This window comes from Takifugu rubripes, chromosome 9 (assembly GCF_901000725.2).
Source record: "Takifugu rubripes chromosome 9, fTakRub1.2, whole genome shotgun sequence".
Taxonomy (NCBI): Eukaryota; Metazoa; Chordata; class Actinopteri; order Tetraodontiformes; family Tetraodontidae; genus Takifugu; species Takifugu rubripes.
The window spans coordinates 12120947-12363757 of record NC_042293.1 but is presented as its reverse complement, the minus strand read 5'-3'; the positions used below and the strand labels follow the sequence as shown (position 1 = coordinate 12363757).

General features: G+C 48.5%; 13 protein-coding genes, 2 long non-coding RNA genes and 1 other non-coding gene across 29 annotated transcripts in view; 7 read left to right on the top strand and 9 right to left on the bottom strand.

Annotated features, from left to right (window-relative positions):
* Positions 1-10536: 10536 nt before the first annotated feature.
* On the top strand, positions 10537-16568 carry LOC105416942 (uncharacterized). Of its 4 annotated transcripts, XR_003889657.1 has the most exons (3): positions 10537-11653; positions 13278-16235; positions 16311-16568. XR_003889657.1 is itself a non-coding variant. In XM_029842206.1 (2 exons), exon 1 carries the CDS (start codon positions 10647-10649, stop codon positions 11631-11633), a length of 987 nt encoding a protein of 328 aa, XP_029698066.1. In that variant the 5' UTR covers positions 10537-10646; the 3' UTR covers positions 11634-11653; positions 16311-16568. The 4 variants fall into 4 exon arrangements, 3 of the variants coding, with proteins under 3 accessions (XP_029698066.1, XP_011605785.2, XP_029698065.1); XM_029842206.1 differs by lacking the exon at positions 13278-16235; XM_011607483.2 differs by having other exon boundaries at positions 13278-16568.
* Positions 16569-17988: 1420 nt separating this feature from the next.
* On the bottom strand, positions 17989-65905 carry LOC101066654 (A disintegrin and metalloproteinase with thrombospondin motifs 20). Of its 3 annotated transcripts, XR_003889513.1 has the most exons (40): positions 65482-65904; positions 65015-65361; positions 62237-62405; positions 55375-55628; positions 53722-53805; positions 53257-53381; positions 53134-53174; positions 52715-52820; positions 50353-50499; positions 47968-48109; positions 47790-47894; positions 42068-42213; positions 41803-41984; positions 41195-41331; positions 40989-41106; positions 39115-39210; positions 37843-38009; positions 37562-37691; positions 36983-37109; positions 36695-36905; positions 36464-36628; positions 36187-36354; positions 35584-35691; positions 34974-35081; positions 33711-33875; positions 33114-33383; positions 32393-32554; positions 32134-32310; positions 24769-24936; positions 23653-23826; positions 22941-23111; positions 22622-22816; positions 22336-22465; positions 21391-21485; positions 21225-21319; positions 21015-21148; positions 20300-20391; positions 20130-20234; positions 19688-19879; positions 17989-18989 (listed from the first exon to the last, which is right to left on the bottom strand). XR_003889513.1 is itself a non-coding variant. In XM_029841507.1 (39 exons), the coding sequence occupies exons 1-39, from the start codon at positions 65570-65572 to the stop codon at positions 19790-19792; spliced, it is 5697 nt and encodes a 1898-aa protein (XP_029697367.1). In that variant the 5' UTR covers positions 65573-65904; the 3' UTR covers positions 17989-19789. The 3 variants fall into 3 exon arrangements, 2 of the variants coding, with proteins under 2 accessions (XP_029697367.1, XP_029697368.1); XM_029841507.1 differs by having other exon boundaries at positions 17989-19879; XM_029841508.1 differs by lacking the exon at positions 22941-23111 and having other exon boundaries at positions 17989-19879; positions 65482-65905.
* On the top strand, positions 26037-30274 carry LOC105416941 (uncharacterized). Of its 2 annotated transcripts, XR_003889515.1 has the most exons (4): positions 26060-26300; positions 26811-26865; positions 27597-28115; positions 28205-30274. It is a non-coding gene; the product is annotated as an uncharacterized lncRNA (long non-coding RNA). The 2 variants fall into 2 exon arrangements; XR_003889514.1 differs by having other exon boundaries at positions 26037-26300; positions 27597-30273.
* A 21219-nt stretch (positions 65906-87124) lies between the features above and the next one.
* Positions 87125-89792, top strand: irak4 (interleukin-1 receptor-associated kinase 4). 3 transcript variants are annotated; one of them, XM_029841501.1, is made up of 11 exons: positions 87125-87477; positions 87547-87737; positions 87810-87965; positions 88041-88201; positions 88268-88332; positions 88417-88531; positions 88606-88715; positions 88859-89045; positions 89209-89271; positions 89377-89541; positions 89706-89792. In XM_029841501.1, exons 1-11 carry the CDS (start codon positions 87449-87451, stop codon positions 89757-89759), a joined length of 1296 nt encoding a protein of 431 aa, XP_029697361.1. In that variant the 5' UTR covers positions 87125-87448; the 3' UTR covers positions 89760-89792. The 3 variants fall into 3 exon arrangements, with proteins under 3 accessions (XP_029697361.1, XP_011605781.1, XP_003967681.1); XM_011607479.2 differs by having other exon boundaries at positions 87125-87482; XM_003967632.3 differs by having other exon boundaries at positions 87127-87482; positions 87547-87692.
* Positions 89793-89799: 7 nt separating this feature from the next.
* LOC101073001 (twinfilin-1) lies at positions 89800-95216 on the bottom strand. Its single transcript, XM_003967491.3, has 10 exons — positions 95169-95216; positions 94684-94780; positions 93692-93772; positions 93428-93606; positions 92830-92925; positions 92629-92733; positions 91912-92037; positions 91354-91504; positions 91129-91250; positions 89800-90944 (listed from the first exon to the last, which is right to left on the bottom strand). The coding sequence occupies exons 1-10, from the start codon at positions 95199-95201 to the stop codon at positions 90786-90788; spliced, it is 1149 nt and encodes a 382-aa protein (XP_003967540.2). The 5' UTR covers positions 95202-95216; the 3' UTR covers positions 89800-90785.
* Positions 95217-95223: 7 nt separating this feature from the next.
* On the top strand, positions 95224-127101 carry tmem117 (transmembrane protein 117). Of its 3 annotated transcripts, none has more exons than XM_029841499.1 (8): positions 95224-95586; positions 96581-96883; positions 112305-112437; positions 119187-119286; positions 120673-120770; positions 121968-122127; positions 124234-124363; positions 125360-127101. In XM_029841499.1, exons 2-8 carry the CDS (start codon positions 96604-96606, stop codon positions 126031-126033), a joined length of 1575 nt encoding a protein of 524 aa, XP_029697359.1. In that variant the 5' UTR covers positions 95224-95586; positions 96581-96603; the 3' UTR covers positions 126034-127101. The 3 variants fall into 3 exon arrangements, with proteins under 3 accessions (XP_029697359.1, XP_003967680.2, XP_029697360.1); XM_003967631.3 differs by having other exon boundaries at positions 95224-95590; positions 125360-127100; XM_029841500.1 differs by lacking the exon at positions 95224-95586 and adding an exon at positions 96083-96258.
* LOC105416940 (twinfilin-1-like) lies at positions 97128-100140 on the bottom strand. Of its 2 annotated transcripts, none has more exons than XM_029841502.1 (6): positions 100056-100140; positions 99165-99245; positions 98899-99077; positions 98385-98480; positions 98213-98284; positions 97128-97369 (listed from the first exon to the last, which is right to left on the bottom strand). In XM_029841502.1, exons 1-5 carry the CDS (start codon positions 100078-100080, stop codon positions 98219-98221), a joined length of 447 nt encoding a protein of 148 aa, XP_029697362.1. In that variant the 5' UTR covers positions 100081-100140; the 3' UTR covers positions 97128-97369; positions 98213-98218. The 2 variants fall into 2 exon arrangements, with proteins under 2 accessions (XP_029697362.1, XP_029697363.1); XM_029841503.1 differs by having other exon boundaries at positions 97128-97354.
* On the bottom strand, positions 102687-105694 carry LOC105419093 (twinfilin-2-A-like). The gene is made up of 5 exons (XM_029841504.1): positions 105610-105694; positions 103811-103891; positions 103545-103723; positions 103018-103113; positions 102687-102917 (listed from the first exon to the last, which is right to left on the bottom strand). The coding sequence occupies exons 1-5, from the start codon at positions 105632-105634 to the stop codon at positions 102861-102863; spliced, it is 438 nt and encodes a 145-aa protein (XP_029697364.1). The 5' UTR covers positions 105635-105694; the 3' UTR covers positions 102687-102860.
* A 5877-nt stretch (positions 127102-132978) lies between the features above and the next one.
* nell2a (neural EGFL like 2a) lies at positions 132979-177170 on the bottom strand. The gene is made up of 20 exons (XM_003967490.3): positions 176772-177170; positions 176408-176536; positions 171675-171825; positions 170586-170759; positions 170103-170199; positions 168721-168793; positions 168023-168105; positions 167610-167738; positions 166510-166612; positions 165092-165183; positions 163413-163518; positions 163120-163248; positions 155054-155179; positions 148201-148323; positions 146533-146628; positions 139447-139587; positions 138078-138271; positions 136254-136430; positions 134053-134277; positions 132979-133069 (listed from the first exon to the last, which is right to left on the bottom strand). The coding sequence occupies exons 1-20, from the start codon at positions 176821-176823 to the stop codon at positions 133028-133030; spliced, it is 2442 nt and encodes an 813-aa protein (XP_003967539.1). The 5' UTR covers positions 176824-177170; the 3' UTR covers positions 132979-133027.
* Positions 177171-181105: 3935 nt separating this feature from the next.
* Positions 181106-184994, top strand: dbx2 (developing brain homeobox 2). 2 transcript variants are annotated; one of them, XM_029841920.1, is made up of 4 exons: positions 181106-181495; positions 182093-182176; positions 183749-183933; positions 184457-184994. In XM_029841920.1, the coding sequence occupies exons 1-4, from the start codon at positions 181225-181227 to the stop codon at positions 184667-184669; spliced, it is 753 nt and encodes a 250-aa protein (XP_029697780.1). In that variant the 5' UTR covers positions 181106-181224; the 3' UTR covers positions 184670-184994. The 2 variants fall into 2 exon arrangements, with proteins under 2 accessions (XP_029697780.1, XP_029697781.1); XM_029841921.1 differs by lacking the exon at positions 182093-182176.
* Positions 184995-185214: 220 nt separating this feature from the next.
* On the bottom strand, positions 185215-186230 carry LOC101065978 (prolactin-like). The gene is made up of 5 exons (XM_011607616.2): positions 186221-186230; positions 185967-186145; positions 185793-185894; positions 185523-185708; positions 185215-185424 (listed from the first exon to the last, which is right to left on the bottom strand). The coding sequence occupies exons 1-5, from the start codon at positions 186228-186230 to the stop codon at positions 185215-185217; spliced, it is 687 nt and encodes a 228-aa protein (XP_011605918.2).
* Positions 186231-186853: 623 nt separating this feature from the next.
* On the bottom strand, positions 186854-188279 carry szl (sizzled). Its single transcript, XM_003967489.2, has 4 exons — positions 187956-188279; positions 187693-187859; positions 187519-187611; positions 186854-187420 (listed from the first exon to the last, which is right to left on the bottom strand). The coding sequence occupies exons 1-4, from the start codon at positions 188234-188236 to the stop codon at positions 187110-187112; spliced, it is 852 nt and encodes a 283-aa protein (XP_003967538.1). The 5' UTR covers positions 188237-188279; the 3' UTR covers positions 186854-187109.
* A 2217-nt stretch (positions 188280-190496) lies between these two features.
* On the bottom strand, positions 190497-197980 carry mov10l1 (Mov10 like RNA helicase 1). Of its 2 annotated transcripts, none has more exons than XM_029842253.1 (27): positions 197591-197980; positions 197220-197499; positions 196953-197143; positions 196540-196699; positions 196345-196457; positions 195971-196158; positions 195763-195894; positions 195357-195606; positions 195055-195269; positions 194752-194866; positions 194418-194595; positions 194261-194331; positions 194084-194175; positions 193937-193992; positions 193651-193745; positions 193506-193578; positions 193264-193445; positions 193001-193147; positions 192776-192897; positions 192587-192686; positions 192357-192503; positions 192095-192268; positions 191867-192016; positions 191685-191792; positions 190937-191077; positions 190768-190859; positions 190497-190696 (listed from the first exon to the last, which is right to left on the bottom strand). In XM_029842253.1, exons 2-27 carry the CDS (start codon positions 197311-197313, stop codon positions 190681-190683), a joined length of 3402 nt encoding a protein of 1133 aa, XP_029698113.1. In that variant the 5' UTR covers positions 197314-197499; positions 197591-197980; the 3' UTR covers positions 190497-190680. The 2 variants fall into 2 exon arrangements, with proteins under 2 accessions (XP_029698113.1, XP_011605779.1); XM_011607477.2 differs by having other exon boundaries at positions 195055-195252; positions 195361-195606.
* Positions 197981-201429: 3449 nt separating this feature from the next.
* Positions 201430-217063, top strand: nuak1b (NUAK family, SNF1-like kinase, 1b). The gene is made up of 7 exons (XM_029841488.1): positions 201430-202647; positions 206534-206654; positions 209831-209982; positions 211077-211142; positions 211234-211353; positions 212602-212734; positions 212863-217063. Exons 1-7 carry the CDS (start codon positions 202360-202362, stop codon positions 213954-213956), a joined length of 1974 nt encoding a protein of 657 aa, XP_029697348.1. The 5' UTR covers positions 201430-202359; the 3' UTR covers positions 213957-217063.
* A 16941-nt stretch (positions 217064-234004) lies between these two features.
* trnar-acg (transfer RNA arginine (anticodon ACG)) lies at positions 234005-234077 on the bottom strand. Its single transcript has one exon. It is a non-coding gene; the product is annotated as a tRNA-Arg (tRNA).
* An 8580-nt stretch (positions 234078-242657) lies between these two features.
* LOC115251042 (uncharacterized) overlaps positions 242658-242811 on the top strand; it is a 4532-nt gene continuing 4378 nt past the window's right edge. Inside the window, exon 1 of the long non-coding RNA XR_003889597.1 lies at positions 242658-242811. This exon is cut by the window's right edge and continues 12 nt beyond it. This is a non-coding gene — a long non-coding RNA (uncharacterized lncRNA).

Below are 242811 nucleotides of genomic sequence, written 5' to 3'. Positions count from 1 at the left end.
CGTGCGGGCCAAAGGCTGCTCATTCATCTTATCATCCCGAGGACACTGACAGCTGGCCATCCTGACGGGACAATGAGGACGAGAGGAGCTCCAGCAGAGAGAGACGCTGGCCGAGGGCCTTCTCTGATCCAGAGCTGCACCCTCGATCCCCCACTGAAGCGGTTAAGGTCTTAATCCTCTATTCTCTGTGGCAAAAGGATTAGTCAAAGTTAATGCGCACACCTTCAGGTTCGGCACAACAGGACGAGCAGCAGACAATCTGCCCTCTTCACGGCTCCTATTGGCTGCAGACGGCGCACGAGGCCATTCTGACCAGAGGGTGACCACTCATAATTCAAACCCTTTTCTTCTGACAGAGCAGATTGTTTCTCTCGTCCCTCAGCGCTCACGCCTGCATTTTGTCACCACTTAACCCCTGAGCTGGGTCACGACTGAGGCGGAATTTTCATTATTTAGTGGGAAAATATCGTACAGTTTTACGCAAACGCGCACGCAAATAGAATCTGCCCCCATAAGAGGGTTTGTTTGCCACTGCTCAGCGGCATATAAATATTCAACGGCCTGTTAGACACGGCTGCAGCTAATCCTCAACAGAAGTCGCTGCCAAGTTGGAACAGAGGGCAGCTGGGTCGTAAATCACGAGAGGCGAAATACAAAAATATACCGAAGAACTCTCCGCTTATGCCTTTTGTTCTGGGGTAACGATGGCCGCGGTCAGGCCAGACAAAACCCACCAACAGCTTCATTCTGGACGCGGACTCCAGCGTTCTGAGAGCTGTCAGATGAAAGGAGAGCACCACTCACGGCCAAACAAAGCCTTCAAAACTGGCCCGCGCTGTTTTTAAAAACATCCAGATGACGCTTTATCCATTTCTCTGCTCCGATCAAAAAACAGAGACCTGGAGATGGACCCTTACAGAGGACTCGTGTTTTGTTGCTAACTTTAGCGGGCAAATCCGCACAAAAGCGACAGGAGCATTGCGTTCTGTAAACGTCACCACGGACTAACAAACAACAACCTATAAATAGCCTCGTAACATAAAAACGCGTCGCATGTTCTTCATATATTGGAGTTCTGGTGCTGGTTCCCGGCTGGAGCGGGTGGATTCAGAACAGCCAGTAAGTGAAAACACCTGTGTCACGCTGTGACTGGGATGGAAACATGTCTGCAGTATAAACACGTGGGGAAATCTCCCCATCTACACCTGTGTCAATCTGGGACCGACGTCTTCATGCCGCATGGAGACAGACAGTCCTCAACGTGCTACTCCTGTTTCGTGCTCGTTAGGAGCGTTAAATATTGACGTATGCTATGCTAGGCAGCAGGAAACCATCTGCTCCGTGTTTACAAAAAGCCAACTTTTGTTTGCGGGACAACGATAGACCACATTTTCAACACAGAAATATTGTGGCGACACTCAATATTGCTGCATATTTCCCTGACATCCCGGGTTGTAAACTGGCGCCCGCGCTCACACTGCCGCCGTCAATCAATGTCAGATGGTCGGCGAGTGAGCACGGTTGTTTTCTCTCGCCCACAATAACACGTTTACCCAGTCGGGAAGGAAACGCTATCAGACAAACAGGGTTGTGACCAGAGAGACAGCAGAAGTCCCAGTGAGAGTGTATGAAAAATGTGTGATGTGTTGGATTCAATGGAGCCCGTTAGGATGAGGGGAAGAGGCAACTTTTAAAGTTTTACAGCTACAGATGATTGGTTAGAAATGCCTGTGCAGATGGGAAAGGGGGTACTAAAGACCCTTTGGTCAACCTCTCCCTTTGTACAATGTCGATCATTCCTTAAGTGGAATCTTGAAAGGCTAACAGCGTTGGGAACCTCTATGAGATCACCCTGATCCATTAGTGCAGGGCGATGAAGAAGACCTCAAATCAGCCGACTATGGGTAATAAATCAGCAGCAGGATCCAGGTCACCCCAGATCTTTTGTGCCTTTCTGAAGGCTGGAGACATAGCAGGAGTTTAATCCACTATACAGAGCGGCCTCTGTCCTGGAGCTGTGTTTATTTCTGAGGATTAAGGTACGGCTAAGTTAGGAACAACTTTGATCATGACTACTGGCTCCTGGAAGCTACAAAGGCTTGAATAAGAGCCAAGGCAACAATTACCAACCAACAGAGGGTCATTAGACAGAAGACTGCTGCCCAAGGTCCAGACTACCCCTCCGACCCACACCCCGCCCGGCAACCGCAGCCGACCAGGACCTTTGATAATATCAAACCCACCTCCGCATCCAAGCAGGGCTGCCTGACGCAGTGGTGCCAGACTCCGAGGATCCGACGTTCCCCACAACTGAAGCAGGGAGGAGTGGTCCGGCAGGAAGTGCCAAGGGTGGGCCAAAGTGGAGAGTTTCAAGGCTCTCTGTGGCCACGTCCAGGGAGAGCAGCCTAAATCTGGCCCAAATGTGATGCGATCTCTGTCGAGTTTTGTTCCCCCACCTAAAATTAGCAAGAGTTAAGTAGTGTTATTACAGGTTTCACTGGAAATGTGAAATTTTACAGTTCCCTATGTGCAACACTTGTGGAATTCTACGATTATTAGCTTACAAAATGTGCATTTTTAGATTTATTGTTCAATATAGGCATTGAAAAGTGATAAAAATAGAAACGTCACAAGTCATCGGATCAGCACTAGCATTCGAGCTAATTGAGCTGTACCTCTGGGTCGTGTGACCTCTCTCCACTGGTACCTTGTCCTTTTATCCCTGTAACCAAAGTGTCCTCCCCTACAAGAGCACTCCGATTACAGCCAGCTTTGATTTAAGCCTCCAGTTTGTTGCCAGTAGTAATCTGCGTGAGCAAATTTAAATTAGGAGCGTGAAATCATCAGGTTGACCTCTGACCCCAGCTGTCTATTTCCTGTCCGGGCTCTCCATCTGGTCCTGGTAAACTGGAGTTATTCAGCAAACATCTCCGAGGTCAGAGTGGGATCAGTGTACACGTAAACAGGCAAGTGGAACGGACCACAAGGTGGCCTCCTATTGCCTGAATGTTTTATTCTGTATATTTGGTTGGTGAAAGGCAGAAGAACCCTCTGCTATCTGCACTGCTGCAAAAACCACTGTTGATTAGTCTGAACCCCCCCCCCTATTGAAAGCTAAGGTTTATGTTCTTTTTATCTGGGTCAGATATTCATTTATGGGTGGCAGAGCTGAACATTGGGAACAAAGGCTGAGCAGTTCCATCTGCAAGGCTTCGCTGCAAAATGCGTCCAACAGCCTCAGAACGTAGCATCTTATCAGCGTGGGAACCCTCGGAGCCAGCGCGGGACTGGCTACTGTTGAAGACAGGGAGAGTGAAACCTATTCAGGAAACCTTCCAGAGGAAGAACGGGACACTGGGCGGTGGAGAAGACCATTTTAAAACAGGCAGTAATAAAGATCCAGCTGTTGGGCAGAGGCAGGATGGAACGTCTGACATCCAACTTATGCAGAATGTCGACTTTAGGGAACTTTTTCTGCACTTTTCTGTCATTCCCAATAAAATTCTGCTTTCCTTTATACCGTGAGAGCAGTTTGACAGGAATCAGATGAGGCTTTAGCTGCTGCTGTAACATGTTTGACACGGGCTTGCGAACGTCCACGAGCCAAATTTGATTCCGTTTTCAGCATCTTTGGCGCCGCGTTCAACACGAGCCGAAGAAAAATACTTTCCAGCCAGTCTGGGCCGATATTGAAAGCAGGGGGGAGAATTTGTCAAGGCTTTACGGAATATTATCAAAAACGGGGGATCCTGGAGCTGTAGGATGTCTCCAAGCCACAGATTAGCTTTAAACTCTGTAACCTACGCTGCCGCTAAACCGAGATCACAGCGGGATTTCTTCGATTTTCTGCGATTCATTAGTTTTGGCCATAGATGGGGGGTAAAGATTACACCCAGAACGCTGCGTTGAAGTCGTAGCACGGGGCCCAAAGCAAAGTCCGAAACAATCGGAGGAATTTGGAGGGGGAAGCTACGGCTACTTTAAAGTATTTCTGGCTGAGCGTTTGGCGTTATCGGCCTTATCGTTTGATTTCAGACGGCGTCGAGCAATCCTTCAGTGTTTCTGATGGGTTTGATTTCTCCATACTCCATTTATCTCTCCTTTTGGCAGGGGCGCAAAGGTAAAGCTGAGCATATCATCCCATCAGCAGAGGTTCCACGCCTCTGCCCTCCTGGCATGTACAACTTTACAGTAAGGCCTCGCTCTTATCGGAGGCAACGCCACATTCCTCCGCAGGGCTCACGGAATCACATGTTCAAACTCTCCTCCAGCCAGATTTACTGTTGGGCCCAGTCGGAATAATTTGTAGCTCCACTTTCATTCTCCTCCACTTTATCAGGCCCGATACAAGGCTGACGTGTGAGCTTACTTATATTTCTGCCCACTGAATCAATCACAACAGCAATTTTCCTCTTTTTGCCTCTTAACGACGGCATCATTCCTTTTATCACCATCGTTAGTGGAGGAGATTCCTTAACACAGTCAGACGTGAGCAGATAATGAGCCCAAGTGCACAGTCTATGAACGAACCCCCCCATCCCATATTTCTGCATCCCCACTGCTGGCAACACCAAACCAGGTGACGCGAGCCGTTTTAAAGATGAAAGTTCAGTGGAAAGGACGCAGATGACCTCTTCGTCCTGGGCGCCATGTGCTTCTCAGAAAAGACCTAATCTTCATGTTGAACTCTCCGGCCTACAAAGATAAGACCCGGTGTACAGATGCACCCGTCTACTTGGGATGGGTGATAAAAAAGATAAAATGGATTCCAACAGTATGTAAAAAAAACAGATTTCTTCTGGGAACACCAACCGTCCCAGACGGGCTTCATTCAGAGGAGATTTACGCTCACATTATGGTCAGAGACGATGAGACGTTCCTCTCCTAAAGCCGATCTTCAGTTTTTAATTACATACACTCAAATCTGTGCATATTTTTATTCTATAGGATGGAATTTTTGGGTGACTAATTGCACACCAACAAACTTCGTTGAACATTTGCCCAAAAATTCACTCGTTTGTGGATCTGAGGAGACGTTTCCGGCGTGGGGTGTGTCGGTGTGGAGGTTTTCTGATTGGTGGACCTCGGCGCCATTGTGAGCGTGTTTTTCACGTGAGCAGATTGGGCGTGAAATAAAGCAGCTGGTTCACATCCGCCCAGGCCACGTGTTAAAGAATCAGCGTCTTTGGAGCTCAGCCCTCCGTACCCGACGCACCGCTCATCGGGCAAATGGATGCGATGAAGAAAAGCGGGAATTTATACAGCACCTGACTCGGCGCCTTCAGATCAACCAATCACGTTTCAAAGCCCCGCCCACTTCACCCACCCTCACCAGTCGCTGCTGGTGTTGATTACACTGGCACAGACACCTGCTCTGCTGCGATTACCTCACCTGTGTCCTCCTCTCTGATGTGCTACACCTGCGTTTTACTGTTAATTGGTGCCTCTGTTGGCACCAGATTACTGAGCCACACCTGCTGGAGGGTTTTTGGTGGGACGTTTACGCGCTCTTCCAAATGCCCCGTCTCCTCAGAGGTCCAAAGTTTGGACCGTGACGTGGAAAATATCTGGCAGTTTTAACAAAAAAAGAAGGAAGTGCAGCTGACTCGCCCCTGGGAACGAGGATGAACCCGATAAGGTTCCATTTGTGAGAAAAAGGAAAAAAAAAAACCCTCATCCTCACATTAAAGACGGGAGCATCAAACACTCCAAAGCCGTGGGAGGAAGGCAATCTCTTTCCGAATTACTGGCTTCCTTTCAGCTTCTATCATTTACTGAGGAATGTCCCGTATGTAAATAGCTGTTTGTGTGGATTTGATCATTTTGGACCACACCCTGCTATCGCTTTAGACCGACCGTGTTGTCTGGATCTCCCAAATCCCCGCGAGCTTATCGCCAAACCAAAAACACAGCCGTTTTCATCGCTCTGTCAAAATCCTCTGACGGACGTGACCGGCAGCTTTATCTCTGGGCTGCCAGAAGCTTTTTGATCTCTTGATCTTTTTTCGAATTTGAACTCGCATCAAAGGTGCTAAGCCATTCCAAGAAGGCGGAAAATATGGCATCCTGTCTCCACGTGAGCCAATCAAAGACAGGAGGAAGCAGGAGACTGATCGATGGGCTGACATGGATGTAGCTCGCGGCGCTGCCAGATCTGGATTACAGTGAATCTTTTATGCTCGCGGTACTCCGGCTCTGTCAGAAGAACCAACCGTTCTCATCTGTTCCAGCTTTTCTGCCACTCAGCAGTTTTTTTTCCTTACAATTCTGATTTTCTTAACCTGGCTGATGCTCTAGTTTCTCAAAGTCTTGGTGTGACCAGTCGTGGGCTGAACTCTCCACTGGGACAGTCAACACGACCACAGGAGCTACGGCCCGTCGGTGAGCAGGTCAACCAGGTGTCAATCGGTCCGACGAGGCAGGGATGTCATCTGAACCGGGTCAGACTCAGCCATAAATAAGCCTGACCTGCTCCCATGTCCTCGACCCAATCAAAGTGTCTGCTTATGATGTTTTTGATGTGTTTTTTTTTTTCACCTCCAGCTGTGAAATGATTTATGACCTGGCACCGAGCGTATTTTGACACGTCTGTCGAGCAGCCTACTTTAAATTGTTCCACGAAATCACTTAAGCTGAAATACAAGCACTTAATCACAGGCTTCCTCATCCACCCTCCTCTTCCTCCATAACCTCCACCTCATTACAAGAAAAAGATTTAACAGTCTTGCAGCGTGACAGCTTTCGTCTGCGGGCAGACGAACACAGAAAGTTTAGATCTGAGGGGATAATGTTCCCTAAAGACCTAACGTTGTGGTGCAAATTGACAAATTTCTGACAATCAGGAGGGCAGACAACAAGTTCACGGTTGTTTTTCAGATCGGTGGAGGAAAGATCCAGTTCGTGATCAGGGGAATGGATTTCATTATAATGTCAGATTTCACAACACGTTTCACACAGACGAACTGAGGGAAAATCCCAGGAACGAACAGTGAAGCTTCATATTTGGATGATTAAGTGATTATTAGTCATCAGAATGAAGCGCAGACCACAGGATGACCTCAGGGGGGGCTACAAATCAGCTCATCCCACCTCACAGACCGTCCCCTTCGGCTGCTGGTCGGGCGACAACACACCAGATTATTTGAGTCAAACACACATTTGGGGAGATGTGGCTTGGTCAGACCGGCCATAATTAGGCAGACGTGTAAATAACGCGCCCCAGACGGCCGCAGAATGCTTCCCTGCGATGCGACCGGGTCGGCGGCGGCCAGAAGGATCCCGCAGAACAGATGTGTTTTTAGGGCGTCGTCACCGGGACGGTCGGCCTCTCTGCGGGGCCTCCTCGTGCACATCAAAGGTTCCCCGCGTCAGCTCGTATCTGGTCAGCCCCGAGTACAAAGACGGCCGGGCCCGAGCAAAACAAAGATGATATAAGTGGCTTCCTCCCCAATGGCGGCACCAGAGCAGTCGGCGATGATAAGACCCAGCCGGGAGCCCCCCCCCCCCCCCCCCCCCCCCCCCCCACACCAAACCCAGACAATTTAGAGACGTCTATAATACGAAAGGAAATACACACTGTGATCTCTTGAACCCTGTCAAAAGAACACGTCTGGTTTTTCTCTGTTTTGGGAAATAGGAGGAGAGATTTTAACTCGCAGGACCTGTGATGGATGTGGAAGCGTTCAAATACCCCTTAATCAGGAGCTGGAGACACGCGCTGAAGTTGCCTCCTGCTGACAGGGTGGACGCACCAAAAAGTACATTAGCAATCAGGACAAGTGGTTCGATGAGGCTTGAAAAGGCCGCTCTGATGGGCTGTAACACACACCCTGTATTTAAAATGAATAAACATTCAAATATCTTGCGGGTGCAGTAAGATCTTCCAATATTTAAGGTTCTACATGGCCCCTGGTGGCGGGCAGCAGTAAAGGTATAATAAATACACACCTTTCCCCTGAAATACACACTTCTTTACATGTTTGTTGGTTAACTTGTTTTATTACTGGCTGTGTTGTTGGTAACAATAGATTTCCGAGACCTTGACTTCCCCCCACTTCCCCACTCACATCTCTGTCCTTGCTTATTAAACCGATTTTAAATACTGACCCCCCCCCCCACACACACACACACACACACACACACACACACTCACACACACACACCACAGGGGGTATCCAGAGCCTCGGACACGTCTGGCAATAGTGTGACTCAAGACTTCACAGCCAGGCTGTTATTCCTCCATCTGGGCCCCAGAATTAAGCCTAAATGGGGCAGATGGGTTCCCTGCCCGAGAGCTTCAGGGACTCGGAGACGGGGGACAATTAACCAAAGCCCCCTCGATTGAGACTCAACACTGTAGCCAATAATGAAGGCTCATCACACAATGAAGTCAAAGAAGATCAGAGCTTTGAGGAGACGTGAGGCACACAGAACAGAACTGGGCTTCCACCAGCACGTTTCCTCCTTCCCACCTCTTAAATAAAGTAAGAAAACACAGCATGAGGTGTGTTTGCAACAATTTGCCAGTGAAACACCTCCTGACGTGAGGCTCGGCCTCACATTCTCAGCGAGATCAACAGTTTATTACCTGTAACAGCATCTGTTCAGAGTTGAAAACCTTCTCATCACGACAGACGGAGATTCACAGAACCACGTCTTCAATTATTAAACTGGAGTTCCTCATCAGGATCTCTTTATTTCTGCTGAACTCGTCACGGGGTCACGGGGAGGGTACACGATGGGCCGAGGTAGGGTCCACCCCTTGCTCAAAGGTAACTTGGCAGTGCTTTGAAGGTGTTCTTGTTGGAGTCCAGGGTTGTGTCTGGTTTTTCCTGCAGGGGGCGTGGAGGAGCTCAATTGGCGGCAGCTGGCAGGTGCACCTGTGGGCAATTAACACCTGGCCACCTACTTAAGGAAGGAGCCTGCCTATCAAGGCCACAGTGTTATGGTGCTTCATGGAGTGTTGCGTGGTTGGTCTGTCTTCCTGTGGCTTTCCTGCACATTTAAGGCCTTTATGCTGTCTGTTGGACCTGAGAAGTGCCGAACCTGTTTCCTGAGTGCTCTGCAGTCCAGGGGAACTGCTTCTGTCTTCTTTGAGTGTTCCCCTGTCAATAAAACTCATTTGGACATTTTACCACTGTGTTCTGGCCTGCTCTCGGGTCCTGTTAAAACCCAAACCGTACCAGTTCTGGCACTTACACCTTCCATGTTTTTTCTCCTCTGGGGCTTAAAAAACTGAGCCACCGCTGCCCTTCTGCTGCGCTGTGAGATGATTAAGATGGTGACTTTAATGGTGGACATCAGAGAAATGGTTCCATTTGTCCATCACCAAGGCAGCAGAAAGGCGTCACTTCCCACCACAGCCGCTTCTTTTTATCTCTGACGCTCAGCCAGTGGAGGAAATGCAGCAGTCAGAGCTTCCAGGACAAGATGCTTTGATTAAAACCTCCAGCTTATAAGCTTAAAAGGTAAACAGGACGCAGATCCGATGAAGTGGCGCCGCCAGTGTCCCCAAACAATAATGGCGAGATGCATCTGTGCAGGCGTCGTTATTCAGACACCTTCTGTGTGTTTGTCTTGTTTGGGCAGCAGGTTCGGTCCTGGAATTAAAGGGTTTATGATATAGATCTGGTTCCTGTCTGCTTTCTCAGAAGTTAAAAATAGACATCGACCTCAAACATCCTGTGCAGCAAACAGGAATCCGACAATGCATTAAAAGTACTCTTTGACTCACTCGGTGATCGCTGTTTTTCCCTTCTTCCAGACATGCAGATAACGGGAACCAGGTCAAACATCTCTGAACAAACACTCAGTTCCTCTGTGGACTCGTCTTTCTCTGCACCTGCCAGATGAAGGACTGAAACCTCTGGATAGGGAATGTCTTGCTGGGTGCGACGGTGAAGACGTGTGTGTGACCGCGCACGAGAGCTGGCAGAGAAAACGGCCGGAGATATAATCTTTACAACACTTGTAACAAGGAATCCATTGCACTCGGCTCCTGGAACCCCCACCCGCCCCTCCGCCCACAAAAATAGTTGACGTTTGCCTTCGATCTCGAGCCTCAGGGGTTAGAAAACACGCAAGAGCGAAAAATAAAAGAAACAGGTGTTCCTCTTGTTCCGTCTTTTGAAGACGGGGAGGTACAGAAAGACTGCGAGTCGCGGGCCAATTGGGCGAAATTATAGTTGAGGGTTAAAGTAAACGGCGGGGAGCGCCTGAACGCAACGATGCTGCGTGTGGATGCTAGCCCAGCGAATAATTGGCGATATTATCAGAGGCTTTCTGCCGTCTGTGGAGGTTTAAAAGGCTGATTCTTGTGAAACAAAGACCAAAACGATCACGAGTGGTTCTCACAAACCACCTGACCCCATCAGGAGTTCTTTAGAAACGTGTTTTACTAGCTCAGAGGGCAGAGGTGTCGCCACCGCCAGCCCTTTCTGGGAGGATTGCGACACTGGCCACACTTCTGTTTATTACGTGAACGGAAAGTGTTTACTTGGTTCTCGTCTTTGAGGGAGAACTGAGAGGAGACCAAGTAATGTCATTTCCTTCCTCCCCGGCGAAGCTTATAAGATGTGTGCACTTCTGCCTCTCACATGTGCCAACCGAGTCCCCAGTGACTGTCAGCTGGACATTACTGGTGCATCATGGCCTGTTTTGCGCCTCTCCTCGTTGTCCTGACCGGACTGGCGGATCTCCTGGCGGTAAACGGCTGTGACTTCTACCGCGGCGTGGGACAGGATCTGACGCTGCCTTTCATTTTTGACAGACTGGATCTGTCCCATGTGTTGAGGTGGACTCACAACACGACCATCTTGTTCTACAGGCAGCGGGGATACGTCTCCATCGGCAACGCCACAGATGTGTCTCTGGCTGGATCTCTGTTGCTGAAGGACCTGCAGTTGTCCAGCTCGGGGGACTACCGAGTAATTGTTCTGCATCCCAATAACACGCAGGCGGCGGCGGCATGGTCGCGACGCGTCTGTGTGTTGGACAGTGTCCCCAAGCCTGATCTGTCCTACCTCTGTGACTTCTCGGCATCGTCTGTCACTTTAAATTGCCATGTAGCCAAAGCTCGGGGTGTGGAGTTCTCCTGGGTCGTCGATGGGAAGTTCTCAACCGCAAAGACGCAGACGCTGAGCGTCTCGCTGGCGAAGGTGAAGGTCGGGATGAGCTTCGTGTGCAGCGTGGCTAACATCGTCAGCAGGGAGAGCAGCGGCACCGTTCGGCCCCTCTGTCAGAGGTCGCCGCCGACACCTTCGGGCCCGTACTGTTTCAGCCTGAAAACGGTGCAAGCGGTGTTTGCAGGAGGAGTGGGTCTGCTTGTGCTGTTGCTCAGCATCATCGTGATCCTGTGCTGCCGTCGGCAACGCCGGGGACCCCGGGGACCCCGGGGAGAGGGGAACGGAGGGGAGATCAGGATGCGGGACCTTCGCAAGGCGCAGGAAGAGAACTACGAGGTCATGCTTTCGCCCAAGGAGCCTCAACTCCAGAACTCGGAGCACTGCTACCTGACCGTCCCTCAGCCTGAGGATCCCACTCCAAACAGGCTGCCGCCGTGTCCCGGAGAGGGACAGCGGGCTTCGCCGGTGCCGAAGCCGAGGACCAAGAGCCCCCGGACGGCAAATGTCTGAACTAGGAGGCCGCGATGCGGGTGGGTGGTGAAACCTGTCTCTACTGTAAATATTAGCAAATGAGGTTTCTTCAGTCACGAATGGACGTTGCGACCTCGGCGTTTTGATTTAATAAACAGGTGCCGTTTGAGATAAACGAGTCATTAACAGTGATCCTTTATCTGGTGTGTCTGGAAAAACAAGTGTTAAGCAGCTTTTGTTCCAGCTTCTTTCTTGTCAGCATTCTTGCTCCTATAAAAATTTGCTTGCTCGCAAGAAGTTATTAAGGGGGGCGGAAAAATCAATGGAGGAGCGGATTAGCCAAGGCAAATATCTATTATCTCCGATGGGCAAGTGGTAATCCGCACATGAAAGTGTTTGCTGCCTGCTCTAATGCCGTGTGACAGCCACATAATGGACTCCCCCTGAGCGCCAGCGCCCAAAACTTACAAGCCAATGTCATCCTTTGTCAGCTCCTGCTCTCTGAACATGGCTGAAATTTCAACCCGTCTGACGGGGATTTGACGCTGGAGCTGGCATCTGCGGCCGGAACTGTGCCAGGGCTTCTTTCTTGAGAAGCACTTGACCTCGGCTGGCGGTGGCGCGCGACGTCGGTCGATCTCCCGCCCCAGGATGCGTCGCCAACAGATAAAAGACCCATAAACGGGGTTTAAATCATGTCAGGTGATCAAAGTGTGCCCGTCACCCAAGGAAGGACAGAAAAGCTAAAATAAAACTTCAGCTCCGTTTTTATGGGGGGGTGCTCAAACTATTATGTCTCCTGAAACTCTCAAACCTCTGAACTCTGCAGATGTGCATAAACTAACGGCTGATATCGCGATTCTGGGCTGAAATAAACGTTTTCTCATGGCTTCTCCCCATCTGTTTTACTGCCACATCCATCATCCCTGACCAATGTAACACTCCGGCCTTCATCTTCCTGACATGAAACGCTTCACTCGCATCAGTCTTTCTCATTTTTAATATCTGGACGGACAGGCTTGTGTTTCGGGTGACGTGGATTACAAACAGATTCTCCTGGAGGCTTTTCCTGACCTTCACCATATGGTTCCTGTCCCAAAAGCAAAGAAAAGCTAAAGTTTCCTGCAGTAAATGTAAAGTAAAGACTGTTGCAGAATAATGATGCTCTTGGAGGAACTCACTGTCACACGTGTGCCTTTACCCAGATGTGCCATGCAAGCGCCACTATGCCGGGACTCCAAGATGTCTTAATGCTATGAAACTCAGAGAGGAAGAGGCGTTCTTGGCCCAAAATACACTCCCTGCGGATAAATTCTGCTGTCCTGGAATAAGGAATGGTCGGCTGGACCCTGTTTTCAGTCATTTGTGCTGCAGTTCCTCTTGTTTTCTAGCAGCTTGTGTGCAGATCTCAGGTCGAGGCTCTAATTTTAGCTCGGTTCAGGGATTTTGTCTGTCCTCAGCGGCCTTGGCCACTTTCATTTCCCTTTTTTTTAAATGTTGTAACGGCGGCTTCTCTCCACCATTAAATCACTAAAGATCTCAGAAACGACTTGATTGGTCTAAAAACACATGCGCCGATTTAAAGGGACGATGCTGTTTCACCAAAAAAGCGCTAATGGCGCGACGCTAAAGGCTTTTTAAAGGTTTTGCTCCTCTTATCCGCCTGCCTGGTTTCATTTCCAGTCTGATTGGAGTCGCAGGGGTCGACTGATCCACCACAGAGGGCCCGAGCGCGTGGCGTCTGTTTGTTATCCCTCACCGAGCGCATCTCCCCGCTCGTCTCCATCTTTGGCTCGGCCGCCACTTCCAAGTGAAGCAGGCATTCAGTGGGATGAGCCTGAACAAACATTCCAGGAGAATCAGCCGCGTTCGACGAAAGAAAGCTGGTAAAACTCCGTTCGTGCCGTCGAGCAGGCCTATCATTTCAGCCCAAACACAGCTCTGTAATAAAACAACTTCTATCAGCCAAATTACCCGTCCGTGCTCCACCAGATAGAAATCAGATGGGGAGGGGGGGAAAAAAAACCACCTTCTGGTCTAATAAGCATCCTGCTCACGGAAGCAGCGTTCAGGCTGAGATCAAAAATGTTCCCACTCAAAACTAAAAAACACCAATGAGAAGATGGTGAAAACATGCTGGTGATGGACGCCGCGCCGTCTCGCTCTGACACGCGGGGCCGAAGCGTTTAAGATGATGGCCGCAGATAGCTCGTTTTGAAGCCTTTGTCTCGGTCTAGGGGGTCTATCTCCCCCGGGAGAAACGGATCCTTGAGCCTCATTGTGCGCGGGGATTCATGCGGGGATGACGGCGTGTCGGCGAGGGGCCGCGCAACAATGGCGCAAGATGAGAGAGGTGTAAAGCTGTGAAGGAGGGCGAGCGGCGCCGCTCTTTGCTTTGACTGAGCCGTGCCTATCTGGCCGCAGATCGCCGGCGGCCTCCCTGTGTGGCCTCGCGTTTGTCTCCGAGAGGGCCTCCGCTTGGTTCCTGAAGTGGCCTCGCGCTGGGAAATTGCCTTGAAATAGCCAGAAAGATAAGAATTTGAGGGGCGCTGTGTGTTTTGAAGGGTGTTTATCGCTACCATGGAGACGAGGGGTTAAAAGGAGTACGATGACGGCGGCGATGAATCGCCTCAAAAGTGTTTTTCTTGTCCTCCGCTCCACAAACGAGGAGGAGCAAACTTTTCACGCCGTCCTGGCCAATTAATTAGACTCAAATCTCGTCCTCCTGGTAACTGACAGACACCGACGTGCACTTTGCGCCAGTAAATGTGTCGCAAGCAGCTGGGTAGCGTTCGGCGCCGATCTGCAGACCATATGGAGCGTTAAAACGGGGTAAGAAATTGAAAGGAAGAAAAAAAAATCCCGCTGCCATCATGGCATGTGAAGCACATGCACGCCAAACAGGCAAGGCCGGGGAAGGTGAACGGGCGCGAGGATTTCGCTAGCTGCCGCTTTGAAAGGAACGCGGCGAAGGTTTAGCGCAGATGGCGACGGCGAGCTCCAGCGTCAGCAGAAATAAACCACCATCAGATGGAGGCCGACGTGAGAGGGAGGAATGCGCGTTCGCTGGGTTGGAGGTTTTGGTTCTGAGCGGCCTGATGTGTGTTTGTTCCTTTGAAACGATCCTGCGCTGGGATGCACACGATTATCGATTTGGTCGGTGATGAGAAGAAATCAAAGATCTAAAATGACTAATCTGCTCCAGATACGGTGGCTAGCTAATATGGAAAGGACGCGCATGCTGTGGATGGTGCATTAGCATTAGCTTTCAGGAGCTTGAGATGGAGCTTTTCTGTGGTGCTAGGGTTGGAACTGCAAGCGGCCCAGACCGTGCTCAGCAGGTGGACAGTAGGGCGGAGCGTTGGGGTTTTGATGGGCCTTCATGGCAGCAGGGTCGGATGTGAGCCCGTCACAGCCAGATGGTGATGAAGCGTGTGCAACGAGTTAGAGTCAGCTCCTGTTTTGTCCTGTCCAATCTCCACATCTCTGAGGTAATGAGACAACGGGACCTATTATTTAGTCAAGCTTCTAAAAAAAATAAAAAAGCTTCTAGTGATGGATGTGAGTTAACCCTGTCACATGGAAGGTTATGGATCCGGACATAAATAACTTCCAAACGGCCTCTTACCAAGATTATCCTGATACACTTTTGCTCTCTTTTCAACCTCTGGAAACCTGGAAATTCACCTCTGTTAATCAGTTATGTTTCTATCTGTTAAAAATGGTTAATGGCGCCCCCCTTAGGCCGTATGTAGAATAACATGGTACTAGAACACGTCGCCTCTTTCAGTAATGCTAATCTTAAACGAGCCACTTCCTTTTGCTGGAAATCTGGAAAACTCATAGGTAATCATAACGGGTTTCCAAAGACCACATGAGCCGCGTCACATGTTTTTGCAGTAGTGAGTAAAACCTCTGCAGAAAGAGTGTCAAGCTGTTAAAAATAATTGGCCCTCCTATAACCGCCGCCACCTCCACTGCCCGTTATCCCTGCTAGCTCTGCGTGCAAAGCGCCGCCACAGCTCACCAGAAGACCGTCGTCTGGCCTTCTTGGGCCCGGCTCTGCTGACACGGAGCCGCGTTTTCCAGCCTCAAATTTTACAGCGGGGGAAAGTATTTTTTGGAAAACACGGCCCCCTCTCGTAGTGTTTCCTCAACATCTGTGAGAGCTACAGCTTTCTCCCATAATCCCAGGACCGCTTTGACCCCACCGATGTGCACCTCGTATACAGATCTTGTCGTTTTTGCTTGGAGAGCCAAGAACCGGGATCACACGTGCACCAGTCAACACACCCCAGGCTTCGGCTCCACCCCCCCACCAGCTGGATCGTGCATGTCTCCAACGCCATGAGGAGGTGGACATCACCTCGCTGCACCAAACATCACGCGCAGCTGTTACCAAATGGACACCCTGGACGTGTAACGCGATCCCAACACATGACCTCATCCAGTCCCAGCCAGTTAAAGTCAGAGCTGACACGCTTCCCGTCAACGGCGCCGCCACTCAGGCCGACAGCTACGACCGCCTCCGCCTCACACTAATGATAGGCCAGTTGGCAGGCGAGGCAACGGCGCAGTCGCGTCTTCCTGGGGTGTGAATCAGATACGGCCCGTCCAAAGATGATGGTTAAACTGGTCAAGGTCAGCCGCTCCACTATGGTTTGGCTGGGAGGGAGTGGGAGATGTGTGATCCTTTTCTGTTTTTCCCCACTGCAGCAAAGTTCACTGGGAAATGTGTTTGGAGAAGAACCAAACATGGAGGCCCGGTGGTCCAGCTCCCAGTCTGAGTGGTCCAAACTGAGCAGGGTGGCAGAAAAACAAGCGTCAGTGAAATGAAAACGTCAAAGGGGAAAGGAAATAATTATAAATGCGGCTTTTAAAGAAGGACATGGTTACAAATGCATCAAAGTTAATGGCGTGGCACATCCAAAAAAGCAGCTAAATGTGTGTTTTAATAAAAAGCTTTGGTCCAAATTCTACGTAAACCCAAGGACTGCTGATTTTATTGTGTTTTACTGCCATCTCGTGGTTGCCAGTGGTAACGCACGCTTTAACGACAATCATCACCTACGACAACTTCAAGGATGCATTTAAGCTTTAACAAAACTATACAAATTTAAAGCACCAACCAAATGTACGACCTACCCAGGTTAACTCGGTCCTATTCAGTCTAGTTAGTACTTCCCAATATGGGTAACTATTCAAATATTTACATCTCTATCACATTAGAGCGTGATAGACAATCCCAAACACAGATATTCACCTGTATCTACTCTTTTCTTATTGGTAAAACAATTTTCTTGAATTGAAGTGGTCTTAAATGCGGGTCTAACGTTGTAACAGTTGTCTTGAACCAACAGAAGGCGCTGTGGTCACATTTGATCCAATCCTAAATACATCCTGCATTAATTTTAGGATGTTTTGAAGGCGGTAAATCAGTTTCCTATTTTAAGGCCTCTTAGAAAAATGAAGGACAATGCTCTGCAGAACTCCTGGTACCAGATAACGCGCTGTGCTGAACTACAATCTCCTGGATTTCCTCTAAAGGGAAAATTCCACCTTGTTTTAAAGACTTATCTGTGTTGTTTAGAGCAGATGCAGCTGCAAATCGCTCTGGAATGTTCTGCTTCCTCAGCCCGAACATCAATCATCAACGTCTTTTATGAGGATTTCTGTGTCCCGGTCATTAAAAGATGTCAGCTTCACACTCCCAGCATGACGCTTTTTGTCTGGAGTCGGAAAGTTTGAGAGGAAAGCAGCGTTTTGGAGAGCTTCGGGATTCCAGGTCCTCAGATTAGGTTTTCGGAAACAAGGCGGCTTCTTGGCGCCGCATCAAAGCAGCCGTCCGGGGTCAAACGTATCTGTTTCCAGTTAATGTACAAAGGTATCTCTGTGCAACGAGCCCTGCAGAACAGCCTCGCACCATGATCAGCTTCCCTGCATTACATGGACTTTTATACATGACATAACTCCTGGAAAACATTTTACTGCAGCGAATGACGGGTCACTGACAGCCTCTCCAAGACAAACGTGCACGTTCTCCACTGCTGGCCTCCATGAACATGCACTCTGTTGACCTGCTGCCTTATTTTTTTAAAGCATTTTACTTAAATCTGTAAAAAGACCATGTGGGACGGTCGACCGCCGTCTCATCAGTGTGCTAACGTGCGTTTAGCTTCAATTTAGCTGCTTTTTGGTGCAGTTAAACACACATCCGTCACGTCTTGGACGAGGAATTTCAACTTAAAATTATTATTTTTTGTATAACATTATACAGGTAGCGTCAAAACATCAGCCATGCTAGCAGTTCTGAGGCTAGCATGGCTGCAGCTAGCACGAGGACACACTATTTATGTGCATATTGTGTGTATTTAAAGAAAAATGGAGACGCTCCACGTTGTGAGTCAGCCGAGAAGCACTTTTTATTATTATTCTTTATTTTACAGTGTTAGTAAAAGTAACAGGACATCCAGTAATGATTAATTATAGCACCAGAATCATTCCTATCTTTTTGTACAGGCTGCAAACGCACCGCGAACATCTTTGGCTAAAGCACAACAAACACAAACGCGCTGTTCCCTCCGTTCACTGTCAATGCCCGTTCAATATTTAGCACGCGGTTAGCAATTCAAGTATGAATATTAAAAAATACGCATGTACCATAAGTTACACATCTGTTATTACAAAAAAAGAGGATTATATCTCTACAAAACTGATGGCACATAGTGCATCAAGTATTATTTCACTTTCTGATACAGACCTCATAGAACAATCGACCCTCACGTCACTGAATGTGGGCCAAAGGTTTTCTAGCTGCTCACTGACTTACTTTTTATTTTTCAGCCGCTCTTGTAATCAAAAGAATCCCACGTCATCGAAAAGGGGAAGGAAAAACAATTCTGCATCTATTTTTATTAACTTTGGTTAAGCTTTGCCGCCCGGCACGTTGCCGTGGCGACGTCAAAAAAAGCAGGTCTAAGTCCTAGCCAGGAGCAGGATTCCACAGGTGTTTCTAATACATGAGGCGCCATTATTAGGAGGAGTAGAGCAGATTCTGCTGATCTTCTCATCATCAGAGGTAATTCCAGTAGTTGGAGAGCACCGTTCCAAAGATCCCCGTTTAAGGTTAGTTGTTACAATACAACAGGACAAACAGCCCTCAAACACTGAACGTGTCTACAATCTTACAGAATAAATATGGTCCAACATAAATATATTACACGTATGTCAGTAGGGCGCGGATGTCTGAGAGGTAGGGGGTTGCAGGTACCTACAGCAGGTCTGACGGAGGGTTTTTGGGAGGGAGCTCACTCCCGAAATCGGACGGCGGCTGAAGCCATTAAACGGGTTCGCGTTCCTTACCGGCTGTTTTGTCCCCATGTGACGATCGCGTGTCTGTCGACGGAGGTGAAAGTGGTTTAGTTAGAAGACTGCGAAAGGTCGGAGTTCCCCTGGAGCCAAGCCTGGTCAGTTGTTGGCCAACTCTAGGATGGATTTAGGAAGCTAAGCTAAGCCAAGCTAGGCAACCAGCAGCTAATAAGCTGAGTTTAGCATAGCTACACCATTTATGAGAATTACATACCCCCCCAATAGAAGCTGTTTTGACACTTTTAGCATTAAGTTACACTTGTTACGCACTGGAAAATGCAGGCGAAGCCCAACAGTCGCTAAATGTTCCTGTTTACAGAATCCACGCTAGGCTATTGTAACCTGTGGCAGCTAGCTTTTGAAGCTAAAGTGTGAAAAAGACATCCATGAACACACCATCAGGCTAACATTACAGTTTGTTGGCTGCAGAAATTGTTCTGCAGGACTTTTACAGCCGCTATTTCACCGTTAAAGGTTCCGCCTCCACGACCGTCGAGCGTGTCTGTACGTGTGGATATAATCAAACGGATCATTTTTGGATACTTTGAGAAGTGCAGTGGCGATCTTTGAGATCTCCCTTTGTGTGATGGTGAGCAGACGTGTGTCAGCACGGGATGAAGGACGAAGCAGGAAATTCTGAGGGTTCTTCTGCAGTGTGGGTGGAGGACCTGCGAGCGGTCCTGTAGCGCACGTCGGCGCAACCTTTAGCTGCCATGTGGGATTACCGGGCGTTTCTACGGTGACGGACTTTAAAGGCTCCTCAGAGCTCAGGTGACTGGAGTCCAGCGCCTCAGGGGTGGGTCAGGGGTTCCTTCTGGGCCTGGTCCTCAGTGGACCTGCAGGAGGAGCCCGTTGTGAGCCTGGGGAATGCACTTCCCACAGAAACCGCCACAGCGTCCGTAGATTCTTGTTCCGTCCTACAGGCGAAGACAAACGAGAGGGGACAGAGTGGGAAAAGGGCAGCTTTATTGCCCGGAGAATGGAAACTAGAAATGTCAGCGGAGATTCCTCCTCAATGAATCAGGCAGAAGCACAACACGGCCATTCAGATGGTCCGATTCACCACCACCACCACCACCCCCCCCCCCCCCCCCCCCCCCCGGGGAGAAAAAAAGAGAAAAATCCCATTTTTCCGAGTCATAAAACGCTCATCCCGCTCATCGTTACCTCGGATCTGTGGACTTTGATGGAAACGTAGTTGCCCTGAGACGTCCACTTGGTGGATTCGGCCACTTTGAGACCGGTGCCGACCAGGTTGATGCTGAACTGTCCCTGGCAGGAGACACCGGACGTGAGCGTCCATTCGTCCATTCATTCAACATGTGCGTCTCACCGACCTGTGGACATTTGGCCGCGCTGTAACAGTCTCCTGCTGTGGCGAAGGGGACGGGACGGCCCAGGAGGGTCTGGGAAAACTGCAGATCCGTGACTGGAAAAGACACACGATGAGAGTCGGGATGAGACTGGAGACAGCTGCGGTCTATAAATAAACACGGCCAGAGCGGAGAACGCACTTTATATATTTACATTTCACGCGGGGTTTAAAGCTGTCCTGCGAACGCTTCCTGTGGCCGGGCTGGTCGCTTAGCAACCAAAGCAAAACAATCGATATCTTATCTTATACCGGCGGTAAATAAAGCATTCGATCACATCTGTCTCCATGGGCGATGGGGACGTGTGCTCGGAGGATGAAAGGGAGCCTCCATCTACTTCCTGTCAGCTGTCGCACACGCTAATCACACGCTAATCACACGCACACGCTAATCACACGCACACGCTAATCACACGCACACGCTAATCACACGCACACGGGACACGATGGGGGTGATGCAGAGGAGGAAGAGCTCGGCAGTTCATGAAATTAAAGCGCTTCCACAGAACCCCCCCCCCCCCGCCCCAAAAAAGAAAAAAGATCAAAGCTGCAACTGGGAGATCAAAGACCTTTTCCCCACATGTGGCTGTCTTTCACTTTTCAAAATAACGCTCTTGTTTCAACATAAAAACCGGTTCCGACTGGTCATCGCGATCCCGGCTGGGACCGGATCTACGCACCCGTTATCCTCAGAGAGTCCAGGTCCAGCCGAACCTTGTGGAAGAGGGTGTATCCCGCCGCCGCGTAGTCGTTCCTGCAGCTGCAATCCTGCCTCCTGCTGCCGTTGTACGGACACTCGAAAGGGTTCAGCAGCCTGGAAAAGAAGCGCCGACATTCCTTCCGTTAGCGCCCTGGCGGCAGCGGGCCCCGGGCCCCCTCCACACACACACCTGTGCCCGTACACCTCCGAGTAGTTGTCCATCTGACCGCTGCGCAGGGTCACGTACTCCTTGGGGAAGTCGGTGTTCATGTCGGCGCAGTAGACCTGAGCAGGAGCACAGAGCAGGTGAGAGGGCGGGAGGACGCCAGGCGGCGCCTGCCAGGAGCCCCACCTACCTGCAGGATTCGGGAATTGACCCTGAGGTAGAACTCCCCGTCCAGCTTCACCCCCCGCCTCACCTGGACCTCCCGACAGGAGGCGAACAGTGGACCTGGGAGGTCAAAGGTCAGGAAGGTTTGACGCGATCAGCAGAAAAAAAACACACTTGTGTGTAAAATGAAACGGTTCCGGCAGGTTCAAAGGCCTCGTAATCCCCCCCCCCCCCCCCCTCGGTCATTCACACATGTGAGGATCAAATGTGTCAGTTCGCCAAGAGAACATTCATTTATCAAAATAACGCCGCTTTCAATTTGCTTTTGGCACCGGAAGCCAAGTAATGAGCCCGAGATTTCAACCCCCGAGTGCCAGAATTCTGGATCTGCCGTTCAGACGTGAGCCAGGATCCAAATCTGCACCCCAGGAACGGCAGAAACTGGGAATAAAGACCAGCAAAAGCCTCAGCGGATGAGCCGCTCCGGCGGGACGGCTCTGCGTCTCATCACGTTGAGGGTTCCATTATTTGGATTCCCTCTCCTGCTCGCTGGCGTCGCCCTGATTAGCTGATTAGCATTAATACTTGACCGCGGGACTGGCCGTCGTCCGAGCATATCGCTTTAATTCCGGCGTTGCCTGACTTGGCAGAAGCCAAACTCAGGAATGAACAGCCCAGTGCGCAAGTACTGAAACATCAGAAATGTGGGGGAGAAAAACCTACAAACGTTGGCCCGCTGCCGGGTTTTACAGCGAAGGACACAATGGAGGCGGCGGAGGCTCCGGCACACACCCCTGAGGCGCTCCGCTGAGCCTCCGGAGGCTCCACGTGGACGCGGCTGTTCTGCCTAACGCGGGAAAAAAGTGTCGCTTGTGCAAACACACTCAGACGGGCGCCGGCGGCGCGCTGCGGCCCCGTTTGTTAGCGCGGCGGCGCTCTGGTAAAGGGCGCCGCCCACGGCGTCACTCACATTCTGCCGCCTGACAGGACACCTGAGACCCGGGCCTCTCGGACGGGCGGCACTCTTTGGACGGCAGGTCCTTGGAGGTCACGCACTCCACTCGGCGCTCCATCACTCCGGCCCCACAGGTCTGCGAGCACTGTCTCACACACACACACACACACACACACACACACACACACACACACACACACACACACACACACACACACACACACACACACAGATCCAACTGGGATCAGCAGGAACATCAACAGGAAGATCTCTAACCGCCTGACCGGTTCCTCTGTCTCACCTTGCTCCACGGGCCGACCTTCCAGTAGGTCCCGTGCGGGCATTCCCTGAGGAGGCAGGGCCGGGTGCCAGGGGGGTGTTGCCCGGGGCAACGGGTGCTGGCCGAGGGGGAGTAGGGATGCAGAGCCTGGGAGGAGGGTGTCACAGAGCAGGAGACCCTGCGCTGCTGGTAGCCTGTGCCGCAGCTGGTGGAGCACTGAATCACACACACACACACACACACACACACACACACACACACACACACACACACACACACACACACATATATTAGAGAAGGAAGCCCAATTATCCGTCCTCGTGTCTCCGGTCGTCCCTACCTCCGACCACTCCCCCGTGATCCACACGTGCTGACAGGGTGGACCTGTGCAGGCGTGGCGTGTGTGAGGCCGGGAGGACGGCTCGCAGTAGCCCGCCTGGACCGGGCTCGACCCCGGGCCCACGCAGCCCACCTCCCTGCTCCTCGTGCCCTCCCCGCACGTCGCGTTGCACTACGAAACCAAGGTCGCACAGTTAAACGGCGCTCCGGCGGGAAGGAGGGGAGGGAGTGTTGGAGACGCTTTTAGGAATGTGCTGAGTGCAAAACCACTTTCCCAGGAACGCTCCAATAAAACCCCGAAAGATCCTTCAGATGATCGGCGGCGTTTTATGGAGACATTTATGAGACACGATATGAAACAGAATCTTAAAATCCAGGCTTTGTTTTTGCTGCGTCCCTCTTTTGAGCGACTTAAAAGGAAGACGAGCCGGGGGGGGGGGGAATCAAAACAAGCCCGGGACAGATCAGCGATATCCGGCAGGACAAAAGAGGGGACGGCCGTCAGTAGTCCGGGCCTGGAAGTGATTTCCCGCTCGATGGTTATCAACAAAGGCGCTCGTGAGTGACGCAGGAGAGCGAGGGCGTCTGCAGGTCGCCTCTTTAACGGCGCCGAGAACAAAAGAAGCAGCGCCAATAAAACCCGCAACAAGGTGGCCCAACATCTGCCCATCCGTGTCGTGCTGCCAGACCCGGAGCGAAGCCCCCGTACTTACTTCCTCCCAGTCGCCAGCCACCCAAGTGTAAAGGGCGCACTCCGCTCTCCGGCACGGCCGAGCCTCGGCGGGGCGCCGGCGAGCGTCGCACGCATCCTCTCTGACCCGTCCGGAGCCTTTCAGTCTGCAGTAGACGTCTCGGTTCTGAACCCCGACGCCGCAGGACGCAGAGCACTGGGGAAACACACAGAGCACGGAAGGGATAAATAACGGCGCCTTCCTCGGGAGCGCCCAGCATCTTCTGGTTATTCCTAATGGCTGGAATAATCGGCCATTCCCTGTTCCCATCTCGGGATCTACGTATATGTAATGATGGAGGGGGGCACACCTCAACCCCCCCGTCCTCACCAACACTCCGGTTGAGGATTTCATGGTTCCTGGTGGTATGTGGAGGAAGATGATTGCTTCCAGACACCAATGAGGAAGGAGGGGGGGGGGGGGGGTGACATCATAAAAACGGTGAGGAAGCCTTGCGGAGGGAAGCCTGTCGGGGGCTTCATGGAGCTTTTGGGATTAAGTGGTTGTGGAAGAGACGTGTGGTGTTTTCGAATGAATGAAATGGCGCTCAGCCGTGCAAATGTGTTCGAAGGATGTTATCTCAAGCCCCGAATAACAGCGCAGAGCTTTAGCGGGCTTTAAGGTCGGCGCTCCCCTCCAGAACCAGAGACACGGGCGGAGCCCAGGGGACAACTGGATTAGCATTCATCAAAACGCTAACGCTAAACGCTGCATCTGCCCCGGGGCAGCAGGTAAACGGGTAGCATGATGTCAGAAGAGCAGATGTTTCCCATCATTGAGCCACTTTAGAATCAGCTCCGAGATGACTGGAGGGGGGGGGTGGGTTCCACGACTCTTCACATTTACCTGTTTTCATCAACCAGGCTCATTTTTATCCACGACTTTTTTTATCGCTCCGCATAAAGCGGCTCAGGTAACAGTTATCGGAGCTCTACGGAGCGCTACGTAGGCCGCACTCGAGGGAACGCCGCGTTATTCTTAGGCAGGAATAAACCCAGTGGTGATTGGACAGGTGCTCTGTGTGTACACGTCCCACATTCGCAGCCCCCGGGAGGCGTTTGTGTGTGTTCCCAGCTGCTCAGCGGAGACGGTACGTACCTCCCTCCACCTGTTGGCCTTCCAACTGGGGCATCCGCGCGCACGACAGGCCTTCTCTGTTCTCGGCCTGGGAAGATGGCTGCAGCGCTCCTCTTCTATTTTGGTTTGGTTCTGGTAAACGCAGGCGACCTCCCGCTGCTTGGTCCCACGACCGCAAGTCACCGAGCACTGGGGGGGGGGAGAAAAGTAGGTCATATTATCCTCCCCCTTCGAAATGTTGGAGCAACTCTACAGAAAACGTCCGTTTAGATGTATGTAAACACTGAAGATGAATAAGTTCTGCACTGAATCAATTCGTTTGCAGACATCAAGGACGCTAATAGCGCCAACACACACAAGCAAACGCCACTTATCTCCGTTTATCATGCACACATGGGGAAATATAAACACGCTGAAAGCCCAGCGACCGATAGCGAGCCTTAAACCTCAACTCCAGGTACGCCAGAGAGCCTCCTTGTTACATTTGACGGCCAAGTGGACGCAACGCAAACAAAGCCAACCAAGCAACTTCAAACTGTTCTGTCAACACTCCCACGCGGCTGGAATGCACGCAGCTCTTTAACCTGTAAACAGAGGCATCGCTTTCAGAAAGGCTGCAAACGTCTGAGGCTGAGCGACGCACTCTGCTCCTCAGCCGTCTGCATGAAGACGGCCGTCCAGAGTCCTCTGTCCCCCCCAGGAGTCCAGACAGCAATTAGGGTGAGGCTATTTCTGCGTGACGGGCTAGCGCCTGGCACACAAAGCCGCTCTAAAAATGGGGTGCTGGTCTCAAATACACCAGAGGACGTGAGCTAGATTTCGTCTAACGTATTTTCCAGTCCAGAAAATAAACATAATATTGCATTGTCCACTAATTATGATCTCATATTGCTGCGTTACACCAAGAATTTTGGTCCCCTCTCCATGCTGGTGGTGCTGATCGCAACTGAGGATAACTGCTGAAATGATTGATTTCTGATGTTTTTCCATTGTTTTCTCAGGCCACAGCATTAAAACATGCCGACAAAGGTTGATGTAAGGTTGAGGCCGCTCACACGTGCGTTATAAACATGTAATTACCGAGGTATTTTAACTGCAGGGCCAGCTCAGCTGCCTGAGAGCATCAAAGCCGAGGCCGGAGCCCAGCGACTGGTCCCTGAACGCACCGTAGTCACACACTCGCTCCAAAACGATAAGCGCTCCCTCCACCTCACAGCACGCCCAGGCAAACACGCTGCAGTGGAGGAGGAGGAGGAGGGGGGGGGGTGATGGTGAGGTGGAGGACTGGCCCCTCCTTTCTGCTGTAAAAGCAGGAGGAAAAAAAAAGTGGGGAGAAAAAAGAGAAAGAAAGGAAATCGCAGCCATACGGGCTGCGCTCCACCGCTGAGCTGCATCTGCGCTGGGACGGCGGGGGAACCGGCGCTCCACCCTCCGTCCTCATCTGTCAGCCGTTACCGGTGATGCCAGAGAGCTGGCAGAGGACGGCTTCACCTCTGGGAGCGGGGAGAGGGCGCCGACCCCAGCCGGGCTGCTCCACTCGCCCACCAGCTCAGGTAGGAGCGCTCCATTTATCACTCCCAGTCCGCCCAGTGAGGCTACGCTTAGATAAAACGTGTGTGGTGTTTTTTTATTGATCCTAAAACCTTCTGTTCGCTCCGAACGCGTTGCTTCTTTGACCCCCCCCCTCCCCTCCCCCCAGACGTGTCTCATGGGAAATGAAACACCCTGGAGAATTTGCCCTCCCACATTGTCCCAACAATTAATTTCACATGATTAGGTGGGCTAAATCTAGCATAATCCGGTGAACTTCATCTTGCCATAATGTGGATTACTGTTAGGTGGAACGACTCGCCCGCCTCAGATTTAGCGCACAGTTGAAAATCAGCCAAGTCAAACAGCTTTTGTGTGACGAGCAGATTTTTGCAGGCATTAAAAGGAGCTTCAGCGGCGAGACGTTTAAAGCGCGCCCCTCTTGGTTTTTTTCTTCTAAATCCAGCTAATTGCATGTTAGATTTAAAGACGCATCTGTTAAATCAAAGTATCTTTTTGATGATTTTTTTCAGAGCCTCAACATCTTTGTCCAGGATCAGCAGTCCCCCCCCCCCCCCCCCCCAACAGGTAAGCCAACGGAACACATGGAAACTTTTAAGCATCCAAAAAGGAAAAAAAAACCTCTTAAAATTGCTGTCAAAGAGCCAATGTGGCAATCAGAGCAGCTAATACTGTAAAAAAAAAAGGAGGTAAATTCCAAAGCGGGCTCAGATAAGAGCCGAGGCCGTTTGATCGCTGATGATTCAGGCCTTAACTGGGACATGAAAACACCCTGTAAACTATCATTAGAATTTCAAAGACGTTTCGAATCGCTGTTTTGATTTCGTAACGTCGGTCGCTGCCAAGCGCACGTTGGTGGCGAAAACGCCGGTTTAATCCGCCGGTTTAATCCGCCCCCGTCGAGCTCGCGCCGCGCTAGCATTTACAGGGAAGCGTGTCTCTCGACGTGAGAGCCGAGGTGGAATTCCAACCAGCATGTTCTGCGGCGCTCCGGCTCGGTAATGCCGAGCATATGGTAACCGCGGTTACGCAGGCGCTTCAAAGGAGCTCAGCGTTGACCCGGAGCAAGAACAAACTTGCAGACGCAGACTGTGAAGGAGTGAGGAATTATACCCTGAGCCGCATGTTGTCAGGGCCGCGGGACAAATAGCCTTCGGAAAAACACGGAACTGATCCCCGGGTCAGCTAGCAGCCGTGCACGTGCACACGTTGGGCTGAATAGACAGAATTGAGTGAGATGGAGATGGAACAGTGTGTACCTCCCTCCACTCAAACTGCTCTGTGCTCTGGTTTTGCAGGGGAGGAGGAGAAGATAAGATGGCGTCAAAAACAGGAGAAGCTGGAAGGACGGCGGCGTGGGGTCCGGAGTCGTGAGTCCTTGATCCACCACAAACAGGCCAAATGTTGGCTCGAGGTGATGCTTCCGTTATCTATCCACAGCACCTACGATGCGCCCGAGATTCTTAAATCTGCATCTGTAATGTGAAATGACCAGTTTCAGATGCGCCGCCTCGATTTTGCCAGATTCATTACCCAGGATGCAACGCTGAAATGTGGAAATGATTTCCTGTCCTTGTCAGCGCGGCTCCTTACAGGCAGCTGCACTTCTGATTGGCTGAAATTAAAGGCACGTTCTGGGCTCGGAGGCAGAGATCTGGTCAGAAACCTCAGCCGTCGTTACAAGAGTCAAACAAACAACCGCTGTGTACGGTTTCCTCCACGCCACTTCCTGTTTAAGTCAACGCCGCTCTGAAAAGAGCCCGAACAGCCATAAGTCAGTTTTGAACCTTCTAGAGACACTTTTTCCAGATCGTTACGTAAGAGCTTTACATTTAAAAAACGCGTTTTAATAATAACACATACAAATGTCTTCATTCGTGTCTGATTTTTGCCTGTATATATGAAGGTAGATATATCGCCCCCTGGTGGTAGGCTGCATTTACACCATCAGCCCCTAATTCTAGCGGCAGAAACCATCGGCAGGACCCAAGTTTGGATCAAATGGGGGTGAAACGTGAAGAGCGGAGCTGACGGGCGGCTGCACGAAGATTTCCAGACATCTGAGCTGTACTGGTAATGCACAAAAGCATTGTGGGTATTAAGGGTTATCAGATGACAGCAAACGAAGAAAATTAATAACAATGAAGCCCTGAATAGGAGCAGTGGGGCTGAGGAAGTATGAACAGCGCACGGGAGGGCTGACATACTGGAACTCCCCCACATCTGTGCAGCGGTGGCTCTGCAAATGCAGGAACCCGATCCGACAGGTAGCTGAGAGCAACCGGGCCGTCGGTTCACCTGAGGCCGGCTGTGTCTGCATGCTGGTGTCGGTGCAGGACCATTAGCTCCCCGTCACTTAAACTGCTCCGTAAATCACCGTCACCGCCTCATAAATGTCCTGACAGAAATGGAACAAACTCCATCTCACGCCATGATTGCGATAGCATCGACGAGCCTGGACAGGCCCGAGCCTGAAACCCTACACAGCCGGGTCTGTCTGGCAGCTCTGCCTGGCTTAAAAGCACTTCAGCAAAAAAGAAAAGAAAAGCAGAGAAAGAGCAGGAGCTCTCCACCTGCGTCAAAGTGATCAATGTTCCGTCTCTGGAGGCCGCGGCGGGACGGCCTAAGTGCTTACAGGTTTTCACGCCACTTCTGGCTTCATCTCACTGAAAATCAGCCTTCAGAGCTCACGATACCAGAATCCTCCCGGGAATCTGTGACGAAATGTTTACGCTTTTCCAGATAAGATCCCCCAGCCTCTGGGGTTCTACCTCCCACGTCTCCGTCCTGCACAGGAAATGCACCTTTCTCCCAAAGGAACGCGGCGAAACATGATCCCCCGCCTCAAATTTAACCCAAAGCCGCGACGAGAGCCGTGCCTGGGGAGACGCTCGGCCCGGCATATGGGCAGGATCAGGAAACGCGAGGCCAGTGATGTCACGACCGCCTGACCCCGTGGTGACAGGTTTGCAGGGGCTTCTCGCCCGTTTGCCCTCGGGCCGGCGTAAAGCATGTCAACGTCGTGCATGTGGATTTCATTTGAAGCGCCGTAATTAGCCTGCGAGTCATGGGAAACTCGCTCCCGGCAGGAAGCCGCGTGTTTTTGTAAGCAACCAACAGGCATAAATGACTAAAGCGGCTCCTCGTTCCATCACACACGACCTGGTCGTCACACCTTTATGTCGACGTCTGTCCTGATCTCGAATCTGTGCAATAAACAGCATCAGTTGTTGTGTGGTTTGTTCCTTCCTACATGAAAAACCTGTTTCTCTGCATCATATAAGTGTTTTCTTCTCCAACAAGGGAGCCGACATATAGACTCGAGTAGCTTAAAGTGATCAACGATGCTGGTTTTATCCTTTAGATTCCTTCAGAACTTTTATGGCTTTTAAAACAAGTTCTAAACAACCTGCATGAACATGTGGCTGCAGCTGGATCAGTGGATTCTTAATGTTCCGGAGATCTAAACGCAATAAAGCGCGGCTTCTCTCGGGTAAGTAAGTGGGTCACCGTCATCTACACAGTTCAGTCACTTCCTCAGATCCCAGATCAGCTGAACCAGCCGTTCCAGCATGAAGTAATAATTATTCATGCAGCCAGAGGAATGCGGCTGCCAGACGCATCGCTGAGCGCACCATTAACACAATGGTAAACAGATGTGCCAGGTTTGATTTGTGTGCTTTTTCTCCATGAAACTTACAGAAACGTGCGTAAAAAGTGTGTTTTTTTTTAACCACGTGAAGTGCTGCGTACGTACGTCAGAAACATGTTTGACCCACAGACTTAATTATTACAAGGTTTGCTGAAAAGAACATGCAGCAAAGTCAATTGAGGGTCAAATACTTAAACACGTTGTGAGTTACGAGCGAGATCTTTCCGGGTTGATTACAGCAGCCCATTCTGCATATGTGTTGTGTTTTAACATACTAGTGAGGTCCTGTGACTGTCGATGAATGAATAAACGTGCTCCTCAAATGTGTGTGTCGTTTTTTTAATCTATTATCAGTCGCTTTTGTCGGTGAAATACTGCATTGACAAACACCACAAATGTTAGTTATGTTTCTTTAATAATATTTACAAAAGTAAAAGCTAGTTTAACATGGTCATGAGTTCTCTTATGCGGATGAAATAAATTAAAAAAAACAACAACAACAATGAACCAAAAGTGGCAAAAAATAAAGTGGGAGTGATCCGGGTTTGGCAACTTTGCACCACAAAAAAGAGGAAAAAGAAAACATGAAGTATTGGAGGAATGGAGTCCGGGTTCTACTGGACATCTTGACTGGGAAACACACACACACACACACCCGCACACAAACACACACGCGCGTGCAAATGCAGAGTGACGACAGCGACGCGGACAAAGACCCCACCGCAACACTCGACCTGAAATACATGTCACAGGTTTGTGGTTTTCCAGCGTGTCACAGCACGTGCACGACCCGGTTTCCCCGACTAAACGGTTCCAACCGGTCCCGGAGGCCTCTCCAGTTCACACGTGTGCCACTCGTCCCTGTAACCGTGGCGACGGCGCGCGTTCCCGATCCGGGACCGAGCGCGTTCCGTGCTTTTGGGTGACAAATAATTCAAGTTCGGCGTTACAATCTAAAACATTCCAGCTGCAGCGATTTGTAAACTGTAAACCAATAAATAGTCGAGATTGCAAAAAAACACAGAAACCTTCGGAGACACAGGTGAGTTTAGAAGGCGGAGGTATCCGTGTGCTTTAAATGGCCGAAGGAGTTAGCGGAGACGACAGCCCGGCGAGCTGCCAGCACAGAACAGAATAAATAAACACCATAAAACTCTGTCTTCATGAAACCAACAACGCACCATCATTTCCTGGCACTGCGATAACACCACATTGTGATAAAGTGACCCCGAAACAGCTGCTTGTGCCCAGCGGCTGGGTTTATGTACAGGGTGGATGTATGGGGACGCGCTATACGCTGGAGGCCACTGCATTTTAGAGCTAATCTCGTCTTTTTCTCGGGGTTTTAAGGCACCGACTCTCCTCTGACTGCTGTGTTTTAAGGGGTCAACCTACATTTCTCGGCTATCCTGTTAAAGTAGGCGGGTCAACTTCTTCAAAAACGAGACAGAATTAGGAACGAGTTACATTTGGAGAATATTTTCCTCTGTACAAACCTCAGTCATGGAACGATAAGGCGAAGCACGACCCAGAGCACCAGGAAAACTATTAAATATGATTCTCAGTAACAAAAACAAGGTACTTGTAACAGTAAAGTCCTGTACAGAGATACACATACAAAGAAAATCCATAATATTAACTCTTATACACAAATATACACTTGTGTACTTCAGATACAGGGTGACGGCAGGAATAACAGTGAAGGACATTTACTTCATGCCTCGTATGTAAAATAAATATTTTCTAGAATGAAACCTCTACAGATATACGGCATCGGTGGACAGAACCGTCCTGATTTACGGGTCTTAATTTGAAAACTTGGCTCGGAACGGGTCGCGTGTTATTGTTTTCCCATTGCAGCAAGAGGAATCCATGTGTTTTTAATGATCTCCTAAGTGGAGCAGCATTGTGTTTTTTTTGTGTATTTTCTCCCTCTTTTTTTTTTTTGGGGGGGGGGGTCTTGATTCTAATCAGCACCGTGCCACTGCAGGGCCCGTTTGGGTGGGCTGAGGCCGGCCAGCCTACAGCGGTGCGGGAAACCCTGTGCTCGCTTCAGAATCTCCAATTAGACCAAACGCACACTCAGCACACCGGTCTGAAGCCGTTTCAGTACACACCAGGTCTACTCACAGTGACGCACCCTCAGGAAGTGGCGGTCGGGAGGGAAAGTTCTACTATCGTACCGGTTTCCAGGGTCGGCGGTGCCAAGAGGCAGAGCCCGGGCAGGGCTGCAGGTTGCACTGCTCCATGTCGGGCGGCTTGTCCAGGACGTCGCAGTTGTAGTCGTTCAGCCTCTGGCCATTGGTCCTCTGACACACCACGAGGCGAGTCTTCCGTCCCCCGCCGCAGGTTTGGGTGCACTGAAAGCGGAAAAAGCAGGTTTCTTATTCCCATCTGTTGTAAAGACAGACGGAAAGAAAGCGAAGTCACGCTGAGCCTCACCTCTCCCCAAACGCCGTAGTTCCACAGAGGGCAGGGCCCGGAGTCGCAGCTCTTGGACTCGGCGGGTTTGACCCTCTCGTCGCAGTAGCTGCTGCTGCGTCCGGCGGCGTCCTGGCAGACCACCACTCGCCTCTGGAAGCCTCCGGCACAGGTGCTGGAGCACTGCAGAGCAGAAAGCGTCAGCCAGGACGGCGGAGAGGACACAAAAAAGTCACGATAGGAGACGACAAACAGAGACAAACGCAAAAAAAAAGCAACGCCAAGATGTCTCGCTGAGCAAAATCAGCATCATTTAGCAGGAAAAGAACCCACCAGGGCCTGAACTGCTGCGGAAAACTGAGTGAAAAAGGTGGAAAACATCATTCTCCAACACTGAGCAGCACAGCCTTGACCAGAGAACAGTGTGTGTGTGTGTGTGTGTGTGTGGGGGGGGGGGGGGGGGGTACATTTAGTGCTCTCCCTGTGAGGGAGGACGGCACACAGTCCTTCACCTCCATCACTGCTGAGTGTGCATCTGCTGGTGAAGGTTCAGCCAGTGACACAAGCGTTTGTCACGGCGCCTGATGGGCTGACTTGTGCCCCCCCCACACACACGGAGCTGACTCAGTCAAAAATAAAACCCCCCAAAAATCCCACAAAGGAAAGAACAAACAAAGGAAGAAGGTCCGAAGCACAGACCACCTGTGAGGCGTCTGTGTATCTGTGTGTCTGCTGAACATACTGCTCCCCAGGGTCCCGTCCTCCACTGGTTGTCGGCCGAGGGCACGTTCCAGCTGCTGTGGCCCGGATGGCGTCCCGGGTCCTGCGGGTACCCGTAGGGTTGGTCGTTGATGCGTTGTCGGCGGTAGACGGAGGGGCAGGGGGCGGCGATGCACTCCTGCTCCGTCGCGGGCTTCTCGTCGGGGTCGCAGAAGGACGGGTCCACCGATTGGTGGTAATTGGAACAATCGACATGGCGGGTCATTTTTCCCACGCCGCAGGTCACCGAACACTGGAGGGGGCGGAGAAAAGCGTGGGCATTAAAGGAACATCTCTAGCCACCTTTCTGTTCCCATCGCTACCAAAGACTGCCGCGCTTCTTTGTGGTGTGGAAGTCTAGCGTCTGTAACCATGACAACCGAAGACAACAGCGTTGTTGACCCGCCCCCGTGAACCCTGTCGTCACCAACAGGCCGATCTGGGAGCAATATTCGACTACTTGAGATCAAAAACCCATATCGGAGTGAGATAAACGCTGGTGGGGGAAATAAGGACGTTGCTGGAAGTCCCCAGTGTGGGAAAACATCTGTGGTGATTGGACACAGAGAGTTCAACTCACGGGTGACCACTCCCCGGCACGCCATTTTCCGCAGGGGCTGAAGCAGGTGGACAGTTCCGGAGGACGGGGTAGGTGGGTGCACTGCGACTCGTCGGCCACTCCGCCCCGGGCGTCCCTGCAGCTGACGTAACGCGCCCGCTTGCCCTTGCCGCAAGAGACGGAGCACTGAAAGACAAAAAAGGGATAAAAGCTTGGCTTAAAGACGCTTTTAGACACACGGACCCAAACATTACTGTTTACTAAAAAGCCAACGAGCCTCAAAGTGTTTTGGAAAGTTCCGAAAAGTGCTAGCACTACTGAATAATGGCTAGTGATCTGAATAAAGCTAAAGCAGGCTAGTCACGCTAGGTAAGACGCTACACAACAATGTTGCATTCTTTGTACAACAGAAAAAAAAAAGAAAACCCTGCACGAACTCATCAAAATCCACGAAGGTGTAAGACGAGTCGCCTCGCTGTGAATGCTAACGCTCAGAAACACACCTCCCAGAAGAGCACCCGCAACTTCTTCCCACGATTCTGTCACATAGGAAACAGTATTTCTCAGACGCAAACAGAAGAGGCAACGCCTCCAACGAGAGATCCTGCAGACATCAGACATGCGATTACCGTCTCCCGTGTCTCCTGACCTTACGTGACTGAGCGATCGTCTTTCGGCCGCTTATCTCCCGTAGCTGCACACCTCTGTGGAGCTGCAGAGGTGAATGGCTAATGCCAGGCAGCTCAAAGGCCTGTTATTATCCCTCAGATATCAGTGACACGCCGAGGAAGATGTCAGTTTCCTCGCTCGGGGCCATGCGCACAAGTGTATATTTGCATGTGGTGTGCGCGTGTGTGTATTGCGGTGGTTGGGGCCACACGGGGGGGATGGGGGGGTCGGCCCCTCTGACATGTGAGCTGACGGTGACTGACGGCGGTTCAATCTGGGAAACCGTAGACTTGAGATGGAATCTGGTTCTCATTTGTGAGGGGTGCAGCATGGAGACAGAGGGCCTTTTCAATGCACAAGAGCCTGTGCGTGTGTGTGTGTGTGTGTGTGTGTGTGTGTGTGTGTGTGTGTGTGATGGGGTAAAAGGAGACAAAGCAAAAGAGGAGCATGGTCCTTATGTGACATCTATAGGAACGTTTGGATACACATTAAAATCAATTCTCCTCCTGGGACTTCGGGGTTGAACGGCGGTTCACACACCCACACCGGTTCTGGCTGGTTCTGTGTTGTGTTCTGACAGGACGGGACACAACAAACCCTTGTTTGTTTGCTCACCGCAGTCCAGGAGCCGTATCTCCACTGAGTCAGGAGCTGGACCGAGTTCTCGGGACGAGGCGTGCTCCGAGCCGGAAGCGGCCACGGGCAGGATGGCATCTCGCATTCCTGACAAAAGAAGCATGACATCATCTTTAAGGGCCGAGCGCTCGTTTTGCTCGCAGGATCACAGTGTGAGAGAGAAATAATGTGTTCTGGGGGGGGGGGGCAGAACGCCGCTGTGGCTAGACTCAAAGAGAAGGTGCGTCCAGCTCTGGAAGAGCTCTGAGTGTCCATCGCTGTCTCCACAACCTTATACATCATTAAGGAGAACCGGTTCTGCAGCCGTAAGGTCTTTGCCCTGACGTTGATGTGGACATCGAGCCAAAGCAAAACAGAACCGCCAAACAAACGGCTGCTGATGTTCGCCAGGCCCTGGATTCTTTGATGCATCTGTTTGCACGTGTTCCTCAGAGCAGCACGCCTCATCAACACGCCAGATGAGCTCTGACGGCTCTAACCTGCCGAGCAGCTGTCCAGCAGGTCAGGATGGCCCTGCTGTGTGTGTGTGTGTGTGTGTGTGGGTGTGTGTGTGTGTGTGTGTGTGTGTGTGTGTGAAACAGACTTTTACCTGACTGTCTCTGGGCCTCACAGCCGCGTTGCACTCCCTGTCGCCATAGCTGCCAGACACACACCTAACGGCCCTCATCTGGAAGCCGTGGCCGCAGGTCACCCCACACTAGGAGACAAAAATCACACACGCACGAACATGCGCACACACGCACACACACACACACAAACACAAACACACTTTGTGAGCTATCTCACACTCTATCTTAGCATGTCAAGGCTGACATGTTACACGGGGCCTCTGCCTCAGGTCAGTGGAGCCTGGGTGAGATGCACACACACACACACACACACAAACACACCTGACCCTTTACCCACTTTTAAACTCCCATAAGATGTGGCCACATTCAGATTCAGCGCGCGCAGACAGGAAGTGGAGCGAGTTTATTTGAGCAGCGAATGATAATTATACAAGCGTTTACCAGCCAATATATTCCAGCTCTGTAAATACAACCGACCTCATACAAATACATGTGGAGGGGGGGGCACAAGATGTATATGTAGAAATTAGATTTAGAAACTAGTCTGCAATGACACCCATTCGTGTGTATGCCTTTGCAACCACACACACACACACACACACAGTCTCGTTTTTCTACCTCACCTCTCCCCAGGCGCCGACCTTCCAGGATGCACACTCGGGCAGCTCACAGTTCCCCACAGTGGGGGGTTTGCGGGAGGGGTCGCAGAAGCGATCGCTGAGCTTCTCCTCCGTGCTGGCCGAGCAGGACACTTGTCTGTGCCTGACCCCCTTCCCACAGGTCACCAGGCACTGGGCGAGGGAGGCGGCGGCCGCAGAGAGGGAGGATTTGGATAAAACACTTCGTGAGACGGGATGCTCCTGCTAGCTCACACCTGGTTGCTGTGACTCGAGTTCCCACCTCGCTCCACTCGCCGGGGGACCACTTGGGGCACGGCTGGTCGTTGCAGCTTTCGGCGACCACCCTCTGGCGTTCGCTGCACTCCCGGTCCGCCAAGCGCCGGCCCTGGTCGTTCATGCAGTACGACTCTCTGCTGCGGCTCCCGCGTCCACACGTCTTCGAGCACTGAGAGAGGAGGTCAGCGTGAGGTCAAACGCAGACGTGAGCGATGTAAGCTGCTGTTAGCGGTACCTCCGACCAGGCGCCGTACTGCCAGCTCTTCAGCGGACAGTCGCCGTGACACGACTCCCTGGTCCGGGGTTTGATGGCGTTGGCGCAGACGCTGGCGACGACTCGCTCGCTCTGCCTCTTCAGCAGGCTGTACTTCACACACTGGACGTCCAAGCTGCGGTAGCCTGAGCCGCATTTAGCCGAGCATTCACTCTTACCAGCGACGTGCCACCTAAGAGACGCAAAATAGGTGAATGCGCCTCAGGAGGGAAGCGGTTTTCCGGATGGTTCTTCCGCATCGATCCACACCTAACTTCACAGTCCATGTTGCAGGGCTCAGAAACAGCAACAACCTGAGGTAAACGTTCACAGCGCCGGTCCGACACTTCGAGGTGATCGCTCTTGCGTACACACACGACCTTTCTTCTTCTCTCACCTGCGGAGACGGGTTCAACAGGAATGGGAATTCGATGCTGGTACATCTGTTGTGGTGCGCTCATCGTGCACTTTTATCTGGCACGTGTGCGACCAATAGCTAACGTTTCTGAACCACCCTCGGTTTTGAGGGGCTTAGGTGCATTAGCGGCCAAGCTAAAGCTAGATGTGACTGACTGGGATTACGTCGGGATTCACTGGGAGGAGATTTATGACAAGTGAATTGGTGGGAATGCTGTTCAGTCCAAAAATGTGTGTAAGTGATGTAAGATAAATGCTAATCCTGATGTGAACTGGCACTTTTTTTTCTCTCTGTTAGGGTTCTTATATGTATCAGTGGTCAGATTGGGTTTCATCTTCTACTTCTCGCAACATCTAACAGGGGAGAATCCTTTAAAGAGCCCCTCCTGTTCCTCGTCTCGCGGCGGCTCGGCTGCCAAGCCGAGTTCTTACCCTGACAGATGCGGCTGCACTCGAGCCAAGAGCCTGAGGGATCCCACACAAACTGCTCCTTGTGTTCCTCGATGGGTATGTTGAAGGAGTAGCGGACATCTGGGTTGTAGAGGCTTCCCACACATAAGACCTGTGTAAAAAAAAAAAAAAAAAACCCAGTGAGAAGGCCAAGGTCAAGCGCGGGGCTTTGGGAAATCAGAGACTTTTTATTTGCTAATGCAAAGAAGTGCGACAGTAATACAAGTAGCTTGGTGCCAAAAAGGCAAAGCTTCCTCTTAAACCTGCAGAATCAGCTCCTCCTCGATGCGCTCCGTGCAGTTGATGCGCTCCACTTCGGTGCCTGAGCCGCTGTACTCGATGATGGTTCCCTTGAAGTTGATTTCCTTTTTGAACATGGCTACCACCAAGTTCCCATTGATGACGAAGTTGGACTGGCTGTCAGATAATGCTGCAGTGGGAGACAGAGAGAACCACAGATGGTCGCACCACAAGCAATAGAAACCCAGAACGCAGCCAATGAGAGTTCAGCTGCTCCCGAAGTGCACGTTGTCCTGGCATAGCTGACATCTCAGGAATGTTTATGAGGAGCGGGCTCCATTATTCCAAACTATATGTTCAGTAAACAGCCCTGGAGTTGCCGTGCTGTTGTTCTGCTGGTGCAGGAGAGATATAATGAGAGACCGATGGTGCCAAATTGCAGCTATTTGAGAGTCTTTGACTTGTTCTAATGACTGATTTTGCAAACATGGGAGCTGCCCATACGGCAAATGCTAACTACGTAGCATGAATGTACAGATGACACACTGAAGAATAAAGATTCTGGTTGTAGGGTGTGGAAAACCCAATTCGCTAGTTTAACCCTCTTCAGGGCGCATGTGGGCTTTGCATAATTAACAGACGACTGCGAGCGGCGCCCGTGTTTAGACACCTGTCAGTCAGTGTGGTTGCGTCACATGTTAAGGAGACCCCCTCCAGATGTGACAATTCCACCTAAACCTGCATGAACCGCATTCGAACCGTCTGAAAGGAGACTGCAGAAAATCTTCCAGTGGGTTGGTGTTTTCTCTCGCTGCCTCTCATATACAACCACACACACACACTCGGGGCCTGGTGGGTCATCTAACCCCACACCCCTATATCCACTTTCATGCGGTCTGGGCTCCACATGCCTCTAATTAGCACCTATTGCTGCCTCATTTATCTTTCCGAGGGGCTGACACTCCATTTGCTTTCACAAACCGAAGCTGTTTTCCACCGACAGATGGACCACGGCCCCTCCGTTTCCTCGACGTACATTCACTATAAATGACAGCTTCCCCGTCTTTATGGAAACAGTCCGACCACGGCGCGGGCCACCCTGCCCCGACGACCCGAGGTCAGCCAGTCTGCTTGGTTTACAGTCACGTTAACGTTAATGGGGCTGACCTACAACAGGAGACCCGAAGGAGCGCAACGAGACCTGGTTCCGAACTCCTCTGCTTCTGTTTCAGGTGGGTTCCTCCCGAACAAGAGTCGCATTTTTCGTGAGGAAAACGAAAGGTCAGCACCCTCACCGAGGTAGTTGTCGTCTTCGGGCTTTCCGGAGTAGCTGACCTGCTTGATGTCGATGTTTGTGGCTCCGGCTGGGATCCGCACCACCGTGTTGTAACCTGAAAACAGACGCAAACATACGGAGTGGAAAGTAAAAACTCAAGCCAGGTTCAGGAAGACGTGCTAATAGCAGATTTCCAAAACAGCATCGTTGTGCTCCCCTGAACCCTGTTTCAGGAAGTCTGCTCTCCCCCACCAGGGATTTGAATGTCACACTTGGAAAAAAAATACACAAATGTCTCGTCTTCTCAAATAACCAGCAGGAGGCCTTGTTTTAGTTTCATAAGCCCGACCGTGAAATGATATGTAATTATTCCCCAGACTTACCTTTGGCCTGTAATTACGACATGGGGGCTGTTGTCCCGTAATAAACCGCCCCAGAAATGGGGCGAGCTTTGGGAATCAATCAGCGGAAAGCTGAGAAGCAGCGACAAAAATGTGGACGCGGGCAGGATGAAAAAGTAAAGAAGTGATGTATGTATATGCTAATGCTAGCTTGATATCTGCAGTCCAGGCCTGTAGCCCTCATGTGAACTGGAGACCCAAACTGGTTCCTGCCTCCATTAACAGCTGATGAGGTCCATCATCAAAAACAAGAGGTGGTAATTACAGATGTTTTAATGTGAAACAAGGCCCGCGGAGACGGATAAAATCATTCCTGCTCACTGTCACGGCTCTAATTTCCCACATTGTTGAGTCAAAATAAAAGGAAAAAAGGGAAATCTATGTGGGAATCTGTCAGCCTGTCAACACGAGCGACGTGTCACGACCTCTGCTATCTCTATCAGCGAGCCTCAGAGATCCTCCAGGTCATCAACTTTCCACTCCCCCGATCACCATCACAGAGGGACCCGGGGACACACGAGCCTTCTGCACCAGGAGGGGCCCTGGTCTGACCTCACATGTGTTTAGTTCTACCAAATGCAAGAACAAAGATGACGCACTTAGAGCCTGCGGGGGAAAATTACAGGGTTTGACAGGCTGGCCTTGATGGAACTTGTCAGAGGATCCAGAGAGGATCCCGAATGTTTGATGACAAACAGTCGCTTGCTTTCTAGTAACGGACTGGATTTCGGCTGATGCAATACTGCCGCGCTCTTTCTCGTTTCCCTCTGATAGCTGCATATTATGAGATTTATCACGTTTTCTTTGGCAAAATACAAAGAAAGACATAAAAAAGAGCGACGGGGGAAAAGAAAGCTGAGAGAAATAGAGACACCAAGCAACGAAAGGAGCACAATGAGGAGTAGAAGGACACCTTGGCTGCGCTGCAATCCCGCTTGTGTTCCGTTTCTTAAGGTTAAGCCAGATTTCCAGGCCAGACGGGGCCTGGTTTGGTTCAATTCAACCCGTAAACCCTGCACCCCCAGCCGAGTGCCAAATACAGAGAGAAAGCAGATGGATAGAGATGCTAACGCTCGCTGCCAAACTAAAGCGAAGCAAACACGACAGAGGCCACGCCCAGAGCTTTTATACCCACGCCCGACCCAGGCCTAAAGAAACGGGTTGGACGCCATCGGCAGCTGGCTCCGGCTGGCGCGCCACATTAGACGGGACAGTGCAAAGGGGCGATGTCAGATCTGTGTTCGCTAGAAAAGACCGGTCAGAGTGAGATCTCTGTTTTTATTCAGCGTTTAATGTGAAGGAAATACGGCTCTTCTGTAAGCGATTTGGCTGCAGCATGAAACCGCAGCTATTATGTTTAAACACAGCCGGGAAAGACATCAAATCTACACAAGAAAAGCGCTCCGTGGTGCCAAAGCTCCTCGGTGTTTAGACCAGAGCTGTCCTAGATGATCTGCAGAGGTTGCTAGCAAACAAAGATGTCATGACTCACCGTACTGAGCGTCGTTGAAGGTCCCCGCCATGGTTTTACACGACGAGTTATCGCCTCCGCAAACGCCGCACTTGTCATTCCTGGCCTTCGAGTTGAGAACGTGGTCACAGCCGGCTTGCTGAGGGGTCAATAGGATGGGGGGGGGGGGCAGAACGTTAGGGGACGGCGGCATCACGTCCATATGAACCAGTTATTAGCAGAGTTACCCTGCAGAGGCCTTGGACACAGATGTCATAGGTGTCCGTCCCGCATGGCGTGCCGTCAATGACGCGGTCCTTCAGCTGATAGTACGCCGTCGTCCCGGCAACCCGGCAGAAGAGCTTGCAACGATCCTTCATGAGTACTTAACGGTGAAAGGGAGGAAACACCGTGAAACGTGAGAAAAGCTGAATCAAGAAGGTAAAAAAAACTGAGCTTTTTCTTTAAAAAAAACTTTATCTGCCCACTTTAGGCTTGTTTGCTAGCAGAGCATCATTAAAAGGGAGCGATAACTCGGTTGGGGAGGGGGGCTCTGCTCGATGACTTCGAAAGGAATAAGATACGGCTGAAACATGAAAAGCTGCCGAGAGCTTCGTATGGACGGCTCGTGCATTCCTGCAGCGCCGGTTAATGCCAACAGAACTTTTACCCTGGGCAGCTCTTATCAGGGGTATGTAAACTACCCAAAATAAAGGCAGCACAGATGTTTGTTCTTTCACTACAGGCTCACCTCACACTCGTGCGTGACTCCTCCCCCACATTCTTTAACGTGCAACACGCTAACCCAGTAATATATGACCAATAAACACCCTTTTCCTGGTGATCCGTTACTCACTGCCGATGTATTTGGGGATCCAGCGGACCGACGGAGGGAGACCATTGATGTTGAAGTGCTTCCCATCGAACTGAGAGCACTGCTCTTCACGGAAGTCTTTCCGCCCTCGTGGACACGGCTCAGTGTTACAGGAGCGGAACTTCATCCTGCGACCCACGCAGAACCTCCCGCCGTTCCTGGGCCTGCAATCAGAACATTGTGATAGCGCTCGAAAGGAGGTGAGCTGGAACCAGGAGAGGACATCGTGTGTCTTTTGGTGTCTTACTCGGGCTTGTTGCAGTCCCTGCTGGTGCTCCGGGTTCCTCCGCCACAGGACCTGGAGCAAACGCTGTAAGGTCCCCAAGGCCCCCACTCGCCATGAACCGGCTGCAGGTCCAGCTCCTTGTTCACACACATGCCGTGCTTGCAGTACTGCACAGGAACAGACACAAGCACATCCAGTATCCTGCAGACTGTCCCGAGGACAAACAGAGCGGCAGAATTTGTCCACACACCCCTGGGAGCGGCGCTCTCCTCTGAATTCCTAACCCTGCGTTTAGATCTTAGGCATTAATTTCATTTGAAAGAGATTCCAGCAAGTGTTTATCCTGATGGAAAGAATTCAGCTCCTCCAGCTGACTGAAGAAATGGGAGGTGTAGGTGGGGGAATGGGGGGGGGGGGGCACGGAGACAGACAGAAATAAAGAGCTACCAAACCTTGAAACAACCTCTGTTAACAAAAGCACCACAGGCCCGTTTCCCCTTTGCCTGTAACCAAATCCCGACCACGACGACTCAGATGTCGGAGGGTCCCGTTCGCCGGAGGAATGTGGGACAAGTCGGCGTCTGTCTGGGTATGTGGATCAGCGGCCGAGCGCACGGGCCCGCGGAGCAGCGGCACCGTGATAAGGAAACTCTAGCGCCGTGATAACAAGAGGAACAAAGCTCGAGCGGCCTGACATCAGGAACCCATTTCTCTTGTCTGGCTGTTTTTTCTCAGATACACCAGGAGGATGCACAGGCTCAATCTGGGAACTCTGATACATTCCAGCGTTAGTGAGGTCAAGCTGCCGCGTCGCGCTCCTCTGGCGGAGGAGCGACGTGTCTCCCATAATTTTAACGAAGAGAAAAATCAAAACCAGAACCACATGTGACCCAAATCAACACGCCGTCATAATTGCTGCTCCAACAAGAGGAGGGTATTAGCCACGCGGGCGGCGCCTTCTCCGACTATGTCTCCCTTTAACGCCGTTTCGCAACATGCGGCCGTTCCCCCAGGTGAACACCTGCAAACGTACAAAGCCACCGTGGCCGACACCTGCGAGCGGACGGCGGACCCAGATCTGCTGCTCCCTCCGTCCTCGGCTGGCTTGCATGTGTGTTTGCCGGTCTAATGATGGAGTGTGAAGCTTGTGCACAACGACAGACAGGTGTTAGCAGCTGCAGGGGACGCACTAAATAAGCCACAAACGTTTCCATAACATTGAGCTGCTTTGACTCTGGCTAATGGGCCTGCTTATTTGTTCTTGTCTTGTTCCACTAATAATGCTGCATTAACGACGTCTTCAGTGGGAACGTATATATTCATGAGGGAAAATGGCTTTTCCAGCTCCAGAGGGCGCCGTGCTTATCGCGCCGAAACCGCTCCACACAGAGTCCGTGGGAAAACTCCCTCCCTGACCTCAGACCCCAAAACCTTTGCATCCCTCCCCTCCACAGCAACCCACCCAACCCTCCCTTATGGGAAGGGCCATGCAGAGACCACCGCAGTGGGCCGCCGAGACCCGAGCAACTGTCAAGGACAAGCCTGGACTGTCTGTCAGAGAGGGCCAAAGCCTGTGGAAGCCTCCGAGGCATTCAAACCCTCCACCGCCCCCCCCCCCCCCCCCCCCCCCCACCGCGCCCCCCCCCCCCCCCAGTGGCACCCTGTGTTTACAACCGTTTTGTTTGGTTTGAAAAGGTGATGTGACTGAAAAGAAGAAGAGGGGGGGGGTGTAAGGAAGAAACATCTGTGTGAGACGATGGTGTGTGCGTCAGCGTGTGAGGGTGATTGCTCTGGAGGCATTTGGAGGCCACGCTCACTTCCAATTAGCTTCTCTTCCCAAAGTGCACAGCTTTCGGGAGAGGGGAAAAAACCCGGCAGAGGTGAAAGAGAATCTTGGAAAATCTCTAATAAGCATTCGGGATGCTTGCGAGACCTGGAAAGGCCGTCAAAGTCCGCCATCCCTTGGGAGTGCGGTGGGACGTTTGAAGGTCTTGTGAGAAAAACCTGTCCAGCTGTGTCCAGCACGTGTTCCCAATTAAGGTATTTCGCAACCCAACAGCCGGCGTCAGGACGCGCGGATTTGCATCCGGATGCACGGTTCCAGCATCGCGCTGAGGGAAGTGCACCCAAAATACAGGCCGACCCCGTCAGAGCGGCGAGGGGCACGCTAACCTCCAGCGCAGGGACAGAAGCCGCAGACAGCAGCATCTGCTCCGAGCTCCTCGGCTGGTCGGGACGTCGGCGCCCTGTAATTGCCAGGAAACGGTTGCAGGGAGCATCTCATTTCTGAAGAAAGCCATACATCACGGGAATGAGAAGGCAGAGGGGCGATTTCAAAAGGCCTTTCATTTTAACACGGCCGTTTCCAAAAGTCATCACCTTTCGTGTGCGGAGGGTCGTTCTCATGGTGTCGGGTCCGACACTGAGCCTCCGGCTGCAGGTGCTTTGTTCTGCCGTCTCCAGGAAGATTAAAATTCAGCGAAAAGGAGATAAATACAACAGAGCCGCCAGCGTTGAGGGTCATAGTTTTCTCACCTAGAACAGAGGGAGCCGACTGTTTGTCAGCCTTTGAGGAACGTCCCCTCTATATGAGTTACAGACAGAAGGAGTGGTGGGGGGGGCGCATCCAGAGGGAGGGTGAAGTGAAAGCATGAGACGACATAATGCCACCGTGACCCCAGCCACCCTCTCACCATAACTCTGTCCCTCCAATCTCACCTGTCCTCTTTCCTTTGACAACACTTACTTCCACAACGCTTGCAGGGATTATTTTGGTTTAAATATCTCTTATTAGGATTGGACAAGCTTTTCCAATACACTTTCTTTTTGCCTTCGCCCCACATGGTAAGCTCATTGGGAGTTTGGGCCCAGTCACTCCCCCGTCAGTCTATATAAAAGAGCTACAACACTCAATAACTGACCTTACAAAGAAGTGAATACTGAACTGAGAATCATAAAACACCTTTATGAACACCTTTATAACAGAACTCTACACTTGCTTGAACTGAGTAATTACAGGTAGCATTCCCCATAAAAATGTGGTTTTATTAGCTGGCCTTTTGTGGAAGACACATCAGGCAGCGCTAAACTGCTGGACAAGGAGGCTCCAGCGGCGGCGGCGCTAAAACAACCATCTTCTTGTTCATGCAAATCCAGAAATCAAAGTGGCGACATCCTGCAAACGTCCAGAGATTAGTTGAGAGTGACACCGATAGCGTTCTCATAATCCGGTACAGACACACACACACACACACACCATCCCAGAATCGTCCCACTGCTCTGTCAGGCTGCCAGGGAGCTCCAACCAACACTCAGCACCTCCGCCAGCGGACTCTGTTCTCCCCCATGCTTCACTTTTCAAGACCTCTCTATCTCGCCACAATGGGCCGAAAACCGTTAGCAGGTTGTCGTCCCTCTCCAAAGAGCGTCATCCTCTCCATTCCAGAACAATACCCACTCGGACTGGAGCGCAGAAGTACCGCTGAGGACTTGAATAAAAACACTTGCATATTTTTCACCGTTCACCCGATTCCACACCCAAAACAAAAGCGTGGCTTTTCACCGGCGCCCCCGTTGGAATATAAAAAATAACAAGTTAGAAGAAAAGCAGAGAAGAGAGGGAGGGAGGGAAGGAGGGAGGGAGGGGGGGCCGTTGAGGGGGTATTTATAGACAACAAGCGGTGGGATGCCCTCGTTAGTGCATGGCCCACTGAGCCAGATGACAGGCACGCCGCCGAGAGTCATGTGACCGCATTACTCATCCGGGCGCCCCGTGAGAGGGCCCACCGAGCAGCAGAGAGGGAGGAGGAAGGAAGAGAGGCACAAGAGGAGAAGGGGGGGGTGGGGGGTGAACCCTGCGGTTCCCAGTGCCCCCGTCCAACTTAGCTGTATACAAACATGCTTTTTTCACTCCTTGAGGGGAGACGTGCATCTCTGCCGCTTTGCAGGCGCTGACCTCAATTAGCCGCCGCGCTCGCAGCCTTGTTTCATAACCGGGCAGAACAGAACGTCGGCGGACGAGGAAGATGGCGGCGGCGGCGGAGGATACAGTTCCTGTGAGCGCCGACGTTTCCGTGTAATTGCTGCGAATGACACGGCAGGCTGTCGGTCTAATGACAGGCTGCCGCGCAAGCTCTTCAAAGGGAGGTCGCGGCTGCTGAGACAATATCTGCTGCTCGTTTCCCCCAGGAGAGACTTTAGCTGTAATCCCACACATCTGACACCCCCCTGGCCCCAAGCACTCACACACATGAGCTACCCAACCCCACCTGGGGGGGTCTAGAGACACCTCAGAGGCAGAAGCTCGACCTCAGGACCCCATGAAGCCTCAAACCTGAACTTTGTGACTTAAAAAATGTAAATGTAGCGAATCACCTTATATGAGGATGATATGAGCAGAACACACCAAATAAAAGCACCACATTAAAGGGACCCCCCCCCCCTTCCACGGAGCTGAAACAGGGACCTCGACACCATAAACACAGCTGGAGCTTCAACTCTAAGTACAGTAAAGCTGTGTACAACTGCTGAGGAATCCTGGACATTATATCCCAGTTAAACCAGCACAAACTGGGTTAATGGTTTGTATCTCATTAAAGCCAACACCGTGTCCTCTCCACCATCTTCCCACATCCTCCCTGCGAGCAGTGATAGTGGGACTATTACTGTTTAGTCCAGTTGTTGTAGTTGGATTAAGATGTTAGCCATCCCCTGTTAACCTCTCCTCACCAGAGAGCAGCGCCAGGACCTGACATGCTGGGGATGGGCAATGGAGCCAGATGAAAGGATATGAGGGATACGGCCAAAACGGCGAGAGGTCAGTAGGTCAAGGAAAGATGAGAACACTCCTTCTCTCTCATGCATGTTCCGAATGCTAAACACGGCCCACCGCATCCCCCTTCGCCCCCGAACCTCCTTCTCATCTCCTCCCACCTCCTTTGCTGAAGAACCACTGATGCGAGATCTTTTGTGATCTTTCGGCTGACCCGAGCCTGGGATCTGTTACGGCCTGACCGCTGACCCACTCACCCACCTTCTATAGAGGGTTTAAGGTCGCGGGTTCACAACAAGGTGACGCGGCTGTGAACGGCAGGTGGCATCCTCTTTCAAAGCAGCCGCGTCCTCACCTTTCCCTCACAGAACTGCTCCTCTCTTTTCTCCAGCTTTTTTGTTTCCTCCTGTTTTTCACTCTCGGCTCCACACCCCCCTCCCCTGCAGCCCTTCTTTCCATGGATCCTCAATGACTGACCCGCCGTCTAGGCCCTAATTAGCATAGCATCTCAGAACACACGGAGGCTAATGGGGGTTGGGGCCCCGTAACAACAGAGGGTAAGGCTTCAGGTTTCTAACTAGAGTCCCAAACAAACCACATTTACAGGGGTTCCAGCCACTACAGAGGAGGCAGGGGGGGTAATGGATGATAAATTATTCCTTTTCCTTGGTAAAGGAAGTGAACTAGAAGAACAACATCGGAATTCACTGCATGAAACATTTGGTTCCAGTCAGTATTTGGGGCTAACGCAGCGAGGGTAGCGGGTCAAGTTCAGATTTCCTACTGGTTAATAAATGTTCCTTACTGTGTAATAAATGTTAAAAGTTTACCTAAAAAATCATGTCATCCTAGACTACTGACCCCACTACCCCCCAAAAAAGGTTTAAACAGCAGCAAACAGAGTGTTTTTGTACACGATTGCAGTGAACATCGCTTATAGATGTTTTGTATAAATAAAGTGGACAGACATACCATGCCATGACCACAGTCAGTCCCGTCAGCGAGTGGCATGTGCTGTGTGCGACAGCCTTTATGGTCCCCCTCTGCGCTGGTGCACCACAGCCTCTTGCACTGTTTCTGTGGGTGGGGGGGGGATTACTAACCACTATTAAAAATCTCCATTTCACATGTAAGCGATATGTCAACTTACCAAATATGGACATATTTGCGAACCAGGTCCAAACATCAGTTCGCACTGTCTGTTGGCGTTGTAAATCTGACCCGGCAGCAGGGTGGGCAGCTCGTAGGTCCTGCCCACGGGCTCGTCCAGCAGACACTCTCCATAGCCAGTACTGTAACACATCATAGGGTTCGGGTGAGGGTAAGGCCGCTACAAGAAATTTAATACACACATAAAATGAAGAATGTTTCTGAAGTCCTGAATTATGATGTCTGAACCATTCACAGTCATCATCTTTAAAGCTTTCTGTCACCGCTGGCCCGCGTGGGTGGTCCGCAGAGAGGGACGAACGCCGCTTCACCTCCGAAGACTCCGGTCAAACCGAGGCGCTTCTCTTCCTCTTGTTTACTTTTTAAAAAGGAAACTGGCAGACAGGACGCGCGTAGATGTGTAATTACCCGACACGTCTGGATCCCTCTGACAAATTTAATCCGGGGTTGAGCTGCTAAAACACCTGCTCCCGACGGCATCAGCTGACGCGAGGAACCGGTAATTATGCAGGATTATCCCGAGTTACCGCCACTTTGTTTCTTTCCCCTTTCATTTCCAACTGCAACGCACCAAAAGCAAACTGCCAGGCGGGAAAACCGGGGCGCGGAGCCGCACCGTGAAGGAAAAGTGCCTGTCCAGGAATCACAGCACAGTCCGACACCACATCATCCCTCAACAGTTGCTCATCTCTCTAATCAGCATCCCCAAATCTAATGGAAGCATTAAGACAGAAAGGCAGGCGGAGGCAGAAGGGGTCAGCGTGGTCATTTAAAAAAAAAATCAAAAATCAAATGAGCGCTGCGGACTGACGGCAGCAAAGCAATTCGGAGAGATTCCACACCTGGCAGCCATTGACAGACTTGAAAGTTTCGATGATTTAAGGTTGGATGCTCGTCACAGGAGACTAAACAATAATGGCTTCCATGAATAAAACGACAGGTTTTGCAACAGCGAGGAGCCCGAGAAGCCTCTGCGGAACACACTTGTGTAGCAGCAGGCACGCGTGGAAGGCCGAGCATCCATAGGTCACAGAGTTCATGAAATTCCACCCTGTTTTTATTAGGGAAATGATTTAAAATGGCTCCAAATAACTTCAAATGGGAGCGTCCCAGTGATTAATTTTCCAGCCGAGCAAAGATACGAGAGTGATGATAATATGGTTTCCTCACCCCACGAGCTGTCAAAGATCGGCCTTTTTTTAAAAACGTATTTGGATTTCTTCCAGGCCTAAATCAAATGGCACCGCGCCAGCGAGGGAATGAATGGCCGCTTTATGTTGTGGCTGACACATAATCACGCCGTGCAGCGGCGAGGTGCTTTTCATCGGCCCTCAGGTGAGGGAGTTCGGCACTGGAGCATTATTACATCAACGGCCCGATAAGAGGTGGGAGGGGCGTCCCTCGGCTTTTCAAAGGGGGACGCTGAGAGGTGGCGCGGCCTTTCTTTTTCAAACTGCCGCAGATTGGATTTGCTCTTCAGGGAGAACAGATCATCAAAACGTTGACGTGCTTGACCGTGTTGGCCCTGATCGGGAGTACTGAAGGACTGCGCAAGTGCTGCTCGGAATCAATGTGCCTCATTGTTGGCCGCTGATGGATTTCCAGGCTCACAGAGGCCTTTTCCCACCGCCGCAGCTCCCACGGTGTCGCGCTATTACAGCCAAAACTGCACCATGCGCTGTGAAGCCGGTGTAAGGTTGGGACATTTGGACCCCCCCCGCCCCTTCACCACAGATGCATGGATTCTCTGAGACTCAGCTCTTTTGTAGCAGGATATTGGGGCCGCTCCACAGCGGAAAATATGTGAAACGCCACCTCCGAACTCTCCATGAGGCATCGGGCAACGCTGCACGGGAGACGCATCTGGTCAACAAGGCTGCTCTTTGTGCAGCCCCCACAATTAACAGAGGAAAGGAGGCTGAGATTAAAGGGTCAGGTCCGAGCGAGATCTAATTATAAGTGACATTTCCCATCTTGAAGGGAAGTCTTTGACCAGGCTCACTGACCACGACGTGGAGAGCGGCTTAATAAGCCCTCGCTGCAGGTTCTGGAGCGGAGGGCCGTCCGTCCCTCCTTCTAAAGCCTGGGGTCACCGCGGGAGGACCCCCAGATTCAAACAGGAAATACTATTTCAACACCAGGCAATAACAAGTCCACACAGTTTACATTGTGCTGACCTGTCTACAGAGCACTGCAGGAGATCCAGAAGGAGACTGTTTAGCCGACCACGTCACAACAAATTTAAAGTTAATGACACACTTAAACTGTGGAAGTGATCAAATCAGACATCTTCTTCTCTGAGAAGAGCGCGCCATCACTCATCCGCGCTGATTATAAACCAGCTGAACTCAGCGGGGGAACCTACTCCAGGAACTCCGTGATGTACTTGCGGCTGCATTTGGACCAGGTCCAAGGGTTGGTGTCGTAGTTGAGGGTTGAAGCCATGACATGATACTGGCGCTTCACGCCTCCCTCCCAGCACTTTGGGTTGTCATCGTGAGGCATGTTGAACCTGGAGCGGGCAGAGAGAGACACACAAAGTGATTATCGGCCACTTAATGGCTCAGTTGTAGCCGAGGAGGATTAATGTCATAAGATTTACATTCAACCGTGAGGAACAGGGGATCGCGCCGCACGCATCCAGTAATACCGCAGAGTAATACCACACACTCCACACATTTATCTCCATTCTGTGTTTTGTGTGCGTCTCATTCCTCATACACGCTGGTGTTTAAACAATAAAGGCTTATGTAAAAAGCAGAATGGCGGGATTTTATCCAAAATCTGTCCTGTCCTCTTCCCTATCATGGTGCCTCAGAACCATCTCCAGAACTTAGACTAGGTCTTTCAACGTGCTCAGCAGCGGGCTCGCCACCTTTGTTCATCCTTTTGGACAAAGCACCAGCACATATTGTTATATTTGCTGCGGGGTATCCCAGGTTTTAATCCTTGCTGGGTCAGTTAGGTGGATCTTTAACCCCGGATCATCGTGGGAGTCATTAGAGGGCAAATCACCTTCAATTGAAGCACTTAAGCTAGTTGGGAAGCAGCTTAAAAAGGTCCAAAACATTTGTGAAAACCTGATTCCATCATTTTGAGGCTGCAGCGTAAATGAAGCGAAGGCTAAATTAAGGTCAGGGTCAGCTTGTGAACCCGGACGTAACTCGGAGCCTTTCCATGGAATTACGCGAGCGTTTAGACGGAATTCTGGACACCAGCTTCAATATTTTTGAGTAATTACTCAAGTGTAAACAAACACTTTGTGCTAATCCCGATCACGGTTAATCTGCTGATTATCTGCGTGAGTCGGAATAAACAAAATGAAACGTCTCTGCGGACGGACAGCTGCACGCCGCGAAGCCGCGCGCGCTTCCTGATCATCTCCAGGACGGTGCCGTCCAGTCCAGATGTGCTGCTCTGTGGTGAGGTTTGGTGGGGTCCCCATAAATGCGTGTAGTCCACACGCACACATGCGTGTATACACACAGGAACCCGTGCAGCTGTATGATGTCGGAGATGTTTACAACAGGATGTGGGCCAGTGCTGAGCCGAGACTGTGGCTGAGGGTCAATCCATACAGCCACGTAAACAAGGCCGAGCACGGTTGGCATGAGGCCCACCCTACAGGGGCTGAGGGCCTGAAGGCAAACATCCAGGGAATAATTACAGTAAGCCTCTAGCACCATAATGAGCCTCACACACACACACACACACACACACACTGGGTGCTGGTGGCTGATGCTGACATGAGCAAATCTTCCTCCAATGCTTTTAAAAGCAGCATCAGGGCAACACAGATGAAATTCCTCATCCCAGCAAAACCTTCGTGAACAACTAACACGTCCACAATACTGCGGCCCGCAGCAGTTCTCGGACTTCCGGTCCGTCAGAGGACGTCCTCCTTTAATCTGTGGGAAGTGCGTCTCGTCCTCGGACTTCTCTGAACACTAAACAATCCTGATAGCTCACAACTGTGAACTCAGCATTCAACTGTTCCAGGAGACGGAGCCAACTAGGTCTCCATCTGCTGGAGCCCCCCCCCCCCCCCCCCCCCCCCAAACAGATCCGTACACGACGCAGAGGGGGAGGCTGGGGCCCTCAGACTCCTCCAACTGGCTCCTAAGGTCTACTTGAACAATGCGCGAGGGTGGCGGGGGGGGGGCAGAGGAGGCGGGAGACCATCCTTCAATCATAACCTGACGCTCACAGACAGATTTTTATGTGATATTTAGTTGTGGGTGGAAAGGAAAAGCAGAATGCTGCACTTTAGGTCCAAACTGAAAAAGCAGAGATGTATAATAACTAAACATGTTTCAACCTGACACTTGTTAACAATAAACAGGTTCACGTACGTGGGATAAAACCAGTTTTTCTCTTTTATCACTTCACAAGTGGCTCTCAGCAGCAGGCGACCCACCTCATTCGCCTCCCCACCACATCAGGAGCCTAAAGATCGACTGTATTTACTATTTACTGTATATTTTCCTCAGCATTCTCTTAAATAATAGGAGGACTGAACCCTGTGGTGTGTAATAAAGGATTATAAGTCATTAAAAGTCAAGCTTTTTCATTTTAGAATTTTTCTGCACCTGGGCCCTACCGACCTTGATAAGAGGGCTTTTGTTGTGAAGGAGCGTGTGTGCGTGTGTGCGTGTGTGTGTGAGGGGGCGGGTCGGCGTGGCGGATGGAGTGCAGGTTGAGGGTTCAACATGAGTGCTGCGACTTACACATGCCCCAGCTCATGAGCGATTGTGAAGGAGGCGCTAATTCCGTTCTCCTCGCTGATGGAGCAGCTCCGGTACTGGTCGCACATGGTCCCCAGCTCCGCGAGGCCTGCGGGGTCACGTACACGCACAAACACACAAGCGCGCCCAGACGCACCAGTGTTCAATGAAAACATGCTGCTCGAGTGTTAAAGCCGATTAAGCCATCAAAATTTGTTCTGTAATAGAGAGATTAGCGCCGCCACCGGCTCCCCCTGGCCCTCCCTCCCTCCTCCCCTTTCTACCACTCTGTTCTGTCACTATAATATTATTAGCTGACGGCGTGCCATAAACTCATTACTGCACAGTTTATGAGCTGTGGTTAACAGAGCGCAGAGCGGCGTGATGGCACCTGAGGTGCGGGGAGAAAAGCGGAGGTTTACCCAGTGTGTCGCACTTGTCTTTGGCGCGGCAGATGTCCTCCCTGGAGGGACACAAACACACGCGTTGGCGGGACGCGAACACAAGTCAGGGGCGGAAGCGTAGCGTCGGTGGTCGCGGCGTACCTGGTGATGAGGAGCGCGGTGTCGTGGTGGGAGGGATGGCTGTCGTCCTGGACGTTTTGGCCCTGCTGCCAGACGCAGAAGTTGTGGAGAGTGGTGGCGGCGTTGAAGCTCACCGCCGGGCCTTCCTGTTGATACACATCAGGGACGCTTGAACGCGAGAAAACAACGTCTCGGGATGCATCAAGAGCACAGCTGCTTACTGAGAACTGTAGGTTCTTTTTGTTTGTTTTTAGTTTGACATGAGACATATGAAAGAAATATGAACTTTGTCTTCTTTTAATAATCAATTGCCACCGAAAATGCACAAAAAGCCTCTTCATCCCCTGTTCCAGGTGTCTTTCTGTAACAGCCCTTGTTTTCCAGGGAGATCCTGTCTTTAAGGACCAGGACTGACAAGGCTGGCACTGTCCTTTCAAACAGGAACACCTGCAGTGCCGTGGCACAGGTCGCGACCCCTGCGCTCACCTGCTCGTTGTGGACGACGATCAGCTTGACGATCATGATGTTGATGAGGTTTCCCACGCTGGGGTCCCTGTAGACGGCCGCTACCTGTAACAAAAACAAAACACACAGACAAAAAATGCAAACCTCCACCAAGCCGAGCCAGAGCACAGGCGGCCCGAAGGCTGAACGAGAGCACTCTGATGTCTGGCTCCGCTCCACGGAGTTGAGTAAAAACAGCAGCGGCTCACTCAAGTCCAAAGAAACAAATATGAAGAGACTCCTTCGGGGGGAGGTTTAATCAACATGCTATTAAAGCCAAACACAGGTCCTCACAAAAGCTGAGATCTCAACCCAGTAAAAAAGGTGAAGTGAGAGCTCTGAGAGACCAGCGAGGATCTTCCTCTCCGCCTCTCTGGCCGTGCTCGTGCACCCCTGTCGTGTCCAGCCAGCAGGCTCCTGAGGCCATGTGCGGACTCCTGACAGGAACTCATGAGTCCACTATAAACATTTAGCTTCACATGCCCCCCCGGGGGGGTTGTGGGGTGGGGGCAAACATGGCCCAGACCTGTCCAGGACGGCCAGAGCGAGCTGAGCTCTGAATGCTGTTGGTCTATTACAACACGGGACGCCTCTCTCGCCGCGTTGGTGTGTGCTGAGCGAGCGGTCCGACGCCGCACAGGACCAGAACCGTGGCGTCCCGTTTTAAAGGTGTAGCTTTATTAAATGAAACGGCAGGTTTGTGCGCTGGAACCTGTTTTGACATCATCCAGCATCCTGTCTGATTTAAAAAAAACATGGCACTGACAATGATTACATCTCCATGTTAGCGAGAGTGAACCTTCAGACCGCCGAGGACCCGAGGAAGGTTCACGCTCATCACGAGTCCTGACCTACATTCTCTCCCGGCGCCTTTCGGCCCGATTCAGACACATCCAGTCGCAACGTCACTGCCCTAATTACCAGTGTCTCCCGTCAGATAAGAGCCCTGTAAAAAAGGTCAAGGTGCTGAGTCAGGGGTTTTTATCAATTAGCACGTGCCTGCTCGGGTCACGACCGGGTTTATGACCGGAATGTCAGACGGGCGACATCTGAGATGGTTCACGCCAGGAGATTTGGGCTTTTCGTCTGCCCTCATTTTAAAAAAAATCCGGCAGACAGGAGCCATGAAGCTACATTTCAGGCTGCTGCTGTCAGGCTGCTGTTAGCTCCTCAGTTAGCCTGACAGCCTGAGGTGCACCAGACAGACTTTCTTTATGCCAGCTGACTGGGCAAAGCTGCAGTTCTCCAACTTTTAAAAACACTTTATATATAAGAATCTAATTTTACAGCTGAGGTTTCACAGGTTTAGGAACAATACCTCCCTTGCAGAGTATTGCTGACATTAGGTCTCAAATCTGATGCATGTGCAGCACTGTTAGTAACTTATTTTAATCCTAAACTCAACATAATCTCCTCCCTAACAGGTTATGAGTTCAGCATAAGTTGCCATGGTGACCTGGGCAGGCAAAAACAGAGCCACCTTTCTGAAGCTGAGAACTCCGGCGCTACAAAAACATACCACGCTACCCTTTAATCCCACCTTATGTGCAACCTGCGGGTCACCGTGTGTGAGGAGACGCTATGAGGACGTGAAATTAACCGATGGGAAAAGTTTAAAATCATTATTTTACTTACTACTGACATGATTGTTAGGATGTAGTGCTCTAAATTGGGTCCGTGGTGGCGCGCCATCTTGGCGTCCGCCGTCACCATCAGCTCGACGTAGCGGGGGTATGAGAGAAAGCGCTTGCGTCTGTGCGGGGATCTGGGTTGTGCGCCATCGGCATCGTCGGCGCTGATATGTCGCTCCTCGATGGTGGCTCTGAGAGATTCCAGCTCGTCTCCCATGTTCTTTCCGCTCTCAAACATGTCTGACATCTTGGAGTCCTCTGTTAAAACACAGAAAAAGAAATGAAAAAAAAGATGTAAATATTACATTTAATCTAGCTAACATGCAGCGTGGCTAGCTAGCATCCCGCACGGAGGCAGAAGAATATGATTGAGAGTGAAGACGAGCTGTTGTGGGGAAATCCGACCCTGGCTGCAGTAAATCTGGAGTCGTAATGACAGGCGCTCATCAGCCAATAGCAACAGTGCAGCATGGACCGGTATGTAGAATGTAACAAACTCCTGTCGTGCTGTAATTGTTTTGCTCAAGAGGAGTCCTCTGAAATTTTTGAGCAATTACAAATGAGCGTTGCACATGTTCAACCCCCCCATCCACAGTTAAGAGTCAAAGGTTGATGCTGAGAGCTGAGTTCGGATCACGCAACAGACGGTGCACTAAAAGAGACGTACATTTTTTGTGTCAGACTTCAGAAAAACTGTCCCCAGACACAAGAGGTCACAAGTATCGTGTCGTTGTGCTTCGGGCCATGTGAGGAGAGACAGAAAATGATGTAATTATGAAAAAACAGACACAGCAAAAAAAAAAGAAAAATATGGCTGCTAGTCTTAGCCTTAGCTGTGGAATCCTGCTAGGATGTATGAACTTCCAGCTCTGCACGCGTGTGTCATCTGTTTTTATAGACCCAGATACCGTCACACGCCATTGAAATAAGCATGTTCAGCCTCATCAGCACCAACATATGAAAGGGATTCTGTCCAGCATCAGCCAGGAAGGGGAAGAACTTTACAGCATCAGGGAGATTTCAGCAGACTTTTTCTATGCTAAAACAGACCTTCGGAGCGGTAAATAGCAGTGAAGCTTGACAACATGTGATTCTATGCAACTAAATTGCTGCAGTTAGGTCCATCTGATTTTAACTTTGACCAGGCAATTGGAGTAAAGCCTCCTTTTTTTTCCACTTGGAAAAAAAAGATTAGTATCACAATTATTATTAACTCGAATCTTTCAGTAAATATACCCTCAGACAGCTAATAACGGAGAATAAGAAGATTCTTTTTTTGCAGAATCAATCTAGTATAGAGACAGTAAATAGGTGACGTCTTTATCGCTCCAGTTAGGTACCAAAGGTGGAGCGTGACTCTCTGGCCCGCAGCTCTCGCCACCATGAAGCCCAGTGCCGATGCCAGCATCCGAATCGGTGCCAAGGCAGCCTGTTGGCCCCCGAACACGTCCCAGGCAAGCGGGGCAGAGCGGGGCATTGTGTGTTCCAGGAAAAACCCTGCCAAGGCCGAGCCCACTACACTAAACCCCTTAAACAGACTCATCACTACAGACGGGCTGACATCAAAGGGATTATGAAAGGCCCAAAGAATATCTGCATCTACAGAAACTGGTGTTAATCTCAGTGCTAGCGAGTGTGAGATGAAAAAGGAGAAGAGAAGGTGGGGTGGGGTGGGGTGGGGGGGGGGTCGGAAAAATGGCCTGTGTTATAATAGCCTTTGAATCTGTGCAGATTAGCCACACACAACCTTTCCCAAATCTCCTTAGGTTCAAATCCCTCTCTCGCTAGGTAGTGAGCTGCTACTTACACCATGAGAAGACAGGGGTGACTGCCCTGACCTGCCCCGCACCCAGTCATAACAACACCCTCTTTGGGCATCACCTCAGGGTCTAAGCATCCATACCTCATGATCTCACATTCTGGAAAGGCTTGGATGGTAAAATAAGCCCAGCGTTGCATGACTTCAAGCGGCGACGGATGCCCGATTTTAATTATACATCAATGAGCCCATAAAAATCCACCTATTTAAGTCGTAAATGGGTGGGCGGGGGAATTTGCCAAAACATAATCAAAGACAGTAGCTGCTTAACGGTTGTTGCACAGCAGCACCTGTTCAACAATTTGGAATAGAAGCATTTGGATGCCCGAGCGTGGACTTACTGACCCCCTTCCTGTACATCCAGGCAGTCCAAAAGTATCAGGCTGAGCTCCTGATCTGGATCAAAGCGTTGCCCTTTGACTCGAACGTAGCTCCCTGTCCAAAGTATCAACGCCAGACGCCCGACAATAGGAAACACGATTGTTGGACTAATTAAAATTCTTCTACAGAAGCTCCAGGAGAGTCGAAGCATCCTCTTTCCTCGGTGCCAATTAAGCAGACAGTATGCAGGAGTGGTGATGGGCACATGCTTCGGTCACGGCACATCAGCTGACAGCTCCAGAGGGGGAAAATGCTGCCGACTGAGGCAACAATTAAGTGCAATTTGGTGGCTAGACGGGGAGAAGCAACGGCGGCTAACTGCTGTGGCTGAAGAAGGCTGTAAAAGTGAAGTGGCTTTTTAACCTCGCTAGAGACGGAGAGCTCTCAGGGCCCCGCCGATAGTGGCGGGAAGTTACCTTCCCCAACGCTAAGAGGGCAGCGGCGACCCGTTTGACTCACGCGTCGACACCCTGCGACAGAAATCGTTTTGTCCTGACAGGAAACAGCAGAAATCCACTTTTGACTGACGCCCGGCCTTTCATATGATAACCAGCCGGCGCCGCAGGCGACGCCTCTCCCTCCGCCGGCTCAGTGGCAAACTGTCGCTCACCTGTCACCCCGTCTCACCTCCGACTGTCACCCGCGCCGCACCGCAATCAATCACTGCCGGTTCCAATCAGCCCCCGTCCGTTAAGAATGCCCAGACAGTAGACAGCGGCAGAAAATAGCCCCCGCTGGAATCTGTCATGCGTTCAATAGGGCTGACGCCTCGGGGCGGGCGGACACATGGCTGCTATTACAGTTCTAAAATGTAGCTGCTTTCAGCTAGCTCTAAATCACACGACAGCGGCCGAGCGCCCTCTGAATTTTGTGTTTTCAAGCGTTTTTTTTTCAAGGGATGAATATTGTCATCTTCTCTACGCTGACAACAAGGAGCCATTCTCAAATGCAGGTGTAAAAGATGAATGGGGCTTGTGGGGAAAAAAAAAAGAAGAAGAAGCTGGGGCCTCTGCCAAGCAATAGAGCGGAGCTGACGGTCACATGCGGCGCGGGCCAGGACTGCTCAAGCACCCGGAGAAAGGCGCTCCTTTGCCCATTCTTCTGCACTGCTTGCTCAGCAAATCACACAACTCGGGGGGACACTTCAGAGACTGATGGGCCAGCGGGCCGATAAGCACTCTTGATGGACGCAAACACGCACTGAAAGGCAGTCCCCGTCCACACACGCACACAAAGGGCCAAAACAAACTCTGTTGCCTAACAACAATAGGTACTTCCTCGGGAGGAGGTTCCATCTGCCCAGGGGTCATTGGGGCACGGGCAAGCTTAAGCCTTCAGGAGCTATTTGATATTTTGAAGTCAGGCAGAGGTTGTCATAGTGGTCAATCACATCCCAGTTACCCACCTTTCCCGACCCGTCATTAGGAGCCAGAGTTAAGAGCAGAACCAAGATCCTAAAGCACAAACTGCTCAGCAGGACGCGTATCTGCACACCTCTCAAAGAGAGATCTCAAGGTCGTACCCAGCCGACCAGAGAGTGACTGCAAACAAAGAGGAGAGCGAGGTCACACTCAACAAGTGCCTCCATTCACATACATGAAAGCGCAAAGGGAGAGCGGGCAGCCATTCAAGTCGGCCGGTTCAAAACCCAGGCGGGGGAGGGCATTTTTCCATTTAAATGAACCCATTGATCAAAAAAAACTGATGCTAGCATTTGAACTACCACGTATACCCAGTGGGCGCCAAGGGGAGAGCCCCATACAATGATTGTGTTGAGGGTCAGGAGGCACACATGTCATGTGTGCCAAGTATTGACACATCAAAGCGACTCACTTTTGCTGTCCCGGCCCCCCCGCCCGGTTAGCTGTGTCAGCGTCGTTGTTTGGGTTTAGAGTTGGCAACGTTTGCTGTCCAACTGTTTGTGTTCAATTCTTATTCAGACAAAATACGACACCCCTTCGCTTTGGTCACGCAGCCAGTGATTAAGGAAGATACGCCACGTCTCCCCTTTCTTCCCATGGACGCTGGAAGGCACGGGGAAGAGAACCAGCGAACAATCTTCCCCTATCTATAGCCACCCTCATGCTCGCGGCTATCTCTCCCTGGAGGGGTGATGCAGGGATTCACATGCGAGCTCGGAGACAGATACCCCGTAGAGTATGTCACTTGAGATTGAAGCGCTGTTGTGATTTGAGCCCAGTGCGCTCCTTCCCTGGAGGCTTTTAAATGCCAGAACCAGGCACATCAAGGTACTCTGTGACGTTCAAACATTAATCACTCAGCCGCTACCTAAACAGCTGGGGAAGCCACACAGGTCGTCTGGAACGAGAGCAGACCGAAACATCTCCAGCGTGCCGGTTCAGATCTGACTCATTTGTACGTTTGCAGTGTTTATCTGCTGTGATTTGAAAATGGCAACCGCCCACTCGCGCGCATGCTAAAACAACACAGACTTTTGTTCACAATAAAAACCCTTAGTGCAGCACTTCTCTTGAGGCCTTGCTAGCATTGACACGAAATGTAATAAAAGTTAAGTGTTCGTGGATATTTGGGGACCTGGCAAGAGCAAAAGTACAGCTCAAGGTTTGCTCTTCTGACTTATTATGGGGAAAAAAACATCTTCCCCTTCTTTCACTGTGTTTGCAGAGGTGTGCTGGGACTGTTCAAACTTTGGAAAGTCTGAGCGCTTCAATAGAGAAGAAGCTGTTGTTCCTGCACACTCGGAGCGCCCAGGCTGAACCGGGACTCTTATCTCAATAGAGCTATCTCTGTGCTGATACACATTTTGTTTCCGTCTGTGAAGCAAAACAGCTCGTTTCATCTTCACAATTCAGAGGGAAAAGACTAATTTCTGCTCTACAATAGAAAGATAAAGGGGGGGGCAATGATCAGAAGAGCAAGCGAACCGTTGTTGCAAAATAGCAACTTGTGCAGATGGAAATCGTTGGCTGGCAGATTTGGAGTCACGGCCGGCCATTTGGTATGTGTTTGATTCAGACCAACAAAATCTATCACAACTCAAACTGCAGCTCCTGGTTTTGATTTAAGGAGGGGCGGAGACCAAAGACTGATCTGACAGAGCGCTTTTAAAGCTCTTCAAAAAGGAAAGATTCTGGGAGAAGAATCTGCCCGTGCTAGCAACATCGCCTCTTCAGGCTGCTATTTATGCCCTAGAATAAATCTGAAACCTTTCTTTTGCACTGTCACCTGCTCTGGATCGATAGCTGCAGGACCAGAGGAGTGCTGAAGGAGGACTGGCAGTAAACCTAAATTAGATGAAATATTATCATAGACCCAAGCACACGTTTGGCTAAAGTTGTGTTGAAGTTAGCTTTAACAAACAAAAGGAAGCGAGACGGCACACATGCAGAGAAGAGAGAACATGCAGAGAACTCATGCAGAACAGACAAAAGAAGGGAGTACATATGCTAGAGCCAAGATCTTTGGATTGAACCCATTTTAAAGTCCAAAGCTGAGCGTTTTTGCAGCTCTGGCTGGGCCAGTGTTTACGTCTCGCCCGCTAGCAGCAGTGTGTTCCAAACCTCTACCCAGAATAAGACAGGATGGGCCTGTTGGTCTTGGCTCAGTGAGGCCTTCAAAGAGTCCATTTATCAGTGCATCTGGGGCGGGGCCTATCTGATAAAGCCGAGGCACCACAATCTGGGACACCTCGCAGTCCTAATCCATCCCCACTGCTTCTTTTAATCCCGCCGCTTATTGTTTCCCTGCCTCCCTTTGATGAGCCGCACTGGTGTCTCCTGTTTCTCCTGCGGTACATCGGTTGGAGGTCTGGACCCCCGTTAGGACCCCTGTTTATGGTTATGTAGATATCTGCTAGCTTAAACTTAAAGCGCATCTAAATGTTTATGATGGATGTTGTCGGCAGGAGTCAGGGGTCATTTTCCGAGCTGTCGCCCACCCGCTTCTTAACGGGAAGTATATTTAAAAGGGCCTGTGAGTCGGGGCCGAGGGACCCTCTGTTTACAACACGGGGTGAGTGGAGAGTGAAAGGAGGAATGGGCCTGGCCCATCAGGTCACTCCGAGTCCTTTAAACCAGCCGCGCACACAATGGCCACCCCCAGGCGACAATGGCCGCGCTCAGACAACAACCAAATCAAGTGGTCTCCATATAATAGATTTATTGCATCACACAACAAAGCCCGCCCACGGAGCTCCCCGCGAGGGACGACTCGCCAAGTCCAGCACCGCTTGGTCACCCACCTTTCTCATGAGGGCCTCTCAACCATCCAAAGGCCTGGGCCATAAAAACTCAAATGAAATTGGGTGGATCCTTTCAGCAACCTTCCAAGCGGAAAAAAAAAAAAAAAACCCCTCTGCAGGCCTAATAATTGCAACCTCAAACTGAGGAGCAATTACTCCTTTGCTCTAGAGGACCTCAGCCTGAACGCCTCAACAGGAAATAAGCACACCAAGGAGCACAATTTGCATTTTCAGTTATGGAGTTTGCAGAAACAGGCCTCAATCAAGGCCGAAATCTCTGCAGGATCCCGCGAGCCAACAGTCGTGACTGGGTGCAATTTACATTTCAGGGCAACGTTTATTTCCGCGGCTCGGAAAGCGAACAGAGGGCTGAAGAAGGTGTGTGCGGGCGAAAGCCAGGCAGACTGTGGTTATAGGCAGTAAAGTCAGTCTGCACCCTGTTACCTGAGGCAGCGCACGGCACCGTGGCGTTGGCGCTTTTGGAGGTGTTCTTGTGCCTCTCGTGTCGATACACAAGGTGAGGTTTGTTGTGCTGCTCGTCATATTCCTCGCCCGCGGCGTTCAAAAGAGGTTCCAAGAAGTATTCGCCGTGCTGCGTCGTAAACGTTCCAACCTGGGGCAGAGAAACGGCGTCGATTAGCATGAAGGCAAATCTTGCATCCTGTCAAATATATGAAAGATAGCCACGAAAGAATGCAATTACAAGATGATTCAGGCGCGCAGGGGGTTAAAAGTGTTTATCCTGACTGGGGAAAATGCATTCCGCTCCCAGCCTAGCACCGGGAGAAGTGACATCATCATAAACGGTGAAAGCTGCTGACAGAGGAATGCTAATATTGATTTGAAAGCTTGGTACCTCCAAAGCCTCTTAGCTCACTGTACTCTTACGCACTGCGCCAGATGTATGGATATTTCTAAATTTAATCGCCGATACTGGGATGTTGTCTTTACTGAAGCCAAACTCATTCATCATCCAGTCAGCCGATGTTGTTGGAGTGGAATTCAGACCTGAAACATGTCGAATCTGCATGTGTGTTTTTCCTCTCTGGCTACCAGAGGGTGAAGGATTAGCTGGAGCGCATGTGCGGTACGCAGCACAAAACATGCGAGCCGTGTGCCATCAACATGAACTGACACACGTGGCAACACATTATATCCCCAATATTCAAATGAAACAATAGTTCTGTCCGCTGATGCTCGTGTTATAATGATGTAATGTGAAGTATGGCTGCATATGTGATGTATTTGAACAAATATCACAAGAATAATCGAGATTTTATACACTGACCAGCTCTGGAAGTCACCATAAACTTCACAGTATATGCAGGAGAACTTAAATCTCTGCTGCGATCCAGGAAAATTCTGGTCGGCTTCATGCAAGAAATGATTAAATCGATAAAAGTAGAGATTGTTGGTGGTGTTGGTGAGACTGCAGAGCTGAGCTGAGCTGAACTGATGAGCCAAGGCCTGAAGTTAAAGTTCTCATGTGACGGAGGAAGGCGGGAGTGACAAATGTTCTGTTTAGTCAAAGGAGGGGGGCCGAGCTTCAGACTTTCCCAGCGTTAGCTCAGCAGACACTTTGGCAAAAGTTTGGACGGAAACATTGTTTGCTGATCAGTGGTGGGTGTTGAACTGCGCGCCGCGCTCAAAGGCCTCCTGTCTGATGCAAGGTCACCTCGCGACACAGATGGAGCGACTCTTGGCTCCCGGTGTTTGAGCAAAGGGCGGCGGAGTCGCGCAGCGTCGCTCGCCGAAGATGAAAAGAACTTAAACAAGAGGTGACGGCGATTTTTACCTAAAGGCGCCTCTCCCCGCGAACGCTCCCCGTCCTCGGAACAAACCAGGAGCGCCAGCTCCATCAGAAACTAACATTTCCCACGGTGGGAGCGATCCCTCGAAGGTTCCACACCACCTTCATTAGCGGTTGTCTCCTCTTTGCAGCTTTTCTCCTCGTTCCTGCCTGTCACCGCTCACTTTGAAAAGGCCAAAAGCTCCTCAACCCCACCTCCCTCCTCCCAAAATCTCCCCTGGGGACAGCTTTGGTGGACGAAAGGGGAGCCGGCTTTTTCCGAGAATGACCCCTTTGTTTTAAGGCTTAATTATTCCTTAATGACCTCATCCCAACAAAATGTGCCTGGCCATGAAGCCCCAGTGATCAGATACGGACACATTTATGACCCAATAGCCTCTGGTGGTGTCTCCTTTGTCCTGTCATTCTCAATGAGTGACGATGCGGATAAGCAACAAGGGCTGTTTGAAAAAGGATGCAAACATGTTTTGATAAGCCAGTCATACATCAAAGTTGGGCAGAGGGGCAATTAAATGCTTATTACCCTGATAGTTCCAGCACACCTCGCATTTCAAATCCAACACGTAGCGTCTTTTCCCCCAACAGTGCCTGGGCTTCATTTCTTGAACGCTTCATCATGAATAGAATCAGCGCGCTGCTAATTCTCGCCCTGCGAGGCCGTCCTGGCACCGCGGGCCGCCCGTCTAAAATAAGGAACCGTCACTGATACGGCTGCTGAATATGAGACCCGGGGCTTGTGGTCTGCCTGGCTGCGGCCGCCCAACCACACCAGAATCGGGCTGGCGCGGCTGAGGTCAACCCACTGCCCCTGAACCAGTAACCTTACATGACCCATAAAACAACCCCCTCAGCACTTAACACATTCCCTCACACAGGAGTCAGCAAACAATAGAAGGCGGGATGCTCAAATATAACCCCGAAACGAGCCGTAAACTCATTATTACCCAGTAACTCTATTATAGAGCTCTCGGGTCAGCTGATATGATCCATAAAGAGCGCAGCTGCTTTAGAACCGATGATGTGTAGCCAAAGTTAGGACTTTAAGCACCGCTCTAATGGTTATTGCTGCTGTTGCATCCTTAGATATGCGTGTCCTCTGTTGCTGTGATGCCTTCATGGCCAACAGGTGGGTTCAAAGCAAACCCGAACACGGGGCCTTTTCAGGTATTTGCTTTGCCAAAGAGCTCTCGAGCAGAAGGGCTTTTATCTCTGCGCAACCGCTCCAAAGCAGCCAGATTTTCTGGAACGCGCTTGGCAGATGCGGCTCTCCTCCTCGGCGACGCTGCGCGACAGCGAAATAACAGTTTCTCCCCTTCGCAAACTTCCTCCAGTCCTGGAGAGGAGACTCGTGCACGGGGACAGATGAAGAAACGTGAAGTTCCGAGAGTCCTCAGAGAAGCAGAGATACTCACAAGACCGGTGCACAGGCTGAAGACCGCGGGGAAGTCGCTCCTGCCGTTGACGTGTCCGCGGAAAAAGCAGTGGCGCATGTCGCTCCTCTCCGTCCCGTTGCCCTGCTCTGCTCCCAAGTGCACCACCGTGTAAGAGGGGGCGATGAAGTCGGAGTGCGCTGTCAGATTCAGATGGAATCGCTCCCCGAACGCGTCGATCCTGTAGAGGAGCCGCAGGCTGGACAGGTGATCGCTTAAACTCCTCCGTCTCCTCCTGTAGTGCAGCTGGAGCGGGAAAGATTCTCCGAAGTCATTCACACGGAGCGGGGTGATAATTTCATACGATGACAGCTGCTTGACCAAGCTTTCTGAGGAAGGAAACACAGCGAACGAATTAGGACGCGAGCGCAGAGACGCGGGGATAGAGACACAAACGCGGCTGGGGTCGTAAACGCACCACACAGTATCACCCAGGAATCAAATTTTACCTTGTTTCGGATGCAGTCGGTGCGGCAAAGTGTCCCGGACAAGTGTTGACAGATGACACATCAGTCCAACCAGCCAGATAGCAAACTGCATGGTTCCCTCCGCGGACGAGCCCGGGTTGTCGTCTCCAAGGCCAGTACCCTCTCCCGTCTCTCCCGAGCGGATTCCCCCCTCTCCCTCTGCCTGCTCCGCGGCTTGTCAGCAACAGGTCGTGGGTTCTGCGGAGGCTCTCTGTGGCGCGACTCTTGCACAGTGCATTGCCCTCATCTCATGGCTAAACGTGCGTCCGCTTCCCCTCCGAAAAGGCGAACTATTTATGACACATGCATCCCCCCCGACGGAAAAAATGCTGTACAATTGCAGTCAGTGCTGAAAGGAGGGATCAGTGCCAAGTACGCTTTCCCTTAGCCATCCCTAGAACACCCCGGCACCCTTAGCGCAGAACAACGCCCCTGCAGGCGGCGGAGCCAATGGTGGGACAGCGTGCGCTGCGACCACCGCACATGCGGCAGCAGAAGCTGATAAAATCAGCCAGCACATCAAAATCCTCCTTGCGATCATCCGGGTTAATTCAAAGTGAGTGACAGCACATAAAGCTGTTGGGGTCACCCGGAGTAGAAATGCATTTTCAGCTAATAAACACCCTATTACTGCTTTATAACAGCTGGTCTGTGCGTAATGAGCCCTTCAAAAAATGTCCCCAAAGCGTTTATCAGAGGGGATGATCATCACGTGGGCTGTTTAAATACCTATAAATAAAAGGATCTTCCTTTCAGTGGACGGAGGTGTGGCGTGTTCTTCAAAGAAGGAACAATAACGTGATAAATTTATTGGGGGGTGGAGCAGCTGTAAATGTGACCTTGATAACCCCTCACATCCTGATCGGCACCAGTGGCACCCAGGAAATCGGCTTGAACTGGGACAAAAAGACCGGTGTCTTGGTTCCGTGTTGTCGGGGCGCAGAGGTCAGCAGGAGGATGTTTGCCGCCCTTTTACTGCGCCTTCAGAAGCGGTGGGAAAATATGAAGCGCTGAAAGCGGCAGCTAATGGGAGGACATTAGAGGTCGTCCCTCACTGTCGTCTGGTGGAGGACGCGGACTTCCCCGGGCCGTGATGCGGCCAGCTCCTCGTTAAAGTTGAGGGACGTGTGAAAGGACTCTTGTTTTTCACCTCCTTTGAAGGCTGATGTCACAGCATTGTGGGTAATTCGCCTCGGTCGACTCACCGGAAACACTTTTGGATGAAGCGACCTCTTTCCTTTGACTCTCCGGCCGTTTCAAACTTAAAAGTCTCTCCCTCCACCTTCTCCAGCCATTCTTTTTAAATGTGGAGAAATAAAAAAAACACATCTGCCCTGATTTACTTTGAGGAACCGGACTGAAAAGTAAAATACAGCAAACCTAAACGGCTCCAAACTGGCTTTTAATTTTGCTAAATGGCTGAATTGGTTTGCATGCAAAGTGTGTTGCCGCTAACTGAGGCGCCTCTGGATCACAGAGATGATTTATTCTCATTTTTGGCTAATAAAAAAAAAATCCCTCCACTGTAACGCGTCTGATGCCTCCCTGATGTGTTATTCATTTAGTCCCGAACCTCCTGTGAGGCTATTCATTCCACCAGAGCACTGTCACTATTCCTCCATCATCCAGAACCATGTGGGAGCCGCTAAAAATAATTGAATTTGACAAACACTGGAGGGGGAAAAAAAGCCTTTTTTTGTGTGTGTGTGTGTACCACCGAAACCAAAGGGAAGAGCTGAGGAGGCGAATATTGCTCTCATGTCTTTCATTGTTTGTGATATTTTAAAATCAATTTTGAAAAGAGGTTTCCTCAAATATTCCGGGTTCTGAATTCAGAGTGTGTTTAATGTCTTTTCATGTGCTTGTTGTAAACATTGTCAGCATGAATCTGTGGAAGCGTCGTCTTATGCTCCCTGTTACAGGCAGCAAAGCTTCTGATCGTGCGTATTTTAGACATTATCTGACCTCTGATTAAAAGAGGCTCGATCATCGGGCGCCGCCTCCTGCTCCGGTGGCCCCTCGGGGTCCGGGAAACGACGAGGCCGAGGTTTGGAGGAAGGAGGGCTAATGACGGAGAATATCGGCGCGGTTAAAAGAGGCGACGGCGTCGGCTCTCACTCATCTCAGGTGATTTATCCTCCCTTCCTTTCTCAGGTTTGGGGTGAAGGGGGGGGGGGCGGGTGTGCTGGAGTCATGGTTGAAGGAGACTGGAGTCACAACACAACAGCGCTCTACACCTGCGGCCGCATGCCAGGGCCCCGCCGGGGCATTGCTAGCTTCAGCTGGAGTCCTGCTCCGGCTGTTTATGGGACCCTAAAATAATCTGCATGAACAGAAAAGTGCCTGAAGTCGTTTTCAGGGGGAACTGATCATCACCCTCCGAGAGCGTCACCATAAAAGACTCGAGCGAGGCTCCGTGGTGCTGCTGAGGAGGCTCCTCAACCTTCTCCCCCTCCCGCCCTCCTCTTTCTCCGACCATCCAGGTGGATCCCACAGCGCCCCGATCAAGGTGCTTGGCCACCTGTGTGGACCTGCGCCGGGGATTAGGCGTCCCCCTCCACAGAGGTTCATAATCCACTGAGATCCTGCTGCCCTGCAGGCAGCAGCGGAGCATCGCGCGCTGGAGCGCAGCGGCACTGCAGAGCCGTCCCATTAACACTATCTGTCCGTTGTCATGGTTTCACCATCACCCGTCTGTGATATCGCGGAGCAAAAAAACCTGCTGAGTGAGCTCGGAGCGGAGGCGCGGAGCAGAGAACGATCAGGACTCAGAACAGCCTGAGCCTCATTAAAGGCTCGTGGGCATGTCTTCATAGCAAGAGTGACCAGAAAACGCCCTGAAACTTGTGTAATAACTACTTAATAGCACTTCCTGAGAGACGGGGGCTGAAGAAAACAGTCAAATCAAGTCAAAAAGTACAAATAGTCACTTATTTTCTCTGTTTATCACCACTAAATGGGATTTTTGTTTGCTTTAGCAGGGAAAAATTAGGCTGATGCCTCCCGATTACCCGATGGTCCAAAGCTGCGGACAGGAAACAAAACAGTCCTCCGCGCACGACCTCCGTGTGTGGATGGGTGGGATCACACTGACGCGCGTGTTTTACCCCCTGCAGATGTGGTTTGTTAGCACAGACTTTGGGGAGTCGTGAGAAAAATCAGAGCGCGCTGTCACTTTTGACAGGCAGGGAGCATGCTGGGAAATTTTGGCCAGTTTGCCTCCAAAAGTGGCTCATTTAAAACAGGAAGTGGTGAGAATTAGGAAGTAACTCTCACCGTTTACTCTAAAGCTCCAAAGCTTCTTTAGGATGTCCTCGGATGTCCTCTGCAGCAGCTACAGAGTAATTTGGGACGGGACCGACTGAGTTTGAAAGAGTTTTTTACTCGTTAAATGTGTGCAGAGGCTCGTGCACAGACCAAGAAGCAACCGTGAGAGTCCGTTCCTGCTGGGGGCCAGATGCCCCCTGGCAAAGTTGTCTTTCTTCATGCAAATTAGGACAATTTCTGCCGTGTTCCAGCAGTGTTTCACAACTGCAGAGCTGTTAAAAGCCCTCCGCTTCGCTCTGCTCCCTCTTCCCTGTACAGATTCGCCCCACGTGTGACTCGGATCAGTCAACAAACAGGCTTAAACTCCCGCGTCTGCACTTTTGGAGGCCTCTGGTCAGTCGTTTCCATCGCAGAAATGATATTAATTACCATTCTAATGGGTACCCCGAGGACAGGGAACACAGAGGAATCTTTTATTTCAGGCGTGGCGAATGATACACGGAAGGAAAAAAACAAAACATGGAGGGTAAATAATAAAATCCAGTGATCTGAGCTGGTGTTTGAACCATAAACTGTAAGAGACATCGCATTCGAAGGCATTTCACGGAACGGGGGAGAAGCTCTGCGAGGTTTACGCTCAGATTGTAGCCACAACGCGACGCCTCCTGAATGTCTGCGCACGATAATGTTTCCCGAGGAAATCTATTCCCTTTCTGCACTTGCCATCCCAGCGATGGAAATACTACGTGTTGATTTCTTGCCTGCGTTTTCTCACCGGCCGTATCGGTGCGCGATGACGTGACGCGACCTCTTTCAAAGCGCGTTAGCTGGCAGAGCTGTTGGGAAATCCTAATCCCTGACTAGATTTATGCTAGCAGTCTTCCTTGAAGTCACTTTAAGTGCGGACCGGTTTGGGCTAACCCAGTAGCGATAACTGGCACATGCCGCGCTCGAGACAGCTGCCCGCTGGGATATTAACAGCTGTGAACTTTAAGGAGGTCATGACTCATGAGATTTGACGATGGTCCAGCGGAGATTTGTTGGATGTTTCTGCGGATCCACTTATAGTATCATACACACGGCATCTTGGGATGGCAGCCGTCAGCCGTAAATGAGCTCATGGGTAAAGATGGCTGCTCTACATGCTGTAGGCCTTAAAATGCTTACAAAGACAATGTTGTTTAAACCAGAGTTTATGCTAGGATATCAGCATGGCTCAACATATTGAAAATAGCTTGAGCTTCATAAAAACTTCATTTACAAAAATGTTCCAGGACTTCAAGCTCTGGTTAAAAACACAGACGACGTTATGCCAAAGTTCAGGGACGAGACATTCTGTGAGAAATCACGTTGTTTTGGTTAAAACGTGTCCAGAAACACCAAAACTGAACTCTTTAACCTTCTGGCTGCTTTTTGAAACCAAGTGTTCTGATCTTGAAAGGTCAAACTAAGTCTGTGCAGCCTCTTGTTGCTGCCGAAGAAAGTTAAATCATAGCGCATAACTCTGCTTTTAGCTACTAATTACTGTAATGTGTTTGTCCCTGCTTGTGTCAAGATAACACAAATGGGTTCCAACATGTCGCTGGATCGGCAAGTGCTTTAAACCGGGCCGGGCTTTTAGAAAACCAGATCGCTGCTGTTTGGATGTGTTTTTGCTGTTGCTATTTGGCTAGGTAAGCAAGAAACCTGCTTATGACGGCGATACTGGAATGTTTCTCGTCTCTTTTTAACACGCGAACTCCACATTTGTCAACGCCCGAAGGCCGTGTTTGGTTTAATACTCGCCCCGTGTTTTTAATGGGAGAAACGAGGAGCTAAAGTCAGAAATCCCCACAGACTGCTGTCAGGACAACTGCTGCCCTATTTGTGAACCGCAACCAAATATAACAGTGAGGTTACAGGAAGGAGGGGGTACGGATGGATAATACCCAACCCAAATGACAGTTTGGCTCCAGAATTCTGTACTTCCATCTCAGATGATCATTTAGATTTTTTAATTTTTTTTCTAGCATAAAGATAATTGGGGAATTTATCTTAAAAATGCAAATTGAACACATATAATTAGGATTCCCCGATCAACTCTGGCTAATGCTGCTAACGTAGCAATGCACTGTTTGATTTTTACCTTTAAATAAAAGAGGAATATTAACAGTGCTTGTGGTGTGCCGCAGACCGAGATAAACTCTCTTAAACAAGAATATTACCACAGTGGAAAAGATCTCGGAGCTATTTTGAATAAAAGGTTTGTGTAACAATAAATTTCCACCCAGGCAGAGCTCGCTGGAGACGGGAGGGGAGCCGTCGCAGTTGCTGTCTTATCTAAATTGCTGAAATCTGCTAAATGTTCAGACATGACTCTGGAAATAAATTCCTGCTGACAGTTGCTCCTGATAAACACCTCCCGCTTCAGCTCCGACTCAGGTTACCGTCACCGTCTTCCTCCAGCAGGAAATAAAAAAAGAGCCTTTCTGTGGTCTGGGGGGGGGGGTCTGATCAGCTGGCCTTTGGCTTCTCTTGCATCTTTCTTTTTCCCCGTAAAGATGTAAAAGAACATTTTAAATCAGATTAACTGTAAACACAAAGACATCAGCGCATCGGGTCGGAATCTAGGTGTGATAATCCCCAACTGATTTATCTGATAGATTATGAACGATTACGCTGTTTACACGACTCAACAATCGACTCATGATGAGATTTTATCATCACACAAATGGACCCAATGTGTTAAATCTTGTGGCTAAATAAAGATTAGAATGCTCTGATTGCTCCAAAAGGGATGTATTTTTACTCATTTACATCTTTTTTTGACCTGCAGAGAAGTTTGTGCTAATTTAAAACTGTTTTTTCAGAGGGGATTCAAGCATATATAGGACAAAATCCTGTAATTCCACTGCAGCCATCTGTTCCTGAGCCTTTATAAAGGCGGAACACTGGGATGGGGATTCATGGAGGACGTTTTTGTCAGCTGTAACAGTGTCAGTCTGTCTAAAACCATCCTTTTAAACGCCTACTGAGCTCACTCACAATGACTCCCTCCGCTTTTCACCTCATTTCATTCCCTTACAGCCGGATTAGGGACTTGGAGCTCAGAGCATGTGCAAACACACTCACGCATGTGCACGTGCACATGCACAGACATTCATAGCTCAGCTCACATGTTCATCTTTAATGAGTCAAGCTAAGAAAAGAGAATATAAGGCTACCGCTGTTAGCTGTAAACGCATGCTAATGATGTTTTTGCTCTTTAATCTGGGAATACTGATTTCTGTCCTTCTGAGATCAACTCCTATATTTAACTTCATCATATTTATGTCGTGACAGTTCCAACAAAAGCCAGCCGAGCTGTTTCTGCCCCGGCTCGCTCTGTGTTTGCCTGCCGAGGCGTTTTCCTCACGAAGGCCTGTTTCTTCCAGGCTGCAAGACGGCAGCTTCCAGTTGGGACCGCGGGAACGTTCACACGCGGATTATCTGAGCCCGGAGATACCCGGACATCTAAAATTAGTGTTGTCAGAATTCTTGGAGATAGCAAAGCCTGAGATTTCACACCGCAGGCCGGCGGCCATCTTCGTCCGTCACATCACAGCTCTGTGGTTGGAGTGGCGCTAATAAAACACGCGTTGTCTCTTTCTCTGTGTGTGTGTGTGTGTGTTTGTGTGTGTGTGTGTGTGTGTGTGTGTGTGTGTGTGTGTGTGTGTGTGTCTGACGAACTACCACCACGATGAAGGCCACAGTTCTTCTTCTCGGCTCGTTTGGAATCCATTTTGTCATAAAGGTGTTTTGTAATCTGATTACTCGATTCAAGGAAATATGCAACGCCAGTTTCGCTACGTTTTTTTCCTGAGGTGTGGGGGGAAAAAAGCTTCCTCTGTCCGTTGTCCGGCTAAAAAGAAAACAGGGCCTGTTTCAAACATCAAACCCTTTGAATCTTGTGCCGTGGGTTCGTGACGCAGGTCGGGAGAGGAGCAGAGCGTTTTGGGGATTAACCCCAGTCCAGGTGGTCTTCATTTAGCCCCCTACCCCCACGATGAACCCAGCACGTGGTCATCGCAGCTCCCAGCCGGTTTTGATTCCTCTTCCATTCCTTTCAACTGTATCAGAGCTTCTTATGTCTGTACACGTGTTTGATGTCCACCTGAGCTCTGTAGTTTATAAAACAACGTCGGCCGTCTCATAAAAAAGACCTCGCTACAGTGCACGAATCCTTGCACAGCTGGGCTAACCGGCGCTTCGGAATGACGGTGATTGAGGTAGAAATACGTTGATAGTTCGGATTCTTTGAAATGCCTGGTGTGAGTATATCTGGAGATCATCCATCCACTTATTCCTGGTCAGGTCGCAGGTGGTGCTGGAAGTTAATCCTACCAGAAAAAAAAAATAGAGACAGATAGAAAAGATTAGCTAACAGGACAAAGTCTGAGCAAACGCTCAGAAATGTACTCATGTCTGTCCCTTTGTCAGCCCCTTAAAGGAGTGTTGCAGGTATTGTCCCAGTGCTGGTTCCAGTTTGAAGTTGTGTAAACAGGTCTAAATGGCGAGGAAGCTGCAGGAGATCTGAGGGAACCTCTGATCAAAGGCGCCCGTGCACGCTGCCAGTGTCAGCGCTTTACATTTGGCTGAGATGACAGATGCAGATCTGTCTGGTGTGGTTCCTTTGGAGGCCCCGGTGTGTTTCGACAGCCTCTGTTTGCACAACACGAGCCCTCGAAAGCACGCTCACCTGCACCGAAAGCTCACGAGACACCTCGTGCCGACCCCCCACTGCTCAGCTGAGCAATGCTACCAAACTTTCAATTGGGGTAGTGGACGTATAAGTGACTCTGAATCATCTAACTGGACAAGTGTGGGTAGGTAAGGTAGCGGCTTTGTGAGTTGAAGACACCTTCATCCTCGACACCTCTTGAGCAAACAAAGAAAGGGGGGAGGGAAGAGAAAGGAAGCGTGAAGGAGAGAAAAGTGGAGGGGAGCCGAGTTCAAGACGGCTTCCCTGCTCAGCAAGCGCCGCTTTTGAAAATCTCTTCACCATAAAAGAAACAGGGCAAAGTAACTGTCTCTTCAGGAAGTCCCAACTCTGGAGTGTTTTTGCCGATTATTGTTCGAGGTGACATTGCATGAGAGCGCTTTTGGCTGGGCTGCTTCCTCGCAGGCCTGTCCTGAGTTAAAGGGACCACCCATTAGCTTTCCCTGAAGAAATGCCCATTGAGTCTCGACGCCTATTCACAGACCTGCCTGTCTTTCTTCCTCGCTCCTGGCGAGGGATTGCGGCTGGGGTGTAGGGGGAGTGGCAGTGTTCCTAAAAGCAGAGACCAGAAGAATGAAATGTAGTTGCTGTGGGCTGCTGAAAGGATAGATTCAAGGGGGTCTCCTGCTGCGGGAGAGTAGCGCTTTGACTCACTTCACTGCTACGTCCCAGAACAATCAGCAGCTAAAATTCCGGGGGCCACGCTTGGTGTGAGGAAAGGTTAGTGGTGGGGTGGGCACATGTTGTGCACAGGGGTGACAGTGACATTGACAATGATGGGCGCACAATGTGGCGGCAGGCAGCTGTGTGGGAGGTGACAGTAGGGCGAGGAGCGAGCTCGAGTCTTGGCGGGCTGTGCTGGGAGACTTTATGCACCGGGGCGTTCGAGGGAAAGGTGCAGCCTTCAAAGGTGGGCCGCGTACGCTTGTGCAGAAAAGAGCCAGTGAAATGGTTGGTTATTTAGGGTTTAGGTCCGACTCTGCCCTGGCAGGTTGACAATGGCCTCACGGCTCTGCCAGATGGAACCGGACCCACCTGAGCTCGGCCTCACGTGTCGGTGGTTCACATTATGGGAGGCTGGAGACCAACTCAGATAGTGTGCACTGAAGGGAATGACCTAATTACTTGGCAATTCATCAGTTGTAGGAACCTCCCAGAGAGCAACTAGACCTCTGACTTTTTCCTACAGCTATGTGACATCGTCTATTTGACTTTCACGCAGCAGACGGAGCTACTGTGGCTGTGCGGTAACTTTAAGGTTAAACTGCTGTGGCATTGACCTGTGGAGGAAAATAGAATGTACAACTGCCACGTGGGCATTTCAGGGCAAAAGAGAGGGCATTCGGAGCAGGGAAAATTAGTTGTATGATGTAAATTAAGAGGCAACCCACCAGAAATGCATTGTTTTAAAGGCGCCTGTCTAATCCCGGTCTAGACTCTCAAAACTGGACCCTTCCCTTCTCCTTGAGCTTGATGTGGCCCTGTGAAGGAGCCCCCAGAATGCTGATAACTACCCCCAACATTCGGTGACACTCTGGTTTATATTTTTGCGGAGGTCCATTGACTTTCTCCTTTTCAGTCTCCCTTTAATCCCTGGGTCTGTGTCCTCAGTGGCTCTCTACAGAAGGGCTATTATTCGGGGCCTTATTACTGCGCCCCTCGCGGCTTATCTCCTTCCTGGTGACAGTCTTTTCAAGCCTCTCCCTAATGACCTGGGGAAGCTCACATGCTCAACTTCCCAGGACTGCGAGGCCCTGCTGATGTCAGAGGGGGTGGCCCCCACGCAGGAGCTCTGGTCCCTTCCAAAGAAAGAAGGAGAGGCACGGAAAGGTCCTGGCAGAGCCCAACGCTTCGCAGATTCGCCTGGACTGCCGCAGGTAACAAAGTCCAGCACAACGGTTGGATCCTCTGAGGACCCCTGGTCTGGGCTGATGATGATGATGTCATGGAATTTATCGCTGCGCGCGAGTCATTGAACATTTCATGCAAGAACAAAAGCATCAAGCGATGCGTTTTCATTTATCAACAACTTAAAGGCCCGTGTTTACATCCAAAAGTGCTCCGCTGGCACACGCTGCGATACATCCAATTCATCTTTTCCGAGTCAAATGAGACGGCAGAAGAGCATTTATCTGAGTGAAAACCCTTCGCTCTATTTACATTTAACTCCCTGTCCCGCTAAATTAAAAGAATGGACCTCCAGATGGGATCTCTGTTCCTATTCAGTCGAAAACATTGTCTAGCGCTCACTTCAGCATGTCCAAAGGATTACGCCATAATGTACAACAAACACGGAGCACAGAGGCCATTGAGGAACGGGAGACTCCAGCTGTTTGCAGCCCAGCTGAGTCATTCACACGCAAATCCAAACTGCATAGATGCTATAGGGACCTGAAAGAAGGAATGATCTCCTGTTTATTGACAGCGTCTGTGCACCCTCTAATTATCATCCCCATCTTAAACCCTGCGGTGTCTTTGGAGCGGTTTGAAAAGGACGCGGCTGTCTCTTATACTTTTATCTCGCTGGACCCCCAGGATACAATAAGCAGACTACAATTCGGTCATCAGAACGAGCGTGCCGCAGTCTGCTGTGAGCCGCTAAATGTGACACAGGTGTCCCACATGGCGCGCAGGCCCTTCACCCCGAGGCCGATGGGAAACGACAGTCCATAAGTTCTCATATCTCTGAATCATAAAGTACTTAAGACTTTGGGAAAACAGGCCTGAGTGCTTCAATTAAGAAGGTAATGGCTTTATTGAGGCTGTTTATGGCGTGAAAAACTGGAGGCACGCTGGGTCGAGCCCTTAAAGAGCACCTGCATCTTTCTAAGGTTCCATGTGGTTGATCTTTAAAGCTAGATGGAGAGATTCATTATAATAAGGAGCTGTTATTGATGATGATGATGGTGATGAGGATGAGGATGAGGATGGTGGTGGTGGCACCAAAAGCCGGAAATGTAACTACTATGATTTGGGGTGGAGAGAATCATCCCCCATTGCCCCCATAGCAATAAGGTTGGTGGTTCAGTTCCAGCTTGGGCCTGTTCCCTCTAAGCCCATTTAGGTCTCGTTCTCCGGTTTCCTCCCACATTTCCACAAACATGAGCGTTCATTTGATTGGGGAATTTGAACAGAGCCTGCACGTGTGTGAGTGCAAGGTGTGTGTTGCTCTCCAGTAGCTGTCAGAGAGCCGGACCGGATTAAAGCTCTCTCTTCCCTGTTTACTGAGAGCCCACATTCTGCCATATTCAGAAGGTCCACTAGTAAAGTTCACGCAGGCTCATTTTAAAACAAAACACCTTTTTTTCCTTCTGAAAGGTTCCTGTCAGCAGAACCTGTGGAATCTGAAAAGCTGCTTGGAGCCATTGACGCCCTTTAACCCTTTCGTTAGTGCTTTTAGCCATGCCTTAAACATCTTTTAATTACTCCCAAACACACATTCCTGCCCCATTAAGCAGAAATACTAAACAAGAAACAGCGGCTTAAACCACAACTTCAACAAAACATCTCCAGAATGCTTGAAAGTAAAGGATTATGGACAGAGGGTCATCAAATTGGAGAGTGGGAGTATCCGTTTACCCATGGAGCCATTGTGTTCCTCAGAAATAAGTGCTCGCCCACTGGAGCGTGCAAGTGTCGCATTACTTCAGCCCAGCATCATTTTAGTATTTATTATAACAATTATGCAACAAATACCCCCTAAATATGTTTGTTCTATCCTAAGAAAACAGAGTTGCCAATTAGGAACATTTGTTTTCTAGCAGCACTAAATAAATGTTACACACACATAACTAAGGGTGTATTATACCTTAATTAACGTGTATTAATGCACTTTTAGTGACGCTTGCTGTGAGGATATACATTCTAAATTATTTGAAGAGCATGAAAGAGCACCCAGAACTCTAAATGGCTAGAATTGATTGTTTGATCCTTCATTAATGTTGTTTTTGAGTCTATTTAATAAACTGTTAATAAACTTAAGAAGAATATAATATAACAATATTCAAGTGGTCCAGTCCCACGACGGGAGCCAGTTTACAGGAACAGGAAACAGTTTTGAGGGAACTTTAGACTCTTTTCAATATAGTTTGGATGGTGTCGGATCTGTTTATACGATCCCGCAGTCAGCGAAAAAAATAAAAAAAAGCTATCTCCCCGAGGCCTTTGTTTTTATTTCCTCCCATAAACAGATGCAACACATTCAGACAGGCAATAAATGAAAGTGAGATGCATCTCTGTGTTCCCTTAATCCTGACAGTAATTCTGCCCCCTGGGATAAACGTATCTCCTGTGGTTACGGATCCTGACAACTCCGTTGAGCTAAAAAAGACTTGGGGATTGTTTCCCTTGCACAGTAACGACTGGCATTAAAGGCAAAGGGGGAAGAGAAGGCTCAGATGATAATGGAAAACTGTTTTGACATCCAGGTTTAAGTAATTATTGGATTTAGATAAGAGGGGAATTCCATCCGCTGTGAGGTAAAACAAACAAAACAGGAGATTGCAAATTATTCCACCAACTGCAGAAGTCCTGCTCCGAGCCTCCGGGCCTGGGGAACATGCTCATTACATCATAGATGCATGGAACAATGGAAAAATGCATGTCGCTACAGCTGCCGGGCCCTGGAGCCTCCCTGCAGGGTCAGCGCTCGGGCAGAGGGGGTTTAGGACACGGAGGAAAATAGTCCGCCACACGGAGCAGAACAAAAAAAATATAGAATTTTTAAAGACAAACACGGACGCACAGCCACGAAACGCTCCGTTTCTGACGTTTGACCGTGACTCAACTTGTTCCACATCCGCCGTGCCTCTAATTAGAAATGTTACAGAGAAATGTAGCGTCTAATCAGCGTCTGGGAGGCACTGGTCCTTTTCCAAAGGCAGGTGGGGACAAATACACCCGACGGGAGGGGTTGGAACACGCAGTGGGCCAAGAAACAGCAAATTCTGCAAATGACTCTTCGGAATAAATATCCCCAGAAATCAAGATGATCAAGGTTTTTTTATTCTAACGCCATTTTCCTTTTCTTCCTGCCTTCAGGTCCCTCAGTCTCACGTTACCTTTATTCACCTGTAATAAATCATTGGTCTGCAGCAGTGTGACCTTTGACCCAGTGCTCAGCGTCTCAGGGGACGTTTGAGGTAATGGCGCCTCTTCAGAGCTCTGAAGGAATGACTCCTCTGTTAGCCACAGCCCCCCCACACCCTCCCCCCAACCCTCCCCCACTCCCAACGACTGACACCATGGGTCCTCAAACCTGCTCGTGCCTCCTTCCACCGTCCGTCAAATACGTTAGTGATAAAAGCTCTGGTGAGAATCTCTCTCTCTCTGTCTCTCTCTGTCTCTCTCTGTCTCTCTCTGTCTCTCTCTCTGTCTCTGTCTCTCTCTCTCTCTCTTTCTGTCTCTCTCTCCCTCTCGCTCTCTGTCTCTCTCTCTGTCTCTGTCTCTCTCTCTCTCTGTCTCTGTCTCTCTCTCTCTCTCTTTCTGTCTCTCTCTCCCTCTCGCTCTCTGTCTCTCTCTCTGTCTCTCTCTCCCTCTCTCTCTCTGTCTCTGTCTCTCTCTCTGTCTCTCCATTTGTCCGCCACCGCTCAATTCGTCTTCCTGAGCCCAGAGGATCTGTGCTGTGGCTGTGCTCGTGCTCATGGAGAAGATTCCTGGCTTAACCTGTGCACATCGATCACTTTGAAAGAAATTGTTGGTGTGAGGACGATGCTGCAGCTGAAGAAAGACAAATATGTAGATTCTAATGAAATATGCTCTGAAGCGCCCCCAGCAGAACTGGATAAATGACTGCAGATGCCTGGCTTTCACCTTTTAGCATTGACACTTGCTACCGGGACACAGGGACCATATTATAGGAGGACAGTCCCCCTCCAGGACAAACCTGGATCATGTAATCAGAGTTATCTGAATCTTCCTCTTCCTCCTCTTTTCCATTTGCGAGATGGAGGGATGTCGCCAGCAGAGGGTAAACGCCGTCACCTGACCTCCTCTGGTGTTGGCAGCCTCTGATAGCACCTGTCAATGACTGCGAGGTCCAGGGCTGCGTGTGTGTGCAGAGATCCTGATGGATGCGGTCCCGGGCTGGGCTCGTCCCTCTGCAGGTCTGCCAGGAATGCAAAGAAACAGCCATTTCTGCCACTGACGGGGGGGTTTAGACACCCTGTTCCTGCACATGGTGCTGCTTAAAACACTCACACACAACAGGCGGAGCACATGGTGCAAAGTGTTACTAATTTGCTGAACTGTGCACCTGTTTATCTGCTCTATTTGTCTGTCCAACCCCAACACAGGAGGTGTGGGAACCTTTCCATCCACATCTACAGGCGGAACCCAGTGCAAAAGGATCCCCGTACACAGGTTTTCCTGTTACTTTAAGCACTCTTATTAGGTTCCACGCAGCACAGACAGAAAACAATGAGTCATAGTAGAGGTAACCATGGATACGGGAGGTGCATCTTGAGTTGAGTGTGTTTCCCGGCTCGGCGACTGTTGTAATGACAATCCTCCGGCCTGTAATCTGCACACTCCAGTTTCCCGGCTCCACCAAAGTCTTTATTTTCGGCTCCCTCCGTCGACGAGGCCCGACTCTCATCTTCGGCGAGCACGTCTGCGTTTGATGTGCTCTTCAATTACCGACCTCCTCCGCATCCCAGCGACGGCGAGCGAGGCGAAGAGCATCCACACGGCAATCAAAGCCTCCTCCTCCCCGGCGCGGCCATTTTTGAGAGGGCTTCTTGCTCCCTTCCGCTGGGTTTCCTCAGATATTGTGCGGGGTTTTTTTTGTTTGTTTTCATGCCTTAACAAGCCGGCGGGCGCTATGCGCTCTGTTTATGATGACGGACAGGTTTACATGGAAGAGAAGTGCTGTGAAACGCTCGGAAATGGGGCCCCTGTTCCGAACATCCACCATACTTCCTTTATGTGACAGGTTTTTCCAAAGGTGCGGAGCTAAAGTATGAGTGACTTGGAATCTGTTGAAACGCTGCCTTCAAAGGGAAACACTCGAGGCTGTAACACACACACACATGCATGCACACACACACGCGCGCGCACACAACAGCGTGACAGCGTCAGAGCCTCGGTAACGATTACATAAGCATTTTGAAATGTGCAATCCTGTCAATGGTTTCCATCCTGGAACAGAAAAAGCTCCAAGCGCGAGTATTTCTGCTTGTTGGTTGATTCATATTTCAAGGCCGAGTGTGTCAAACATTACAAAGGCCTTACGGAACGATTTGTGGAGAAAAGAGTGCCAGCAGTGCCTCTCAGTATGGCCGACTTCATCTCCAGGTCTGTCCCATATCAGACCAACGCTCGCCAACAGTCACTGACCCCACGTTGGCTTGTTGTCCAGCCCTTCCTTTTGATAAATAACGGACCGTGTGACATAAGTTAGCTAAGCTAACCATCTAATTGGATCGTTTTGATCAGCACTCTGAGGCGACGTTCCTGTTGCCGTCAAAAGTGACCTGACCCTGAACAGGGCAAACTTGACTGGTCGTTCAGCCTGCAGACAGGCTGCATTTAAACCTGTAATCTGAACAGCCAGACAAGCAAAAAACAATCGGATCCGAGCAATAAATCGGGTTGAGCGCGGAGGCCTGCAGCGTGAAGGCAGCCAAAGATCTTGCTTGCATTCCAAAGGCAAGTTTGGTATAATAAAAGAGCATCAACGAGGATCTCAGCGACCACTTCTAAGTCATTCACGCTATTGTTGGTTAAAAAGGAAACAGAATACTAGAAACACATGTGGAGACGGATGGACCAGATGAGCGAAAGCTGTCCTCGTGTTAAGACAAGGTGAAAACATCCCAGTGTTGCTGAGGACGAGGCAAAGGCTTGTTTAAAGTCCTGTGTTGCGCTTTGCGGCTACAGGACATTTTGGAAAAGGTCACTTCCTGATTCAGCTTGCAGCAACCATCTGTTTCACAGATCGCTGATGTTTTACCTTTTGTTTTGCTTCACGACTCCCAAATATCACTGATGTTGCTGCCAAAGGTTTTTCCTGCTTTCAGTCATATAAAAAATGTAAACTTGACATCTGTCACCCAGGTCCAAACCAGATTTGAACCTTTTAGTGCTGCTAAGTATTTATTTTCAAGCCCTTTTGCCAGCGCATGTCAGTTCCTGAAATTAGCCCAAAGGGGCTAAGCTACGCTAAAAAACAGCACATTTTTGCTTCCTGACAACCCCCCACCACCACCACCACCACCATTAAAAGCCACTTAAAGATGTCCCTTGTTTCACCCCCCTCTTCCACCACGTTACGCCGAAATCCGGCAAATGCACGTAAAGCCATAATCTCCCTGGCAGAGATAATAAAGAATTATCTATTAACACTGCTGGTGCCCTTTCAGTTCTACAAATCAAATCCTCAAATAATAGAATCCCCACACTCTAATTATGCAGACACGACAAAAGAGCCATTTACTGACGTGCCTCCCACGCACGGAACCATCCCGTCCAACATTGTTGGGCTGTTAAATCCACAGTAAATCTCCAGTGGATATGCTCAAGCTCCCATGTCATCCACAAGCGGCATTATTCCCCTCTTATTAAATGGCCACCAAACGTCGCCACCAACAGTCTTCAGGCAGGATGAAGGTTAAATCCCAGGGATGGGGATGACTCAGCGGTTTGAATGGACCTGCTAGGCAGAACATGCGAGCGTGATCAACAGGAGTGCTTTATTTTGGAGGCTAGGTGGGGTGAATGCCATCTTTGTGAGTCAATACGCCAAATTCTCACCAGTGATTATGAGATTTATCTTAATGTGACCACAAAGAGAGTGGCAGGGCGGAGCCGCATTGACACGCACATCTTTTCTTTAATTAATCAGGCGCGTTGCTGGAGGACAGCAGGTAGCGAGAGCAAACACTGTCTGGAAAAGCGGCTCATGTCGGTGTATCTTTACCTCATCCATCAGCGTGTCCCGGCAGGTTGACGGCAAAAAAAAAGAAAAAGTGGGGCACAAATAGTGAGGAGCATTGTTTTATATTCTAAAGAATAAACCACCTGTGGGGCTCTTTTATCACGGTGAGCTGAGGGAAGTCGGCGGGCCTCGGGACGAGCGTCCTCTTTGAAGCGGCGGAGGATCGCTCCGATTTGGCCCCTGGTTATTTATCCAAGCCAAGGTGGGAGCGTTACAGGATGACAAGACGAGGGGGAAAGTAAGAAAAGAGAGATCAGGAAGCCTTAAACAAATCCTACATTTGTAAAACCTGGAACAAAAATCTGCTTTTGTGCGCGGAGGCTCGGGCAGATTATCGGCCCGGCCCACCTGCGGTTTCAACTCTCGCCACCACTTTAAACATCTCAGGAGAAAGTTGCTTTCAAGGGGGGGGGGGGGGTCCTGGCGCCCCTGAAGGGAACCTGGCACACACAAGTATGACAGCAACACAGGCGTCAGCGGCCTGACCTTTGACCCCCGGGGTTGCCGGTGAGACCCAACCGCAGTGGAAGCACATTTTTCACCTGGAACCGGACCGCACTCGTCCACCCTCGTTTGTTTTCCTCCGCCTGGCGGTGTATCGGGTTCCCCGCTTTTTTTTAATTCCAGGGTAACGTAAGCTTCTCAGACATGTGCTGAGGGTCTCCTTTGTAACCGTGGAGCTGTGGCCCGGCCGGCGTAGGATTACAGGGTCCCCGCTGGGATGTCAAAGGCCCCTTCGGCTGCTTTCACCTCCGCCCTCTCCTGAGAGGAGCATCGGTGGGAGGGGTCAGCCACCGACAGTGATTTGCTTCAGGAAGATCACAGGGCCTTTTCATCGCTCAGGGTCGCCGTTGACCTGCAGCAGCCCCCCCGTTCCCATGAATTACACCCCAGTTATACCCTCACAAAAGGGTCTGCCTCAGAAATATGGAGCCAAACAATGGAGGTCAGAGCCTCAGCGAAGTCGACAATTTAGCTCTAAGCACCGGAGAGGGAGGCTCCGCCAGTCTCCCGTCCGAACCAGCAGCTCCCGGCACTAAATAGATAAACATTCATAATAATAAATTACAGCTGACTTAAATTGATCTACAGTGGAGTTTGTCTTAAAGTGTGTTTGTGTCTGTTGAACCACCGTAGCAGGAGCACGGAGGAGTTATATTTCCATAAATGACTTCTTTATTAATTGATATTGAGGTTATTTTAAACTTTTACAAATATGTCTCAAGGTAATTGAGCCAATTTTGAGATAGTTTATATGATTTGCAATTAAATAGAGACAAATATACACATATTTTTTTGAATATTAGCACCTTTAGCTGCAAATATGAAGTAGCCTTTAAAGAGCATGGCTCTCTCTCCCTCTTTCTCTCCCTCTCTCTCCGTCTCCCTCCCTCTCTCTCCCTCTCTCTCTCCCAGGATGATGCGCTTGGCTGGACAGATAATTTTGGGATCATGGCCAAAGATGTTTGAGGGAACATGAGCTCAACCGGTTGCACCTAGCCAGCGTCAGCGACCGGTCCAGTGAGAGTGGTCACTCGAGCTGCCACTTAGGATGCCATCAGATCATCCTTAAGATGAGCCACGGGTGTGTGTGTGTGTGTGTGTGTGTGTGAGAGAGAGAGAGAGAGAGAAAGACTGGATCCCAGCTGCTCCAGATGCTTCACAGGATGTGCCAAAACCCACAAAACAGAAATGAGGAGCCAATTAGAACTTGCTCTGGTTGCTTTATGGAGACTTTAAGTGACTCCTAGCTGAGGTTCCTATTACATCATTTATAGCTCTGCAGAACAATGTATTTGTTTTTAGAGAATCCTCTGAACTTATTCCATTTGTGGCCGGTTGTCAGCACGTCTGAGCGTGACTTCGTGCTGAGCAGGTTAGTAAATAAACAGGGAAATGAGGCTGCGATCACCTGCTGCCCTCTGTTTGTTGCACAGGTAACTTCATGAGCCTGGTGTTGGCCTTTTGCTCTTCCCGGGGATGTGAACCCTCCTCTGTGCTGCAGCCTCTCCCCATCCATGGCTGTGTGGACCCAGAAGCTCCTCCATCGGACCCTGCACCGTGCCCAAACCCCCTGTTGCTCCTCTGTCTCCCAAAGCGGGCCCTCCCATTCATTTGGCTCATTTGAATTCCAACATGGAAGACCTCTGATGAGCTGTGTGAACTGTTGCCCTGCATGACGAGACTGCTAATTAATCAACACAGCGACTCCACACACATGAACCGGGCAGCTTCTGCCCTCTGACCTGGTGCACCTGAGTGAAGCACGTGCACACGTCGACGACGCCTCGTCCACTCATGTCACGTTTTTAATTTACCTGACTTTACAGCCATTTGTGGGGGTGGGGTTTGCAGTGTGGAGCAGCATTAAGAGTCTCCTTTGCATTAAGAGCCTTGTGGGAGATTAGCAGGGAAGGAGACCAGGCTCTGTGGCTGAGATGTGCGCTATGGCTGTGTCTGGCACCGGCCCCCATCGTGTTTACGTGGAGGTTTCCTGGACGTCCCCTGACTCGCTCTGATCACTTCCTCCACCTGTGGAGCTTTTCGCCGCTGATTTAAGCAACTGTGGCATTTCCCCTGCCTCTGCCCTTGTTCTCGAACAGCAGGGAGGCTTCCTCTCTGCTCCCCAGTGCAGTCTTCCTCTCTCTCCCTCACCTCTTCACTTGCAGGCAGTATCGCAGACTGTGGTTTCGTTCCAATGCCATGTATGAACAGCAGGATTTTCTTTTTTTCCCTCCTTTGCTGCTAAAATTATGTCACGGAATATGAATGACAGCACTTTTCTGACTGCACAGAAATAAAGAGGCTGAGCCTTCTCATGTGTTTGCATCCACGGGGGCTGACGATGATAGATTAGGCTTGTGTATGTACCGTATTTCACCACTAGAGGGCGACTAAAACGCTTTGGCCTTTTACTTATGCTGTGATTTGCTGCACATTGTAACGTCAAACATTACGTCATCATCCGCTTGGTTGAAATGTGTTTTTCGTATTTGTGTTTTGTGTGAATAACATTAAGTATTGGAGATCCAGCTGGACACAAAATGCAGTTTTATTGAAGCCGAGATTGATTTTCAAACGAAATGTGTGCTGCTTCCGTGACTCCTTCAGCTGGAGCTGTACGTGCGTGGTGTTTGGTTCCTGCTGCGCAGAAAACAAGTCATGCAGGAAACAATTAGTGTCTTCAAAGACCCTCCTGTGCAGGTGTGAGAGTTATCCCCCAGCACCAGGCGCAGTGACACACACACACAGACCCACACACAGCACTGATCTGCCTGTGCGTGCAGGTTATCCTCAAAAACACTGCGTTCCTTTGAAGGTCCTTCAGGCAGCAGGGGACTCCTCTGCTTCAGCAATGTTTCAGTCCCTCACTGAGGACAGCATTCCACAAGTGCAGATAAGTACAGCGAGACCCCATGAAAAGTGCAAAATGGTGCACGGAACAGACTATTTCTAATGATCCAGTCGACTAAAATGTAAAAGAACAAGATTCTGGTAATAAATGTACTCTGTCTTGAACATTTGGATTTATGAAGACATCTTATACACCCACTCCATGACAAACAAACATTAGGTCATGAATAAATGTAAGGTTTGTGGGAGTTTTGATGCTGAGCTCTGCTCGTCCCACACAGTCAAAAACACAAGTCCTCTGGGAGTCACTGCAGTTACCAGCTAGCATGTTTTATTTTTATTTTAATGCGTCGTGTCAGCCACTCGGATGACAAACACCATCCCAGACAGGCCTGAGTGAGACAGCAGGAAGTCATGCCCCTCTGTGCACAGTCATCTCAAACTTGTTTGTCATCATCAAGGCTTCTAAAAGCATCGAGCACAACATGAAAGGATTATTTTTCCGTGTCTGCTGCGTTTGTTAGCCACATGTTTTGGTTTATAGCTACCACAAACCTCTTGCTGTTTGCCAAAACACAAATTTAAACCTAATAATATTAAAAATGCTGTTTTTATTGAAAATCTCTGTTCTCCTGGTGCTGTTTATAGTTTCCAGATGACTTTAGTATCTTAGCTGAACTATTTGTTGCTTATATATTATGTTTCTATGAGAAGAAAAGGAAGATAAAAAGCCTTTTACCAATAGAATCGATTCATAACCTTGAAAAGTGTTTTATTTAGTTTTATATCGGCTCCTGAAATGCAACAAAGATCAGATTAAGCGTAATGTTTTTCCCCTTGTATTGGCAATAGTTCTAACCATAATTGTGTAGTTTAATTTGTTTCATTTTGTGCAAAACTGTGCTCTAAATGCAATAATGATGGATTAATAAAATTAAACAACAAAAACCAAAACAATAATAGTTCCGTTCACTTACATGATTTGTTGCAAGCCTGTTCTCTCAATACAGCTTATTTGAGGAAGCATTTTTGGCTAAATGTTGTTAAATTGGCTACTGGGCAATTATGCAAAATTGGAGAATAAAATATCCTCAAAGTAATTCTGCAAGTCTCATCTATGTCCAGTAGAGGGCACTGTGTTTTTACCCACTTGAAAGAATGTGGAATCTGTATTAAAGGGTTACTTTTCATTTTTGTGTGTCTTTTTTCCACATTGTTGTTACACGATAAAACATTGTCTCGCCACTAAAGTATCAGTTTGTAACCTTCAAAAATTATTATTATTATTAAGCTTCACGGTTTTACTTCCGCCTTGCGGGGCCCTAAGAGTGGGACACGCCTTCTATGTGACGTTAAGGAACAGTTGCTCAATGTCGGAAAGTCCATCTTTGCTACTCTTTAATAGAAATCTACATTAATTTCAAACTAAAAATCTAACTAAGTATATAGTAGTATGGCCTCTGTAAAATGTTAAACAATGCCATCGATCTGCTGATAGCTTATTTTTGTCTGTATATCCTCGAAAGAAATGAGTAATTCGGTTACTTCCGCTACCTACATTCGCAACCTCAGCTACAGTATAAGGCGACAACTGTCAGGTATTTTGGATCCTCAAGAGAGGTGGAAAGAGATTATTATCTCCATCCGGAAGCCGAATGGGGATTTTAGATATTCTCAACATAATGTGAGGTAAGAGAGATGGCGATAGTTTGGTAGATAAACTCCTGATTGCTCTCTAACTGTTTGTTTGTAGGAGATTTGCAGGTCTGGTTGCGCAGGGTAAAAGCCCCACGGAGGAGCTGCTGGCTGACTGGGGCACCAGCAACTGCACAGTGGGAGAACTGGTGGACATTCTGAAGAGCCACAAGTTACTGGCTGCCGCTGCCATTGTGCTGCCTGGTATGATCCAGATAACCACAGCCATGCAAATTGCTTTTAATTGTAGTGAGTACACGTGGCTCTTTGATGGTGCATACGTCATTTTTGGGAGACACAAACATATGTTTGATTTGAAAGATGCCGTCCCAGCAGAAGCACAGCAGCCAGACCCTCCATCAGCAGAAACATACAGCGCTCTTCCAACCAGACTGCTGGACAACAAAGGGACGCAGACAGTTCCCAGCTCTGCTCCAACCCAGATTCAGCTGGACAGTTGTGATCCAGAACCCACAAGTGAGCCCTCACAGAGAAACACATGCTTTCATGTGTCCCAATGGAGGGAATGTTCACAGACATATCCCCCTCTAGGTTTCTCCAGTATCTCCTACAACGATCTGATTAAGATCACGGACGGCTTTAATGACCGTCCCGTATCGGAGGGTGGCTGCAGGCTGGGGGAGGGAGGCTTCGGCGCCGTCTACAAAGGCGTCCTGAACCATAAACTGGTTGCGGTGAAAAAGCTCATTCCGGTAAGTGACAAGTGTTTTCTGTCTCCCACTTTGTAGTTTTGTGACAGCGAATGGGATGTCATTCAGGTGGAGGACATGTCCCTGGAGGACCTACAAATCCAGTTCCACCAGGAGATCCAAACTCTGACAGTGTAGGTTTTTATCATCTCTCCGTCCTCCTTTTGAGGGACTCATTGTAACAATAGCAGGTTTCTAATGTGCTTTATAATCTGCAGGTTACAACATGAGAACTTGGTGGACATGGTTGGATTCTCCTGTGATGGACAGTACCCGTGTGTGATCTACCCTCTAATGCCCAACGGGTCTCTGCTGGACCGATTGGCCTGCTTGGTAAGCCCCATCTGGCTACAGATGCCAGCTTTGGTTGCAGATTTACTTTCACTGCCTTCCTGCCGTTACCTTAGGAAGGCACGCCTCCGTTGTCATGGAAACAGAGGTGTTTGATAGCTGAAGGGACAGCGAGTGGTTTGGAGTTCGTACACAGGAACCACCACGTCCACAGAGATGTAAAAAGGTAACTGAATGTTCTCTGCTGTACCTTTGATATTTTTAAAGGCATCATTTTGCGTTTGAGGACTTGTTTGGATTTTTATAAATACTTTTTTAGGGTTTTGCACATTTATAAAATACAACTGAATCATTTTGTGTTTTGTTTAGCGCAAATATCCTGTTAGATGAAAAACTGGTGGCAAAAATCTCCGACTTCGGGTTGACCAGAGCGTCTCCCAAGGGGACGTCCACAACCATGAAGACAGAGAGGATTGTGGGTACCTGTGCGTACATGGCCCCTGAGGCCCTGAGGGGACAGGTCACGCCTAAATCTGATATCTTCAGTTTTGGAGTGGTAGGTTGACAGAACGCGGAACATATCAGACAGTATTTGACCTTGTAAATCGCGCGTGACCTTTCAGGAGACGGGCTTATTACACCACGGTGGTAACACTAAAGCTTGTGTGTGCTGCTTAATGAGGTTATTTTGAATGAGCCCATCTCTCTGCGACCCACAGGTGCTTTTAGAAATACTGTCTGGACTTCCTCCAGTCGATGAAAACCACAATCCGCAGTTCTTGGTAAGAACCCGACTCAAACAAAGAGGCGTTCACTGCCGATCTGTCAAGTTAGACTTCATTAGTCGGGCTTGTTTCGAGTTCATTTTTTTTCTTCCCTCTCCCGAGATGGAGGTGCCTTCTGCGATAGAGGACGAAGACGAGGAGCTGACCTTTGAGGGCTTCTTGGACACAAAGATGGAGGACGTCCAGCTGGGCCAGGCTGAGAGCGTCTACACGTTGGCCTGCAGCTGCCTCCAGGACAGGAAAAACCAGCGGCCGGTCAGCAAACAGGTGTGGCGAGGAAGAACACACGCGTGAGCTTTAGACGTTATGGCGTGGACTTGGGACCGAAGGGCATCCCATAATGCATTCCAGCTCAGCCAGCGTGGACTAAGCTCAGGCTTTGAACAAACCGTGTTACTTTTGTTCTGACATCAGCTTTCCTCTCGCTGCAGGTTCTGTTGGAGCTGAGCGGCGTTGTCAAAAGCATTTCACTGGAGCAGCAGTGACCCCGTCCCACACCCCCCCCACCCCAACGACACAATAAAACACATGATTTAAATATTTTATTTTTTCATTAAAAGAAAGATCTGTAAGAAAACAAATAAGACCGACAGGACTTTTTTTTTTGTTGTTTTTTAACCTCCATTGTAATGACACTATGAGCACAAAGGGACTTCCCCTTTAAGATGAGGTGGGTTTAGTAGTTTGCCCAATATCAGATCGGCAGATGTGGCCACACTGAGATCAAGGTACTCCAAGTTTTCCCTTTCTAAGGGTTCCGCCTTTTAAAGGAACCAGCAACGTTTGAGCAGCTTCCCGGTGAAGTATGAGATGTACTGGTGGTTTCTGGGTATTTCTGGAAGCCCGGTTCTTTTCCTCACCGACACCAAATCACAACAGACTGGACCGTTGTTTCCCATAGAGCGTCACACGGCTACAATATGTACATTTACAGCACTTGCATAGAAAAATAAGTTTCTCAGCAGATGATTTTTTTTTTCTCCATGTAAACCACAGTTATATCAAAAGAAGTCAAATTTGTTTCCCCCCGTGGTTATAAAATGCAGAATGAATGGATCGACACGAGTGGGCTGAGTTTATATTTAGCTTCGGAGCACCGTGCGCAGACAGGAGACGGACGTGGAACACGTAAAGACGAAACCACAGCGTGACACAGACTTAAGGAATGCAGGTTAAGAGTTTAAGAATGTCGACTTAAAACGGGGGACTTTCATCAAATTGGCGCGAGTTCACGTTAGTCGCGGTTTTGTTTTTTTAACGTCTCGGGGGCGGCGACGGTTTTCAAAGCCCCGCCTCCGAAAGGCTAAAATGTTAACGTGTACTGATGGACAGAATTCTGCGTCCATTCGGCGAGCTACAAATGGAAACACGCAGGTGCGGCGTTGCTCAGTTGTCCTTGGCGTGCATAGTTACGTCTCTTGTGAACTTGGTGGCAATTTGAAGTTATTCTTTTAAACGGGCGTGTTGAATATGAAGTCCTCCCCCAGGGGCGGAGCCAGTGGTCGCGTGCTTTAATCTTCCTCCTCCGCTGGGCGCGTGATGCGGCGGCCGCCCCTCTTCCCCGCGGGGCCCTTGGGCTTGGCGAAGGCCTGCTTGTGCGCGTGCTGCTTGGGATGCACCTCGTCGTACAAGAGGTCGGAGGTCAGCTCGTCGCCCTCGTCAATCTCCATCTGTGAAACATCAAAGAACAGGGTGAAGATCAAAGAACCGGCTCGTTATGAACAGCTTAGATCGAGGGGGCTGATTAGCTGCTTAACTTCCTGAAAATGAGAGGAAATTCATCGGAATCCTTCCGAGGATCGCCCAAGCTCTCTTCCACGCAACACTTGATCTTTGATTTCTGCTCAGTTTTACCTTTTTATCGATGGGAAGCTTGAGCTCGCCCTCCACCCAGTCCACCAAATGGTTTTTACAGCTGGAATACAACATCCTGTCTTTGATGCTGCAACTGTAGCCAGGCATAGAATAGATGAAGACTGGAGAGAGTTTAGAGGAAGTTAATCTGAGTCACCTAATCACAGCCTGTATTCAATCCTGCCTGTGGTAACCGTGCACGGCCACACGCCAACGTCGGCTCACCTGTGGACTGCAGGTAGTCGCCTTCATGGGAGTGTTTGTAGAGGAAGAAGTGGTAGCGTGGGGAATCCTTGGGGATCCTCTTCGGCAGGTCTTTGACCTCTGTTGGCTCAGTGCTGCACACGTGGATCAATTCCTGGTCGGCGTCGATTTGCTTTGAAGCGGGAGATGAAAGGTTATCACAGAGTTGTTGATTTGCATGCGGGTAGAACGCGCCATAAACCAATGCCTGAACAACGGCGGGGAGGAGACGGGCGTTCGCAGACGGGCGACACGCCCCGAATCGGCTGTTGTTTTTACGCTAAATGACACCATTGAGGGATAAAAGGAACAAAGGGGACCGAGGGAGAGCTGGGTTAGCGCCACAACGATTCCTTTGTCCACCGATCGTGTGACACGAAGCCACGGAATATCAATGAGAAGATCAACACCTTGTTTTGGAGATCGAGCGGCTTGTGCCAACGCGTGAACGACTCCGGACCTTCTCGGCCAGCGAAGGATGACAAACAGACGCTCATTAAACAGATATCCGCCTCCATAGGTGACTCTGCAGGGACTCACCAGCTGCACATAGTTGATCATTTTGTCTTTGTAGCGTTTGAGTGCAGCAACAGCGTCTCTGTGGAGGGGGAAGGCCACTCCCTGCAGAGTCTGGTGCTTGGAGTCCACGCTGATGTCCGTCTGCACCTGAACACACCACAAACGAGCGTTTGGATTTCTTTTAGATCGACGTGATGAGCGAGACCGTTATATTCTCAGAGACACAATGAAACATGTACAATTATACAAATACACTTCTGTGGTACATTCACCCCCTATATGGCGTCTGCTGGGCCTAGAACACACATACAGAGAGGCTCACGTTTGTTTACAGAACCTCAAATTTCTCCAGAGGAACAATTATATAAAAGACTTTGAGACTGTTAGAGTAATGATATTTGTAATAATCACACTTGCATCAGGTGACTCAGGGCCCCTGATGAAACACAGAAATGGCAGCACTGGGGGATTAAACTGATGATCGAGTCTATTTTTAGATCCCCGTTCCCTCAAAACAAAATGCCGTGCAAACACGGCTGAGCCCTCGATGGCGCCGCCGCGCATACAAAGCAGTCTCCCGACTCTTTCATCCATCTGTTTGGTAAAAGGCGGACAGCTTCCAATGCACAGCCATGCTAAATATTTAAAAGCCTCTTTTTCTCCCATCTAAGCTGCAGATTAATGTTACTGCCCTGCAACAGCTGGGCCAGATGAAGCAGAGGCCGCGTGTGTCTGTACCTCACTGAGTTTAATCTGCTTCAGTTCCTCTTCTGCGGCGGTGAGGGGCAGCGGCGCCGCCTGAGACGCCAGGAACTTTCTGTAGCCGCTGAGACACATCTCATCCTGGCACAAAAACAGCACAACGCAATTATAGGCCACCTAAACAGACATGAGCTGATGTCATATCCTGTTTTCTGTTGTGGGACCGGTGACACTAACCTTTGAGGTTGCAAAGATCTCATTCTTGAGGTGCCCTCCTCCAAACTCCTTCTTCAGCGTGGCTCTGGTAGCAGCGTACAGCATTTTATTCCGCACCTTGTGAAACCATCAAAGAAAGTTACCAACGTATCGATTTGCTGCCATTCTGACAGTCGATGCCGCAACAAAATAAGGAAAATAACAGTTAAGAAGTATATTTCTGTTTTGTTATAGGCTGCAGAATGCATTTGCAACGTCCAGACGTGTCTCGGCATGTTCCACTGTGCCCATAACGCAGGAATTTTAAGCTCTGCACTAACGCAGGAAGTGAATGTGAGGCCAGTGTTTCAGAACATTTATGGTTTCAGCAGTGGGAACATTATTCTTCTTCCTTTTGCTACAGAAAGGTTGGATTTTTTTGCAGTAAATGACGGAGATTTAGTGAGATGGAAGGACCAATGTTTAGATTTTAGAGGGTTGGTCAGGACGTAATGAATGTTTTCTACACTTTTTTCCACTTAAGTACAAGTCTGGAGTTTGGATTTGGCCGCCCCACCCAGCTGACCCTCAAAGCAAACGTAAGCAAAGCTGCTCATTAAAATCAGCTCGGCGTGCTTACAGACGCGTGGTCCGGCGACCAGGCCAGGAAGACCCACTCATATCCCTGATTGTTGGTGGAATCCAGCCGGTACAGTATGTAGCAGGGCACATCATCATCAAGGAGGGGCAGCACAAGGCGATCGTACTCTTGGTCCCATGCTTGTGATGATTCCCTGAAGGAGCCCACACTCAGCTGCTCTGCAATACAACACGTGAGTGACAAGTTTCAGCCGCAGAGTCGCATCGACGAACCATCGGGAAAGGAAACCGGGGCGCCACTTACCCTCCTCGATGATTATTTTTAAGGCTCGGTACTGCTCTCCACTCCTGGCATTAGCGAAGAGGTCCTTCACATCGTTCCCCGCTGGAAAAATAGGGGACATTTCAATTTAGTCATCGTTACATCAGAAAGCAGCCACAGACACACGGACGCTTCATTACTCCCAATTCACGATCTTTGACACTGAAATCGCTGATATCAGTGACATTTAGGCCAATCAATTGGTTCCATGGTATTGATTTTGCACTAGGTTAATTTATAATCTTGAATGATTGCTTTTAAATACAATATCACCTTTTAGTGATTATTACGACTAACATAAGAGCAGACCCACAAGTGTTCAACTCTTAATCCTTTATAGAAGAATAAATTGTTAATGTGGGCAGATTTTATGCATTTTACAGACATGTTTTGTGCGTCTTAAACAGAAAAGTGAGTATTCTGCTTGTTTTCACACAAATCTAAAAGAATAATCCCGAGAAGTTAGTAGGTAACAAAAGTGTGTTCACTCATTTCAACATGACAAACAACATAGCTGGGACGTGCTGTGGTTTTACATGTTTTACTGGAGTCTTTTGAGAGGAACAATGTGTAGAACAGCCTGAATACCGGTCGATCTACCCAGCCAAGAGTTTCTGGAATCGCCCATCAATTCAATGGGTTGAACTAGCTTCAGCAAATTTAATCCTTGAGCCAAGAATCAAAGTGTTGCAGGCTAATGTCGCATTTTGGGACACACCGAAGATTCGAGGTGATGTGGAAGACGGTTCATCCGTTGACTAACAAGCCCGAGATTTTGTGCCATAAATCTAAAAGTGACCAAATAAGGCACCGCTGATCACACATTACGAGGGCTCGGCTGTAGCTAGCAGTGGCTAGCTAACTTGACGCTAGCTTCTCATTGCATGAACTGTTGCGGCAACTAAAACGCCGTCTTACTAATACGGGAAAATGCACACGAACTGGAGACACCAAAGCCAAACAAATGCAGCTACCTTGAATACCCGTTTGATGAGACATTGTGGTTTTCGTCGGACAGATGGTTCGGTGCAGCTGATCAGGCGAAACCAGGGCAGAGAAGCAGGAAGTGAACTACAGCGACAAGACACGCCCACAATGTGTCGTCACAACATCAGAACTCACATGACGTTGTCAAATCACACCAGAAGTCAGGTTAAGCTTTAACATAGTCGAATAAATATCTGAATATGAGGGTTATGTCCAATATACAGCCAGTCGATGTATCGATGGTCAGGGTTGATTACCACAGATTTACGTAACAGAAATAAGAATCATAATGTTGAGAATGTCAGGCGTTTGCTCCTTTTGGCTGCCATGTATTAGCTTCTGTGGTGTTGATGTAGGCAGGAGAACCTTTTTAACTTTCAATTTTTTTAGCAAGTTTAAAATAGTATACTTCATGTAGGACACGAACATTATTGTTAAAATAATTTAAATACCGTAAAAACTGAATTTTTACCTGGGCAGCGGCTTTGAATACAGTACATTTCATTCGACTTCCTCTTATTCTGAAAGGGGGCGGAAGTGGTGCATGTGAACTCTCTCCAACTTGACATTAGAGTGAAACGCTGCGTTAAAAGCCAAATCTATTCGTGCAGCGCGCTATCTCCATCCTTTGTACAGCATCCTCGTCACAATAACAGCTCAAAAGCTGAACCGTCTGTCGGGAACCTGCTGACGAGGCACGTCGCGCCTGAACTACCGTTGGTGCGGTCTAACACGATGGCAGCGGACTTCGGGGGTGGCCCCCGGTGTGCGTACACTACAGGTCGGCTGGACAAACCCCTCCTCAACCATCCCACGCCATCATGTCGTGTCTGGGGTCATCAGAGCGTCGGTGCCAGCTTGATGGGACAGGAGAGGGGCTCCGGCTGAAGGCAGGTGCGTCGATCGTTCTGCTCCCCCAGAGGTGCAGGCAGGTGGGAAGCATCGTCCCACATCTGCCCGGGCGCAGCGCAAGTTGTGTAACCAAATAATTCCAGCCCAGCCTGTTTTTCTTTCCTCTGGGGATTTGTGATGTGACGTTTTGTCGTCCGTAGGAGAGGATGCGCGTCTCGCAGGTGCGCGTTTCTTAATTTTGCTGTAAATGTTCACATTACCAGGAGCACAGCTGATTTCAAGTTATAAGCAACACTGTTTACTGCATGATGCACAGTTTCCTGGCTCCCAGGAGTGTGTGTTACACAAATACACAATCAACAGCTTTGCTGCAGCCAAGGTGACATAATGACCAAAGGATGCTGTTGAAATTTAATAGCCAGGTTGATACAGTGGACGCTCTATTTCTGAAGCCTCTGCATGCAGATTTTCCGCCCTGGGGTATTTTTAGGAGAGCTGTTGGAGAAGTTGAGACCACAGGGAGGGGTTCCGGGGTGGGTAGAGGGGTGTTGGGAGCTTCCTCAAGAGCTGCTTTGTGGGCTTTCAGGGCGAATCAGCCGACTAATCTTTCATTGGTCTGGGGGGGGGAGTGCACTGCAGGCCGGCTGAGAGGATAAAGCTTTCAGGAGCCAGCGTTTTATTGCTGAGAGCTGAAATTCTTCTTTACTCAGGTATGACCCAGGGATGAGAGGGTGTTATATGACTTGGTGTTGGGCTGGGAAAACGGCTCGAGCTGAGAGATTATAGCGTTGGATCTATTTGTTCATGGGTTGAATGTCATGAACAGCCTTTTCCTGGTGATCTTTTCAGAATGAACGGTGAAGTGCGTCTTTACTGTTGTCAGGTTTCAGGGGAAAGCCAATCTGAACAAAGCCTTACTTATACTCCCACCACTAATCTGAGGGATTTTCAGATCTAATCTCTAATCTGGCTTGTTCATTATACAGCGTGACTGACAGAAACACTTTCTCTTTCACTTTCTCACAATGCCAGGTGTGTTGGGGGGGCTCAGCAGGATGGAAATAGATGCCCGCTTTCGCTATTACTTCCAGCACCCGTGGTCACGGCTCATCGTGGCGTACCTCGTGACCTTCTTCAACTTCCTCATCTTCGCCGAAGACCCCATCTCACACAGCCAGACGGAGGCGCGCATGATCGTGGTGGGCAACTGCTTCTCCTTCCTCTTTAACAAGTACCCAGGCCTCGGGTGGAACATCCTGAAAGTGGTGTGTTGGATACTGGCCATCATCACCGGCCTGTTGGCCGGGAAGTTCATATTCCACCGCCAGCTCTTTGGTAAGTCACGTACACGATCATTCAGCAGTGATGATGGGGAAGCCTTCCTCCCTCCTTCTTACTCTCCTGGCTGTCACTAATCAAAGCATCCAGAAGCTCCAGAACCATGTTTCGCCTACCATGTGTCGTTCGAGGCTAACGTAGCCGCTGGCTTTGCTCCTGTGATGTGGGGGTGACAACCTTTACCTCCCCATAAATCTTTCAGACTCCTCATATTTTGACTCGAATGACCAGAGATGTCAGCTGCCTTTGCTTGGATCATTTATTTATGTCAAATTCCAGAGTGAAAAAAGGCCTTTATATGGTGTCTTGAGATTACCCTTTTGGCTGGTGTGCAGCACAGGTGCTGAGATAAAGTGTTGGAAACCAAACCAGCATGTCTGCAGCCCTAAACGTGTCCATTTCCCCAATAAGCAAGCCCACCACCCAGTTTGAGACAGAGACCATCAACCAACTGTGGATTCTTCTTTACTGTCCAAGCGAAATCTGTTAAGAGAAAAGACAAAGATCCATTAAGACCACTCTCTCCCCCAGTGTGACGGCTGTGATAAACCTCCTCTCTGTTAAATAATCCTTTGATTCCTCTCAATCTGGATATTATTTTCCATCCTCATTGTACCATTATTAACTTGATATTAATGTCTGTGATTATAGGAGAGGTCTCATTATCTGACTCTCTGGACTTTTCTGTCTCAACCCGGAAAAATGCCTCCAGATTATGTTTATGCTTCTGGGATGTATAAAATGCTCTATTGTGTGACCCGAAGAGACGCCACTCTAGACCTGGAATAGGCAGATTTCATCACTAATATCGTAAATCTGTGCTGCTTCAGCAGTTTTCTCACCAGTGATTGATCGTAAACAGCATCGTCGATGTGTCCTTTCCTAGATTTTAGTGGGCTGTCAGGGAGGTTTATCTGGATCATAGCCGAGTGCAGCTCACCCTGCATCCAGGTACTAATGCACGGCATAAACCATTGGGACCCATAGTGTGTGTTCACGTGCACAGAGTGTGTTGGAGAGGAAAGCTGTGAGGCTGGTATTAACCGATCATCCCAGCCAGGATACTGGTGTGATCTAGTATACTGCAGATCCATCTCACTGGCCCACCTTCTGTCCCTCCCTGAGCTCTCTGGTTTGTGGTTTGAGGCAGCGATTCTCTCACTGCCGCCAATAGCAATAATTTCTGCAGATTTCTGATTTTTTATTCTCTTTTCATCATTTGCTGACCAGCTGTAAACCCGACAGCACCAAGAGCCCGTTCAGCCTCCCTGATTTGGCGTTCAGTCCTCGGTGATGCTTTTCTCAGCTGCAGCTGCTCCATCTCACCCAGTTTTAGCTCCTTCCGTTCTTCCTCTGCCAGTCAGCCAGGATACTTTCAAAGCCACTGACTACCTCCTCCTGGGGGGGCACAAAGAAAATAATGGTGCAGAGTTAGTAGAGCCGACTCGCCTGATGTCGTTTTATTAAGCAGTTTTGGGATGTGAGAGGCGACACCGACCTTTGTCTCAGGATTGAACTCTCTGAAGATGAATCCACTTCCAAACTCTTCCCTCAGTTTGGCACGTGAAGACAAATACATCATTTTCTCTCCTTTCTGTTGAACCCAATATTGAGGAAAGTTAGTTTGAAACATATTCAGCCTTTTTCCCCCTTTTTTTGAACTTACTTTTAAACAACACACAAACACATGTATCCACAGGCTAGATGAGCATATTACAAAAGAAAATGGAGATTATCCAAGTATCAAATAATGACAGGTAATAATAAAATCAGCTCTGCAGTAATGTTGTTTATGATTGATGAAGGTCAGAACAAAGTTGATGAGTAATTTATGCAGAAATGCAAGTAATACAAAAGGGTTCATATTACTTTTTCTAGGAGAAATTAAATAGAAATAGCAATATAACCTAAACATGCCCCTCCAAATCCTTACCAAAATAAAAAGACAAAAATAGGACAAAGAAGTAAATATACAGGTAAAAGGAAGGAAAAAAGCGTCTTGGTGTTCTTACAGAAATCTGGACCGGGACCCAGCACAGATAGACCCACAGGTAGTACCCGCTACCGGGGAAACCCAGCCGGTACAGTATGTAGCAGCTTGCGTCATCGTCCAGGAGCGGCAGTACAGCACTTTCAATGTCTTGATCACGTGACTCTGTGAATTCCTTGAAGGAGCCCGCCCACAGCTCATCTGCAATACATCATGGGAGTGAAGAAGGTTTCCACACTGGACTCACGTTGATCAGCCACCAGGAACGGACACTGGGGCACCACTTACTTTCCTGAATGGTGATTTTGATGACTCCATACTTGTCTCCATTAAAGAATTTAGCAAAGAGGTCCTTCAACTCCTGCCCCACTGAAAGAAAAGGGACATTTTAATCTCATTTAGCCGACTGAATATAGGTCAGTGTCCTTTGCTGCTGTAGACCAGTGGTTCCCAAACTGTTTCCAGCCCCCCCATTTTGAGGTAAAACTAATATCACCCCCCCACTGGCAGATCTCAAGTAATTACGTTCTGAGAAATGTGCTTTTATTGCAAACATGCAAAGCTTCACTCTTTTTATATTATTCTCAGTCTTTTTTTCTTATTCTTGACCTTTTGGAATCATGGGGGGGGGGGGGGGGGGGTTAAGTGCTGCATCCCATCTGCATATGGGTGAAGGCAGGGTACACCTCTGGATGAGACTCCAGTTTAGTATCTTGCTCAAGGGTACCTCGGTGGTGCTCTGAAAGTATCCTCCCACGACTACCAGAACACCTCCAAAGTTTTGTCCGCACCGGGGCTCGAACCGAGAACCTTCTGTTCCTGTCAGGAGACGGCAGAACCACACCCGTCGTTCTCAACCAGCTACACCCTAAGAGAGCCCGTCCTCTGCCTGCTTAAGTGGCCTCCGCTCCTGCTGACCTCGTCATCAGCAATGATCAGACGCTCGACAAAACGCACATTTGCTCGCACACAGAAATACACAAACAAACAAAAACCCAGAGAACCCAAACTCAAATATTTGGGCTGCAGTCGTAACACTAAAAAGACACTTTACAATATCTGGGCGCTGACATGACGCTTCCTTCTCTGTGCATGAACCAACGCTCATCTTGCCACCAAATAACCAATCAGACAAATGCTCAAGAACTTTAGACTCCAAAGCCAAAGAAATGCAGCTACCTGGAACATCCATCCCTTTAAACATGATGGTTTTCTTCGGAGAGACGGGTCGGTGCAGCTGATCAAGGCGAAACCAGAGCAGAAATGCAGGAAGGGAACTACAGCGACAAGACACGCCCACATTGTATAGTTACCAACATCTGGACCAACGACATTCTCAAATCACACCACAAGTCAGGTAAAACTATTCAGATACGTGAGTATGATCACAGTAGCCAACAATCAGCCAATGTGTAGATTTTGATTGGAGGTCAGGTGTGAGTCCCAATTTCAACAGATAAGATTCATCATTTTGACAATGTCAGATCTGTCACATCTACCTCAGATTCAAGTTGTGCAATCACAAGTTGTGCAATCACAAGTTGTGCAATTCCCTGACATTGATGTCAGGGAAACAAACAAGCTTAACTGGAATTATTTGATCCACTTCCAAGTCTCTTAGTCTTATTTATTCATATTGCCGTTCAGAGTACGAGGTGGATCACGTGACAACCAAGAGAAGCCTCTCAAAGTCTTGACCGTGGGAGTGCGTTCGGCATTTTTGTGATTTCATCACTAATATCGTAAATCTGTGCCGCTTCAGCAGTTTTCTCACCAGTGATTGATCGTAAACAGCATCGCTGATGTGTCCTTTCCTAGATTTTAGTGGGCTGTCAGGGAGGTTTATCTGGATCAGAGCCGAGTGCAGCTCACCCTGCATCCAGGTACTAATGCACGGCATAAACCATTGGGACCCATAGTGTGTGTTCACGTGCACATGAACACATTGTTGGGCGCTGAGCATTGAAGAAAAAGGACAGAGTGTGTTGGAGAGGAAAGCTGTGAGGCTGGTATTAACTGCTTACATCATCCAGGCCAGGATACTGGTGTGAGCTAGAATAGATCCATCACACTGGCCCACCTTGTGTCCCTCCCTGAGCTGGGTTCTGATGCTGCCCAGCTCTCTGGGCTGCAGGCAGCAGTGGGAGCCCTTCAGGATGGAAGCGAGTGATTTATTTTTACTGCCTCGCAGGTCATTTCAGCAGTCCCTCCTAAAAAACTAAACATGCTCGCTCTTTTTGCAAACACTTGAATCCCTCACTCACACACACTCTCTCTCTCACACACACACACACACACACACACACACACACACACAGAAATTAGCCCCAAATTCAGCCAACAGTTCTACTTTGAGACTGCGCCGTACCTCTTTCTTTCCTAGATATACTGTACGTGCACCGCTGCCTCTGGACCAGAACCCCCAGAAAGGCTCTCTGCTAATGTGTTCTTGTTCCATTAACTCATTTTGTCTGGATGACATCATATGTCAGGATAGATTGGGATCAATGAGAACATTTGGGGGTTTGGGAGCCACCTGTACTGTTCCATTCAGCCACCCAAGGCCGTGTGCAGCTTTGTGATCCGCCGTTCGTCACCTTCGCTGTTTTGACATCTGGAATCGACGTGCATCCACTCCTGTGTTACAGGCGCATGCTCCTTTTTCTCCTGTATATACAGTATTCAATAAATTCCATGACCGAGGACAGGAGGGAATATATTGCTAATCTGTCCAGCCTCACTCTTACTTTAGTTTGCTGGGAGTTGAAACTCTACCAACGTGGTCAGAACTGAAGCCACTTCTTGGTTGAATGAGAACCTACAGTATATAGATGTGCTTTTACCGCCCGCATCCAAAAATCTTTCACAATTCTTATTGGCTGCAAACATTTGTCAGTTTTACAAGTTCCAGAGTGAAAAAAGACCTTAATATGGCATCTTCAGTGGACCACTTTTGACTGAAAAGGTGCCAAGCTTAAATCTCACGATAAACCAGCGTGTCTACAGCCATGAACTGATTCATTACTCATTTTAGTGCCCCCAAAAAGACAGAGATCCATTAAGACAGCCAGTTGAAGCACTCTCTCCCAGTATGACGTCTGTGATGGAATTCTCGTCTCCCCCTTGGACATTCTTGGTTTCTCTTCAATGGGCACACCTCTGTATTTCAACTCAAGTCTGGATATTATTGTACAATTATTGACTTGATTATAACATCTGCAATTATAGGAGAGGGCCCCGTACTCTGAATAAATAAAGATTCCACAGAGAAGTAAGTGATGGAATCTAAATATGCCTCCAAATTCAGGTTTATGCTTCTGGATCAGCCTTCAGAATTTGTGGAATGTCAAATATTGTAGTTTTTGTTTGAAGTTGTGTGACCACAAAAAGGTTTGACCTTGGAAGTATGTCCTGTATTTTTGTGATTTAAATAGATTTCAGTATCATTTTGTAATATTGGCCAATTCTGAAGCTGCCCAGCTCTCTGGTGAGCAGGTAGGATGAAGAGTGATTTATATACTGCCTTAAAAAGCAAGATTTCCACATTTAATGGTGATTCCTGCAGTCCTTCCATAATGAAGCAGCCAGTACACACAAATGTTCTCCGCTATTGTGTCTTTTCATAAATCTCATTCGGACCAGCTGAATGGGATCTCCTGACAGGTTATTCGGGGTTTTAGGAGCTACCTGTGCCTGTTTATTCAGCCACTCAAGGTTGTGTTCTGTTGAAAATTGCTGGTCACGTGACCTTTTCAGATCATCTTAAGATCAGTCTTTGCATTCAGAGATGAATCCACTTCAACACAAAGCTCTGACGGTAAAGTTGTATTTTTTTTAATTATTTTTTAAATTCTTTCATCATTTGCTGACCAGCTGTAAACCCGGCAGCACCAAGAGCCCGTTCAGCCTCCCTGATTTGGCGTTCAGTCCTCGGTGATGCTTTTCTCAGCTGCAGCTGCTCCATCTCACCCAGTTTTAGCTCCTTCAGTTCCTCTTCTGCCAGTCAGCCAGGATCCTTTCAAAGCCACTGACTACCTCATCCTGGGGGGGCACAAAGAAAATAATGGTGCAGAGTTAGTAGAGCCGACTCGCCTGATGTCGTTTTATTAAGCAGTTTTGGGATGTGAGAGGCGACACCGACCTTTGTCTCAGGAATGAACTCTCCGAAGATGAATCCACTTCCAAACTCTTCCCTCAGTTTGGCACTTGAAGACACATACGTCATTTTCTCTCTCACCTGTTGAATTCAATATTGAGGAAAGTTAGTTTGAAACATATTCAGCCTTTTTCCCCCTTTTTTTGAACTTACTTTTAAACAACACACAAACACACGTATCCACAGGCTAGATGAGCATATTACAAAAGAAAATGGAGATTATCCAAGTATCAAATAATGACAGGTAATAATAAAATCAGCTCTGCAGTAATGTTGTTTATGATTGATGAAGGTCAGAACAAAGTTGATGAGTAATTTATGCAGAAATGCAAGTAATACAAAAGGGTTCATATTACTTTTTCTAGGAGAAATTAAATAGAAATAGCAATATAACCTAAACATGCCCCTCCAAATCCTTACCAAAATAAAAAGACAAAAATAGGACAAAGAAGTAAATATACAGGTAAAAGGAAGGAAAAAAGCAAAGCTCCTCATCGTCTTGGTGTTCTTACAGGAGTCTGGACCGGGACCCAGCACAGATAGACCCACTGGTAGTCCCGGTTACCAGGGCAACCCAGCCGGTACAGTATGTAGCAGCTTGCGTCATCGTCCAGGAGCGGCAGTACAGCACTTTCAATGTCTTGATCACGTGACTCTGTGAATTCCTTGAAGGAGCCCGCCCACAGCTCATCTGCAATACATCATGGGAGTGAAGAAGGTTTCCACACTGGACTCACGTTGATCAGCCACCAGGAACGGACACTGGGGCACCACTTACTTTCCTGAATGATGATTTTGATGACTCCATACTTGTCTCCATTAAAGAATTTAGCAAAGAGGTCCTTCAACTCCTGCCCCACTGAAAGAAAAGGGACATTTTAATCTCATTTAGCCGACTGAATATAGGTCAGTGTCATTTGCTGCTGTAGACCAGTGGTTCCCAAACTGTTTCCAGCCCCCCCCCATTTTGAGGTAAAACTAATATCACCCCCCCCCACTGGCAGATCTCAAGTAATTACGTTCTTTTGCAAACATGCAAAGCTTCACTCTTTTTATATTATTCTCAGTCTTTTTTTCTTATTCTTGACCTTTTGGAATCATGGGGGGGGGTTAAGCGCTGCATCCCATCTGCATATGGGTGAAGGCAGGGTACACCTCTGGATGAGACTCCAGTTTAGTATCTTGCTCAAGGGTACCTCGGTGGTGCTCTGAAAGTATCCTCCCACGACTACCAGAACACCTCCAAAGTTTTGTCCGCACCGGGGCTCGAACCGAGAACCTTCTGTTCCTCACTCCTCTCTGTCCCTACTCTCAGAGGAGTCCCCAAATCCGTGCACTGCTATGAACATACAGCTCAATATAATCTGATAATACTGCTAACTATTATTATAATAATATGCACAATTTATCACATGATTTATGTTATTATCTTTTCCAACCTTACAGGAAAAACTAGGGCTTATGGTCACCTTTTTAAACCATGTGTATCAACATTGGTGGCTTTCAGATCATAAATAACACACAAAAAAATGTGATCCTGCTAGACTTTAATGTCTATTCTTGAAGTCCTGCAGTGTGTTGTCCATGTCCTGCAAATTTGGTGCATTTATTTTGCTTTTAAAGTCTTATTTTATTAATTTATATTTATAAAATTTATATATATTTATATATGTACATGCTATTGTTGGCCCAGAGCCCTGTTGCCATTACACCTGTCATCTTGTCACGTCCAATAGGATAGAGAGTACCGGGTTCCAGAGTGAAAATGGCACAATGGTGCAGATGATTGTGTAAGCATTGTGCGATGTGGTGTCCCAGTGTCCCGAGCTATGGGATATTAGGCCGGTGGGGTACTGTGACCTTAATGAAAAGGCACTAAGATGAAGGGAGATCCCCAATTCCATGATGGCGAGAGCCGGCTGTGTTGAAAGTGGTAGAAAAGTGTGATTTTTCTTGTCCTATTTACTCCTAATTGGGACGTCAGTCAGGTATTTACGGTGAAACTCTGACAGCTGCATTGATACAGATACAACTGCAGCCTACAGCACCTTCACCCAGCCGGGTACAAGAGCCAGGAAGAGAAATCACTTCCTGTTTGGTGGCTTTGCAATTTGTGGACGGCGCGGATGCTTGTGCCCTGCCTCGCCCTGCTGCGCCCTGCCACCCCCCTCCCCTGGGGTGGCAGCCCGTTCTCAAGCGCCTGGCAAGGAGGACGGGCTGTCAGGAGACGGCAGAACCACACCCGTCGTTCTCAACCAGCTACACCCTAAGAGAGCCCGTCCTCTGCCTGCTTAAGTGGCCTCCGCTCCTGCTGACCTCGTCATCAGCAATGATCAGACGCTCGACAAAACGCACATTTGCTCGCACACAGAAATACACAAACAAACAAAAACCCAGAGAACCCAAACTCAAATATTTGGGCTGCAGTCGTAACACTAAAAAGTCACTTTACAATATCTGGGCGCTGACATGACGCTTCCTTCTCTGTGCATGAACCAACGCTCATCTTGCCACCAAATAACCAATCAGACAAATGCTCAAGAACTTTAGACTCCAAAGCCAAAGAAATGCAGCTACCTGGAACATCCATCCCTTTAAACATGATGGTTTTCTTCGGAGAGACGGGTCGGTGCAGCTGATCAAGGCGAAACCAGAGCAGAAATGCAGGAAGGGAACTACAGCGACAAGACACGCCCACATTGTATCGTTACCAACATCTTGACCCACAACATTCTCAAATCACACCACAAGTCAGGTAAAACTATTCAGATACGTGAGTATGATCACAGTAGCCAACAATCAGCCAATGTGTAGATTTTGATTGGAGGTCAGGTGTGAGTCCCAATTTCAACAGATAAGATTCATCATTTTGACAATGTCAGATCTGTCACATCTACCTCAGGTTCAAGTTGTGCAATCAAATAATTCCAGTTTAAGCTTGTTTGTTTCCCTGACATTGATGTCAGGGAAACAAACAAGCTTAAACTGGAATTATTTGATCCACTTCCAAGTCTCTTAGTCTTATTTATTCATATTGACATTCAGAGTACGAGGTGGATCACGTGACAACCAAGAGAGGCCTCTCAAAGTCTTGACCGTGGGAGTGCGTTCAGCATTTTTGTGATTTCAACACTAATATCGTAAATCTGTGCCGCTTCAGCAGTTTTCTCACCAGTGATTGATCGTAAACAGCATCGTCGATGTGTCCTTTCCTAGATTTTAGTGGGCTGTCAGGGAGGTTTATCTGGATCAGAGCCGAGTGCAGCTCACCCTGCATCCAGGTACTAATGCACGGCATAAACCATTGGGACCATAGTGTGTGTTCACGTGCACAGAGTGTGTTGGAGAGGAAAGCTGTGAGGCTGGTATTAACTGCTTACATCATCCAGGCCAGGATACTGGTGTGAGCTAGAATAGATCCATCACACTGGCCCACCTTGTGTCCCTCCCTGAGCTGGGTTCTGATGCTGCCCAGCTCTCTGGGCTGCAGGCAGCAGTGGGAGCCCTTCAGGATGGAAGCGAGTGATTTATTTTTACTGCCTCGCAGGTCATTTCAGCAGTCCCTCCTAACAAACTGAACATGCTCGCTCTTTTTGCAAACACTTGAATCCCTCACACACACACACACACACACACACACACACAGAAATTAGCCCTAAATTCAGCCAACAGTTCTACTTTGAGACTGCGCCGTACCTCTTTCTTTCCTAGATATACTGTGCGTGCACCGCTGCCTCCGGACCAGAACCCCCAGAAAGGCTCTCTGCTAATGTGTTCTTATTCCATTAACTCATTTTGTCTGGATGACATCATATGTCAGGATAGATTGGGATCAATGAGAACATTTGGGGGTTTGGGAGCTACCTGTACTGTTCCATTCAGCCACCCAAGGCCGTGTGCAGCTTTGTGAAAGCATCACTCTTTGAGTTATTCACAGAATAAGTCCCCAATTTAGTGCACCTCTAGACACATACATCATATGACCATACAGCTAATGATGATTATTATAGTATGCATAAACTATAACATCTTGTGTCACATTTTATAGTCGGACAGGAGAAAAAAAAAAAAAAAAAAAAAACACAGGGCAACGGTCACTTTTATTAAACCAACATTGGCGGCTTTCAAACAAACAAAAAGCAACATTGTTCCTGCTAGACTGACGCCTACTCTTAAAATTCTGCACTCTTTTTAGCTGCTGCAGATTTGTTGCATTTAATTGGACTCTAATTGGACCGAGGACGTGCTACTGCTGTGGAAGCGCGCACCACTCGGCCCAGAGCCCTGCTGTCGCTGCGAGTACCAGGTTCCAGAGAGGAAACAGCACAGTGGTGGAGATGGTCGTCTAATGTGGGGTACTGTGACCTTAATAAAAAGGCACCAAGATGAAGGGAGCGCTCCAGTTCCTTGGATGGTGAGAGCCAGCTGTCTTTAAAGTGGTAGAAAAGTTTCTCCTCTTTACTCCTAATTGGAACGTCAGCCAGCTGGAGCCTAGAGCACATCCAAACAAACAGGAAAATCCTATTTACTCCTAATTGGGACGCCACTCGGGTCCACGCCTGATGGTGTGCCTGGTGGAGAATCGCAGGTGTGGTGCTGCCGTCTCCTGTCTGCTCAAGTGGCCCCCGGTCCTGCTGTCCTCGTCCTCGTCCTTGCACCGATCACATGTCACTTCACGATATCTGGGCGCAGACTTGACGCTTGCTTCTCTGCGCATGAACTAACGTCCACCAAATACACAAGAACGGCACACATGGAAGCCAAAGAAAAGCAGTTACCCGGAAGATCCATTTGTGCAAACATTGCGGTGTTGGTCGGTGCAGCTGATCAGGTGAAGTGAACTGGGCCGAGGAAGCGCCTCTGAGCTTTATACCAAACCCCTGCTGGCCGAACCTTGGTACTGCAACTATTGTGCAGGACACTCGCTGCCATGAGATACTCTGATGACCAAACTACATTACCCAGTGTGCACCAGTGCTGGCAGCACACCTGCCCCTTATTTTCACTCGTAAGGAGTCCTGTGAGTGAAGTGTGCTAGAAAACCTGTAAAGCAACATTTAGGGCTTATAACAGAACCTGATTCCAAACCAATCATTTGGGCCCAAAGTACTGGATTTAACAATGAATGGGGGATGTTTTAAAGTTGATTTATCCCCCGATTTTGTGATGAATGAGACCATTTCTGGTTTTTGGTGGTGCGCTCTCCAACGGAGACGCCAACAGCTTCTGGTTATTTAAAGAGAGTTCTGGATGTTATCATGTGTTTGTATCAAAGCGCAGTTCAAGGGAGGTTTTCAGTCTGTATGAGCTCGAGATGAATCCACTTTAACGAATCCCAAAGGTCCTGCTGGTAATTTCTGATTTTTGTTTCCTTTTTAGAATTTTCTCAAAGACCAGGAATCCTATACAACAACCATAATGCCTGCCCTCGTCAGTTTATTGTAGCACTCTTCTCTGCTACAGCTGCTACAGTAAACTACTCATGGACCTTCTCTATAATGGAAACCTGAAATCCTCATTTCCCTCACATCCTGCTTTATTCCCCGTATTAATGTAATATATTCACCTCTCTCTCCAAGGCTTTGCTGCTCCTAAAAAGGTAAATTGAAGGGTAATTGTGAGTCAACAGAGTGCTGTTGTAACTGGATTAGGAGCTACTTTGCATGTTATTACCAGCATTTATATTCAGTCAAATACTGACGGCCCCTCTTAGCTCGGGTGATTTATTTATGTCTGCAGAATAGCACCAAGGCATAAAGAAGAGACCGTGAAGCTCCGTGGATGGCCGTGCCAGCAGTGAGGAGCTTTTTAGATCGAAAATGTTCATCTGTGGGATTATAGGGTGAATTATTCAGGCCGCTGGCGGTCCTCAGAACGTCAACATATATGCGAAAGCATTACAAAGCATCATTTGTTTTAGGACTAATGTAATAAACCAGCTAGCAAACAAGGACAGAAGCAGCTTGTTGAGCTGAAATGGATGATTCATTGGTCATGCCACAGTAATAAAATGGTAATGACACGAGAGGCCTCCTGGAACAGGTGAATTGCAGACTCTGGCACAGTCCCAGATCTCCATGGCCCACTTTAGGTGCTGCGGCCTCCCCACGGAGCCACTTGTGTTGTCACTTCCCACCTGTGATTTATTATCCACACACTTAGTGTGCTAGATTACACACTGGAATCTGGCTGAAGCGCGGCTCCTTTGACCGACAGATGTGCGATGAATGGAGACCTGTTTTTGTACTCCCTCTGCTCTGCAATGAAGCTCAATATTTCTGGATTGAGTTACAGCATCTGGGAGGTAAAGCGGTGGCTGCAATGGAAGAGTTTGGGTGATTTTTAATGACGGCTAGGCTGGGGCAGTGGTTAGCACCGTCTACTCAGCGAGATGAAAAGGGTGGGGTGGAGGGACGGATGGACGGGCTACCGCAGGTTGACAGCAGGGGGAGCCAAAGTCCCGCTCACTTTGCATCTCTTTTAAATCGATTCAGACCACTTTATCTATTCCAACAAATTTTTAATTCATCCAAATTTTTTCTCTTACGTATGTGCCGCCAGAGTAATATTACATATAGCATCATATGTAATAATAATGGTATAGCTGCTTCACTATATATGCATGTATATATGTATGTAATCTATTATTACTCATTTGTTTAAATTCCTCAACCTCATGTTGAATATTGTGTTATTTAAAGGCACAATAGGAATTACTCTTGCCTATTTCAACTGTGTCTTCCCTGTTGAGGAGCTGCTTTATAGTAAAAAGAGACAGTCATCACGCCTCAGCTTGCCTCCAATTCTGTCCACCAGCCATGGACACACACACACACACGCACACACACACACACACACACACACACACATGTGCGTGCTCGCATCCCCCCAGCCCATCTGACTGTTTGACTAGGTCTGCCAGAAGACTAAATCAAATCAATGGGAAAACATCTGACAGACGTAAATAACTGCTCACCACGGGGTGTGTGTGTGTGTGTGTGCGCGTGTGTGTGTGTGTGCTTTGGCGAAGGTTTACATATTGGACCGTGTTTCTGCCACCGTGGCTCCTGTGTGTGTGTTCCTGCTGGTTGATTTAATGAATCCGAGCATCGCTGAATTATTGCACGTGATAAAAAACAAAACAATGTCGGGAGGTTTCTGATGGAGAGAAAGTGAGCAGGAGTGTGAGCAGCACACAGGTGTGTTGGCGTGTCAACACTAGATGGAGACACTGGTTCAGGATTGGTTCCCACTTGGAACCCTCCTGAGGAGACAGAAGAGGGTGGAGATGATCTCATTTCAGACCGCTGAGATATGACAAACTGTCGAAATTAGTATTCAACGTTTAGCGCCATTTCGGGAGATAAGATCTGTGAGTGGCCTCAAGTTTGCACGTGAGAAAGCGGAATAAGAGATAAGCGTTTGCTCTCCTGTCTTCTGTGGTTTAGTGTGTGTGTGTGTTCATGTTGTGGCTGCCTCGGGCCCCCGCAGGGCCGGGGCGTCCTGCTTGACAGCTCTCATGAATCACCTCTTATCAGGGCTTCTCCATCAGTGGGAGGTGTTGGGACTCAAATGACTTGGCTCAAAGGTCCTGAATCACCTCCTGGTTAAATCTCGCCCGTGTGGCTGGACGAGGGGACGGCAGAGCCGCCTACAAGTCCGATACACTCACCGTGCTCCTACATCTCAGGCAGGGCTCATTGGCATCCGAGGCAATTAAGTTCATCCATGCAAGTCAATTCAATTATGCATCTGTGATGAGCTTTGAAATACCACAGAAGAAGACATATGGCGTGGCCTCACAGGAGGCCACTCTGCTGTTGCACCACAGTTTAAAAAATGTTGAGCTTTTAATTGATATTAATCAGAATCTTTTCCCTCCCCACAAGGTTCTGATGGGTAAATAATCATAGCTGCCAACTCAGCGTGAGGGTTTCAACCGCCTGGCGAAACTCGCTTATTGACTCGGCGAAGACCTTTACCCCAACGTCTTTGTGCGCTCGCAGTGGGGAAACTAAAAGTGAAGAAAGCGAGACTGAACAGCATGTAAAACGACTGGAGAATAAAGTAGGCGGGCGGTAATGAGAAAATAAATGGAGCATTCTGCTTTACTCTGTGTGTGTGTGTGTATGTGTGTGTGTGTTTGTGTGGACACAATGAGCTCTCTGAGGAGCCGTAACTCAAAGGGATGCTGAGTGAGCTGGAGGAGAGACAAACAAAGAGTTGTTCCTGGGAAGATGGACGCTCCTGGCGCTGGATCACAGCTCGTGGAGCCCAAACGGAGGGAGCGCCTTGAAGTCAAAGCGTTTGCGTGTGTGTGTGTGTGTGTGTGTTTAAGAGAGCAATATAAAAGCAGTACAAATACAGGTACAGTGTGTGTGTCCAGGCTTCCAAACAGGCTGTCACAACCAGTTTGTCAGGTGTCCTTGACGCAGGTGACATGGTGAAAATGATGCTTTCGGATGCCTTCTGGGAATGTTGGACTCTTTGTTCCCAGCTCCCTTAATATAACTGACCCTGATAATTCAAGACAATCAAGCCCGTTCTCTAACTTTATTAAAAATTCAGTGGGCTGTATTGTATCTGAATAATGCAAATCCCTAATGATCCAGGTCATAAAGACGCTCGGAGAGAAGCAGGCAGATTTATGTAGCAGTAGATCATGTCATGGATTTACATTCCGCGCACCTAATTGCATCACACGTGATGTTTTCCAGACATCCCATTCCGGCTCGTTCTTATGCAACGCTTTATTTACCCACTCGTGTGAGCCTCTCAGTTGGGGCTCCAGATTAGTGTGTAGAGCAGCCAAACGTGTCTTTGTGTCGGCTGATAAGCGGCGGCGGAGCTGAAAGGCTAAGCTAACCGCCACATAATAATGCGCGTTGCCTCCATGATTCCTGCCGCTGCCAGAGGACAAGCTGCTGCCACTGTGTCGTCAATTTGAATCCAATCTCATGCTCTGCCACGGAGACATTTTTTCCCCCCTGTAATTTGACTCCAGAACCGCTCACAAATATTTGTCAAAATAGTCAATATTAGCATTTGCAACGGACGCATGCAGGGGTGTATTATCAGGTTTTTAAGGAAATTCTTTAATAGTGACCTCACTGTGGTCTTTAATCTTCATTTTTAATGCCTAAAGGGCAGTGTGGGACAATATTGATCAATGTGACTCGTTTATTTACTTTAATTTTCCATCCGTTGTGCTGCTGCACGTCAGCAGGTTGAACCCCCCACTGACAGCAGTGTCCTTTTCACGCTCCCTTTAGGTCGATACCTGCGCCTGAAAATGTTCCGGGAGGATCATGGCTCCTGGATGACCATGTTCTTCAGCACCATCCTCGTCCTCTTCATCTTCTCACACATCTACAATCTTTTCCTGCTGATGGCTGGGAACATGAAGTAAGCCACTCAGTCTCTCCCGCCTCCCACCCCCCTGCTTCCCGTCCGTCTCTCTGCTGTCAGAGCCGCTCTGCTGCTCCTCTTTTCCCGACGTGATTGATCCGAAGGTCTCTCCCGAACAGAGATTCAATCCCAGTCGGAATAATCATCCCAGGCTTTAAATCACAGCTATGGACAGGCGGGCGAAGGGAAGTAAATCCTGAGCGATCACCCTCAGTAGCCAGAGATCAGGTGAAAACAAGATCTTTTTACCACATCTCATCTAGATTTGTTCCATTCCCATCGGCTTTACCTGCCCGGAGTCCAGACTGCACAGCAGATCCCGGCACCCACACATCAGCTCAGCGACAGGAATCCATTTACGCATTTACAGCGTGTCGGTCTCCAGGACGGAAAACGAGCCCGAGACGCCGTCGAGACGTGCGCTGATTTAGTTTCCGCTTGTTTCTGTTGTTTAAGAACAACAAAAAACCCGACGCGTCGACTTAAGTTGTCAAGATGGAGAGCGCCACTGTAATGGGATCTGTCCACGCCGCTTTTCCATACGAGCAGTAAGCACCAACTCCCCATAAGGCGCGGTAGATGAAGGCTGTTAGCTCACAGGACAGGTTGTTTTCCCATGGCCAGAGGGATGAGCTTTCATTATCGTCCCATCTGTCACTCCTGCCGACATCAGCATCCATCTCCTTCACCTTCCACTGTTGGCTGGTGAAAAAGTAAGAGAATGGCCAAGTGGGCCCGCCGAGACGCTGGATGTTGCTTGTTCAGGGAAAACTTTCATCTGCGGGCGCGCTCGGTGCATCTGTCCCCACCTCTTCTGCTGCTCCTTCACATTTCCCGGCTTAAATGTCACCTCAAGGCTTTCCTTGTATTTTATTTCCTGCCTTGTCAGCATGCGTTCCACTCTATGACATTTGGATGTTAAGTCAGAATAGACAGAAGAGAAGCTAATTTTGAGAAAAGATTAGAGATTAGACAGAATTTTGAGCCATACAGAATGTAAAAATCCCACAGTGGGATGTTGAATTATAAAGAGCAGCGACTAAACCGCTAATTAAGTGTTAAAGTGGCTGACAAAACACTGAACCCTTTTGCTTTGGAGCCGTAGAGCCTCGCATCTACAGACAGAGGGCGCTGTTGGAAAGCCTGTGAGCACTCTCCCCCCCCACCCCCAAGTTACCTGCTCCTTTCCCCCCTCCCCTCCCAGGTCCCGGCTTGTTTTCTCTCTGCTCCTCAGTGCGTCCACAGAGGACCCGCGTCCTGCCAAAAGCGATTAGCGTTCACGTCTCTGCTGAAGACCGACGTGTAAGAGCAGTGTTCGCACTCCACCAGGAGACCCCTCAGAAGATCTGACTCCGCAGCTGAAGTGACTGAGGAGCTTGTCGGGGATGACATGGGAGTGGGAGACATGCCTCGCGGTGACGACGCACCGAAACTTTTCATTTCTGGGTTACCCCCCCGCCACCCGATCATCTCACCATGATTGGTCCTTGTTGGTCCTGTTGTCATGCCCCTCTGTAACAATCACTGTAGTTAACTAGAACATTTGCAGGAACATTCTATACAAATGTTCTTGTCATGCTTGCCGGTCCTTCTTTGACCCAGGCTAATTTGGGCTCCACCCATGGGGTAACTCGAGGGGTAATAACAGCCCCAGACCCCTCCTTGTGTGAATGGGTAATCGGTGGTTGTGGAAGGATGTGACAAAGCTGTCAGGTTTTGTTGAGTGCCACCCACGGACGAGAACTCGGATGGCGTGCTCGCAGCAGTGTGGAGGAGGAGAACGCCTCCTGGAAACCTTTAGGACTCAGGGAAGTGCAGAGACGGCTCAAGTCGGGGATTTACACTCCAGACGGAGGCAAAAATCGGCCCAAACCATCTCATCATATACTTAGTTGGATATGTGCGAAGCATCCATAATCAATACGCCACATACAAGCATATGGAGCACGCGATCAGAAGGAGCTTTGTTGGCAATCCCTGTGTGAGAACGTCCACGGGAGCAGGTGTGCATATTTCATAGGGTTGGGGGGGGGGTGACATCTGCCTGCTGTTCTCAGGCTCATTACTATGCCTTCACGTCCTTCGACCTCTCAGCCAAACTTGATCTCAATTTAATTGCAGACAGCGACACCAGGAGATGATAAGCTGTTCCATCACAACAGCAAACAAACACTGATGCCAGATTAGATGCCGTTCTTCAGATGGTAACTCAGGTAAAATGGATCCATCCGAGCCGCTGTTTCCCACCGCCGCCTCAGGGTCAACAGGTCTCAACATCACACCTGGCTGGTGTCGCACCGAGCAGGAAAAGATCGTCCATCACGGCTCCGCGGGGGGATGGGGGGGGGTAATCTCCACTTGTTACCAAACCCTCATCTGGGCTATTTGCATTGCCAGTGCCAGATTAGGAGGGGGGGTGGGGGGTTTTAGTGAGGAAGCATGCGGCCGTGACCGCCCAGGGAGGCTGACCAAATCGTTGAGGTTCTGTCATCCGGCACGGGCCCAATTCCCGCCATTTAACTATGCCGTTACTGGCAAAAATCAGTCTCTAATTAGGCAGTGTTATTTAATTAAGATGGCCCCACGCTTGGCGCGCGCATTAATCACAAGCAATTTAGAGAGTGGCGGCGGTAGAGGAGAGACGGAGGGAAAAGAGGGGCGGGATCGGAGCCCGTGGCGGGAAAAGGACGGAGAAGTTGGACGCGCACCGGGGCGGGGGGGCGGGGGGAGGGCAGGACAGCTGTCGTGCGGATCAGTGGCTGGAGGGGAGGGCTGCAGGCGGCGGATATCATGACACAAAGAAGGGAGGGACGGATGTGGCATTTGACTTCACTGATATCCTGAATGGGATTAGACCCCATCATGTGAGGGTATTTGTCTGTTTACCACCGACTATTGTGCCGCGCACCCGCTGGGCCCCCTCGCCTGTCTGTTTGCTCGTCTGGGGCTAAGCCGGGCTAAGACCAGGGACAAGTGGCTTTAAAGGCTGAACAAATAACATGTTACACTATGTCGACGCCTCCTGTTGCCTCTAATCAAACGCTATTTGCCCGCTGAGAATAAACCCAGAATATTGATGATAATGGCTCCTCTCAGCTGCTATGCATGTTTGTCCTGAAATTGGTAATAAGCGTGTTATTACACTGATGCCTGCCTGACATCAGCATGCATAATGCAGCGCCTCAGATGAATTATTTAATGATTAAATCCTCTAATTCCTCTACTCCTTTGATTAAGGTTTGGCTCCGCTCATTACTCTGAAAAAGTTCAGCAAGGTCGCTTCTGCCGCGTCTGTCTGTGGTTTGGAGTTGGAATCTGCGATCCACAAGCAGCAGCAGGTTATTCGGCAGGTTTCAGGTGTTTCCTGGCGTTTCGCTTCGGCGTTTCTTTCACTTTTCTTGGGGGAGAATTCCGGAATTCCGCTCCTCACTCCCTCCCCCCTGCAAACCCCTTCCAGAATCTTCCTTTTAAAGACGAATTTGCGCAACCTTGACACGTGTCCCTCTCCCAAACTGACCGTGCTCGGAGCTTCTTCCGCCTATCGTGCTCCCACACACGGACGTTCCGCTGGAAACTCAAACGAGTCATTAAAGGTTTGAGGTGGCGTGCAGCCTCTCGCTCTGAAGTCATTTTCTCCTCTCTCAGGATAAATTTGGGAGGGGGGGAACCCTGTGAGCTGTATGAAGCACCAAAGTCATTTCCTCTTTTATCCCACTGTGTTCGGGGGGGGGGGGGGGGGGGGGGGGGGGGGGGCAGTGGTAGCAGCTGCAGAGCTTCCTGTACTTGGCTGTCGCATAGCGGCAAGGTTGGAAAGAAAATGGGAATAGAAAACTAGTTCTAATCAACAAGTCATTAAAAGGAAGCGACTGAATTTTATTTTCACGTCAGGGGAATGGAAGTGGAATTAAATGCCACCCACACCAGGCTGCGTCAAGCATCTTTAAATTAAACTAGTGAAATAAAGCATCGCAGTGCATCAGAGGTAGCTCAGAAACAAACACACACCTCAGCTTGATCAGCTTTTACCTTCTGGGAATGATGAGTAGATGTTATTTTTTAAAAGATTGCATGTTAAAGTAAAGCAGAACGGGATTTGGATCCCTCTTTTTAAATGGAATATCTTGGAAGAAACAAGAATCTGATGTTCTCCTGAGCAGAATCCTGCCTGTTGATATTTGCCGCCACGCGGGGCATTCAAGGACTCGAGGCATTGTGTGGGATTCAGTGGCAAGCGGTGAATCGAAATAGAAGTTGTAGAAGTTGTGGAGTTGCCGTGGGAGACGGAATAATAATAGTGATGTCCGTGTCTATTGACAGCTTTATGCTCCCTGCTGAAGTGCTGCAGCAGCCGTCGTGTACTGTAAATGTGATGTGAGCTACTGTAGTGGGGGAGCCTGTCAAGGTTCCTACTCCAGAGTTCTGCCCTCACAAACGTCAATAAGTCCGATTGAAAAAGGTTTCTAGTAATTGGAAGAATCATTCATGGGATACTGCTTTATAAACTCAGTATTCAGTCCTCCTGCAGGCCTTGAATCTCTTTATTATTATCAGGATTCTGTGGTAAAAGTATCTTTCAGTCGTGTGCATCACAAAAGCCATAGAATCAATTAATTTTAATGTTTTTGCTTAAAAGAGGAATAAATATTGGTTGCTTTTGGATTCAGGGCAGCCTTTAGATCTCTTTTCCATTTATTACATCCAATCACTCCATAGTTTCTCCTTGTTAATGTCAAACGGAGGTAACATTCAGGCTCCTAAATCTATGAGTTTTCGCCCTCTGTAGCGCAAAATTGTAATTTCCTGCATGTGATGGAAAAAGTCTTTGAAAGGCATTGAAATGTCCTTGAATATGATGTCTGAACGAGTGTGGAAAACCTGATAATATTCCGCAGAGGGTCAGAGCTGGCTGAGCTGGCCACGCTGGCACCGACACAGCCACTGGCTCCGCGATTAAGCCACGGGAGCCATTTTGGGGCAGATTATTCACGGTGCCGCTAGCCCGATGTTCCACCACACTGAGCTCTCTCATTAGGTCATTCAGCTCTGAAGGCCGTTACATGTTCAGTCAACATAAAATTACTGAGTTCTGCCTCTGATCAGAGTCCCTAAACTCATCATAGGTGCTCTGTAGGGGGGGAGGGAAAAGGGTTAAAGTTTGGCCAATTAAAGATGAGAGAGGGGCGGGGTGAGCTTTTTTAGATTTAAAGCCTCGCATGTGGAGCCTGACAGCGTTTCCCAAAGTATTGATCGGAGACTCGCCGCAGCTAAAATGCTCCCAGAGGGGAATCACTTTGGTACCTGGAGGGGAGCCAAGCCGCCGAATGACTAACAGACTTAATTCACATATAAATCCCAATTCCAATCAAGGCTGCTTTATTTCCACTGTTGCGCGCGGCCATGCGTCACCTGGGGCTGCTGCATGTTTTTGTCAATAAAACCCTGTCAAACCTCTGAAACATGCACTTCACTGATGGCATATGATTTATAATCTCTCCTCCTGGGAGGGGGGAGGGGGGGTTCCAAACACTTGTCGTAAACAGATCGCTGAGAGCATCTGGCTTTGTTGGGTCAGCGGCCGGCCACATTTACTCGGTGCGTTCAGCTCCCTAAAAGCATTATTCTCCTTTCCAGACGTGGAGTCGTGCATAATGTGAAAAGGCCCGAGTAATTAACCTTAATTAAATCAAACTCCCATTAAAGCAGCGACATTAGCTCACAGCTTAAAAGGATTATCCACCACTACTTTTGAACAGACTGTTTGGACTTGTAGGACACGGAATCATTCACAGAGCGGGCGGCTCGCTCAATCCAAGACCAAGTGGAAATTAACGACTGACGGTAACCTTCGCTAATGAGCGCCATGGTTTCAGGCCAGATCCAGAAGCGGTCGCGCGGTGGGGGGGAAATAATAAAACAACATTTTTATCGGCGTTTCGCTGTCAGCCTGAAAATGACCACAGAAAACAAAGACAAATGGAACCATTGACTCCAAGCGTGACCTCGGCAGGTCGCAGCCGGAGCTCCATCCGCTCTCCAAGTGTGACCCGTGGGGGGGGTGAAGTGGAGCTGATGCTCTCCCACCTGCTCCTCTCAGCCTCTGAGACACTGACAGCCCCGAGATCAAACAGGCCTTCACACACAGGTCCAATATAGGAGGCGACTGACCCACTTTGCTCTCCGTGCTATTACCTGGAGAAAATAGCAGCGAGTGTGTGTCTGTGAGTGTGTGTGGGTGTCGGCTGGGTTCCAGGGCGACTTGAGTACAAGAGTTTTATTTTCCCTTGCTGTACAAAATACCGAGACCTCCTATGAGAGCACGCCAGTTGTTATCAGACCCTGCGTGCGGGATTTTCTCTCTGATAGCCTCTCGCCACGTCACCGTAGCCGCTGGGCCTCGTCGGGTTGCCGGCGTTGATTTGAAATCAGCGAAACACGGGACAAAATTTGCCAGACAAATGGATAATTTGGAGACCAGCGGGAGGCCAAATGAGAGCGCCGGCGCCACGGCAAAGCGCCGGCGCGGCCGTAATTTGTTTACGATAGCCGACGCGTTATGGAAGGTGGACCCACCGCTCATTGTTTTCACAGGCAGATTGATATTGATTTACTCTGACCACCTGCACAATGGCGCCGCACATCTGGGACCGCGGCCTCCTGCACCCCCTCAGCCGGCTCTTTTTGTGGTCCCAGTCTTTATTTCCTAAACACAAAATCCCCTCCTCTCTCTGGGTCTTCTCTGCTTGCAGGCCCCACATGGTGACGGACTACATGGGCATCAGGAACGAGAGCTTCATGAAGATGGCTGCCGTGGGAACGTGGATGGGAGACTTCGTCACTGCTTGGATGGTCAGGTTATTGACCGTTGCAGCGCGTTTAAACAGATGAAATCTTCATGTCAGTCATGCTGAGGAATGGGGAAAATATTTAAAGGAATTTCACTGCAGTGAACAAATAAGGGAGTCGGTTTTAAGAGCTGCGCCACCATTTGGATGTTTGACCTTGTTGTTCATCCTCTTTTGATCAAGAAAGATGGCGCAGAAAGGGTGCGTGACCACTGTTATGTTCCACAATCTCAAAAAAGTTACAATTAGCTAACAACATTAGCCACTTTTGCTGTAGGCGCTGCTCGGTGTCATTCCCAATTATTTATTTCTTTTCCGAACAATTTGGCTTAAAGCAGAGCTTTGGCAGAGTCACAGCTGGATTTGCTTGTTATTTTAAATGTATCCGATGTGGAGCTTAACAGTATAGAAGCTGCCTGAAAGGCACAACAAAAGCCTTGTTAGTTTTTACGCCGTTACGTCGCCCTGATTGTAAGGATAAAGCGCCGCATCGGCTACGCACATAATTTCTTTAATCCTTTGAGTGAGATGACGTTTTGAAGTTCAGAGGAAACAATGAAAGGCTGGGAGAGACCGGGAGCATGCCGGCACGCTGACACGCAGCCCAGACAAGATGACAAGCTCCCTCACCGCTCACATTAGTATGCTACAGTACATACTGCAGAGGAAGAGTGTGGGAGGAAGGAGCGATGGGAGGAGGAGGAGGAGGAGAGAGGTGAAGGGGAACTGTAGAGGTCTGCAGAGATGGGAAATCGAGAATGTGCGTGAGCGAGTGAGAAAAGAGAGGGAGGCAAAATGCTGATCGCCGAAATTAAAAGTTTTCCATTCGATTCATTCAAGCGGGCACGTTGGAGACGACCTCTACGCCTTTGCGCCGGATGGACAGGAAACACGGTTTCTCTAAAGCTCTCCCAGCCCGAGCTTCTGCAGCAAAGCGCCGTATCGACAGGGTGACCTTGCTCCCCCGGCCGATCCGCACGGAGGGAAAAAAAATGCAGATTTTATTAGTCAGATGATAAAATGCTCCGTGCTTCCGTGCAGAACTGTGTTTAAATTATATCATCAGTGCGAAGCTAAAGGTTTATTGCGCCCGTATGTCAAACCTTCATCTGCAGCCACAACAGCAGATTTGGAGCGGTCCCACTTCTGGCCGCTGACGTCGGTCCAACAGGGCCGACCCACAGTTTGCGGTCCAACCCAATCTCACAGATGGATCGTCAGATAGAGGGATCAGTTTTGTTTACAGTCTGTTTGGAAACACAAATAAAACTCGGACAAATGCAGCTCCGACCCACATACAGCGGCCACGGAGAGAACGAGGTCAGAACGCTGGGGAAAACCAGGATGGGTGACGGAGAACCTTCCTGAGCGACGTGTTCCCTTCCCGCAGGTGACCGACATGATGCTGCAGGACCAGAACTATCCCGACTGGGGCGTCGCTGCCAGGAGGTTCTGGAAGCGAGGCAACAACAGGATTGTCCTCTTCTGGTATGTTCTGTCTGGGCCATTGACCTGTGTGTTACGGGTGTGGAGGCGTGGGGGGGGGGGGGGGGGGGGGGACGCGCACGCTTACGCGCCATCTCTGCCTCTTATTACAGACGGTCAATATCTGTGTTAATCTCCCTTCAATCAGCGTCGGCTCCTTTAATTAGAGGAAATCGATGGACACGGCAAGGTCGCGGGGGGGCAAAGCGCGGCCCTGCCGCCGACTCCCCGCAGCACAAGCTTTGACCCTCCGATATCTGCTAAACAAACACCCCCAACGTCCGTCCACACCAGCAGCTCCGGCGCCTCCCTCCTCCAGATGTTCCTCGGCGGCGGTCAGAAAAGGAGGAACGTGTCTGACACCGGCGTGGAGGTCGACACATGGGTGTCTGTAACGTCTCAGAGAGCCCCCCCCCCCCGAGAATCGATCCGGCCGTGATTAAAATGCAGGCAGACGAGTCGTCCTGTGGGTTTTTTACCGCAGCCCTCCCATTTATCGATGTGACGAGCCGCCGTTAGAAATTCAGAGCTTTGAATGTGATGGATAAACGCCGGACGAGCTCCAAAAGCTAAAATCCCTCCAGTGTCCCCCCCCCCACCGCTGAAGCCGGAGCCTGTCTGCAGGAAGACGTGTGCACAAACGGGGGGGCAGCAACGACGGGTGACATTGAGAAAGGAAAAGGTTCCCTTCAGACAGTAGAGACATTCCATTAGTGCAGATTTGTGTCGTGGGCAGAGACCACCTGACAGCGTGGAGGTAAAGGGAATACTTCCATTTTGCTCGTATGTAGATTCCCGCTAATGTCGGAGTGGTCTCGGCGCTCACATTCGTCTTCCCGGACGCTTTAGCCGCTATTATTCAAACTGGGGTAAAAAATGTTGTTCGGTACTTTGGCGAGTCCTTGACAAGAGAAACCGGACTGTGTTTGATTTATCTTTTCTTCCAGCTGAGGCGAGCGGAGGCGTTTGTCTTTGGATTTAATATTAACTTTGAACTGTGCCCGGTTTGAGATGTTGAAACCACATTTTTGGTTTCAAGGTTCGGTGTGCTTTAATGTCTGTCTCCTAAGCTGATTTTCTCTATTTTTATCCCCCTTCCTTCATTGATTAATTCTTCTTTTTCATCCCTCATTATTCCGACTCGTCCTATCCCCTCCTGACCTCCCGCGTCCTTCCTGTCCTCCTCTTGTCTCCGTGCAGGACGGTGCTCATCTCTCTGACGTCGGTGGTGGTTTTGGTCATCAGCACCGACTGGATCAGCTGGGACCACCTGAACCGGGGCTTCCTGCCCAGCGACGAGGTCTCTCGGGCCTTTCTGGCCTCCTTCATCCTGGTCTTCGACCTCCTCATTGTCATGCAGGTGGGCCCTTCGCTTCCTCGCCTCCCATGTGGCCAATTAGAATAAAGAAAAGGAGCTGGGACATCTCTTGGCTTCCTCGTGTGCCCATCTTGCCAACTCGCCTCCCTCCATATTCATTAATGCAACACAGAGCAGCCAGAGAGTGTTTGATCGCTCTCAGCTGGCATGGACACAAAAACACGTGCACACACACCCCCACACACACACATATGTATGTATATATATATATAGAGAGAGAGAGACACACACACACACAAAAACTGTTGTTTACTCCTTTATATCTCCACTCTCTCAGCCGTGAACTCACCCCTCTTCCCCCTCCTCCCCCATGAGAGGATAGTTTAGTTTCTTTAACGATGACTCACAAGATTGGAGGTTTTTTTTGGGTGTTCTTCACCCACCCGACGTCCTTCCTCCCGCAGGAGCGTGTACATCAATAAAGGCCGTGTCAGTGGCTCATAAATATGCAAATGAGTTTGTCTGGGATAGAAATCCAAAAGGGGGCATGGAGGAAAGTTATTTTCTTTACTGACCAACCACGATTTGATTGCGCGGTAAATTCTTCAGATGTTGCTAAATGTCCACCCAGGCCTGGTGTGCGGGTGTTTGAGCACTAATGTAAGGCTACTATAGAATTAATTAGTTAAATGGAAAGGCTAGTATGTTCCTATGTTAATGGGCTGGAGCTGGAACTGAAGAAGTGGTCACTGGTCTTATTATTGCACCATTTCATTATTGTAAGAGGGACTTTTGGCTCCTCTGGGTAGTAATTACACGTTTAGCTTTTTGCCTTTTCATTTGCTGAAATATTGCCATGATGCAGGTAGAGAGAATCAGCTCTGCGGCTCAGCCTCTCCTTTAACAGGTATTTGCATTTCTCTTTTCCCAAACGTGAGGCGCTTATCACAGCTAACGCGATTAGTGCAATTAATAAGGAGCCGAATTAGCCGGAGCGGTTTTGCACGAGCGAAACGCCGGCAGACGTTGTTGCATTCCAGCAGTCAATAAAGGTTCATGAGCCAGTGGCCTGCCGGGCTGGGTTCACCTGCAGCCCAGCGTGCCGTTGTTAATCACTCACCTCCATGAGAAATGATGGCCGGTGTTGTTCTCAAGCAGATTAATGCTGCAGTTAATGACCCGACTGGATTTGCCTTCAAGCGGGGTTTTACTCTCCTTAACGTGCATAATTATGCTGTTTTTTTCTTCTCTTCTTTGCCCTGATTATACACAGATGCATTCACACCACTATGAAGTCATAGAAACTGGTTATTTTGGTGAGGAGGAGGTCGCGCTGTTGAAATGCCACGGCTGTTAGCGCCATAGCGGGAGACACCAGGAAGCAGGAGCTTAGGGCTTAATTAACATCCAGGGGACCATCAGCGAGCAGTTATTCTCTTTGTATTGACGCTGGAGTCTCTGATTCACATGAGAATATCGCAAATGCTGAGATTTGCTAATGTGGGGGGGCTCTGTTAATCATAGGAACCAGTGGGAAATGCAGAAATGCTATTAAATGTGCCGTTGTATGTGTCAAATGAATATTTAAGTTGTAATTAAGCCAAATGTTTTCCTATTTCCATTAATCATCCCGCTGGCAGCTTCATATTGTCGACAGGCATGTTGGAAGAACGGCATAAACACACCAAATTTTGAGCATTAGAGGGTTGTTTATGATTTTTACATTAGATGGAGGCATTCATCTTCTTCCCCTGTTGGTACAAGCAGCATTTGGCTGTTGTTGCCCCCCGAAAGCCGCAAACCACGAGCTGCATCGGAGCAGCAACAGCCGTGTGACACGGCCGGCTCCTAAATGTCAGTTTGGGATGTCGGCTGATGTGTTTTGACATGTGGAAGTCCCATTGCGGATCGGTACACTCCGCAAGGCTGTAAACACGACACAGCCCACAGTTTAGAGCAGCCTCCATCGTGTTTGACCTCACGCCAGAGTTCGCCGCGACTCCGCCGAGACTTTAGCTAATATGAGAAAGTGCAGCCGTGTCTTTAATATCCAGTAAACCACGATGTGCGGCTGACAGTCCAAACAGCTGTGTTGTTAATAAACTGTGTTTTATAAAGTTTAATAACCTGAACCGTGTGTGTTCCCAGGACTGGGAGTTCCCTCATTTCATGGGCGACTTGGAACTGAACCTACCGGGAATGTCAACCACCCACGTGAAGGTCAAGCTTCCTCTCTGCAAAAGCATCTTTAAAGAGGAGTATCACATCCATATCACAGGTGCGAGCGCATCGCCACGGAAAACCAAACGCGCTGGCCCATTTCTGGGCTGCAGACGGCAATCGCGCGCTCCAGCATTCCCATTTTACTCCCTGTGAGAGACACTTTTGTGGTTAAACCTCAGCCGACATTCATAATACATGCGCTGCTGACGCGGCGCAGGTGGCACCCTGAGGTGCAGACCGGATCTCTCATTACATGTCACATCGCTGCAACTTACCGTTCTTGGTGGGCAACTATATAAAGTCTCCTCCCGTCGTCTTCCATTTTGTTCCGCTGTGTGCACCCGGCGACTCGCACCTATAAAGGGAAGGCAAACCAGCGTTCCTGCGCTAAATGTTAAGCTGCTCGACTCGCAAAAGGTTGTTAACCCTAATGCATTGCATATCCATTAAGCATTATGGAAGTGCCTGAAGTGCTACGTGATTGGTTTAACTAAAAGCTTATTAACGGCGTTTCTCTGCGAGAGGACGGGAAGAGGTGTCGGGAACACCAGGGGAGACATCTGTCTGCCATCAGTCAACCCGCGGAGATGGCTGGTAATGCGGTGATCTCATTAGATGATGCTTAAAGGAGTCGCACCTGCAAATGGATCAACGCGTCTCAATCCAGGAGGTACTTTACATGCAGGGGAATACCGATCCCTGATGAGTGAACATTCGAGTCAATCTGTCTGTCTGACTCTGCCCTCAGAATCTCTGTTGTCGGACCAGCGTTTCCCATCTAATTACAGCTGCGAGCGGTGTTGAAAGAGCCCCCCTCCCCGCCCCCTTCCCCCACAAAAGAGTGTGAAATGAAGTTATGGCCTCCTTTTCATGCTCAAATGCAAATATTTGACCCCTAATAGGAGAAATAGGTCTGTTTAGGTTCATCTTTGTAGGTTTGATGTAAAAGCTTGGAGACAGGTTGTGGGCGTGGCCAAATCACCCTTGAAACATGCTGTTAAAGTGGGACAAATCCATCCTCAGCCGATCGGTCATGTTTGTGTTGTTGCAGGTAAGTGGTTCAACTACGGCATCATCTTCCTCGTGCTGATTTTGGACCTCAACATGTGGAAGAACCAGATCTTCTACAGGCCCTACGAGTACGGCCAGTACGTGGGGCCCGGAGACAAGATCTACACGGTAGAGGAGCCCGAAACCCTGGTCAACTTCAACCACAGCACGCTCACCTACGACTGGCGGTCCACCAACATCGACCCCAACACCAACCGGAGCTACGTGGAGCAGGACATGTTCCTCCACAGCCGCTACACCGGGTCGAGCCTGGACGTCAAGTGCCTCGCCTTCATCCCGAGTCTGGCGGCGTTCGTCCTCTTCGGGTTCTTCATCTGGCTCTTCGGCCGGTTTCAGGACAGCGAGACGTTCGTGGAAAACCAGGACAAGACCTACGAGAGGATCAAGAGGAAATCGCCTTCGGAGTACAGCAAGGAGATGGGCGTGACCCCCGAGGAGGCGCACGTGAGCATGAGCGACAGCCTCAAACGATCGGGAATGCCCGCTTTGCTGTCGGTGGACGGGCCGCATTTCAGAGCGACGCCTTCGGAGAGCTCCGCCGTTTCCGCGGAAACCCAAGAGACACAGCCGAGCAGCACGAGTGGCGGCGGCGAGGACGACCAGGCGGACGCCCCGGACATCAAACCCTGCGACCGTGACAACGGGGACCCCTAAAAGACTCAGATGAGGAAGGAAAACTTCAGGAATAAAGACAAAGATCAGTCGCTGCTTTACCTACTGGACCTTTCTGGTCAGTTTGAATCTATTTTTGTACGAAAAATCTTTGCATTGAATGAGAATTTGGTCACAGTCGGCGGTTTAGTGCCTCCGTCAGAGGAGCGTTTCTGCAGCCGTGAGACTGGCGGTGCTCTTTATTATATCTTTACAGCTGCACTAGTGCCTTCATACAGATTATTAAACTTTATGCTATAGCCAACAAGATGTCCTGATGTCACATAATTAACTTTAATGTCATACGGACAGTCTTTACCTCACTCCATCCTCACAGTAATCATCAGTTTAATCTTGTCACCTCTCTTTTAATCACGAAGGCATCGTTCAATCCGAAACGACCAGCGTTTTTAACATCGGTGTTCTGTTACCGACCATTTAGAGATAATGGAGAAAACAAACGCCGATCAGCAGAGTTTAAACAGAAGCCCGTCGAGCGTGCTCGCATGAGGCTGCTGCATCCGGACTGAATACCAACAGGGGCAGGAAGGTGGGTTTGCCCTTGGCGTAAACACTGAGGGGCAACACTAAAGCTCCGGGCTTCATGTGTAGATAAAGGTTCCGCAGCTCTGGGGAAGAAGGAAATTATTTATTTTTCCAACCTTAGAATAAATGTTCTAATAAATATATGTATATCTTCAAAGCTGCCTGGAACGTGAGGCATTTATCTAACAGCTTTGGTAAATATCGCTGCCTTACATTTCTGTCTGCGGCCGTGTCTTTTTAACCTTTTTCACAAGTTGCTACTAACCTGATCCTGGTCAGCGCGGCTTCAGAGTGGGATATCAGCAGTAAACCAAATCATTCTGGAAAATATGTGTATATTTGGGTGTGTTTCTGTCTGTGAGTCTTTGAAATGTAGCCTTTATTAAAGCACTGCAATTATTCCACATTTTCAAATCAACTAAATGTTTTTTTAATTGATGTAACTCACTTCACTCTTTAAAGGATAATCATGCAAATATCTACAAGTTAAGGAGGATTCTAAGACTTTTGCCTTAAAAATGCTATTAACACATTTGTCTCCAACATATAAATTAGCTAAATTACTAGCATACAGAGTTGTGATTGGTCAGCAGCCTGAGCCAATAAGAGCACTGATTGGCTCAGGCTGCTGACCAATCAGAGCGCTCGTTGGTGCCCTGAAGGGATGATGTAAAATCTGATTATGCCACAAGTGTAAAGTGCCAAGTCAGGAGAAAGGGAATCTTATTCCACACGTCCAATAAACGGAGACCGCCATCTCTCATTTGCAGAGACCCAGACGTTCCCACGCGAGGATCCCGTCACTGCAGCCGGTTGCGTTGATCCCGGCTCGCCAACGTGCCGATCCTCTCTGGAGGTCATATGTTAAATGTCCCGGGCACGTGTTAATGCTGAATTATTCATGCTACTCAGAGCGCCGCCACAGAGCTGACCTCCACAGAGCAGAGCGCCTTAAAAAACTGAAATTTAGCCTTTAAAATGTCTGGAATTAAATAAGGGGAGGATTTCAATACAGAGGGTGTAAAGTGTGTGTTGCTTCTGGTTATTTTAGGTTTGTGCTTCTACATGTTTGAAAGTTATTGTTTCTGCTGCAGTTCGGGATTCCGTAGGGAAGTGCATCGTTTAAAAATCAGGGTTTGGGGAAAGTCTGAGGATAAAGGCAAAGCTTATGGAATCCTGGCTGAACGTTCTGAAGAAAACACTTTTGATTTTTAAAAAGCGCCTTTGTGGAATTGGTGAAGGAAATGTTCCTTAAAAACACCTCCAAGGAAAATACTCAAAATTCCATCTATTTTTCCAAGTGTCTCTCCTGTGTGTCTCCCATTTTTCCAGGTTAAAAGTCTTCTTTACATTAATTGAACGTCAATAAATGAACCACCTTTTCTCATATTCCTCATTTCATCAAATGTCACATAAACATTTATTCTTGAATTGATGTTTACAATTTCTATACCCTAATGCAAATCAGTTGCTAAGTAACAGCGCAGGTCCGGAAGGCTACCGACCCAATTAGAAGAAGTGATATGAGAAATAATGATGCTATCTTCACAAGGACACTTGAGGTTGTGCAGCCAGCCCTGCAGCGCTGATCTGGGATCAGTACGAGCCCGTCTGCAGGCGGATTTATGCCACCGGAGGAAGCCCTTGAATTTTTCATGTGGATATTGTCCTGCATATCTTGTTTGCAGCGTTGAGGTATTCTGTAGATCGGACTTAAAACATGCAGGGAAGGAAAAATGACCCAACATACGCAGAAGCATTTAAAGGAAGCTGCCCCGGAAACCTCCAGAAGGGCAAGTAAGACACATGATTAATAAAGGAGGGAGGACAGGCCGCCTCAGTTTCAAATATATAACTTAAAAGTTATACTAATACTAAATCACAGTCCATTTATTCATGTATAATTCAAAACGCTAGATGATCCTTGAGGGGCCACTTAAGGAAGCGCTGCCATTTAGGAAAAATTAGCCTTCAGTGGAATAATAAATAATCACAAAGCGACGTCATGCTTTTCAACTGCTAAGCAAGATCCATAAATGGTAACCACGATGATGAGACGGCCGTTAATGCGAGCAGATTTGCATAATGACACCAGTTATAGCTCAAACGCAATTATGCTCCCACTTTCAGCTCCGGAACAGAAGTTTTTCTTTATTTGTTAAAGTGCAGCGTGTAGGTGAGCATGATGTGTTTGGCACTATGGAGCGCATTATCATCACCAGTCTCAGTAATAATCTCATCATCGGACCTGTGAGAGTGTCGTGATCAGAACTACAAACCGGCAACGTGGAAACGTTTAAGCTTTTATGCGAAATTAGACTGAATTAGTTAAAAATATATATCACCACTTCCTTATATTCTGGCCTTTCTAATATGCTCACCATTCCTTTCTGAAATGCATTAAGGTGTTGTTTTTTTTAATGTATGGCTGAGTACATTTGTAGAAGGGATTATTCAAGATTGGAATTTGATTTATGGGTGTCTGCTGAGGCGAACGCTGTGGAAGACTCCATGCAGCTGCAGCTAAAAAGGCTAACCTGAGAGCATGATAGCGCAGGTTTAATCTCTGCGGCAGTCCATCATCAGCAGCCGAGCGTCCTCCAAAGGGTGATTGCATCTCCAGTACTGAGCGCACTCCCCCTAATAAGAGCATCAGGGAGGTGCTTGGAGTAGTTAAAATGAGAAAAAGATCAGTACAAACGCCTTTGGTTGCTCTGCTGCTCGTTCGTCTGCTGGCTGTTTGACTAACCCTCTTCCAAATCTGCAATTGGTCTGAAAAATGAGGTATTGATTTTTCTGGACGGCGCAGTAATTGAAAAACACACCAGAACCTGAGTGTCAAACCCGTGTGGTGGTCAGATCGCCAGGTTGTGTTGCCGCGGCATCGACCGCTTCCTCGGCGCACCGGATGGACCCAATTCACCGGTTCTACTTGTTCTTAGCGTTTTATTTGTTTTTCCACCCATCCAGCAGGGGATTAGCGGGCTATTTCCTATTGTAATTATTCACGCCTTAAATGCAAAAATCCCAAAATTGAACTGGGATTATACCCAGAATTGATTCAAACAGAAGAATTAGACCCTCAGAGGGGAATCAGCTGGAATCATCCCTGTCTTTGAGCTATCCTCCAATTAGATCAGTGCATCATGTCCTGGCACGGCCCATCACTCTGGGCTGACAGCCCCGAGACTCTGGGACACATTTATCAGCCAGCCTCACCTCGGTCCTTCCACCGAGCCTGGGATGGTTCCTGTCCACCAGGGAAACACCATTTATCAACCAGCTTTTTTCCTTTTTTTTCCCCTGCTGGTTTCTGATCCCTCACAGACGTACATGTGGCTCAGATAAAGTCAACACACCTCACAATTCAGGATGCGGGGGGGGGGGGGGGGGGGGGGGGGGGGGGGGGGTTGTGGATGATGATGTCTTCCTCCTTTGTAAAGGGGGGAAGGGAGGGTCTATTTTGTGCAATTGTAAGTACGAATGAAGAGCTGAACTGTGAAAATATCGGCGTGGAATTCTGTTATTCTGTTTAATTTAACTGGACTGATGCTGAACAGACGTGTCACAAGCTTCTCCGACTGGAGGAAAGGAAGATAACTAGCCCGCATCGTTTTTCTTTCTTTCACAAAAGCTTCTGCTTGACCTTGAAATCGTGAAAAGTGTTCTTAAGTTATATTCACAGAGCGCCAGACTCTTCCATAGTGCACGAAACCAAACAATAACGCAACCCAAGGTCCTCCCGCTCTTCAAATCTTTAAAGAACGGTTTCAAAAGGGTGATGACGAACAACAACCATGTTGTGTTCGTGTGGAAGTGAAAAACAGATCTGATCTATAGGCTCCAGGCCTGTCAAGCATTCGTGTTTGTTGATTCAGGGCCCGTTCTCCTCTGGCGTTGCCTGATGTTTGCTGTGTTTGTTCGTATTGTCAGTCCTGCACGATTCTGTAAACCACTGCAAATAAGATCTAAATCTACAGAGCGGCAATGGGATATAAATATCCCACGAACAAATGCTTTGAACGTGTCCGCGGATTTTTTTTATTCCTCGCTTTGTGCGAAGGGTAATTGCCAAGACTAAACACATAAATGAGGCCATTAAACTGCTAAATCTGAGAGGAACAGGAAGCACATAATGTTTTTGCCTCTCACCTCCATCCCCGTGGCAGTCAGCAGTGAATATGGGACAGGCAGTGAAGAGGACACCCTGTGGGTCCTGGCATCTGTTGCAGGGGGCTCAGCAATGCCATGGAAAACTGAACATTTAGCAGCCAGCTGGACGGGCAGTCTGCCGGGTTGCCCAGGTGCCCGCTGGCCTCGCGCCACCACAGCTCGGAGCCCCCAGACCAGCACAGGCCAGATGGCGCCCTCGCCAACCCGAGACAGGCCGATGAGACCTGACCGGCGCCACCTCGTTCAAATCGGAGGGGGGGTTGTTTTGGCTTTCTCACCTAAGCTGGAAAGTTTTAATTGTGTGTGTTTACAGGGGGGGAGTATTTATTGGAATACAAATGGGCCTGATTATGTTGCGTGTTTGTTAAAGCAAGCAGCGGCTGGGCACGAATCAAGAATCAGGCGAGAGAGACGCTTCTCCACGGGGAAATAACGCCGTCTCCATGCTCGACTCATTTGTCCGTCGCTGCCAGCTGATAGATAATTATATTAGAAGCTTTAAGTGCTCTTCTGTGATACAAGCTGTCTCCATTGGGACAGAACAAAGTGGGCAGGAGGGCTGCGACCACAACAGATGCGTCTCCGGGTCCACCGAGGTTCAAGCGGACGCACACAAAAGGCGCAACAATTTAATCCAGATCACGCAGCGGGGTCACCGGGGTCATGAGGTGCATGGCTTCTCCCAGTTAATGCTGTATTCAGGGACAGTGTAGGACAAAGTATTGTCCAGAACTGAAAACATGGGAGTGGAAATCCCACTAAAATCATGCATTGAGACTGGAATGGGGAACAGAGAGGGTTCTTAGGTATATTAAATGGAAACAACAGACTGGCATTACTTGATAACTGTCACACCCTGCCCTCCAGCGCAGGCGGTTACACCTAAATATTGTATTGTGCAAGAGCAGGTGTTTTAATGCCCAAAATGCATTCACAGAATAAATACTAAACCAAAAATAACTAACCATCAAAAACAAGAAAAATGGAGTCACAAAACACTTCATCACACCTACACCGTACCAGAGCCCAACGCTGACTCGCTGGGCACCAGCTGACGCCCTTCTTTTAAAGGCCAGGCCCCTCCCACCGGACCATACCAACCTTAATTGAATGTTAAACCAAACTGCTTATTTCCATGACTAAACACAGTTATGGTTACTCTGCTATATACAGTTAGAGACGTGACATTAGCCAAACATTTACCACACAAAGTGCCCATTTACACCAACCCACAGTTGGTGACACAGCAAAATGGACCTCGAATGTCCCACTTTCAGACAGGCACTATAAATGGCAGCCTGATGCTGCCCTCAGGTCCTTTCTTACTGATTAGAACCAGGAAGGAAGTGCTGTTGTAAGAAGCAGAATCAATCACAGACAAACATTTTAAAAACTCACGAGTCTGCAAAATTTAAACAAAAAATTATCCGATCTAAATCTTAAGCTTACTTTAACCTTATTTCTGTCATACCAAATAGTGAAAAACAGCAAATGAAGTGAACCACAAGAGCAACTCATAAACCAGCCAAAGACAGCAGTTTCATGTAAATGGAAATACTTTATTTCACTATTACACAATAACAAGCCCAGAAATAAAACATAGAAAAAGAGAAACAAACTGCTACAAAGCACCACCTAAATATAGACGCTAATCATAAAAGTGGCAACGGAACCTTATGCTAACGGTCTTTACTCTATCTAAGGTATCACCATCATCACCACTGAAAAGTTAGAAATCAGCGAAAAACATGTCGGGACATCGAGCACGGTCATGCCAGTAATAGTAATATCTTACAGCTTCATGTAGCCATGTGGTGGTGGGATGGGGGGGGGAGTGATCCGCAAAGGTTCACACTAAGTGGTGATGTGGGACAGGAAGGATGGGAAGGGGGTTTGAGGAAACCGCGGTCCGTTTCCTGTTTGGTATGATGTGGGTTTTGGTATAAAGTGGAGCCGAGGGGACAGAGGCAGGTCAGGGAGCGCTGGCAAAACAATTCACTGTGCACGAAGCGCCAGATGGACGTGGCCTAACATCCGTGGACCTGGAAACCACCACCTGAAGGTTCGGAGCTCAAATGGCAGCGGCGGCGGCGTGATCTGTCCCGATTGGCGGCCATCGTCCATCTGGCTCGGCGGGCTAACATAAATGCTAACGACGCGAGACGCCGCCGACGGGCGTCTGTGAGGAGGGCCGTGAGGAGACATGGAGGGCGGTGGTGGTTTTTTTTGTTTTTTTTACATGGAGAAGACTGTACAGGCGCCTTCAGATCTGCCTGGACTAAAGGCACATGGGGTCCACTGAGCAACAGATGTGTCCATTCTGCAGAGAAAAGAAGACGGAGAGCGTTGAGTAATCATTTCAGCACCGACCGGGTCAGCGCATCCGAGCGACAATGCAAATGTGAAAGGTGAAGTAAACTCCAGGGGAAGGCTGAACTCCCAGCGCTCCTGAGTCTAAACTAGGAGCATCTTCGGGCGTTCCCGAGGCGGCCGGAGCCACATCCTGCTATTCCTGTGCAATTCCCATGTTTTTCAAAGCCAAAACAGTTTGCAAACTTCGGGTCGTGTTCTCCTCCTCGGAGCAGCCATTTAACCACGTGTTGCACTGGCTCGTGGGAGGAGTCCATAATTCAGGGAGAACAACACAGCAGCCCTGTGGGGTTTGGAAACATGGCCAGCAACAATTTCCAGTAAAATGAGGATACTGTAACGAGCACTCTACTCCGGAAGCCTGAGATTACCACAACGGAGGTGGGTCAGCAAAAGCAACGCACAAATACAAAAGCCGTGTTCTCGGTTTAGAGCTGACAAACGTTTGGAGCTGTTTTGAGATCACACGATTCACTAGAACAAATGGTTTCCTCTCAGCTCAGCAGGAAAAGATGACAGCTTTTCTGCTGTAACGGCTCCATTTTCATTAATAGAACGTTGTCGTAGAGTGATCACACACTCGTCTTCATCCTTATGCATGAAGCAACAGCTGGTTATCCCGGATTAGCATGAAGGAGGGGAAACATCAGTGAAATCTGATGATCATGATGGAATCATTAGTGCGGCCGCGTGCTTCGCTTTGCAGAAGATACTCACGAAATCTGACAAGATCGTCAGACTGTGGACACTTTTGAATACACTAAAACTGAGGAAAGCTGAGGAAGCACGTCCGCTCTAACCCAAAACAAGATTACTCAAGAGACACACGATGACAGGAAAGTCTCCAAACATCCTGCTATCAACACCCGATCAATGTTTCCGTATTCCAGAGGAGCCCAATCCTGATCGGAGCGGCGTGTACTGAAAGCTCACCTTGCACTGGCAGAGGGTGCACTCGGTGCCATGTTTAATCCAGGAGGAGCCGCTGAAGCGTGAGATGCTGTGCTCGTCCGTGCACGTCTTGGTGATGTCGTTGCGGATGGTGTCGGCCTGGCAGGGGTCAGTGATGCAGCGGGGACAGCACTCGCCCTCGGGCACCACGGTGAACTCGCAGTCCACGGGCGGGCACGGCAGGGGCCAGCAGTCCACCTGCCCCTGCTGCAGAACAGGTGGGAGGGGCAGTTTCAGACAGGAGGAGAGGAGAAAAGCCCAGACATGTTTAGATGATGGCCCAGGCCAGTCATTCACGCAAACACGCGTCTTCATTCCGACGCGTGTTTGCGTGCTGGAGGCGGCGTCGCCACTTAATGGAAAGAGTGCGTTGGCATGAAATTTTAGAAAAGTGGAGCAGTCAGCGCTTTCCCCCCCCGTCTGTAGATGCTTTTTAATTGACTTGTTCTCGTAAACTGGCAGCGCGTTATTGGATTTCTGCTGCTGCTCTTTCCCACCGTCCTGGGGAGGAGGGGCGGACACGTTTGGATCAACATTATCATGCCGCTGCTGTTTGTTCTATCATTCTGTCCTGACCCAGTTCTGCTTCACACCTACTCGGGGAATGACATATGAGCGCCGACTGTGAGCCCAAAACAAATACTCTGGGGGACGCCAGGAGCGCACATGCGAGCGTGCACACACACACCCCCCCCATCTCACTGGGGGGTATTTAATATCACTGAAAAGTGCACGGCTCAGCATTACTGGGATGCTCAGTACTTTAGGCTGCATGTAAAACCCAGCACGGCGTTACTGCGGTCCCTCTGCCTCCGTGCTGTGTGTAAACATTTACACTGGAATACCCACACACACACACACACAGACGCACACACACTTTCTTGCTTTTAAATCCACATGCAGGTCTTGTGTTCCTGTTCATCCGTGAGTCTTAAACCTCCTGCTGAACCTTTACTAAGTGTAGCAGAATTTAAGGTTCTTTCATGCCCCTGTCACCCTACGTTGAGCCCCTCTCCTGCCAGCCACACTGGGAGGCTGCTGGTCCTGGACGTGTGTGTCCCAGTCTATCTTTCCTCGAGTGATTTTCTTTAATGGATGTGCGGGTGTGCACGTACAGGCGCAGCAAGAGCTTTGCCTATATTCTAAGTTCATGAGCGTTTAAATGTTGACACGGTCCATTTGTGGCCGCGCAGACCCGTGTTGGCGTGCGGAACGCCGAGCCGCATTCAGAAATGCGTTTGCCCATTTGCATCCATAGACGCGAGAGCCAAAATGGGTCCCCGCTCCGGTCAGAGGGAAGCCGAGTGCAGTGATTGGAATGACAGCTTTCTGGAACGGAAACCAAAAAGCAGCCGTACGCGCCTGGGCCCACAGCGTGATTACAACGAGGCGGCGGCAGGAGATTGAACTGCTGGTGCCGTCCGCGCCATAAATCTGCCAGCCGGCACAGATTGGATACAAGTACGGCCGACCTTTAGGAGCGACAGAACGGGGAACAAAAGAGGGAAAAAAGAGTTGTAAAGTGCTTTTCCTGGCACCCGCATTGAAGATGATTTGTGAGTCGCTGCGGATGCCAGACACAGCTGAGCGAGAATGTAAAGCGCGACATTTGCATTTTATATGCATGCGGTTATGTGTTGGGAGGCCATCATGTGTTGGATTTATTCTTATTCCTGGAGGAAGTGCCGTGGAATGCTTCCTGCTGTTTGAACAGCAGCACTGTGCAAACTCGGGAAAAGGTCGCTGCGCGCAGGAAGTAGCGCGCGCGATGTGCGCGGAGCTGCGCCGCAACAGATTCGCACGATAATAGACATTTTCTTTTCTATGAGCAACGTGATCGAACGGGCAGAGGACACGGGTGCATGGGAACGCACACGCTGTAAATCCCCTGCAATCTTTTCAAAGCACACACAAATAACACAAAGCCTCAGAAAATAGTTCCTCCCGGTATTTTAACCTTGAATCTCTCTTTTATAAAACCAAGTCATTCAGCAGCAGCAACACGCCTTTTGAATCCTTTAAAAGTCGCTAATTACTCACTGGCGTTCTCCAACGTTCCCTTAAATTCACACTCTTCCACAGAAAAACCTCTCCTTGACCCTTTCGACAAAGCCTGGGCGTTGCCATGGAGACGCTTGTGGTTAACGTTGTTTTTTTTACACCTCTCCAGCGATGGCACTCACCAGGCACTGGCACTGCTGGCAGTTCTCCACCCACGTGTCCCCGCTGCCGTAGGTGAGCAGGCCGTTCTGGTGCATGCACTGGCTGCTCAGGCGAGGGTCGCACTCGGGGCAGCAGAACAGGTCGGCGTTGGGGTTGTCGCAGTCGCACACCATCCTGCGGCACATCACCTGGCCAGCCTGAGCAGGAGCGAGAGGGAGGGATGACCGTGAGCGCGATGGAACAGGACCGGCTCTCGTTTACAGACGGGGCTCGTTAACATGTGGGCTGGTGAGAAATACTGGAATAAAAGCTGAGCCCCCCTCAGAGCCACTGGCTTTTATTTTACATTTATAACCCAGTTCATCCCATAAATGAGATGACTGATGCCTGAAAAGCAGCAGCCAGAGGGTTTTAACATCAGAATCATGGCTGGGCCGGTTTGGTCCTGATGATCATCTGGATTCTGATCTTTCTGAAGGAATTTCAAGTGTTTTGGATGTTTTGCCAGAAGTAAATTTAGACCTCTTTAACCTTCCAAAGGGGGCCTTTGTTTTCGTATCATTTCCTTCCAGTCGCTGAAACTGTAAGGTAAACAAGAGCCTCTATAAATAGATCTTTTATAAATTAGCATCCCTGCTGATGGACGCAGTGAAGCAGTAAACCCCCCCGAGCAGCCTCAAGGAATAAGCAATCTGCATATGAGCGACCTCCGTCTGACCACATCCCCGCCTCCGTCCTCCCTGTGATGTTTGACCTTGGCTCACCCCCATCAGCTGCAGCTGCGTCGTCCTGCCTCCAAAAACAACACAATCACTTTCGCTCCTTCAGCCGCTCGATGTGACTAATTTTGACGGACAGATCTTCGGGCCCTCCAATCAATTGATATGACTCATTTAATTAGCCGGCCATTTCTGCTCCTTTTGTAATCACATGAATAATTTGCAGCTCGGTCGGACGGTATCAACCCTAATCCGCTGTAATCACCTTCCTCCGCGTCCAGACTCGCGGCGTTAGTGTGGGTGAGACGCTGAAACGCGGCGCCTGATTGGTCCCTAACCTGGCGGATGAATATTTCCACGGGAGGACTTTTCCTCATCGGCTGCTGTGTTGTGTCAGCGTTAATCCAAAACATCTTGACACAGCGCCCGACTCACTGCGGGATTGCAGCTCCTTAACTAAATAAATGTCTAATCAGAAAAGCATCGTTGTCATTACCGAGTGCAAGCGCTGCACTTCTGCTCCCGAAAGATAGCAAGAGAAGCAGGCAAGTAGCGCTGCAGTCTTAGGTAGCATCAAGCTAACAAACTCAAACACATATCAGATTTATTCTGATTAAGCAGCGCCCCAAAAGTGTCTGGAAACTACGGCTAACTTCATCTCCCAGCATTTCCATTTAGACGAGCGGACGTCGAGCTGCCTTAAAGGATTTTTGATGGCGCGGAGTTGAAACTGAGGAAGCTTCATATCCACCAGGAAACATTCAAATCATGAATCTACGGGAGTAACGGGTCAGATTTACAGCAAACACGAGGCGGCACGCTCATGATGAAACTGGATTACTGATGTATCCCTTCAGATGTCAAAGCAAAGCTCCGAAACGCAGATGTAACTGAATGATTCCGCATATTTGCTCAAGAGCAGCAGAAAGACAAAAAACATATGCTAATGCGGAAACAAAGGACGCTACAAAAGATGTGAGACCCCCCCATGTATTATTAATGACACTTCCTACTTTCAAAAACAGTGACAGACTTTTATGTCTGTGCACTAACCGGGTTTATTATCACCGCCCTCGTTCCCCTCTCACCCCCCCTGTCGTCCGTCTGCCCGCCTCCGTCTCTCACCTGACAGGAGCAGACTGAGCAGCGGTCGCTGTCCAGCACCCAGATCTGCCCGCTGTGCTTGACCTTGCCGTCGTGGATGCAGTCGCCGGTGCAGTTGTGTCCGTGGGGACACCGGCAGTCGTAGCCTCCGTCCAGGTTAAAGCACACCGTGTCGTTGGCGCAGGTGTTCCTCCCCGTCTTGCATTCATTAATATCTGCAGGGGACCAAGAAAATGACATCACACACATGCTTGGTGCAGGTGATGCACAGCGGGGAGGGGGCAGGAAGGCGTGTTCCCTGCCTCATTTAACATGGCGGTATCTTGAGTTCAACAGTCACGCCGAAATAGCCCGAGTCGCTCCGCAGCAACGTGAGCGAAAGCTTCAGGCGCGCCTGGTAAAAGTAGCATTACGCCATCTTTCATCTGTAGGTGATGCGCACAACAGCAGGCTAACCCAGAAACCTACTTTTCCAAGTTACTTTGTGCAGCTCAGCCGTGTCTCCGGTGCGTTTCTTCCCTGCCTCCCCCACATCAGCCTGACAGGCAAGATGGGGTCAAGGAGCGGAGCAGCGCCAGCGAGCGCCGTTGCTACAGAAGAGGCTCCGCTGTTGCTGCGGATGGAGGGCTTCTCTTATGACAACCAACACTTCTCCTGACGGCCCGTATCAGAGAGAATGTTCCTGAGCAGGAAGGCTCCAGAAAGCAAACTGCCAGTCTGGGATTTACGCACACGGATAACGACACGGCGAGCCGATTCTTACGCAAGAGCGTCGGAGCGTTTTAGAGAACAACAGTGGAGCTGATCCTGCGTGAGTCAGATGTTTCAAAGATCTCCTTAATTAAAAGCTGCTATTTTCAGAATCTTTGGCATAGAAGAAGAGGAAGCCGACTGACACGACGTCTGGAGCTGACTGGAGGGCGATTATCGGGCTTGCATCCGCCGCGTTAAGACGCCACAAACGAGGGTCATCTGGTGGCGCTCAGAGAAATGCTCCATCCAGCCGGACTGGGTTGACCGGTTCCTGCATTTTTCATTTCGACACGTTTCCACCTTTTCTGCCGCGTTTGCATCAGTTTGTTGCCCACAGCCAGTCGATACATCATTCTGCCTCCTACTGGTGGTTAAACGGCTACTAAATAAAGGTGCAACTGTTGCATCGGGCAACAAGGAACACTGGGAAAAACAAAGTTTTAACTTCACATAAAATATGCACTGGCTCTGATTAAGAGGAGGAAGTGAACCCCCACTGGCCACCTGCTGGATGCCCCCCCCCCCGAGGGAAATCAAGGAATTAAATGCTGCAACTAACAAATCCAGGTCGGAAAAGGTGGAATGAAAACGCGGAACCATACTGCAGTTTTAATTTAAAGAGAGACGGTTTACTCACCTACACACGATTCCCCATTGGTGGAAAATAAGCCGTTGTCATGGTAGCCGTCGCGGCACTCGCAGTGGTACCAGCCGGGCAAGTTGACACAAGTGGATTTGCTGTCACACTCGACAAAGCCATCTGCACACTCATCGATATCTGAAGAGATGAGCAGAGCGACATGAACAGGGTCCGCGTCGCGCTTTTAAGAACCACGTCGGCTTCTGAGTGCCGTCCCTGCCTGGCATGCATCTGCATCATCGACGGCTCTTAATTGACAAAAAGGCGCGCAGCTTCTGACTGAATCCAGTCCGTAAGCTTTATTGATCGTGCGTCGCAGAGCCGTATCGCTGAAAGATGGATGGTGCAGAATTAATCGAATGTAACAAGCCTGTTATTAGCAGCCGGAGGTGGAACGGGACCCTTTTGTGTGATTTTTCAATGCTAACGGAACTAAACTCTGAGGTGCACGTGCGCACTTCCGGTGAACTTGGAATAGATTCTATAAGGTGATGTGCAAACAATCCTGTGGGTGGCTGCAGATAGAGGGAGCTTCTTTTTTTTATTATTCTTCAGTCTTCCGCCTCTCATTCTTTCCCATTCCCACCCGCAGGCTCAATTTCTTTCCTCCCATTTTTTTTTTAATTTAAATTGCAACCGCGCAGCACACACCTACTCAGATCAAGTCTAATGCACTTTTCAACAACAGCGCAATATTCAGGACACGGATCACCCCGACACGCAACATTTAATTAAAATAAAATTCAGGCTAAGACGAGAGCGGGAGGAAAAGCCTGTTGTTGCACAATAGGGCTAAATATGTTCTGCCCAGACATTTACTATGATTGAATGTGTCTGCATGCCCAGTGATGGCTTTTTTATGATTGTGCATGATGCACGATGCTTTGTGATCATTATGAAAATGGCAGCGTGCCGCGTCTGACCTTCTACAGGCTGCCACAGTATCATCCACCCAGCGACTCGCGTCCCCACCACCCAGCCAGTAATGGGATTAAGATCTATTGGCTAATGAGCCCTCAGCCTTTTAATAGAATCACTGCAGCAGATTAAGCGTTGATCAAATGTCCCGCGGATTAAAGCTTATCTGTCCAGAGATTACCTGGGTTGTCCTGGTAGCGAGAATCTGCAAAATCACATGTTTTTTTTTTTAGATTTTCTGTGCTCCACGTTGGCCAAAACAAACCTCTCCGCCTGCTTCAAATGTAGGAGAACCCAGATTTCCGCCCTCGGGAGAACAATGTTGGAGTAAAAAGATACCGCGATCTACAGCAAATAGTGAAATCAGTCAATCTTGGGAAACAAATATTAATTCCGCTGCATTCCTGAAGGGAAGTTTCAACCGATCTTTATGAAATTTGGTTCGAAGAGAGCGGGAGAAGCTTTTAGTGGGAGGAAAGAGGGACGCCGCTGCCAGAGTATTAATAAAAAAGAAGGAAAACTGTTCAAAGTACAAGTAAGCAGTCAGATCCTATTTATACGAGGCAGAAACACAGAAACGGGTTATTTTCGGCGGTTCTCATTCAGATGTTTAAAAAGCTCGACGATGATCGAGGCGCAGACGGCTCCGCCCTCAGCAAAAAAGATAAATCATTCTGGCTTTAATCGGAACAAAACGAGCCCCTTTCAGCCGCAATTACGCCGTCTGCAATCAAATCAGCCTCCTGAAACGCTCTGGCGTTCGCGGGCAGCAGAACCCGACGCTGCGGCTCAGATCTGATGTGGTCGACCGTGTCAGGACGCAAGATTCTGGCAAACGTGGCGCCTCCCGTCTTTGTCTTCTGTAAATGATAATCGGAGACTATTGTAATTAAATCATCAGGAGTGACAGGCAGACAAGGCCGCCCGCCTGGAAAACTTGGGGCGAATCAGAGATGTGGATGCCGCCGTGTTTCCATTCTTAAATCAGCTCTTTTTGCCTGTCTTTAAAAGAACAAACAACAATAAAACAGAGGGTGGGCGCCCTGGAGGCAGTAGGGGAGGAGTTATTCTCTTTTTTTTCTCCATATTGTAAGGACTGACAGGGAACTGACAGAGAAGCACCGACACAAAGAGAGGAGGAAGAATGAGATGAGGAAGAGTAGGAGGACGGAGGACGTGGAAGCCCGCTGCATTTGTCACACTTCTTATCCTGATTGGCAGTCTGGGAACAAGAGCTTTAACACGTCTGGCTGAGGAACACGAGCAGAGACGGCTGCCTGGGTCCTACAGGACCAATCCAGCCTCTTAAGGAACCCCCCCCCCCCCCCCCCCCCAACGGATGGACTGATTCCTTACTTTTAACCAAAATAATAGCGTCAGAATGTTTCCGGGGCTCCTGAAGAAACCTTTTTTATTACATTAGAAACAGAAATTCCAGTATTGTGCCCACACGGCTGAAGAGAATCAAAAGTTCTCTGCCTCGATTTTGAGCGTCCCTGCAATTTGGGGTCTTTGAACACTAAACGGGAACGTTTAGCTTTTCGAACAGCCGCCCCCTTATTTTCAACCCCCCCTTCATTGTCTCGGCTCTTGCCGAACGTTTCACACCTGCCTGGCTGCCTATTATGTTCCAGAACAAGTACGATTCTTCTTTTACTTCTCTCTATTTTCCAGTCGCTTTTCTCCCTGTTTTCCCGCCTGATTGGCTCCCAAGCCACGCCGGAGAACTGGCTGCCTCTGTGTTAGAGTAACACAAAGTTTAAGTCAAGAACAAAGCTCCGGACGCCCTGCACCCACCACGGCGATGAGGCGAGGCACCATTTCCAGCTCTGCGATCTATTATGTAGAGTAAAATATAATGAAGTGATTGTCAGCGGCGCTCAGTCTTCATTAGGACTAAAGAGCAAACTCGGATAATCAATCGGTTTGGAACCCGAGGCTGCCCAAGTAACCCAGGAGGTCCTAACAAGGAAACAAATCCATATCTGCAGGCACTCGAGCGGGAGGGTTGATGAGGAATCGCTAAAGCGGTCGTGTCAAGTAGCCGCAATTGCCGGACGAGCGAAGGCAATCAATACGGATCAGTCGCCGACAGGCGGGAAGTGTAGTTAAACAAAAACAGGCCTGAATCGGACAGGGATTGTTTTCATTTCCAGCCTCCATACGGGGGCGCAAACCCAGGGTCAAGAGGTCACATGACAGCCAATGACGGTCAGCTGACGTTACTGTTGTGTAGCTACAAGAAAAAGCAGAACAAACTAAATCAGGTGGGTTTTTTTGATGATAAAACTCAACTTTTGACTGATCCCGCTTAAAATTCATGCATCTGCAGAGTCGCACATGTAGGTCCTCAGGTCCCAGTGCCCCCGGCCATCCTGGGAGCTGCGTCAGTCGGCGCGATGCAGCAGGTTGAGCTCGGCTAAACGACATCTCCGATTGTTAGCAGCCTCTAATTAAGAGGCGCTAATTACGGGTGATGGAGTGAGCGCCTCTAAATAAATAATAAATGCATCATCGCTGCGCTTAAACAAGCCGCTCCGGCTCCAACAGCCGCAGTCCTGCAGGCTGCAGCAGGGAGGGAGGGCTGAGCCGCAGCGATGCATCATGGGAGCTGTCAAGGGGGCAAAAAAAAGAAAAAAAAATTAATATGGTTTTAAATATTCAGTAGCTGTGCTGGAGTTTCAGGTGGGAGGTGCCCAGGGGGACATCAGGTGTGATGAAGCTCTTATAGTTTGTGTTGAGCTGCTCTCAGAAATGATACGGCAGCAACAACCTGAGCAGCTGCAGCTCGGTACCGCTGAACATATAGAAATGTCTACACACATACATATACGTATAACACACATATATTTATACAAACTCTTTTAGAGTAAAGCTTCACTCCCTCGCTGTTGTGTGATGTTTAGAGCCATCCTGGCTGATGTGCCAGCCTGACCTCAGGGTTCCTCCCTGCTCAACTCTTCAGTGTTTACATCTAATTATAAATGTCCTCCTCTCAGTCTCCTCCTGCCTCCTTTATCTCATCAGATAGGATTGAATGTTCAGGCATCATTCACACGTGTCCTTTTGCCTGCTCGAGGTCTTCCTAATGCACTTTCCCTCAATGAATCTCACCTATTCCAGTGAAAAAGTTCATAAAAACTCAAATTATGTAGAAAACTTTAGCATTTAAATCACAATTCTCTCTTTGGGCCACTTATTTTTTACGAGAAGACGAAGCCGGCTAATGGATCACGACTACAGAAAATGAGTGTTTCTACTAATAAAAACATCAAACAGAACACACACACACACGAGAGTCACAAATCTGAAGTGCAACATCAACTCTGGGCATAAAAACGGAGGGAACATTATTGATGCAGAAGGTAGAATAAAAATGCCCGTGAGAACGGCAGACAGCAGATGAAGCGAGAGATTAAAGCGGGTCGTGTCCACCCACCCGTCTGATCAAATATTCCTTTCAGTAAAGAGGCCCAAAGCGTCCCCTTTGTGACGCCACAGCAAGAGGTCGTCCAGGGACGACAGAAAGGCTCGTTAGCTGCGCTGACAGCACAGTGACAGAAGATTTGAACCTCTGGCCGAGCGCTGTAACGAGCTCAGACGGGCGCGAGAGGAGAGGATAATAAGTTGAAAACACCAGACCTCACCCTCCATCCAACAGTTCAGAAAATTACATGCAGAAAACATGATTTTAATGCGAGATCATAGGTGCGCCACAGTGCCACCTATTGGCAGGCAGGTGTATTTTTGAACGTGAGTTATATGACATCAGTGGCTTGAAGTCTCCGATCCAGACAGGTCTGACCTGTGAATGATGCTAACGACCAATAGCAACATACATTATGTTCTGTTTCTCCCAGGTGAACTCAGAGAAAGGCCATTTCACTGAAAACACCCGGTGTTCCAGCATTCGGCCATCTTTCACCCCGGCCATTTAAGGAACGGTGCTAGCCGGGGGCCGTGATGCCGACGTGCACCGTGTTCAGGGCACGCGTTACATGACCGGCCCTGCGTACATCCACCCATGAATGGAGTCTCTGCGCCCTGCTGCAGCTGTAGCCTGCATAATTCATCATGTGTCAGAGTTCTTCACTCGCCGGTATCTCTCTGTCAGTGACGTGTCCCCAGTCCCCCCCCCCCCCCCCTTCCCGAATGCTAATGACGAGCCGCCAGAAATGCACACAAAATTGTGGAGAACACATGAAATTCCCTCTCCCCCACAGATTTACTGGCATTATATCCACAGCGAGGTGGAACAGGTGAGAACGGGGAGCAGATCGGCGTTTCTAAATCGTGCGCTCTTCGCTGCATGTGGTTCCGGCGCCGTCTCTCGTCTAAAGACGGGCCGTCAGTCAGCAGCAGCAGCAGCAGCAGCAGCAGCAGCAGCAGCAGCAGCAGCAGCAGCGTCTCGGGGGACGCCTCTAAAAGCTCGCAGGGCTCCGAGGGTGGAGAGCTCAGACTTAGTGAAAGCTTTTCCATGTTCATCCAGCAGTTCTGCTCCTCCTCTCCTGCCAAATTCAACCCTGCATTCAAATGCAGAGCGGACCGGCTAACCCCGGCCCTCTGCCCAGCCGTCCTCTCCTCTGCATCTCCCATCGCTGCATCTGTCACCGTTTCCTGACAGCTCTGTATTTTCCGTTCCAGCCCATTTCCCCACACCCCCTCCCTCCTCGTCATTACCCCTCTTTCCTCGCCTCTCTTGGATTTTGTATCTGTCACCCTCTGCCTACATCTCCATCTCGTCTTTGCCAGCCAGGCCCACCAGTAAACCACGGCATCCAACAGTACATTACGCTCCATGTGAGAATACTGGTCTCACTGGGAGCTCCTGACAGAGCCACAGAGGTGCGGGGCTAGAAAGGAAACACCAAAAAAGCAACTTGAAAGTGAGAATGATCTGCAGGAGATCAGGAAGATGCTTCTGGAGAGCCCAGAGACGTGTGATTGGCAGCTGGTGTGACAAACATCTCGCCGCCCGAGGCCTGGAGGGGCACAGAGACTCGACGTGCATTTGAACGCCTGTTTATGATCACATCCCCGCACCTCGAATTCTAATCAGCCTCAGTGATGAAGGGGAGCAAGCGGGGCTACGGAAGATTCCCGGAGTTCAATCCTTCCTCCCGTGATCACACCCGTTGTGTAAACGGGTGTGATCAACATAGAAGCCTTCCTGACTACGTCAAGCGTAAAGTGGCGGCGGACGCTTCAGTTTACGGCGGACAAAAGAACGAGAAGCTGCTTGTGTTTGTGATGACGATTCACGACAAAAGTCAGGCTCCTTGTGCACTCAGAGAGCCAATCAATGATCAGAAAAATGTCAAGAAAATCTATACGAGCGTGTCGGCTGCTTGCATCCTGTGCTGAGTCCTTCATGTTGTGATCCAGTGTAACGCAACTGAAACTCATTTTTTGTCTGGTAAATCCAAAGGAAGATGGTTAAAATGGAGGTTTTCCTTTTTCTCATCCGTCCTGTCTTCCCCTGTCCATTAGGAGGACCGCCCCCCCCCCTCCCATATGAGCTTTGTCTAGTTCAAGGTTCCTTAAAAGTGAGTTTTGATTTCCGGATATTGCTTTTTTTTTAAGGTCAGTGTGTGGGTTTTGATTGCACATTGCGTAAAAAAAAGATGGATTCAATTGAGTTGAAAGTTAAAAAGGAGACAGACAGGAGTCTTAAATAATATGGAAGACAATAAAATCTGTCTGCCTGGATCACGTCATTAACGACGAGTCTGCTCTCCCTCCTGCAGCAAAGCAGCGAGGAGGATAAATCATTCCGGTCAGGTGTGTTACACTGGGACACACACACACACACACACACACACACACACACACACACACACACACATCCCCGGTGTGCCTGTCCAACACCGTGAGGGAATTCATTTACTTTAAGATGGCCGTAAAAAAGGCCCACTGTGGAAAAAAGGGATCCTTTGTGTGCGATCGATACCATTGAGCAGACGGAGAGGCTCGGTTTGCCTCGCTCACTCGCACAGAGGGGACCATTGTGGGTCCACTTCACACCAGCCGGGGCCCTCGTCCAGAGAGGAGCGAACAAAACCAGCGGCCCGACTCTTATGATCTCTCCAGAGTTGGCGCTAAGCTCATTTTCTCCTTACTTGTTGCACATTTAAAAGCAAGCCATGCGAACGGGGGGCGCCCTACCTGTCTCGCACCTCTTCCCAGTGAACCCCTGCTGGCAAACACAGTTGTTGGGCGACACGCAGGTTCCACCATTCTGGCACAATCCATCACACATAGCTGGAAGTGGAGCAGAAGAGCAAAACCATTACTCACCGAGATGAACGAGCTTTAACTACGTAATTAGACCGGCGTCGGCGTGTATTTGCATGCAGAATACGAGCTAATTTGGTGACGTGATTCATTACGGGGCGCTCATGATATTGTTTCACGTGATTAATGAATCTCACCGAGGGTGACTCAGAAACGCTCATTATTCCGGTGTAGCCTGTTAGTTAATGCGCTCCCGGAATGCCGGAAAAGTCATCGAAGTTGACAGGATTCGATTGGGATAAATGAAAAACTACACGCGAAGCTGCACCTCACAACTTCACAAATTATGGTTTGTAAAGAAAACAACTCCAATTGGAAACCTCAAACCCAAACAAGGCCATTTAAACCAAGCTGTCACGTCCTGTTCATTATTTCTGACGGTTTTGGAGAGTTAGCGTTAGCGTTAGCTACAAGCAACGATTGAAAACCATCGAGTGTCCTCTTCGTCAATCATTAATTAAGCCCTCAGCACTTCCCACTGTATGTCGGCATTCTTTCTCTGGGTAACTTGGTCCTTATTTACAAAATTAGTGCAGACTCCTTTTAAATAAACGTCTAATCATGGAATTGATTAACCGGGTAAGGTCGGGTCAATTTTCTGGAAGGAGCATGGATTACTAATAGAAGAGCAAACACAGAGAACACCTCATTAAACCTGGGTCACAGCAAGTTCCCAGCAAGTGCCTGTGAGAGTAAAACAACCGCAGGGTTTAGATTAAAGCGTCAGCGCACTTGAACTGGGTTTAACTGGAGGAGGACAAATCCGCCCCAGTTTAGATCAGACCTCAGTCACCACAGACGGTTCACAGATTCAGTAAGTTCATAATTGGCAGATGTCATCTGACTTTTTTTTGGTTGTTTCCTGTCCAGGCAGAATTGTTTTGATATTTAAGTGGTGTTTGTGTTATTTCATTGTTGTGCTTGAAGCTGCGTGAGATTTTATTGGATTTTCTTTTGCATTTCCTCTTTTATTGTAATGTGATCCGTGCTGAATATTGCTCTGTGGGCGCTTCGGAGCTCAATACTCGCGTTCCCTCGCCAGCTGTGGAGTAATGAGGGCGAGCGGGAGCTCGGGATAAACCGGTTCATTAGTGAATGGCTGAATATTTGTTCTGTCGCAACGCTAGAGCGAAATTTCACTGCAAAAAAAAGCTAAGGAAGTGTAAATAAATAAAAACGATGGAATCCGCATCTGTTTACCTTTCAAATCTGAATTTATATGATCAGTTAATTGATATTTTTCCATTTATTCTTGTTGCTGAAGATGTTTTATATATTTAGAGTATACTGAGGCATCATAAATTTGCTTTAACCTTTCAAAAGTTGCTTTTTCATTCACGTATATCAAGATTTATAAATCCCAAATCTGTATTTCCAGCTGCCAGCTGGAGTGTTTTTATTGACATTTCCAGGATTGCACTTTAAGGCAGAGCAACACAACAATTCTCTTCCTTCACAGGCAGAAAATGGAGGATTTTTCAGCAATAATTGCAGCGCAGAAGCTTTTGTAAATGCAGTTCAGCATCCCGGGCGACTCACCCTTGCAGACGGTTCCGTTTCCTGTGTAACCCGGCTTGCAGGAGCAGCTGTGGCCCCCGACCATGTTGAAGCACAGGGCGTTCTTGTCGCAGTTGTGCTGCCCGCTGAGGCACTCGTCGTGCTCTGAGGAGGAATAAAACAGCTTTTTAGCTTTATTCAACAGCGCCAGATGTTTGTGTTGACTGTAGCTGCGTAACGGGCATTATGTTAACATCTTCTGACACTTACAGTCGGGACTGAGAACAAAAGGCTCCGAGGGCGCTAATAAGACGTCAGTGGCGAACAGCTGGCTGCAGGAGCTGCCACGTCCAGCCTCATCTGTCTTATCGTACGCTTGCAGATGATTTCGATGCTGCAGTTTGCATATTTACAGGTCAAGCGAGGTTGTTTTGGATTTGTGAGCCACTTCCATTTGGCAAGATTTCACAGGAACGCCGGGAAGATCCGAGGCTGCAGAGCTCTCGGAGCCACCGTCGCCGAGGAGGTAATGAAAATTTGCTACCAATATCCCCTTAATAAGCCTGACTAATACTACAGCCTGTGACAGACTGTATCCAACAGTATTTCTTTCCCTCCGTCTGGAGGAGAGAAATAAATATTCAACGTGGAGGAATCGACGGGGTAAAAACGGAATGCAGTAAACGGGGATCTACTGCTGGACCAAGGTCAATATCCAGCGGCAAAAGTGTTTGATTAAGGCATTTTTACTGAGCAGTAACGCCATTTTCTGCTACGTTAAACTTCCTCTTTGTTTTGGGGGAGAACATTTGTCTTTTATGACACCGTATTTAACTTCATTAAAACCGTTTTACATTTTTAAATGAGATATTTTCACAGGTATCTGATCCAAAAATCCAATCTACATCCAATTTCTGGAGTGTTCCGCAAGAAATCCAATAAAAACACCCGAACGTGGCCGTATCTGGATTTCCGCACTTCTGAAGTGCACTTAAACGCATCACATCAGATTACAATTAACTGATTACTCCCATTTATGTCATATAAACAGGTTCGTTACCAAAGTAAAATAACATGATTTATAAGGGACATTAGTTAGGACATATTATATATTATATAACAGTCCAGCTGGCCCGTTATCAGGGAAAAGGATGAATTATCAAGTTGAGTAAATACAGTCAACCTCAGCTGAGGAGCCACCAGTGAAGTGTTCAGAGCTCCACTGGATGAGACTTTTATTGTTAAGAAGCTGCGAGTTCACATAAGCGTGATCCGGTTTGATGGATTTCAACCCTTCACTGATTTTAAATAAAGTTCCGGCAGCGCCGCCGTGTTTCCAGCCCCGACGCAGCGGCGTCTCCCCGGCAGGAGCAGCTAAACTGCTGTTATTATCGCTTCTGCAATAACAATTAAATTTGATCGTTTCCTTTGCGGAATCCTTCACGCCGGGCCAGCACGGCGGGCACTTGCGATCCCGCGAGCCTCCGTGTTTGTTTATGTGGTGGGATGGTTTAATGTGGAATCTCCGCTCAGCGCGGAACATCAGGTAAATCTGCCCACACACGATGCCCAGTGGCGCCCTAATGCCCACGCCTTCACAGCGGAGCAGATCTTCATCGCCCTGAGAAGAAACGTACAGACATTTCCTGCGGATTCACACACATATTTGTGATAAGCAGCAGTGAAGAATTTCCTTTTAAAAACCATAATCCCCGTGTCCACAAAGCACAACTAAAAAAACCGATCTTTTGGCAGGAGAAGCGTCTCTATAGCTTCAGTAAAACTGACTCTTCTTGGCAGGCGTGTAGCTTAGCGCCCTGTGTTCAAAGTGCAGATAGAACTTTAGGGCAGGAAGTCAAGTTAATCTCTTAGAAAAGGTTAAAACTGTTGTAATGTGTAAATCCAGGGATCAAAAGGTCATTTCTGGCTCTCCTGGCCCAGCTGCAACCCACCAACATTTCGCTGCTGCAGCCGTTTTTGCCTTTATTTCTCCCCCGCCCCCTTCACTTGCATATGTGAATTTGCACAAAATGGATGCATACAGCTGTGAAGGACGGACCACCACGCGCGGGAGGCGGAGGATGCCGCCGAAAGAGCGAGGGGGTCGGAGACGGGGACGTTATTTGCGGCATCAGCCAGCATTTCCCTGCCATCGCCCAATCCATTAGGTCGGCAGAACAGACCCCAGGCTCATCCAAATTGAAAGTGACTTTGTGATGAGCTCCTCCATCCAAGGTATGATGTATACGCGCGTGACGCCGACACAGATCGAAGGGCACTGCGCGCGTGTGCGTGTGTGTGTGGGGGGTAGAGGGGCTGCTTCTGTTGCCCAGACACGCACAAAGTTGGGATGTTTTGAAGAGTAAAAATCCGCTCACGGGGACATAAAAGTGTAATAAGAGCACAGGAGGGAGAGACGATATTCTTTTTTTTTCTTAGCCTCAAGGTCACCTCTGTCAGAACACGGAGCGGCCTTCTTTTTACGGAGGGACGTGGGCAAAAGGACAACAAGGGGCTCTGTCTGGGCGTCGCCATAGAGGAGGTCGTTCATTTGGACCTTTAGACATTTAATCACCAAATGAGCTGCCTGGCGTGGACGTTGGAGAGAGGCGGGTGGTGTTTCCTCAGTGGCTCCTGCAGCTCGGCTGTAGACAGATAAACAATCAATTATGTACAAGGCTGTCACCGGGGATCTCTCTGCAGTGGTTGCTGCTCCTCCTGCTCCTCCTACACCCCCCCCATCCTTCAGCCAAAACAACGCTGATGTGACCCCGGGCGGCTCGACTTAAAACGTAGCCTCAAATTTGACTTTACAGCCCAGAGAGGGAGATGATCTCATGATATGTGTGACAGCTGAACACTGCCCTCGTCTGCTGTGGGTGGTGGTGGTGGTGGGGGGGGGGGGATGGGGGGGGCACAGTGTCACGATGCAGCACACAAGGTTCCAATTCTTGAGGTGCTCAGAAAGACACAGTAAAGTACTGAAATTAAGTGACTGTCGCTACAGGAAAACATGGACCGACTGCTGAATCCACCTGATCCACCTGATCCGGTACAGGTTTTCCCAGTGCTCTACATGTCTGTTTTTATAAGATGTGTTCAGACCTCAGCAACACCCAAAACCAGCATCTGCACTGCGCAGTGCAGTTCCACAGCCGAGTGGCTCCCCGATGATTTCACCGATGAAGAACAGGGCACAGATGAAGGTCTGCCAGGTGATAAAAATCGGACTTTTTAAACGCGACATTAGCTTCTGGAATCAGAAGAAGAGAGGCCTGCCAGTGAAGAATGGGGGGGGGGGGGGGGGTGTGAGTCTGTCCTGAAACATCTCCATCTGGAGTGGAACCCTTTGTGTTGTCAGGCAGAGTCAGAATGATCTCGGATCTCCTGCTCCACCTTCACACCTTATCCATCCCTTCTTCTCCACCTCAACTGATCACCCCCCCCCTCCCATTTCTCTGCCTCAGGGGCAGTGGGGGAGTCTGGTTATCGCAGTCGAAGAACAGGGACACACACACTGAATGCACCAGCACAAGCATGCATGTAACACACCTGCACACCTTCTTTAGTAACAGTCAAAGGCAGAGCACAGCCAATCCGCTACCTTTCATGGATTAGCTGCTAATCTCACGGAGCGAGGAGCACCTCGGGCACTTTGGGGAAGGGATGAAAAGTAGGGGGAGGGAAAAAGGAGGAGTTTTGACCTTGAAGATCGAGGATAATATTAGTTTAAAAGAAGAGGGGGCGCTGAGGTGATGTCTGTTGCTGAGATGCGGCACAAGTCACTGCACACAGTATCGCAGCTAAACAGCTCCGTCAAGTTCACGTCTTCCCATCTACCGCCGGCTGGGATCTGAACTTGCAACCTTCCTCACCGGAGGTGGTCGGGAAGTCAAATACAGACTCTTGTCTGAGCTCGCTGACCCCCCACCCCCATCCCCATCCCCGCCGCCAACAGACGGAGCAGAAATATAACCAGGGATCCATGCTGTTTCGTCTGGGTTTAAATCTGCAGATCAGACCCCAAATCCACTTCTCTGCACGTAAACACCGAGCCATGAAATGAACCGCGCTCGTTTTAATCCTCTTTTCCACGCAAACGGCTGAACATGCTCCGCCGCAGCTCCTTTCGCAAATATAGCCATCAATTCAGGAGTGGCACGCAGTTTCCGCTGAGCTTGCAATTCGTTAATTGGTGGAAGGCATGGAGGTTGATAAAACCGCTCGTATATCATCCCAAAGAACAACATCAATGGGTTCTGAAAGGGCGCCGCTGTAATATTTCTTCTTCTGGCACAACAAAGGCAGATGCTCAACTGCTCCTGATGCACAATAAGGTTCTTGCTGCTTCTTGCTAGCTTACATTTTCTACTTTAAACAACAATTACTGTCACCAGACCCAGAGAGGTGACTCTAAATTCAGCATCATTAGATAGAAGTAGCCCGTTGAGCTTACCAGCCTTTGTTTACGTCCTCTGCTGCTGCAGACTCCTAGCATGGCTACGATATGTCTCTCTAATATTGTCTGTAGTTGTTATTGCCCCCAAGGTTATTGTCTTTGTCTTGCGCAGGCGAAGTCGGGAAGCAGATTGCAAAGATAATTTGAAAGAAGCAGGGGAAAAAGTTGTTTTATCACATGGCAGCATTGGATTATTCATCCAAATTGATATTTATAAGGTGACTCGGAGGCATTTTCATATGGAGCTACACGAAATATGGCGGCACAAATTAATCCGCGGGGTTTGGGGGGGCATTAATCTCTGTTGTAAATCAGAGAAATCAGCTCACTTCGGAAGAAACAGAAATGAGCAAAACAATAAACTGGCCTGGTGCCTGGCAGGTTTGAGGAAATACGGCCTGTGAAATGGCAGGAGAAAGGCTGCTGTCTTCAGATAATGTGGGGAGGGGGACAGACGGAGGAGGAGGACGCTCCTGTCTCACTTTAATCATGAGAGTAACGGGGAAAAATGATGAAACTGCATTTGATAAATAACAAATAAACTATTCATGACGCTCAGAAGCGGTTGTTTATGCCTGGCAGAGCTCTAAGTTTGCTGCATTATCTCCTGATTTGCAATTGATGGTGATGCGGATGCAACAGGAAATGGGAGTAGAACATCAGGGCGTTCCTCGGATGCAAACTCCAGGGGGAAGAAAGGCGGTAAAACCAGCCTTTAAATCCTCTGGCATGCAGCCCGTGCCTTCACTCCTGTGGAAACGCAGCTCGTGGCCTCGTCTTTAGAGAGGCTGCACACCAGGAGCTGCTTAGCATCGTGTTTCACAAGTGGCAAACAACCGCTGAGGAACGAGGTGGCTCCGCCACTCATTACTGAGTAATGACGGCGTGTTATTCTGGATGAAGGACGCAGGTGATGCATGATGGGAGAGTCACTGTTTTATGGATTATGGGCTGCCTGAGTCGTCCCGTATTTATGACAGCGCGGTAACTCAGACTCTGTGACTTTAAAACCTCCTTCAGCTCCGTCCATAAATCTTACAGTCATCATCTGATGTTTGATGCCTTTTCAAAATCATCAAATTTGAGTTCTGCTCCCAAAGAGAGGGTTGTTGTTGTTTTCTGAATAAGGAGGGCTGTCAAAATAAGCAGATTCATCCAGATTAGGCCTTTAGGCTGATTAATCTTAACTATTTCACCCCCCTGATGGAGATGAACCACCCTAATTACACTCCTGATGAAGTTTAAGTACAAAAACCCAAAGATGGAGGAATCGACCCACATAAAGGAGGTTGCACAACTGTAAAAGGGACTTTTGGTTTCACTGAAACATCAGTAGCACGTCATCTGGACACTATGTCTAATATTTTTAATAAAACAGAGTTTTTTCCCCTATTAAGTGAAACACAGATAACCGTGAGTGGGAATTAATTATGATTAATTAAAGGAATCCACAGCAGCCTTGAGATTAATTGGATTTTGACAGCCCTAATTTATATATATCCCCAAATCCCTCAATCTGGTATAGATAATCTATATGTAGCTATAGTGGCGCACCACAAATGTGCCAATTCTGTTCTTTAGTGGCTCTTTTCTGGAGCAGAATTGGATGTAAATGGGAGTGCAGCGTAATTCATAATAAGCCTGTGAAATCTGCACTCTCTGTGATCCTGGCAAATATTATTAGCTCTGAAATTACAAAGCCAGCGATGAAACAAGCAGTAAACAGAACTGTAGGAGAAACAAACTTTGCGTTTATTACCGGAGCGTTTCATGTCGGCGGTCACTGGGCCAGCATGTGAGACGCTAGTTTGCATAAAATTACTCCTTTTTTATCGTGAGAGTGGAACATATGCCAATAAACCAGCAGCTGCAGCCACAACCAACCAGAAAACAGGGCCGAGAACAAAGAACCGAAATCAGCCGCGCATTTTTATGATTAGTTTTTTTTAGATTGGTTTGGTTTGTGTTTGAAATTGACTTTGATATCAACTTTGATCATGAACAAACAGGACCGCCGCCTCCAATCAGAGTCTTGCTGCTTCTCTCTTTCACGCAGTCCTTCTGACGTCTTTGTCCTGATTACACGGCCCAGGCGTCCACGCGGCGGCGGCAGGAAGTCCACAGACGCTTGGGCGTCTCTGAAGAGGCTCTTTTGGTCATCAAAGTTACTCTACAACTGGCATCTCAAGTCCTAGCAAAGGAGGGGCGTTCCCTGCTAATCTATGCGAGTGCAGCCCAAACTGGATTTGACACGTTCTGCCATCGATTTCCGAGCGTTTCATTTGAACCTCTAAAACAAACCCAAAGACAATAACGTCACATCCTTCGTATATTATGTGAAGAGTCCGTTTTCCGTACTCGAGCGCGACACCAACCGATCCGGAACCGAGTCACTGCCTTCTCCAGCCCGTCAGAGAGGTCAGAATTAGGATTCACCTGTGCAGGAATAGTCGTCGATCCGGATGTAGCCCGTGTGGCAGATGCACATGAAGGAGCCGGGGGTGTTGACGCACATGGTGTTCTCTCTGCAGTAGTGCTTCCCCTCAGCACACTCGTCGATATCTGAGGAGACAGGAAATAGAAGACAACGCTCCGTTAGCCGGATCTGAAGATAATGGATCACAAACTGGGTTTTTTTAAGGTTTGGAAGAATGGAAGGGTTAATTCCAAAAGCCTCTTCCTCGTTCTGCAGAGGTAAAAATACACAACAGTCGAGCAAACTGCTGTTGAGTAACAACCCCAGAAGCCCCATTTGGTTCACAGCATTCCTGAAGGCTTCCACAGTCCGTAGGAAAGCCATTTGTCTTCATCCAGGACAGACAGAGGTCAGAGACAGGGTCCTTCTGAGGTTAGCGTAGAAGCAACACTCGATTTTCAATCCATTGCCACTGCAGCTCCCTGCAGAGAGACATTCTGTTCACGTACATGCTAGCGAACACTCTGGGGAGCGTCCTGTTCATCCCGATGAGCAGATTCAGGAATTAGCGCCGGTATTTGTTTGGCACAGTTAAAGATCTGCCATCGAAACAGTGGCAAGACAAAAAACAGTGATCCGTGAAGCCGTGTGTGTGTGTGTGTGTGGGGGGGGGGGGGGGCGCGTGTTAAGAGGGCAAGAGTCGACGGTTTGTCAGGCTAATTCACTAATTAGTATAAATTAACCTGAAGGGGTCACCCAAAACATCCAAACAAAGGCACGCGGAATTACTGATGGATAATCAGACCCATCTACAGGAAGGTCCGACTTTTGGTTCTGCGATTATTTTGATGGATAATTTGCAGCAACATCAACATCGATCAACATCAAGGACGTTTACAGGAAGTAAAAGATCTGAAACCACAATACCGGGATGCTAATCTGAAACTGTGAGGTTAAGCAGAAAAGTTTGGCCACGCTGGTTAATTATGCAACAAACTGGTGTCACTTTAAGAAAATGATTTGTTAGCGCTTGCTTCTCCCTCTAATGATTCCAAATTTAGATCAATATTAGCTGCTGCCGTAGCAACAGCTATTCCTGCACCCTTAACTGCACGCCAAGCACTCGACAGAAGACGAGCGACTCTGCCAGAGTAAACAAAATCATCCCGATCATCTGATGCAACCAAACGCAATGAGATGCAAGTGGAAGTTAAGCCAAAGGCGGCAAACTGTGCCGTCCGTGCTAGCGCGGGTACGACGGTGTGAGGTCTTTAGCAGAGCCGAGCTCCCGGTCCTTGACCGGAGCCGTTTAATATCCGTTGATTTTATCCTGTGTGTCGATGCACAAAAGGACGATCAACCCTGGATTTGTTTTGTGACATGCACGTTTGTAACGAGCACTTGAGGGTGAATTTCAATAAAGGAACTGGGCTTGAATCAGCGGGCGCGTCCTTGGGAGCGCCGCGCGCTAACCCACAAAGTGCCCGCTCACACCCGTGCAAATCGCAATTGCTCGGCCTTTTCTTCCGCCGCCGCTTTCTCGGGCTCTTCAAAAGCTGCGGGGAAACAACGGTGAGACACCTGGGAGAGCGCACGTGTCCTTTGCCAAATGAATGGCGGCTAATTAAATTCTGACTGGCTGTGAGGGACAGACGGGCAGGAATGTGAAGTGGATGAAGAGGAAGCGGGAAGCGGAGGCAAGGGCAGGCGGCCCGAGCAGGTAAGAGGATGAGGTGAATTAAAGGCAGAGGCGGTCACGGCAGAGCGCGCTTACACGGCCTGACGGCGAAACGGGGGGGAGGCTGACGAGCGAAAGGGGATGCAGATGAAGGACGGAGGGAGGTGGAGAGGAAGAGGCAGAGAAACCCGGCGGATTAAACGGGGACGAAAGAGATTTAAACAAAAGAGGAAGTTGAGGAAGAGGGAGAAACGGTCCCAGTCGTAACCTTGAACGGGGATGTTAGGCGACAGCTTCGCCGCTCCCTGATTGGCTCTCCGCCTCGCGGCTTTGATTTAGAGCCTATTAACTGTAAGACACCATCCATCCTGCCCCCGGTGACAGCGGTTACATTTGCTAAAACAATATGTTAGAGGTGAGATGATGGGGGCATCGCACACACACACACACACACACACACACACACACACACACACACACACACACACACACACACACACACACACACTCCGGGGACGGCCACCATCTCCATCTCCATTAACGAGCTCCATTTCCTTGATTGGCCTGTCACATGTACGCACATGATGCGCCAAGCAATAAAAGCCGGCTGGGAGTCGGCGCCGTCCTTTATCGGCGATGAGGTGCCGCTGCGGGTCAATATTTTCCCCCTGTCACAAAGGATGAATACAAAACGCCTCTGTTTTCCACCTGAATCATCTGCAGCGGCCCGCGGTTACTCTGGCAGTTAAAGAGCTGTCGAGGATCTGAACGGACGCGTTTATATCTGCCCATAAACAAGATTTACGGCGAGCTGATGTACCTTCAAAACAATATACCTTGACAGCGACGCTGCAGGGATTACTGCTAATACAAAAGGAGACGAGAGCAGCTCAATTTGAGTTCTGATAAATATTCACCTCCGATTTGAAGTTGGGGAGGTGGGCGGATGTAATAACAGCCAATTACAGACCAGAGTCACTCGACATCACTTAAAGGCAACACGTAACGTGCAAAAACATGAAAAGTCAAGTGGAACTCGCTCGAGTTAACCTTAAATCTGTTAAGACTTCAGACAATAAGACGCGTTTTTAAATGTGGCTTTAAGTAACGTTAAGTATCGCTGCACTTTATCCAGAACTCCCCCACTGCCATTATGTTTAAATTAGCTGAAAAAAAGCATTAGATTGAACACAACAATGACTAAGACGCAGATTCCGCCGCTCCTTTCTAAATATTTATCTTTCTGTTGAATCTCTGGCACCATTAAGTTCTCTATAAAAACCACTTTGGTCTAATTTAATGGAGATCGAAACCTTCTGTGACCGAGCGGAGATATTTATCAGTGCACTGATGCGCAGCAACGCGCTCTCACCCTCTTTTGGATTTTTTTTTCCCTGGAGGTCGCGACCGTGGCGTCTTTATGACCCCCCCCCCCCCCCCCCCCCTTTCCTTTGCTTATCGGCCCACAATATGTAAACAGGGAATAATGGTTTCTGCCTCTCATCCCTATCTGTGCCTCATTCAGCAGCACGCCGCGGTCTGGCCGGGCGGAGATAACGGGAGTATCGTGGCCTCCTTTAAGGCGCCTGTTTTCATCTGTCAGTCCGTCCGTCCATCCATCCGACCATCCTCTTCCTGAGCTCTGTTTCTCAAGCAGATGGTTTTCAGTGTGCGGCGCTGGAATGGTCAGCGTCCAGCTCCCTCATGGCAACGTTCATAAGAGTCGGATTTAAAAAAACACACACCGAGAGGCGGGATGAGCCTCCCCCGCCAGGCACAAAATGACCAACTCAGAAGATGATAAATAAACAGGATGCACTTTGTCTTGTGCTATTGAGAGAATCAAAAATAACCAAATGTCAATGATATCACCCTCACGCCATCTAATGGCTCCAGCTGCTGTTGCTTGTGAAAACGATACATGGACAGGTGACGGGTCTCAGACGCTGCAGATGGTTCGCCTTCCAGCACTATCCCGACCATTCCTCTGGGAAAACCCCCCCAAAAAGCTGCTAAACTAGAGGTTTGCATAGAAAAAGGAAGCCGTGCGGCTGGAAGAGCGCACGATAATGTCCACAAAGCCACGCACGCTGATGCTCATGGACATTTTGGGCTTTTTTGGTTTTAAGGTTGAGGTCAGAATTGGATTAAGATTTGTATTAGCTGTGATGGTCAGGGTCAGAGTCAGTGTCTAGAGAATGTATTCTGCCCATGAAAGTCCTCACAACGATATAAATACAAGTGTGTGTGTGACCCTTTCAACGTGCCTCTTAACACGCTTCGATCTGCCGCACTCAGACGTGTTTACACGTTGCGGTGCGTAGGTGGGTTTTGCTCTTCATCATGTCTCTCATTAATCTGGGGAGGGTTTTTCCGCGGCGCCCGAATCGATGGAGCGTCGTCATCCATCAGCCGTCAGTCTGTGACCGAGAGCTGCCGCTGGGCCGGAGCGCCGAATCATGGAGAAAAGCGGAGGAAACACTGAAGCATGCAGCCATGTTGCACTCTGGGAAATACAAAGTGCTATTTATCTTTATCCATTCTTAAATCCATTCATCAATTTTTTAATGTCCAGTTTCACTTTAAGCCTCGTCAGTCTTATAAAAACCTACTGACCCCCAACTAGCATAGAAGCTAAAGAGGATTTTCTGAAAAATCACTTTACTTTGAAATACAGAAGCAAGCGAAACTACAAAACACAACTTAAAACCTTAAAACCTCGTCTTAACCCCAAAAGTTATGAGGACCAGCCAACATGTCCTCACTTTGCAGGTCAAATTAGTGTTTTGTCCTCACTACGCTGCTCCATACCTTCTCTATGTGTGTGTGTGTTCTTATAAAAATCACAAAGCAGATACCCCCACTAACACACACACTCACTCACACACTTTTTTTTACAGTGGTGGTGAACTTGTGCACAGGGGTATGATTGAATGTGTTTGGTGACATTTCAGACAGGCCACAGAGGCGAGGTGTTAACACATGCAGTCGGCCAGAGGCTTTTTTTTTTTCACTTCCTGTTTGGGCTCAAAAGCTGGTCCTGCTGGTGACTGGGTTATCAGGTGGGCTGGGCTCTTCAGTCAGCCCCAATTAGTCTGCTGCCACCTCCTGACATTCAGAAGTGGCAACAGCATCAGCATGTGTTCAAACATGACACACTTACACACACTCATCATTGTACTTCTATATTTGTGGGGACTTCTACAGACAAAATGGATGGATGGATGGATGGATCGATCGATGGATGAACGCCATTATTTTCTTACTGCTCGGGTAAAAAGGTAGTAAAATAGCTCAAATGTTCTTTCATCACCCATCAGCCTCTAAAAAAATCTCGATTTATATGCTTCCCACACCGTTATTGTTATCAAACTACAGAAGCAAATATTATATAATCCATCGGTGACACTGTACTCTAACGGCATATTTACTCAAGGTTTCACTTCTATTGGTCTCAATTGTTGGCGCCTGGGTGTTTTTAAGGAATCGCTGTGCCTGGTTGAAAACAGAGATGGGATATATTTCTTTCATAAACATGTATCTGCAGTCTCAATTTGTGGTGCTGCGTGTTGTACAATTTCTTTTTTTTCTAATTGAAAATAAATCACACAAAAGTCAGAGATTTGATGAAAAATAATCCCACAATGCTGTAACGCCTCTGCTGCTCGGCCTTCTTCCAAGATGGAAAAAGGCTGCCTTGCAGTTGGAGAACCTAAACACGCACACACACACACACACACACACTGCACCTGCACACACACACACACTCAGACTACCAGCCAGGCAGCGCCAGCGTCCCCCTGAGATCTCCCTACTGCTGCTCCGATGAAAGATTTACACAGTGATCTCATCGGCTATTTTGAGACCGTCCCTGACCCTGGGATTGTTTTAAAGAGATAGCATCTCTTTCTGACTTTTCTGGTGTTTGCCCCCCTCAACCGTCAGTAATGGTGCGAGTGTGTGGACGCGTGTTCAGGCAGCAACATTCACGTGTCTCCCCTTCCACCCTCCCTTTCTCCCTAGTCCATATAAATGTCCCCCAGCTGGACGTGTGTCTCAACTCAGAGACGCTGAGACCCCTCCTGAACGGACAGCAGGCTGGTTCATTCCTCTCTCAGCACAAGGCAACATAGAGGCGCGTAAACATTCCATCATCGCCCCCATGTCCCTGAACGCAGCACCGCCGTGGAACAAAAACAGAACTCATTTGTTCGGCCACTGTTGGTGTTTCAGAGCCGGGCTCAGATGAAGAGCTCGACTCTGAAGAGTCGATTCTAGAGACACGGATGTGGAAATAAAACAAATGTCTGGTAACATCTCAAAGACTCCAGGATCATAAAAATGCAGCACGCTCTCCCTAAATATCTGGATGAAACTGGTGCTCGTCCAAATTACAGTTAAAGTATCACTCACAGCAAATGAGAAGGAACAACTATAATGTATTTAGAGCAGATTACGCTGAAAATTACACATCGTTCTTCATATTACAGAGCAGATTGCATATTATCTTGCCTGTTTGATGTACCTGATATGTAAAAACTCCTTTAAGCTCTCGCGGGTACGAATTCTGCACAAAGGAGAAATTCAACGCAGGGAAAAATAAAACAAAATAAGAAAACCTCCACCGAGACTGAGCAACAATGACGGAGATGTGGACAATACTCCCCCTGCTGCCTGAAATGTGACATCACACCGTCAAAAACGGATCATCCCTCCTAAAAGAGGGAGAATTTTTGAAGATTTTATCTTCCTGCGTACTGTTGTCTTAATCTTGACACATTAGCACAAAGTAGCATAAAATTAAAATACGTTAGTGTGTCCCAGTGCCCCAGTTGGAACACGGCGCTTTAAAACGCTGCGTTTTTAACACTGTAATGTAAAAAAAATTAAACGATTTACATGAAAAAGAAGGAACCTTCCAAGCAAAACATCCCCAAAGACCCTGCGGAAGTTCTGCTAGTGAATATTAATATGAAACATGTTGAGTTAGAACAGCTACTGTTTTTATAATTATGAGGGGGAAAAAAAGCATTTAACCACCACTCACAGGTCACCCTGCTGACGGTGGGAGCGGCTACAGCGTCGCACACAAATCGGCTCCGAATCTCAGAACAAAGGACCCTCAGAGAGCTGAATATTGATGGAAAGTCCGTCAAGGCTGCACCTTTGATGAAATATTTGCTCACAATACCAGCGAGGCGCAGAGGGAAGCGCTGACGTCGCGGCCTGCCCCCGATATTCAGCAGAAACCAGACGATCAACAATCGTTTTTAACAGAACCATCTGGTCAGAACCAGCCAAGGAGCGATTATGTTTTAATCACCAATCTTTCTAATGAAACAAAGCTTTTTTAATAGCAGGACCAATCTAAAGTCAGCCGAGCACAGAAGCACAATCAGTCATTCTGTAATCAATTACTGGTTTACAGAACGACGCTTCAGCCTCTTCTGCCTGTTTGCTAATGATTTAATCCGGCGATAACAGATGACGCCGCTTTAATTGCTCCCACAGTGAGTGACATTAAATACACTTTCTGCACACCGCAGACTGGGAAGGCTGTCTCGGAAAAAGGCGTCGGGAAAGTCAGTCAGCATCGGATAATGAGGGGATTACAGCCCCCCCATCACGGGAGGATTAAACGATTAAAGTATGCATTGAAGGAAGTGTTTACATGGGTATTTGTTAAAAAAAAATGTCTTAATCAATTCATGCTCCCGGTTGCTTTTATTCCCTTTCAAATCAGGAAATGCCTATTTAAGGGAAACAAAAGGGGCTTTTAGATGATAATAAAGCTGCATGAAAGCCTCTGTGATGAAAAGGTGTTCGTCTAACCCATCCGGCGGTCCAGGCCGGCGCCATCTCGCTCGATTAACTGATCGAGGGCCAAGGACGGCCTGTAGAGGCTGCGTTGGTATTGTTCCGACATAAACGCTTCGCTGCAAAGGGTAAAAAAAAAAAGGAGTGGTGACATTTGCTGCCACGCTCGCTGTGAGATGACCCTGGCGTGAACGGGAGAACCAAGTAACGCTGCCTCCTTTCAGCGGGGAAAATGCAGCTATTTCGTGGTCAGAGTGGGATTTCTAAAAGAAATAAACCTCTCAGCTTAAGTGTAGACCGCTGATCCGCCCCCCCCCCCTAATTTTCTCTAACGCCATTCTGGTCATTTTGGTTTTCTTTCTTAGCCGTCCAGGCCCTTTGTGCTGTGGATAATGCAGCGGGTTTTATTTGAACTCAAAGGTTGCGCTCAACATCAAAACAACTGTAAAGCGTGCTTTTATTTTGAAATAACATCACCATGGCAGCTGAAAACAAAATAACAAGGAGTTGCCTTTACCCAGGCGCCAACCCCCCCCCCCCAATCCAGACAGCACCAGCGAGGGAGACAAAGGAGTCGGAGGCGCGCCTCACCTTCGCAGTAGGCGTTATCGTCCCGCAGCGGGCGGAAGCCATCCTTGCACGCGCAGCAGCCTCCCGCCTCCAGGTTGACACAGTCGGAGTGCTCCATGCAGCCGTGGCCCTCTGAGCAGAAGTCATGACCTGCGGGAGGCGCGGAGATTAACGATGAGACCCTCCCCGTGATGAAGGGCTGAGCCTCACTCTCATTTAAGCCTGGATCGCTTATGGGCTGCCTTGTTTCTATAGGTTAGCAGCGCTAGCGTGGGAAAAGGCCGTCGCGTCGGACGGCTATGGGTCTTCCCTACCTCGACAGACTTTGCAGCATCTGTCATTCAGGACGATCTGCTCCGACTCGGCGCAGTCGAGTTCTGGACAGGGCTCGCTGGGGGCCAGTCGATGCATGGTCCTGTCCTGTGATGGACAGAAACACAACCCTCAGGAGCTGCGCCGCAGGCTCCCCTGCTCATCAGCTAAGAGCCTGGAAGTCATTATCAAGGTAATTATCCATCTCTTTAGTTTCGTCTCCTCCTCTCGCCCCCCCGTCTGTTCATTACAAGCCAATTACTCATTTGTCAATAGCTGGTTTTGCTTACTATTCTCTCAGAGAAAAAAAAGGAATCTTCTTCTTTCCCCCTGCTAGCTTTTGTGAATTGCATCATGATTGATCTGAGAAGATTTTTTCCCAGCATGCCCTTGGCGGGGGGTTTAAATCTCATCCACGTCCCTCTGACAGACGCTAATGCTGAGTAACACACATTTATGTTGAACAAATAGTTTACATTAAGGTCCAGCATCTGGGAGAAGTAAAAATAGAAACGTGCACATGCTGGAGCCAACAAGAATAGTGAAAACCCACCATTCTCTGCTGTCCACATCTCCAATTTTAACATCAATGTCTTCTTAAACGTCCAAGTTTGAGGTCTGTTGTGAGTCAATGGCTGTGAAACCTTTTGCTTCTCATCCCCCCCACAGTCCCAGAAACATTACCAGGAATTTATTTACCCGGTAATCTGGCTGGTTTGTGTTTCCACTGCATGTGAAATTTCTGGGAAAACTGTAGTCAATCCAGGGTGATGGCGTCAGGGGTTGGCGGTCACGGACCGGACCAAATGTGACTCAATGTCCACTGACTCGGGCACTCAAAGACGCTGGTAAGAGCCTGGATCTCGTTGTTTGTCCACCACTCAATAAAGTCTATAAAGTCCCACAACCCCAGTTGTCTTCTGGGGAAATCTGCAAAAAAAAGACCCCCAAACTACCTCCTAACAACTCCTGAATCAACTTTCCAAACAATCCTCCCTGTCTACTTCCTGGCGCCCGTGACCCCCAGCGTGCACCCCCTCACAGCCAACAGGCAGGCAGGAGATCAGAAGCATGACAAGGAGCTGTCAGGGGACCCCTGCAGGAGTCTGAGGCGGTTTGCCGACTGACAGCTCTCCCATCCTCATTTCTTTGATCTTCCTGGGACTGCCACTCATTCGGCCGGGGCTGCAGATGGGCCAGGTGTGGGAAAAGTTGGCCCGACAGCTGTCTGCAGCTCCGCAGCTTTGCAGAGGGTAAAAATGACAGAGATGACCGATTAGGAGCCATCAGATCAATTCTCTGGGATTGATTGGCCTTGTCTGGGATCCCCCCCCCCCACATGACGAGAATTCCTCCCAAAAGTCGGCAGTGCGTCCATCTGGCGCCGCGGGCAGACAAAAGCAAATTCTGAATAATTGAGGAATTAATATGAACGAGGGCCTCCGCGGTCTAACGTGGGGGGGGGGAGGGTTTGAGTGACGGCTGCATTGTTCTGTCCTCCAAATTCATGTGAAATATCTTTAACAAAACTCAGTCGATCAAATGGGCCAAAATCCAAATGGCTCAGGTTGTCATAGGTTCATGGGCAACAACACAGCTGGAGCTGCTGTCAAGCGAGTGTGTGTGTGTGTGTGTGTGTGTGTGTGTGTGTGTGTGTGTGTGTGTGTTGTGCATAACTTACCCTGCATTCAAACAGCAGACACCTGCCGGAGGAGTCGTGCACGGCCTTCTGATCCCCTTCGACCAGCTCTCTTCCACCAAACAGGCAGAGAGCTGTTAGCGCACACACAGAGGAGACGTTAGCTTCGTTTACCCACCACATCTTTAATGTTTATCGCAGTGTTTCGGGTCAAATCAGCGGTGTCGGGGCGCGTGGTTCGTGACCGGGGTCAGGGAGACAAACGCGGGTCAGGCCCCGTCGTAAAGAGGCGTGTGGCGGAGCACCGAAACCGTCCTTTTCCATGTTTCCACTTGACAGATGACTAGAAAATAAATAAAGCCGGCGCCGCTGCCCAGAAGGCCTTTGTGGCGCCAGATAAGGCTTTAATTTGCCGAGGCCGGTCGCGCCTTTGTAGCGGGGGAAAGTTGACACACTCGTGTGTCTGAAGCAGGAGCGCTTGTAATTAGCTGTGTGTTTGTTTCCCTCGTGGAGATAAGTGAGCGCAGGTGTGATGACTTTAAGGCGATTAGCGGCTACGTGGAACGCAGCTGCAGGTTCGGAGACGGCTTAAAGCGGTAAAACCCCCGTGTGGAAGCTATGACCTGAGGGTCGGCGTGAATGATGCTTACGCGGGCTGAACAGAATTCAAGGCTAATGGCTTCCTGCTGATGAAGAGTTAAATCCGGGGTGAAGTCGGCTGGCGCAGCAATCTGCCGCGTTCGCCCAGTTTTCCGAAGCTCATTAACGATGCATTTAATGCACATGCTGATTTTGATCAATAAATAATAAAAGCAAATACTGTATATAACACCTTTCTGGGCTTAATTTGGATTTATGGGAGGCAGCGAGAGGAGCTAATGTCATCTGAAATCCATTTTTATTAAGGGGGAATCTGGAGAATATGAGGTGGAGAGCGCGGCGGTGAAGAGGCTAATAGGAGTTCAGCGTAAAAGAAAAAAGCCTATGTAGATATGTGATGAAACGGAATTATTTATTCAGCACGAAGGCGTCGGTGCTGAGAAGCTAAAAAACTGACATTTAAGAAGAAAGTACGGTGGCCTCGTTTCAAGCGTTTAACATTTCTTTCTTCTTCGCTTTTCCTCCCAGACTTAACAGATCTGCTGCCTTACATCACTCGCCGCGATCACAGATTCACGAGCGCTGGTCTGCGTGTCCGGTGGCCATCTGCGCCGGAAAGCTGGGTTTTGAATAATTAATTGGGTCCATGTATATGCAAAAGGTTGGAAGCGTCTTGAGAGCAGAGGAGGTAGCTTAGCAACAACGCACGGCCCCGGTCGATTGTCAGGCATCCCTTGGATGGAGGAGCGGCGAAACGCTAAATCCGGCGGCGGCGGAGGTGGATTTTGTTGTTTGGATGCAAGTGGATCTGTGATTATGTGAGTGTAGGAGGGCGGTGGGGTTAAGAGTAGTCCACTCACGCTGGCACTCCTTGCAGCAGGCACCCTTCACGTAGGCAGGCGCCGTGCCTGCTGGGCACTGAGGGGGAGGGCAGGAGATGGCCTCGCACTGCACCGTGCCGTTCTGGTCAAGACGGGGGCACAAACAGGATGTTAAACAGTGACTAATGAAACAGGAAGCAGCAGCCGCTCGCTTGAAGCTGATAGATATCGCGATGGAATTTCAGTAACGGTGACGCTGAGATGTGCTAGGTGTGACTCGTGTGCCTTAGATCTTCCCTCCTGCTGTTTGGACGGCGTCGCCGCTCCGCGGCGCCCGGGATTAACATGACTTCCGTGGATGGAAAGCTCCGTGGCGGCAACAGCTACGCACCCCGAGTCATATAATTGATAACATCTTAACGCACGACCTTTGCATTTCAAAGGTCGGGGCTAATTGGCACACATAAGGTAAGGAACATATCCCATCTAATTCCGTAATTGCAGTCTGAGAGCGGCGACGCACCGTTCCGGGGAATGAAGTGATTTCATTGGATGAGTGGGCAGAACAAATCCCTGATGATAATTATCATCTGTCAAGAGCAATTAGGTGCGGTGCACTGAGAGCTATGATTTCCCTGCTTGCTTTGCATGTCGAGAAGCGGCGCGTGAAGCAGGTGGGAGGGATTCGATAGCGGCCGGCGAGTTTGCCATCGCGATCCGTTGCACGCCCGCGATCCACCACTGCTTCGACCGCGCGTCTATAGCCGCGTTCACACGTTCCGCGGCACAAAGTAGACCCTCGAGCTTCGCTAAGCGCCGCGGTTAATGCGTGTGATCCTGCCGTTTTTAGCAGCTACCCGCGGCAAACCCGCTTCTTTGTGACAAATAATGAGAATAAAAGCTGCCAACACTCCAATACACACCCGCACACACCTTCATTTGATGAACAAGGGAGAAGAACAAAAGCTTCCAGGCCTCGGTAGCAACAAATGCAAAAACGTAGGCAACCGCGCGCAACGCAGCGTTGCTACACACATAATGGGAAGCACCTTTTTAACCCTGAACAAGCCAAAGCGAGTCCATAAAGAGCGAGTGTGGAGGCTGACATGATGGCCTCCCTCTCTCGTGCGGAAGCCTACCGAGCATGTGCAGTTCCTGCAGCCATCTGTCCAGCCTTCGTCCTCCCGGTAGATGACCCCCTTGACGCTGCAGGTCCGCTCACAATAGCAGCCTTCCAGCCCATTCATCTTCTCCTCCGCCCTGGACAGCTGCTCAAAAAAAAAACCAGCAAGATGGCGAGAAGATAAGAGTCGGCTCCATTGTGCGCCTATATTCACACACCGTCCTCGGTCGTTTACCACAATTGATGCCAAAAGGCCTCCAGCACCGACGTCCCTGCGTCACCGAGCGCCCGCGGTGACCAAGGCGGCACAATAACGCGCGGGTATTGCAGGATTTGCAGTGTTATTGCTCGACCCGGGCCGTAATTACTTCTTTTAAAAATAATTCGGGACGTTTGAACCGAATGTCAGCTTGCATCACATCACATTACCTTGCTGGATGTCTTAGCAAGGACGTCCTGCAGCTCCATGATTTTCTGCACCAGCCCGTGGAAATCGTTGCAGGTCGGGCACGCTGGCACGGGAAAAACAACAGCGTTAGAGCATTTCCTGCCACCGCCGCGTTCATTTCTGACAGGCACGGCGCCCACTAAGGTCGTAATAGCCCTTTATTTACGGTAATCGTGGCTAATTCGGGCTAACTTTCTATTTCTGCAGGAATATCTCCCAGCACAAAGACCTCATTCATTCCATCCCACACTTAGCCGAGTCTTCTGGCGACTGCCGTGTGCGTGGGGACATGAAATCTGTGTGAAAACGATTCTTAACACTCAAGATGCGCGTGTGCGTGCACGCGTCCTCCCTCCAAGCAACTGGTTGCAGAAACAATCGCGCAGTTGCCTTAGAATCCGACACGGATATTTCACAGGATGGAAAAAACATCCGGAGGAAATGAGATCACACCTCCGGCGCCCTTCTTGTCATTTATTCCTTAAATATGAGGGAGGGATTCGGTGTTATTAAAGCAGCAGCAGCAGCAGCAGCTATTTTACTGACTGTGTGTATTTAAACACATTGTTTCTTTAAACTCTCAGCTGACTGGAGAAGAGGAGCGAATAAAAGTGGGTCAAAACAAGCTCGCGAGGCTATTTAAGGTATCCGAACCACTTTAGGGAGGGATTTGACTCACTTCTGTTCAGGTCTGGACACTGTGAGATGTAACCCTGTGGCATCACCAGGATCTCCACATCCTGCATCACTCCCTGCAACACACACACACACACACACACACATGCGTTACAGAAGGTAAGACAACGACAGAAGTTTGCGAACGCGACGCACAGATTCGATGTGAGGTCATAACACGACGCCGAAAACGCGGGCGCTCGCGGACGTCCTCATCCGAGGATACCGGTCGCCATGGCAACCCGGCCCATTTCATTACAGGAGTGCGCCTGTTTCCCTTGCAGGAGTGGAGGGGCTCAACTTTGGAGAAATTGTTTTTTAAATTGTCTCGCCACTTCAATTTGACGTCCATAAAATCAAAATCCCGCACAAATGATTTACCGATTCGCCATGGCAACGTGCTGAAACTGAGTGTGGGGGAAGCTGTGGGTTTGTCGCGGCCTTCGCGGCCCCCATGACCATCCTCCTCCTCATCCCCCCTCAGCGTAAACACGGAACTCTGTCAGAAGTCCACAATTCCCAGATTTGGTTGTTTTTGTTGCCAACTGATAAACAAATGAACTCCTCAAACCGAAGGTGTTCCCACCACAATGGCTCGGTCGCCGCGGAGACGAGGACGAGTTCCTGCTACTGGAAGCGTTTTCTCATCCTCATCCTTCACCCACATTCATGTGCGCGTTCGCTCGTGCATGCTAATGAGGCAACGCCTCTTAAAAGCAGACCTGCTTCCCAGTCACTAATCAAGGCTTTGCAGAGCTCCTCCCGCTACGTGACCAGATTAGCAGGTGACCTCCAGGCCTCCTTTCATCCGGCAATTAACGCAAAAACATGGAAGAAAAAGTCACACGTGCGCGGACGCACACTGGAACCAGTAACGCGGACTAATTAAGGCAGATACAGTCACTGGTGAGACGACATTTTATCTGTCTTCGGAGGTGGAAGTGGGGATATTCTGGACGTGTCACGGCGATAAACAAGGCCGCAGAGCGAGCTTAATGAGCGCAGCCCAGAGGCTTTTTAATAATTCTCCTCAAATCAGCGTCGGGGGAGTTGCAGTGTTAATTGCGGCAGGCTGAGCTGCAAACGAAGGGAAAAAGTGACCAAAAGACGACAATTTCAGCGACAGGCAGAGCAATCCTCCAAATAGGAGTCGGCCTGGGGAAGAGACACGCAATTAAATCCAAGAGAGAAGATAAATATAAAAAAAACAAACTAAAAAATAGCCAAACGGGCTGAGCTGAGCTGTGTCTGTGTGTGTGTGTGGGGGGGGGGGCAGCAACAGCTCAGATGAATCCACTGTTCTCGTCACCGTGAATCATTTATCGCACATCAAGAAAAGCACTAATGTGATGGAGGTGGGGGGGGGATTAGCACGGCGCCGCTAACCTTGAAGAAGCCGTGGGCAGCGTTTCTCTGGCCGAGCCAGAAGGAAGCGTCCTCGGGTATGTCCATGTAGGGGGCTTCCACCACCCTCTCGTAGATCCTGCAAACAGAATAAGAGCAGCTTGTTCTGCAGTAAATGGAGCAATCTGAAGACGGTTTCCTGTAATACATCTTTATTCTGAATATAATAAATTAAATCAAGCCTTTGACTAAGTTAGGAGACTGTCTGTCACAGTAATTTTCTCATCTGTGAAGCACCGAGTTTAAAATGCCAATCCAGCCCTTTCAAAATAAAAGCATTAAGCAATGATACTCCTGAATAAGCCTTTTTCTTATTGAATAAAACCAGTTTTTACCACCCTGCAGCATCCAAAGTCCCAACAGTCGGCCTTTCAGACGGGTTTAAACGGTTTCTGCATCCGAGCCTCAGAGTTTTTCCTTCAAAATTAAGGAACTGGTGTTTCTCTGGCCCCCCCGGCAGCTCACCTGTTGCAGTCGACGTGCAATATGACGTGAGAGGCGCTGACGGCGACGGACACCTTGTGCCACTGGTCATCAGCCAGGCTGTAGGGGAACACCTCGGTGTGGGCCTGCTGGCCTCTGGTGCGGTAGTGAAGACGCACCTCGCTGCGCTGGCCGCTGCTCTCCAGCTCCAGGAACCTGCGGGAGGAAAAGCTGCAGCCGTTAGAATTCCCAGAGCAGCAGCCGTCGTCGGAGTTTGAAGCTCTTTTCAGCCGCCCCGGTTGTCCTTTTTCACCACACTGCAATGACATCATTCATCAAACACCGCGGTCCTGTAGGCCGTGAAGTGGAACATCAGCAGCTAACAATAGCACACATATTAGCATTCTGACACAATCCTCTCTCCACACCGGAGATCCTCCCAGAGCAGACACGTTAATGGAGGGAGCTGCCGGAACGCATCACCTCTGCCTCTAAAGACAGACTTATTCAAACTAAAGTCATTTACTGGAAACATTATTTAAAAGAGGCTCAGGCGCAGCCACGGAATTTATTTATCTGTTATCCAAATCTAATAGATTTACTCTCCCCCAGCAAGGCATGCACATTCATCCCAGGCAGCGCCATAAACGCGCAAGCTAACGCCGCTGCCGAGATAACTCTGGGCCACGTTTCCAGATGAAGCCATGCAGCGCTGCTTTGCTGCATATGAATGGATGTAAGAGCTAATCAGCAGCTGGGAAAAGTTATTAACATCCCCGCGAGCCAGCGTGGCCGGGCCGCCGTTAATGCACAAACTGCTCAATCAATGCATTATGTGGCGTCAGATTGCTGTTCTGATCATCCAACGGATCAGCTAGCACAAACTAATGGAAAAAATTAGCATGCTAACTGCCGCCAGCGTGCCATCAGCTTTCAAGCCGTGACTGCGAACTCAGTGTTTGGATCTCTGATGGATTGTGGGTAATATGTTGGCGTGCGGGGTGCTTGGCTTTGTTTACTGTAATGTTGAACATCTGAGTGCTCATCCAGCACAAAATATGTTGGTTTTCGATCAGGCTGCCGAGGCAAAAACAGCCGGCGAGTTCGCTCTTTAGCGCGTCTGGCTCCAACCTGTGCTCGGAGTGATGGATGGAGAGGACGACTCCAGAGTTGAGGTGATCTTGTTTGAGGGTGACCAGCACAGTGAACTCATTCTTGCCTCTCAGTTTCCTAATCATGTGCTCTGAGACGTCGGTGGGGGCCACCACTTCCCTGGACGAACCTGGAATAAAGACACACACACACACACACACACACACACACAGACACACCCGTGTGAAGGTCAGAACACCGCATCTGCACATCCCGTTTGATCAGATATCCATGGCAACAGTGTCATGCAGAATAACATTAAGAGCCAAATGGCGTCTTTTCCTGTCAAAATAACATTACGGGTTTTATTGACGAAATGAGTGATGCAAGCAAAAAGTAGAGAAAAAGGTTGCTGGGAATTATTAAGGAATACCAGGAATAAATGTACATTATTAAAGAGAAACTGTGTACTGCGCACGTCATTACTAATTTATAGACATGCTACAGTTTTTACATTGCTGGTAAAGAGAATGCGGTTTAAAATGATGTGAAATGCTTCAAATGGGATGTAGTTGCTGTAGTTGAGAGTAAGATATCCGAGAAATCTTAAATGGAAGTTTAAAAAAATGCTTTTCAGATGTGGGAATTGACAAGCTGAATGCAGTTAATATGGGATGCGTTCTCATAAACTCTGAAAACAAACTGGACTCCATAAATGGAAAATCAGCAACAACATGTTGGCTACATGTTTGATACTCCTTCATATTTTACAGGTCCTGAGCTCAATCTGCCCATTTTGAAAGCAAAGAAACCCCCAAAAGAGTGAAAAGTGTTGTCATTTTGAATCTAAAGTCCTTTTATCTGTAACAAATGAAGACATACGCCGCTCTTATCTGCACCTGAACCAACGACACGTGTTTTCTGGACAGTTCACAGCATGGAGTCATATTTTGGAGGGGTAGTTTCTGTGAGGCTGCCCCCTCCCTCCTCCAGACGTCTCTGCTTTAATGGAAGCATCAATAAATGATGATGTTTCTCAGAAGCAATCACATCAAAGAGTTCACTTACAGCTACGGGATGCATGCGAGATGGCCCTGCCCGCTCCAGGAAGCCAGCGCCGTGGCCTCCCTCGGCGTATTAACGTTACTTCCGGCTGGGGGGAGCAGCCAATTGACACGACACAACGTGAGACGGCGATGCAGGGTAACAAAAAACATCCTGATCCCGTTACAGTGTCTTTTTAGGAAGAACGCCGTTCGCCAGAGGAGGAGACGCACGCAGATTTCATGTATTTTGCATTGGAATATCATGGCAGTGTCATTGGTGGATGGGACAGATGGCCCAATGAGTGCCCCCCCCCCCCCCCATCCTCCCCCAGCAATAATCTGCCCCCATCGACAGATCTCACTTAATAACCGAAAGCGTGCGACGCCTGCTGACAGTAATCTCCGACGGTGTTTGCTGTGATCGCCGTCTTTAGCCCGAGCGACTCCGACTCCGCTCGACGTCTCCGCCGTTTTTGTGCCTTTCAGGCGAAGATTAGCGGGATTTGCGGCCTCCGCCGCAATATGCTGCGGTCGGGCGCCTGCCCCCCCCCCCCCCCCCCGCCATGTGTGGACGCCGACGTCTAAATAATCAGCAAAATGAACACAGTGGGAGCAGGTGTCTGGGCCTGTGGGGGGAGGGGGGGCATGCTGCGAGAGGGATGGTGAAGTGTTGGGGGAGGGGGGAGCAGGGCCAGCGACCTCTGATCAACGAGTGGCTGACTCACGGAGTGGGGGGGGGGGGGGGGGGGGGCTTCAATTGGGACTTTTTATTTTACAGGCTTGTAGTGAAGCATCTTAACCTTCCTGACATCTCTGCGCTCTTTCCCTCCCCAGCCACAGCCGAGGGGCGATCCCTTACGTGACAGTTCCATCCGGCACGGTCCTCAGCGGCGGCGTCACTTACAGGATTCCAGGAGCAGCTGGGAAAAGTGTCTTTTTGAGATCTCCAAAACGCCTTCGGCCGAGCGGCGCTCCGGAGACGTGCGGCTCCGGGCTGCAGCCTAATCTTATCTCTGGCCTACGTGGCGCTTTAATGGCCCCTCTCGGCCCCCAGTTTCCATCCCTCCTCTTTTACATCTTCTAACGGGGGGGAAGGGGGGTCATGCTTTGCCCGTCCTCCTGCGTGGCGGACAGCCCTCCTCTGCTTTTCTATTTGCCCTATTTGCCCCACGGGTTTAACTTCCACCCTCATCTGCAGCAAACAGACGCAACATTTGCCTGCCATCCATGAAGGGAAAAACGGGCAACAAGTGGGGAAATGCAGACCAGAGAGAGTGTGCACGTGTGTTCTCGTGCACGCCTCGTCCCGCCAAAGCTGGCAGTTAAACCCCTTAAATACTCCCCCCCCCCCCCCGGTGTCTCCACTCTTCTGGAACAAATACCAACCCAAACCAAGGGCACCTCCAGGGCTGCTGCAGCTCTCTCCCACCTGACGCTCACACCTACGCGGGGGCTAATGACAGCCTTCCACCGCACCGCTGCCCAGGAGGGGTTCCAAATATTGCCCCCCCCCAACCACCCCCTTTCCATGGCTGTCAGGGCCCCCGGGGTCACCTCGGCGACGTCTCATCGGCTGATGTTTACAACAGCTGGGCGAGCAGAGGCGGCGGTAAACTTGGTCTCCTGATGTCATTAATCAGTAGGCTAATTAAATAAACAACTAATTAATTAAATAATTAATTAAAAAGCAACAGATTTGAAGTAGAAACGAGCGTCGGGACGCATCCGTGGGGCATTTCAGCCTCTTCTGAGCAACACTCCTCCACGACCTACACGTGCGCTTTTGCTTCGGCAGAACGTGGATCTTGCTAATAAAATCGGTGTTTTGCCGACGCTAACTGCCCGGGAACGCTCCGACAGAGGACATGAAAGCAGATAAACACGGAGGTGTTCCAGGAATATGCAATTTCCGCCATCCTCCCACTCGCTTCATGACTTTCACATGGTCCTGTTTCGCACCGTGGGGGGGGGGGCAGCAACAGATGACGAGCGTTCCCTCCACAGCGGAAACCCATTTACACACATATTGCCTCACGCAGGCGAGATTCCGGAGGAGTCCGGCCGTGTTCCTGCGCTCCTGGTGTTTGCACTTCCCAATGAGTTGGAGGGGGTGGGGTGTAGGTGGGGAGGGGAGGGGTAGTGCCCCCCCCCAACACACACACACACACACTCGCTCCCTCGCATATACGACTGTTGACATATTACAAAAAAGGGCGAGAGGGGGAGGGGCTAATGACCTGATCATTTTCTGCTGTGGCAACAGGATTGGGGTGGGGGGGGGCGGTGGATCGGGGTGGGGGTGTGGGGGGGGATTGGGGTGGGGGAAGGTGACGGTGGCTCCGGGGTGTTTCTGTTCTGTCCTCCATCACTCCCGTCCACCTCTCCTGAAGCGGCGCAACGCGCGCCTGACGCCTTCCCAGGCATCAGCAGGGGTGTGCTACAAAGCCACCCCCCCCCACACACACACACACACACACCCCACCCCACCCACCCCCACCCTCCATCTCTGCTCCTCAGGACTCTTTGTCAGGCAGACAGCCGCACACATGCGCGCGCTTCTTTACTGGGAATTACTTTTCCTGCCGCCTCCACCCAGCACCCTGAGATAGCAGCCCTCCCGGGGGGGGCTCCAGGCAGACAGGACAGCCGGGGGGGGGGGGGGGGCGTCCTACCTGCCGTCTAATGAGCGTCGGAATGTCACCTGGGGCCTGTTTCCTGATCCCAACCAGCCCTGCATCCGTACACGTGGAATGAACAGAGTCTATCACACAGCCGACAGCTCTGCTTTAGCAATTATTTTTATCATCCTCACTGTGACAGGGTACCCCCCCCACCACCACCACCACCACCACCAACAACACCCCCCCAACATTCCAATGACAGGATCTGAGCTCTAAATTCTGGAGTCTTCTCCACAAAGGCGACGTAAAGAAGATGGGATTGTGATGCAGGAGCGAATAATAATGCAACAGAGACCAAAGCGGAGCGGCGGGAACTTGTTTTCTCCGACGTTCTCCCTGCCTCGCTCGTCCTCCACCGCTTTTTCCTTGTGATCAGCCTCTCCCTCCATCCCAAGTGCTGCCGACGAGGAGAACATCAAATGGACCTGAACTGCTGCCGTCTCAGCGGGTCGCCGGGGAGATGAGAAGATCTCAGCGAGTGGGCGGGGAGCAGAAAAATGCAGACAAACGGCGGCGTGGTTCGTCCCAAAACAACACCCTCCGCTGCGGAAGCCACGCTGAGCCTCTCGTTTTTAGGACCCCGGCATGGGAACGTCTTTGGTTCCTGCCACTGATCTGGGAGCTGTTGCTGTGTTCTGACAACTTTGGCGGCTCGGGTGCGTGATGAGCAGCATTTGGACACCTTCCTCACTCCGTAGGATGCACAATGGTGCTGCTCCGCACACCCACAGTTTACATCTGCTGAGTTCCCCTCCGTCTAATCTGATTATGGCCCCCAACCACCAACCCATCCCTCAGCACAAGTTTTTCACAGGGGCCCCGACGCTGCCTTTTGTTCAGGCAGGTGGTGCTTAAAGGACTCCCAGGAATCCTGCTAATCCACAGCTAACATCTCTAGACAGTCTCCCACACAGCCGCCATCAACATATTCCGGCGTAAAAGCGTCATATTTGGCACAATCGGAGAGACTTCCTGTGATTTTAAAGCACAAATACAGTGGTTGAGACTAAAGCGATGCTTCGGCCTCCTGTGGGTGCTACTGTACCTTGGAAGTGGAACGCTCTGGACTCGCTGTGGAAGCCCTGGACCTGAGTAACTCCATCAAAGCCTTCTCCAAGTGTGAGCTCATCAAAGACACTGATGCGCAGCGCAGGGTCCACCCCGAACCCTAAAACTTGATTGCAAACACGGAGGGAAAAATGGGTTGTGATTCTTATCAGCAGTCAAGGACACATGCGATGAAAATGAATTCGTTTTGTTTTAAAAAATAAATTCACGGGAAATTAGAGCAGCGTGAAAGATGATCTGGTTCAAAATCAGCACAGTTCAGTTATTATTTTTTTCTTTTTTATATATAACCAGTGTTCCAGGAGATGGTTACTGTCAACACTCGCAGTCCCGTGTCCTACCTGAGCAGCCGCAAAATATGCCGACAACCAGAAATAGCTGTAATAATCCCATGGCGATTGTTAGAGAGAAATTAGACCATGTTTTGTCCACTTCCGAGAGGCGGTTGTTTTTCCGGCGCGGATGACGGATCGCCCAGGCTGTCAGCAGGCTGTTACCAATCCCACACGCCGAGCGGAGGCATCGTCTCAACTTCGGATGCCCGCTGATGCGCAGAGCAAGAGAAAAAAAATCCGGATGGAGGAAGAGGAGCGCAGATTAGTCCGTGGAACGCGCGGCGGCGCGCAGCGGCATCAGCGGCGGCAGCAGCAGCAGCGTCCGCGGCACAGGTGGCTGACGGAGGACGCACAAAGCCACAAGCCGCTGCCTCGCCCGCTCAACAGACGCTCCCACAGCGGAGGAGGGTGAGAACTGGAGGGGGGGAGGAGAGAGAGAGGATGGAGAGGACCTGTCAGCGGAGGAGGGGACGAGGAAAGAAGACGAATGGCGCCCCCGTGCGGCACCATAGAGAAACGCTTCAGGCGGTGAGGAGGTGAAAATATTGCCAGTGTGGCGCACGTCTGATGGACAAATACGGACATTACAGACAAATACGGACGTTACAGACACGGGCACGTTTGCATCTTTTTTTGGGAAGTATATGACTTAACAACCTGGCTGTGTTAAGGCTTGATTATTTTTGCTCAATATTAGGTCTGTAAATGATTAATTTTATTTCACTTTACTTCTGGAGACAGTCTGCATTGACTGCTTGTGTGTGTGTGTGTGTGTGTGTGTGTGTGTGTGTGTGTGTGTGTGTGTGTGTGTGTGTGTGTGTGTGAGAGAGAGAGAGAGAGAGAGGGGATCTAAACACTGTAATTTGACTCCTCTGCAAAAGCATTCGGGCTGTGAAAAGAACAACAAAACTCCCGTGTGGTTAGAGTTTTGACTCCACTTTCATTCCTCTGTGTGCTTCTGGTAATTGCCCTCTTAGATACCACACAGACCCCATCAGATGGTCCTGCGGGGTTTTGCTGTTGCGTTTTTCTACCTGTAGCCTTCCTGAACGCGCTGCAGGGAAGCATTTCTGCATTTCTGTCTGAAATTGTAAAAATGGAGCACATCGTGAATAGCTTTGCGAGCCCAGAATGTCGTGCACGCAGCAAAACTTTGGATCCCTGGCAGGCAGCAAGAAAATTAGATGCTTTGTGTTCAGAATACTTGTTTTCCTCTCCATCCGTGGGACCAATTACCAGAATGAACTGTAAGTGTTTTATCAGCGGCCATGCCTGCCCTACCAGGAGTGATGAAGAGGAGCACTCGTGGTTACACTTCCCATGAATCCAGATAAATGTCCTGCCAGATGGACATGATCGAAAGCGTTTCGGCTATTTTAAATCAATCGTAAATCGTTCCTTTCCTGCAGGAAGTGAGAAGACAAATGAGGGGACGCTTTTAGCTAACAGTCTAAGGAACCCAGACTTACAATAACAATAAAAATGTCCTGGGTTTTAATCCATCAGACTGGACAAATCGGTCTTTGTTTTCTCCAGTTCACATGACTTGCTCACGGGTCCCTAACGTGTCTGGAATGGGAGGTTATCATGAATAAATCAGCAGTGGGAGATGTTTGTCCATGTAGCCTGCGGAGGAAAGGGCCACCCGTCCCCACCCCACCCCCATCCCCACCTATTCTAGATTTCTTCTAGGTGCAGACACAGGGGGTGTAATTACTCTCCATCGCTGACACGATGTATTAAGGTGCCACCATTAAAGCACGTGCTCCTCCAACAATGAAAAGTCCTCCAGCACACGTGTGTTGACACACTGCAGGTCAGTGAGACGCTGGAACGGAGAAAAGACCCTTCTGCATCTGTAAAACAGCCACTTTGGGGGTTTATTTGACGCATATGAGCCGTGTCCTCCACACAGATGCCAACATTTGCTTCACCTGTCACCCACACACACATTTTTATACATATGGTAATAGAGCAGCTCTGAGGACAATTTGTGTATCTGATACACATGGAGACACTGTGCGCTCTGCAGATGTTCCTGGATGACAGAGGCACCCCTCAGAGCAGCAGTACTCGGGGACAACAGAATGTGTCACTCTCGGACTGTCCCGGGGTAGAAAAGTGCTGCTGAAGAGGGAGTCAATGTGGAGATGAGAGGATCTGCTCCGCTGCAAAGTGGTGCAGGCAGGAATAATCGTTTTATTCGGAATTAGAGACGCATCGGCAGTCGTATCTGGCAGGTTTGGAGTGTTTGGCTCATTAATAGATTATTTTAATGAGCATGTTGACTCTTTACTCTGCTTATCAGGAAAAAAAACCACAACTTTAAATCAATCTTTTATTCACAAAAATCAATGTACAATGTCTCAGGTTCTGCTTTATTCCTCAATAATTAAAAAGAAATGACCAACAATGATTAAAAACCTGGATTGAAAGGACATTAAGGATGTAGCCCTCTCACCTTTTTACGCGCCCCTAATCAACACATGTATGTTGATGGTTTATAGACTCCCCCAGCGCTGCTCCACACAGCCACTCCCATTAGCCCTGGATCCTATTGTCAGTGTGTGCAGTGAGCTGGCTCATTGGGCCCTCATGGTGAATGGCCCACAGCCATTCAGTCAGCATACAGAAGCTCATTAGAACTCTATAGACGCACAATTGTGAGGCACACATTAGAAACTTCCTCCTCTGGGACACAGACACCGCACACAAAGTGCCAGTTTGCTGCTAAGCTAAGCGCATTGTCCTGGTGATTCATAGAGCCTGGCCCTCTATTCACAATATTAAGTTCGAGTGGTGGAATATCAATTGCGTGTGCAATGGGCCGGTATCTTTTTAAGAGCTTTAGTGGGTTTTTTAAAAAAGGGGAGAAAAAGGATCTCAGCCGGTTTGCAGAGTGCTAGCTTTCAACAGGGCCATTGTGAGGCTCCTTGAAAGAAGGGACCCCGTTTTCCCCCCCGACCATTTCTTAAAAGGGATGCACATCAAATAAATTCACATGAACTTGCTTCAGGGTGTTTCCAAGACCTCCTGTTTAAGAATAGCCTAATTATACCTCCCACTCCCAGAGAGCACTATAGGAATCTGTCTAATTATGAAGTGGTGAATCTTAACGATGATACGCTCTTGGTGATGCCTTTTAAAGAGTCTAAAAAGTGATACGGGACCGGTTGTCGCTGTGGGATATAACTAAAGAGTGTTTTTCGTTGTGAGGTGCGGGTAACGGCTTTGAAATAGCTGCACAATTTTCTCCACAGCTGAAAAACCAGAGCAGTTAAAGTTGTGCAGGCGTTCGCCTCAAGTTTAAACCGTTAAAGCCAATAACAAGACTGGAGATTAGCCGGGTTCCCCTCTGTTTGGCCCGGGAGGTTCACCCCAGCCACAGCTCCGGGCCTGGCACATTGCCACACTCTCTGCGGACAAAAGTAGATAAAAGTGGACTGGCTGACGCTCGTCATGTGACAGAGCCGCCGTGCCTTCTCCACCAGTCTGCCGGATAAAACCTCAAATTTGATTACAAGCAACCTTTGGCTCCCCGGCCGACACACAATGGCCGGAGCTGTCTGGGCCAATTTCCATGCTCAGCATGAGGTATCTACACGCGCAGGCTGGAGCTCCCCGCACACCCCTCAACGCCCCGCCGTCCGTGTGGATATGCCTGTTTACTGTGCCTGAAATCCGGCTCCGTCGCCCCTCCTGTTGGCCTTCTATTATCAGGATCATTAGCTGTAGTGTGAAAGGTGACACAGGCCTTTACTGATTCGCTGTCTGAAACATCAAAACAGGCCAACATTCACCGTATATTATGAATAATCATTTCACCCGTATAAAACCTTGACTTTAAGGGGTTTAAAGCAGTAGGAAAAACCTAAGGAGGAGAACTAAACTCTCAAAATGCTATTAAAAAAATGCACATTTTCTTTTAAAAATAACAATATTTTTTCCTCCAACTACTTCCCGTGACTTTTAAAGTCTTCCTGGTTTATTCACTGGCTCCTTGTTTACCTGAAGTGTTTTTAAATGGTTCTGAAATTATCCCTAAATCCTCACAGTGCGCCGCTGAAGGGTTTTCTCACCGCACAAAGGGAGGCAGGAGAAAACTATTTACTACTAGAGAAGACTGTTTGGTGCATTTTAAACTTTGGCCAGCACTTTATTGTCTCTGGTGTCTATCATTTAATAGGCTGGTTGACATAATGAATGAGCCAGACCCACCTTCTGCCACTCCAGAAAGGAGCCTGGTCTTATCTGAATTGAGGAGGACATTAGGAGCTCTCGGCCAATCACGGCGCAGCCCCCCGAAGCAAAGTGCAGGCCCGAAAGAGGAACTTGTTTTCCTCCGAGTTTAATGAAGTTGGCCTGGTCACTCCAGAGGAGATTAAAGGAGAATTTAGTGTCACTGGGCTGTGACTGCTGAGGAGGGAACTCAAGTGTCCGGGTCACTGGCTGAGCGGGGATGGTCTCGGTTCAGAGCCGCACCAGGAGGAACATGGCCGCGTCTCCTCCTGCTCTTCCAGGCTTTGGGAACTCTGGGAAGAGTTTCCTGATCGACAATCTGCTGCAGTCACGGACGCCCTCGGCCCCCCCGGCAGGTGGACACCTGAGGCTGGTGGCGTGTGAACGGCCCAGGAGAACCTGGAGCTCCGAGCACGGAGCCCTGCAGATTCAGGCCCAGAGCCCCCCACAGGTGAAAGCTTTAGGAGGACCTCTTCTCCCCCACTCAGGAGGTAAACACACATATTTAAACCATTTTATTTATTTCTTTTTTTGTCCTTTAGTTGGACAGAAAAAATGCTCCAGTCACATAAAAAGGCTACAAACATCATTTGTTTAAAATTTAGAGGCAGATTCTTATTGTTATTAATTATATAAACAGATTTTACAAATGCTGGAAGTAAGACGTTAAAAAATAATACTAAACATGTTGCATGTGTCATTTCGATTCATACAACTACTTAAACCTGCAACAGTGTGAAAAATGACCTGTAATGGTGAAGATTTAACCACGAAGGGGGACATTTTCTATTCTGTGCTTCATTCACATCTGCAGAGCTTTCAAAAAACAATAAATATAATTATTTATTGATCAAAAGACGCATAATAATACTTAAGCCTGGTGATTAAGCATGTGTAATTTGCAGTTATCCTGTGGTATCTTTAAGCTAAGACCTCATTAGGAGGTGCTGCACTGTTAAAGAAACCTGAAACTAGGAGCTTCCGTTCATCGAGAGTGTCGTTCTGTGTAAATCCCCCAACACTTTCAAAGAAAGCTGAAGCGTAGATGAGCTGTGACGCAGGTGAAGGAACGGCTCCTCTGTTTGCAGGTGTGTTCGGCAGCGTGTTCCTGCAGAGCCCCCACTATCTGCTGGCATGCTGCGGTGGGTCCAGCCCCCCTCCCGTCTACTCCAGTGAGTGTTTTATGCCTCATCAGCGATGCCTCAGCTCCTCTCTAAGCATGAGCAGCGGGGTCTCTCATGCTCTCCACAGCTAATTACTGATGCAATGCCAAAGAGCTAATTCTTCGCTCAACTCTGCACAGCTCTATTCATAACCATTCACGGCTGTTTAGGGCGGGGGGGGGGGGGGGGGGGGAGAAAGGGTGGGTTTCCAGGCTTTTAAGAGCCTCAGGGGCCCCCTATTTTGTACTTGCAACTACAGACTTTTAGCAGGGGCAAATATGCAGAGCTAATAAACATCTTGTCTACTGTCATATTAAGACTACAATTACCAGGTGTGGATCCAGCTGCTGAATGCCACAGAATGTGGAGGTCCGGCTTCTCGGGAACTCAGCACCTTCAGGTGTTTGCGGAGCCCCACAAAGCTCAAACTTTTATGGCTTTAATCTTTAAAACATTCCAGGAAACCTGCAAAAAAAAGCAGCTAAAATGATTTGATAAAGGAACGCCCTCTGCTCCTGCGGTTGAAATACTCGCTGTCGCTACCACTCGGGTACGATTAGTACGACGGTTGGGGGGTTATAGAGACCAGCATCACTCATTATTTAACATTTTCCAACAGAACCTGGAAGTTATTAGTTGCTGAATACTGCGATGCCTGTCACATGATGTGGAAAATAGCATAAATCAAAAAGGCCCGGGCCCACATGTCCCTGGATTCCCCTCAGGAGGCTGACACTTTCCCACAGTGCCCGGCAACAAAACAATGCCAGGTCTGGCCGTGACCAATTGGCACTTTCACTCCACCATCCACACGCGACCTCACCGCAATTTTTCACCGCCGCAATGAACTCCGCTCGGCACAAAAACGCTTGCTTACTCCTCTACAGAAGAGGGCCGGGCCGGGGACATCCCTCGGCTATTGTGCGGCTAAAGAGCTCGGCTCCCCAACCCCCCCTGCTTTCTCCTGCCCTTCAACGCTCATTCCTGCCCATTGAAGTTCCCTGACTAGGACATAAAGCATTCAATGAAAGTGACTTTTATAGACTTTTTCGAGCTCATCTCCACATACAAACTGCCTTCATACCTGCAACTAAAAAGATTTAGTGTTGGGGCAGTGAGGCATCGCGTAATGGCATTTCCATTGAACAGCTCTATTGTTGGTGTCCCACAGGGCTCTATAGTTGGCCCTCTGGGGTAGACACACACGTTGCCCAGGAATGACCTAGTAATCAGCTTTTTAAGCGGAAACCATTGACTCTCAATGGAGAAGTGAGAAGCATGTCCAAACCTGTTATGTGGTCCCTGGAGGTGGTCTATGTGCAGATTTGTCGTACAGATTAAAAAGGCAACATTGAATGGATCGGACGGATTGTTCAACTTGACTTTTGTTGTGTGTGCACCTGTGAGTGAAGTAGCGTGGGATTGCTCCTCACAGTTCGAATCAAATCCCTTTATTTTATTTGAAATTGATTTTTATTCCCTTTAGTCACCCTCAGTTTGTTAAATTGTTAAACAGAAGATAGAAACAAACGTAGTAAGAAGTGTATGAGCCTCACGGAATCTTTTTCAATTACATTTCAGAAGGAGCAAATGTCAGAATGTGGTCTGCAGACGTCAGTCCGAAGTCACGCAGAGGGATCCTGAGGAGGGCCGTGTTCTCCGAGGAACAGAGGAAGGAGCTGGAGAGAACGTTTCGGCGACAGAAATACATCAGCAAGATGGACAGGAACAAGCTGGCAGCTGATCTCAGCCTCAAAGAGTCACAGGTAACGAAATAAACTTTAACTCCAGTATGAATGTCTGTTACAAAAGGTTTTTTTTATCATCTAGTATGAGAAATCAAATACAAAGTGCATCCACACGTGTGGCCCAAGATGTACAGAACAGACTTCAGTATGAAACATACACATCAGATTCCAGCTAAAGCTATGGAATTGTAACTTACACAAACATCTGCACATAAATATTTATCAATTTGGACCATAAAAGCTCCCTAAGTTACTATGACACCACTGAGTTGGAGCAACGGTCATATTTAATTCTTGCATTCTGCATTCTCACCGCTAGATGTCGTCAAATCTCATAATCTCTAAATCAGCAGCACAAGTTTAGCTCGTGATGTTAAGAAGCAATTCCCTGTCTTGATTATTAAAGGATGTTATACTGTTAAAAATCAGCTCACTAACTCGGGAGAAAAAAATGTAAAAATAACTTTGGGCAACTGAAGAGCAATTTCTTTTTTTTTCTTTCTTTTTTTTTTAAAAAGATGCTGTTTCTCTGTTGCTTCAGGTGAAGATCTGGTTCCAGAACCGGAGAATGAAGTGGAGGAACTGTAAAGAGAAGGAAGTTCATAACACGCGCTCCCCGATGGACGAGCTCATGGCTCAAGGTCTTGCTCAGGAGGAACCGTCCCACAATCACATTGTTGCAAATACCAAGAGATCTCCACCAGCATCACAGAAGAGCCTCAGGAACTCACAAGAGGCCCCAACAGGCAGCTGAAGCAGCAGCTGCTGACTTTCCAAACCCTCATTAAACCTGTAAATAAATAAATACTAAAATGTCACATCTTGTTTCCGAAAGCTAAAATTAGCCTTTCTGGACACGTAGGCTAACTGCTGTATTGCATCATAGATGTACAATAATAGCAACTATCCACCCGACCACATTTAATCCATCCCAACAGATTCATTAAGCATATTATTTTTGTCATACGGTATTTTCAGGAAGTAATTAATCCATTAGACACAACAGCCTTCACCCAATATTGCTTCTTTTGTAAATAGTTCTGCTTCTTTCTTTTTTTTTTACTGTAAATAAAGTGAATGAAAATGAGCGGATGGATTTTGGACATGGATCAAGTTTGCATGACAATCATTTAACACATCCTCCATTCCATCACTTGTAGCCCCCCCAAATAACAACACATGGGCAGAAGAAGGTAGATGTTTTATTTTTATTTATTATTTTGCTTAAAGCTCATGAATATCACAAGTTAACGGAGGAAAAAACCCTTGCGTTTCTCCTTTTGTGATTGTGGGAAACTGTTAACAGTCCAATCCGGGGAGGGTGGTGCATTTCAAGATGCGGAGATAGTTTTTGACTTTATTGGAATCTCTTTTGAAGCAGTAGAGGAGGTCTTGGTGATCCCCAGGATCCAGTTCTCCTTGTTTGTAGAAGGAGACGGCGGCGGAGGGGCCCGAATGATGAGGAGTGATGTAACCCACCGAGTTGCGGATCACTCCCAGCAGCTTCATCTGAGGCAGCAGATCATAGAGATCTTGAGGTTAAAGATGCTTCGGACAAGGGAAGGAACACATGACACGTTCTCTTTATACAGTAAATTCAGATTTGCCTTTTCAGCCACTTTGGCCACGCCTTCCCTCAGCTCCCGCACCATCTCACTCATTTCCAGAGCCTTGTCGGAGCCGGAGAGGTTCAAGTCCTTATTCTGACCTTGAGACATGCTCCTGTAAAGACGTGACAAGGGGTCTGTCCAAGCCCGCAGCAGCCGCAGGATCACCTCAGTCAGCTGTTCTTTCTTAACAAAACACAACAAAGAGAGAACAATGACAAGATTCTGGACACAGGTGGGTAATTCAGAACATAATCCTCGACCTCTCACCCCTAAGTTCTGCGCGTTCTCCTTGTCGTCGGGTGTTGGAATGCCGTAAGAATGGCACTTGCGTTTCCCAATGATCTTCCTGCTGGGAAGAAAATACCGCTCCTGCAGGAACACGTGCATGAACAGACGCAAACGGCAGCTGGCTCAAAGTGTCGGAGAGGAACGCAAACTCACATATTCCGAGTGCAGATCGCTGGAGGCGGCGTGCATCTTTGAGGATTGCTGTATGACCCTGTCGAAGACATCTGCCAGCAGAGGAAGAGGACATCCTGCCTGACTGTAGGAGCAGACGGGGAAGGTGTCCACCCTGATGCAGTGGTCCAGGCAGGCCAGAATCAGAGCTGCCATCCAAACTGGGAGGTGGACTACATTCAGCTCCAGAAATCCCTTAAAAACTTGCATAGACACTCTGGCTGCCAATGACTTACCTCTCTTCATGGTTCTTCTCCCACTGTGGACCATCACCAGATGACGAGTGGAGCTCTTTTTTCCCTTGCAAAACCTGACGCAAGTAGTTACGTCTGTCTGCTTTAATTGGCTAAAGTGCTGATTTACCTGCTCAGTCAATGGTAAAGAAAGCTTACTGGGGTGGAAATGCATGCAATATACTATAAAGTTGTATGTGATACAGAAATTAATTGCACACTGTCTCTGTATAATATGGCCAAAACTACTACATGTAGGTCAAAAACAACTCTCTGACTGGCCAATTATAATAGCAAGGAATCTATTGGGAAACTATAAATATCTACATCAAATCAAACTATTTTGCCATCAACTGCACCGTAGTGAACAGCACCATAAAGTGTTGTTCCCAACTGTGGCTACAAGAGTTCAAAGGGGCCGATTCAAATGTAAAGTGTGGGATTTATCATATCGTTAGTGGTAGAAAGTGCCCCGTTTGCATGCATTCATGAGTCTTTATCTCTTTACTTCTTAAATGAGCCATGCTGAACACGAGTAATGAGCATTCCTTATCATTTTTGCCAGCATGAGCAGGATCGGATCGTGTTGCAGATCATGAAGAGGCGTCCAGATGCACGACAACAGACTTCAACAGAATATTTTATTGTCATCTTTTTCCCATGACAGGCGCACAAAAAAAAGATGCCATAAATACAAACAGATGCGCATAAAAATATAATATACAGTCAATTTACATTTCTTATTATTATGTACAAGTTTGAGTGCATTCTGTGTTTGCGTGCTGTCAGAGGAGGGATGCAGCGCATATGCATTTGATCTCAAGTGGACCTGGAGTCGTGGTTCTACAGGTGGAGGTGCAACAACACTCGCTCCACCTTCCGCCCGCAGGCATCAGCATCTGTGGTGCTTCCACTTGCGGGTGGCCACGGCGATGTGCGTGTCTCTCTTGTGCCACGGGAAAAGGCGCACGAGGGTGATGGTGCCGTCGGGTGTCACCGAACCGGTCAGCACGTAAAGCTGCGAGCGTCCAGGACGCACCAGGGCGCTGGCGCACTGGGCGTTGATGAGCAGCCACTGCTGGATGAGGTGCTGGGTGTCGTACGGCAGCAGAGGTCCCTGGCGGACAAACTCCACGCGGCCCTCGACGCTGAACTCCAGCTGCCCCGAGGGGACGCGATGGCGGTGGAGCTTGGCGGTCACGGCTGTGTGCGAGGAAGGCCAACGCAAACGGTCAAGAGCCTCGAATTTCAATAGAATCTCAACGATGCGGATCTTGGTTCCAAAGGATTCTGACACTTACCAAAGTCAAACTGACAAAACGCTTCCAGGACCGTCTTCATCGTAGACGGCTCTTCCACAGAGGGACACTTTTGGCAGGCGGGTTTGGGCAAGTCTGCGACAGCAAATGGAGAATCATTTAATACAAGAACAGAAGGTCTTTATTTCTCCACTGGTGAACAAAGACAGTGCCTACCTTTAGCAAAGTGGTTAAATTTAGCGTGGGGAGTGAGGCACATGTCCTCCTCAGCGGGGAAGCGATCGCAATCAAGCGCTTCAGGCCACAGGTGACCCTGGCAGGCCAGGACCGGAGCACAACTGTCCCTCACTGCCACACAGAGACTGCGGCACGGCTGGATGAAACTGCAGGGAGACGGGAAGAAACCTTACACACTGAAGACAGAGCAAGAGAAAGAGCTGCAGGACCAGGAGGTTTTAGACGTCTGCAGAAAAACTTACGTGTCGAGACAGACGGGGGCGATGAGGGAGCAGAGGAAGGCCTGGGCCTGAGGGTGGCAGCCCGCCTGCAAGAGGGGCCTCCAGTCCTCCGAGCGCGGGACCACCTCACCCTCCAGGCTGCTGTGACCCAAAAAATTAGGCAGCCGCATCTCGGAGTATCCGACATCCTTGCAGACCCTCATCTGGTTGGGGATGGCGACGCAGCGGGTGGACTGACCCATGTCGAATGCCAGCAGGGGAGAGGCCAGAGCCAGGAGAGCCGTAACAAAGAACAGAGTCATGGTTCGCAAAATCCACAAGTCCACAAGATGGAGAGCTGCGATGTGGTGTGAGCGGTGCTGCTGCTGCTGGCTTTATATACAGGCCGCCCCGCCAGCCCCATCAGCCCTCAAGTCTGCTATCAACAATCTATCAAAGGCACAGAGACGACGTGTTTGGAGACAACGGCTTGTTTTGTGATCACTGCAGACGGGGGGGGGGGGGGGGGGGGGGGGGGGGGGGGGCTAGCCAAATGGAGGGTGTGTGAGAGGGGGGGGGGGGGGGTAACAATGGGCCGTTACTGACAGCTTTCACCGAGTGACTTTAGTGTAGCTTTTGTAATAGCAGTTAATATTTCATTAAATAAAAAGATTAATTCTTAGTCATGATTTTTCCTCCATCCCTACTACCTACCACATCGTGCGAATATTATCTTTTCTGCACTCATCAACAGCGAAATGACAGTGTCTTTGAAGAGGGTGTAAATCTGGATCGTTGCCCCCCCCCTAAAAAAACCCCAAAACAACCTGAGGTTCTGGTAGAGACAGACAGTCTCTTCCATGCGGCTTTTATGTGTTCCTGCTTCCTGAGCTGTCGGGTCTCATCAGGCTCTCCTCACTTTGAACTGCCGGCGCTGCAAACTTAAATCAAAAGCAACCAAAAACGTGATTTCATGTGCACATTTCTGCATCATCACCTGACCCACGAGCACCATCTGCCAGGAGCGTGTCACAACCTCATCATTTTAAAACCAAATCAAGCGTCTCGTCTCTTTCATGTGATCGGCTCCACACTATGAAGACCCAGAGGTTGATCAGTCTGCTGTTGGGCATCAGGCCCCAACTTGCCGCTGTCCCGCTGAAGACAGCAGAGATCTTGTTCTGAGATGCAGACCAGGCTCACAGACACGCTTATATGCCTCGCTCTCTCTCCGTCTGATGTATTGAGGCCTCCTAATTTAACAACAAACCCACATTACAGCGTCATTGTTTGGACGTCGTCTGTCTCCAGATTCAGACGAGGATCAAGGAGTGCTGCCTGGAGGCCATTTGGGAGCTTTTCCTCATGAATCGGAGGTCTCTATCCCACCCATCTGTCATGGTCATCGTGGCTTCAGGCATGCCAAAGTGTGGAACATTCTCGTTGGACCGGCTCCAACCTGCGTCCGTTTGTTCCAGCCCTGGACGCACTCTCGGAGCCAGCCGGAGCTCTCCACCGGTCCAACACCCTGATTTGATGAGCGGAGGGCTGGTTCCAGTCCGGGTAGACGAGTACAACCCCCTCAGAGGGGACTAACTGGGCAATTAGTCACAGACCAATTTGAGAGAACAGTAGTTCCACACATTTAACAAGCTCCCCCTGCCAGGAGCCCGGCAGGGGTCTGTTGTTGGGCCTAATGGCTGCCCTGTAGACAGACATAGAGTCTGTCTTGGTAATGTGTTGCCTGCCCCTGTCTCAGTAATGAGAAGGTGATAGCATGAGGACGGGCTGAACAGTGGGCACCTGTCTGTCAAGGTCCCCTCCAGCAGGTTATCAAGTCAAGCCCAAACTCCAATAAATACATGGATAAATAAACTATAAAAATTCAATTCTCTTCCTACAGCGGCTCCAAGATAACAGAATAACTAAGATGTTACTTCAGAGTAGGACTAATTTAAAGGAATCAAATCCATTGTATTAAGGTCTTTAGAACAGGACTAAGTTAGAGGACAAAATGAAATAAATACAATTAGCAAAGTATAAACGACCAACTTTTAACAGTCATCAAAAGACTTCGCAGAAGAGAAAAATGTAGGACATCAAAGCCAGAGGTGACCGGCGAAGGAAGAGGGCTCGGCTGTCTGAGCTGGGCCTCCCAATCAACAGTGAGCCCAGATAAAAGCTGGCTCCTTCACAGACACACAAGACTCATTAACAAAAGGGATAGAACCCCCCTATTTGCCTTTCTGCCCCCTCCACCCCCCCACCATCCTGCTGGGCTCCAGTATGACTGACAGTCCCTGTGCAGACTGTCAGTAGCACTCAATTGCCAAACGCAGTCTCCGAGTCTCGTGGGCAGACGCGGCCACGCCGGTGTGAGCAGACAAATGGAAACTATAAACGTCTGCAGGTTCACTCGTTATGCTAAACTGAGGCAATTCACATGGTAAAAGTTGAAATGTCATCCTTCAATTTTAGGGTATTTAACAAAGAGCTGAAAAATTAGGCCCTCGAGAGCTGCGTCTGCGGAGACGTGGGGCTTCAGAAACTCCATTAAGAAGGATTAAGAACCGATTACAACTGTAGAGTGAACAAGAGGAACATCTTTATTTAGAATAAGGAGCAGAACTGTACTTCACGAACACAAAAATTCCTTGACAAAGAGACAGATTCGACTTTTTTTTTTTTTTTTTTTACTATCTAAAAAAGGTAAAGAAAAAGCTGTAGAATGATTATTCAGCTTGACAAAGGTCATCCTGGCAGCAGCTCACTCCTCGGACACACTGGGAATCAAACAAAAGTGCGTTTGAGTTTCGCAGCAGTGCAGACGGATGCGGAGGCAGAGTTTACATACATCCTGCAGTCTCTCAGCGAGGGAGGGGGGTCACAGCCGACGTACGCCCCATTCATGTAACAGTACTGCAGCTGAGCCCTGAAGCATGGATCCTGGGAAGAACCCGAGATTCGGTGGATTAGGTGCACAGCTCAGCGTGAAGAGACTGGGATTGTGTTTTGATACTCACATTTATGAGAATGTGGGGGTTTCCCACGATTAAGAGCAGGGCTTTAGAGCGGGTGACAGCCACGTTGAAGCGTTTGGGATTTGACAGAAAGCCCAGCGTGCTCTGCAGGTCATTGTTCTCTAAAGACTCATTTGAGCGTACCTATAATTTAGGAGGATGGAAATAACTGGAAAACCTCCAGAACGGAAAAGTCATCGTTTAAACGAGGGAAGGTAACGGAAGTGAACTTGGCCCAGATAGGATTAGGCTGATCACACGCTGATGCAACTATGACGCACTGCTCCAACATGAAAGGCACTGCACTTCTCAGGATCTAAAGAAGCCAGTTTTATTTTTAAAATGATTTCCCTAATCTCCAAAAAGGATCTCAGCATTTAGGAACTTGGTCATGTTTACATTCCAGTTAAGCTTTGCGCCATTAAACTCTATAATTCACCCAAACCAACTCAACAATAATTGTGTAATGTTTATGTTGTAATTTTATTTCTATATTTATGTATATATCCTTATAACACACACACACACACACACACACACACACACACACACACACACACATACATACACACGCACACACACATATATATATGTGCTTATAATATATGCTGTATATATGCTTATAACGTTCTAATCTTATTTGTGTTTATTTATTCTGTTTCTATACTTTGTATAGGTTGCTACTACAATTCAATTTCCCTACGGGGATGAATAAAGTACATTTTAATCTTAAACATCACATTGTGCCTACCGTGGAAATGATGATGATGAGGAACTCCTGTCCTTGGAACTCTTCCACAGAGCCCACCTTAATGTCAAACAGGCCCACCTTACCAAGAAGAATCCGAATCTTCTCACACTACAGACAAATCAAGACCACTGAGCAAACCAGTGGCTTTAAAATCCCTTTACTTGAAACAACCATCGTCTGACCTGTTTCCTGTATGGGGCAATGATGCCGATGTCAGACACGGCTACAGGGTTGTACAGCTTCTTGGCCAGCTGGCAGCAGTACAGCATGACCTGGACAGCCTCCACCGGGTTGAACCAGGATGGGTTGATGCCTTCCCTCATTTCTGTGCCCTGAAGCAAACCAGAGCTGAATCTCCGTCACCTTGACTGTCCAGGTGTATTTCTGCCATCAACCCAACGGTCACCTACTCTCACTCCGTGGAAGATTAGTGGAAAGCCTTTTTTGGGCAGGCTTTTCCACTGGCACAGAGAGTCGACCACGGCCCTGGGAGCTCTGACGCACAGCTCCCCCCGATAGAAGAGCTTGGAGGGCAGCACGAGCAAGGCCTCATGGGAACGGTAGTTGTAGACCAGCTTAGTCACCTGAAAGAAGAAAGCAGCTCGATTGAATAATGCTGCCGTGTCCAGACACTTGCGTAATCTGAGACATGTGATCGTTGACCAGTCTGACCAGTCTGGGGTTGTATCCCCAGTCGTGTCTGGAGTAAAGTGGGTTGGCCATCAGCCTTTCCAGCATGGACACCCCCATCCCAAAGGCAGCGGCGATCTTGGACTTGATCACTGGGCCCAACTGACAGGGGTCACCAGCTAATACTATCTAAAGAGCAGATGGTGGGGAGACACGATCAAATAGATTCCTTTAAATAATATTGCGAATAATCCGAACTTTGTTCCTCAAACCTGTCCGTCTCTCTCAGAGATAAAAGCAATTGGAATCAGGGCCTCTGGTTCTGTAGCCTGTCCAGCTTCATCCAGAAAAACGTGGGTGAAATGTCCCACTCTGTGGAGACACGAGCTCACCATGAGCTGAATAACAAATAAAAGAGAAGCGAAGACAACACGACATTTACAGTAAGGCCCAAACCGTACTGTACTCCTATATTATGGAACAGGCCGGCACTGGAGCAGGTGCTGACAACAATCCTGTGATAGGACGCATGGCGAACATCCTCTCCTGCTTTTGAATACAGTCTCAGAACTTCTGGGATGGACTGGGGGGGGTGAAACAACACTGTCAGTCCAAAAAGTACATCTGTCGGCCTGGAAGACACATTTTTGGATGGTGGGTTTGTCCTCCGTCCCCCTTTATCTTACCTCCTCCTGCCTACAGGACGCGTTGACTCGAGCCAAACTTGCCGCGTGCAGGAACCCGCTCTGATGGAGGCGGAGGCAGATGAGGTCCGCAGCACTGTTGGAAGGTGTGCACACCAGAACGCGGCTGTTGGGCAGAAAGTGGTAAACCTGGTGGTCCAAGTCCCGAACACAAGAACAGGAGGACATGGGGTTAGATTAAACACAACCGTTGGGGTGTACTTCTTTAAAACGGACCTAGGTCCAAAGATTGAGTGAAGCAGTACCTGTAGTATTGTTTCTATAAGAGTAATGGTCTTTCCAGTCCCAGGAGGTCCAAACAGCACGTAAGGAAGGGGTCGACACTCTCCCGCCAGGATCCTCTTCACTGCCTCTCTCTGAGGTGGGTTCAGGTCGGGGTTGAAGAACTGCCCTATCCTGGGGATGGGCTTAGATGGCAAACAACCATCTAGAAGAAAGGTTATATCAAGATTTTGCCTGTTTCCGTTGGGAAATAAAACACCTGAACCTTTAGTCTGTGTTCCTTGTGACTTCATGTCAATGGAAATACTGGACGCGCTTCCGTTTATCAAGGTCGCAGCCTGGTGTTCAGATGGCTATTAGACTTCAGAGAACACAATAAAAATATCTTGAAATCTTAAATATTTCCTTACCTTGTTATCTGACACTGTTTGGTTCTCATCCGACTCATCTAACCACTTTTCTCTCCACTGAGGGGTCTGAACAGTCACCCTGGATGGAAAAAGAACTGCAAAACACAGTCAAAGAACATTTATTTGAAAGAATAGTTTGGTGCTGCCTACTAATAGATGTTTATACCTTTAACTGTACTGTATATTTATTAGAATCAAACATGTGGGACAGTGCATTCTTATAACGTCTGAAATAAAATTTAAGATTAACAGTGAATGAAATGGGACAAACTAAACATTCTCTTACTTTCTCTAAAATCCTTAGTGAGTTCCAGTGCGTTGTGGCAGCGCCTCATGGTCAACCTGGTAACAACTAATCGCTTAATATAAACGCATAACTGCCATGAATTTCTTAAGAATGTGAATTAAATCACGGCAGAAAGTCTTTTCCAACCTGTTGTAAGAGAACTCAACATCCAGCGGCTCTCCGATGTAGCCGTGCTGAAAGTCCGAGTTGGCTCTCAAACTGACACTTTCATCGCAAATCTAAATAAAAAAGGAATTACGAGAAAGAGAGATTAAACCTAAATTTTGCCAACGTTTGATTCTGCTGTGGCTGTGTTAGACGCACCTCTGTGACATAACTTATGAATTCCATCAGCGTTCCATTTCTTTGGGGTTTCTTCAGTAGCACTCTGTCGCCTAGAGAACACAGGTGTCACAACAGTGTTTGTGAAGGGGGGGGGGGGGGGGGGGGGGGGGGGCATTTGGAACTGTCATGTTTTCACCAATACTGAGATGAGGTCTTCCTTCAGCCAGCCCGGGAACGTCGAGGTGTAAAGAGCCCGCTCCTTTCTTAAGGAGGGCCCCATTGATGGAGAATTCCTTGAGTTCCTTCTGAGCGTGCAGCTCTTCCAGCCAGAGGAGAGCTGAGAAACGTGACTGCATGTTGAGAGACGACAGCGCCTGAGAGAAGAGACGCACGGTTCAGCTGTGCCAACTCAAATACACTTAACAGCTGACTCTCATTTTGGTAACATCGTTAACTTATCCAGCGCCTTCATTTTATTTGCCTTTCCTGAACCTTAAATATACCAACCAAAGGCGAGCATTTTTGTTTACCTCTCCTAAGCAGGGCTGAACTACCAGAACATCCATCTGTGCCTCCACGCAGTCCCTGAGAGCCCGAGGCAGCGAGTACGAGGGTAGAAAGTCTGGCAAGCGTCTCCTAGAGAAGCTGTAGGTGGGAGAGTCATACTTAATTAAGGATGACAGGAATAATTACAGGCTTCATCTACAACAACTTAACTGGTGTTAAATTGGTCATTTACCATAATTCCATGACAGGTGCAGAGTAATTAGTATAAGTAATATTAGATTAATAGATATTCAGAGGTGGTGCTGTTTTGAAAGCTAATTTGATACCTTGGTGGATCTCTAGGAGCAACGACTGTGATCACATGGGAAGGTGCTGCTGAGACCGGATGAGTCTCACTGGGAGCGTAGGGAGCCGAGGGCTGCAGCAAGTCCTCCTCCTTACTGGACACCGTGACCTCCAGTCGCCTCCCCATGGTAAAAGAGGAGAAGTGCAGCAGCAGCAGCTCGGCGCAGCGTCCCAAGCTCCTGACAAGTTTCACACGCTGGATTTAATCGCAGTGACAACTTGCAAAACGCCCCACAGAGAGGCTGGAGTTTCAGATGACACTGGCAGCTTCATAGGAACTTACTAACTTTGTTTGGCACACTATTTGGATAGACAGCCTTTCTCCGGGCAGAATGTTCACCTCCTTTTCTTCTCTCCTTGCACCGGCAGGATGGATCTCCTTGTCCACATCATTATTTTCTTCTTCCGCACTGCCTTCAGGGGGACGTTGTTGTCTCTGTGTAGCGGAGTCAGACCCAAGGAAAAACTGTGCTTCTGAGTCCCACCCAGCAAACTCCAAGCACTTCAACGTCTGTGTGTCTGAACCTTTATTCCTATTAGGACATAAAGGGATTAGTAAAAGGCAGCTGCTGGTGGGAGATGCTATGGGGTGCAAATATGGACATTCTCGTCAGGAGTTCTGATGAGAATCGCAGTAAAATGCAAACTCCTGGAAGCTAGCATGGCTGTTCTGTGCATTTAACACTTACTCGATCCAAAAGACGAGTGCTCGTGTCTCGCCAATCATCACGTTCCCAAACTTGCCATAGTCTGAAACAACTACCCCTTCTTTGTTTTCAAAAATGTTCTGGAGAGGAACCTCGGACTTGGAAACATTCAGACTACAAAAAGGACAATTTTATACAGACGTGCGTGTAAAAACCTCCGAGAAATCATTTGTAATGTTGGTATTAATACCTTTGATGACACGGTGCCATACACAGCGCCCTCCAGCTGTAGAGGGACTGACTGCTCTCCACCATTACCAGGTTAACCAGGTGTCCTGGAGAAGGCTGGTAGTTAGAAGGCAGCAGAAGACTGTCCAAGGAGAAGAAGACTTTGTCCTGCACCACTCCACTTTTAGCATACACACTGGTCACACGTGCCTGAAGACAGAATCAGAAGAACGTGCTGAAAAGACAGAAAAAGCTGCTGTGAACATTAATGGCTCAGCTTTTTAAAAATGACCCCAACGCATGTATTCACGACCTCTATCATTCCCTCACAGACTCGTGACTGAACCATCAGAGTACAACATATATCACAGTGCACATGATCAAGCCTTACATTACCTGATCAAGACGGCTATAACGTAAAGGGGCCACAAACTGAACCTGAGAGGTCCACTGAAGAGGATCAATGAGATATTTGGCTTGGACCCAGTCACCTTTCATTGGCACATAACCTTTAAAAAACCCAAAAGACACGCATATGTCATCAGACAAGTAAGAGGGCTGAAGGTTTGCCTTCACGGTGAGCACCAATACCATCCCAAAGACTGTGGCACGGGAAGTATGTGTTCTCGTTTATGTAGCCGCCATCTTTGTCAAACGACGTGACGGTGCCGATGAGAGGCCGCAGGCACTTGCTCTCATTATCGAGAGAGGTTTGTCCACCATCCTCCCACGCCTCTGCATATTTCTCCACCTGGGTTATACAGGAAAGGTCAAACAATGCATAATGTGGATAACGTCACTTTGTAGAACTTCCCCTGTATATTTTTGATGCGATTAGAGAGTGAAAAATCACACTGCAACATATCTTTAATTGCTTTCCATTTGTTTCTCGCCATGTTAGCTCACTTGAGCATCTTCAGGCAACTTGAGCATGTGTTCAAAGCCCTTGGACACCAGCATGCATATTTAGAGGGTGGCTGAGTGGTGGAGAAGAGCATTCTCACCCTTATTGCTTTCCAGCCTCCGTGAGGACCATCTCTCACGGCCGTGTAGTTGACCAGGTCGCCCGGCTGCAGCGGCACGCCGCCCAGCACCTCAGCGCTGGTGAAGCGCACCGCATCGTCGATCATCCCCTGGCCGAGATGCAGACGAGTCACCACGCTGCCATTAACGCTGCGAACATTCTCGATTCCTCCTTGATAAAGGAAGCAGAGGCCCTCAGGATTGTTCATGCATACCCCCGTACCACCTGCCGGAACGCTGATGCTCACCTGAAGTGTCTGAAACGTCCTCTGCGTTGACCTCCGCGGTCCGCCATAACGGAGACACCAGTTTCGACAACATGGTCTGGACGGCGGTAAGCATGTTATCCAAAAAAATCGTCCCCAAGTGGAAACTATCTAAAACAGAAATCTACAACAAAGTTTGTACAGTGGGGGAGTAGTTTTGCGTGGTTAGGGAGCACTGGCTGGAGACTCGACGCTGCACGTTCAAGCTAGCATCGCTGATGTAGCTTAGCATCAATGACGGCCCTCAGTCGTTGGAAAGCACCTGTGAATGAAGTGGACGGAAACAATCTGGTGTTATTTTCCTGTTAATGCTACAAGCACAGACTGAATGCTATGTGTATTGAAAGAGAAACCTGTTTGTTCGCTGAATCAGCAAAGTCTTTCGCAGGCGCAAACAGCAGCCCCAAAGTCAACTTTCTAGCGTTGGTTGCACATGGACCGTAAATTGCTTGTGTAATTTATACATAATTGATATTAACCGTAAAACCAGTTGCCCTAGCTTTGTATTACACAGATAATTCGAAAACGTTATATCTTTTAATGTTTAGTAGGATTTAAATGACCAAGACTGCATTTTAAAGTAAGCTAAACTCAATAACACTAAATTCAATCTCAAACGTGTGTATTATGACCTAAAAATAAATAAAATAATCTATACGATGTATTCTGAATTGCAACACGGACGGAAGACTAATTGTAGAAAAAGACGTCCCCCTACTGTTTACATCAGTCTCTGGAAGAAGGCCTCCAGCTTTATCGCAGTGCACTCTGGGATTTGTAGTTTAGTTGGCGCTAAACGTCAATGCCTGTTCAACACGTTTTCCAGTTTTACACAAGTTTGATGTAGCACACACACACAAACACACGCACGCATACACACGCATACGCAATGGGGGAAAAAGTATTTAGTCAGCCACCGATTGTGAGGACTTTTCATCATAGGTAAAAATCCAGTAAATCACAATGTAGGATTTTTAAAGAATTTATAAGTTCCTGCATAAAATAAATATTTGGTCACCTACAAACAGGCAAGATTTCTGGCTCTCACAACCCTCTAACGACTTCTTTAAGAGGCTCTTCTGTCCTCCACTCACCTGTATTAATGGCACCTGTTAGAACTTGTTATCTGTATAAAAGACACCTGAGCACATCCTCAAACAGTCAGACTCCAATAACAACATCTGTTTTTCTTTAACGTGGACAGGATGCCTGATTCGTTTTAAGGAAGGAATGAATGGGGCTATTATCGTGTGATTTTTGAGCAAAAACCTCCTTCCATCAGCGAGAGCACTGAGGATGAAGACATGGCTGGGTCTTCCATGACAATGATCCCAAACACATCGTCCTGGCAACAAAAGAACGGCTCCACAAGAAGCATTTCAAGGTCCTGGAGTGGCCGTGCCAGTCTCCAGACCTCAACCCAATAGAAAATCTGTGACAATATAACTGCTCCCCCATAAATATAATATCAAATATAACTACAAAGAGCAGTCTAGAGCAGTGATGCTTTGGGGCTGTTGCTGGGCAACGCTTATGAGGAGATCTGCATGGAAGAATGGGCCAAAATACCCTACAGTCAGTTCATTGTCAACAAAGGTTAGATTATATGGAGTTGAACTTTTGTTGTTGACCAAATACTTATTTTATGCAGGAATTTATATAAAAATCCTTTATATTTCACTTTATGTATCTCACAGTTGAAATGTGCCTATGATGGAAATTACAGACCTCTGTCATCATTTCAAGTGAAGGTAGCTGAATAAATACTTTATATATACACACACACACACACACACACACACACACACACACACACACACACACACACACACACACACATTTGTTTGATTTGAATAAATTTAAATGCTTAAAGAAAAACACAACAAAAGAGTTGCATAACAGTACTAAATTTTAATTGGTGCCCTGTTACAAATTGAAAATTTATTATCTGACCACAAGTAATTAATTTCAGCCAAATTTATGGGGGGAAGAGAAAAGATCTGTTTTGGGAAATTGTTAGCAGTCAAAAGGGACCATATGATTTTTAGCTACTTGCAGCATGCAAACACTGATATTATATTTATGGCGGAGCAGTTGTATTGATTTAGCGTCTCCTTAAAAGATTTAACGTAAGTGGTTTGTAATTGTGGTTTTTCTTTATGGACCCCCATTTCGGTCTAATTAAGAGAAGAATGTTGCATTCATACTTCATCTTTGTCTGTGTGATCGGTGGATGGAAACACTTCAGTTGGGGTTTATTGGCTTTTCCTGTATGCGATTTTATTTTTGTTAAATTGGAGATCACCGGATTTTCACCACAAGAGGGCAGCAAAGATGCTGTCAACGAGCAACAGGTTGCAACTGCGGCCAACAGGAATCAGATAAAAGTAGAATCTCTGAACGAATGCTCATGTACCTGCATTCTGCTTATCTGTGAAATCATTAAAATATTAGAAATGCTTACACACAATACAGACATAGATGCAAACAGGAAAAGAGAATTAATCCTTAATCTCAGTCTGATTATGGATCTTTAGATGATGTCTTCCTGTCTTCACTGCAGATAAAGGATGTTGGTTGGAGAAGCATGGAGGTACCATTTAAACTATCATATATTAGTATTTCTTTTTTATCCAGTTAATTGTTCATCAAACAAATCCTTGCTTTGTCTGGTAAGGGACAGAATCTGTGTTTACGGTGTTCTGTGTATACGGTGCAGTTCATGTGAAAGGGGGGATTAATTAGATAATCTTTTCTGAGAGGCGTCTCTGTTCCTTCAGTATGGATACCAGATGCGGCTTGGAATTCATCTGGAATGATGAATGTATATATAACTCAGGGAAAGTGTAGGAACATTACAATGGCGCGCACGGCCAGTGCTTTCGGCATCTGTTATTTATCATATTGGAATGAGCGCAAAACATGCTGTATAAAATTACAAACCCTAAATGTCATTCGCAGTTTATATTTTTGGCATATTCTCTATTTTTTTCCTCCTCCCTTAGTTCTTTGATTCTTGCCTTGATTGAAATGGACAAAACTGCAGGCAAAATAACACCCTGCAGTTGTTGGAGAACTTATCTGCTGAAGAGCGATACACATTAATGGTGCCTTGAATGACCCATTTATGCCTAAATCCTCTATTCCCATCTTGAAAAATCACAAGATGGGAATAGAGGAGCAGGTTGGAAACGTTTTACTCTTATAGCGGCTCAGTTCTGACCCGTGAGAGAACTTCTATCTTCTTTTTATTTTTTTTTTAATGTCCCTTCAGTCCTACCAGCACCTGCAATGAATTTTAGGAATACTTGAACATTTTGGGCAGCGTGTTCTTGGCCACAGTGACAGCAAGAGTCTCAGCCAAGAAACATCTCGGAGCAGAGGTTTGAGGAAGCCACAACATGTGGTTATTATACACGGGGTTTTGTACGGATGAAACGAACAATAAAGCGTTGATGAGTGAGCTTTACCTCAGTGCTTGTTGATCTATGACATGTGAACATGTTGTGCCCTCCAGGGAGGCGTGTTGGTGCGGTGGTGAGCACTGTTGCTCCATAGCACACTGGTCCTGCTTTAATACGTGTTCCCCCCGATGTCTCCGTGGAGCTTCCTGAAGCACTTTGGCTTTCCACCACAGTTCAAAACAACATGCGTGTCGGCTTAGCTGGAGACTCTAAATTGCCCCAAGTTGGAACTGAAGTCAAATGTTGTGACAGAATCCGGCTGCAGGGAAGACCGCCGCCACAAGATGGCGCTGCTCCTTACCCTGATTCCACAGAGGCTGTTAAAACCCAGATGATCTGGTTCGATCAGGGACTGTTCACAAGTTAAAGGCCTCTCTAAGATGTGGAACAGGCTATGGATGTGCGCGGGGAAGTCAGTTTCTTAGGGTTGAATATTGTCATTATTCTTTTCGCATGGCTCCGGTCAGAGTTTTAATCCCATCCATAATAACAGGCTACAATTGTATTTAAAATGTTTAAGGACATTTATTTAGGTTCTACTAAATGGGTGTGAAATGCACCCAAGGATGAAGATGATTGTATTAGACCCATCAATGAATGGTGGGACATTTCAGACACATACTGGGGACAATGGGGATGAGTGAATGGGTGGATGGGGGCGCGCTCCCAGTCACGCCCACGATGCGCGTCAGTCACACCGTGTCAGAGATGAGAGAGAGGCGAGGAGAAGCACAAAGAAGGGGAGAGGAAAGGCGAAGGAGGAGGAGGAGGAGGAGGAGGTCTGCGCAAACCCCGCCTCCGGCCACGGATCCTGCGCGGATCCTTATCCACAGCCCCGCACGTTGGCTGGAGAGAGAGAAACAAGGCAGGGAGAGGAAGCTGGGGGAGCAGCGACCGCACCATGGCCCAAACCCGCAGCTCTCAGCTCCGCACAGTGTCCGATCGCAGCGCACCTCCACCGCAGCCGAGCCCCGCACGGATCAGACAGTCGCGCACCAGAAGCGGGTCCAGATGAACGGGCAGCCGCACCTGGACAAAATGAGGGTCATCTTCATCCAAAACGCCGGTTTCGTCGCAGCTTTCTCGCCTTTTAGACGTGAGTCGGTGATGTCGGCAGCGTTTAGGACGACAGATAAGGTGACCGATCTACAATCAGCCTCGGCTGGGTCATGTCAGGCAATTAAGGAGTGAGGAGAGCCATATTTGTTCTATTATTCGATTCGAGCTTGCACACGTTATTGCCAATATATCATCTTTAAATCGAAAGTGTAGTCGGCTTTCGGCATGCTGCCTGCTGACCATTTCTGAATACATATTTCTAGTACGAAATCCATAGATTTTAGTGTTATTGGGGATATAGGACTATGTATCAGGTAATTATAGACCGATGATGTCATTTTAGACTTTTTAATACGTAATCCATAGTAGACTGATTATATAGCGATAATATCATGAATAGGTAGGAGGAATTCTCATTGATCAGAGCATATTGATCAGCTGAGACAATCTGGAAATGTTATCCACATGTAATAATGTGACTAGTATGTAATTTATTTATTTATTGTCTCTCTTATTAGACCCGTGAGTATTATCAGTTTCAGGTAGATAGTTTGATATATTTAACAGTGGGAAGGGCGCTTGAACGCCTCCCCACTTAGATGGAAACCGCTTATTTATCGCCCCACCGGGGGGCAACTCGTCCCGGGACCCAGAAGGGCCATGCCTCCGCGGGCAAACCGGCGGGGGGCGACCCCTCCCCTCCCCAGCCAAATCCAACCGTGCTGCCCGCAAGCTCGCCCGACGAGACACCTGGACGGAGGACCTCCGGTGTGAAGAAGCACCACCACAAGCACAACCTGAAGCACCGCTACGAGCTCCTGGAGACGCTGGGACGGGGCACCTACGGCAAGGTCAAGAAGGCCATCGAGCGGCACTCGGGCAGAGAGGTGAGTGAAGCAGAGGCGCTCCCTCTCTGCAGCTGTTGTGGCTTTAAACCAGGACAGAAAAGTCCCTGAATGATTGCTTTTGTTGCACAGAGGAGCGTGTGCATGTCTTTCCCTGGGGGGGGGGGGAATTCCCCGAAGCATTCTTAGAGTCTGGGAGTTGTGGTTCGCACACGCCTTGTGCTGTGCTGGGCCTCACGACCGGATGCTGGTGTGAAAATCCGGCTACTGACTGACGTGACCTCAGTGATCAGAGCCCCCCCGAAGACAGATAACCACCCCTTCTAACCGCGCCCCCCCCCCAGCTTCGCTTTAATCGCCGCAGTTTTGTGTTCACGTTTTGCTCCGGGGCTGGCTACAGTGTTCTCCCTCCCCTGACGTTTGCACGTGTATCAGGATTTGACCCCCGATCCAGTTTTGGCAGGATGCGAGGAACTTTCCGAGCGCTGCGGATGCCGGGAGGGGGGGCGGAGGGGAGGTATAGGTCAACAATGTCCACCAGTGGTTTTATAGCTCCTGGCAGATCTGCTGCTGGAGAGGGGGAACATGACCCTGCTGCCAGGGGCTTAGTTTCTCCAGGCCTGTCCTACTTGGCCCCTCGTCCTCGTGTTTTCCTCTTCCTTTTTTCCTTTTTTTTTTTTTTTTTTTGCCACAACAGCTCTGAAGTGAAACAGTAGCCTTTAAAACTCCAACGGAAATTTCAAACGTTCTTATTTCGACATGCACAGAGAAGCTAAACCAGAAAGGGCTGAACTGATGTGCGGATGACATTTCCAAACCCAAACCTCTCTGACACGAACCCGGTTCTGGTACGAACCTCTCGGAGGCCGTCCCAGTTCCTGGTGCGCGTGGGTAATTGGGCCGCATCGCCCGGCAGATGAGCTGCTCCTCCTCTCTGGTATTTAAGGCTTGGAAAACTCACAGAAACCCTCTAAGTAAACAACTCGTCCGCCGTCGGTTTGGGCGCTGCGGTCCCTTCACGTGTATCCAGCTGCCTTCAGATTTAAAATAGCGCGTTGCTAAAGTACAGGACTTCCTCGCGGCGCCGCGTTTTTTTCACGTGGGAGTTTGTGTATCTTAGGGAAGTCCGCCGAGAACCGCCTCCTCTCTGCGTGGAGTTCCAGCACGCCGCAGACAGACGAAGCCCCCGCTTCGAAGACGAAGCCTTCGGTGGCCACGTGCGTCCGGCTCGGCACTCTGAGGGTTTGCTTGACCTTTGACCTGAAGCCAGTCGCTCTTGCCTGTGTGGCAGCGAGGACGGTTATGTAATTATATGACACTCAAGCGTACAGTCGGAGCGAAATAAAAAAAAAACTTTACGAGTGTTTGATGCATGATAGTGAGATGGAGAGAAAGATTTATGATCATTCGTGCGCACGTTGATTAGCCTGTCAGAGGAAGTGGCAGTGATTGATGGCTTTATTGAGCCGAGACAAATTTAGGGATGGTAGACGTCCTGATCTGCAGCGCAGGTGGAGGCGCCTGCGCGGGGAAGAAGCGGTGCACGTTTGCATGCTCGGGAGACTTGAGCGTGTGTGTCATGTTGACGAACGTGAAAAGGTCGCGGTGACAGCAGGGCCTAAAATGGGCCGGGACACATGAAAGGTCACTGGCGGCAGGAAATGAGATGGAGGGGAAGGTTAATATCCTGTATGGGGCGCTGTTTCATATATGAAGGGGGGCGGGGGAGGCTGCACAGAGACACAGGGAAGCCCTCCGCCAAAATAAGAAGGGTCGAAGGGTTAGAGTCGCATTAACGTCAGCTTAAAGCACCAGATTACATCACCTCCCAACAATTGGGCCTCTGGAGAGGCGCACAAGAGGCAAAACACTCCTGCTCTATATGTGGTGCTGTTGATCAGCTCCTACGGTTCCTGGCTGCGTTTGAGAAGATGTGGAAACCCGGTGGGCCCTCGTTCTCTTACTCACCCTCTGTGATTCAGGCACGCACCCTCAAAGCGTCTGATCGCCATGGTCTCCAGATGGGGGGGGGGGGCAGCATCCGATGGATACTTCATCTATTTTAATGGCCTGAGAACGAGCAGGGAGATGTCAGGCTCCAGTGGAGCGGAGCAAAGCGCCGACTTTCACTTCAAACGACCTGTGTGATGCACGGGGTTGGGATGGGGTGGGATGGGGTGGGGTGGGGGGTCCAGACGAGGCCGGCTCCATACCTGTGGGGGGGAGCAGTGGTGCAGCACCTGTTAGCAGTGAGTGACAGTAATAGAGATCCACTTAAGGACGAGCACAACCGTGTCGGCTGGCGAGCGGCTGATCCGCAGTCCACTCCGATGATCCGCGTCGGGGTCCAGACGGGGGAATATGAGGAGAAGATACGAGAAAATACCTGGCTTTGTCTCCGAGAGGAGCTGGCCTGTTCCATTTGTGGCACGGAATGCGATTCGGATGGCGGCGGCTAAAGGCTTTTCTTCACACACTCCTCAAATCCGCCTCGCTGCTCAACATCAGGGTTTTAAAAAAGAGGCGTTCCATCGAGCTATGAAGTGCCGATGAGTCTCCTGATGTTAGAGAGACTCGCGCAACCGTTGCCAATTATGAGCAGAGCTTGAGGACACCCCCACCTCAGACCACATTTTGTTCATTATCATATCATTTATCTTAAATCTTTGCAATCGCAGCATCATTTGGAAGGAGCCATTCCGGTCTGGGGTTATTTTTATTGATGTACACAGTAATTAGCTTGGCAATCGCTACTGGTTGTGGTTGCTGCTGCATGGGATAAAGCTGGGCTCAGTGGAATACTTTTACTAGTGTGGAGAGGACAAAAGTTTAAACTAACAGGATTCTGAGTGAACAGACTCAACACCGTCCCGTTCAAAGCAAACCCAGCGTCCATTTCCGAATGTTTAGGCTACAATTATGGCGACTTGTGCTCGACTGTGTATTTTGCATTGGTCCATATGGAGGAGGCTGCAAACCTCTTATTGCCTGAGGTTAAGGATTTGACTTATTCAAGTTGAGGTTGGCTCCTACTTCATCAGCAGCTTTTATCAGGAAAAAATTGCACTCGAACCATTAATTTGGCGTCTTGTGGACCTTCTGACGAGGGAAAAAAACAACAACATTAGGGTTGAGTGTTAAGACCTCGTTTCTGTCATAGATAACACTGATAGATTAGCACTGATTTTCTTGAGTTTGCCTGCAAAGATTACTGAATAATTATCCCCATAAATATTCAAGATGGCTTAGCGTGAAATCTCAAACAGACGTTTACAGTGTCCAGAGAGCCCACTTATACTGTCGATCCCCAGCACCACCGTGTAGCTGACATTTGTGGCTTTGAGGGAAGCGTCTCCTTAACTACTGGGTGGATTGCCCTGGAATTCTGTTCAGACTTTCGCTGCCAACAGCGGATTGTAATAAGTTTTTTGGAACTTGCACGGGTGCAATCATCGGGCCACAGTTTTATCCCCAAATACCTGAAAGGAAGGGTATTCCCATCAGCTTTAGCTCCCCCGCGTGTTACACGGCTAACACAGCACGTTAAAAACACACGCGACATGCAAGTATTTTAACTGCTAACATTATCATAAGCACAGATAACGCTGCAGCATATCTCCTAATGTTATCTCTCTTACTGTAGATGGTTGTCATGGACCCTGACCTCTTTGGCTCGGATCAGAACCCAGCCCAAACACTGAGTTGTATCCAGTTTATGTGAGGTCAGGGCTCACGGCAGAACTGTGAGTCACGTAGTTTGAAACAAATGGAGCGCTTTTCTTTTGCATTATACATAAAGGAGGCGAGATTCCACAATGAGAGACTAAGATGATTAATAGTTGACTGATTTCACTTCGTTGCTCAGTTGGAGGCGTTTGATGGTGAGCAGTATGTTCTGAATCTGTTCTTCTATCTCTGCCCTTTCCAGGTGGCCATCAAGTCAATTCGGAAGGAGAAGATCAAGGACGAGCAGGACATGGTTCACATCCGCCGAGAGATCGAGATCATGTCGTCCCTCCGCCACCCTCACATCATCTCTATATACGAAGGTGAAGGTCTGCAGCGTCGAGGCACACGCACGCTCGCATGCACGTGCAAGGCACAGCCACGCATGCCGGTCTCATTTTGCCAAATCTCGCCCCACCCTGAGCTTGCTCGGCACTCGTGGCCCGGCTCCAGAATTGTCATGTTATGACATGTGGATGTCATAATAGGAGCTGGACTACAGCTCTGGGATGTTATTCATCTCCTCTCCTCCGTTTGCCTGCCTGAGCCGGTTAAAGTCTGGATGGCTTTGACAATGCGCATCTGGATCTGTGTGTGCGTGCATGTGTTGAAGGTTTGTGTGTAAAAGGGGGGGTGGGTATTCTGAGGGATTGTCTCTCCACATCTTAGACGTCTCATGTCTTGTCTCCTCTGGTCTTGATCTCAGGGCCAGACATCTGCTGATACTTAGAGACAACTGCAGCTGGGAATCAGTGCGTGTGCAAGTCTCCTTTAAGACTCGTGTACACGTGTATCCACCTAGAGAGGCACCCAGGTCTGCACCCGAGTCCAGTCCAATGCACTGTGAAGGGAGGAAAGACCCAAGTCCTTCCCCAGAGCAATAGCAATATATATGTGCGTCTTGGGGAGAGGCTCATAAACTATCAAAGGCTTCAAGCCAAGCTCATGTTCCCTCTGGGATCTTTTTATATATGAGTCCTTTTAAATGACCCCAATCACGCTGCAAGGAAAGGTGGGTTCAAATTAATTGCGAGTGTAAAGGTTAAACAATTCCCATTGAATTCCCTCAGAATATTGCTCGCAATTCATCACCGCTTATAATGTAGCCGGGGCCTGCGTACAGGTAGTTAAAGTCACAATGTGCAGCACTTTTGTGTGATTTGTGACTTTTTTCCTCCCGCCTGTGTAAACAAAGCAACAGTTTCGGTGCCCTTTTCAGGAAAGCGGCGAATTGTATCTCGCTCTCCTATCTTTATAGTCCCACTCCCCAATATGGTGCTCGCAGTGTGAATATATGACAAACATCTTTTATTTGCTCTGGGAATGTGCCAACAGTCAGCTGGAGGGCTGAAGTGCAGCTGACTTGAATGTTATGTTGGAGAATGATTAAACAAACGCCGATCTTTATAAACTCCCAGGCCGTTTGGCGCGCCTGATCGTGCTTCCAGCTCTAAAACTCAACCAGACCCATTGCTCTTCAACCGCTCTCCTTATACCCGGTGTTTACTGTTGTGGTCTGGCCCACACCCAGCTCAGTGATATATTTTTGAGGGCCTTAGGTTCGAGGATCTGGGAACACCCTCCTGAGCAGCCCCTGCTAACGGCCTTGCGTGAATCAAAGCCGAACCAGATGTGTTGGAGGATGAATTGTTACCACTCCCTCTGATTCTGCATCCATCAGCATACCGTGAAGGGGTTTTCCTGTCACTCCTGGTGCGTTGCGCTCTCTTTGCTAGAATACACGGATGACCCAGACGCATCCTGCAAACACAGCGGCCACCGCAAGTGAAAGTGCGGTGGCAGAAGTCTGACCATCCTGCAGAGAATAAAGAAGGAGATTGGGAGATTTTATTTGCTTTCTTTGCCTGAGCTGTGATTCACGGTGTGGTACGATCCGCCACTACAGCCAGCTGAGGCTTCTCTAAAAAGTCGCCCGCTCTGCAGCTTCCCGTTGATTCATGATGTCTGTGTGTAAATGTGACATTTGTTTCCATCTGCTGACTCCCAGCAAGAAAACAAAGCGTTGTCCAAAAAACTGTTCCTTTTTAGGGGAAAGGGGGGAATCGTGAGGTGATATAAAGTTAACAGACATTAAAAACAATGGCCCAGCTGTGAGGGAGAACATTTATTGCATTCATTATGCCGCGTGCTCTCAAGGTGACATAATCCACGCAGGTAAATTAAACCACGAAGATCTTTTTATTGCAGTAGCTCGATAACAAAGTAAAGATTTGTCCAAAACACATTTCCAGTCAGGTTACCTGCAGCAACTCCATAAAATTAAAAAAAAGTTCCAGTGTGAACCCGTGAAGCCAAAAAAGCTTGCTTTTAACAGCGTTTGAAAGGCTTTTAGCCATGGGTGCAAATTACTTGGATTTGATGGCTTAACTTGCTCATAAAAACTCAGTGAGTGACAAAGGAGCCACACTGGTAGGTGGCCGCCCGAATGGGTCACAACAAACACCAGTTATGTAAGCTAGGTAATTATTTCACCACTGGGGGTCAAAGGTGGCGGTCCCAGTGCTGAGAATTGGCTCTTAGAGCGCAGCCTGACGTGACTGACTGAGCGAGTGTCAGCCCCGGTTAGCGCCGCGTCCACCAATCAGGGCTGCCTCCGCAACCCCCCAGGCACAATCAGGGAGCATTATCATCACTCAGCAACTGTGTGTTTTTGTAGAGGATTATATCTTTAAAAGGGCCCTGGGAGGAGGCTGAGGGAAGTGTAGTGTGACAAACTATGAAGGTGCTCACGCAAGGGTGTGGAAAGCAGAGGCCCTTGCTCCCCCCCCCCCCCCCCTCCCACCCCCCCCCCCCCGAACCTGCTGTGTGGGAAAACCAACCCACACAATAATGACTCTTAATGCCAAATACATCGTTGTCATCTCCACATGTTCACTTCCCTCGTGGCGACGGAGCGAGAGTGTCGAACACGTTGAAGCCTTCAGTTTGGGATCTGAAGTACACAAACGAGGGTTTTCGGGTGCTTTCTGCCAAATTGGTCACTGTGATCTTTTGTTTCTTGGAAACCCGCTGCTGCGGTTGAGATTGTACAAGTGCGTTGCGAAATGTGTTGACATGAGACGGAGTTCAAGCGCGTCAAGGTCACCGTCTGACACCGATCGAATGCCAGCCCCCCCCTTCCCCGTCCTGCGAGGCCGACTGTTGCTCTCCTTGACTTCCTGCTCCGTCTGTTTTCACCACGCTGGTCTCCGAGGAGCGGGCCTGATTGAGTTAACAGCCCCTCCTTGTGATGTTGTGTCCCAGCCAGACACATGAGGTGGAGATTGGGTGATGTAACCCAGAGAGAAGTAATGTGGAGCTCTTGCTTCAAAACAAGGGGGGGGGAGTCAATTGATTTGCCCTGTTTTTATTTTCACATAACAACCTTCCATCTTTAAGAGTTTAACCTGCTGGCGTCCTGTTTCCTTCCATGAGTTTAGATTTATTTCTCCAAACGGAGGTATGAACTGAGTCCTGCTGGTCTCTGGTCTTTTCACAGTGTTTGAGAACAAGGACAAGATCGTGATTGTGATGGAGTATGCCAGCAAGGGCGAGCTCTACGACTACATCAGCGAGCGCCGACGCCTGAGCGAGCGGGAGACCCGGCACTTCTTTAGACAGATAGTCTCCGCTGTGCATCACTGCCACAAGGTGAGGACGTCCCAACTGAAAAGCCTCCACATTTATTTTGCTGCTCCCTTTAGGCTGCCTTTGCCTCCGTTGCGCTCGGCCAATATCAGCTTTTCCAGGCTGAAGCGCCTATTTGAACGTGAACAACGCGTCTTCGGGGTCCGTAGCTGGTTAATCTGCAGACCCTCGACACGTCGCGCTGGCCGCTGCCTGCTGGTTTAAGGGGTCATCTGTTTCTGAGTGAAGATGGAACACACGCTGGCTTTATTCCATCTCCCGCTCTGATTAGTCTCCTGCGAGTAGGTCCAGCAGTAATTCTGTCCGTGTCTTTCTGACACGCTGATGGATGTCCCCAGATCCCCCTAAAGCCTTTCGCTCGAGAGCCCCAACCCCACCCCCGTCACCCCCTGTTCTGCACCTCATTAACAATAATCAAAACATCTCAGCATGTTCGCATGACCGCCCCCCCCCCCCCCATCCACTTCCTATCTGCTGTGATGTCATGGACCTCAGACAGGAGTGTCCTATGCGTCCATGAATCATAATCCTTAGATAATCCCTGGTGTGAATCACTGACACGTCCAACAGGCAACTATGCATTGTTTTCCTCCACCAATCACAGAGCCGCCCGGGTCATGTGATTATGAGCTCTTTACTCGCCATCATCCAGTCAACGCTACCCCGAAGAGGAGCGTTCACTTTCCGCACGCGGCATGAGTCGCGCCTGTCTGCATACCACATGTTAATTCCCAGGCTCTTTCTTCTTTTCTGGACCCCTGAATTAACAGCATATTTGTTTTTAATCCCATGAAGTTGCGAGAACATCGTTCATACGGGGCGGTAATTACAAGATCATGTATATGTGACACATGTGAACCATTTCCAAAAAGAACATCGCAGCAGATGTTGGTACGGAGACCCCAGAGGGGACAAGGCCAATTAAAGAGTACTAGACCAAAGGACGGTGGTGAATTCCCCCGGAGAGCTGCCAGCCAGCATTGTCAGTGTAAATCCTGGCTCACTGCTGCAGACTGTTTGTTACTTGGCTCCACCACGTATGAATTATGTATTGATGGATGAATCAATTATACGTTTTTCCCCTCGTTCTTTTTCAGAATGGTGTCGTGCACAGGGATCTGAAACTGGAAAATGTGCTACTGGACGAGAACCACAACATTAAGGTACTTGAACCTTTTGCTTTCCACAACTGAGGGGAGAGAATCAAATAATGAGATTTATCCGTCGAAGCTCACGTGTCCTGGATTTCTGCAGATTGCTGACTTTGGACTGTCCAACCTATACCATAAAGACAAGTTGCTGCAAACCTTCTGTGGCAGTCCACTCTACGCGTCCCCTGAGATCGTCAACGGGAGGCCGTACCGCGGCCCAGAGGTGGGTCCTTGTTTGCCGACGGGTGCGTTTATTCATTTTTTTTTAGGACGGGATGATTTAACTGGTTTATTCGGCTTTAATCATCATTATCTCTGTAATTATTATCATCACACAGAATATACACAGCACTGGATGGGATTACTTTGTCTTCCTTTGATTGGATTACTGTTAGTCAATGGAAAGCTCCTTGCCCACTAATGCTCAACGGGTCAAATATTGCCTCCCCTCCCTGAGCTGTGGCCTTTGAAGTGAGGAACTGAAGGATGTTTTTCCTCCTTTCTCCCTTTTATAATGGGATGGAAATGAATTGCACAGCCTCAAAAAGACGCTCAAGGTCAATATCAAACGACTGCGGTCAAAGAGAGAGTGAAATTGTTTCCTCTCAGCTGCATACCTGGTAATTGCAGTGATTCTGGAGGGCGTTGTCCTTGCATTGCTGGGATAAAACAAAGCGAAAGCAGGGAAAAGCTTGTTTTTTTATTCAACTCCAACCATTCAATTTAGCATAATTCTCTATAATTTACTCCAGAGTGTCAGAATGGGATGGCGGTACGATCCCAATCAAAATTACAGAACTTCGGTTGGGGCGAGACCGCAAATTACAGCAAAACACTGGCAGCAAAAATAGAACACAACAATGGCGCATGCCCTGCCTCGCCCTGGGAACAGACCAGTGACAACAAAAGAGTGAAGCATTCTTGATGTGGCTCCAGATCCTTAGGAAGAGTTAATGGGTGAGCAAACAGCTCTTATCTGATTTCCTTTTGCGAGTCTATGGTTTAAAGCTTTAGCGACTGGCGCTAGGAATACACTCATCTTTCTCAGCGTCCCCCCGCTGTCAGTCATAGGCAGAAACCCACAAGGAGACAGGGATTGCTGTCTCCTGCGAGTCTTCAGGGACCAGGTGGTCTCTCTTCCCTTCCCTTCCCTGCCAGACTCGCTGCCTGGTTCTGTTCCCACCACTTCCCACACAGCTCTGCACCTTCTCATGTCCCAGACGGCGAGTCTTATGTAACGGCTTCCTTAGAAAGCCACATCGCATTAGGTCGCTGGTCAGAAAGTACTTGCTTCTGCCTGGCGGAGCAGGAGAGATCAGGGAGGAGTTATCTCTGTGGAAACAAGCCATTTCCCAATGGAGTAATGGGATTTGTGAGTACTTCCATGGAAGACTTGCACCGCTCTTGCAGGGATGTACTTGTGTGCTAAGCTTACGCGAGGCTAAATGAATGATTATTTTGTCTACATCAGGTGGACAGCTGGGCTCTGGGGGTGCTGCTGTATACGCTTGTTTATGGAACCATGCCATTTGACGGGGGAGACCACAAGAACCTCATTCGCCAGATTAGCAACGGCGAGTACAAAGAGCCGACTCAGTCGTCAGGTAACGCAGAAACTCTGGCTCCTCTTTTTCAAATCACAATGAGAAAACAATGGCTTTTTCTTGAAAACAGGAGCAATTTCTGAAATGTGCTGGGGAACATTAGTTTAACCTTATTCCTTTTCTGTTAGATGCTCGAGGACTGATCCGCTGGATGTTGATGGTGAACCCCGAGCGGCGAGCCACAGTAGAGGACATAGCTAACCACTGGTGGGTAAACTGGGGCTGGAAGAACAGCGTGTGCGACTGCGAGACCCAACGCGACCACGGAGGCTCGCCCATGCTGGCCCGCTTCATCGATTGGCAGAACCGCACTGAGCCACGTAGTTCCGGAGTCAAGGGGGCGGCCATGCCACAGCTGCTGCGCCAGAGGCCCAAAAAGTCCAAGAAAGAGAACGCAGAAGCAGGACAGTCAGGTTGTGGAGCAGAAGATAAGCCCGGGCTGAAGAGACCCAAAGGAATCCTGAAGACCAGGCACACGGAGGAGCAGCAGTCTGCCAGTGGGGAGGAGGTGGAGCTGCGTCAGGCGGCGCTTCCTCAGCAAGCTGAAGGTGGAGAAGAAGCCTCCAGCCCAGACCAAGAGGAAGAGGAGAGGAGTCTAGCTGGAGGTTCCCCAGCCAAGATGGTGCCCTCTCTGCCTAAAAAGGGCATCTTGAAGAACAATCAGCAGCGGGAATCAGGGTACTACTCCTCACCAGAACGCAGCGAGTCCTCTGAGCTTTTAGGGGGTGCGAGTATGTCTCTGGTGGCCACCTCTCCACCAAAGAGGATGATGGGAAGAAAGGGCATCCTGAAGCGAAACGGCAAGTACTCCACCTACAGCGGCCCCCCCTCCGCAGCAGCAGTGGCCGGGGTCCTGGGCGAACCTTCCCCCTCCGCCGACTCGGGTCTGTCCCGCAGCCAGAGTCGGCCCTCCAGCATCGTCGGGGAAGACAGCTCGGTCCTGTCTCTCTCCCCCAGCTCCCTCAGCAGTGCCGAGTGGCATCCTTCGACCCCTCATCTCCGCCCCAACATCAGGGCGTGCGTGTCAGCTGAAAACCTGCTGCATTTGGCCAATTTCAAAGGCTTCCAGGCAGCCCCACCTCACCAGGGACCCAAGTTCACCAGGGGAAGCAAAGCGAAGGGCTCCCCAGGGGACAATGGCAGCTTCACCTTGCTGGGGGACCTGGAAGACATGACTCAGGTGTACCAGCAAGCCCTGGACATCAGCAGCAACCTCACCTAACAGTCAAGCGGCAGAAGAAAAGGGAGCAGAACAGAACTGTGTGTGTGTTTGTGTGTGTTTGTGTGGGTACAGTGTGTAGGTACGGGTGGCCTTAACGACCGGTCTGTTACTGGGATACACCTTCTGGGAAGCCGTGGTTTTGCATTTGAAAACGAAACCATATTGAATGATACATCGTCACGCACACGTGCACGCACTCAAACACTTCGGTGCACTTCACCGGCCTAAGGATATCCAGTTAGGGTCTCACCAACGAGGTAGAGGAGGAGCTGGCACGTGAAAATGCCACCCAGTCCGCTCGCGCGGCCCGCCCAGAGACTACGCTGTGTTCAACATGTTTACATATTCAGCAAAAAGGAAAGTTAGAATCACAAACACGGCCACCAGAACCTGGTGGGCTCCCCCCGCGCAGCACCCATTCTGAGTTTACAGAAGCACCTTAAAACTCACACGGGGCACATGCTTTTGTGATCTTTACTTAGAAAAAAAAAAGAAGAAACAAAACCAGGGTCTTGTTCTGAAAATAACTGACATTGTTTATTATTTATTAATACTGTATGTAGCTTTTAGCTTTAAGTGCAAAACTGGTGGGTCCTGGCTGTTACTGGAAGAGTCCAAAGCTCCTTGTCTCCAATGCTTTGAGGGGAACTGACATATATAATTACCAGAAACAAATATCTACTCTTTATATATAAATATGTCTGCGTTAGTAAAACCAGTAGGCAAATACACCTTTATAAAAGTGTGTGTCCTATATATGCGCATGATACTGTCAAATATGTAGGAAGTGCCTTTTTGATTCATGATATAAATTATGTATGTCACTTCCCTAAAGTGGAGGGGAAAGCCAGGGCAACCCATTATCATTTGTCCTTTTTTGATGTGGAGACCCAGGGCGTTTTGCACGAGCGTGACTGCTGGGGTTCAAAAGTGACTCCTTCTGCTAGTGGGATCACAGACATAAGCCAGGATCTACAGTCCACCTGATAAAGGCCACCTCTGTGGTCTCTGTTGGGTTTAAAGTCCATAGTTTGTCAGCAGTGGAGGCGGCTTGCTTGAGTGCACATTTGCTGGGAGGACCGAAAGGCCTGGAGGGACTCACCTAGTGACACTAGACACCATCTCACAGTCCTGGAATGTGCCTGGTTTCTTAATTTTGGTTGTTTCACATCGTCAAGGCTGATAATACAAGCTATTTAGCAAGAGATTCTTTTTAGGCGGGTTGTTTGAGCAGCCTAAGACAGGTAAAGGTTCAGAACGGTAGTTAATATTTGACCTGAAGCTCTTCAAAAGAGCCAAGCAAAGTAGTTCGGTTTAGCCGACTCAGCAGATTCCCCAGACTGGGCCCGCAGACGTTTGGTTGCTCATGATCTCTATCAGCCCGAGCCCGAGTCAGCACAGGTGGGATCTGCGTTACTCGCTCATACCTCCCCACCCCCACCCCCTGCTGTGTATACTGGAATATAATGTCCACTAAGCACAATTAGCCAGCTATTGTTTTGACAGAAAAGAGGGAGAAAGCGTGAGCAGAATTACGGCCAGAAGGAGACGAAAGTGTGAAAGTGTGAAGCCTGGATTAGTGCACAGATGGAAGAGGGAGAGGCGGCGTTGCTTTTAGTTTGGAAGGTCTGGTTATGTAGAGTAGCGAGTGTACAGAAAGTGAGTTGAGAGCAGATGGAAAGTTTTAGTTCGAAACCAAAGATGTTCTGTGGCTTTGACATGAATCAAGTTTTTTGTGAGCATAGACGTGACACCAGTGAATGAAATCACCCCCTGCTGGGGCCCAACCTCCTGTTTTATTTTCCTTTTTCTCACTTTTGGAGATGCTGGAGGCTGTTGATACAGCTTGATTGTGACTTCCAGCGTGTGTTCTTTAAGGCCTCGGCGCGTTCACCCACCGGCCAAGAGGTGCAAAGGTGACTGACATCATCCAAAATATCAAATGATGTGGATGGAAAAACAGTAGATGACCCCGAGGAAGCACATCACGTGTTGGATGTTTTCCTCCCGTGTGAAGGATCGGTCCTGGGTGTGGAGTTCAAATGAAAGACCCCTTGCATATTATATTGCATTTTATTGCCTTTTGTATTTTATTGTCAACTGGATTTACAGTGAGAAAATTATACTATGTTAGTATTTTTGTTTTATTATGCCTCTGTTTTTGATTTTCCAAAATATAAGAAACTTTATATTGCTCTATGTCATCGCAAAAGAATGCCTGCTTCCTTGAAGTGTCAGAAATTCCCTTCAGAAACGGACCTTTAGGACCCGAAATTGGTTTGAGTCCCAGCTTTCCGATGTTTTGATACACCTGTCAGCGAGACAAGCCAAAAAGCGCCTCGCCACGGCAACGCTCGGCTACTGCAAACGAATTGGAACACTGGAAAATGCAAGAAGATGTACTAATATATCAATCGGGGAAAAAAAATAGTTTCCACCTCTGTTAAAGTAGCGGAGGTTCAAAATGCTGGAACAACTGGAGAAAAAAGGAAATAAAGCAATGGAAAGAATCTGAGTGAACCTTACCTCTGGCAAACTGGAATAAGTGGTGTGTATCGTTTAGTTAGCAGGAAGTCTAATCATAGGAAAACTTGACTGGATTTTGTTATGACATTAAAAAAATAAAATAGTATTAATATGTTATTTAAGTATTATTTTTGTTATGTCTCATTACCATAGTTGGCTATTGTTGGCCACTTGATTTTATTTTATTTTATTTTTTTGGTGATTTCTAGACTGCAAAGGTGGTTTAAGGTGCGTGCCTTTGGTATCTTATAAGATTTTCTTTTTTTGATAATGAAAATTGATATCAATGTTTTTTATACTTGTATTTATTGGTGATCAAGCCATTTCACTTATTACTGAAAACAAACCCTTTCGGTTGGCCGTGCCGGATGTGTTCTGGACAAACTGCACAGGAAAACTTGGAAAGCGGAATCATCACTACCAAATCAACAGCCAAACTTAGAGCTGAGAGATCGACTTATGAATATTAAAGCTCCATCAATCCTGTAAAATGTCTTAATTCATCCGCCCGGGTGTATTTCTACTCAACACAATGCCTCTGTTGTACTGTATCAACTCAAATAAATGGATCTGGAAAGTTACACTTGTTTGGTTTGGTGCTGTGTGTGGTCTTTTGGGTTTACGAAAAGCTCCGGGAATTAAACACATCGTGCCGTAATCAGAGCATTCCCCCTGAGGAGAACAAAGACACTAATAAATTGAGATATAATTTTAAAAGGATTAAATATTACTTTGTATATCCCAGTTCTAAACACCCTCCACCTTTTCCGCCTCAGCAGAATAACAGGGTTGAATCCCTGCAGACTTTGAGGCGGGATTCCAAGATGGAAAGATGCTAATATTGCCTTTTAAGTTATTTATATTTGATCCTGTGGTGGAGCTACTTTAATAAATAGTTGCAGGGATCAGAACAGGGCAACGCTACAAATGCTCCATCCTGCAGCTGGGCATACTTAAAGCAACCCATCAACCATGTCCCCATTTCTTCTTCTTTTCCTGGAATTTCTGACCTAAAAACCTATATGAAACCCCGAAGGGTGTCGGCATCGGCGATCCACTTTTCAAAGGTGATCTATTTTCATCTCCTGAATCAAGTTAACTGTCCGTAAAGGACAAGGCTCAGAATGGGGACGGGTCAGTTAGAAAGCGTTCATCCAAGCCTCACAGGGGGACCATTTTTGGGGCACTGCAATTAGCCAGTGTTTCCACCAACTTTCAGCTTAACTGAATCTGATGTTTGTCAAACCCTCAAACCGAGTTAGAAGCATTAAAAAACCATTCGCTCGGGGTTTGAAACGTAGCTGTAAAAGTTTGCAGTATTGTTGCTAATAGGGCACGGCGGTTCTGCTCAGCTCATTGGTCACCATAAATTCCAATTCCAGCCTTCTTGATGGAAATGAGCTCCGTGATCCTTTTTCCAGCTTCAAAAATACTTTAAACTCGATTTTATTCCTCACAAACCTTGTCAAGCTAATTGGGTGAGCACACACAAGGGTTTGTACATTCACTGGATTTTAATCTACAGCAGGCTGCTCCAGACCAGACGATGTCTGACTGTTTTGTACTTTGGGGTTGGGGGGAATAGATGTTCTACAGTCAATGGAAATGGTTTAATTCCTCAGAAAAAACAGGACCCGTGTTTGCATTGAGTCTGGACATTAAAGGAGCTGTCGGCCCCACTTCAGGAATCTGGCCAACGACAATGCTAATGAGGCAACGAGAGCCAAAGGCAGCAGGTGAACGGCTCACCTGAGCGTCACTGGAACCTCCAAACGCATCAGGAAAACACCTCGGCGAGCGTCTGTCTAGGAGAAGAAACAAAGGTGTTTGCTTTTAAGAGTTGGAGAATCAGCTGATCACCAAGGGAGAACATCGTTTCAGCTGCTGCTATGCTCATTTGATCCACATTTGAAGGGAGTGGCTGGCTGGCTGGTGAGAGGCTCTCCTGGGATTGTGGTACTGACTGGTACAGCAATCACAGGCCAGACACCAGCGAAGGGCTGCAGCCAACTTCAAATGCCTGTAGTGCAGCGGGACTTCAGGGGGACACACTGAAACTGTTATTACCAGCCTCAAAATGTTCTTTTTTCAGCTGGGCTGGGATCCAAAATGAGTCTTCAAGCCACCTTTGTAGATGTTCCTCCAACATCAGTGTTGATTTTTCTAACTGTGATATTGATTGGTGGAAAATTAGAGTCATTTAAAGTCACTGGTGTGTTTAATTTGGAGCAGTTGGACATAAAAATGTCCCCCAGAGGAAAAAGAACAGTTCTCTACAGTATTAATTTATTGTAAATTCCAGCTGACTAACTAAAAGTCGAGCAAGCACAACGTTCAAACAACAACGGAGTAATTTTGCAGCAATTTGAATGCTCATGTGATAAATTCTCACTTATAAGCAAAAGCAAAAAGCGACTAAAGTTTCTGCGACTCGACTCACCGTCGCTGATACCGTCTGAGTTTCAAAGGGATTTTTTATTTTTTACATCTTCTGCTTCACTTTTGACCCTTAAATTGAGTCCAGCTGCTGGAATCTCTGAACTATTTTCCCCTTCCTCTTTCTATCTGCTGAGGGCGAGTCCATGAGGGTGAAGCGTGACGTAGGTGGAGATGGCATGCACAACTATTTAACATCACAAACAACCCCGGACTCCTCCCAAAATACGTGTGCGACGGCGACTCTGCGCCTCGCAGACACGGGGGCCCGCATAATGTCGGAGGATATAAACCATTCTCTCCACCTAGCGTGAAGCACAGAAAGAAGGCCTCTCTCCTTACAACTCCCTGGAGCTGAAATGGATAAAGGCCGTCACACGCAGAGGGATTTCAGACATGAAAGCTGAAGAATTTTCATGCGTTTCAAATCAGTTTACAGCCTCTTTTGTCTCCTGGAAAATGGTTTCATATGAAAAAAGGAAAGAAAAAAAACGAAGAAAAAAGAAGGACGCTGTGCAAATGGAGCAAAAACTGGCACAGGATCTGGCGAGGTCAGCACCGCCTTGGCGTGTCTGGCTGCTGTTGTAGGCAGGATGTTCCACAGTGAAGGTTTAGGGTGGCTGTTGTAAACCGAGCTGCTCCTTCATTGCAGGAAAAATAAACAGAGGGCCGGGACTGAAGAAAGTCCTGAGCACAGTGAAGCGTGTGTTATTCAGTTAGCTGACACATTGTTTTAGAAATAACAGTCTGAGAGGCTGCTTTCCGGGCTCGCGCACGCGCTCGCGCGCACACAAACACACGGCCTCTCTCGCATGTGCGCATTTTTATAAGTCCTCTATCGCCCTTTTCATTCCCTCTCGGAAAGCTCTCACACAAGTTCCCCGCAGGACGCCGCTTCCTCCGCACCGCTGTGCTAACATTGTTTCTGGACGGAGGATGGAATCAACCACCCTCCTCTCCCGCTCAGCTTCCAGTCCTCTATCATTCCTCCTTGCAGCGGGCCCCGTCCAAACACCCAGCTCGCCATCCCTCTCTTGTCCAGATGACTATTTTTAGCCGCAGCACTGCTATTCTGGAATTCGTTGCTGACTGGCTTCTGCTGCTGCTGCTGCTGCTGGGTGTCTGGGCGGTGATCTCTTCTGGAATGTCTGGCCTACTCTCAAACCACTCCAGAGTCCCAGGGCAGGGTGGATGGCTTGGGGCTCTGATTACAACTCCGCCGGCTGTAGCAGGAACATTTTCCCTCTTTTATAAGTGAAGTGCTTTGTAGTATCTGTCGTCTTTTGTTTCTGTTTTTGGGTGCCCACAATTTTAGACCCATAGACGAAGAAACAATTCTTGACACCGCAGCCGGGCCATTGCTGTGACAGATTTCAGTGTGACTTGTAGTTTCATTGAGAGGAATCGCAGTATTTTCTATGTGTTACACTCACCTTCAATTTGGGATGGAGAAAATAGTGTTGGGTTGAGGAGCAGAAGGTTCTGGGTTCAAGTCCCAGAGGAGACAAAACTTGGGAGGTGTTCTGGTAGTAGTGGGCAGTTCCAGAACACCTTCAGTGGTACCTTTAAGGGAGGAACTGAGCCCTTGTGTGCTCACATAGGGTCTTGGATAAACCGGCGACTCGTTCAGGGGCGTACTTGCTTCGCCCATATGCAGCTGGGATAGGCTCCAGCATCCTCCCCGTGACCCCGACGGGGATAAAGCAGGCAAGAAAAAAGAAAACAACATTGGAATGCAATTCTGTCTTTGAGTACCGATGCGCCAAGTTACAGTTTCTCCCTCTTTTAGCTTTGTGTTTGTTCCATACGGACAAACCCGACTCTTTAGACCACACTGGGCAGGCAGGGGTCCAAAGACGGGTAATAAACAGTTCAAGTCATCTTTCTTGTGACAAGTGTCACCACAACGTGGGAGGAAGTAGCGATGCTGTGGGGTTAATTTGGCAGAGGGGTTGCTTATCTGTTTAGTAGGATGTTATAATTCGAATCTCTATATCTGGAAGCAGTAAATCAATAATCAGATCTCAGCCTGTATCATTACTCTACAAATGATTGAGGACTTTTAGGCTACAGTGTCACATATGCTACAGTATGTATGCATACTACGTACCGTCACCTTAGCAACCACTACACTGAGCTAAGATCCTCAGTGGTTTTACGAAACCCAGCTGTCTTTTTGCCACAGCCAATATGAACGGCATCAATCTTACACAACGAAATCACTCATGGTGGTTAAAATGTGGTTAAGTCTCCGGAAATTTAATGAAAGTCAGTGCAACGCAGCCCTGCTTACATGTTTTGTTGTATTTGTGTGCGATTGTGTGTGGTCCGTGAAAAGAAAATAAGCAGGACTAATGGGAGGTTTTTCCTGTCTTGGATAAGGCTTTAGGGGTTTCAAAGCAAAATTGTTTGCAGTGGAGGGAACACCGTCCAAGCCCACCTGTTGCTCATGATTGCAAAGATCCGCTTGAGCTGGGCCTTGTCGAGAGACATCCTGCAATATGCCACTCAAGACTCATTCATTCCGCAAGATTGCAACACAGCAAAGACTCACAGCTGCACTAGCTTGATTCGCTAACAATGCTGACAATATTCCTGTTCCCGCTGGTCACTCCTATAAACTCTGTCTATACATTAACTGAATTCACAGGACATATAGGATACGTGTCTCCACCCGTCCTTTATGCGACCGAATGCCAACGAGAGTTCATCCGGAGTGGGAGTGGTTTCCCTCAAGCTGGGTGATTAGTGCACGAACAGGAGGGTGTAAAAACAACACGGCGGGAGGCAGCCAACTCTTTTCAATCGTGCATTCATGCAGCCGTTGCCTCTTCAGAAGCCTAAAGGATGAAAGGCTTCTAAGGCATGTAACCCTTTCACTGTAAATCAACGGGCTCTGCGTCCTGCAAATCCTTGAGCCACAGATAAGAATTTCCATCACAAAACATCTTGTTCTCGTTAGGATTAGGATGTACACAGGAAAGTATGAAAAGTGAACAGTCAGCAATGCGAGCAAGGATGCAGCTAATTGGCTTTGGCTCCGTATAAAGGAATGTGGGTCTCGCTCCAGTATGGTGGGGCCGATTCCTGGGACGTTGAAAGGGGAGAACAGAGACGGGAGGAAGCCAGACAGACGCTGTGGCCGGCCTGTCCAGTTAACTCGCCAGTCAGGTAATTAAAGAGCCCTCAGCACAGAGCGAGTGAGCTGTCGCGCCCGTCGAGTGAGAATGGGCCGGGGAGCAAAGTTGTTCTTGGCCAACGCTCAGAGATGTGTGGACCGCCTGCCCTGACATCTAATCCCTCGGCTTCGGGTTCTTAGCAGTGGTGAAATATAGTAGAAAAGTGGATGGATGGATGGATGGATGGATGGATGGATGGATGGATGGATGGATGGATGGATGGATGGATGGATGGATGGATGGATGGATGGATGGATGGATGGATGGATGGATGGATGGATGGATCCACCAGCTGGGGCCCATTCGTCTGGTTTCCGCATGTGTCTGCTTCTCCTTTTTATGGGTCAGTGTTTCTGTGATTAAAGTTTCTTTCCCTCCCTCCCCTCCCTCTGCTTTTCCTCTCTTTTTCCATTCATAGCCATTTTCCTCTCCGTTTTCTAATTTTGCCTGGTGTTCTTCATGTAAATTTCAGTAGTCTTGAGAAATGGAAGTGGGAAACTGCCAGATAGCCTGATGCCACCTTACGGCTTTAGTTACCGACAGGAAGGAAAAAAGAAAAAAAAGAACTCCGTCTGTGTTATTACACTGCTGCTACACTTTGTCAGGTATTTTTAGTTTAATCTTTTTCACAGGCTTTTATCTGAGCTAGCCGGCAATCGTCTATCCTTTCAGTGATTGATAAATCCTCGGGTGTGGACTCCTTCTTTCCTTTTCCTCCGCTATTCTCCAGACGTCCCCGTTGTTTCCCACGGGGGGGGGGGGGGGGGGGGGCACATAATCAATTATGTGTTTGAATTTTGAGAAGGGAATAAAAACGGTTGCCAAATCACTTTATGATCAGAGTTTGGGACAGGGCATTAGAATATGACCCCCTCCCCCATATTTCCCACTCACTTTATCAGTTTGAATGACCATAGTTCCACCACTGATGTTTCAGCAGCTTGTCATTCATCATAATCAACTGGACCTCTCTGAACCTTCACAGCGCGCTGATAACCTGCTAGTGAAGCCTTCCTCGGCATTAATCCCAGCCAGGGTGGTCCGTCCAATCTTGTCTCTCTCTTTTAAAGAGGTTTAAAAAGAACAACACTTCCCAGGAGTGCGTGGAGGCCTGACATGTGCTATCCCGTTACAGGCCACCTAAGGCACGGCGGTGCACATAAAACAATGTGAGACACATGGTAATGAAGTGCTAACCACTGAGGTAATCACTCCAAGGGCAGTGACCCTTTATCACTTCCTTCTTCCTCTCCACCATTCCGTGCTCACCTGCTTTTACTTTCCCAGTCGATCTCTGACGTGAGATTCCACCAGAAAGATGGATGATTTTCCGCTGCCAAGTGTGCTGGTGGGAACGAAGACTGTGGGGAAGTTGTGGTTCTCCTTCTGATGATGATGGGGTGGGGGGGATTGAGAGCGGGAGGATGGATGCGCTCTTCTTGGATTGATTTAGGAAAAGAGGAACATCCCAGACTGATAGCGAGCTCTGTATCGCCTGCCAAAAAAAGATGGGTGGGGAAATTCTTCTGGAAGAGAGTTCAATATCAAATGGCAGCGTACGCTCCCCAACTTCAGGTGAGCCCTGTTGGAGGCTCATTTGCGGAGACGTTTTTTGGGGGGGGGGTCAATTCCAGGCACGTTTTCAAACCTCCCTTTGGCAGATGTTGTGTGTTGGTGGGGGTCAGCTCGTGAGACGTCAGCAAAAGGGTCTCTTCATGAGGCATCTGGGCCATTTTTGACTTGCGTGCGTGAGCTTGCGTATGGTTTTATTTCTCCCCTCTTTCTTTCTAAAAAGCAAGGAACCGTTAAAAGAAAACAAATGAAAAATCGGACCGCTTTGAAAATGGATCTGGCCCAGCAGCCCTCCGCCACTTCACTTGTACAAACCTGATGATAGCCTGTATCCCTTTTCAATGCATGTGTGTGCAAGTGTGTGTGTGTGAGGAGCCGAGATAAAAAAGGTGGAGGGAGTGTTGCTTTAAAATAAAACCCATTTGGTTGCTGATTGATTGAAGGTTCCCATCGCTGTGTAACATGTGAATGTTGTGATTTATACAAAAAGGGGAATTAGAGTTAAATGGAACACTGGCAAAAAACACCAAAAGTTGCCGCATTTTATTATTGTTTTGAAAAAGAACTCCTAATCTATAACACATTTTTAAAAGGATCACCCCCACCACTCAGTTTTATCACCTCTTCTTGCCATATTATCCACTAAATGACAGATAACCACTGGTTTAATTGTAGTTCATTGTTTCGCCTTTCAAAATTGATGGTGCGGTTCATCGGCATGTGAACACGAGTCTTCTTTTTCATAGTTTATTGGTTTCATAATGCAGCCAACGGTTTAAGTGACAATGACACGCTGTGAAATCACCCCCCTATCCTTAGCAATAAAAAAGGCCTATTTGGTTGTTGTCCCAAGATTTTTTGTGCAAAGACAATGTCCCCTTTTCATCATTTGTCTGGAGGACATACCAGGTACTGTTTTCAGCCGTTCCCAGTTTGGACTTGTCACGCTGTAAGACCGATTTTTACAGTGTTTACAGTGGGTGGTTTTTGGTAGTTTTGCACTGTTGTTCACCACAAAATCATGTTTTTCTCATAAAGTGCTGACTGAAGGCATAAAGTTCAGGGGGGTGATTGGTGTGCTGGCTCATCTCTGTCGTGGATCCGTGATCTTCCATGCATTTCATCTGCATCCAGCTCTTCCAGCGCCTTGAAAAAGACTAAAACCGATTCTACCATCAGCCGCCTCCTGAGCTGCTGTAGCGTTTCCCAGAATCATGAAAAAACTTTTCCATCAGAACGCACAAAGCTGCCAGCATCAAAGACGGTATCAGACGCGTATCTCCCACACGTCTCCGTCTCAAAAGCGCTTGATGGTTCATACGCTAACAGCGCGCTGTGATGTGAGCTATGAACTGGGAAGGGTGGGAAAGATTAGTGCACTGACAGACATTCCTCTCAGCTGATGTCAACGTTATGTCGCAAAATATGTTCAATATGATGTTTCAAACCAAAATATGAACCCCCAGGCCACGTGAGAACTGATATGTTTGGGCCAGGGTGGTCCCCAACTGGCTAACCCGGAGGTCAGAATCATAACTCCTGAGGTAGAAACTCCTTTAAGGCTTCTCCAAGAGAACACAGCAAAGGCGAGAGGTGGATCAAGAAGCCTCGCTGGCCAGACACGTGGAGGCGTTTGGTCCAGCGGCTCACTAGCCATGGGGCCACATTCCAGACATTCTACCCTCTGACAGGGACATTTACAAAGGACAGATGTCCTCCTTGCAACCTGTGTGGCGGAATGAGGGGATCTTTGAAGCCATTGTCTGCACTTGCAGACTCACTGTGGTTTGATGTGCAGTGAATCACCATGAGTTACTGCCGCGTTCATCCTTCTCCAGGTCACCAGAAGTTTATTTAGACTTCTCATCTTTAAGCGAGGGAGAGATAATATTAGGTACTGTGGGCGCAGCGGCCTGAAGTTTCAAGGCCAGGTCATCACTGGGAGAAAAAACACTACTTTATGTAAGCATTGGCCTTCCATAAAGCCACTAAAGTTAGAGTTTATAACAAATGCTACGGTTGCTCATCGTGTAAATAAACAGCTGTCCGTTCGACACAACGGAACTCGATGAACCGATAAATTGTCAGTGTGTTTGTAGCCTGTGCAGCCAATTAAATGAGGCCAAACTGGCACTTTCTTGCTTGGCAGCTGGATGCCTAATGCTATCTTGGCTCCCAGTGTTTCTCACATAACTTTGATTTTACTGCCTGGCAAAAGCTTTCAACTCTATCTCTACCATTAAATATCAGAAAAAGGAAGAAAGTTTTTTTTTTTGTTAAAGAGACAGTAATATTACAGGGATAAAATAATGTGATGATTCCCTTGATTAATTGAAGAGAAAATCAAGTCAAATCAAGGATACTGATTGAGAAAAGTTGAGAAATCTCTCAAGATTTAGCCTTAGAGGGTGACCCCTGAGTTCCGCCAGGTGCTTACAGTATTTAGACATGGTATTTCCCTTCAACTGTTTAACCAGAAATGGCTGTTTTATCTGGAACCTTGTCCGAGTTAGGCAGCTGCGTAAACAAAGGGAGCAATTTCGGTGCATGCGATGCAAAGGTTCCAAGGCTTCCTCCACCACTTTTGGCTCCCAGCTAAATGTCAGTAACAGTCTAAAGTTCCATTTCTGATCCAGTTTCCCTCCTGGGGAGGGACAAGTTTCACAGAGAAAGACAATCTCTCTCCAATTAACCTCTACCTCCTGCGGACGGATACGGATGCTTTGCGTGGCACGTGTGGCGAAAAGCAAGCCTCCTATCTCCAGTGTAAACACCCCAATTACCGGACTGCCTTTTTGCTCCGAGCCAAAGAGACTACAAAGGGCTTTGTCTCGGCGGCAGTGCGTGTTTGACTTCCTCTCCCACACATGATTTGTCTCTCAGCCACACATGACCATGGCTGCAGCGGCTACTTCCTGCACAAAGGCCGAAGTGGCTGAAGGGGTTAAAAGGGAACCCACCGACCCACATAAACAAGCACTCTCATTCATGGCCTCTGTTACTCCCTCATTGCTGAAGCCTGACTCACAAACATTCAAACACCACTGAAGAGCCCTCCTCTTTTCCTCTTCCAACACCATCACACTCCTTCTCCCACACAATTCACTCACTCCAGAGAAGCTCTTTCTTGTATCCTCCCCGGCATTCACACCCTGTCACCCCATGCACACCGAATCATTCTACACACAACATGTCTGTGTACACACTCTACACACATACACCCGGGAAGAGGGAGAGGAGGTCAGCATAACTCTTCTCTCAAGAATGCAGGAGAAGTTTATGTTGCTATTGGAAAGGGAGAGAGGCATCTTGTGTGAGCTCAGATGAGCAATTATCCTTTTCAACGTGCTTTTCCTGGGAACGTGCCTCCCACCAGTATTCCTCCTGGTAGCCGCAGGAATACGGCAACATTTTCACTAAACGGGTAAAAGTTGATCAGTCACTCCACAGGAATGTGTTATTTTTACCGTGACTATTTTTACCTCTCCCAGTAACAACACTGCACTTGCACACATAAAAGGGGGTTTTGAGGCGCTTTTACGTGGCCCCTGTTAACGGTGGATAGGGCAGTTGCGGGGGCCCGCTTCGTTTATGGTGCCCGCTGGCTAAGATGTGGTGACATTACATAAAGTAATGACATAACGTAGAGTAAATGAGATGTTATAGGCCAGCAGAGATCGAAACAAAAACAGAACTAATGGAGGCGTCTGTCTGCGGAGATTAATGAGAGTTACAATCTGTGTTTGAAGAGGCTGACTTTACTGTAAATCACGGTTTACCGGCTAACCAATTATTTTAATATTGAGTTTAACGCGCTGTGTAAACATCATGGCTTTAATCTTAAATGGGTTTCTCCATAAAACTAATAATCTGCAGTATACAAACCCAAATATATACCTTTATTCCATAGAAGTTTGCAAATATAGCTCAAGAAACCTCAGAATTAGAGACCAGTTTGATCTTTTTCCAGTCCAGATGCTGAGATAGATACCTGAGCGTTTGGTATAGGCCAATAATTAGTACCATTGCAATCCCAGTCCCACTGAGCATTGGATTTACTGCTTGAAAAACACTGCAAAAAGCTAAAAATAATGTCATTTCTTTCAGTGTAAATAAATTGCTATTGAAGTCCCTCCTCAGCACCTGAGAGGGACTCACATTTTTCCTCCACCTTCACAGTCCCTGAGAACAGAAGTCTCCCTTTGAGGGTTAAACTTTGGGAATGAAATCCTTCAGGCTCACTACAGAGGAGATTTTGTCAGCTGGGTGTGCTGGTGGGGTGCCAGTGAATGTGTCAGCAGAAAAATGTGTGAAAATCCCAAACCATTTCCCTCAAGAGTAGAGGCTATCACTCTGATCCTTAAATTAAAACATGTTGCAGGAAGAATGCGAAAGAACTTGCATATCAGTGCATGTACATACAATACCAAGTACATCTAGATTCCATTTAAAAGCTCATTGAATTGCCCTAGATGAGGTCTGCATGTTTGTGTTTGTGGAGGGAATATTGCTTTTTTGTCCTCTCCTCTTCCCCCGCTTCCCCTCTTCCTCCCCCTGACCATGTTTTTTAAAGATGGTTGGCAGACAGCGCTCAGACAAAATCCCCTTTGACAGGATGGGAGCCCTTATTTACTTTGCAGATAAGGATTGTGGGTAGTGGAGGGAGCGAGATGTGCTGGCATGTTGCTGCGTTTTCGGGAAGCTTCTGGGATGTCTGTGATAAGAGCACATTGTTGGGGTGGAGGTGGGGTGGGGGGGCCTAAACAGCCAAAGATTAAGTTGGATTTAGTGGCTTCAGATGTGATGGTGCAGATTACAGAAGTGCACAGCACATCCCCACTTTCTCCCACTTAACCCAGCAATATTAACATTCTTGGGTGTTTTCACCTGCCAGAGTCTATAGAGTGGTGGAATCGTGCCCACGCACGAGCGATTCTCAGCTGTCACGAGGTTTCATCCTGTTTACCCGTCATTCATCATCGCTCCTTGGGATCTGTCCAAACAGAACGGGGTCACGCAGCAGAAAACAGGCAGATCCTGGGTGGGAGAAAATGAAGGTTTTGGAACTCTGGGAGTGTGTGCGAGACATGTAAGAGTATAAATCATGATTAATGCGAGACTCGCGGAGGATTTAATTAAATTTTTAACACAAATTAAAATGACAAGTCAGTTCCTGAGAAGCAGCTAAGATCTGTAGGAAGCTGGCAGAGGCCAAACAATGTCACCATAGCAACAAAAACCTAAAGTTAGAAAGGAGTATAAATATGATCTTTGATTTCAGATGCTTTAAAGGGTGATTGAAAGTGATCTTCAAAATAACAACGTGCGTGTTGACAGCAGGTTCATGCAGGCACGACTGAAACCCTCACATCTCCCTAAATCTGATCCGTCTGACATCAGCCCTCATTAGAAACTCTTGGATTTCTTTTCATTTTGCTGATACCGTGTAACTTCCCTGGATGTTTCTCGGCAGAAATCATAACCCATTAATTTAACGGCCCATTTGGGTCATCGAATGTGGAGCACGCTGGCCCTGAAATCGCTCAAATGGGTTCCCAAGTGAGACAATGGGTTTTAAAATCCTGATAGCCTGCTCCTCCCTGCCTCCTCAAGGATGTTAAACATCACATCATCTGGATTACACCGACTTGAAGCATCCCCCAGTTATGATGCCTCCCATCTGTAGAACAGACTTCCTGAACAGCTGAGCTCTCCGAAGGCATCAAGTAGGCTTTGAAAACAGTATTGTTGACTTGCTTCAAATACGCTATTGCAGGCATCAGTTTGCAGCCTGTTGGAGCCCAACAAAAGACCTGTCAGAATCGGAGTACGCATTGATCTTCTGAGGGGGGTTAAGAAGGCACGACGTGGCGCGGCTGTGCCTGAGGTTCACTGTGTGAGTGAGAATTACAGCTGTGTGTGATCGCTGTAATTACAGAGATCGGAATCTTCTCTCAATTTATCATCGCTCGGCAATAAATCATATCGCTTAGCGATATGACTAATGAGTGTGTCAGGAGGGTGGGTGTAGATACAGGAGAATCCCAAGCTCTTTTATTAAACTTATGCATTTTATCTTCTGTGGATTTAAACATTATTGTGCGTACTGTAAAAATGGTGAGGTTTAAAATCGCTCTGGAAGCGGCTGAGATCTGAACCGCACCTTTATTTTTACAGCTCACCCCCACGTGCAGTCAGCACCGGGGCGCGAAGGTGTTGGAGGTTTTCAGACGAGTCACGTGCCGTCCAAACATCTGAAGTCTGCTCACCACAGGTTCACTCATCTGCCTCGTTCTGCGTCCTCCAGACAGTGTCTCCTCCTCTTCCTCTCTCATCCACCCGTCAGCATTCACTACACGCTCGTCACGCCTTGCTGGATTCAAGATTAAAACAAAAGGCTTTTCAGTCGTCTCAAACAGCCCGGTCAGACCGACTTTACGCCGATTCCTGTTGACAGACAGGGTGAGCAGCTGAGATGAAAACTCCTGCGAAGGATCTTCTGTCGGAACTCCAAAGCATGACTATCGTTACAGCGAGGCGGCCATCGTACCGACAGCACAGGTCATTTCCATGCCGCCCCACCAGACTCCACGATGCATTCTTGCTCCAGATTAAATAAATAGAAGGGGTGAGAGTGCGGAAGGGGAAGCTATAGGAGGTTTATTTATCCCTTCAAAACAAATTACTGTTTCCATTTCACAATGGAATCAAAATGCAGAGGGTGCGTTTGGTCAGCAGGGTTTCATTAACATCAAAGTCAGTCAGGTGCACGTCATAGTCAACAGATCAGCAATTTTTCTGCTTTGGCATCACGACCTCCATTTGATGGAACTTACATAATCGAGCCCTGTGACTCTGTGTGGATGTTTGAGGGGGATGATTATGCTGGTGAATGTTCCTATAAGCTACTGTATGTTGTTGACACAAGGTCAGCAGACCCTGATGGAAACAACAGCTTCATTTGGCTTTTCAGAAGTGCCTTTCTCTTCTGTTATATTATTGACCGGTGTTGCAGGCATCATTCGGGAAAAGGAGCTTTAATTTGGTGAGTTCTCACAGCGTCCGCCAATCAGTTAATGCCAATTATTTTTTTAAATCATGTGTTACAATGAAATTGGTGCATTATTGAAAAAATATGTTCATTTCGACCACACAGTTAATTGTAACTGCCTGTGTGTGCGCGTGCATTTTGAAATAAATGTGTCTGCATATGTGTGATTATTCAAAACACACAAAGCAAGACTCTAAAACAAAGCCAGAAGCGATCCAATCTGGCCATTGCTCTGTGTGTCAGGAGAAGTGACAAACGATTTCTCTCCTTGTGATCTTCGGGGCAGCATTCCTCCCTTTCCACAAGCACATGTGACCCCATCTTCCTGTTTCTGTTAATATACTGTCTTCTTCTGGATGGATCTTTTATCCCCTTCCAAATGTATCAGTTCCTCACCCTTGTTCCTCTGCGGTTGGCTCTGCGTGTCGTGTCGTGTGGCTGTCTTTCAGATGTCTCCCGAAGGTCTCTATAAGCAGCAGATGGCTATTGCAAGGCCTCTGCAAGTATGCGGAGCTAAAAAAAAATCGAGATCATGTGATGGAGTAACACCCAAGGGACGGCATAGGGAGAGAGTGATCTCATTACTTTTCCACACAAGTCACCTCCCTTGTTTAGGCTGCGTAAATCTGAAAAAGAAAACAGATGCTGAAAAGATTTAATGTGGAGTTGGTGAAGAGCCGGGGATGGGAATTCTTCTTGGTGGTTGCGCCCTTTAGCCAGACCCACACGGTCTCACATTAACAGACCTGTTTCCACACTGCAGATGCAACGTGCCATTACACATCTGGCAGAATGCACCACGGGCGCTATTGTCAATGGCAGCAAGTTCTTATAGTTCATTTAAGGGACCAGTGTCTACTCACTGAACTAATATTAGAACACTGGACCATAAAGAAGAGATTTTCCATTCATTCAAGTATAGGAGTCAGTTTGACTCTGCTGCCAGATGTCACGTCACCGCCTTCGCTACAACCGTAAAATTTTATTGATACCATTTTTTTTTAAGGCGAGCGGGACATAATTTATGATTTTCCATTCGAAAAACCCAACTAATTTTTCCACAAAAACAGGCTGCAAACCTTGAAAGACTACCAAAGCCATCTGATCCCATCCAGTTAAACCATTTAGATTATACAGTCTAGGGAAACAGGTGGACGTCAGTCCGTCGCGGATTTCTGTGTTTTCATCCAGCGGAAGACCAAATTTTGCGATTATGACGTTACAAAATGCTTTCTAGAAAGGTTCAAAGAACATTTGTTTGCAGGTCGTAAGTAACACTGAATTAATTAAACCATCACAGCAGATTTTTACTGCACTGCAGGCGACGCCCAATATCTGAGTACATGTTGATTATGTGTCGCGCTAAAAAATGAAGGATGCATCTTCCATTCAACCCTGACAGGGGAGGGAATAGAGTTTTACTACACACAGTAGTTCATGGACACACACATCTTACATGCAAATGTAATCATTGAGGGAGGGTGTCACACAGGAAGTATCCCATTGTTTGTGGTATATAAAAATTGAATAAACTAGTGTCGTATTTAACAGTTTAAACGTGACTATACTATCTTTTTTAAGCAAGCACAGAGAAAGAGAACTATTAAGCCGTAACCCCCCTGAAGGGAAAACAGTGAATCACTCTGGGATGATTTTGTTTCCGTTGTTAGTGCCACATCACCATTTCTGCAAGAAAACTACATTAGGAATGCAAATATTGTCTGAGGTCGACTGTGACACCATCTGGCTTTTATTCGCCAAAATCAGCTCTTCCAGGTTTGTGCATCCGTGAAGCCTCATCTTAGCCTCCCTTCCTTGATTTGGCGACCACCTGTGTGCCCACATGAGGTCATTCCATCTTTGATGTGGAGTTTTTTGGAATGGCTTCTCGTAAGTGGGAGCTCCTCAACCTGCTTTGATCGCTCTTTTGCTTTAAGGTGATGGAACAGTGTTTATGCAGTACTGTCTACCACCATTCTCTTCACAGCTGGCCTTCTGTTTCTCCCTAAAGCTTTGTCCTGAACTGTGAGAGGTTTGCTTGGCTCCTCTGACAGGTAAATCCTGACCTTGAACGACTGTACAGAGCCCGATCCACCAAGCCTTTATCTCTGTCTGTCACCACCAGTCTATGATGGCCGTGAGCTGAAATGGTTTCTAGCCCATAGACAGGTAATCTGACTGAAGTTGGGGGGCGCGGGCATGCGTGACTTTCGTCTTCACAGGCCGCCAAACTGTGTTTACACAGGGGAACAGAAAAACATACATGTGCACTGACAAGTGGAACTTTCATGTGATGTAATGTTGAGTTAATGGGTAAAACAAGTGTCCCAGTGTGTGAAAACGCGGCATGTGTGAGGCACCTTCAGCAGCTGTGAAAGCCACACGCGTGCTGCACTTGTGCACAAGTACAAAGACATACACAAACCACATGTTAGAACAAGAAACAAGTGCCCGGGTTCCACACAGCGCTGGAGGCGAGGAGAAGACTCAAAACCAGGACTCCTGTGTTGACACATTGTGAATAAGGTGTTAGAGTTTAAGGTAGGCAGGAACAGTCACCCACACACCTGCATATATTGAGTTACCGGCACTCTTTTCTCTTTATCACCCCCTCCCAAAAACCCCCACTGTTGGCTCTTGGCTGTTTTTTTGGAGACAAACACTTGAATAGGTCTGTGTTCTCCAGCAAAGATGGGAAGTATCTATGCATGCAAAGCCCCTATTCATCATTTTCAGTCAAACTGTGTTGTCTGGCCAAACCCCAAAAACCTTGGAGATGAACCATTGAACTCCTGTAAAAGGAGTCATCTCTTTGCCATGGCTCAGTAAAACGAGTCACTGCACTTAAAGTGCGACTAATGCCCCCACTCCAAGTGAAGCAAAGCCCCTGTTGGCTGAACACAATAGACTATGTCACTGCTTGTAGGTAAATGATGGGGTTGTTGTCAGTGGAGGAGATGCATATGAAAGGAATGCATGTTAATATATGTTTTGTGTCAACAGAGAACTGTTTCTTCGGAAAAATTGAAATACAATTGTGAGTTTGTGGGGATTCTGGTTGCATGTGAAGCAATACAGAGATGTGAATCCATCACATGAAAATCATACATTGATGGTGTGTGGGAAATATTAGCAGGATGCTAATGGGTAATGCTGGAGTTTTCGTCATGAATCGTGTGTTGCTGGAGTTAATTCGGCAGTGCAAAGGAAATATTCCGGCCTCTTCCACCCCGATTTCTAAATTTTTCTTTGGGCTTTTGGAGTGCAACACCGCAAAAACTATGCGAGCCAGCCAGGAGTCGAACCTAGAATCTTCTGATCCGTAGTCAGACGCGTTATCCATTGCGCCACTGGCCCTTTGGAAGCTGTCAAATCATGCATGAACTGAGTCCTGGATTTGTGAGGCACGCATTGTTAATGTACACCAAGTTCAACATTTTTGGTTAGCAGGCATGCTTTGTGCAATAACTACTGTGCCCTAACACACTTAGAGCCATGTCTTTAACAGGACATTTTAAATATGGTGTAATTTTACATGTACTCTCCTTTGGAGGGTCACGAAGCAACAGCATCTTAAGGGTAAGAAATTACATGATATAATAATAAGGCATTGCTCCCATTCCAGTTCCATGGTCATGGCAGCTGCAGTAAATGGTCATTTTCCATCCCAAACAGGCCCAGTGGTGATAAACACAAAGGCTTTTGATCATAGGCTGAACCACCAATAGAAAAGTTTGATCTCTGCTTTGAATTTATTGGCGAGATAACCAGTAATTTGGAGACATTTCTCTGCATCCAAAATTGTCAGCCTCGCTGTGGTGTGGCACTGCATAAAAAGGACGGAGGCACAGCTATGAGAAATCATTGTCTGAATACATAGGTGGAATTTGCCTCCATCAATTTGTGCACTCATTACCCCTGTAGAACTTGATCCAGTCAGTCCAGGCCAAAGCTGCGGGCTGACCAACCAGCATTATTTCCCTAATGGTCCCACCACGAGCATGTCTAAAGAAATAATAATACTCTGTTGCATATTAAAGGAACTGATGTGGAAAATGATTGGCCCATCTTTGAGTTTTAAAGGTCACATAATAGCACAAACAAAAGCTGCTCACCAGAGGAAGGGAAACGAGCATGAGGCTGAGAGTTTCTGGCCTAGTTCTGAACTGGTCCCCATTAAACCGGAGCACTCATCTCAAGGGCACCTGGCCTCAATGTTTATTGGTCTTCGTAAAGACGAATGTACTCGCGTGTATATGAATGTAAGTTTGCACCCCTGTGTACTTTTTCCACGCGACTTTGAAACAGATATTATGGGTCTACTGAGGAAGAGCCAGCGGAGGAATTTACTTTTTTCTCCATTTGAATGAGATGTGAGTGATGTAGCAGCCAGGGAGTTGGTGCTGAAGAAAAACTCTACAGTCAAATTCAATTACATTAAGTGGACCAGACTCAAAATGGAGAGGGTCTGTTTCGAATCGGGCTCGCTTCAGCTCACAGAACACTCTTTTTACCATGCTAAAGGTAACGCGAGCTCAGCGGCCGTCCCAAGATTAAGACTTTTACAGACAAAAAAAGGCCATAAGCAGTCAGTATTTCTAGCTCACCACGGTCGTGACACTAGAGATGGAAATTGATCACTGACTGCAGCAGCGACAGAAGCTTCTAAGAAAGCGTCCTCCCAGACTTCTCCATAACCAATGGAGGCTTAGACGGACATGTGTCATAAAGACCACCTCTGAGTAACATGGTATGCTCTTCCTACATCTGCCTGCTTCAACAGGCCCTCAGACATGATGATATGTGTAGTATTTCCCGGGAGACCACAGTGTATTTACGTTCGTCCCTCAAATGTGGCGTCGGCTCTGATCTTACCTTAGCAAACACGGAGGGAAACAGTTGAGTAAATTACATAATGAGACTGAGAGCTGCAGAGTTTGACCCAGTTTAAGCAAACGTGATCCCAGGATCCTTCGTGCGCTGCGACGGGTCGAGATGAACGGGCTATTCCTTTAATGTGGAACAGGGTCGGGGGCCTCAGATACTTCAAATGTTTTGGATTCAGCAGAACTGTGACCTCCCTTCAAAAGACTGCAAAGCTGAGTCCCCAGTCACACACCCACGACCACGGGGAAAGCGAAAAGTGGGCTCTGTCGAACGGCCCAGTGGTTCGCTCTTTCTCCAGCACGTGAGACAAAGTGGAAAAGCATGTGGGGCTCTGCTCATATTTTCTGGCAAGTTTTGTTGTGTGTTTCATGCATTTTACATGGGAACCTCGCGTGTGCGCAGAATTCACATGCAGTCCTGTTATGTGTCGAACCGCAGCACCGAATGCTTTTTATTCCGTGTTTATGTGTGGGTTTGAAATGTGCATCGTCTGTTTTCTTCATTTTCCGTTCCCTTCTCTCCCCTTGTTCTCTGTAATGTCTCCCACTGTCAGTCTGCCCACTAGGCCAGCATCTCTGGACCTCGGCCATGAAGAGGCCACTTTCTGGCTCCAGTGGTGTGTGCTGAAAAATCCCTGCTTGAACTCAGTGGACCCTCCAGCTACATGAGACTCAAGGATTGTTGTTTGAATACCACTGTTAAGGACCAAGAACATTATAGAAAGTATAAAAATAGCGTGCTAAGCTTTATCAGATTTACAGAATCAGGTAATACTACAGGTAAACATTTTACTGGATGATAAATGAGAAATGATGCTAAAAGTTTGTGTCCTTTTATAAGGATGACCCCCATCTGCTCTTAAATTGAAGCAGAAATGTTCAGAATGGGCTCCACCAGAGCAGGATTCAGGTGCAGCCAGACTCTGCGTAGTAGCCATCAATAGGAAAACAGCTTCATAATATAACAGAAACCCTCGCTGGGAAAAATGAATTTGACTTTAGAATTTGGCCTGAGTGCCGGTGATGGATGCGGGGCTTATTCTGACGGCGCTGCTAATGAGCGGAGGGAGATCAAGATGTTTTTGTAGTTTGAGGAGTCCTCACGTAGTTCATCTTTATTTAAAGACAGCTATTCCCAAACTTCAAAAGCAATTTGAAGGACAATTCTTACATTGTGGTTCGTGGTACAGTGTGGTATTTGCAGAATGTTAAATCCAAACTAAGTGTGGAGTTTGTGAGAACTTTCAAAAGGATTTTCTGCACCATGACAAATGTTTTGAATTTTTTTTTTAAAATGATGTCAGTTTTTATTCCTGTAATTTGTTTTCTTTTTCTATTTCAATGTACAAGTGCAACTTTTAGAATGATGATGTGGAAGCAGGAGTATAAACAAACCTTAAGAGCGTTTTTTTCCATTAGAAAAATGTTATATATTAAGCCTTGAACTTTGAAGGACCCTATTTAATCTTATCAAAACATTAGGACTATTATTCAATGGCAAAATTATAATGTCAACCGAGACACGCTCACAAAAAACAAATTCATTCATTCGGGGAATACATTAGTCATCGAGAGTCCTCACAAATGATAGAAAACTTAAAATGTGTGTGTGTGTGTGTGTGTGGGTTTGTATTCTTTTGCAAGCTATTTAGTAAGGACAAGCCCATTTTAAGTGCAAAATGAGGACATTTATTGAAGGTGAGGACATTTTGTCAAGTCCTCATAAGTTCATTGGACTGATTAAGAGTTAAGATTTGGTTTGAAGTTGAAGGGGAGACCTGACTTTAGTTTAGGGTAAGATCAGGCTAAGATCAGGCTAAGATCAGGCTAGGATCAGGGTAAGATCAGGCTAAGATCAGGGTACACATCACCAACTGTCCACTAAAGTCATCCATAAATAAAAATTTACATTTAAATGTATGTTATAGCAGACGTAATCCCTCCACCTCCTTCGCTCTTTATTTCCTGTAGTTTATTTTGTTTCCGCTACATCCACAGGATTGTCATCCATGTCAATTTCTACTACGCCTCATAACAACATTACAATGTCTACATGGGAAATAGTTTTCACAAACTAAGTGCACCAGTAGGTAGAAAAGCATCATGGAAAATTCTTCTACTTTTGTTAGCTCCAACAAGCTACGTTGCACCTCAGTCCCCAGTGTTTACAGGGCCCAGTAGGAGGAAGCTGGTCACCATCGTGACGAGGAAATCTGCTGCATCCTATTGACTTTCTAAGAGTGACAGAGTAAATATAAAGCAATGTTGACAAGCGCAGATCTCACCAGGATTGATGCACAACTGTAAATCAGTCTAGATGTGTGGCGCTGGTCCAAAGCTCACATCTGCAACCAGGAAACAAATGCTTTTCTAATAACAGTGAAAATAGCAACCAAGGTGAAACAAGTTCACTGTATAGTACAAAGTTCAAGCCCATAACTCTCCCAAACCTCCTCACAGGTCATGATTTTTAGGCCATGTAGAGACGAGGAAGCCATAAAACCACGAAGTGCTTCTTTTCTTCCCCCCGAAGGATTTCTTTTTCGCAGGAGCTTTTGTTGCTCGCTGAGCAGGGTTCGGCGGTGGCGGCAGTGGTGCAACGCTGATGGAGAGGGCCACCTGAACAAACCCAGCGTGAAACCACGCAGCCGGGACAGACAAGCCCAGTGAAATTTATGACCCTCCTCCCCTGCTTTCCCACACTGAGGCCTCTCATCGCAGCTTCTGGATCTACCGAATGAACACATTTTGTCACCTCTATCCAGCTTTCCTTCCTCTCCCTTCCCTGCTCAACATTCCCATCCTTCTTCTGAATGTCCATTTATCTTCCTCCATTCCTCTATTTGCTATCTCTTCTCCCCTCCATCCCCAGACAATCTGGCCAGCTGCTCATCCAGACAGTGTCTACAGTCATCCAAGAAATGCTGAGTCGCATCTCAAAAGCAACATGTAGGTGTTTTTCTCGCCAGCGGCAAATTTGTCTCTTCTCTGTGCAGCATCCCTCAACTAAATGTGACCTGAAAACACCCTGGCAAGACAGGCTAAATACGATTCTGCAGATGAGATTAAATATAGCTTTGAGGGGGCTGCATTGACAGGAAAGCTAACAAATGAAAAACACACTCCTGGACTTTTACACTCATTGTTTTTTATTTCCTTCTCCACCAAGAACTGTAAACATTTCTGAAGATTGTGTTAAATAAAATCAAAACCACTGACTATAAAGATTTACTGAAATAAAAATCACTAGACAGGGGTAAATGTTGTAATAACAACCCACAAGACAAGGGCTAATAAAACCAAATGAAGTGTGCAGCAAATTAGCCTTGCTTTGCTGCAGATATTGCATTAATTAATCCCTAGCTTGCACATTTTTCCCCTCAATGCTGTTTTTTTGCTTTGTTGGCCAAGACACAATGATGGAAGGAAAAAAACTAAACCCCCACCCCTTTTTCCAAAGGAGGAAATTTGTTAAACGACATTATGCAGTCATGCATATTTGCCTTGGAAGTTGTGAGTCTATCTTACTTATCATTAGCTTTGGAGAAAAATGTCTCCCGAAAAGTTTACATAGCTGCGGTTCTGTTGTTTTTTCGAGTTCCAAGGTAATTGGTGAGATCAGTCAAAAACAGCATTCCCGTCTACTTAACAAAGGAAGACTTCGATTATTGGAATTAGTGGCTGGAAATACATGAAGCAGCGTTGTACTCAGAAGAACAATTATGTCATTTTTCTGGACAATGCTGAGTAAATTTTTGGGTCTTGCGTTCCTGTTTTATCCTTATTAGGAATGCCTTCCCTGCTCATTGCAGAGACGTGTGATGCCATCTGTGGGAGACCTGAGAGCTCGGAGATGGACGTGTTTACTTGACAGTTAATCACCATGTCTGATGCGGCCTCTCTGTACGTGTGAGGGGGGAACTGCTGGCTTGATGCAGTCACCGCGATCTAATGAGGTGGTTTAGCTGCAGCAATGCGCCTTCAGCCGCACTCTGTAATTCGGAGGCACTGACTCAATGGCTGCCCTGGCCAGCCTGCGTCACAAGTACGTTTGTCCTTATTCGCGATGTAACCCGCAACCCCGAAACATGTCGAATAGCTGCTGCAGAACCGGGTACTAGTGGGCTGTCAGTCAGTGTGGTGTGCGGTTTTAGCTCAAGAATGGTCAGAGACACAAAAAACAACAAAAAAATTACGGTTTGACCAATATTTGTGGGGTATGCGTCAAACCTCCCATGCCAAACGGGTGTAGAATTCGCTGTACACACATCATATCCATAAGGTGGAGCAACTCTTACTCTCTGTCCTTTTGGTGCAGGAGTGCTGTTGTTGGCAGCAGCTCTCGCTGTAGCTCCACTCTTTGCTAATGGTTAAACAGCATGCCGATGCCACCCTCCCTAATGATAGGCTAGCTTTATGCCATTGAAGTGGATCTGTTTAGAGACATCAAGCACCTCCCAAAGCATCTGGGGTGCTGTGAGGACGCAACGACAGACACATGTGCACTAACAAACGCTCAAGCAGAGAAAGCTTGAAACACAAACCGCAACGTCTCTGTTTAGGGTTTACAGTATTTATCTTCCCAAAGTATTCCTTTTCCGTTGCCACTCTCACTCTAATTGATACATTTATGTTGTCCAATTGTTTATGGCTGTTAATGTTTGCTTGCATATTTGTGTCTTTTTCTCTGCATTTGCATCTTTCCAGCAGTTTCAGAAAGGAAATTTTAAACCCATTCGACTCTCCCTGCACCAGATGACTAAAAAAACCAGCAAACAGAAGTTTCCTTTTCTTAAAACGGGACAATGACCATAAAGCCGTTTACATATTTGTTTAGCAATATTATTTGGACAATAAAACTGTGAGTCAGTATGTGCGACGCATGCTGGGCCTCTTTTTATGCTTCCCAGGAGACAGCTAAACTGTAAGAGAACCTCCACCTATTCCCCCAAGAGTTGGTGTTTTGGAGGTAAAAGTCCATAAAGTGAAGGAGAATTTCATACACATCATCCATCATTTCTATTGAATAAAACTTAAATATGTGAGATTGTATGGAGAAAAAAAGAGTGCTGACTGGAGATGCAGGGAGAGTTCCTCACTTTCAGATATTCGTGGATTCTGACGCACACTCTCAGAAGTCAGCAGCTGGATAAGGTTTTGCCCCTAGGCAGGGCCACTTCCACATCTACTCAGCAGAAAGACTTGGAGCTACCAGACGAGAATACATCTTTTCTTTGATTCCTTGTGTCACCTGTTGCAAAGGAACTGTCTCTTGGTCGGCTTGTGACCGCAACCAGAGGTGAAATCTGTAAGGGCCACTGAGATTCCAGGCTCCACCTGCTTGAGGAGCCTCGGAAAGGTCTTGAGATAAACGCCTGGTAAAACCTTATCCGACCACGTCTCCGTGTATCAGTGCCAGACCTGCAGCTGGAATTCACCCTGCTGCAGAAAACCATCAGTACAAGCCGAGACATGTACTTTCATTGTTGATTGTCTGTTGTGTGTGGATGGAGAGGACATACCAGACATTCCACAATGGCAATAATGCCTAATTGAAAACGAGGGATAAAGCCAGGATTCGTTGAGTGATACCTGGGCAGCTGGGGCTGAGAAGGTGGAACTGGGAGGTTAAAGACTCTTAATAAAGTGCTGACATCAGGTTAAAAGTAGGCAAAGAGTAAACCTGGCCCAATTTCCTACTCAGACTCTTGTTATTAAGCATATTTAGGTTGCTTCATTTGCCACTTCAGTGGTTTTGCTCAATTTTTCCAGTAAGTGAATGTGTATTCAACACAACCGTTACTTGGTTCTGATGTTTTTACTGTATAACATCAGCATATTGTCACATTGTTGTTGTAGGTGTACATGATGGGGAGCCCAGATGTCACATTGGTACAGTCTCTACATTTGTTTGAATTTGGAAAGCCTTTCCAGGATGCTGGTTTAGGCACTGGCCAAACACCATCTGTGCAGATCCAGAACAGATAGCAAAGGAACCCTCGCCCAGACGGACACAGAACACAATGTTCTGTGGAACAAATGCAATGGGGGGATTTGTTTATATGTCTACAGCGATCGCCCACAATTGCATTTCCCAACCGTTTGACGTATGTCGAAACGAGGCCTCCTCACGATAACTTGTCACATTGGATGTGTTCCGTGTTTTGAAATGTTCGCTAAAACATTTTTTCAGCTGAATGGAAATATAAAATAACACAGTGTTCCAGGAGGAAACGAGAATCTTGGGGAGCTTGAATAGGCCTCTTCAGTAATATGTAAATGTGCTCAAATCTAATATTTTCATTTCCAAAGGCATTCAAATGATGTCAAAATGTATTAAAGCATGTGTATTCTGTTAGCTAGGTGAGGTAAAACCGTCAGTGTCAGTGACTTATTTCATAACACTGCTTGATATGCCTGCCCGAAGCATGGCCTGTCAATGCAGAACACTCCATCTGTTATGAACAGTCACGTAACACCACCGACACACAAAACCGGTGCATGGCTTGTGGTCTGGTATGTCCAGTTTGTCGGACAATCTTTCTCAAATTCGCACGTGTTCGATATGATTCCATTGCTTCTGCTGGTGAGCAAAGAGCACGCTGAATGCACGGCTCATTAAGCGGAAACACAGAGGCAATTATAATCAATTAAAAGCCTGTTAGGAGACCCAATGGGCGTCCTGCTGAGACAGATCCTGCAACATGACACTGGAGAAGAATGCAGGAGATGGGAGATCCAGGCCGCACACATAATGTGGTCATTAGCGGTTACAGGGAAACAAATGGGGAAACAATGCTACACAATGTTCTGATGCACTTCCATTGACCTGAATGTAAACCTCTGACAGGCTGAAATTGTTGGTCACCTTTTAATTTCCGTCTGTGAGTGGGACTTGGTTAACTGGCAGGGCTCAACAACATCCTCCATTGTTCTTCTGATGTACTCAGACACACTGTCCCGTTGTCATAAAAACATGGAATTCTGTTGGAGCCCAAATGAAGCCTGCAGCTTTAATAACAGAGCAATTTTCAAAGCTACGTAATAATAAGCCAATGCCCACAGCCGACGGTCTCTGACATGCGTCTTCAGACATCTGGATGCTCTTCAGATTGGTCTCCCAAACACGGTGCGGTCAATTCAAAATGAGCCTGCTCCAGCAACAGAAGAGGCTTTTGTCTTGCTGCCTGAAAGACTTCCAGGAC

What these genes read in the sequence shown, in the direction of transcription:
- LOC105416942 (XM_029842206.1), top strand. Translation starts at nt 10,647, where the DNA reads ATGGCCTGTTTTGCGCCTCTCCTCGTTGTCCTGACCGGACTGGCGGAT.
- LOC101066654 (XM_029841507.1), bottom strand. Translation starts at nt 65,572, where the DNA reads ATGCAGTTTGCTATCTGGCTGGTTGGACTGATGTGTCATCTGTCAACA. An exon ending in GTGTCCAAGGCCTCTGCAGG is followed by an intron (nt 41,107 to 41,194) that starts GTAACTCTGCTA and finishes TTGACCCCTCAG; the next exon opens with CAAGCCGGCTGTGACCACGT. An exon ending in GATACGGCTCCTGGACTGCG is followed by an intron (nt 33,876 to 34,973) that starts GTGAGCAAACAA and finishes TTTGTCTTTCAG; the next exon opens with TGCTCCGTCTCTTGCGGCAA.
- irak4 (XM_011607479.2), top strand. Translation starts at nt 87,322, where the DNA reads ATGAGTAATTCGGTTACTTCCGCTACCTACATTCGCAACCTCAGCTAC. An exon ending in TTGTGATCCAGAACCCACAA is followed by an intron (nt 87,966 to 88,040) that starts GTGAGCCCTCAC and finishes ATCCCCCTCTAG; the next exon opens with GTTTCTCCAGTATCTCCTAC. An exon ending in AGCGGCCGGTCAGCAAACAG is followed by an intron (nt 89,542 to 89,705) that starts GTGTGGCGAGGA and finishes CTCTCGCTGCAG; the next exon opens with GTTCTGTTGGAGCTGAGCGG.
- LOC101073001 (XM_003967491.3), bottom strand. Translation starts at nt 95,201, where the DNA reads ATGAAATGTACTGTATTCAAAGCCGCTGCCCAG. An exon ending in AAAAATAATCATCGAGGAGG is followed by an intron (nt 93,607 to 93,691) that starts GTAAGTGGCGCC and finishes GTTGTATTGCAG; the next exon opens with AGCAGCTGAGTGTGGGCTCC. An exon ending in TGATCAACTATGTGCAGCTG is followed by an intron (nt 91,505 to 91,911) that starts GTGAGTCCCTGC and finishes CCCGCTTCAAAG; the next exon opens with CAAATCGACGCCGACCAGGA.
- tmem117 (XM_003967631.3), top strand. Translation starts at nt 95,518, where the DNA reads ATGTCGTGTCTGGGGTCATCAGAGCGTCGGTGCCAGCTTGATGGGACA. An exon ending in AACAGGATTGTCCTCTTCTG is followed by an intron (nt 120,771 to 121,967) that starts GTATGTTCTGTC and finishes GTCTCCGTGCAG; the next exon opens with GACGGTGCTCATCTCTCTGA. An exon ending in ACCTCCTCATTGTCATGCAG is followed by an intron (nt 122,128 to 124,233) that starts GTGGGCCCTTCG and finishes GTGTGTTCCCAG; the next exon opens with GACTGGGAGTTCCCTCATTT.
- LOC105416940 (XM_029841502.1), bottom strand. Translation starts at nt 100,080, where the DNA reads ATGTTTAAAGGGATGGATGTTCCAG. An exon ending in TAAAGGGATGGATGTTCCAG is followed by an intron (nt 99,246 to 100,055) that starts GTAGCTGCATTT and finishes CTTTTCTTTCAG; the next exon opens with TGGGGCAGGAGTTGAAGGAC. An exon ending in AGTTCAATCCTGAGACAAAG is followed by an intron (nt 98,285 to 98,384) that starts GTCGGTGTCGCC and finishes GTGCCCCCCCAG; the next exon opens with GAGGAGGTAGTCAGTGGCTT.
- LOC105419093 (XM_029841504.1), bottom strand. Translation starts at nt 105,634, where the DNA reads ATGTTTAAAGGGATGGATGTTCCAG. An exon ending in TAAAGGGATGGATGTTCCAG is followed by an intron (nt 103,892 to 105,609) that starts GTAGCTGCATTT and finishes CTTTTCTTTCAG; the next exon opens with TGGGGCAGGAGTTGAAGGAC. An exon ending in AGTTCATTCCTGAGACAAAG is followed by an intron (nt 102,918 to 103,017) that starts GTCGGTGTCGCC and finishes GTGCCCCCCCAG; the next exon opens with GATGAGGTAGTCAGTGGCTT.
- nell2a (XM_003967490.3), bottom strand. Translation starts at nt 176,823, where the DNA reads ATGGGATTATTACAGCTATTTCTGGTTGTCGGCATATTTTGCGGCTGC. An exon ending in CATATTTTGCGGCTGCTCAG is followed by an intron (nt 176,537 to 176,771) that starts GTAGGACACGGG and finishes TTTGCAATCAAG; the next exon opens with TTTTAGGGTTCGGGGTGGAC. An exon ending in CAATGGGGAATCGTGTGTAG is followed by an intron (nt 138,272 to 139,446) that starts GTGAGTAAACCG and finishes GGTCCCCTGCAG; the next exon opens with ATATTAATGAATGCAAGACG.
- dbx2 (XM_029841920.1), top strand. Translation starts at nt 181,225, where the DNA reads ATGGTCTCGGTTCAGAGCCGCACCAGGAGGAACATGGCCGCGTCTCCT. An exon ending in TCTTCTCCCCCACTCAGGAG is followed by an intron (nt 181,496 to 182,092) that starts GTAAACACACAT and finishes CTCTGTTTGCAG; the next exon opens with GTGTGTTCGGCAGCGTGTTC. An exon ending in TCAGCCTCAAAGAGTCACAG is followed by an intron (nt 183,934 to 184,456) that starts GTAACGAAATAA and finishes CTGTTGCTTCAG; the next exon opens with GTGAAGATCTGGTTCCAGAA.
- LOC101065978 (XM_011607616.2), bottom strand. An exon ending in GCGATCTGCACTCGGAATAT is followed by an intron (nt 185,895 to 185,966) that starts GTGAGTTTGCGT and finishes GTGTTCCTGCAG; the next exon opens with GAGCGGTATTTTCTTCCCAG. An exon ending in TGGCCAAAGTGGCTGAAAAG is followed by an intron (nt 185,425 to 185,522) that starts GCAAATCTGAAT and finishes CTGCTGCCTCAG; the next exon opens with ATGAAGCTGCTGGGAGTGAT.
- szl (XM_003967489.2), bottom strand. Translation starts at nt 188,236, where the DNA reads ATGACTCTGTTCTTTGTTACGGCTCTCCTGGCTCTGGCCTCTCCCCTG. An exon ending in GCCCCCGTCTGTCTCGACAC is followed by an intron (nt 187,860 to 187,955) that starts GTAAGTTTTTCT and finishes GTCTCCCTGCAG; the next exon opens with TTTCATCCAGCCGTGCCGCA. An exon ending in ATTTAACCACTTTGCTAAAG is followed by an intron (nt 187,612 to 187,692) that starts GTAGGCACTGTC and finishes TTGCTGTCGCAG; the next exon opens with ACTTGCCCAAACCCGCCTGC.
- mov10l1 (XM_029842253.1), bottom strand. Translation starts at nt 197,313, where the DNA reads ATGCTTACCGCCGTCCAGACCATGTTGTCGAAACTGGTGTCTCCGTTA. An exon ending in TCATAAGTTATGTCACAGAG is followed by an intron (nt 194,176 to 194,260) that starts GTGCGTCTAACA and finishes TTTTTTATTTAG; the next exon opens with ATTTGCGATGAAAGTGTCAG. An exon ending in TTGCCCCATACAGGAAACAG is followed by an intron (nt 191,793 to 191,866) that starts GTCAGACGATGG and finishes ATTTGTCTGTAG; the next exon opens with TGTGAGAAGATTCGGATTCT.
- nuak1b (XM_029841488.1), top strand. Translation starts at nt 202,360, where the DNA reads ATGGAAACCGCTTATTTATCGCCCCACCGGGGGGCAACTCGTCCCGGG. An exon ending in CATCATCTCTATATACGAAG is followed by an intron (nt 206,655 to 209,830) that starts GTGAAGGTCTGC and finishes GTCTTTTCACAG; the next exon opens with TGTTTGAGAACAAGGACAAG. An exon ending in GGCCGTACCGCGGCCCAGAG is followed by an intron (nt 211,354 to 212,601) that starts GTGGGTCCTTGT and finishes TGTCTACATCAG; the next exon opens with GTGGACAGCTGGGCTCTGGG.